The sequence below is a fragment of the Pelobates fuscus genome, chromosome 5 (assembly GCF_036172605.1).
Source record: "Pelobates fuscus isolate aPelFus1 chromosome 5, aPelFus1.pri, whole genome shotgun sequence".
In the NCBI taxonomy this organism is placed as follows: Eukaryota; Metazoa; Chordata; class Amphibia; order Anura; family Pelobatidae; genus Pelobates; species Pelobates fuscus.
Genome location: NC_086321.1, coordinates 121,527,904 through 121,816,261, shown reverse-complemented (window position 1 = coordinate 121,816,261; position 288,358 = coordinate 121,527,904). Strand labels below are relative to the sequence as shown.

At 42.2% G+C, this 288,358-nt stretch overlaps 1 protein-coding gene across 4 annotated transcripts; it reads right to left on the bottom strand.

The window, feature by feature from the left end:
- Positions 1-67,416: 67,416 nt before the first annotated feature.
- LOC134612583 (chemerin-like receptor 1) lies at positions 67,417-183,295 on the bottom strand. 4 transcript variants are annotated; one of them, XM_063456973.1, is made up of 3 exons: positions 183,230-183,295; positions 71,836-71,899; positions 67,417-69,012 (listed from the first exon to the last, which is right to left on the bottom strand). In XM_063456973.1, exons 2-3 carry the CDS (start codon positions 71,854-71,856, stop codon positions 67,984-67,986), a joined length of 1,050 nt encoding a protein of 349 aa, XP_063313043.1. In that variant the 5' UTR covers positions 71,857-71,899; positions 183,230-183,295; the 3' UTR covers positions 67,417-67,983. The 4 variants fall into 4 exon arrangements, with proteins under 4 accessions (XP_063313043.1, XP_063313045.1, XP_063313044.1 ...); XM_063456975.1 differs by lacking the exon at positions 183,230-183,295 and adding an exon at positions 177,091-177,153; XM_063456974.1 differs by lacking the exon at positions 183,230-183,295 and adding an exon at positions 135,740-135,947.
- Positions 183,296-288,358: the final 105,063 nt, after the last annotated feature.

The window sequence follows — 288,358 nt, the reverse complement described above, 5'->3', positions numbered from 1 at the left end:
CTCGTCAGCTGTGTCTGGTGATGTGTCTGGTTCTTGGCCTATAAAAGCCACTTCCTGTCTCTGTACCTTTGCCAGATTATTGTGGTTCCTGTACTCTCTAATCAAGCTTGTTCCTGTTTCTCCTACCTGTTGCTGAATTTGGACCGTTTTGACTTTGCTGCTTCTCCTTCCCACTGACCTCGGCTTGCCTCACGACGATTATTATCTCTCTGTTCCAGTCTCCCATCTCTGCTTAAGACCAGACGGCCACTCAAGGCTCAGGGGCTCAACCACCTGGGTAACGAGTGGCTACCTCTGGCAGAAAACATTGCTGATCTGGCTACTGGACTCCAAAACTTTGTAACATCAATATCATTACACACCTTGTCACACACTATCTCCTCCACTATAAGGGCATCTGGCAGAACCCCCAGCTCAGGCCCTGTAATCTCTGATAGTAAGCCGATGGTCCCTAGCGGCCGCAAGGCTACTTGCAAAACGCACCATCTAACAGGTGCTGCCTCCAAAACCAGTGTGACGGACAGGTTGCGCCCTGTTGAAACTGAGGACGTGGTGCTCCCACGTAAAAGAGCCCCCCGCCGGGCAAAAGCGGTGCGGAATTGGAAGAGGGCAAAAGCCCTACAAGATTCGTCCGACTCCGATTCGGACTCAGAGGAGGTGTCAGATGGGTCCAATGCCATCGACCCGGTTGATTTAGACAACTTGTCCCCTGAGCGCAGCGAGACTGCACTCCAAACGATAGACTCTGAGCAAGAGGCGGACGAATCCGCAGTTTAAGATCCCCAAGGGGAACCCCTCTTTGATCCGGATACCCTGCACAATCCGCGCTCAGCGGACTGGTATCCCATAACGCACGTGGCCATCTACATAGCAACCAGGGTAAGAAAACCCCTTGATGAGGCCACAAGGAGTAAGTTAAGGGCAGAATGCCCAAGCCCCATGGTCCCGGACATGGCTTGTGTAACCCCAGAGGTGGACCCCAAGATCACCCAGTTCCTGGGCAAGACGGGGTGGAAGGCCAAAATGGGACTGGACTACTCCCTCAAACATTGCCAAGACAAGGTCCTAGACATTCTCGGGCCTATAGCAAAAATGTTCGACTTAGTTGAAACTGCTCTTGCTGAGGGAACCTCTGTTGACTTACTGGCCATCAGGGGATCAATCCAGAGAGGCATTTGCCTAATTGGAAACGCCAATACCGATTTGGCCACAGAACGGCATAAAGCCATATTAATGAAAATTGAACCAATGCTAATAGATCTAGCAATTTCAGAGCCTGGCATACAGGCAAAAGGTCTCCTATTCAGAGATGACTTTGTAAAAACCCTGGAAAACTATGTCAGCACTTTCACGTCACTTGACAAGGCGCAAAATAATATGAAGCGTGTGTTCTCGCAGAGGGTTTTTGGTGGGGCCGGCAGACAGCGGGGTCATCTGTCTGGCCGCCATCCCCGGACTTCTCACCGGGGCTACAGAGGCTCCGCCACAACACGATTTCAGCCTCCCGAACCCAGAACACAGCCACCATTTTTCCCGACCAGGGGCAGGTCGTGGCACCCACGTGGAATCAGGGGATCCCATATAAACCAGGTACTCAGTTTCCTTACTACCCTGTATGATCAAGGCTTGGCCTATCGCACCATAAATGTGTATAGATCAGCGATTTCAGCTGCCCATGACGGATGGGACGGTTTCCCGGCTGGGAAACACTTATTGGTATGCCGGCTTCTACGAGGCATAAAATTTGCACGCCCACCTCAACCCCGCTAAACGGCCTTATGGGATGTTTAATATAGTCCTTTGTTTACTGGAAGACTGGCCTCCAAACGCAGATCTCACACTCAAACAAGTGTCCGCAAAATTAGCTATGCTCCTGTGCCTAATCTCCTGCAAAAGGGTGTCAGACGTTCGAGCCCTGGATATCGATGCACGGTCCTTCACCCCCCAAGGTGTCCTGTTTACTATTACCAGACGTACGAAATCAAAAATCACGTCAGTCTTCTATCCCGCCTTTCCTCACAATGCTAACCTCTGCCCGGTGGCATGCCTCCAGGAATACGAACGTCTGACACAGGCATTTCGGAACCCAACAACACACGACCTGTTCTTGGCTGTCAGAAAACCTCATCACCCAATATCCACAGTAACTCTGGCACGCTGGGTAAAATGGATAATGTCAGCTGCTAACATCGACACACCAGTTTATGGAGCGCACTCCGCGAGATGTGCTATGGCCTCAAAGGCATTCTCTATGGGCTGTAAATTGGAAGTCCTTCTCCGCACAGGTGATTGGTCCCAGGAATCAACGTTCAAAGAATACTACTTCAGACCAACAGAACATATCTCATCTATGGTTATATCACAGCTTTAAACTAGCCAAATATGAGCCTCCGTGTCCTTTAATACAATTACCAGATTTTACTAATTTACATGGCGTAAAGTCATGATTTTATAAAGGACACGGAGGCGATATTTTACCACATATCTCTCTGTTTCCTACAGCTTAACCCTGTAATGGAATGTTCAGGATCACCTTCTCCTGCCTATCTATACCGAAACAGACTCACTGGAACCCTCTACCTGAGACAGTTCAAGTTCATAATTTTACCTGTTGATATGCTCAGCTTCGGCGTCAGCTAGAAAGAGGAAGTGGATTAGGTCACATGAGGAGACATAGAACAAGGATTGATCCCATTGGTTAATATGTTTGGAATGTTATATATGTTAACCCTTACGGGTATCCTGTGTTTTTTCTTGTTATTGCTATATTAAAATATCAATATCCTTTCTTTGCTGCTGAGGAATAAAGAAAGAGATAAAGCCTAATACTCGCTTCCGTGTCCTTTATAAAATCATGACTTTACGTCATGTAATTAGTAAAATCTGGTAAATCTCCACCAGGGATTATAAAAAAAAACAAAAAACAACACATTGTGTCGGGGGCAGGGCTTAACATGTGGCAGGGGCGGGGTCAAACTGCAGTGAGGGCGGGGTAAAATGTGCCCCCCTACTTTTGTCCCTGGCCCACCATGTGCCCCCCCTAAAAATGAATCCTAGAGATGCCACTGTCAGTCCTGGACAATCAGCATCTCCTTATAGAAATGCATTGAATCAATGCAGCTCTATAAGGAAAGTTCAGAGTCTCCATGCAGAGGGTGGAGACACTGAATATCAGTCACACTGTGCAGCACTGACCCAGGAAGCACCTCTAGTAGCCATATGAGGAGTGGCCAGTGAAGGTGTCCCTAGGCTGTAATGTAAACGCTGCCTTTTTTCTGAAAAGACAGTGTTTACTGCAAAAAGCCTGAAGGGAATAATTATACTAACCTGAACAAATATAATAAGCCATAGTTGTTCTGGTGAATATAGTGTCCCTTTAAATGTCATTTGACACTTGAACTAATCGTTAGAACAATCTCTGATCACCACCTGATTTCTGGTAGAATGCTAACATATTAAATTACTCGAAAATAGCCTAATTATCAGAGGTTACTCTAACTGAAAAATAATTGACCCAAAGGTAATAGATGGTTGACCAGAAGGAAAAGGTGACTACACTAGCCACATTAGAATGTATTAATTGTTGGTTTCAATTGTTAACAATAGATTCAGAACCTATTAGAATAATTACTATAATTCAATCTGATTACTATTATCTAAAGGTGGAAAGAAAGTGTAAATCACAAATTTCTAATAGCTAAAATACACTAGAAGAAGAAAGTGTGAATTCCAAAATCAATATGTCATTTAAAATCATATGTTTCACTTTTTAAGAAAGTAAGCAAAAATAAAAAAAACTATGTTAAAAGTTGGTTACCTCTTTCTACTCATAGAATCATAGGTGATAATACATTATGTTGCCTGTAAAAAACTGAGGTGGTATCATGAGGGTTAAATTAATTTGCACTGTGTGCTTTGGCTGTACCTGCACAGCTAACAGACAGGCACACATTGTAAATTACATTTTTGCTACGCAAAAAATACAAAATTAAATATAAAAACTTTAATTTATGGACCCAATTGTTATGATGGCAAATTGGAAGATTTGATGCTTTAGGTGTTAATAGGAATCAATTAAATAATGTTGGAACCAATAAAATGGGTCCCTTTGCTGTCAGGATTCAGCATGCTTCTAGTTACTAAAGAATATATTATGTAGTAGAGATGATCACACGTTTTACCCACAATTCTTTAAAACTCTCCTAGTTAATCTGAGTCTCACTAACTATTTTCATCCCCATTATTACAAGAACACCAACTATCATCCTCCTCCAAACAATTTGCTAAAGAATGTGTTCTGAGATCATCTGAACTGAAGACAAAAGTTGCTAAAAAAAAAAGTAAACATAAAAATATAAAAAAGAGCAAAACTGGTCCGATTCGAGGCCCTACTGAAAAGCAGGCTACCGACTGTCTCTCCATAAACCTTATTATATTAGTAAAGCTCCAGACTCTCTGCTCTATTAAATTAGGATTTGCAAAACTTATTTCACACTTAATAATACAAGGAATATATAAAGGATGGAATTAATTTAATACAGAAGTAAAGTTTGGATTTATTCTTTTTTGCTTTTTGAATACAAGTGTTGATAACATTTTTATCTTGGGTTACATTTTTCCAGCAACAGGCAATATGACATTCATATTCTCCTGGGAGACTCCATCTGCTTACTGGGTTTATTCATACATTGCCCTGGGCAGAAAGCTATGGTACCGGCAATATAATTAATGCCGAAAAGTGAAGAGCAAGATTATGACAGGCTGGCTTACATTTCCTCAATCTATTTGTTTTATGTAGTTGTCTGAGTACTTCAACACTCACGACTTTGGACACTTCATTTGACTAAAGGGATTCCGATTTGCTGCCACATGTTTGCCTAGGGTGTTTTTGCTGTGTCGCGTTTGCTGTTTACTTAAAAGTATTACTTATACTGTACAAAGAGAAAGTAAAACAAATTCTCCTCAATTATAATTTATGTATAAATTGCCAACATATGCTGAACATTGCTTGAACAAACACTACGTTATTTGAATAGTGGGGTTGCAAATTAAGAATTACACGTGAAAAAAATGGAAGCAAAAATAGTGTGCGGCAAAACCGATCAAAACAAACTTTTTCAACCAAAACATATTTCACAAGCTCTTATTCAACATCTCACTTGGCAGCAATGTTTTTTTTTTGTTTTTGTTTTTTAATATTTGCCATATTTGGCTTTCTTATGCAATTCTAAATCTATTTTTTTCTGTCTCTCATTCCATTGAATTCACTCAATACAATTGAATGAACCAAATTTAGTTTTTTTTTTCTATTGCTTGAATCCATTACCTATTCAGAGGTTCATATTATATTTTATTTCAAGAAAAAACTAAATTATGAACATTAGTGATGTACCGAACTGTTCGCAGGCGAATAGTTCCTGGCGAACATAGCGTGTTCGCGTTCGCCACGGCGGGCGAACACATGTGCGGTTCGATCCGCCCCCTATTCGTCATCATTGACTAAACTTTGACCCTGTGCCTCACAGTCAGCAGACACATTCCAGCCAATCAGCAGCAGACCCTCCCTTCCAGACCCTCCCACCTCCTGTACAGCATCCATTTTAGATTCATTCTGAAGCTGCATTCTTAGATAGAGGAGGGAAAGTGCAGCTGCTGCTCATTTGATAGGGAAATGTATAGCTAGGCTAGTGTATTCAGTGTCCACTACAGTCCTGAAGGACTCATTCGATCTCTGCTGTAAGGACAGCACCCCAAAAAGCCCTTTTTATGGCTAGAACATCAGTCTGCTTTTTTTGTGTAATCTAATTACAGTTGCCTGCCTGCCTGCCAGCTTCTGTGTCAGGCTCACTGGGGATACTGTGCCCACTTGCCCAGTGCCACCACTCATATCTGGTGTCACAATAGCTTGCATTTAAAACAAAAACATTTTTTTCACTGTAATAGATTGAATAGCAGTTAGTTGTCTGCAAGCGTCTGTGTGTCAGGCCTACAGCGTGTACTCTGCCAACCTCTGCCAGTGCACAGTGCCACTCATATCTGGTGTCACAATAGCGTGCATTTAAAAACAAAAACATTGTTTTCACTGTTATAGATTGAATAGCAGTTAGTTGTCTGCAAGCGTCTGTGTGTCAGGCCAACAGCGTCTTCTCTGCCAGTGCACAGTGCCACTCATATCTGGTGGCACAAAAGCGTGCATTTAAAAACCCCAAAACTTTTTTTCACTGTAATAGATTGAATAGCAGTTAGTTGTCTGCAAGCGTCTGTGTGTCAGGCCAACAGCGTGTACTCTGCCAACCTCTGCCAGTGCACAGAGCCACTCATATCTGGTGTCACAATAGCGTGCATTTAAAACCCAAAAACTTTTTTCACTGTTATAGATTGAAAAGCAGTTAGTTGTCTTCAAGCGGGTGTCAGGCCTACAGCGTGTACTCTGCCAACCTCTGCAAGTGCACAATGCCACTCATATCTGGTGTCACAATAGCGTGCATTTAAAACAAAAAAACTTTTTTCACTGTTATAGATTGAATAGCAGTTACTTGTCTGCAAGCGGGTGTCAGGCCTACAGCGTGTACTCTGCCAACCTCTGCCAGTGCACAGTGTCACTCATATCTGGTGTCACAATAGCGTGCATTTAAAACCAAAACACTTTTTTTCACTGTTATAGATTGAAAAGCAGTTAGTTGTCTTCAAGCGGGTGTCAGGCCTACAGCGTGTACTCTGCCAACCTCTGCAAGTGCACAATGCCACTCATATCTGGTGTCACAATAGCGTGCATTTAAAACCAAAAAACTTTTTTCACTGTTATAGATTGAATAGCAGTTACTTGTCTTCAAGCGGGTGTGTCAGGCCTACAGCGTGTACTCTGCCAACCTCTGCATGTGCACATTGCCACTAATATCTGGTGTCACAATAGCGTGCATTTAAAACCCAAAAACTTTTTTCACTGTTATAGATTGAATAGCAGTTACTTGTCTGCAAGCGGGTGTCAGGCGTACAGCGTGTACTCTGCCAACCTCTGCAAGTGCACATTGCCACTCATATCTGGTGTCACAATAGCGTGCATTTAAAACCAAAAAACTTTTTTCACTGTTATAGATTGAATAGCAGTTACTTGTCTTCAAGCGGGTGTGTCAGGCCTACAGCGTGTACTCTGCCAACCTCTGCAAGTGCACATTGCCACTCCTATCTGGTGTCACAATAGCGTGCATTTAAAACCCAAAAACTTTTTTCACTGTTATAGATTGAATAGCAGTTACTTGTCTTCAAGCGGGTGTGTCAGGCCTACAGCGTGTACTCTGCCAACCTCTGCAAGTGCACATTGCCACTCATATCTGGTGTCACAATAGCGTGCATTTAAAACCCAAAAACTTTTTTCACTGTTATAGATTGAATAGCAGTTAGTTGTCTTCAAGCGGGTGTGTCAGGCCTACAGCGTGTACTCTGCCAACCTCTGCAAGTGCACATTGCCACTCATATCTGGTGTCACAATAGCGTGCATTTAAAACCAAAAAACTTTTTTCACTGTTATAGATTGAATAGCAGTTACTTGTCTTCAAGCGGGTGTGTCAGGCCTACAGCGTGTACTCTACCAACCTCTGCCAGTGCACATTGCCACTCATATCTGGTCTCACAGTAGCTTGCAAGCATAGTACCACTAATCCCAAAAAAATGACAGGCAGAGGCAGGCCACCCCGCAGGGGCCGTCGTGGTCGTCGTGCTGTGATTCCCTTTTGCCCTAGAATAATGCCCAATTTTCAGAGGCCACGTACCATGAAGTTGAAAAGTTCTGAGGACATAGTTGACTGACTAACACAGGACACCCAATCTTCTACAGCTTCCGCTTGGAACCTTGATGCACCATCCTCCTCCAGCTTAGCTTCGGGCACCTCTCAAGATACCACTCACCCGCCTGCCGCCACCACTAACACTAGCACCACAGCCTTTATCTGTCAGAGGAGTTATTTACACATCCGTTTGAAGAAATGTGTGATGCGCAAACATTATTGCCAGAGGATGTAGATAACAGGGATATGTCTCAGTCAGGCAGCATTACACACATGGACGTACGGTGTGATGATGATGATGTTGTACCCGCTGCTGCTTCCTTTGCTGAGTTGTCAGATACAAGTGAAGCGGTTGATGATGACGATGCGTCCATGGATGTCACGTGGGTGCCCGCTTGGCAAGAAGAAGAACAGGGCGAAAGTTCAGATGGGGAGACAGAGAGGAGGAGGAGACGAGTTGGAAGCAGAGGGAGGTCGTCGCAAGGAGCTAGTGGCACAGTCAGACAGCATGCATCCGCACCTGGGGTCAGCCCGACAGCACGCCAATCAACGCATGCTGTGTCCACCACCAGAATGCCATCATTGCAGAGCTCAGCAGTGTGGCATTTTTTTTGTGTGTCTGCCTCTGACAACAGCGATGCCATTTGCAACCTGTGCCAAAAGAAACTGAGTCGTGGGAAGTCTAACACCCACCTAGGTGTAACTGCTTTGCGTAGGCACATGATCGCACATCACAAACGCCTATGGGATGAACACATGAGTACAAGCAGCACACAAACTCAAAGCCGATATCCTCCTCCTGGTCCAGCATCTTCAGCCACGTCAACCACTGCTGTCCTCCTTGCCCCCTCTCAACCATCCGCCACTCCTTCTCTCGCCTTGAGCAGTTCCCGCTCATCTGCCCACAGTCAGGTGTCTGTCAAGGACATGGTTGAGCGTAAGAAGCCAATGTCAGAACGTCACCCCCTTGCCCAGCGTCTGACAGCTGGTTTGTCTGAACTATTAGCCCGCCAGCTTTTACCATACAAGCTGGTGGAGTCTGAGGCATTCAAAAAATTTGTGGCTATTGGGACACCGCAGTGGAAGGTACCCGGACGAAATTTCTTTTCACAAAAGGCAATCCCCAACCTGTACTCGATTGTGCAAAAGGAAGTAATGGCATGTCTGGCACACAGTGTTGGGGCAAGGGTCCATCTGACCACTGATACCTGGTCTGCAAAGCATGGTCAGGGCAGGTATATCACCTACACTGCGCATTGGGTAAAATTGCTGACGGCTGCCAAGCATGCTGCGTCTTGCTCCACATCAACGGCACCCCCCCAGCTCCTCATGTACTATTCCACATCCCGGATACGGCAGTGTCACGCTGTCTTCGGTTTGACTTGCTTGAAAGCAGAGAGTCACACCGGACAAGTACTCCTGTCTGCCCTGAACGCACAGGTGGAAAAGTGGCTGACTCCGCAGCAACTGGATATCGGCAAAGTGGTTTGTGACAACGGAACAAATTTGTTAGCGGCATTGAAGTTGGGCAAGTTGACACATGTGCCGTGCATGGCACATGTGTGTAATCTGATCGTACAATGCTTTGTGCATAAGTACACAGGCTTACAGGACGTCCTGAAGCAGGCCAGGAAGGTGTGTGGCCATTTCAGGCGTTCCTACACAGCCATGGCGCACTTTGCAGAAATCCAGCGTTGAAACAACATGCCAGTGAGGCGCTTGATTTGCGACAGCCCGACACTAGTGATGTACCGAACTGTCCGCCGGCGAACAGTTCCTGGCGAAATTAGCCTGTTTGCATTCGCCACAGCGGGCGGACACATGCGCAGTTCGATCCGCCCCCTATTCGTCATCATTGGGCAAACTTTGACCCTGTGCCTCTCGGTCAGCAGACACATTCCAGCCAATCAGCAGCACTCCCTCCCTTCCACACCCTCCAACCTCCCTCCCAGCATCCATTTTCGATTCATTCGGAAGATGCATGCTTAGTGAGAGGAGGGAAAGTTTAGCTGCTGCTGATTAGATAGGGAAATTGATAGCTAGGCTAGGGTACACTACAATCCTGAAGGACTCATCTGATCTCTGCTGTAAGGACAGCACCCCAAAAAGCCCTTTTTAGGGCTATAACATCAGGCTGCTTTTTTTTTTTTCCTGTGTAATGTAATTGCAGGTGCCTGCCTGCCAGCTTCTGTGTGAGGTTCACATTGGATACTGTGCCTATTTGCCCAGTGCCACCACTCATATCTGTTTTAACAATAGGTTAAGCTTTACATTTAAAATAATTTTTTTTTTTTTACTGTAATAGAAGAGCAGTTGCTTGCCTGCCAGCTTCTGTGTGAGGTTCACATTGGATACTGTGCCCACTAGCCCAGTGCCACCACTCATATCTGTTTTAACAATTGGTTAAGCTTTAGATTTAAAATAAATATTTTTTTTTCACTGTAATAGAAGAGCAGTTGCCTGCCTGCCAGCTTCTGTGTCAGGTTGGATGCCTTGCCCATTTGCACAGTCAGTGCCACCACTCATATCTGTTTTAACAATTGGTTAAGCTTTAGATTTTAAAGAAATCATTTTTTTCACTGTAATAGAAGAGCAGTTGCCTGTCTGCCAGCTTCTGTGTGAGGTTCACATTGGATACTGTGCCCACTAGCCCAGTGCCACCACTCATATCTGTTTTAACAATTGGTTAAGCTTTAGATTTAAAATAAATATTTTTTTTTCACTGTAATAGAAGAGCAGTTGCCTGCCTGCCAGCTTCTGTGTCAGGTTGGATGCCTTGCCCATTTGCACAGTCAGTGCCACCACTCATATCTGTTTTAACAATAGCTTAAGCTTTAGATTTTAAAGAAATCATTTTTTTTCACTGTAATAGAAGATCAGTTAGTTGTCTGCAAGCGTCTGGGTGTCAGGCCTACTTCAGCGTGTGCTCTGCAGACCTGTGCCAGGTGCTTTGACAGTTGCCAATCATATCTGGTGTCTCTTTAGCGTGCTTTTACAAAGAAAAAAGGTTTCCAGTGTAAGCTAATAGCAGACAGTCAGTGTCCTTCAAGCGGCTCTGTCAGGCCTTCCTTCAGCGTGTTGCCACTCATATCTTGTGTCTCTATAGCGTGCTTTTACAGCCAAAATTTTGTTTCCACTGTAATAGAAGAGCAGTTGCCTGCCTGCCAGCTTCTGTGTGAGGTTCACATTGGATACTGTGCCCACTAGCCCAGTGCCACCACTCATATCTGTTTTAACAATTGGTTAAGCTTTAGATTTAAAATAAATAATTTTGGGGGGCGTGGCCAAGCAACGGAGCGAGCAAGACGTGTCTGTGTGGAGCTCCTGCTCAAAACGCACAAAACTAGCTGAAAAGCCACAAAATCACGATACAAAGCCCTCCAAATCGAGGAACAAATAGAGCGGAACACCCCACAGAGAGATGGGGCGAAGAAGTAAGAAGCTCGCCCGCACAGAGGGCTCTCACCAACCCGACATCAGGCGATCCTTTGACAGGCCGCAGCACCCTCCGCAGCCAAAGATGGCGCCGGACAGGCCTAGCAGCGCCAGTGAGTCGGATGCGTCCAGCGAAGACGAAGACCCCCAAACCGAGCAGCCTACAACCGCAGTGTACAGACAAGGGGACTCCGACTCCGATGACTCGCCCTCTACGAAAGGCGACATCAAAAGACTACTACTGGACCTGCGGGAGGTTTGGAAATCAGACCTCGCTGGGGTACAAGCAGAGGTGGCAAACATCACCACGCGCCTGGGGGCCGTAGAAACACGAGAAACTAACAGAGACTCGGTACTTACAGAGACCACAACAAGGGTGGAGGCCCTGTCACAACAACTCCAGAGCCTATCCCGCACTGTCACAGCGATCGAAACGCGCCATCGGAAGAGAAATGTGCGCATCAGGGGAGCCCCTGAAGAGGTAGGCCCCGAAGCACTACTAGAGTACGCAAATAAAATTGCAGAGTTAATGGGAGCCAGGCGAGTGGGAGAGGCACGGCCGATAACTGCAGCTTTCAGGATCAGAAAGGCCCCAACAGCCCCAGCAGACGCCTCTAGAGACATCATTGCCATCACTAGGGACGTTTCTGTCAAGGCAGCGCTCATGGCCCACTCCCGAAAATCGCCTACCACCGCTGTGGATAACTACAGTATCAGAGTTTTCGACGACCTCCCCTTCACAACCCTGATGGAAAGACGTAAACTTATCCCAATCACAAGCCAGTTAAGAGATAGCGGTATCCGCTACCGTTGGGGAGCAACGGGTACACTGGTCGTACCCTACAAAGACACTGTATTGTCGCTATCACCGGAGGAAGACCCCACAAGATTCCTGAGGGACTTACAACAACTGAAGGCATCACCTCTGACCCAGGGCAATAAAAGGCCCAAGGACGCGTCAGGCGGGGAAGAAGAGCAAGACAACGGCTCCAGAGCAGAGACAAAAAGGGGTAAACCACGCCAGCAACATCCCTCACCGCACTGAGGGGGAGAGACAGAATCAGCTACCTACCCCTCCTTAGGGGTCTGATGGCAGCAGAAAGCTACATGCACTCACACCGACCTCATTGCCATCGGAAAGGTTTTACTCGCACATTGTGCCTTCAAGGTTATATCGCAGGACATGTATAACGGAGAGGCTCTTCTTAAGCCTTTCCCCATTGGTAACCACTGTTTGTCTCGTATGGACTTAATGTTAATAGTTTCTTTACTAATACCGTGATTTTTTTTTTATTTTTTTTTCTTGCTTCATACACTGGCATGTTTTTGTTTAATAGCATGAGTAGCTGGCACCGCATGGCGGGCGACCCTATGTCCTGTGACGCTCAGAGATGCACTCAGAGGGTAGCATAGACATTGGGGCCACAACTTATAGTCTGAAACACAGGGGCTCCCACCGACCTAGCGGCAGGCTAACTGACAGGCCACGACCTGATGCTAGACAGAGGACACAGAGTACACGACTGACAGAAGGTACTCACACACGTAAGACACGGGGACAGATATGAGGGGAAGCCTTGACTAAACGGCCATCCCGTTACCCTCCGTGTCAGAGACTCAAGCGCCAAAAGTCAATCACTATAGGGCACGGCGTCCCCCAGCAGAAGCAATGTAAGCCCCTTATGTAGTGTATATAACCACAGGACACACGACGCCAATCGACCCCAGGGCGAATACATGAGTCATAAGCGACAGCCATAAATGTATAAAACTGCCACTTCTTCCAGTGCCTCACCGCACGATTGGTCCCCCTACGATAACACCATATACCCCAGCTTATACGAACCGCACACCATAGTTAAGTATCAGGTTAAGCTTGTCTCAATCGTACCCCATTCACAAGCTCGCCTATAGGCCACAACGTAAACACGAGTATGCATCCGGTGAACTTAACCAGCCTGTCTCTGGATTGCTGCTGTTTGGTGGAAGCACAGTGAGTTTAATTACTATACCAAAGGTAGCATTTGAACATGCACAATTAGACCACCTCATTGACGTGATTCAACCATCGACTGATACACTGAAATGCAAACTAACTGCCTGCGCGTTGTGGGACATGATGAGTCAGAGAGGCTTTTAATGTTCGGGATACACACCCCACACTTAAGCACAAGCTAGGTGCAATATTAAAGGTCAGAAGCAAAAGCGACAAAGCATATTATGATTTTTAACCTCAGACTACTGTCACCAAGCGACAGAATAATTCATTATGACCATCCAGCAAATACCTAACCTGTTTTATAAATGTTAAACTATGTGCACACCTTATCAATGATTTATAATTGTTATTTTACCTTATGTCAAATACCAGAGCTTACAACACCAAGGTTATAACTCAAATGTTATACTATTATCTATTATCTATGATGAAGCCTGTTCCTTTAAAAAAAAAGTGCAATCGTCACTCATGCCATGACACTGTACATTATTGTTTGACCTCGTTAAGCTCGTAGATGCTGTTGTGGCACTACCAGCCTGTATGTTATCTCTTTATTGCACACCAAAATAAAGAATTTAAAAAAAAAAAAAATAATAATTTTTTTCACTGTAATAGAAGAGCAGTTGCCTGCCTGCCAGCTTCTGTGTCAGGTTGGATGCCTTGCCCATTTGCACAGTCAGTGCCACCACTCATATCTGTTTTAACAATAGCTTAAGCTTTAGATTTTAAAGAAATCATTTTTTTTCACTGTAAGAGAAGATCAGTTAGTTGTCTGCAAGCATCTGGGTGTCAGGCCTACTTCAGCGTGTGCTCTGCAGACCTGTGCCAGCGTGCTTTGACAGTTGCCATTCATATCTGGTGTCTCTATAGCGTGCTTTTACAACCAAAATTTTGTTTCCACTGTAATAGAAGAGCAGTTGCCTGCCTGCCAGCTTCTGTGTGAGGTTCACATTGGATACTGTGCCTACTTGCCCAGTGCCACCACTCATATCTGTTTTAACAATTGGTTAAGCTTTAGATTTTAAAGAAATCATTTTTTTCACTGTAATAGAAGATCAGTTAGTTGTCTGCAAGCGTCTGGGTGTCAGGCCTACTTCAGCGTGTGCTCTGCAGACCTGTGCCAGCATGCTTTGACAGTTGCCAATCATATCTGGTGTCTCTTTAGCGTGCTTTTACAAAGAAAAAAGGTTTCCAGTGTAAGCTAATAGCAGACAGTCAGTGTCCTTCAAGCGGCTCTGTCAGGCCTTCCTTCAGCGTGTGCCCTGCACAACCCTGCCAGCGTGCTTTGACAGTTGCCACTCATATCTTGTGTCTCTATAGCGTGCTTTTACAACCAAAATTTTGTTTCCACTGTAATAGAAGAGCAGTTGCTTGCCTGCCAGCTTCTGTGTGAGGTTCACATTGGATACTGTGCCCACTAGCCCAGTGCCACCACTCATATCTGTTTTAACAATTGGTTAAGCTTTAGATTTAAAATAAATAATTTTTTTTCACTGTAATAGAAGAGCAGTTGCCTGCCTGCCAGCTTCTGTGTCAGGTTGGATGCCTTGCCCATTTGCACAGTCAGTGCCACCACTCATATCTGTTTTAACAATAGCTTAAGCTTTAGATTTTAAAGAAATCATTTTTTTTCACTGTAATAGAAGATCAGTTAGTTGTCTGCAAGCGTCTGGGTGTCAGGCCTACTTCAGCGTGTGCTCTGCAGACCTGTGCCAGCGTGCTTTGACAGTTGCCAATCATATCTGGTGTCTCTTTAGCGTGCTTTTACAAAGAAAAAAGGTTTCCAGTGTAAGCTTATAGCAGACAGTCAGTGTCCTTCAAGCGGCTCTGTCAGGCCTTCCTTCAGCGTGTGCCCTGCACAACCCTGCCAGCGTGCTTTGACAGTTGCCACTCATATCTTGTGTCTCTATAGCGTGCTTTTACAACCAAAATTTTGTTTCCACTGTAATAGAAGAGCAGTTGCCTGCCTGCCAGCTTCTGTGTGAGGTTCACATTGGATACTGTGCCCACTAGCCCAGTGCCACCACTCATATCTGTTTTAACAATTGGTTAAGCTTTAGATTTAAAATAAATATTTTTTTTTCACTGTAATAGAAGAGCAGTTGCCTGCCTGCCAGCTTCTGTGTCAGGTTGGATGCCTTGCCCATTTGCACAGTCAGTGCCACCACTCATATCTGTTTTAACAATAGCTTAAGATTTAGATTTTAAAGAAATCATTTTTTTTCACTGTAATAGAAGATCAGTTAGTTGTCTGCAAGCGTCTGGGTGTCAGGCCTACTTCAGCGTGTGCTCTGTAGACCTGTTCCAGCGTGCTTTGACAGTTGCCAATCATATTTGGTGTCTCTATAGCGTGCTTTTAAAACCAAAATTTGTTTTTCACTGTTATAGATTGAATAGCAGTTACTTGTCTTCAAGCGGGTGTCTCAGGCCTACAGTGTGTGCTCTGCAGAACTGTTCCAGTGCACATTGCCAATCATATCTGGTGTCTCTATAGCGTGCTTTTAAAACCAAAATTAGTTTTTCACTGTTATAGATTGAATAGCAGTTACTTGTCTTCAAGCGGGTGTCTCAGGCCTACAGTGTGTGCTCTGCAGAACTGTTCCAGTGCACATTGCCAATCATATCTGGTCTCACAGTAGCTTGCACGCATAGTACCACTAATTCCCAACAAAATGACAGGCAGAGGCAGGCCACCCCGCAGGGGCCGTCGTGGTCGTGGTGCTGTGATTCCCTTTTGCCCTAGAATAATGGCCAGTTTTCAGAAGCCACGTACCCTGAACTTGAAAAGTTCTGAGGACTTAGTTGACTGGCTAACACAGGACACCCAATCTTCTACAGCCTCCGCTCGGAACCTTGATGCACCATCCTCCTCCAGCTTAGCTTCAGGCACCTCTCAAGATAGCACTCACCCGCCTGCCGCCACCACCAAAACTAGCACCACAGCCGCTTTACTTGGTATGTCAGAGGAGTTATTCACACACCCGTTTGAAGAAATGAGTGATGCGCAACCATTATTGCTAGAGGATGTAGATAACAGGGATATGTCTCAGGCAGGCAGCATTAAACACATGGAGGTACGGTGTGATGATGATGATGTTGTACCCGCTGCTGCTTCCTTTTCTGAGTTGTCAGATACAAGCGAAGCGGTTGATGATGACGATGCGTCCATGGATGTCACGTGGGTGCCCGCTCGGCAAGAAGAAGAACAGGGCGAAAGTTCAGATGGGGAGACAGAGAGGAGGAGGAGGAGGAGACGAGTTGGAAGCAGGGGGGGGTCGTCGCAAGGAGCTAGTGGCACAGTCAGACAGCATGCATCGGCACCCGGGGTCAGCCCGACAGCACGCTAATCAACGCATGCTGTGTCCACCACCAGAATGCCGTCATTGCAGAGCTCAGCAGTGTGGCATTTTTTTTGTGTGTCTGCCTCTGACAACAGCGATGCCATTTGCAACCTGTGCCAAAGGAAACTGAGTCGTGGGAGGTCCAACACCCACCTAGGTACAACTGCTTTGCGTAGGCACATGATCTCACATCACAAACGCCTATGGGATCAACACATGAGTACAAGCAGCACGCCTACTCTAAGCCGCCATCCTCCTCCTGGTCCAGCATCTTCAGCCACGTCAACCACTGCTGTCCTTCTTGCCCCCTCTCAACCATCCGCCACTCCGTCTCCCGCCTTGAGCAGTTCCCGCTCATCTGCCCACAGTCATGTGTTTCTGTCAAGGACATGTTTGAGCGTAAGAAGCCAATGTCACCAAGTCACCCCCTTGCCCAGCATCTGACAGCTGGCTTGTCCGAACTATTAGCCCGCCAGCTTTTACCATACAATCTGGTTGAGTCTGAGGCGTTCAAAAAATTTGTAGCTATTGGGACACCGCAGTGGAAGGTACCCGGCCGGAATTTCTTTTCACAAAAGGCAATCCCCAACTTGTACTCGATTGTGCAAAAGGAAGTCATGGCATGTCTGGCACACAGTGTTGGGGCAAGGGTCCATCTGACCACTGATACCTGGTCTGCAAAGCATGGTCAGGGCAGGTATATCACCTACACTGCACATTGGGTAAACCTGCTGACGGCTGACAAGCAAGGAATGCGTGGCATTGCAGAGGAGTTGGTGACACCACCACGAATTGCAGGCAGTCCTGCTGCCACCTCCTCTACTCCTCCTACTCCATCCTCTTCCATAACCTCCCTGGCTGAGCGGCCAGCGCATTTGATAGCGGCATTGAAGTTGGGCAAGTTAACACATGTGCCGTGCATGGCACATGTGTGTAATCTGATCGTACAACGCTTTGTGCATAAGTACACAGGCTTACAGGACGTCCTGAAGCAGGCCAGGAAGGTGTGTGGCCATTTCAGGCGTTCCTACACGGCCATGGCTCACTTTGCCGATATCCAGCGGCGAAACAACATGCCAGTGAGGCGCTTGATTTGCGACAGCCCTACACGTTGGAATTCAACACTCCTAATGTTCGACCACCTGCTCCAACAAGAAAAAGCTGTTAATGAATATTTGTATGACCGGGGTGCTAGGACAGCCTCTGGGGAGCTGGGAATTTTTTTGCCACGTTACTGGACGCTCATGCGCAATGCCTGTAGGCTCATGCGTCCTTTTGAGGAGGCGACAAACCTAGTCAGTCGCAGTTGTGTGTGTGCGTGTGTATGGCTGTCTGCCTGTGTGTGTGTGTGTGACAGGGTGAAGATTTCTTGCACATGGGTGTGACAGGGTGAAGATTTCTTGCACAGGGCGCCCAAAGGCCTAAGGCTGGCCATGCGCATGGGTCAGTGGCTCTGCACCAGACTTCCCTCCAATTGATCAAAGTTAAAGGATTTCAAGTGGACTGATTACAATTACAGGGCCTCTAAAGAGTCCGGTATTGTTATTTGTCGTCACTACCTTCCCGCGTCGGGAGTGGGTCATTTGCGCCCCTGCTGCCTTCCTTGCGTGTGGTAGCTGTTTGTCAGGGATTTGTCAATCCATATCTGCCAAGTGACCCTATGTAGGGGTAACAGTCACTATTCTGCTCTGTGTCAGTGTGTATCATGGTGTCTGTGGACAGGGAACAGTCTCTATTCTGCTCTGTGTCAGTGTGTATCATGGTCTCTGTGAATGGTGAACAGTCTCTATTCTGCTCTGTGTCAGTGTGTATCATGGTCTCTGTGGACGGTGAACAGTCTCTATTCTGCTCTGTGTCAGTGTGTATCAGGGGTTTTGAGGACAGGTGTCAATCCATATCTGCCAAGTGGCCCTATGTAGGGGGAACAGTCTCTATTCTGCTCTGTGTCAGTGTGTATCAGGGGTTTTGAGGACAGGTGTCAATCCATATCTGCCAAGTGACCCTATGTAGGGGGAACAGTCTCTATTCTGCTCTGTGTCAGTGTGTATCAGGGGTTTTGAGGACAGGTGTCAATCCATATCTGCCAAGTGACCCTATGTAGGGGGAACAGTCTCTATTCTGCTCTGTGTCAGTGTGTATCAGGGATCAATAGGATAGGTGTCAATCCATATCTGCCAAGTGACCCTATGTAGGGGGAACAGTCCCTATTCTGCTCTGTGTCAGTGTGTATCATGGTCTCTGTGGACAGGGAACAGTCTCTATTCTGCTCTGTGTCAGTGTGTATCAGGGGTTTTGAGGACAAGTGTCAATCCATATCTGCCAAGTGACCCTATGTAGGGGGAACAGTCTCTATTCTGCTCTGTGTCAGTGTGTATCAGGGGTTTTGAGGACAGGTGTCAATCCATATCTGCCAAGTGACCCTATGTAGGGGGAACAGTCTCTATTCTGCTCTGTGTCAGTGTGTATCAGGGGTTTTGAGGACAGGTGTCAATCCATATCTGCCAAGTGCCCCTATGTAGGGGGAACAGTCTCTATTCTGCTCTGTGTCAGTGTGTATCAGGGGTTTTGAGGACAGGTGTCAATCCATATCTGCCAAGTGGCCCTATGTAGGGGGAACAGTCTCTATTCTGCTCTGTGTCAGTGTGTATCAGGGGTTTTGAGGACAGGTGTCAATCCATATCTGCCAAGTGACCCTATGTAGGGGGAACAGTCTCTATTCTGCTCTGTGTCAGTGTGTATCAGGGGTTTTGAGGACAGGTGTCAATCCATATCTACCAAGTGACCCTATGTAGGGGGAACAGTCTCTATTCTGCTCTGTGTCAGTGTGTATCAGGGGTTTTGAGGACAGGTGTCAATCCATATCTGCCAAGTGACCCTATGTAGGGGGAACAGTCCCTATTCTGCTCTGTGTCAGTGTGTATCAGGGGTTTTGAGGACAGGTGTCAATCCATATCTGCCAAGTGACCCTATGTAGGAGGAACAGTCCCTATTCTGCTCTGTGTCAGTGTGTATCAGGGGTTTTGAGGACAGGTTTCAATCCATATCTGCCAAGTGACCCTATGTAGGGGTAACAGTCCCTATTCTGCTCTATGTCAGTGTGTATCATGGTCTCTGTGGACAGGGAACAGTCTCTATTCTGCTCTGTGTCAGTGTGTATCAGGGCTGGGCTTTGAGGACAGGTGTCAATGTTAGGTGATTTCTGCCCTTTATGGATTAAAAGCATCAACTGTGCAATTTTCCATGGGAGTTTTGCCATTGATCCCCCTCTGGCATGCCACAGTCCAGGTGTTAGTCCCCTTGAAACAACTTTTCCATCACTATTGTGGCCAGAAAGACTCCCTGTTGTTTTTAAAATTCGCCTGCCCATTGAAGTCAATGGCGGTTCGCGCGGTTCGCCGGTTCGCGAACATTTGCGGAAGTTCGCCGTTCGCGAACCGAAAATTTTGGGTTCGCGACAACACTACCCGACACGTTGGAATTCAACACTCCTAATGTTCGACCACCTGCTCCAAGAAGAAAAAGCCGTTAATGAATATTTGTATGACCGGGGTGCTAGGACAGCCTCTGGGGAGCTGGGAATTTTTTTGTCACGTTACTAGACGCTCATGCGCAATGCCTGTAGGCTCATGCGTCCTTTTGAGGAGGTGACAAACCTAGTCAGTCGCACCAAAGGCACCATCAGCGACATCATACCATTGGTTTTCTTCCTGGAGCATGCCCTGCGAAGAGTGCTGCATCAGGCCGTAGATGAGCGTGAAGAGGAAGAGTTGTGGTCACCATCACCACCAGAAACAGCCTTATCAGCATCGCTTGCTGGACCTGCGGCAACGCTGGAAGAGGATTGTGAGGAAGAGGAGTCAGAGGAGGAATGTGGCTTTGAGGAGGAGGAGCAAGACCAACCACAACAGGCATCCCAGGGTGCTCGTTGTCACCTATCTGGTACCTGTGGTGTTGTACGTGGCTGGGGGGAAGAACATACCTTCATTGAGATCACTGAGGAGGAGGAACGGGAAATGAGTACCTCGGCATCCAACCTTGTGCAAATGGGGTCTTTCATGCTGTCGTGCCTGTTGAGGGACTCTCGTATAAAAAGGCTGAAGGAGAACGACCTGTACTGGGTGTCCACGCTACTAGACCCCCGGTATAAGCAGAAAGTGGCTGAAATGTTACCAAATTACAACAAGTCGGAAAGGATGCAGCATTTGCAAAATAAATTAAAAAGTATGCTTTACACAGCTTATAAGGGTGATGTCACAGCACAACGGGAATCTAACAGGGGAAGAGGTCAAAGTAATCCTCCTCCTACCACGACCACGACGGCAAGGACAGGACGCTTTAAAGACGTGTTGTTGATGGAGGACATGCAGAGCTTTTTAAGTCCTACGCATCGCCATAGCCCTTCGGGATCCACCCTCAGAGAACGACTCGACCGACAGGTAGCAGACTACCTCGCCTTAACTGCAGATATCGACACTCTGAGGAGCGATGAACCCCTTGACTACTGGGTGTGCAGGCTTGACCTGTGGCCTGAGCTATCCCAATTTGCGATAGAACTTCTGGCCTGCCCCGCTTCATGTGTCCTGTCAGAAAGGACCTTCAGTGCAGCAGGAGGTATTGTCACTGAGAAGAGAAGTCGTCTAGGTCAAAAAAGTCTAGATTACCTCATCTTTATTAAGATGAATGAGGGATGGATTCTAAAGGGACTGATAGTGGGTGATACATTCGACTAAAAATGGCCTGATGAGATGAGCTGCCTTGGGCTAAAAATGGTGACCCTATGTAGGAGGAACAGTCCCTAATCTGCTCTGTGTCAGTGTGTATCAGGGTCCCTGAGGACAGGTGTCAATCCATATCTGCCATGTGACCCTATGTAGGGGGAACAGTCCCTATTTTGCTCTGTGTCAGTGTGTATCAGGGTCCCTGAGGACAGGTGTCAATCCATATCTGCCAAGTGACCCTATGTAGGGGGATCAGTCCCTATTCTGCTCTGTGTCAGTGTGTATCAGGGTCCCTGTGGACAGGGGTCAATCCATATCTGCCAAGTGACCCTATGTAGGGGGAACAGTCCCTATTCTGCTCTGTGTCAGTGTGTATCAGGGTCCCTGAGGACAGGTGTCAATCCATATCTGCCAAGTGACCCTATGTAGGGGGAACAGTCCTATTCTGCTCTGTGTCAGTGTGTATCAGGGTCCCTGAGGACAGGTGTCAATCCATATCTGCCAAGTGACCCTATGTAGGGGGAACAGTCCCTATTCTGCTCTGTGTCAGTGTGTATCAGGGTCCCTGAATACAGGTGGCAATCCATATCTGCCAAGTGACCCTATGTAGGGGGAACAGTCCCTATTCTTCTCTGTGTCAATGTGTATCAGGGTCCCTGAGGACAGGTGTCAATCCATATCTGCCAAGTGACCCTATGTAGGGGGAACAGTCCCTATTCTGCTCTGTGACAGTGTGTATCAGGGTCCCTGAGAACAGGTGTCAATCCATATCTGCAAAGTGACCCTATGTAGGGGGAACAGTCCCTATTCTGCTCTGTGTCAGTGTGTATCAGGGATCCTTAGGTTAGGTGTCAATCCATATCTGCCATGTGACCCTATGTAGGGGGAACAGTCCCTATTTTGCTCTGTGTCAGTGTGTATCAGGGTCCCTGAGGACAGGTGTCAATCCATATCTGCCAAGTGACCCTATGTAGGGGGAACAGTCTCTATTCTGCTCTGTGTCAGTGTGTATCAGGGTCCCTGTGGACAGGTGTCAATCCATATCTGCCAAGTGACCCTATGTAGGGGGAACAGTCCCTATTCTGCTCTGTGTCAGTGTGTATCAGGGTCCCTGAGGACAGGTGTCAATCCATATCTGCCAAGTGACCCTATGTAGGGGGAACAGTCCTATTCTGCTCTGTGTCAGTGTGTATCAGGGTCCCTGAGGACAGGTGTCAATCCATATCTGCCAAGTGACCCTATGTAGGGGGAACAGTCCCTATTCTGCTTTGTGTCAATGTGTATCAGGGTCCCTGAGGACAGGTGTCAATCCATATCTGCCAAGTGACCCTATGTAGGGGGAACAGTCCCTATTCTGCTCTGTGACAGTGTGTATCAGGGTCCCTGAGGACAGGTGTCAATCCATATCTGCCAAGTGACCCTAAGTATGGGGAACAGTCCCTATTATGCTCTGTGTCAGTTTGTATCAGGGTCCCTGAGGACAGGTGTCAATCCATATCTGCCAAGTGACCCTATGTAGGGGGAACAGTCCCTATTCTGCTCTGTGACAGTGTGTATCAGGGTCCCTGAGAACAGGTGTCAATCCATATCTGCAAAGTGACCCTATGTAGGGGGAACAGTCCATATTCTGCTCTGTGTCAGTGTGTATCAGGGATCCTTAGGTTAGGTGTCAATCCATATCTTCCAAGTGACCCTATGTAGGGGGAACAGTCCCTATTCTGCTCTGTGTCAGTGTGTATCAGGGTCCCTGTGGACAGGTGTCAATCCATATCTGCCAAGTGACCCTATGTAGGGGGAACAGTCCCTATTCTGCTCTGTGTCAGTGTGTATCAGGGTCCCTGAGGACAGGTGTCAATCCATATCTGCCAAGTGACCCTATGTAGGGGGAACAGTCCCTATTCTGCTCTGTGTCAGTGTGTATCAGGGTCCCTGAGGACAGGTGTCAATCCATATCTGCCAAGTGACCCTATGTAGGGGGAACAGTCCCTATTCTGCTCTGTGTCAATGTGTATCAGGGTCCCTGAGGACAGGTGTCAATCCATATCTGCCAAGTGACCCTATGTAGGGGGAACAGTCCCTATTCTGCTCTGTGACAGTGTGTATCAGGGTCCCTGAGGACAGGTGTCAATCCATATCTGCCAAGTGACCCTATGTAGGGGGAACAGTCCCTATTCTGCTCTGTGACAGTGTGTATCAGGGTCCCTGAGGACAGGTGTCAATCCATATCTGCCAAGTGACCCTATGTAGGGGGGACAGTCCCTATTCTGCTCTGTGTCAGTGTGTATCAGGGTCCCTGAGGACAGGTGTCAATCCATATCTGCCAAGTGACCATATGTAGGGGGAACAGTGCCTATTCTGCTCTGTGTCAGTGTGTATCAGGGTCCCTGAGGACAAGTGTCAATCCATATCTGCCAAGTGACCCTATGTAGGGGGAACAGTCCCTATTCTGCTCCGTGTCAGTGTGTACCAGGGTCCCTGAGGACAGGTGTCAAACCATATCTGCCAATTAGTGACCCTATGAAGGGGGAACAGTCCCTATTATGCTCTGTGTCAGTGTGTATCAGGGTCTCTGAGGACAGGTTTCAATCCATATGTCAAGGTGTCAATATGTCATATGTCAGGTTTCAATCCATATCCATTGTGATTTAGGAATGTTAGGTGATTTATGCCCTTTATGGATTAAAACCAGACTCTGCGTCAACTGTGTAATTTTCCATGGGAGCTTTGCCATGGATCCCCTTCCGGCATGCCACAGTCCAGGTGTTAGTCCCCTTGAAACAACTTTTCCATCACTATTGTGGCCAGAAAGAGTCCCTGTGGGTTTTAAAATTCTCCTGCACATTGAAGTCTATGGCGGTTCGCCCGGTTCGCCGGTTCGCGAACGTTTGCGGAAGTTCGCGTTCGCCGTTCGCGAACCGAAAATTTTATGTTCGCGACATCACTAATGAACATATGCCATTTTTATTTCAAAAACCCACAACTTATTTAGATCACTGAAAGAGCCACATTTTTTTTTTCCTTTGGCTTGTTTAAATATAAAAGTGAATCTATGTTAGCTTGCTTACATCCTGGATATTCACCTCCTCCAGCAATTTATAGATCAGTTTATTTAGAACAATATAAACATTTTGAATTAATTAAATTATTCTACATTTAAATTGCAGTCTTGACTTTCGGCACCATTCACATTACTTCCAGTTGGTCAGCAGGCACCAGGCACCAGGACCACTGCATGAAATATTTTCACCCTAGCCAAAAAATACAGTTTGTGTCTCCTTCATGTCTTCAACATTTATCTTTAGATTCTTCTGCCTCTCTAGAGTCCCCTTGCACCGAAGGTGAGAGACTTCACAGGAGAAGAATCAGGGTGCTAGGAGAGCTTGAACTTGACGTGGGATTACAGGTAAGTTTTACTTTATTTCTTTATTATTATTTGTTTTTTAATCTACGTAAAATATGAAGTAATTCTGTTATTAAATCTCTTAGACTGAAAAACGAACTGATTGCACGTGTTGCCTTAGCAACTGAAACAGCTATTGATTTTATTTGCAGCCAATCAACATCTTTGATCTGCAATTTAATCATTTTATTTTAAACAAATCAACTTCTTTGATCCACAATATAATTATTTATTCTCAAGTTTACATTATCCTTCTGGGATAAAATGGTGTGGATTTCACAAAATCCTGTTTTGATACTGAATACTAAGCATTTTGCTGCTCACGATTCTCTGTTCTAACCCTCTCAACCTTCTGCATCCTTCTCATTTATTTCTTCTAATGTTCATAGTTCTGTTCTTCTTTCCCATTCCTTTTCTTCTTTGTTGTATTTATCTTTGTATTTTACCTGTTCATGATTTGTATGTGCAATAATTCTAAAACGTTTAAACAAAGAACTCATAAAAATGTATTTAAGCTATTACGTTTTCTCTTGCTCATATTAAAAATCATCCCCACAGATCATTATAGTAAAATGCAATTATTATATATATGGCATTGGGGTGCAATCTGACTATCAGTTAATGGTTAATGAATATGCAATGCAGCCCAAGGCTGCAATGTACATAGGAATTCCCTGTTTGGCAGTGATTGGAATTGAGGTTAATTGAAGTCTTGTAAACAGATCAGAAGACTGCTGATTCTGATAAGACCATGCAAATGCAGTAGCTTTTTGAAGCTGTGTGTACGTTTGAGGATGGGGTTATTTATTCTTGTAAGCTATGTCAAATAAATACAGGATATGTTGACCTGCTTTTTGTAGCTACCATCACAACCTTATACATGTGGTTATTTTATTATTATTATTTTACATTTGTTTTTAAAGCTGACTCTACCTAAGGTTCTGCTGGAGCATTTAATATCAGTTTATCTGGTTAAAATTGTTAACCACTTGCATCCCCTAAAACAGGGGTAGGCAAGTTTTGGCACTCCAGATTTTCTGGACTACATCTACCTTGATTCATTGTCAGCGTTATGACTGTAAGAGCATTATGGGAGATGTAGTCCACAACATCTGAAATGCTGAAGGTTGCCTACCCCTGTTTCAGGGGTAACAAGTAGTTTGTAGCAAATGTAGCATTTGAAAAAAAAAAATCTATAGAAATAAACATCCAGAAATCCATTCCACATTAAAAGCTCCGGTCCTCCCGCCCCACCACCTTTTCCCTCATATCTCATCTGCACTTTGTCTCCCTCTCTTGCTCTTCCTCTCACTAAAATGTTCAATCTCTCCCTTTCTTCTGGCACATATCCCTCACCCTTCAAACATGCAACTGTAAGCACAATTCTGAAAAAGCCCAGCCTTGACCCCAACTCCCCATCCAGCTACCTCCCTATCTCGCTACTGCCATTTGCCTCCAAGATCCAAGAGAGAGTTGTGTACACCAGACTGACTGACTTTCTCAAATCCAACTCTCTGCTTGACCCCCTTCAGTCTCGATTCCACGCTGGTCATTCTGTCGAAACGGCTGTGACCAAAGTATCCAACGATTTAATTGCTGCTAAATCTCGCAGCCATTACTCTATCCTAATTCTCCTTGATCTTTCTGCTGCCTTCGACACTGTTGCTCATCAACAGCTTCTTCGAATTCTCCGTAATTTTGGTCTACAGGATACTGCTCTCTCCTGGTGCTTCTCCTACCTCTCCCAGCACTCTTTAAGTGTTTCTTTCTCTGACTCTGCCTCTTCACCCAACCACTCTCCTTCGGCATCCCCCAAGGTTCTGTCCTTGGTTCCCTACTGTTCTTTATCTATACTACTCCCTTGGTAAACTAATCAGCTCCTTTGGCTTCCGTTATCATTTCTATGCAGATGACACGCAAATCTACCTGTCCTCTCGTGATCTCTCTCCGCCCATCTTGACTCGTGTCTCTGACTGCATCTTTGAATAAGAAACTCTCAGGCACTCACTGTGATTTCTTCCAGGCAGATTTATTGCAACGTTTCAACCTGTTAAAGTCTTTATCAAGCTAACACCACAGTGACAGAATTGCACTTATATACACACAAAATACAAACAAACAATCAATTAGGCAATTACAAATTTCATTAGAAAAACGTGTTAAAAATTATTCACTCAATATATCAAATCAATATATCAGAACTTTAAAAAACATGGTAAGGAATAAGTAAGTAAATGGCTAACAGAATTAATAAAAGAGGTCCAGGTTTTACAAAAAAACACATCAGCAATTATATAGACACAAATCCTTTCAATAAGGGCATCACATAACCAAAATTTATAGAAAAACATACTGGATAAAAGATGTTGGGTGCTTGCATAATCAGTGATAGATTTAATTTTGCAATCCTGAGAGCCATGTTTATGCTTAACCAATATTTGTGTGATAAGTGTTGGGATCAGACAAACCTACATGCATACATACACAACACTAAGTAAGAAGGATTGAAAAATAAAACATTATGGAGATGTATTAAAGACCTTCATGTGGCCAGGCTAATCAAAATACCTCCAAGGCGGTGAAGAAGCATAGATAGCATAAAAGGTTGTGAAATGCAACCCGGTAACTATCAAGGTAAGAATCCCAGAAAATCACCTCAACGTGTGCTGGGCCCAGCGCAGGAGTGAGACACGAGAGAGATAGATAGATAAGATAGATAGACAGACAGACAGACAGACAGACAGACAGACAGACAGACAGACAGATAGATAGATAGATAGATAGATAGATAGATAAAATCAGATATGGATGGATGGGCAGGATATTGCTCAGAGAGAAATGGTGAGATGCAGCATTTATATATAGTTATCATTTTTTCAAGTTCAATATTATATGGCTACAAAGTAAATGAGTCTCTCCGTATCTAATTTAATACATAACGTGTGAGCTCAGTGAATGACTTTTGGTTTAATTATTTATGCTGAAGACAAAGTTAAATTTATTACAAAATAAATAACCTGAATATATTTGGTTTAATTCAAACTCAAAATAAATATATGCATTCAAAGATTTTAGTTGGAAAGGGGTTAAAAAAGTTTTAATAACTATAATTTAACTTTGATGACATTTGCATTATGACATCTGATATTTGCAACTGAGATTGAAAGTAATATTTCCAAATAGTTTATTTATTCATTCAACATATGGACATCACATGACAATATGATCGAAAAATGCTGGTATCAGCTTTAAAACAACCTCCAAACCATGGAGCAATAACAAAAAAGAGGAACAGATAAACACATGATTATGCAAGTCACCCATTAGACAATGGAGAGCACTATAATGAATGTATAGCTGTGACTTGCATCTTTGTTCTTTATAGAAATAAAGGGCAGAATAAACTAACAAATAGCATGTTTGCCTAGGGAACGTCAGAGTACATAGTTGCATAGAACAAAATGATTTCTGAACAAGTAAAGTTAAAAAAAAATTAAGTGAATATATATATATATATATATTCATATATATATATATATATATATATATATATATATATATATATATATATATATATATATATATATATTGTAACTTTCACTTCAGGTCTTAATGCTCCATTCTGCAGTAAACGCAAGAATTTATTATACCGGAATTTAAAAAAAAGAAGTTTTAGAGATTAAATTGTATCCCTTATCTTGTTTTTTTGTATTTCTTGTTTTTTCAGATAAGGTGCGAAATACACATAGAAGCAAACACACATTTTTGTCACATTACATACAAGATGCCTGGCAAGGGTAGATAAATACAAATAGGAAAAAAAAACTTGCATTATGTGTGTTTGTAAGAAATCTGATAATATATCTGTGAATGCAACTAACTAAAAATGAAACAGTTAGAGTAATTCACACCCACTCAGAAAGATTTAAAAAGTATAAAATGATTATACCACCTATTGCAGATATAAGTATGGTGGTTACATCTGTAAAACAAATGGGACATACATAGTGCTTTCCATATAGGTAACAACAAACAATTATAATGTATGAGGATTGAACTCACTAAAAATGTCAATTAAATATAAATATAAGGTTTGTATGTGCATAAATGCAAATAATCTTTACTTTATAGGGCATTGCAGTCAGTTATTGCAGCCTGTTGATAATCTTTGTAGTGTACTGAATGCATTTATACTATTACCTTTAATCTACATATCCCTTGCTGCTAGAATGAAGTTACTAATGTTGTTGCAGAGTAGGGGTGATGAGAATGGCTTGCTATGATGCAGCGGAACAAACTGATTTTGAAAAAAAAATGAAGGGTTAAAACACCATACTAATAAAATAGTAATATGTTTAGTACTCTTAAATGTAATATGTTTGTATGTAATCCAACAAAATCAAATATAGGCAGTTCCCCTTGTATCTAAATTACAGGAAAAAAAAGCAATCAACAAAACATGGTGCACCAAAATTGTAAACCAAAATCCATTTAATCAAAATATTAAAAGCAAAGACATATTAACGATAATTAAATAAGTATTAAAATCGAGGACTGTCTTTTATAAATAAATAAAAACACATTAAAATGTCTAATCATAGGCAACAAAAGTACATCACAAATACCACCAGTCCTAAAAAATACAATAAATAAATAATATTTATGGTACCTAGTGAAGAATTCCAATGAGTACAACCAGGTAAATGTTAGAAAATAATATTTCATGTAAATCGAAACAAGCCTGTTGGATCCTTAAATTAATTGATTACCAATCATACTGTCTGAAAACTCTTCAAATAGTTGGTGGAACAACTAGTTCGACAGCCCTCGTAGTACAAATCGTACCACAGTGACACAATTACAGTCATTTATATAGTGCCAATATATTTCACAGTGCTGCACAGGTAAAAAAGGCAAACAAGACAAACAATTCTTACAAAACATGTTTTACATATGGGAACAGTAGGTGAAGAGGGCCTTGCCAAAATAAGATTTCAATCTAAAAGATGAAACGTAGGTGTGAGATAAAACGACGTAATGACACAGGCAGCTGGCAACAATTTTCGTCCAATAGGGTTCTTTCAAGACTACCATTTTGGGGTCCAGAATATTTTTTTTCCTAGCTTGTTGCAAAATTGGAAAGCGCTTTAAACGTTTTTCTTTTTTTTGCCTTCTTTTGGATCAAAAGCAAAAACAGATGTGAGAAAGGCTGAACTTGATGGACGCAAGTCTTTTTTCAGCCTATGCAACTGTAACTATGTAATCTCATTTAAATTCATTTAAGAATGCAGGAGGATCGTTTGGATTTATATGAAGAATTTTCAACTAACGCCATTTTTTTCCCTTTAAAGATTCGAAATAAATGTAATCTGGGCTATCATATTTTGTTCGTTGTTAATTTTCAACATTTCTCCATTTAATATAGACTTTTTAAATTGTATTTGATTTGCTGTTAAATATCCTGTAAGTAGAAAACTGTAACTGCATAGATTGACAGATCCAAGATCTCAAGGGCAGTCAAATATCAAGTCAAAGAATCAAGTCAAGAACATAAAATACAAGTCTGTCAAACAATCAAAGCCAATAATCAGGATTCTAAGAGACTAGAAAACTGATAGAAGACCCAGAGATGCTTTCAAATATTTAGATATAATGATAATGCACTTTGCAGTTAAAAGAGCCCAGATTCTCAAAGTTGAGAGGCTTGGAAGTCATATTGCATACTGACAGGCAATTGGGACCTTGAAAGACAATGTAAATGTGTCATGAGTAATCCGTGAGCACTTGCATTATGGTGCTGCAGATATCACAAAGAGCAAACTGTCCATACCTCTGAAAGGATCGTAAATTAGACACTCCTATTGTTGTGGTTAGGACCAAATAAATCAATTTGCACTCTTGTCATTTGTCCATATATGTGGTGCTAATCTATTCCATCAAGTAATTTTCAAGTAATTGTTGTTTATCTTGGAGACATTGCTAAAAACTAAAAAAATATGTAGATTTAAATGACCAATATAATACAACAGAGGGATATCATTGTTTGGCCATGACTCCAACAGGAATATGTAATGATACATCCTGGAGAAAGAAAACAGAGTTATCAGGTGCTCTGTTACTTAATATTACCTACGAAGTTATATCACTGTCAGTTTCTCAATCTACTATGTATTGGCTGATGCTCTCAATCAATGAGGTAACCACTGAATTGCATGATTTAGCTCAGAAGACTTAATGCAAGTTCCTAGTGAGGTAGTGAAGGTGTGGAGCAGTGCCAAGCACATCCCAGATAAGAAATTAAACCATTCAAAAATGGGTTTACTCCTTACAAAAGGGGCTTCCACTGCACTCCTGGCACCAATACCACTACAGTGAGAGTGGTTATGGTGCTTGGAGTGCCCATTTCAATTTTAGAAATCATGCATTAGCACAAGAATATTTGTAATTATTCACACATTTTGCTTATTCTCAACAATTTCCGATGGTTTGCTTTTGTGATACACCCCCAGTATATTTTGTTCTGTTTGTATTGAGTAGTGATGTACCGAACTGTCCACCGGCGAACAGTTCCCGGCGAACTTAGCGTGTTCGCGTTCGCCGCGGCAGGCGGACACATGCGCAGTTCGATCCGCCCCCTATTCGTCATCATTGGGCAAACTTTGACCCTGTGCCTCTCGGTCAGCAGACACATTCCAGCCAATCAGCAGCACTCCCTCCCTTCCACACCCTCCAACCTCCCTCCCAGCATCCATTTTCCATTCATTCTGAAGCTGCATGCTTAGTGAGAGGAGGGAAAGTTTAGCTGCTGCTGATTAGATAGGGAAATTGATAGCTAGGCTAGGGTATTCAGTGTCCACTACAATCCTGAAGGACTCATCTGATCTCTGCTGTAAGGACAGCACCCCAAAAAGCCCTTTTTAGGGCTAGAACATCAGGCTGCTTTTTTTTTTTTTCTGTGTAATGTAATTGCAGGTGCCTGCCTGACAGCTTCTGTGTGAGGTTCACATTGGATACTGTGCCCACTTGCCCAGTGCCACCACCTTATATCTGTTTTTACAATAGGTTAAGCTTTAGATTTAAAATAAATATTTTTTTTTCACTGTAATAGAAGAGCAGTTGCCTGCCTGCCAGCTTCTGTGTCAGGCTGGATGCCTTGCCAATTTGCACAGTCAGTGCCACCACTCATATCTGTTTTTACAATAGCTTAAGCTTTAGATTTAAAAAAAAAATTTTTTCACTGTAATAGAACAGCAGTTAGTTGTCTGCAAGCGTCTTGGTGTCAGGCCTCCTTCACCGTGTGCTCTGCAGACCTGTGCCAGCGTACTTTGACAGTTGCCATTCATATCTGGTGTCTCTATAGCGTGCTTTTAAAATCAAAATTTTTTTCCCACTGTAATAGAAGAGCAGTTGCCTGCCTGCCAGCTTCTGTGTGAGGTTCACAGTGGATACTGTGCCCTCTTGCCCAGTGCCACCACTCATATCTGTTTTTACAATAGCTTAAGCTTTAGATTTAAAATAAATTATTTTTTTTTCACTGTAATAGAAGAGCAGTTAGTTGTCTGCAAGCGTCTGGGTGTCAGGCCTCCTTCAGCGTGTGCTCTGCAGACCTGTGCCAGCGTACTTTGACAGTTGCCACTCATATCTGGTGTCTCTATAGTGTGCTTTTACAAAGAAAAAAGGTTTCCAGTGTAAGATAATAGCAGCCAGTCAGTGTCCTTCAAGCGGCTCTGTCAGGCCTACAGTGTGTGCTCTGCAGAACTGTTCCAGTGCAGATTGCCAATCATATCTGGTGTCTCTGAAGCGTGCTTTTACAAAGAAAAAAGGTTTCCAGTGTAAGCTAATAGCAGCCAGTCAGTGTCCTTCAATCGGCTCTGTCAGGCCTACAGTGTGTGCTCTGCAGAACTGTTACAGTGCAGATTGCCAATCATATCTGGTGTCTCTATAGCGTGCTTTTACAAAGAAAAAAGGTTTCCAGTGTAAGCTAATAGCAGCCAGTCAGTGTCCTTCAATCAGCTCTGTCAGGCCTACAGTGTGTGCTCTGCAGAACTGTTACAGTGCAGATTGCCAATCATATCTGGTGTCTTTATAGCGTGCTTTTACAAAGAAAAAAGGTTTCCAGTGTAAGCTATTAGCAGCCAGTCAGTGTCCTTCAAGCGGCTCTGTCAGGCCTACAGTGTGTGCTCTGCAGAACTGTTACAGTGCAGATTGCCAATCATATCTGGTATCTCTATAGCGTGCTTTTACAAATAAAAAAGGTTTCCAGTGTAAGCTAATAGCTGCCAGTCAGTGTCCTTCAAGCGGCTCTGTCAGGCCTACAGTGTGTGCTCTGCAGAACTGTTACAGTGCAGATTGCCAATCATATCTGGTATCTCTATAGCGTGCTTTTAAAACCAAAATTTTTTTTCCACTGTAATAGAAGAGCAGTTGCCTGCCTGCCAGCTTCTGTTGAGGTTCACAGTGGATACTTGCCCAGTGCCACCACTCATATCTGTTTTTACAATAGCTTAAGCTTTAGATTTAAAATAAATAAAAAAAAATTCACTGTAATAGAAGAGCAGTTAGTTGTCTGCAAGCGTCTGGGTGTCAGGCCTCCTTCAGCGTGTGCTCTGCAGACCTGTGCCAGCGTACTTTGACAGTTGCCACTCATATCTGGTGTCTCTATAGCGTGCTTTTACAAAGAAAAAAGGTTTCCAGTGTAAGCTAATAGCAGCCAGTCAGTGTCCTTCAAGCGGCTCTGTCAGTTCTTCCTTCAGCGTGTGCTCTCCAGAACTGTTCCAGTGCACATTGCCAATCATATCTGGTGTCTCTATAGCGTGCTTTTAAAACCAAAATTTGTTTTTCACTGTTATAGATTGAATAGCAGTTACTTGTCTTCAAGCGGGTGTGTCAGGCCTACAGTGTGTGCTCTGCAGAACTGTTACTGATACCGGAGAAACTGACGGAAGCCAAGCACAGAGAGATGGACACAGGTTTCTTCAGGAAGGAAGAGATTCTTTATTGGATCACCGATCGGGACTCAGAGGGACTAATGTCACCAAAATACAGCAAGTTCTGAGCCCCGGACAATAGTGCAGGCTCCTTATATAGGCATATAACTCCTCCCATATTAAGCTCCACCCTCACATTCTCTCAACCAATCAACCCAAATAAGAATTAACTTCCTGTTTGACCGCATGGCTTGTCCAGCACAATGGAGGAGGGGGAATACTATATCCTGTATTCTTGCACATGCTCCGTACACTACTGATCGTATCTTGCCTCGTGCAACCAACTGATCGATACGTCAGCATATGCACGTACACATGCCACGTGGTAATCTCGGCCTACTAAATTTATTTTTACCGAGATTCCACCACATTCCCCCCTTTGATGCCTCTTGATATTTTACAATTACTTGAGGCATCACATAACCTTAGTTTTGCTTACACCGCAAGTTACCTTGAACCAGACCAGACTTATCTTATGATGTGAATCTTCAACATTCATCTTCTTGCATTGGTTCTCCCTGATCTAGAGCCTTATATTTATATATCGCCATTATCTGTGCAGCAGCCTTCCTCTCTGCTATACTTCCTATCAGGCTTTGCACAGACCTAACTACTAGGGGTATAAGACACGGTAGGAGTAGACACAACAGTAAAATCAGTAGGACTCCACCTACCACTGCCTTAAGCCCTCCAAACCACTCATACCAGCTACCAAACCAACTACTTGGATTGTACCCTTTCCATACCTGAGTAGGCACATGCGCTAGTTTAACCATATGGCTAGTAAGCTCAGCTATTGCTTGCCCTTCGTCATCTATTTGAAGACAGCAATTGCTTAGGTTAAACTTCCCACATACACCTCCCTCTACTGCCAAAAGGTAATCCAAGGCTAACCTATTCTGGTATACTGCTGTCCTCATCCTGGTATTATGTTTCGCTAGAAGATTGAGCGCTTGTGATGTTTCATTTGTGATAATCTCAACCACCGCCTGTAATCTTATAATGCGGTTGAGCATATAAATAGGGGTTCTATAACCAAAGGTACCATCCTCAGCCCACGTGGCTGGCCCATAATAATCTATGATACGCTGGGGAGGCCATTCATTATCTTCCCAGGCGCCTATCTCTATGGGTCCCCTTTTCTTCCTATGATTCACATCATACACTTTAACACCTAAAGTCTCACCTGTTTCAATCGGTAACAAGAAGAAGGATGGTTTGAGCATACCCAACACACATGCCCCTTCCCAGTCCTGTGGCAGCTCCGAATAGGCTTTCTTACCACAGATCCAGTACAAATTTGCTGGGGCTCTCCAGGTAGATGTGATAGATAGATCAAACCACACATCCTTTAAATTGGCGTATCTAGCAAACGGGTTTGATGGTTCTGAGACATTTGAAGCCGACCACCAAGTTGTATTTTTAGTATCATCATCATAAGCTTTTTGCCCTAGACAAGTTAATTCTCCTACAGAAGTATTATACATTATTCCTTTCCTTGCTATGCAAACATAACCTATGATGGAGGTCTTTAATCTCCACTCAGATTTACCTCTAACACTCATATGATAATCGGCTTGTGTAGATATTAGTTGGTCAACTGCCTCAGAACCGGACATTACCTCCTTTGCTTCCCAAGGCCATTGGTCTCCCATGTTAGTACCTCCACACACATAGCAGTTGGTAACATTAAGACTACCGGCAATACTTTCAGCTAGGTCTATGAACAGGTTTTTAGCGTTATGGGGGATCTTATTATCTATACTCATCTCTTCATAAAAGGAATGGTATACTTGATGAGTCTGGGAGGATACCGTATCAGTCTCTATTCCTATAAACAATAATGTCCCAGGATCTAAACCCGTCCCGTATATCTGAAACCCAAATAAATTTCCATACTTATCTAGGAACTTGTCGGGGTTATTAATAAGTATATGGACTGGGTTGCATTCCATAGACTTACAATAAGGGCTAGTCGGCAACTTAGTCACTATCATGTCTTTATCTACTGTCTGTCCCCAAGTCGCCCACCCCACACAAGACCAATATGGGCAAAAGTTATAGTCTTTATTTGGGCATCTAGGACTTACATATTTATTTTTACTACTGGGACAAATATATTTATCATTAGACCCATACGTCCTCTCCCATCTAAGATCCCCACATACATTCCACGGTTTTCTACCACTCGATATTGCTTTACACGCATCAAATAGCAGAACACCCGAAGAATGTACGGATTCTAACACCGTCTTATTAATTAGGGTCCCCTGAGGATCTCCATTCCTGAGAGTCAACCAAATTGTACGAGGTTGATACTCTGGACTGAAGCACTTAGGTTCTCCTACTCCTAAATGGCACACACTATAGTCTATATTTAGGTATCTACATCTTGATACCTCTCCTTTACACTCGTATTGTGAATGCCAAATTAGGGTTTGGGAAATATGGTTACCTGTTCTCGTAGTCTTAATGCATACCTCACAGCTAGGAGTGTCGGTACCTCTACCTTCCTGAATATAAAAACACATATAAATAAACACAATCAAAAGCACATCTTTCGCCGTCATCCTCAGTCTTCGTCCGTGCGATGGAACCTCAGCTTCCAGGATGTGAGGGCTGCAGGGAATGGAGTTCTGCTCGTCTTCACAGGTGTCCCTTCGAGACTTTCCTGGCTTATACACTATGTGTTGGTAAGAGGACAGGCTTTATTATGGCCTTCTCACTCACACCTGTAACAATAAAATTTGTAATCCACAATAATTCCTCGTTACTCCGACTGAGTAGTGCGTTTCAACCGGATCTTGCAGGGATTCTCTGGATCTGCTGTAACTTGCCAAGAATCGACTGCTGCTGGCTTAACCCTGGAGTGATGTATCCACGGAGTCACTTCTGCTACTTTTATCGCTGTAGGGGTAGACAAAAGAACAACATAAGGACCTCTCCACTTGGGCCCTAACGGTACATTATTCCACTCTTTAATCCACACTTGGTCTCCTGGATGATAACTATGAACAGGGGGATAAATATTCACAGGTAATCTATCTTGTACCCATTTCTGTACCTCCTCCATAGTCTTACCCAACTCTACAACCTGCTGCCGGGTAATTCCTTCTCCCAACTGACTCAAATCCCCCCTTAAGTTACCAAGTACGGGAGGTGGTCGCCCATACATAATTTCAAAAGGAGAGAGGCCCATCCTTCTGGTAGGGGTACTGCGGATTCGCAATAGAGCTATAGGTAAGAGAACGTTCCACTTAAGTTGGGTTTCCTGACACATTTTAGCCAACTGGTTCTTAATAGTTCTATTCATTCTCTCTACCTTACCAGAACTCTGGGGTCTATATGCAGTATGAAGCCTCCACTTTATACCAAGCATATGAGTCAGTTGTTGTAGGCACTGGTGAACAAAAGCTGGACCATTGTCCGATCCTATAGAACAGGGTAGTCCATATCGGGGTATTATTTCTCGTAGCAGGAATCTCACAACTTCTCCTGCTTTCTCTGTACGAGTAGGACATGCTTCTACCCAGCCTGAATAGGTGCACACAATTACCAGCAGGTAACGATGTCCACCCGATTTAGGCATCACTGTAAAGTCTATTTGTAGATCGGACATGGGGAGTCCCCCCATAAACTGGACTCCTGGTGGCTTTACTGGTCCTTGTCTTGCATTATTCTTAGCACACGTTACACATCTGCGTACAATGGCCTGAGTCAAGTTGGACAATCTTGGTATGTAGAAATGTTTCCTGAGAGATTCTTCAGTACTGTCTCTCCCAGAATGTGTCCCGTTATGATAATTTTGGACAATTTCTACTGCTAGTGATGCTGGTATGACTATTCTTCCATCTTCTAGCTGATACCACTTGTTCTCCAGATACTTTCCCGGTTCAGTCTTTAACCACTCCTCTTCTTGAGCTGTATAAACTGGAGTCCATTGAGACAGTGGGGTTGGTATTAGAGCAGCTATATGCCCCACATACTCCTGTCTTCCTGATTCAGCAGCACGCTTAGCTGCACTATCTGCCATCCGATTTCCTTTGGTTACATCACCATCTCCTCTCAGATGCGCTCGACAATGTATAATACCGACTTCTTTCGGCTCCCACACTGCTTCCAATAGTTGTAGGATTTCAGCTGCGTATTTGATTTCTTTGCCTTCTGAATTCAGTAGTCCTCTTTCTTTATACAAAGCTCCGTGGGCATGAGTGGTTAAGAACGCATACTTAGAGTCCGTATAGATATTTACTCTTAAACCTTCAGCCAATTGTAACGCTCGTGTTAGTGCTATCAATTCTGCCTTTTGTGCTGATGTTCCTTTCGCCAGTGGCCGAGCTTCTATCACCTTGTCTATTGTTGTTACTGCATATCCTGCATAGCGAATCCCTTCTTTCACATAACTACTGCCGTCGGTATAATATTGAACATCGGGGTTCTGGATGGGAAAATCACGAAGATCTGGTCTACTTGAGAATACTTCATCCATTACTTCCAAACAATCATGTTGACTTTCAGTAGGTTGTGGCAAAAGGGTAGCTGGATTTAAGGTGTTTACAGTCTCTAAATGCACTCTTGGGTTTTCACACAACATTGCTTGATACTTGGTCATACGGCTGTTACTAAACCAATGATTTCCTTTGTAATCCAACAACGTCTGTACTGCATGTGGGACTCGTACATAAAGTTCTTGACCCAGAGTGAGTTTATCGGCTTCAGCTACTAGCAGGGCGGCTGCAGCTACGGCTCTTAGACAAGGTGGAAGTCCGCTGGCCACTGCATCCAGTTGCTTAGACATGTAGGCAACAGGTCTTTGCCATGATCCCAAGTACTGTGTCAATACTCCCACAGCCATTCTTCTTTGCTCGTGTACATATAAGTAGAATGGTCGTGTGTGATCAGGTAGACCTAATGCTGGGGCACTCATCAAAGCCTTCTTCACATCTTCAAATGCCGTTTGCTGTTCTTGGGTCCATAAGAAGGGATCGTGCTCTGTACCTTTGATGGCTGCGTACAGAGGTTTTGCTAATATCGCATAGCTGGGAATCCATATCCTACAGAAGCCTGCTGCCCCCAAGAATTCTCGCACTTGTCTTCTATTCTTGGGTATTGGTATTTGGCAGACAGCTTCTTTTCTCTCTGGCCCCATAATCCTTTGACCTTCAGAGATATGGAATCCCAGATACTTGACAGTTGGCAAACACAACTGAGCCTTCTTTCTAGACACCTTGTATCCTGCCTTCCAGAGAATATGTAGTAGATCGTGCGTTGCTTGCTGACATTTTTCTTTTGTAACTGCTGCTATCAACAAGTCATCTACATATTGTAACAATACACATTCTCCTGGGATAGACTCGAAATCCAGTAAATCTTGACTTAGAGCTGAACCAAATAGGGTAGGTGAATTTTTAAACCCTTGGGGCAGTCTTGTCCAAGTCATCTGGCGTTTTGAGCCCGTTACAGCGTTCTCCCATTGGAAAGCGAAAATACATTGACTTTCTGCGGCAATTCGGAGGCAAAAGAAGGCATCTTTGAGATCTAAGACTGTGAAGTAAGTAGCCCCGCCCGGAATTAAAGCAAGCAGGTTATATGGATTGGGTACAACTGGATGTATACTAACAACCGCATCATTGACTGCTCTCAAGTCCTGCACAGGTCGATACTCATCTGTACCGGGCTTTTGAACAGGCAGCAATGGGGTGTTCCAGGGGGAAGTACAGAATTTTAGGATACCATACCGTATGAACTTATCCAGATAGGATTGGATGTTCTTCTTAGCCTTCTGTGGGATGTGGTATTGTCTTAGGCTCACTGGATAAACCCCAAGTTTCAGTTCAATTTTTATAGGTGGAATATTGCGGGCCAGTCCTGGTGGGTTGTTCTCTGCCCAAACTCCTGGTATGTTAAATAATGTCTCATCACTCCTAGGGTTTTGGCTAGTCAACACTGTATAAAGTCGCCACTCTTCTTCCTTTGGTACGGATAAAGTCATAATACCTGAAGGTCCATTAAACTTTAAAGATGTTGTTCCATTTGGTAGGAACGTAATCTGCGCTTGTAATTTTGATAGCATATCACGTCCCAGCAATTGGACTGGACATTCAGGCATATAAAGGAATTGGTGTTTTACTACGTGGCCTCCCAATGTACAGAGTCGACTTTTAAGAACCGGTCTTTCAGCACTTCTTCCAGTTGCTCCTATCACAGTAATAGTCCTTCCAGATGGAGGAGCAACTAGATTAGTCACCACTGAATGTTCAGCACCAGTGTCGATCATGAACGCACTCCTTTTTCCCCCTATTGATACATCGACCATAGGCTCCGCTCGACCAAGGGGGATGGAGCCCGGTCGGTATCAATAGTCCTCCATGACCGTGTCAGCCAATCCTACGAAGTCCCTACCTTCTCTATCGCGGGACCTTTGCGCTGCTGGAATATACCTGTCTTCCCTAACACTTCCTCTGTTCCCATTACTCCCTCTATAACCATTACTCCCTCCGGGGCCTCCTCTACCTCTCGCTCTGCCTCTAAAGTTTCCGTAGCCTGCCCTGGGTTGGTCTCTCTCGTACTGCTCTCTTTGCGGACATTCGTTCCTCCAATGCCCTTCTTCCCTGCAATACGCGCACTGATCCCTACTCAAAGGCTCCCTACTCCATCTATTATTGCCTCTATCTGGGCCCCGTTTATCTACGCCTGCGATCGCTACCGCTAGCATATCAGCCTTTTTACGCATCTTGCGCTCTTCCTCTTTCTTACTTTCTGTATCCCTGTTCATATAGACCTTATTTGCTACCTCCATTAGTTGGGTGATGGACATACCTGCAAACCCTTCTAACTTTTGTAGCTTGCGCTTAATATCTCCGTATGCTTGGCTGACAAAGGGGAGTTAACCATTCGGGAATTGTCTGCGTCTTCCGGATTAAAGGGGGTATACAAGCGGTATGCCTCCAATAATCGGTCATAAAAGACACTGGGCGCTTCATCGCTTTTCTGAATCACCTCAACTGTCTTCGACATGTTAATGGCTTTCTTTCCTCCTGCTTTCATGCCAGCAATTATAGCGTCTCTATAGGCTCTGAGTTGAACCATATCAGCACCATTTACGTTCCAATCGGGATCAGTGTTGGGATAATGTGTTGCGGCCCATGCTGCTGGATTAGCTTGGTTCAAAGCACGGGCTCTATCCTCTAGTGCTTTAATGGCTGCTTGATTTATTCTTGTCCTTTCCTCATTGTTAAATAAAGTCATTAATAACTGCTGGCAATCAGCCCATGTCGGATTATGCGTCTGTACTATTGAGGTGAACAGATCAGTCATGGCTTGTGGTTTCTCAGTATACGAGGAATTATGGGTCTTCCAGTTTAAAAGGTCGGTAGTGGTAAATGGGACATATACGAAGACTGGGTCAGCGTGTGCCATTTGACCTGCGGCATCGATATAAGCTGACCCGGGATTTAGGCGAAGAGGCATCTGATAGTGCTTTAATTGTTGGGCACCAGTCAACTGTCGGGTTTGGATGGGGCTACGTAGAGAGGCGTCAGTCATGGGTTCCGGTCGGGGAGAGATAGGGTATGGGGATGTGGGAGGTTGGTTTTGGGAAAAGGTCGTAAATAAAACACTTCGAGCCGAGCTAGATGAAGCTTGACCGGAAGTCTGAAGTGGCGCCAAATCAGGATATTCGTTTTTAATGGGGGTGGGTTCTGGTTCCGGAAGGGGAGATTTAGTACGAGGGGGGGTGGATCCTGTACTGGAGGAGGAAGCGGAAGTGGATGAGGGTAATGAGGGGAGGGGTGCAGGACTTCCTGCGTTTGCGTCACTTCTTCTTAACGGAAAGTAAGGGGGCGGCAAAGGGATCTCGGACTCAGGGGGCGTGTCCAAAATGGGCCTAACACCAGTCCTAGTGGACGAACAAGTCCTAGCTACCATGAGGCGACACTGCTCCTCGTGGCATGTCTGGAGCCATTTTGGCGAGTCATTTACGGCCTGTCTCCAACAGTCAATATAAGGAAACTGGCCGTAAAGTTCAGGCCTACCTGATACAGCCACGTGTAAGCGCTGTACCAGAGTTAGATCCAAACTGCCACGTGGCGGCCATGCCGCAACCAAAGTAGGCCACTCTCTAGTACACAAAGTAACTAAACGCACAGGAGACATCTTAACCCCAAAATCACAAGTTTTGAATCCCTTTTTAAAATTCTTCACCATACAACCTAAGGGATCCGGAATCGTTGACTGCGACGCACCCATACTTAACAATGGAACGTTGTCGACAACGAATACTATACACGCGTACTATTCAACAGTCACACCCGTTTCCTCTGGCAACAGCACCACGTGGTACGGTTACCAAGTGAAACGTACACAATAACAATAAACACTCAGGGAATTCCCGTACACACACAGCTGTTACACCAGTCACTATATAATCAATATTATGCCCTTTGGCGTAACTATACAGTCACCCACGCTATAATTCTCTATATACGAATTACCCGTCTATAACACACCCCAGTAACATCGTCTTTTACAAATAGCGGTTACAGTACGGTTAGCATAGGTCAAAGCACAAGTTAAGGTCACAATACAATTATTAGTGGTTATGGTGTTAAAACATGCAATTGACGACAATGATTAGTACTTATATACAATGTCAGTAAATTTACAGGGTTATGGTACCGTGCACTATAATACAGCAACACACTATTAACACTCTCGCTAGACGGCTGAGCTCGCGCTATCTAACAAGATATACACTTTACTAAAACAATCGTTAACACATTTACAATTCCCAACTAAACTATTGGCCAGTACCTTGAATGGACTACCTAAAACTATATACACCCGTTTTGGTTAGCCACACTGCCCAATCACCACATATATAGCGAGCTAGAGAACCGAATTTACACAGGCGCCTCTTAGTCGCACTATCAAAAGTCTAGTGGGTTCCAAATTTACACGCCTTCCCACTTAGCCCAGATAGGATGAGAACTAGCGAACCGAATTTACACAGGCGCCGCTTAGTCTCCCGGTCCCTCCGACCTAGCGAACGTAATATACACCCTAGAACGCTAGTCTAGACAAGACACCGGTGTCCGGCTAGGGCTATTTACACCAGAACCCCGCCTGACTAACCAAATCAAACGGTCTGACTAAAGAGCGTTCGATCGAGCGGTGCGCCTTCGCTCCTTCCCTCCGACAGAGGGGGCAGATACACAGATTCAAAAACCCCTTTGGGCCTACCGCACAATCGGTATACCCCTAGTGGGTCCTGCCGTCTAAAACAGCAGTTGTCTTACCTCCTCGTTCCTGAACCTGAGTTCACACTCATCGACGGGGACACCCCAGCACTTCTCACGTAGAGGCCGATGATCTCCTGGACAACAGACCAGTGGCGCCGAGACGAAGGGAGGTCCACGCAGAAGTTCAGGGGTGCAGCCGTAGAGAACGTGGGCAAAGATAGACCGTCTCACGCCTCTGCCTCTCAGCTACCGTTGAACGATGAGCTTCCCGGCCAATGCACCAAATGATACCGGAGAAACTGACGGAAGCCAAGCACAGAGAGATGGACACAGGTTTCTTCAGGAAGGAAGAGATTCTTTATTGGATCACCGATCGGGACTCAGAGGGACTAATGTCACCAAAATACAGCAAGTTCTGAGCCCCGGACAATAGTGCAGGCTCCTTATATAGGCATATAACTCCTCCCATATTAAGCTCCACCCTCACATTCTCTCAACCAATCAACCCAAATAAGAATTAACTTCCTGTTTGACCGCATGGCTTGTCCAGCACAATGGAGGAGGGGGAATACTATATCCTGTATTCTTGCACATGCTCCGTACACTACTGATCGTATCTTGCCTCGTGCAACCAACTGATCGATACGTCAGCATATGCACGTACACATGCCACGTGGTAATCTCGGCCTACTAAATTTATTTTTACCGAGATTCCACCACATTACAGTTCACATTGCCAATCATATCTGGTCTCACAGTAGCTTGCACGCATAGTACCACTAATCCCCAAAAAAATGACAGGCAGAGGCAGGCCACCCCGCAGGGGCCGTCGTGGTCGTGGTGCTGTGATTCCCTTTTGCCCTAGAATAATGCCCAGTTTTCAGAAGCCACGTACCCTGAACTTGAAAAGTTCTGAGGACATAGTTGACTGGCTAACACAGGACACCCAATCTTCTACAGCCTCCGCTCGGAACCTTGACGCCCCATCCTCCTCCAGCTTAGCTTCAGGCACCTCTCAAGATACCACTCACCCGCCTGCCGCCACCACCAAAACTAGCACCACAGCCGCTTTACTTGGTATGTCAGAGGAGTTATTCACACACCCGTTTGAAGAAATGAGTGATGCGCAACCATTATTGCTAGTGGATGTAGATAACAGGGATATGTCTCAGGCAGGCAGCATTAAACACATGGAGGTACGGTGTGATGATGATGATGTTGTACCCGCTGCTGCTTCCTTTTCTGAGTTGTCAGATACAAGCGAAGCGGTTGATGATGACGATGCGTCAATGGATGTCACGTGGGTGCCCGCTCGGCAAGAAGAAGAACAGGACGAAAGTTCAGATGGGGAGACAGAGAGGAGGAGGAGACGAGTTGGAAGCAGGGGGGGGTCGTCGCAAGGAGCTAGTGGCAAAGTCAGACAGCATGCATCGGCACCCGGGGTCAGCCCGACAGCACGCCAATCAACGCATGCTGTGTCCACCACCAGAATGCCGTCATTGCAGAGCTCAGCAGTGTGGCATTTATTTTGTGTGTCTGCCTCTGACAACAGCGATGCCATTTGCAACCTGTGCCAAAGGAAACTGAGTCGTGGGAGGTCAAACACCCACCTAGGTACAACTGCTTTGCTCTGCTCTGCTAAGCCGCCATCCTCCTCCTGGTCCAGCATCTTCAGCCACGTCAACCACTGCTGTCCTCCTTGCCCCCTCTCAACCATCCGCCACTCCGTCTCGCGCCTTGAGCAGTTCCCGCTCATCTGCCCACAGTCATGTGTCTGTTAAGGACATGTTTGAGCGTAAGAAGCCAATGTCACCAAGTCACCCCCTTGCCCAGCGTCTGACAGCTGGCTTGTCCGAACTATTAGCCCACCAGCTTTTACCATACAATCTGGTTGAGTCTGAGGCGTTCAAAAAATTTGTAGCTATTGGGACACCGCAGTGGAAGATACCCGGCCGGAATTTCTTTTCACAAAAGGCAATCCCCAACCTGTACTCGATTGTGCAAAAGGAAGTCATGGCATGTCTGGCACACAGTGTTGGGGCAAGGGTCCATCTGACCACTGATACCTGGTCTGCAAAGCATGGTCAGGGCAGGTATATCACCTACACTGCGCATTGGGTAAACCTGCTGACGGCTGACAAGCAAGGAATGCGTGGCATTGCAGAGGAGTTGGTGACACCGCCACGACTTGCAGGCAGTCCTGCTGCCACCTCCTCTACTCCTCCTACTCCATCCTCTTCCATAACCTCCTCGGCTGAGTCCTCTTGTGCTGCTGCGTCTTGCTCCACATCAACGGCACCCCCCCCCCCCAGCTCCCCAGGTACTATTCCACATCCCGGATACGGCAGTGTCACGCCGTCTTGGGTTTGACTTGCTTGAAAGCAGAGAGTCACACCGGACAAGCACTCCTGTCCGCCCTGAACGCACAGGTGGAAAAGTGGCTGACTCCGCAGCAACTGGATATCGGCAAAGTGGTGTGTGACAACGGAAAAAAATTGATAGCGGCATTGAAGTTGGGCAAGTTGACACATGTGCCGTGCATGGCACATGTGTGTAATCTGATCGTACAACGCTTTGTGCATAAGTACACAGGCTCACAGGACGTCCTGAAGCAGGCCAGGAAGGTGTGTGGCCATTTCAGGCGTTCCTACACGGCCATGGCTCACTTTGCCGATATCCAGCGGCGAAACAACATGCCAGTGAGGCACTTGTTTTGCGACAGCCCTACACGTTGGAATTCAACACTCCTAATGTTCGACCGCCTGCTCCAACAAGAAAAAGCTGTTAATGAATATTTGTATGACCGGGGTGCTAGGACAGCCTCTGGGGAGCTAGGAATTTTTTTGCCACGTTGCTGGACGCTCATGCGCAATGCCTGTAGGCTCATGCGTCCTTTTGAGGAGGTGACAAACCTAGTCAGTCACAACGAAGGCACCATCAGCGACATCATACCATTTGTTTTCTTCCTGGAGTGTGCCCTGCGAAGAGTGCTGGATCAGGCCGTAGATGAGCGTGAAGAGGAAGAGTTGTGGTCACCATCACCACCAGAAACAGCCTTATCAGCATCGCTTGCTGGACCTGCGGCAACGCTGGAAGAGGATTGTGAGGAAGAGGAGTCAGAGGAGGAATGTGGCTTTGAGGAGGAGGAGGAGGAGCACGACCAAACACAACAGGCATCCCAGGGTGCTCGTTGTCACCTATCTGGTACCCGTGGTGTTGTACGTGGCTGGGGGGAAGAACATACCTTCAATGACATCAGTGAGGAGGAGGAACGGGATATGAGTAGCTCGGCATCCAACCTTGTGCAAATGGGGTCTTTCATGCTGTCCTGCCTGTTGAGGGACCCTCGTATAAAAAGGCTGAAGGAGAACGACCTGTACTGGGTGTCCACGCTACTAGACCCCCGGTATAAGCAGAAAGTGGCGGAAATGTTACCGAATTACAACAAGTCGGAAAGGATGCAGCATTTGCAAAATAAATTAAAAAGTATGCTTTACACAGCGTATAAGGGTGATGTCACAGCACAACGGGAATCTAACAGGGGGAGAGGTGGAAGTCATCCTCCTCCTCCCACGACCACGCCGACAATGACAGGACGCTTTAAAGACGTGTTGTTGATAGAGGACATGCGGACCTTTTTAAGTCCTACGCATCGCCACAGCCCTTCGGGATCCACCCTCAGAGAGCGACTCGACCGACAGGTAGCAGACTACCTCGCCTTAACTGCAGATATCGACACTCTGAGGAGCGATGAACCTCTTGACTACTGGGTTTGCAGGCTTGACCTGTGGCCTGAGCTATCCCAATTTGCGATAGAACTTCTGGCCTGCCCCGCTTCAAGTGTCCTGTCAGAAAGGACCTTCAGTGCAGCAGGAGGTATTGTCACTGAGAAGAGAAGTCGCCTAGGTCAAAAATGTCTAGATTACCTCACCTTTATTAAGATGAATGAGGGATGGATCCCGAAGGGACTGACACTGGGCGATACATTCGATTAAAAAAGGCCTGATGAGATGAGCTGCCTTGGTCTAAAAATGGTCCACACGCTGCTGTATTTTAGCTCTGAATGACGTTTGACTTGCGTGACTTATCCGCCACCAACTAGGGTTCAAGACGCCATGTTTTAGGGCACTTTCTGCCTGTGAAACAAACATCAATTTTTATGGCCGCTACTACCGCAGCAGCTGCAACAATACCAAATTTTTCAGGCATGTGTACATGCCTAATTTTTAGGCCCACTGGTGCAGCACTGTGGCTTCAAAAACCAAACCAAAAAAAAATCCTCCAAGATGGCACCAATATACCAGTGGTCTAAGCATCTTCCCACCTTGGCCTAAAAAGGGGAGGTGATTCCACAATTAAAAATCACTGCCATATACACGTCCACTGATAGGAGACGCAGAAGGTATTAAACTGATATGAACAATACTAAACTCACCACTCCTATCTGGTGGCACATTAGCTTGCCCGCGCAGTGCCCCAAATTTCAAGTAAGAGGACCGACCAAGCATCTTCTTCCATCTCCCTGTTACAGAAATCACTGACATATGCATAGAATCATGTCGCCTGTTGAAAGAGGTGACCTTGCTCGGGTCCCAGGTGTGCGGTTCCTAAAATAGCTGCCATATACATGTCCACTGATAGGAGACGCGGAAGGTATTAAACTGATATGAACAATACTAAACTCACCAATCCTATCTGGTGGCACATTAGCTTGCCCGCGCAGTGCCCCAAATTTCAAGTAACAGGACCGACCAAGCATCTTCTTCCATCTCCCTGTTACAGAAATCACTGCTATATCCATAGAAATTGTAGAGAATATCCAGGATAGTTTTACAGGGCCAAATCATGTCGCCTGTTGAAAGAGGTGACCTTGCTCGGGTCCCAGGTGTGCGGTTCCTAAAATGGCTGCCATATACATGTCCACCGATAGGAGACGCGGAAGGTATTAAACTGATATGAACATTTACTAAACTCACCACTCCGAGTGCTGTTATTTATTTAATTTTTTTGTGGTGAGGCTTTACAGGACAGAGTGCTTCTCCACGGGACATGTTAACTCACGGGCAGCTGGCTCATCAAGGAACCAGAGCAGCTTGAACGAGGTGACCTTGCTCTGGTCCCAGGTGTGCGGTTCCTAAAATGGCTGCCATATACATGTCCACTGATAGGAGACGCGGAAGGTATTAAACTGATATGAACAATACTCCACTCCTATCAGTAGGTCCGTCCCATTGTGAATTATGCCCCCCACCCACCGCGCAGGGATGGGGGCCGGGGGGGAGGAAAGTAGGCCCCCCATTGTGATTTATGGCCCCCACCCACCGCACGGGGCGTGGGGGCCGAGGGGGGGGGAGGACAGTAGATCCCCCATTGTGATTTATGGCCCCCACCCACCGCGCAGGGGTTGGGGAGGACAGTAGCTCCCCCCAGTGTGTATCATGGGCTTTGAGGACAGGTGTCAATCCATACCTGCCAAGTGACCCTATGTAGGGGGAACAGTCTCTATTCTGCTCTGTGTCAGTGTGTATCATGGTCTCTGTGGACGGGGAACAGTCTCTATTCTGCTCTGTGTCAGTGTGTATCATGGTCTCTGTGGACAGGGAACAGTCTCTATTCTGCTCTGTGTCAGTGTGTATCAGGGGCTTTGAGGACAGGTATCAATCCATACCTGCCAAGTGACCCTATGTAGGGGGAACATTCTCTATTCTGCTCTGTGTCAGTGTGTATCAAGGGCTTTGAGGACAGGTGTCAATCCATATCTGCCAAGTGACCCTATGTAGGGGGAACAGTCCCTATTCTGCTCTGTGTCAGTGTGTATCATTGCCTTTGAGGACAGGTGTCAATCCATATCTGCCAAGTGACCCTATGTAGGGGGAACAGTCTCTATTCTGCTCTGTGTCAGTGTGTATCATGGTCGCTGTGGACGGGGAACAGTCTCTATTCTGCTCTGTGTCAGTGTGTATCAGGGGCTTTGAGGACAGGTGTCAATCCATACCTGCCAAGTGACCCTATGTAGGGGGAACAGTCTCTATTCTGCTCTGTGTCAGTGTGTATCATGGGCTTTGAGGACAGGTGTCAATCCATATCTGCCAAGTGACCCTATGTAGGGGGAACAGTCCCTATTCTGCTCTGTGTCAGTGTGTATCATGGGCTTTGAGGACAGGTGTCAATCCATATCTGCCAAGTGACCCTATGTAGGGGGAACAGTCTCTATTCTGCTCTGTGTCAGTGTGTATCATGGTCTCTGTGGACGGGGAACAGTCTCTATTCTGCTCTGTGTCAGTGTGTATCATGGTCTCTGTGGACGGGGAACAGTCTCTATTCTGCTCTGTGTCAGTGTGTATCAGGGGCTTTGAGGACAGGTGTCAATCCATACCTGCCAAGTGACCCTATGTAGGGGGAACAGTCTCTATTATGCTCTTTGTCAGTGTGTATCATGGACTTTGAGGACAGGTGTCAATCCAAATCTGCCAAGTGACCCTATGTAGGGGAACAGTCCATATTCTGCTCTGTGTCAGTATGTATCAGGGATCCTTAGGATAGGTGTCAATCCATATCTGCCAAGTGACCCTATGTAGGGGGGACAGTCCCTATTCTGCTCTGTGACAGTGTGTATCAGGGATCCTTAGGATAGGTGTCAATCCATATCTGCCAAGTGACCCTATGTAGGGGGAACAGTCCCTATTGTGCTCTGTGTCAGTGTGTATCAGGGTCTCTGAGGACAGGTGTCAATCCATATCTGCCAAGTGACCCTATGTAGGGGGGACAGTCCCTATTCTGCTCTGTGTCAGTGTGTATCAGGGATCCTTAGGATAGGTGTCAATCCATATCTGCCAAGTGACCCTATGTAGGGGGAACAGTCCATATTCTGCTCTGTGTCAGTATGTATCAGGGATCCTTAGGATAGGTGTCAATCCATATCTGCCAAGTGACCCTATGTAGGGGGAACAGTCCTTATTCTGCTCTGTGACAGTGTGTATCAGGGATCCTTAGGATAGGTGTCAATCCATATCTGCCAAGTGACCCTATGTAGGGGGAACAGTCCCTATTCTGCTCTGTGTCAGTGTGTATCAGGGTCTCTGAGGACAGGTGTCAATCCATATCTGCCAAGTGACCCTATGTAGGGGGGACAGTCCCTATTCTGCTCTGTGTCAGTGTGTATCAGGGATCCTTAGGATAGGTGTCAATCCATATCTGCCAAGTGACCCTATGTAGGGGGAACAGTCCCTATTCTGCTCTGTGTGAGAAAGAGGAACGGGAAATGAGTAGCTCGGCATCCAACTTTGTGCAAATGGGGTCTTTCATGCTGTCGTGCCTGTTGAGGGACCCTCGTATAAAAAGGCTGAAGGAGAACGACCTGTGCTGGGTGTCCACGCTACTAGACCCCCGGTCTCTATTCTGCTCTGTGTCAGTGTGTATCATGGTCTCTGAGGATGGGGAACAGTCTCTATTCTGCTCTGTGTCAGTGTGTATCAGGGGCTTTGAGGACAGGTGTCAATGTTAGGTGATTTCTGCCCTTTATGGATTAAAACCAGACTCTGCATCAACTGTGTAATTTTCCATGGGAGTTTTGCCATGGATCCCCCTCCGGCATGCCACAGTCCAGATGTTAGTCCCCTTGAAACAACTTTTCCATCACTTTTGTGGCCAGAAAGAGTCCCTGTTGGTTTTAAAATTCGCCTGCCCATTGAAGTCAATGGCGGTTCGCGCGGTTCGCCGGTTCGCGAACATTTGCGGAAGTTCGCGTTCGCCGTCCGCGAACCGAAAATTTCGGGTTCGCGACAACACTAGTATTGAGACATCATGTGCAGGTTTACCTTAAATAGCTTACTCCTCTTATGATAACATGAGTGAATTAATAAGCGTGTTATGTCATTTCAAGTCAAACCACAAATAAATCATAAAGTGTGAATTTGTTCCTATAGTCCCCCCCCCCCCCCCCCCCACGCACACACATACACATGCATACACACTTTACAGAACAATTAGCTTGTTTATCTTAATTACTTTTAAAGTCGGTCATGGATTAATTAGTCAGAATTAAATATGAAGTCCATTTCAATGAAAATTGTTTTCACTCATCCTACCTCACAGTCTGCTGCAGTACTCCACAATATTTTTTACTGTGAAAACACTTTTTGAAACTCGACATATTTTTTTTTTTACCCTTTTGTGGCAAAATCTTCTTTTTGATTTTAAATAAATAATAACAATTAGAAAAATAATAGATTTGAAGCTCCCTGTATTGTAGGCAAATTATCAAGATAGTGGTCACTTTCTGAAGCCACACATAGGCTGAATAATTTAACACTGGGCATGCACATATCTCACATCGCATGCGTGTGCATGTGAACCATTTGGTAATATACGTATGTATAAGTGCTCACATGTTATTACACTTACAAGATTGCAATGATTTCCTATAACTTGGGCTATTGCTGCTATTAACTTCAATGAATACTGCTGCATTAGTACCGTGCATGCAAGTACCATCAATGTTCTCCATATTGTAAATAACCATAAATACTTAATTGTTAGGCTTTCAGCAATCCAAACCGTGCAGCATTTATTTATTTTTGTTGAACTATGTTATTATGCATATTAAGCAAGAAAAATAGATGACCTATTTCTTTAATTTGTATGAATGTTGTACGGGTATCCAGAGTGACCTTTTAATAAGGCACCAAAGCTCTGCTTATGTTCGTATTTGTTTAGTAAATAATGCTGAAAATTGCCAAGTGCACTATGTGTCTGTTGCCATGGACACAGAGAAATATACAGTTGAACAAGAATATTACAATCAAAAGAACATAGGTATAAAACACTATTACATCTGTACACTATTTATTCAGAAACAATTCTGGTAATTCTTTAGCCACTGGCAACAGAATCAAATTAATTGATATCTCGATGATCATCTTTAGAAAAAAAATGTGTTCTTTATCTGTTGCGAAGAGGCAATAAAATCCTGAGATATTAATCACATTTTACCTGTGGCACATCTTTATGCTATCTACCTGATATATTGCAATTTATTGTAAATTTATGTTACTGCAGAAACATAATCATCTCGTATGACAATATGTTTTATAACATTTATAAATGTATTTAGGATTTTACATAACTTGCAAGGTTAAGAAAACACATCAATACATGAAATTCAGGTTTCCGTAGATTTTTCAACTTATTTATTTAATAGAAGGCTAAAAAAAGCTTAATTTTTCACCTAACTCTCACTTACCATAAATATAAATGTTGTCAGTTTGGCAGGATAAAATGAAAATAACACACATTCAGAACTTCAAACAATTGTTTATTACTCTCTAGAAAAAAAATCTTTAACAAATCCTGATTCCAGAAGACAGTTTAATTCATCATTCGAATAACATTTTCCAATAATTTGCAAGCTTACCCATGCAAAGTTTACAAAACAAGCATATAATAAGAATATATTTGCCACGCAAGAACTTTTAGAAGAAGTCACAATTTCCTGCCTTCCTTCTTAAAAGTTTATGTCATGGTACAATCACATATGTTAAGTTGAAGATAAAAAATAATAATTTTAATCTAAAGATTTAGTGAGCAGAATGACTAGAAAACATTTTTGTTTAATACAATTTAATCTCTCACCTGTCAAACAATTCACAGCATATAAGAGTTGTGTTCTCTATACATAGAATTGACTGACAGGGAAGAGCAGGAGAACCATCATACAAGCACATAGTGTGATTATTCCCCTAATGACTGTGACTTTTGCAGTGCTACAGTAGTGCGTACCATTTTCTATGAAATGTATCTGACATTGAATCTAGCGTGCAGCATTTGGAGACTCAATCTCCCTGCTTGGGAAGGCCAGGGGATAGATTGGAACAGGATCATGGTAGCATTAGTCGCACTGGAGAGGAGGTTGGTATTTAATTAAAGAACACCCCAGGTTGAAATTAAGAAATGTAATGTATATGTTGTGTACACATTAACAATAGAATACCGTTAACCATGTTTGCAGAACTTAATTTTATCACATGACAGGAGGCTTCATATTTTGCATAACTTTCTTTACTTTATGCCTCCAGCAGCACAAGTCAATCAGAAAACTTTAAACCAATCAGTAACAGGCATCACATCCATATATAAAGCCCTGACAGTCACATGATTTCCTCTTTCTTTGCTGCTTACCAGCCAAGGCACAGGTCAGAGTATCTTGCTCCAAACAGTTTTCATTTATATTACATTTATCATTACATTCTCTACCCTGATTATCTGCTAAATTGCTTTTACATTTTGGTATTAGACTTGCTTTTCTTCCCTGATAATTTGCTAGTTGCCTTTTCAGTTGGTATTAGCTTTGTCTCTTTAACCCCTTAAGGACCAAACTTCTGGAATAAAAGGGAATCATGACATGTCACACATGTCACGTGTCCTTAAAGGGTTAATATGATAATTTGCTAATTCCCTTTTGCTTTGTGGGGATTACATTGGTCCTTCTATCCTGATTTTTTTGCTGTTGATTTTACGTTTTTCTATTGGACTTGTCTCTGCTGGCACTTTGTTGTTTCACTTTCTCTGATTTAATCTTGCGCGGATCGCAGCGTTTTACCGTGATCGCGTTTTGTTTGCTCTGGTGCCAGGACTTTAGGGCAGGTCTCTGGGGGTTGGGGGTACCCGGTGGACTCAGTACTGCACTGCTGGCCGCGATCGCTTTGGCGATCGCGGACCGCACGGCGCACTTGCGCGCGAGCAGCGGCCATCTTGAATCTCGCGGCTTTTGCGAGATTCACGTCGGCCATTCGGTTTTAGCCAGTTCGTGATTCCCACGAACTGGCAGTCTGCTCTACATTGTCAAAAATAAAGTTCCTGTGAAATGAAGTTCTCCAAGTCTTTTTCTGGGAGATTATGTATTAAATGTTCACTGCTAAAATCAATCCTGTTACACAACACTGGCAGGTGGAATAAAGTTGACAGGATTATGCATGGAGTGTCCACTTATGTAGGACTGATCCCTGCTGTGTGCATATACTGGATGCAGTACTCAGGTCTGCTGGCAGTCTGCTCTATAATGTTACATACTAATGTCATGTGAAATAAAAGTTTTCTTGTAAATCTGGAGGATTAAGACTGGACTTTTCCCTGCTGTGGGCACATAGTGAATGCTTTACTCTATCTGCTGGCAGGAAAATTAAATAGAGCTGATAACTTACTCAGCTCCCTAATCCCACTGGACCTCACAACCACTGGATATACTCCATTCCCACAGGGATACAGGACACAGTAGTGGAGGCACATAACGGAGTAATTAACAGGGGTGACCCCCCTTATGCTGGGTGAACCCCAAGCATGGCAGACACCTCTCCAAAGTGACATTGTGGTTCAGGGGTGACCCCCCTTACACTGGATGAACCCCAAGCGAATCTGGTCCCTGTCCTAGTGACATACCTAAACTGGGGTGAACCCCCTACGCTGGGTAACCCCCAAGCGAATCTGGTCCCTGTCCTTGTGACATACCTATACTGGGGTAACCCCCCAAGCGAATCTGGTCCCTGTCCTAGTGGCATACCTATACTGGGGTGAAACCCCTACGCTGGGTGACCCCCAAGCGAATCTGGTTCCTGTCCTACTGACATACTTCTACCGGGGTGAACCCCCTACGCTGGGTGACCCCCAAGCGAATCTGGTCCCTGTCCTACTGACATACATAGACTGGGGTGAACAACCTACGCTGGGCGAATCCCAAGCGAATCCTATTCCAGTACTAGGGACATATATATACTGGGGTTTAACCCCCACGCCCTAGGACAGGCTGATAACCACGGAGTACGATCTGTTACTGTATGCACAGACCGGAACACAATGGATACATGTATGTCGACAGAACCAGGAAGGAGAGCTCACAGTGCTGCCAAATCTCCACAGTACTATATCCAATAAGGGTAACCCCTTGGATAATTTGGAGGCTACCATACCTCCCCATACACGGGCTTACGTCCCGACATTACTGACCGCTCATCCCGGTCTTATTGAGGGTGACCCCTCCTCAGACCACTCCCAGGAAATCTCTAAGTGGTACTGATTGAAACAATTCTGGGTGACCCCCAGTTGTACGTGGAGGCCCACTAGTGGCAATAAGTGTACTGCCGTACCTGACACCTGTTCGGTACCCCACAAACCGAAAGAGTGTCCCAACATGCCATAAGAGACATACATACAGGGGTGACCCCCCTACGCTGGATGACCCCCAGGTTAGTCTTACTACGGTGCTAGTGGCATAGGTACGAAGGGGTGACCCCCCACGCCCTTTTCTAGGGCTTCTACCTTCAGAGTACGCTCTGTCATTGTATGCACAGACCAGGGCAGACTAGATGCATGTGTTCCGACACCTCTATGCTTCAACTGGAGGATCCGCACACCCTTCCCTTAACCGAGAAGGAGAACTCACAATACTGCCAAACTCCACAATTCTAGGACATATAAGGATGAACCCTTGGATTATACATACTCGGGCAACGCCCCGACATCACAGACCGCTCATCCCGATCCTACTGAGGGTGTCCTCATTCTCAGACCACTACCCAGATCCTGAGAAAGTGGTACCTATTGATCAAAATTCTGGGTGACCACAGTTGTACACAGAGGCACACTGAGTGGCAATAAGCATACTGTTGTACGATCCTGGCTCCACAGACCGAAAAGGTGTGAACCAACAAGTCAGACTTCCCTCAATTCCCCTGACCGATTTTCAGGGGAGGATTAAAGCCGCCAGGGCAGCTCCGGAGGAAGAAGTCCTCTCCAAGATACTGACTAACAAGTCGGACACCTTACCACCTAAACACCATTGGAAGGGCCCAACACGGCTCCCCCAAAGGGGAAACAGAACACCCCGTCCCTCAGAACGTCCTGTCCATTAAACATCTCAGGCTCCATCATCAGGGGATGAGGACTTCATCCCTCCCCCTTCTCTGGAGATCATGAGAGAATGGAGAGTCTCCATCGGAAGAGATAAAGTGACAGAATCCGCCTAGCAAGAAAGGTTTCCTTAGGCACACTGGACAATCTGGTTTGACTCACGTACCACCCGACATCCAGGGTCATCCGAGAGGGGTTTACCGGAGCACCGGGCACACTTTGCCAACTTCCGGCTTCAGGGAAAAGAAGTCCGAAACAAGCTCAGGGTGGAATGCCCATACCCTCTATGAATGAACAAGATAGTCCTCACCAGGGAGCTCGGTGTCACTGCGGGGATATCTATGTCCCGATCGGGGCAGGGTCCACGTAAAGGTGTAAGAGAAGGACTCAAAACCAATTAGGATAAATAACTGGACATGATCATCCCCGAGTAAAAATTCAATACTTTGCGGAACTGACCCCACCCAAGACTCACCTCTAGAAACTCACGATGTGAAGGAATGGGTGCAAAGGGCAATATGTAGGTTGGAGGAACGCAAGGCAGACAGTGGTGCAGAACAGCCCAATTAAAGATGGATTTTACACCTTTGAAGTTAGGGACGAAAGAACAAGGACCTCAAGCGGACGGACTATTGTTTTGGTAGTAAGGAAGAAGACAGGAGACTATCACCCAGTCATCAATCTAGGCCAACCCAATGGTTTTGGGGCGTACCGACAACTCAAGAAGGAAGGTATACATCTATTAGGAGACCTACTCCTCGAAAGGGGTTTGCAAGATTGGATTTGAAGGACACTTACCTACTGGTTCACATGGTGCCTCAAGAAGTTTCGGAAGCTGGTCATGGCGCACTGAAGAGCAAAGGGTATCCGCTGTAGCATACCTAGATGACTTGCTGACCTTTTGCAAGTCCAATTCCTGACTACATCTACAAATGAGATTTATGTTACTGTTTCGGGAATTGTTGGGATTCATAGTGAACAGAGAGGAGTCGGTTCGATCCCAGTTCCGAGTAACTACGTACCTCTACTTCGGAATAGATTCCACCTTGGGTGGATTACACCTTCCCACATCAGCGATAGCGATTTTTCGTAAGGAAATCAGATGGGTACGGCGGAAAGGCTCCATAATCGCTTGACTATTTCCCAGGACCACTTCACTACCGGGCCAGACATCGGCTGAAAGCTCACTGCCTGAGATCCGGGCACACCTATGAAATTGGGATCAGAATGGCAAGGACTTCGATAGTACTCATTACCGAGGTAAAGGAGCCAAGTGTGGCACCTAGAAGGATTGTTGTTAATTGGGATCATCCTCTGCTTCTTCAGTTTTAAATTGCCTTCGGGCAGATCCAAAAGGAGAACATCATCTATTGATAATGCAGGAGCGGCTAGAGTTGGTGGATTGGTGTCTTCTAAGGGAGACTGGTATGTCAAGGGACTATCGCAACCAACTAGAGACCTATTATGGGACTCATGGACAACAGGTATTCCCCGAAATAACTTATCCGCATGGAACACTTGGAGTTCGCTGGGGTATGGAAAGGGACTGCGATCCTTTTATTACCCCTATCTACCTCGATGTTGAATCTTTATCATAATTTTCACTACGGACTGTTTGGAAGGATCCGACCGTTTCTTTAACGGGATTCGTTCCGCTATTTAGACGGCGCATAGTACGATTCACGACACTCCGGTCAATCAAGAGCCTTTGATAGGCCGCTTTCTGCGGGGTAGCAAACGGTCCAGAACCATGAATCAAAGTATCACTGTTGTGGGACTTTGATTGGGGTCTTTTGGAACTTGTCAGATAACACGAACCTATCCCTCCATCAGCCGTCAGCCATAGTCACGTTACTTTAGATTTTTCGTCGGGTATCAGATATACTGGAGTTCGACGTAGATGGTCTTTTCGGTATCACCAGAAGGAAGGATCTCTACGGTGTCTCGTAGAACTAAATCCTATTCGCATCCGTATTTTACCTGATTCCCGGCGGTTTCCCAGTCATTGTGCAGTTATAGCGGTGTTTTGTTATATGGAGATCCCGACAACACTTAGATTGTCACATTAAGGACATCTGCTGGGCTTATACCAACCATACAAGCCAGTTACCATGAACACTCCGTCTAGATGGGTTAATTGGTTGTTATCGCTAACGGGGGTGGAGATGTGCTTTGGGTACGAGACGCGGCTGCTTCTCAGGCCTTCACGGAGGGGGCCTCTATATTTTACAGGCGGCGAATTGGACACGGCGAGACAATTTCCGGATATTTATTTTCGTCAAACCACACACGCATCCTTCTCGCTCATACCACAGCTTTAAAAATGCAAAATATGAAGCCTCCTGTCAGGTGATAAAATTGTAGATTATGCTAACGTAGTGTACCTATAATCTTAATTTTAATAATGACAGGAGGCGAGTATTTTCCCTCCCTGTTTCCCTCCCTATACTCTGGGAAATTCTAATTTTCTGGTTGTCATTTTCACAGTCTAATTATAAGGTTTTGGGTATTTCAGTATATTTATGGGATGCTTATCTGGTTGACAGGTGTTACAGCTGTGGCGATTATTAAGTATACTAAGGTTGTTTAATGTTTCAGTATATTAACGTAATATAAATATAGATACATATAGTACTGGATTTAATGTGGACATCAGTTGGGTTCCATCACCTTTCACGTATTTCTGTTCTTTTCAGAGTAACCATCATAAAGATCAAGATAAAGCTGGAAGGTTTCAAGTCGTGTTCCAAGTTATGTTCTACACGTTACTCAGGACTGTTATTTGAATTCCCTGACGTTATAATGGACTGTTAAAATACACAACGCGTTGTGTATTTTTACTTTGTTTTTAATTAAAGTATTTTGTGACTACCACTTATCTTTGGTTAGTACATTTACTTTGCTGTTTTATCCTGGCTGATTTTTTTTAAACAAGATCCAGTACTTCAAAAGAAATCCCTGGTGGGGATTATTCCACCCACGCTTGGTTCATAGAGCAGTGTGGCTGCTCTGAACACTGTAAGTACGTTTCATTTTTATTCCACTGTCATTTTATATATGGAAAACACTATGGGCCCTCTCTTGTGATTTTATTTTCATAAGACCGGCACTGCAAGCATCATTAGAGGAATATCCTACACGTGGGGAGTTAAAATACCACTGTATGCTGTTTTACTCAGAGCTGGTCATAGCTTTTTAAATTGTAAGTTGGCACTCTTAGGACCTCAGTGTTGTCTGTTGTTGCAGTATTACCACAATTATTGCACCATTGGGTTTTTCCATCTTTTATATATTTTATATGCTGACGTCTGTCTGGGATGGTGTAAAGAATCTTGTGAAGACACCTCCAATTGTCCAGCAATATCCTACATGTGGGGAGTACTAAATACCACTGTATGCTGTTTTACCTAGAGCTGGGCTTAGCTCTTTAAATTGTAAGTTGGCACTTCTCCACGTCTGTGTTGTTCGTGATCCTTTCCGCATTACGGTTTTGCACTATTGGTCTCCCCTTTCTGCTTTTGTATTCCATATTCGACTACTGAGATCCCAAAGAAAGAACATAAGAACACTCACTCAAGGTCCACATTGTACCTATAAAGACTTTTTCATCTCCCTTTATTTTATTTAGCGCACCCTGTATTTGTTGTCTTTTGTTCTCTCCATTCTTTGAAGGGTTTGAGGGTTACCCTTCCTTTCAGGTGTGCAGCTCTATCCCCCCTTGTGATCAGCACTGTAGCGCTGTTCCCCTCCCTTTCTATTTAATATATGGAGTTTTACCTGCCGCTAACGTACTGAATACATCCTGGATGTATTCAGTAAGCTTATTCAGGTAAACTCCATCTCAGGCAGTATGACATACTGACATAGTAATTGTCTCATGAAAGAGACTTACAATTAACTTTTTAGCACCAAATAACCGGAAACCAGGAAGTTGTTACAGTGCAAGCATTATTTATTTAATAGTCTCCCGCTGAGGGTGCCATGCCAGACGATACGCGGTCTCCAAAGACAACTATCAAACTATATATGGCAAGATAGGAGACCTAGAGTAGCATTGGAAATATTACAGAGAGATTGGAAAAAAGGGGGAATTTCTTTCCCAGATATACAGAAACTATACTTGAACAATATGTCAGCACACTTAATTAAGTGTGATAATTTTACAATGTCAAGACCAAATTGGTTAGATATCGAAAAATCAGACCTTTGTAATATTGAACCCCTATTTCTCTGGTGGTGCGACAGTGAATTTTTAAAAAATATAAGGTCTAGCAACCCGATGAATAATACAATGATTTATATTGTCAAGCACTTGAAAAAAAAATACGGAACAAAATATATATCAAGAAACGCCCCATTAGCATGCTTAAAACTTTACATAAAGGATATAAATATTCATGAATGGGAAAACTGCGGAATCGTAAGAATCGCGGAACTCCTAAATGATAACAAAATAATGTCATTTCCAACGTTACAGTCGAAATATAACCTCCCTTCGAAGTTATTATTTAACTACCTAAGAATAAAATCTTTTACTATGGGAAAAGTCCTTTCGGAAACTTCTCCAATAGATCAGTTCGTAGCATCCCATCACAAAAAAAAAATTGCATCTAAATTTAATCAATTCCTAAGAAGCCAAAGGCAAATAGATAAAGCACCAGCAATGAACAAATGGGAGCAAGAACTCCATTTTTCATCTTCGGCTGAGGACTGGGTTTCGGGCCTACAAGCAGTAAAAAGATACATACATGGGGTGAATATTCAGGAAGTGCACTTTAAAGTTGTATATCGTTGGTACTTGGTACCTACTCGTCTTCACAGATTTCAACCCACACTCCTACCAGACTGCTGGAGATGTGGCAGGGAGTTAGGTTCATTCTCCCACATCTGGTGGGACTGCGAGGAGCTGAAGCCTGTGAAAATAATCTTATCAGAACTGGTAGCTTTTATTTTTGAGATTCAGACTGTGATTACGCCTCAAATGTTTCTGTTTCATTTGGATCTGCCAAAAAGCAATATAAAATTAAAAATTCTCATGATTCATGTCTGTATGGCAATAAAAATAGTCATGGCCAGAAACTGGAGAAATATGGGTCCGCTAAACTGGCAAGATATATATTTACAGATAGAATTTCAACGTAGTATGGAAGCTGGGATAGCTCAAAATAAGATATCCAAAGAGAAATACAATGAAGTCTGGGCCCCTTGGGTTAGATACCTAAATCACAAAACTCAAACCCCCCGCTCCCCCATAGATCGCCACTCCTAGGTAGCAGAAAACTGTGTATGAATAAGTTGAATAGTATGTAATGTATGAATGTAGATACAGCAGAAAGATTATTTATCAGCATTTGAAACACGGTCCTATTGTAATATATGCACAATATTTTACTGTAACGCAACCTATTGTACTGTTGTTTCAACTCTATATCCGAAAAGCTGTATGTGAATGAATTTTTTTTCTATTTAATTGAAAATAAAGATTTATATATAAAAAAAAAAAAAAAAAAGAATCTTGTGAAGACACCTCCAATTGTCCAGCAATATCCTACATGTGGGGAGTACTAAATACCACTGTATGCTGTTTTACCTAGAGCTGGGCTTAGCTCTTTAAATTGTAAGTTGGCACTTCTCCACGTCTGTGTTGTTCGTGATCCTTTCCGCATTACGGTTTTGCACTATTGGTCTCCCCTTTCTGCTTTTGTATTCCATATTCGACTACTGAGATCCCAAAGAAAGAACATAAGAACACTCACTCAAGGTCCACATTGTACCTATAAAGACTTTTTCATCTCCCTTTATTTTATTTAGCGCACCCTGTATTTGTTGTCTTTTGTTCTCTCCATTCTTTGAAGGGTTTGAGGGTTACCCTTCCTTTCAGGTGTGCAGCTCTATCCCCCCTTGTGATCAGCACTGTAGCGCTGTTCCCCTCCCTTTCTATTTAATATATGGAGTTTTACCTGCCGCTAACGTACTGAATACATCCTGGATGTATTCAGTAAGCTTATTCAGGTAAACTCCATCTCAGGCAGTATGACATACTGACATAGTAATTGTCTCATGAAAGAGACTTACAATTAACTTTTTAGCACCAAATAACCGGAAACCAGGAAGTTGTTACAGTGCAAGCATGTCTGGGTTGATACTGGCTGACCTAGAGATTACCTGAATGTGTTTAGCATCCATACAATGTATGTGAGCTGCACTCTGAGGTGGGCCGGTGATAGGGGGAGCTCCAGGGGTTGCAGAGTGATATACTAAACCATAACAGTCAGTTATAATTACAAGACTTTCAACTGCCCCAATTATGGTGGGCCAGTCCCTATGGAATGGGTGGACCTGCACATTTTGGGTGTCACCCTCCAAAGCCTGCCCAACCCTGTCTTGATTACATACTTCCAGAAGGTGGTCTACAGAACTGGTCTTTATCTCTTACAAATAACACACGGCTATGAAAGAAGTGTTTAGTTAACTCATGCAGTGAGGCAATAAAACAGAGCAAGACATATACTTATGCCTAGACATTTATGCCTTGATGTCCTCTTGATAGCTGCTCAATAAAATGTGACCCATTCTGTCAATGACTGAGCGGCATATGCACTGTAGGAAAGAAAATGTCATAAAATGGAGGTGGCCAATAGGCAGGCTTACCTGCAAAAGATTTGCAATAGATTTATTTTTCTTTCTTTTTTTTTTTTTTTTTTGAGCAGTTGAGCAGGGAAAACACACAGTGCACTGCTCAGCTTAAAAGCTATAAAATGCATTAAATATGTTTTTCTGCTTAGAGTGTCCCTTTCCTAAAACAATTAATTATACTGCATAATTTATATTTATGATAAATTATGTATTTATTGGTGAAGGCGATGGTATAAGTTAAAGTGAAACTGTGATGACATGATCACAAACAATTATATCTAATTTGCTTAAAAAAGTATTTCTGGATGCCTTGATTACTGGCATGGAAGTGCTGCATTCTTTGATCTATCAGGGAAACTTAGCACAACATCTTAAGTAAAGAAAATAAATGAAAATAAGTTTTATCCTGACACGTAAAAAAAAGGACAAAACTATGCAGTCTGTGGGTTGCAAGGTTATCTCATAATTTGCTTTGCCCTAGGTGGTATAATTTTGTTAGATAAATATACAAACAAAATTATTCATGCATAACTTGTCACATACCAAACTAATATAAAAATCAGGAACTGCGGTCACATGCTAGCACACAAACAAAGATGCTAACTAGCATCCATAGATAGACACACTCACACTCACTCACTCACACCCTTACCATCACTTATGCTGATACAAACTATCACAGATCCATTACATACATACAGTAGATATCCATAGACACACACTAACAAACTCACCGCCATCCACTGACGCACATTAATATAATTATGTTCTCCTTACCTTACTCAGAGTGGGAGAGAGGTTTTGTGCTATCCCTAGTGTCTGTCGGGTGACCAGAAAGCTCTGTTGTTGTTTCTGTTGGTTGTATTTATACTGTGCCTAATGATTGCTGCATTGTTAGTAGTTTACAAATGAAGCCACTGAGGCATGAATCATAATTGTACAAATGTATATAATACATATATATATATTTAATACTTTCAATGAATGTGTTATTTTTTATGATCATTTGTTTCATTTATTCTATTATTCTGTGTTGTGATGATGGTTGTATTTTGCATGCATGGGTAGCACTGTGGTTCACTCCCAATACCTAATTTAAATGTTACACTTTAATGAACACTCCAAACACCTAAAGAACTTCAGCTTGCTGATGTGTTTTAGGAGTTAACAGAGAGTCCCATCTGTCTGTAAGGTGGTAGGGACATCAGTCACTTAGAATATGCTTATAATAATTTTGTCCTAGTTTTGAAAAGAGCAATTGTGTCAAAGGGAAAATCACATTTTCAATGCTACCTAAAATGTATCTATTAGTTGCTCTTAAAGGGACACTATAGTCACCAAACCAGCTTTAGCTTAACGAAGCACATTTTATATATAGTGTATGCCTCTGAAGTCTTACTTTTCAATTCTCTTTCACTTAGAAGTGGGCAGACTAGATGGGCCGAAAGGTTCTTATCTGCAATCACATTCTATGTTTCTATGTTTATATATATATATATATATATATATAGAAAAGCTTTGTATTTCCCTTCGCAGACTTATTTAATACTTTTTATGTTAGATTAATTGAGTATTGTGCATTCTTCTAACACATACTTGTTTATTGTACTTTATTGTTTTTTAAATTGATTTGTGCAGATATTACATGACCTTATCTGTATTCATGTTTTAATAAAATAATAACAATGGGTAGATATTAAACGAAATCATGCATAACAAGTTCAAGCACTGATACTGAACGAGAAGGTCTGGTTCGCAACAAGCATTACAATCAATCCCAACGGAATTGAGTGGTCAGTGCTCTGTGCAGGCCCCCTGCATTCCTCCACACCAAACTCATTAAACCATGTATTCATGGACCTCGCTTTGAGGCACAATCATGTTGGAATAGGAAAGGATCTTCTCTAAACTGTTGTCATAAAATTAGAAACACCCAACTTTCTAAAAATAGCTTCATAATCTGTAAGATTTAGATGGCTCTTCACTAAAACTAAAGTCAATCTCTTAAAAAGGGTAGGTTGCTTTCTCCTGGCATCCATCACACCCAGTTTTCCATCAGATTGCCAGAGAGTGAAACACAAAACATAATTTCAGGTACCAACTTTCCAATTCTCTCTAGTTCAGTGATGTTTTTTTTTTTTTTTAATAACTTTCTAGTTGACACCTGTTGATGTGAAACTTGTGTACGAACGCTCAACCATGGAAGGCTCTTGTGCTGATATTGTTTCAAAGGCAGTATAGACTCTGTAATGAGTGATGCAACAGATAATAGCAATAATAGTACTTACAGTTGACTATGACAGATCTAGTAGGGGTATCCACATACTTTTTGCCAATTAATGAACATCTCCCTGGTGAATTGACCAATAAATGTTTTCTGGTATCAATTTTGAGAAAAACAAATTGACCAGTACTTCTTTTATATTTGTATATTCTGTGTAAGTCTTTTATAACATTTAAAAGGTACCTATCATGCCACTTTTTACTTGCATTCAATAAAATCCTAGGCTTAATCACTAGTAAATACTTGTTGCAAAATTGGCACAAAAATCGTGTTTGCTCCCTTCTGGCAGACAGATTCTATACTAATATCAGTCTACAAGAGTAAACTACCTTCATGATGTTCTCGGTTTGTGCTTCATATGATTTAGTCATGCATGCTTCCAGTATCTGCCATAAAGTGACATCGTGGCAAATTAAAGAACTCACAACACAACACGTATAAAACCCATTTAGGGGGTAGGGGCTGGAGTGCAGAGGCTGTAGTATAGTAGGAGGTTGAGGCTGTGGTTCATGGGGGAAGATGCAGTACTGTCAATGGGTATTGATCTAGAGTAGTAGGGTAGGAGCTGTAGGTGTGTTTTGGGGCCTGATAATACATATTTATATTTATAGTTATGTAAATATACATTTTCTTCCCTCCTCCCTCTTGCTTATCTTGAGGGAGGGAAGCAAATTGATCCCTGGTGGTCCAGTAAAAGCCCCAGCTGATGCAGACCCTGTCTAGTAAGTCTGCACCAGGAACAGTCAGAGCATTGTCGTGCCAATCTGTGGCAACAGCAGGCAGTGATACATACTCCCATAAGACCAAGCTCCAAAGGCACCCCATTGTGGTCCACAGGTATGCGGGCACGAAAAGGCATAGGAGCCTCACAAACAAGTTAATCTTTATTTACTTACTACCTCCCCCATAAATGAACAGAGTAATGTCAGACATCAGATTAAGCCACCACATAAATGTCATTGGGGGAGGCTTGGGGGAGGGTGGGGGGGGGGGGGCAGTGCTGGCCATTGAGAAAACCATCCAAGTTTTTTACAAAGAGAGGAATGACTAAGAATAAGTTTTACCCTCAAAAAAAATGTTTTTTTTTGGATTTTTTTTAGAATACCTTGAATTTATAAAATGTACGTTTAAAAATTAGGCAACATCACTTCAAGAAACATTTTGTGTGTGTGTGTTATTTTAAAATCCATGCAACAGTATGGATATAAATTTTACTAAATCTTTTTTCGTTAAAAAATTCTGGATGATCTGAATTGCCATATTTCCTAAATGTGGCCATCCTGAAAATGTATTTTTATTTTCGGATGAAGTGATTTTGCCAAAACTAATTTTTTCACCATGTGCAGGTCTAATGTGTGTATATATGTTATGTGTGTATGTGTGTGTGTGTGTGTATATATATATATATATATATATATATATATATATATATATATATATATAGAGAGAGAGAGAGAGAGAGAGAGAGAGAGAGAGAGAGAGAGAGAGAGAGAGAGAAATACTAATTCAATGAAGGTTTCATGTAAGCTTCAACATAAAACTAAATAATTGTCATGTGAAATTATCATATTATTCATACACTTTTCTACTAATTTAAAAGACAATAAAGGGATTTTTTCTTTTTATTACATTCTTTCTTCAAATTGCACATTGATCATGCATGAAAAATGGTACATTGCTATTTATATCACCTGTGTAACAATTATATCTGTTATATCTATAACAATTATGATTAAGTTTGCTCTCTATGCAGTGTGACATAATAGTATTCTGCAAATCTTAGATATAAAATAAATGAAAGTTAGATGTATCTTTATTAATGTCCATATGTTAGTATCTTTAGTTAGACACTTTAATGTCTACATTTTTAAAAAAAGTCACTGTTTAATAGATATAGCCTCAATGAAAGCATGCATGCATTTAATTATGCATTTTTCCATTGGATTGTATGTTTAAAGTCAGCTTGCAAAAACTGCAGATATATTGTCTGAAGCCTTTGTATGTCCACCCTGTCTGCCTCAGCCCAGTCTTTCTGTGGGTGTCCAATCACAGACTACCCAATATAGAGCAATGGGAAGTCTCTGCAAGGGAGGTGCTTCTTGAGTTTACCTCCACTGAGCTAAACAACCAGGAAGTAACAGGACTTGCTACCTGATTGACCAGGGGGTGTAACAAGTTTTTTTTATAAAGTGCCAATTTTTATTCAAGTCTGTACTTTTTGTCAAATGAAAAAAAGGACACACTCTTTACACAGCAAGCAGTCTACTCTAGAGTTTCCTTTTAACAAATTAATTTTATATAATTTCTCACTGTCAGTTGCCAACAACTCTGCCTCTAAAAGACATCCTATTAAAATGTAATACTATTTGAAACAGACTTTTCACTACCACTGAAATGCTGCGCTATCCCCCAGTTTATTAAGGCCACGAATTAAAAAAAAAAAAGCTCCCAGAAATCCTTAAAATGTTTTTTAGATTATATAGTGAATCATTAGGCAATTAATTAAACATTGAAAAAGGTAACTAACATTAAAAATGTCATACAATTTTTTTCATCTAAAGATTCTCTGTTCATCTTAAAATATCATAGAAAGTTGAGTTGATGGATATATATTATACATATATTTTACAATGTAAGAAATACAATTTGTGAATCAAACTTACTTCATATACAAATAAATATAATATCTAGTAAACTGTATACGAACGATCCGCCACAACTATTTTATTTAATGTCTAGTTATTCAAATAAGTGACTATTCTACAAATTTGTAAAAGTGCTTTCATAAACGTGTCCCTTTCAATTATTAATAATATGTTATATTAACTTAGCATTTTTTTTGTCATTTACTGTATGAGAAATATAAATTTTCAATATGGTAGTTGAATCATAATATCATAATCATAAAAAAAGAAAATTAAAGTGCAAAATAACTAATGATATATGTTTGTAATGCTCAGCTACCAAGGTAAAGAATGTCTTCTATAAACAATTATAAGCAATAGGCAGAACTTTTTTTTTGTTTTGTTTAACGAAGTTACACAGCTATGGGCTATGAACTACAACTCCCTTGGTCCTCGAGTAGCTAATCATAAGAGGAGACTTATTAGAAATGTAGCTCATCAACAACTAGAAATCTTCATGTTGCCTGACTTTAATAGGTAACTGATTTATCAGGCACCAAGCATAGATGATTATTTTTGATTTGGTTACAAACCAACTGACTATATGCAAAATGTATTCATGATTTTTTTGTTGGCCTATTGTACTATTGTCTCCTTTTCGTTCATTGAAGACATCCGGGAGAATGTTCTGTGGCTGAGACGTGAGTGCATTGTATCTTCACTTAATGCATTATCAAGTCTCGATAATATGCTCATCTTAAATTTCTTGAAATCTTGTCCAAGAATCACATATAATATTGGATTTATGCAGCTGTTGGCCGAAGCCAGGATGTAAGCAAAAGGCATACCAGTCTGAAATGGGGTGTGCATTATTTCTAACATATTCAACACGTGGAATGGGGTCCAGCAGAGGAAGAAAGCCACAATAATGGTTAGAATGATTTTAAATGGTTTCCTTGATTTGGCAAGCCTGTTTCTCTTGAGCTTGTAGACAATGATTATATAGCTGGACAAAATGAGAATGAGTGGCACTGCATATCCAAAGACAAATCTCACGGAGTTGAATGCAACAAGTACATGTTGTGGATCGCCGACACCAGATAACGAAAAGTTCATGAAACAGACAGTTTTTCCATTGATGAATGCTGTATCACGGAAAAACAGTGTAGCAGAGCCTAATACAAAGGCAATCATCCATGCAGCGACACACAAGACGTTGGCCAGTTTAGTAGACCGATGATTTTGGGACCACACTGGCAACATAACAGAAATACAGCGATCCAGACTAATTAATGTTAATAAAATGACACTGGTGAACATATTTTGGACCAGAATTAATGAATTTAACTTGCACATGGCTTTTCCAAAAATCCAGTTGTGATCCATGGCTGCATATGTCGCAGTTAGTGGCAAAAAAAATGAAAATAGAAAATCTGTGAGAGCAAGATTAAAAAGCCAAATCGTATTTACAGATTTCTTCATCTTGGATGAAATGATGGCAATAACCAGGCCATTTCCAACAATGCCCATGAGACATACTGCAGTGTAAAGCAAAGTAACAGATATCTGTAATGCAGAGTATCCTTTATTGATATGAACATGATTCGTGACAACTTCCCCTGGACTGTAATTTTCATTGTCAATATAGTATCCATCATAATATGGCTGCAAAAAGAGAAAATAATATATAAATGTTTAATATTCCTTAATAATGTCACTCCAGGTATGTGTGCCTTGCTAGTAGTGTAGGACTTTAATTTTTAAGGCCTGTATATATAAATCAGTAAATGTCTCTCGTGCTTAGCTTATTCCATGGTTTATTAACTAGACAGTGTGGTGAGCTATCTTTCAAATTAGAAAAACATGAAAACTGTATGTATTGACACTTGGCTATTTTAGCTTATAGTTCACAAATTAGTGGACACCTCAGCACAACTGTTTAGTTCATAAACCCCAACATTTCCCATTATTAAATATACATGTATTTCCTGTTTGGTTTTCATTCTGTACAATGCCAGGATCAACTTTCCTCTGACCAATGGTAACACACAGAGGGTAATTGGAACACACTCATTATTAGCATACAGATTGAATTAATGCTCAGTTATAACACACTGTGAGGGACTGAGGGACTCCCCCTGATGAGCCTGTGTGTTTGGTGAAAGGCGCGTCGGGGCTCTAGACATCGATCCTGCTTGGTGTGCTACTCTACACTCAGCCACCATCGTTACACCCAGGATTTTCGGACCTATTATACTGTAGCTGGACCATCAGACTACAGTTCACTAAGACTCTCTCCAGGTTTCTAGCCTAGCCTAGCACTGTTAGCACCACTGATAGGTTCCCTTGAAGGCACAGATTAGGGCACTTTTTGCTTCTTATACAGATAGCTATTTGAGATATTTACTTACTAGACACAGGTGCCCTCGAAGGCACAGTTTAGGATCTATATCCACTATCTCATTGTGTGCTAACCAAGGGGCACAATTTTTCTGCTGTTGTTATTGTGCTATCCAGATATCTCACCTCTAATAGTGAGATTCTGCCAGGCTTTCACTAGACTGGTTAACGATTACATGTTTTTAAGGGCACGTATTTTGATAACTGCTTCCACACATACTCCTCTGTTACTAAACAGCAGACCACAATAGCCCCATTTCCCTAGGGGCATCACTTTGGTGGACTGTACGTATCAGACCTATGTGTGGAACCCCTACTTGATACCTTGAGATTGTATCGATACCCTATATATATATTTTTGCGATCAGAGCAACTATATGGTGCAGATTACAGTCCCTATTCTCTGGTGTGCCGTAGATACAACTAGACGGCACTGATATATTGCTACGTATCGGACCTATGTGTGGAACCCCTACTTGATACCTTGAGATTGTATCGATACCCTATATATATTTTTGCGATCAGAGCAACTGTATGGTGCAGATTACAGTCCCTATTCTCTGGTGTGCCGTAGATACAACTAAACGGCACTGATACATTGTATAAACTAGCCACTCTAACAATCATCGGATCTTTTGGTATTCTATGGTGTGCTGTACGTATCGGATCAAGTGGTTAAGATCATTACTAACACTGATAACTTGCTATAAGTTACTCTGCTACTTTTTGGTTTAAACATACCGTACAGTGCATATAGCAACCTTTTTTAGGGATTTATCTACTTCACCGTTTTCGGTGACTTGTGCCCCTGTCTTTTTTCTATGTATATATCTTTTGTCCTTTTCACTTCCCGTTTGTACATATTCCTCACTTAGTACTAGTAAGTCTGAGTCATCTGTTTCTGCCTCAGTTATCCATCACTGGGGCAGCAATGACCACTGATCTTGTTATTATCAGTGTGTGTGTTTAGATTTAAATTAATAAAGGATCAATTTAATTAATACATTTTTGAGATTTTCTCCGACATAACACAGGGACAGCACTGTTCTCTCGTTTCTTTGTACTTATTAACTTAGGGTTATCCCCTCATCTGTCCCTCTGACTTGTTCTACACCCATATAGGGCCCACCCCTCTTACTGGACTAAGTGCCAAGTTTCACTAATCATCAGAAATTTGCTTTTTTTGTGAGATTGGTATCTGTTTCTTCTGTAGCCTTTACTGTGGAATTACGGCTACTTCAGATTTGCGTGTGCTGTATTATGTATGTGTGTCCATGTGAGTGCAGCCTTTCTTTGTGTTATATATGTTGTATGGGAGTACGGACCAAAAACTCAGTAATTCAGCTTTCTCTGCCACAGGTTTCACATTATAGGAACCTATTTAAATGTTGCACTGCAGACAGCCCCAGGCAGATCAATCCCCCACAGAGTGGGTTAATTTAATAAGAGCAATCATTAGGACAGAATGGGACCTGATAAAATTGGTGTACATTAGTGTTATGGCAACATTGTACAATCTATTTCTGATGATACATCTTTATAATGATGTGCCTTAAAACTTTCAGTGACAGAGAAATGATCAATTATGTATTACTCGTTCTTGCACACACATAACATTTGTCCACTAATTTTTTTTTTTTAATGATACATATATGTTGGCATAACGGTTTATAGATGTCAATGTTAGATCTCTGCTAGCATTTTCTTTGCTTGTGAAGAATTCTGGCTTTCTGTTTGTATTGTGATATCTTCTCCCTGTGATCATTTTCACGCTCTTAATTGTTTTTTGCGGGAATGAAACATAAAGATTAATTGCAGTTGGTGTTAATCAATAGCCAGTGGGGATAAAAGCATTTAACTAAACCGCACAGTAGCTTTAAGGCTAAAAAAATCTGCAACAGAGGTCAAACCGATCTAATTTACATGCCATTTTATCATGCAATTTACTTTTTATTTATAGAGTACAGAACATTGCTTTTACTCCCTATTTTAATGTTCGCAATAGTTGATACCTGCGTACCACTTGAAAATTACTCATACAGCAGTTAAATAAAAAATGGATGATTAATCTGACTTTAAAGAACTTACTTCACTTGTTATGTTATCCATAAAGGAATCGATGAATTGATTGGGACAGCAGGCAATTTATTCCCTAAAAGACAATACAAAACAAGAATTGGGAAATGAGAATCAATCGGCTAAATATATCAAATAAACCCAGTGGCTTTTATTTTGGTTTTGTTTTTTTAAATCAGAACATTAGAATATTAATTAAGTTTAACAATAAACTTTCTTCAGGGTTCCAGATATGGAACATGCTGGGAGCTGAAGTCAAAATCAGGAGAATTTGAGCTAAAAAATACATTTTTCTTTATGGAATGGGATTGCTAATAATCATTCGGCTGGATTGTCAGTTGTCTGACCCAATGCTCACTGATATGTAACTGTCCTTTGCTTTTCAAATGTGTGTGCTCTTTCTGCCTGAAGCATTATCTGTCAGGCAATTTTGAAAAACAGTTGCAAATTATTGAGCATTGGGTTGGATAATTGACAGTCTAAAAGAAGAGATTGGAAAAAGTAGGCAAGTAATTTCTTTAAAAATTGCACTATACATAAATTAAAAAAATATTATAATACAACGATGACTGTGTTCCTTTAACAGCAAGTTTTTGGCTTGATATTCATTCATCATTTTTCCTCCACATTCAAATGTCTATAATTTCACTTTTTTTTAAAGAAAAAAGCTTTGCAGTAAAATCTCTTCCTGATTAGAAGTATACAGAGTATCTCAGTGATTTAAGTATCTGGCGTATGCTGAACTGAATATTCTGAAGCATTTCTTTTAACACAGTCATATTCCAATAAAACAATGACTAAACAACATTGCGCTTGGTACTGTGCATCAGATTTGAAAAAAAAAAAAATTGCATTGAGATTGACTAATTTTAGGAACCGGTCATTATATTGACATATTTAGAAAACTAGTGAATTATATTCTACCTATCAGGGACATACAAGGGTTATGTATATGTTGGTATTAAGGAAAGGTTTACAGAATTAATACTTTTTTTATGGATGAAATCCAGATTTTTTAATGAATGCATGCATGATTTTTGCAAATTCTGATATTCTAATGTAATTGACTTCTAAAATATGTAAGAGCCCATTATGTTTACTTTAACATCTTTAACTGGGTCTAATTGCTGATTTAAATAGTTTCATGTAATTATCCAAATAATCTAATAGGTACAAGTAAAACTTGATTTAACTCTAAATATACATCAATCAACATAATACAAAGCAGATAAAAGGTTTCAAATATATAAGTTTGCAAAACCATTTGTCTCATTATCTCGTTCCATTGAGTTCCTCAATAATAATGTTCACTAACTGGAAGCACTATTTTTTTGAAGACCAGAGAAAGTCTAAATCTCACATGAGGCTTCACATAGTGAAAGAGAATGATTTTAACCCTAAGCCGCCAGCACACACTAAACTAAAGCATTAAATATGTTTGAGATCTATGAAGTTAATTAACGTGGTATGTAGTCAGTGTTTAACCTTTGAAAGGAGTCCATTGTGTATTGATGATATTATACCTTTCTTGTTTTCACTCCACTACACACCTCGCATTTCTCTACACTGAAAAATGATTCTCAATTTTTATGGATCTTAGAACTACACAGAACCTGAAAATTGCATCCTTGAAAAAAAAAAATGAAATAAAATTTACAAGGCAGAAAGGTGGTGATGGATGGGAGAGGATGCATGTGGAAAATAGACAGATTATTTATCTCAAGGTGGAAATCATGTTGTATCTTATAATGCAGTATAATGGAGACATATTTCTCATTCGTTCATCTCCTGACCTTCAAATGTGATTGAATTTGGAACTATAATTAAGACAAATAATTTAGAAATTTCTGTTAACATTTTAGCTAGTTGTTATTGATCAGTGTAGAGTAGCTAATTTAATTTTTCATTTACACCACACAGAACGGACTTCATATTTGTAGAATAACAAAATAAACAGAAGCAACCGATAACATTATCCATTATGATAATAAATTACTCAAAGCAGATTGTTAATAAAGTATTGTAAGCCTAGTCAATAAATATTTACTACACATCATATGGCCACAGTGTGTCTTGACATTACTGATTGATGTGTGCCTACATTTTTATTTTTATACTATTCAGGCAAGTATATTTGTGCTGCTTCACAAATTTTTCTTTCTTATTAGTGTTTTGTTTATTACATAAAATATCTAATTTCAAACATAAGCATATGTCCTTAATATTTAATTACAGGATGTTCATTAATACTTGAAGAAAATGGTTGTCATAGAGCAGCCTATAAGCATGAGCGTTTTACAGAAAAATCAAGCAATGATCCCCGAGATCCCCACACAGCTGTCTACCCACAACACGTGCAACAGTTGAGAACCCTAAAAAAAGTGTCTCTCGAAATGCTGCTTAACAAGTACCTTGTGGAACAGCCCAGTAAGTCACCCAGGGTGTTCTTTGGAGTTTTAAGTGAATAGATAGTCTTTTCCACAACTGTAAGGCTTTGTGAAATAATGTTCTAATTGAAGATTATGCTAGCATTAGTGTACTAATAATCTTAATTTTAGTAATGTTAGGAGGCGAGTATTTTGCATTAACTTCCTTTACTTTTCCATAGCAGCAAAAAACATAGAAAAGGTGAAACGTCCGAAAGGGGGATTCACGTGACCAGGCTGCCGGGAGCAATATATCTGATAAGGAGGCCCCCGCCATGAAGGCAGAAAAGGCTACCGCACCCCGAAAGCACACCGAAGGATGGGTCAATTCAAGTGAGAGTTAAAAGCCATCGTACCCAGCGGGACAAGGTAGTAACCGAGACTGGCCCATGTGGTTTAACGTAGGATATTAATAATTGTCGCGATGAGGTAGATCGTAGCGTGGCTGTAGCCGTTACGTAGGCTTGTAGCGTCTGGACCCTGCACAGTTGGGGTTCTGATGGAAAAAAAACGTGTTTAAAAATTACGTGGAGACACCCAGAAGGTGATGCCTTCCGTAGAAATTGAGAAGGCATTCACATTGCATGCCCAAACGTCCGAAATCCGACTGAAAGATACCAGACTCAAAGGAGGGTAAAAAACTTGTCTTAAAGACAACTTGTCGTTAGAAGGCCACTCCTTTATGAAACGAAGAACTTGGGCCACATCCCAAAGGGAGGAATATTTTGGTGCAGTGGGTCTACCTAACAGAATGCCCCGAAGTAGTCTACAAACCAAGGGATCCTGACATATCGGTTTCCCTTGTAAAGGGATGTTTGCCGCTGAAATTGCAGAATGCATGACATTGATGGACCGGTAGGACTTACCTTCCAAAAACAGGGATGCTTGAAGTTCAATATGTAGGATACAGAGGCCGTAAAGGGATCGAGGTTCCGTCCCATACACCAATTGACCCAAGAATTTCAAGCTGAGAGGTAACACTTCCTCATTCCAGGGGCCCATGAGTCCCAGAGAATATCTCTAGCTGCTGACGATAAGTCATCGGTGCACCAAGCACCCCTGAAAGACTCCAGGTTACTAAAGAGAGATGTCCTTTTTGTAGCATGGGGTGAGAATTCCACATGAGATCCGTGAGCAACATCCAGGGCTGGAGTCCTGCAGGAACGTGTGGGAACGGCGTTCCTGCACCTTTTTTTTTAGAGCAGGAACGCCGTTCCCGTTTGTGGTCCTGCAGGCACTCAGGGGGCGGCAAAAAATGCCGCCCCCAAATGCCCCTGTGTTCCCCCTGTCATGGGGGGCCCAAGAGGTGGCATAATGGCCACCTGAAGAACCCCCCCGGCCGGCTCTTGTCTCACTGTCAGACACGGCGAGGGAGCTGTGTTCTCACCGCGCGCCATTTGCTGATGCTGGGAGCCGGAATATGACGTCATTTCCGGCTCCCGGCATCAGTAGACAGCCTGTGCGGCGAGAGGGGCCAGAGAGAACACAGCTCCCTCGCCGCGTCTGACAGCGAGACAAGAGCCGGCCGCACTGAAGCCCCACTGGACCCCAGGGACAGGTCCACGACAGCTCTCCAGGCAGGGAGGCTGGGTGGACATTTTTAAATTTAAAAAAATATACAATAATTCTTGTGTGTTGTGTGGCTGGGAGTGTATGTGTGTGTGTGTGTATGTGTCTGTGAGTTAGTGTGTCTGGGAGTGTGTGTGTCTGTGAGTGTATGTATGTGTATTTGTGTGTCTGTGAGTGTATGTGTTTGTTGGTGTCTCTGTGTGTGTGTGTGTCTGTGAGTGTGTGTGTGTGTATGTGTCTGGGAGTGTGTGTGTGTCTGGGTGTGTGTCTGGGACTGTGTGTGTCTGTGAGTGAATGTATGTGTGTGTGTATGTGTCTGGGAGTGTGTGTGTATGTGTCTGTGAGTGTGTGTGTGTCTGTGAGAGTATGTGTTTCTATCTGTGAATTTGTGTGTGTGTCTGTGTGTGTGTGTTTATTTGTGTGTCTGTGAGTGTACGTGTGTGTCTGTAAGTGTATGTGTACACCTGAGTGTGTGTGTACGCGTTTATAAATGCATACAAGTTTTTTTTTTTTTTTTGGTGGTGGGGTGGGGGTGGAACTCAAGTGATTGCCCACACTTTATTCCCCAGGACTTGACCCCTGGCAACATCTGATTGCCTGGTAATAGCAGAGGATCCTGGTATGATAGTGTGAGGAGATCTGGGAACCAAGGTTGACTCTGGCACAGGTGTGTCACCAGGGGAATTGCCACTTCCTGCATTCTGACGTGTTAAACCACTCTCGCGATCATTGCAAATGGTGGAAATGTGTAAGCACCTTTGGTCAGCCATGTCTGCAGGAATGCGTCTACCGCTGCACCCTCCGGGTCTGGCAACCAACTGTAGAAATCGGTAGTTGATGGTTGGTGCGAGATGCGAAAAAAGGTTGAATGTGAGCAGACCACTCAGGTTGTTCAGTGTTGCAAATATGTGGATCTAGATGTCAATCTCTGTTATCCCTCCAGTGTCGAGAGAACTAGTCTGCCATCAGATTGGTTTCTCCTATGAGATGTTCCGCCATCAATGTGGTATTGCGCGGGAGGCAATAGTCGAAGATTTCCTTTGTGAGGCCTGTCAGTGTCTGAGAAAGTAGTTGCTGTAACGAACTGCGGAGACATTGTCCATGTGCAGCAGGATACAGCAATCGGATCTCCCTTTCACTAGACTTCTGATAGCAGAGGCACCTGCCAACAATCCCAGGCAATTGATGTGCAGGGCGAGTTCTTCTGTGGTCCAAACTCCGCCCATGGCTGTCTGTCCATTGGTGGCACCCCAACCCTATCGACTTGCGTCCGATTCCAGAATTAAATCCAGTCGTTTGCCAAAAATTCCATGTCTGCATACAGTCGAGCCACCCTTGAAGTTACCATTGGACTACTTCTGTCATGGGGACCAGTTGGTCGTAAGTGGGGTTTTTCCTGAGAAAACTAAGCTTTTAGGCAGTCGGCCTGGGAAGATCGTCTGGATGGAGGTTGATAGTAGTCCTACGATCCGTGCCAGCAGTCTGAGTAGGATTGAATCCCAGTAGTATCTTCCATATCTGCTTGCGTATTGCAGCGACTTTGGTAATTGGAAGTCGGAGTGTATATGACAGGGAGTCGATGTCGAACACTAGGAATTGCTCACATTGAGTTGGAGTCAGTGTTGACTTTTCTCGATTGACCAGGAAGCTGAAGGATTCCAACACTGTCCCCGTTAAATCTGTATTTGAAAGTAGTTGGTTGCGGTTCTGGTCGAAGGGTAGAATGTCGTCCAGGTAAATCAGAAGGATTCCAACACTGTCCCCGTTAAATCTGTATTTGAAAGTAGTTGGTTGCGGTTCTGGTCGAAGGGTAGAATGTTGTCCAGGTAAATCAGGCATCGAATGCCTTGTCCCTGTAAGTGAGCCATCACCAGTTTGAGAACCTTCGTATAGCACCATGGTGTTGAGCTGAGCCCAAAGGGGAGGCAAGTGAATTGCCATGGTGTCCCATTCCAGAGAACCGTAAGAAGGACCCACTATTTAAAAATGTCTATTTAAAAATTTAACAAAGAAAAGAAAAGTGTGTGAATGTGGCATCTAACATTGTATAGCATTTGGTGCCGCAAACACATCCAAAGAAGGTGGCGAACGTAGCCATGTACGGGAAAGCTCCCAGCACTCCGAGTGGAGCTGACGGTAAAAGGTTAGGAACCAGTCTCCGAGTGTCGGGAGGTAGTGTGTGGGGGGGTGCAACATGGGGAGGGGAAGCCAGCCAGTACTGAATATAAAGGAACCCCTAATGGCAGGAGTGGATTCTCAGGGTGTCCAGGGCCCAGAGACAACCTCCCCTGTGCCCTAATGAAACAATATACCACAGAAAACCCAAAATAAAGGTGGATAAAAGCATGAAATAAAGTAATAAACCAATTAATATAAATTTACAACAGTCAAGTCAAAAGTAATGTGAGAACAAAATACTCTGACCTAACTTGTGATGGAGCAGCAAAGAAAGAGGAAGTGCTACAGTGGGAGGAGCTTGCTATACACTCTGCTTGTCTTCTATTGGTCATTTATTTTTTCTGTGTTCTTTGATGCTATGGAGTAGTAAAGGAAGTTAATGCAAAATATGAAGCCTTCTGTCATGTAATAAAATTAATGTTTATGGAATTGTTTTTCTTGATTTTTATTCAGGTTTTACGTTTAATTAATAAGCTGTGTATTTCAACAGAAAGCAGATGAGCACATGTGGGCATCATTAGACAATGCTGGGTTGGATAATTAGATATAAATGCTTTTTATTGAGGCTACTTATACGCCTAAACTGAAGAGGGGTGTAAATAATTGTACGAGACTGGCATACTTCTAACATTAAAAGGGGAGGATAATGTATAATAATGCACATTCATGTTAATTCATGTGGCTTATAGGAAAAAGGAAGCCATGCACCAGTTAAGAGGGCATCTGGAAAAGCTCTGCTAATTTTGTACCACCCACACTGACACACAGTTAGTAGAGGGATAGGTGGAGTAGCACACCTGGATACCACTCATTATTTAATCATCCATTACTCATCCATTCATTCATGTATGTATTTCTTTACTTACAGTTGACTATTTAACAGTGAGCTGTCAGCTATAATTAACTAATACTTAATTTAAAGAACTGGCTTTCCTTGTTTCTCAGAACGAGATCACTTTCAGCTGTTTGTGGGTAGCAAGTTAGATGTGCTTGGATAGCAAGTCAACAATCATTACACTTGTACCACAACTTGAACCTACTGGTTGATCTTGATGACTTGTGACCTGATATTGTGAAACAACGAGTTTTCGTTTCTCCAGAGCTCACGTGTGACATTTAGTCCAAAATAATAGTCTTCCAGAAAATGATCGTACGTGCTACCAGAAAGTTTACGTTTTGCAGATTTTATAGCTATTCTGCACTGCAGGCAAGTATATAATAATATAATGGATGGTTTATTGCACCAAGGAACTTTGAAATGGAATTCCAGCTTCACGACTAAAAGCCTTGAGTCTTGGATTAATAAAAATTGGTCATTCGCATTGTACCATACAGGCAATTTGTCAATTACAGTCGACATCAATCCTAAATAAACATAAATAAATGTATTTCTGTTGCAGTTCAGATGGTAAAGAAAGATTTAGATAAATGCCTTGAAGACACTGATAGACTAGAAGTAATTGTGATCTATGAGAAAAATAACCTTCATCTGTGCTTCAATGTTTTGCTTGACCTCCCAGAGAAGACAGATGAACTGCATTACAAGAGCACACATACTGTTGATTTGTGAGAAGGATCCATTGCAATTTATAGCTAAAATACGTTTTACTTGTTTTGCCTAATTGAACTTTTTCTTATAAAATATGCAAATGGAGATTATGTTTTAGAAGGAGTTGTATGCATATAAAGCTCAAACATTCGATTTGTGTCCTTTGTTTCAAAGACAAGCATAGAAGATCCTTACATAGTGTCAGCAGCTCTACACAGCACGTCTTGTGCTAAATAAATGGAATAATCTGCCATGGGGTATTTCAGGGTAGGTATGAACATGTAGACATTTTTACTTTAAAGAGTTAACCCAAGCACCATGACAACTTCAGTCACTTGCGTAATAAAGCAAACCCACAAGGAACATGACAGAAAAATGTGGTACTTGGTGTTTTCTGTGCTCTCACACATTTATAAAACTGCCACAGACAAGTACTGGATGGGACATCAAGCCAAGGGTATAATGTACCATGTTTGTAAATCGTTTTCACGAAAAAATATGGATCTGCACTTTATCCCATCCCTCTGAGCCAGCGTGCAACCAAACCGGGACTCAGCACCAGGTCCCAGTAACCGTTGTAGAAAGTACAAAAAGGTTCAGGCACTCCAAGGTTCAGAAACCGCAATTTATTGAAGTCCAATGTCACACAACGTTTCAACCTGACAAGCTTGACAAAGACCGTATAGGTCGAAATGTTGTGTGACATTGGGCTCCAATAAATTGCCGTTTCTGAACCTTGGAGTGCCCGAAACCTTTTGTACTTTGTACCATGTCGTAAAGTCATGATGGAAATGTTTTCATTCCATCATCATGGACACTTTATCAATATATGAAAAATACTGCAACCTCCTTATCACTTGATATTTTACCATCCAGCACGAGTGAATACTAAAAAAGCTCGTTTCTCCAAACCACACTGGTGATAAAACTACAGATAGGGAAACTTAGGGAAACACCAATGTCAACTTCCTCACAACATGACACATGAATTGATGGAATATCACAGTCTGTGATTAACAGAGAAAACAAATAAAAATATTCACAGTGGGCTGAGCACTCTGTTTCTACAATGTTTCATTATAATGATGGGTGGGGAAGTACTGTTTCTATAATAGCTTTCACAGCCAAAGTGCAGTTTAGCCTCTTACGTATAAGAGAACTTGCAAAGTGTTTGAAAGTGAGGTTTTTCAACCCCCCACTGGTCCTAAACAGCACTAAAATGATTAAGCCAGTGATAAAAATGTATGCATTTCCAGTGAGTGTTAGCCTGTGTATTGGGCTTGTCTTATCGTAACATGGCTTCTATCACTCAGAACTATAAGCTCCAGTAAAATCTTGTGAATTTCAGAACTTTTGTGCAAAAACAAATTGATTAAGTGAACTCAGAATTGTGAAACTGGTCCCTTTAAGGCAAAATAGACAAGTTGGAAAATAGTTAAATTGTATCATTTTTCAAGTTGGCTTTTTTTACCTAAATTTTGCTATTCAGTTGCCAGTTTTTACAGTTTTGCGTTTAGTGAATAAACTCCAAGATAAAAAGTTATCAACCTCTGTTTATTTATTAGACGTACATGTGTTTTTTTTAATTTTCAAATTTTTTTTTACTTTTATGTTTATTTATATTTAATACACTCTCTTTTCCATACTATTTCTTCCACCCAAAATAATAAAAAAACATAATAAGAGAATAACTAAGGCAGAAACAAAGCTGCCTTATGCCTACATCAACACTAAAAACCACAGTTTATTTATGCATTTAAAGAAATACCAAACCCTATAGAAGAAAAAATACATAAAGCAATGTTTAGATATAATAATAATAATAATAATAATAATAATAATAATAATAATAATTAAAGTATAGTAATGATACTAAAGCTTGAGTATTTATTGAAACAACATCTAGAGTTTGCGTGTCAGTAAAAAGCATGCCTGGTGCATCAATTTAATTCTTCTAATAATCTTAATTAATTATGTTTAAGGTTGTAGCATGTATTGGCACATGTATAAATACATTAAAGCAGTTGCATTAACAGCATTGTATTTGCAATAGATTCTGCATGCAGCAAATTTTCCAATTTGTCTAGTTGAGTTTATTTGTGCACAAGCGCAGTACAAATACATTACTAAAATGTTCTGTACATATTGATATTTTGCTATTTTTTACTTTGGATTGAAGTAATTACCTTTGATGGATATTTGTCTTGAATGATGTGTTTCTGGGAGTGATATGTTAAAACATGTATATGATAGAAATTAATCCAATTTATATAATGTTACATCAGGTTCCTATGTTATATCTTAAGGAAGTGATTAATGTTTGTGGTTTTGTGTTTCTAAGAAGCAAGTTATTGGTTTTGTCTCCGAATATGTAAGTTGATTGCAAGCAGGTTTTTTTTTTTTTTTTTAAACGCCCAGTGATCAGAACAAAGAGTATTTAGGGAAACCGATTATGTGTGATTATCGTAGGATTTAATTGCTTCCCAGGTACATTACTCTTTCAAGTGTAATTGCCACATATTCACATTGTCTATAATTCATGTTAATCAATTATATTTAATGATGTGATATCAAAGGGGCCAGGTTTAGAAAAAAATAGACTAAATATACGCACATGAACTTAAACTCACAAAACAGCAATTTTGTATGTTGATTGCAGTTCACTGACAACGAAAATAAGAAATATATAATTTTTGAAAGCATATTCTTTAATCCTTTACATAAATACCAAGGCCCATTGCTCTGTTTAAATCACTTAATTAACACTTGATATTTTGAATGAAAATGGTTTTGGTTTTTTTTTAAAGGCTAATTATATTCTGTTCTTAACAAGACAAGCCTATCAAATTTTAATGTCCCATTTTTTTAAAAGTGTATTATTATATTTAATGAAACTTTCAAGGTTATTTACTAATGTTAGAATTCAAAGAGAATGTATAAAGGTCGTTTAGGCCAAATATATATATTTATTTATTTTTTAATCTGGTTGAGCAGCCATATTAGGCTAGATAACAGTAGAATCTGACCCAACATGGCTAATCAGCCAGATAAAAAGTTACATTTGAAATAAATAAATAAATGCACATAATTTAAAAGAAATGTAATGAACTTAAAAGCAAACTAGAATTGAACACTTAAGATAGAAAGGACAGACTAGTCTGGCCTGGTAGAGTGGAAAAATGGGAACTAAAACAGATGTTGCCCTATGGGGTTCTGACCCGTGGCGTAATATGTTCTGACACAAACGTTCTCTACTAGTAAAAGTAAGCCCCCATAATGGCTTTGAGTCTAAAGGTATAAGAATAGGATTGCAAAGTCCTACACGTACTAGGAGATCGTCTGTGGGACTACTTTTAAGCGTTGTATTATTGTAGCGGTACTTACCCTTTCCAGGGGCCGGCCGGGGTCCTCTGTTCAAGCCGCGCGTGGCCCTGCTGCTGCACGAGCTGTGCGCGGCTCATCCGACGGCCACAACAGGAAGGCGGGCAGTGATCACGAGAAGCGGTCACGTGTCCCGCCTGACTCTAAGAGCGCGCCGCGGGTCTCGGGCATGCTCTTAAAGGGACAGTGGGAGCCTAAATTGGCAAAGGCCTCCCATTTGTCCCTGTCATGCCACACTCCCCATACACTTAGCTTTTGGGGGCGTGGATGTGACAGGGACCAATCAAAATAGATGTTAAGATATATATACTCACCTCTTTCCCTTGGTTCCTTGCCCTATCGTGGTTTCTGTTTCAGTTCCTTTTAGCGCTTGTTGTATTCAGTTGTGTTCCTTCGTACTTGACCGTGGCTTTGTTTTCTGACTACTTTATCTCTTTATCCTTATCTGCTCTGTTTGCCAGCTTGCTGTTTACTGTGTACCAGACCCCGGCTAGTCCTAGTTTTCGCTGTCTCTTTGTGCCCTTGACCTCAGATCGCTCCTGACTCTGTACTTCTCCTATATACGTCGAGTCCGGCCACTCTAAGGTCCGGTAGACGTATCTCCCCTCTGTGTTGTCTTCTGTTTAGTTGAATCCTGCGTGTTGGGGTATATTTTCATTACAATTATATTGCTTTGTAAGTAGTGAAAATATCCCATGTATTAGTGAACACACAACTAAACATGTACAAATGATACCAAGAACATATATATATATATATATATATATATATATATATATATACAATAAAAGTACCTTGGACTGTGCTTGTAACGTCCAAGAACGATACTCCCCCTATAGGTGAAACAGAAAGCAGCAGATAACAGGAATCAAATAAACTTTTCTGACTAAGTGGTGAATCGATGTAAACAATATATAATGAACTAAAACTGCAAAATATTCACCCTCTAAAAGCTAGCAGCTAGTAGCATTAAAGCAGAAATTTTTGATAAATAATATCCAGTAAAGTAATGTCCAGTTGAAATCTGTAGATAGACAGTTTGTGAAATAAAGTTCATCAAGAGTCTATTATCTGTAGTGTGACAGCTAACAAGATACACTACTGTTAATTAGAAAGTAACAGAAGTATGAGTGTATCTAGAGCTGTTATAATATAACCAAAATATGGTATGAAGTAATCAGTTACTGGAATAACTGATTTCCCAAATAGTGATGTCGCCAGAACAACACTCAGATCACCGATACAGATCTAGAGTGATATGATCTTCTCTGTGATCTCTAATACAAAATACAAAGCCATCGTGCTCTCAATTAAAAACGAAATAATTTATTTTGAAAGGAAGTAGAATACACTCACAAGGGTGAAGTAGTATAAAACAAATGTAGGGTCCTTGGGAATCCACAAGATCTGCAGGTAGCTGGTGGTATAGTGCCAAAAGTCCCTCCGGCCGGCTCGGAGATCGCAATGTAATTGGAGCAATGAATTCTCCTTCGCATGCATTCCACTTAGGGGGAAACTAGCACAGTCCAAGGTACTTTGATTGTACATATATATAGGACTTTGCAATCCTATTCTTATACATTTAGAATTGAACACTTGATGACAGTTGTCATTTACTATATGTAGTTTAACTAACGGAAAAAAATAATCTTAGTGTTGCTATAATGTTCTTCCTTTACCATTGCCCATCTGTAAGGTGGGATAAAGGGAGGGGATGTTCCTCAGTTCTCCAATAACCTACATATAAGGGTGCGTGTTATAAATGGTGAAAAGGTACATGAATCTAGGATACTGATGATTTTTTCTTCTAGATTTAATTGACTTTAAATATAGTCACCAGGACTCAATGTAGTGGTTCTGAGGCATATATCATGTCCCTGCTTGATCAACAGTGTAAATGCTGTCATTTGTGAGAAAAGGCAGTGTTTACAGTGCTGAAACAAGAAAGGAGGTTAGCTCTAATAATAAAAAGGTGGATGGGCAGCGGCCTTGCAGAGGGTAACCCTCTAACCCTCTATAGTAAGAATGGAAAACAACAACAACAGTAATGCAAGGCTGCACCAAAATGTATCAATGTGGACTACAAATAGTAAAAAGACATATAAATAAAACTTCTAAAAGTTCAAAATAAAATATTGAAAATAGTCCAAAAAGATTTTAGAAGTTGCACTGTGGCAATAAATGACTTTTAAGGTGCTTTTGGTGATGGGGTCTCTTCTCTGTTTAAAGTAGTCCTGTTGGTCTTGTGATATGGAAGACACAAGATAAGAGACCAATCGTATAGAGTGTAAGGGTCAATATATGTGAGATAAAGGTTTAAATATTCCACTCACATTTAAATGAGCTATAGCCAGCTCAGGTATAACAGGCGTACAGCTGAACAATCCCTGGTTATGGGAAATATGCTCCGGAGGGAATGGTGTCCAACTCTCAGGAAAAGGGATATATAAAAACAACTAATAGTGCTCACTGTTTAACACAGTGTAAAAGTTACTATAGTGCAGGCCAACTGCACTATAGTAACAGCGTTGGTGGTATGATCCCCACCTCTGATAGGCTTGTAAGCACATGGTAAAATCAATTAGATGCCAGGTGAAAATAAATAAAATAGTGTGTAAAAAGAGAGTTGGCACAGAAAGTAATCAACAAATCTTTACTTATATAAAATTAAAGGACCACTCTAGTGCCAGGAAAGCATACTCGTTTTCCTGGCACTAGAGTGCCCTGAGGGTGCCCCCACCCTCAGGGACCCCCTCCCGCCCGGCTCTGGAAAGGGGAAAAGAGGTAAAACTTACCTTTTTCCAGCGCTGGGCGGGGAGCTCTCCTCCTCCTCTCCGCCTCCGTTCCTCCCCGTCGGCTGAATGCGCGCGCATTCAGCCGGTCACATAGGAAAGCATTCATAATGCATTCATAATGCTTTCCTATGGACGCTTGCGTGCTCTCACTGTGATTTTCACAGTGAGAATCACGCAAGCGCCTCTAGCGGCTGTCAGTGAGACAGCTACTAGAGGAAATAAGGGAAGGCTTAACTAATTGATAAACAGTTTCTCTGAAACTGCTATGTTTATAAAAAAAATAGTTAACCCTAGCTGGACCTGGCACCCAGACCACTTCATTAAGCTGAAGTGGTCTGGGTGCCTAGAGTGGTCCTTTAATAAAACCATTTACGCGTTTCGCCACTAGGGCTTTTTTTTTTAAATTAATCAAACCATTCACTGACACACACTCTCACTGATTTGACACACACTGACATTTGCAGACAGACACACATCCACTGTCAGACACACACACTGACAGGCATACTCACTGACACTGACTTGACACAAACTGGCAGACACACACACATTTACTGACAGACACACACATTCTCTCACACCACTCACAAATAATTATTTTTATTTTCGTCTATCCAGCCTCCCTACATTTGGGTACATTTGAGTGGATCTTTTCCCTGGGGTCCAGTGTTGGGACCATTGTGTAACCTTCGTGCTCTTCCAGCATTGCTCCGTATCGCTCTGTTTAGGGATTTTGGTGCTCACGTCATAACCCGGCCAGTGGCATTGCTAGGGGGCAATGGTCCCCCTAGTTTAGGCCATGTCCCCCTTTGTGCCCCCCAAATTTAAAATAAATTTATGGCTCACTGCGCTCACTGCCTGCCTGAATTTGTCATAACAAAATAACATGCAGCCGGTGCCACTCTGGTGGACTTGCTGCTGCACAGCGAGGGAGGACTGCTTTAATCATCAGGGAACTGACATTCTCACCTTCCGGCTATTAGTTCCCTGATGATTTTAGTTGTTTCGGCTGCTGCTGAGTGGCGCAAGCATGCGTTACATCATAGGCAGACCATAGACCATAGAGAGGGAGATGGAGGGAGCGGAGCGGGAGTGCACAATGCGGTGTGGCAGAGAGCAGAGCACGAACAGTGAGGAGAAGAGCAAGCAAAAGGGGAGCAAGGCAAGCAAAGGGGAGCAGAGTGAGCAGAGCAACAGCAGTGATGAAAAGAGCAAGCAAAGGGGAGAAGAGAGCAGACAAGTAAGGGGGCTGAGCAAATAAGGGGGGCTGATCAAGTCAGGGGGAGCAGAGCAAGTAGAGGGGAGCAAGTCAGGGGGAGCAGAGCAAGTAGAGGGGAGCAGAGAGCAAAGCAAGTAAGGGGGAGCAGAGCAAGAAGAGGGGAGCAGAGCAAGTAGAGGGGAGCAGAGAGCAAAGCAAGTAAGGGGGAGCAGAGCAAGTAGAGGGGAGCAGAGCAAGTAGAGGGGAGCAGAGAGCAGAGCCAGTAAGGGGGAACAGAGCAAGTAGAGGGGAGCAGAGAGCAGAGAAGTAAGGGGGAGCAGAGTAAGTAAGGGGGATGAGCAAGTAGAGGGGAGCAGAGAAGAGAGCAAGTAAGGGGGAGCATAGCAAGTAAGGTGGAGCAGAGCAAGTAGAGGGGAGCAGAGCAAGTATGGGGAAGCAGCAGGGTCGGACTGGCCCACCGGGATACTGGGAAGTTTCCCAGTTGGCCGGCACACTATGCCGGTGCCCGATAGCTCTTACTGGTGCATTGTTTGGAGGCAAAACAACCAGGGGCTTTTATTATTAATTATTCAATAACCCAGGTATTTCTGATTTGAAACTGTTCATGTCAATAAAGACAATGGCTACTGTGCACAATGTATATTGCAAAGTTGCATAAGAATGCCATGACATGACAATTTAAAATTCACAACATGCAATCTGCTATGACAATATAAACCGCATTTCTTCACATTATTAATGTTATTAATTCATCCATGAAGAGATTTATATTGTCATGGTAGACTGTATATAATGAATTTTACATTGTCATGGCAGTCTATTGCAGCTTGCGCAGCAGACATTTTCTTTGTTGTGATAATGGGATAGTAGCCATTTTCTTTATTGGTGTGAACACTTCCAAACCAGAAATATCATGGGTATTAAATAATGACAGGTTAAAACCGACAGGTTCAATGACAGGTTTTTATAATAATGACCATCATCCATTTTTAACTCTCCAAGTCATTCAGTCACATTAACATTGTCCGCCACCCACATCAATTGTACTGAATGGGTTGGGGTGACTAATGCTAGTGTGATTGAATGACTTGGAGAGTTAAAAAATGGATGATGAGCATTATTAAAAAACAAAACAAAACAGTGGAGATGAGATTTATGTTTTGAAAATGCCCATCATCCATTTTTAAACACTTCAAGTCATTTAGTCAGAGTACTGTGTTCCACCCATGCAGACCACACTACCCTAGTTGATGTGGGCAATGCAAATGGGACTGAGAGACTTAGTCCTGTGTCATCTCTGTCCTCAGTTTGCCAGTGCTATCGATGTCCCCAAACAGCTTGACGACGGTGTGGCGGTCCTTCTCTCTCCCCAAACAGCAGGCAGGTTATGCATGATATAAAGCCCTATGTCCTTTTTATGTGTGTCCAGGATATGAACAGTGTATTTTTCAATTCTGTTTAAAATGCAATTTCCCTATTCAGAAATAATAATGGTTCAGTGTGCAGGTGCAAGTCCTGTCTGAGCAGTATGGGTGCAAGAGCAAGTCCAATTTATGCAATAATGTGGGTGCTGAAGAAGGGAATGAAAACAAGAAATATTTTTTTTTTTGCAATAAAATGGTTATTTTATGTGAAAAAGGTTGCATATCATATTAAAAAGTTCATATAAGTGTCAAGGCAAAATATATATATATATATATATATATATATATATATCAAACGATAAAGTGGAGCACTCAGAAAGGACTTTTCAATCGTAAATTTATTACTATAAGAACGCTTACATCATCTGTTTCGACGTTTCGACCCCTCAGGGTCTTTATCAAGAACAATTTGCAAGTGACAAAAACAACATATAAATACAAGTGGAAATAATTGACTCACCAATAGTGTGTGCGGTCGCCCGTTCAAACCCGGAAGTGTCCCGGAGACCCACGTGGTTTCCCTAGCGTGCGTCAGTGCGTGCAACGTGGTTGCTATGGAATGGAGTATACACAATGCGATCATGTGACCTTAGTGACCGGACAAGAAAATGTCAATCTAAACCGTGTATGCGATAAGTGATCCCTTGAAAAAGGCGTCTGCATAATAGTGTGATACTGCCATATGTACCAAAGGGTAAAAAGTGCACGGAAATATGCCAAAGGAGAGCACTTTAGGTTAGTGAAGTGAATGAGTGATTATAAGACTTAAGACCTTACTGGATATAGGTGCAACAAGTGCTATATGTGCCAAATAACACCATAAAAACGTGTGGTGGAAAATGCTGACCAAGTGAAAACATAAAATAACGTGCATCTCATAATATTATATTAAAAACAAAGTAGACAGAGTAAATTCTTCAATAGGATACTGTAGGCAAATCTAATTTGCCGAAATCTGTTGTACTATATCAAATATCAAAAAATGAAAATTCACTGACTATACTGTATGATCAAAGTACTCAGCAGCAAGTCATTACTAGGAAGATCAAAATGAACTCTAATATTACTAGTTAGGTACCGATCTTTACATCCAAATTCAACAGAACATAGAGAAAGTAATATATTCGTTCAGTCCCTTGGGGGTGACTGTATCCAGTCGGTGTATCCAGTAAGTTTCACGTTGGAGTAGTGCTTTGGATCTATCTCCTCCTCTGGGACTTGGTGGAACATGATCTATGGCTATAAATTTATATATGTATATATACACTGCTCAAAAAAACTAAAGGGAACACTTAAACAACACAATGTAACTCCAAGTCAATCACACTTCTGTGAAATCAAACTGTCCACATAGGAAGCTACATTGAGTGACAATCAATTGCACATGCTGTTGTGCAAATGGGATAGACAACAGGTGGAAATTATAGGCAATTAGCAAGACACCCCCAATAAAGGAGAGGTTCGTCAGGTGGTGACCACAGACCACTTCTCAGTTCGTATTCTTCCTGGCTGATGTTTTGGTCACTTTTGAATGTTGTCTGTGCTTTCACTCTAGTGGTAGCATGAGACGGAGTCAACAACCCACACAAGTGGCTCAGGTAGTGCAGCTCAACTAGGAAGGCACATCAATGCGAGCTGTGGAAAGAAGGTTTGCTGTGTCTGTCAGCGTAGAGTCCAGAGCATGTAGGCACTACCAGGAGACAGGCCAGTACATCAGGAGATGTGGAGGAGGCCATAGGAGGGCAACAACCCAGCATCGGAGGAAACAAGCAGCAGCTGTACTTTGGTGAGCATTTATGATTTCTAGTCCTATTTAAGCCCGTCATTTTATGATATGATTTTTATGTGTCCTGATGAAAGCTCCAAATGGGAGCTGAAACGTTGACCCTCTGGATTGACTTACAATAAACCAATGAATTTTTGGAAACCCTAGAGTGCCGGTATTATTTTTCTATTTCTGTATATATATATACATACACACACACGTTTTATAATTGCCCCCCTACTTTTGTCACTGGCCCCCTATGTGCTCCTCCTAAATATGAATGCTGGAGACGCCACTGAACCCGGCTCCCAGCATCACCACAGAGCGTGTAAGAAAGGAATGCTAGAAAATCATGAAGATTACAGCTCCCTTGCACCTCTGCCTCCATTCTCTCTGGACACTGTATTTGGGCAGAGTAGGAACCTGCTGTCCAGTTAAGCAGGTGTCTACTCTGCCTTAGCATACAGTCAGCGACTCCTGAGGGGCGCTATGGTGGCCAGCTCTTGGCATACCCCCTGCCTTATGGTACACATACCACGGGTTGAGAAAAAAAGTTGTAGATGTCAGTGTTTATTTATTAATTTTAAAAATAGTTCTTATGCATTATCCAAATAATTCTATAAGAAAGAGGGTTAACTCCTGCAAGCATGCAAGTATCTCAATAAACAATGTCTAGATTGCTAAATTCACACTATGTTTCGCAAGCACAGTGCCAGACTTCATTCATTTTTTTCACAGTAATGTGTGTTACAATTTATGCATTTATAATCTAACTTGTAATGAATCATGATTCCATGTGTTTTATGTTTATCTCATTATTCAATAGCACTTTCTGGAAAAAACAGTTTGGTCATCTGAACCCAATCTCTCTCACTTAGAATTCGATTTAACCCCTTCATAATGTTAGCACATCCAAGCCCAAAGTGCAATTTTGTCAGTCGGGGCAAAATACACACACACATAAATTATGAAAAATGATAATGAAAAAAATCGAATAATAAAGAAACATATTCTGCCAGGTCCTCTGCTACCATAAGGGCGCACCGACCCGAGGGGCGCAAAAATGTCAGGCGGGTGCACGGAGAACTCCACTCCCGCCAGTCACTTTCTGCAGCAATTTATTCAGCTGGCTATGTGTTGGGGGTGCAGCCACTGAAGGAGGGGGTGGAGTAGTGAGGAGCAACCGCGAACAATCTCTTCATGAACTAAAGGCCGCTGGAATACGTGACATCATATCCCGGCGGCCAACTGCTGTGGAGAGCAGAGGAAAGCTACTATAGTGCAGCGGGACATCTGTTTAGCAACTATAAGAAACAGTAAGTATGTGTGTGTGTAAGAGTTAGTGTGTGTTTGTGTTTAACCCCTTAAGGACCAAACTTCTGGAATAAAAGGGAATCATGACGTGTCAGACACGTCATGTGTCCTTAAGGGGTTAAGAGTTAGTGTGTGTGTTAGAGCCAGTGTGCGGTGTTTGTGTGTGTGTTGGAGCCAGTGTGTGTGTGTTAGAGCCAGTGTGTGTGTGTTAGAGCCAGTGTGTGTGTTTATAGGCAGTGTGTGTTAGAGCCAGTGAGTGTGTGTTAGAGCCAGTGTGTGTGTTTATAAGCAGTGTGTGCTAGAGCCAGTGAGTGTGTGTTAGAGCCAGTGTGTGTGTAAGAGCCAGTGTGTGTGTGTGAGAGTTAGTGTGTGTGTTTGTGTTTAAGAGTTAGTGTGTGTGTGTGTTAGAGCCAGTGTGTGTGTAAGAGTTAGTGAGTGTGTGTGTGTGTGTGTTAGAGTCAGTGTATGTAAGAGACAGTGTGTGTGTGTTTTATAAGCAGTGTGTGTGTGTGTACTAGCAGTGTGTGTATGTAAGAGTCAGTGCGCGTGTGTAAGAGCCAGTGTATGTGTAATAGTCAGTATGTGTTTATGTGTTTATGTATAAGCAGTGTCCGTATAAAATACTGTGTGTGTAAGCATGTGTGCGTGTGTGTGTGTGACACAAGGGGTAAAGAGACCACAAAATTAGGATGAAGACACAAAAACATGAAAAGAATGCCAAACAAACAATATACAAAAAGGAAAAACAAATAAGAAAAAGGTGGCAAGATGCACAAAAGAGGTAAAATCAGGGCTCGAGTCCTGCAGGAAGGCATGGGAATGGCGTTCATGCACTTTTTCCAAAGCAGGATTCCCTCTAGTGATCCTGCAGGACCTGCCCTGCTACCTGCACACGGGGGCCCAGCACACTCTGTGTTCCCTCTCCAGCTGCAGCTCACATTCACGAGTCCCGCGGCTGTCAGAGTGTTGCCACAGGTTACCATGGCAACGCTCCGCACAGCACGCAGGCTCGCGAAAGTTAGAGCTGGAGAGGGAACACAGAGTGTGCTGGGCCCCTGTGTGCAGTGGCTGTCTCCCTCCACCGGACCACCAGGCAATCTACACCCTCCCTGACAAGGTAAGAATCAGGGAGGGGGGAATAAAATTAAAAAAATATAAACACATAAATTTAAAAAAATGCTTCTCCCCCAACACACGCACACACATCATCCAACACACACACACACATCATCCAGCACACACACACACATCATCCAGCACACACACACACACACACATCATCCAGCACACACACACACATCATCCAGCACACACACACACATCATCCAACACACACACACACACATCATCCAACACACACACATCATCCAACACACACCCATCATCCAACACACACACACACATAATCCAACACACACACACATCATCCAACACACACACACATCATCCAACACACACACACACACACACATCATCCAACACACACACACACATCATCCAACACACACACACATCATCCAACACACACACACATCATCCAGCACACACACACACACATCATCCAGCACACACACACATCAACACACATCACACACACACATCACCCAGCACACACACGCGCACACACACTGCATTCATTATGCACAATCTGCACTTACAACAAACACACAACATTCATTATACACACTCTGCACTCATTACAAACATGGGTTACCATGGCAACGCTCCGCACAGGTACGCAGGCTCGCGAAAGTTAGAGCTGGAGAGGGAACACAGAGTGTGCTGGGCCCCTGTGTGCAGTGGCTGTCTCCCTCCACCGGACCACCAGGCAATCTACACCCTCCCTGACAAGGTAAGAATCAGGGAGGGGGGAATAAAATAAAAAAATATAAACACATACATTTAAAAAAATGCTTCTCCCCCAACACACGCACACACATCATCCAACACGCACACACACATCATCCAGCACACACACACACATCATCCAGCGCACACACACACACACACATCATCCAGCACACACACACACACATCATCCAGCACACACACACACATCATCCAACACACACACACACACATCATCCAACACACACACATCATCCAACACACACACATCATCCAACACACACACACACATCATCCAACACACACACATCATCCAACACACACACACACACACATCATCCAACACACACACACACACACACACACATCATCCAACACACACACACACACATCATCCAACACACACACACATCATCCAGCACACACACACACACATCATCCAGCACACACACACACACACACACATCATCCAGCACACACACACACACACACACCTTCCAGCACACACACACACACATCAACACACATCACACACACACATCACCCAGCACACACACGCGCACACACACTGCATTCATTATGCACAATCTGCACTTACTACAAACACACAACATTCATTATACACACTCTGCACTCATTACAAACACACTACATTCACTATACACACTCTGCACTCCTTACAAACATACTACATTCACTATACACACTCTGCATTCACTACACACACTCTGCATTCATTATACACATTCTGCATTCATTATACACACTCTGCACTCACTACAAACACTACATTCATTATACACAATCTGCACTTACTACAAACACACTACATTCATTATTCACACTCTGCACTCATTACAAACATACTACATTCACTATAGACACTCTGCACTCACTACACATACTACATTCACTATACACACTCTGCACTCACTACACATACTACATTCACTATACACACTCTGCAATCACTATACACACTCTGCAATCACTACAAACACACTACATTCACTACACACACTGCATTCATACGCACTCTGCACCCACTACAAGCACACTACATTCACTATACACACTCTGCACCCACTACAATCACACTACATTCTTTATACACACTGCACTCACTACACACACTACACACACTGCATTCACTACAAACACACTACATTCATTATACACAATCTGCACTTACTTCAAACACACTACATTCATTATACACACTCTGCACTCACTACAAACACAGTACATTTATTATAAACACTGCACTCACTACAAACACACTACATTTATTATACACACTCTGCACTCACTACAAACATACTACATTCCTTATACACACTCTGCACTCACTGCAAACACACTACATTCATTAAACACAATCTGTACTTACTACAAACACACTACATTCATTATACACACTGCATTTACTACAAACACACTACATTCATTATACACATTGCACTCACTACACACACTGCATTCATTATACACACTCTGCACTCACTACAAACACACTACATTCATAATACACAATCCGCACTTACTACAAACACACTACATTCATTATACATACTCTGCACTCACTGCAAACATAGTACATTTATTATACACACTGCACTCACTACAAACACACTACATTCATTATACACACTCTGCACTCACTACAAACACACTGCATTCATTATACACACTCTGCACTCACTACAAACTCTACATTCATTATACACAATCTGCACTTACTATAAACACAGTACTTTTATTATACACACTGCACTCACTACAAACATACTACATTCACTATACACACTCTGCACTCACTACAAACACACTGCATTCATTATACACACTGCACTCACTACAAACACACTACATTCATTATACACACTCTGCACTAATTACAAACACACTGCATTCATTATTCATACTCTGCATTCAGTACAAACACACTACATCCATTATACACACCCTGCATTGCACAATATGCATAGGAGTGATTTTTTTTTTGGGGGGGGGGGGGGGGAAGGGGGATCTTGGGTGAGTTCCCACACTTTTTTCCCCAGGACTTGACCCCTGGGTAACATAATGGGTAAGAGGGGCAAAAGGGGGGATATTAGACAGACAGGTGAAAATAAATTTTAGGGGCAGCAAAATTTATCTTCGCCTGTGTAGACAGAAGTCCTTGCACCGGACCTGTATCCTGCTATAGTATCACACATTGTCTTCATTCCCTTTCCTGGTATAACTCATATCACTGTTTAACCACAAAATAAATTTTTTTTACATATTTTTTTTAACTTACCATTTAGTTTAGGAAGTTTCATTATTTCATTTGATTTAGACATTTTTAAAACAAATGAATAAAATATTCTTTGTATTATTTTTAATCCTTTATATAGTTTTGAAATGTGTTACACAATTAGCATTACCCTGAAATAAAGGTTGTTTTCCATATTTAACAGTTTTTCCTGCAATAATATGTAAGATTGTGTTTAAATATTGCTGGGAAAGAATTAGTTAAATGCCTATCTCTGCAGGTTGCAGAAACTCTGTAGTATATGGAGTGTTCAGAGAGACCTTTCCCCTACCACCGCCAGGTTGTAAGGTGACAGCGGCACAGTATCAGATTGGGGTCTGCGATAGATCTTTCGTCTCACTACATTGAAGCAGAGAAACTGAACAGAGATTTTTGCAGAAAGCAATGTTGTTCTGTAGGACAAAACAGGTTTAGAGAAAGGTAAAAAGTAAGAGGGACTTAATTTAAAAATTAGCATTAACATACACCAGCTGATTGGAAACCAAATTAAAGGGACAATATGGGCACCAAAGCAACTTAATGACGCAGTTTTGATGTATAGATCTTGCCTCTGCTGTCTCCCTGTTCAATTCTCTGCCACGTAGGAGTTAAATCACTCTGTTTATGCAGTCTTAGTCCATGACATGTGACTTACACGGCCATCCTAAGAACTTCATGCAAAGAGAGATCCAATGTTTAAACTTCCTTTATTGTATATTCAGTTTAATTTAGACTTTATTATCCCCTGCTCTGTAAATATTCTTCTAGACCCAGCAGGAGCCTCCTGAGTGTGATTAAAGTTCAATTTACAGAGCAGGAGATAAAAACTTCTAAAGTAAGTTAACATGTGATTGAAAAACAGGTTTTTTTTAATGCAGGTTGTACAAATCATGACCGGGGAGGGGTGGTTAGGGCAGCATAAACAGAAATAAAAGTGATTTCACTCCTAAATGGCAGATAATTTAGCAGTGACACTGCAAGGGTATAATCTATACACCAAAAATGCTTTATTAAGCTAAAATGTCTGTGGTACATGTAGAATCCCTTTAAGGATGAGCTTAAAATAGAAGAAAACCTTCCATCACATACTACCAAAAATAAAATGATACAATTATTGGTAAAATAAATAGAAAAGCTAATCTTAACAGAATAAAAACAAAAAATGGAGAATGTCACATTAAACTAATAACATTTTAATGCAAGCTGTGTACCATTAAGAAAAAAGGGTGGTGAGGGGCGATTAATTTAATATAGAATATTAAACAAATATAAAAAGCAAGGTCACAATACAAGTAAAAGGCCTTTAAAAATGACTTCAAAATATGTATTTTGTATAATTTTAATATAAACTGACCACTGTTTTAAAAAAGGAAGCAGATTTGCTGCAAACTGCAAGATATCACTATGGAAAGCCACTGGGATCTGCACTTTGCAATTCGCACCAGAATTTCTCTAGTTTTGCCTTATAACTACAAATAAATATGTCCCAATGTGACCTTTTACTTTTTTAGTGTTTCTCTAGTAATAAAAAAATAAAATGCTGAAAATAAAGAATATTTATTTTGGTATTTTGTGTATCCATTTGTAAGACAGCAATATGAAAGCCAATGTTGCATTAATAGTACCATTTAGAATGCACCATTAACCAGAAGCATTACATACCGGCTATGTGACAATGGGTCCCGCTGATATTGTTGTTTCCATTGGATCATCAAATTTAATTTCCCCCTCACGTAATAAAGGTTTCATAGGCCAGGCATGCAAAATGATTTATAGCCGTTTGTAAAATTCCTATATATAGTGCTGGTAGTTTTATTATCTTTGAACTACATTGTATTTATATTCCTTGTAATTTCAAACCATTTGGTAATATGCTGAATGTTAGATTGGTGGCGTTTCAGTAAAAAAAAAAAACATTCCTATTCAATGAAGCCTCGCTAAGAGCACTTGTCTTGTATCCCTAGGGAAACATAAAAAGTTTACCTGGAATCCTAATTTTATTACTATTTAACCCTTATGCACTCTTTCTTTCATTATATGGACTATGCAATGAATGAAAAAAGATGGTGGTGCATTAAAGAGCTGTTTATAATAATGAGTGTCATGGCATTATGAGATACAATGCTGTCCCCTGTGCGATAATGATGCTCAGCTCAGAAGTGTACCTTGTGTATAAAGTTTAGAACAGGGGTGCCCAAAAGGTAGATCCCAACATTTTGTAGAACTACAACTCCCATGATGCTTGGCATGCTTTTAGAATGCCTTTAGAATGACAGTTGTAGTATGAAAACATCTGGGGATTTAGAGGAACACTCAAAGCACCATAACCACTAAAGCCTTGATGCCCTCGCCCCATTTGTGAATGGTTTGGCTTCTTACCAGGCATCTGTTAGGTGCTGCTAGAGGTTTTTAAGTTGGATTTTTAGTAGGAAACCAAGCATTTCAGGGCTTAGTTCAGGAGAGCTAAGGAAAGTTCCAGCTTGTGAACTTCCAGCTCTCGGCTGTTGGTAGTGGGTACGGAACAAAGTCTGGCTCCTTACAATGGGTGGTCAAGAGAGCACTTCTGGCACCATAACCACAACCGTGTGTTGTTGCAGCTATGGTACTGGGAGTGTTCCTCTGAGCTCAAGTTACCTCAAGAGTAGTTGAGGCTACTGAAGCTTAGGGTTAAGAAGTGCTTACTGTTAAAATATCTGGCTGAGAATAATAGGAGTTATAGTCTCTATTAACCCTGCCCCCAACACCCAAACGAAACCCTGTACCTGGTAACAATAACTACCTCTAATACCAAATTAAAGAATTCAGATAACACAAAAAATAAAATAAAACATATTTTTTCATATCTGAACTCTATAATTTAAGCTTTATTTACCTATAAAGGCAATAAAAAAATAAGTTTTACTTTCATTTCCTTTCCAATTTCCTCCTCTCCCTCAAGCACACACATAGATATGAACATACAGTCACTAAGTATTTTTATTGCTTGATCTTTGGGAATCGAATCATTATCTGGTTTATTATGCTCAAACATACATATCCAGGAGTGTATACAGTGCTGTGTGATATAGTAAAAACAAAATTGCACATAAAGAATAAATGAGTAATTCAACAGTCAACTTGAAGACAAAATACTCAAAGTCTGAATAAATGTAGACCTTTTTTATGTGGCTGTTCGGCCTACATTTTGCAGATTTGTATTTGTTCACTGTTTAGTAAATAGTGTTTACAATGTTTGCTTCGTGTACTGGTCCTTTTATCCTGTCTTGAGTCAAACCAATAACTCATGGTAAATTAAATCTCTTGAAATATTGATATTTAGTGCTATACTATTTATTCATTTATAAAAGAAATAAGAAAATGGCACTCTCTAACAAAACATCATTTTAATTAAAATTTTAAACACCAAATACAATAGGTATCATTCCATCTCACTATACAGCATACAATGCACTTTCTATTTTTAATGCATGAGCCAGGGTTAAAATATTGCCCGAGGCAGAGTTCAAAGTGGAATACCCACTCAGAGATTTCAAGGTGTCAACAGATTAGCAGCGTAAGTAAAGCCATATGGAAGTATAGGCAGTTTTAAGTTGATGTGTTACTGTCTGTCATGAAACTGGGGCTCTCGAGGATATTCTTAAGGCAGCAATAAATTGATAGCATCAGGAATTCATTATAAAGCACATTAAGAGAGGTAGTCCTCCGAAGTGTTTGATTATATGCTATATTCCCTGCTGCTTATTTATCAAACTGTCTAGAAAAAATACTTGTATAATAAATGAGCAGACCAGAATTACATGGGGCTGAACGTTTTTTGTATTATTGTATAAATCTAGGACATACCTTACAAACAAGTCAATGTGTTTGACCTACATACACATACACTGATATTTTGACTTATGACTCAAATAAGAGTTTTCTTCTAGCTATATTAACTCAAGGCTATCTGTGAATAGTTAGCATATTGAACAGATTTATAAGGTTTAAGGGATTTGTCTGGGTGTTTATGTGTAAAGAGTTTGACCTCTTTTTTTCATTTTTTTAAAAAGTGCAAATGTCAATATAACTTGCCACTTTTTAAAATTAACTTTGATACACCCATGCTGGCTGTCAATCAGACAAACAATAATTTTCCTTCCTGGTTTGGTTAGCTAAACTGAAGAGCCAGTGAAGCTAAACTCAAGAGCCAGAACATTTCCCAGAGCACCTGCCTTGCAAAGACTTTGTCTGTGATTGGACAGTCACAGAAAATTTGGGCTGGGAAAGAAGGGGCGAGCTTGCAAAGACTGGAGAAAAGAGATCTGCAACCCCTATGATAAAATGCATAATTAAATGCATTCATGTTTTTTTATTGGAGCTGTTGTTTATTTATTGATTTTTGTGTGATTTGGCAGTGGAGTGTTCCTTTAATAGCTCAGTTTACTAAATGCTACATCAAAAAAGAGGCTGTGGAAGTCAATATATTAAATGTATCTGAACCTAGAATTGAACATGCTTGAATCTTTACATGTCCTCGTCCCAAATCTGAAAATCTTTTAGCAGTAGCTAAAGTTCAATATTCTTATACAGAATAAAGTATCAATAAAACAAATGGTGTAGATGCTTTCTTGACACCATATTCTGTTTTTTATGACCAGGGGCTTTTAAAAGGAAGATAGTGCACTGACAGGAAGCTGGAAATATCTCAAAGATCGATTAGATTTCTATACCTTTTTCTTAATGATACACTCCAGGCACTATTACAACTTCATAGAAATTAAGCTTGTATGGTGCCATGAGGTTCACCTTAAGGTTTTAATCTGTTCTCGAAGGTATTAAGCCCAAATTATGCATCCAAGTGCCAAATCTCCATGCTTCTCTGCCCTTCCATTTTCCCAAAATCAGGAAACCAGAAGAATCATACAGCGGCACCACTGATAGGCGGAGAGCAGTCAGCTGACACTCTCAGACAATCAGGACTTGCCCATTTATAAAGCTAGCTTGAAAAAGGTACGTTTCTTTTCAAGTTGGTTTTATGAATGAGGAGTCACTGATTGGCTGAGAGCGTCAGTGGATTGGCTGAGAGTGTCAGTGGATTGGCTGAGAGCGGTCCACTGACACTCTCAGGCAATCGATGGTGCCCACTGCACGATTCTGCTAATGGCTTTCAGATTCCCGATTTTGGGAAAATGGAAGAACAAAGAGGCAGGGAGATTCAACACTAGGACACAGACTTTGGGGTTAAACCATTCGAGAAGTGTTAAATCCCTTAAGGTGAGCCAGTGCCAGGGACTTCCTGGCACCTTTACAACTTCTTAATAATTAAGTTCTTATGGTGCCCAAACTGGTCCTTTAAGTCAACCAGATAATTACAGATCAAGCCATTACCAATGCATCATCTTTCTGACAAACTAAATGTAGTGATGCCTTGAAAATATGTACTTTATACATTACTTTTAGGCTTGCTAATTAAGTAAAAACGGGAAGTTCTATTACTCTGCCTACCTATTATTATGTGTGTATGTTTCATGCAATTTCATATTAATTCACTATGTACCAAATACATGGTTGAGACATTTAAGACCAAATTTTACAATTTACAATACATTTTCATTTATTTTGCTATTAGTTACATGGAAAACTTTGACATATAGATTTATGTTGTTGGACAGGGCTTGACATCTCAATGTATATGGCGCTGAATATGTGATGTTCACAGAGATAGAGGGTAGCATGGATTTCACAGTCTGGCACCCCACCATCTGCAAATTGTGTTTGTTTGAAAGGTAGTCTGATTTCCTAAACAAGACAATGGTGCAGAAGGAACTCCATACAATGTGTAACCCCTTAGTGACCAGGCCATTTTTCAATTGTATTACCGTTAAGGACCAGGGCTCTTTTTACATTTCTGCAGTGGTTGTGTTTAGATGTAATTTGCCTCTTACACATTTACTGTACCCATACATATTATATACCATTTTTCTCGCTATTAAATGTTCATTCTAAAGATACCATCATTTTCATCATATCATATAATGTACTAGAATAAAAAAAGTAAAATATGATAAAAAAACAAACAAAAAAAAACACAGCTGGCCATCATGCACCCATGTCCCAGTTGGAACATGTCTGAAGCCGACCAATGTAATTCACCTCAGTCAAACTGTATGTTTTTGAAAAGTACACACCCTAGGGCATTTCACATGGTGGCATTTGAACACTTTACATGCACTAATTCTACCACCAGTCTCTGTCAAACGTTTTTGTGGTGTTATTTTTCACTCACACATTCTACTTTGTGCATAGATTCTAAGCTCCTGTTAGGTGTTACTGCCAAAGGACACCACAATATGTACTTGGCATCATCTCCCGAGTACAGCGATAACACTCATGCATACGTTTGTCGGGTTCACTGGGGGGGTGCAAAGCAAAATGTCTGATATGCGTTTTTCAAATTTTATATATCTTGTTTGCCTATCTTGTTTTGAGGGCCTTATCAGATATCCCAATGTATTTTCTTGCCATGAGCGTGCATATATTTGAAAAGTTTACACCCCACAGTAGTTGAAGAACGTGTGTGGAGGTAACTGTTCAATCCTCAATTTTACACACGCACACCGCTATTTGACTGTGATTTAGGAGAGCCCGCTGTTGGTTATTGCAAGAACACACCCCGGGTTGTTTTCTGCGAGGCCTCCTAAGGACACCCACGCCCCCCCCCCATGCATAGGTCTGCCAGGATTTGGGGAAGGTACGGTAACAACTGAATGACTTGCCATTTGAGTTGAAATTGAGAGTATGTCTTCTGATAGGCCTATCTTTAGCTTGGGGCTTTACACATACCCCAGTTTTATATATCGCCACAAAAGGGTACATACTTGAAACGTAGACACCCCGAGGTATTGCATGTATGTGGAGTGCTTTGATGCAACTTTTTTTTAGCCAGAAAAAAGATAAAACAAGTTGAAGAACGTGTGTGGAGGTAACTGTTCAATCCTCAATTTTACACACGCACACCGCTATTTGACTGTGATTTAGGAGAGCCCGCTGTTGGTTATTGCAAGAACACACCCCGGGTTGTTTTCTGCGAGGCCTCCTAAGGACACCCATGCCCCCCCCCCATGCATAGGTCTGCCAGGATTTGGGGAAGGTACGGTAACAACTGAATGACTTGCCATTTGAGTTGAAATTGAGAGTATGTCTTCTGATAGGCCTATCTTTAGCTTGGGGCTTAACACATACCCCAGTTTTATATATCGCCACAAAAGGGTACATACTTGAAACGTAGACACCCCGAGGTATTGCATGTATGTGGAGTGCTTTGATGCAACTTTTTTTTAGCCAGAAAAAAGATAAAACAAGTTGAAGAACGTGTGTGGAGGTAACTGTTCAATCCTCAATTTTACACACGCACACCGCTATTTGACTGTGATTTAGGAGAGCCCGCTGTTGGTTATTGCAAGAACACACCCCGGGTTGTTTTCTGCGAGGCCTCCTAAGGACACCCATGCCCCCCCCCATGCATAGGTCTGCCAGGATTTGGGGAAGGTACGGTAACAACTGAATGACTTGCCATTTGAGTTGAAATTGAGAGTATGTCTTCTGATAGGCCTATCTTTAGCTTGGGGCTTAACACATACCCCAGTTTTATATATCGCCACAAAAGGGTACATACTTGAAACGTAGACACCCCGAGGTATTGCATGTATGTGGAGTGCTTTGATGCAACTTTTTTTTAGCCAGAAAAAAGATAAAACAAGTTGAAGAACGTGTGTGGAGGTAACTGTTCAATCCTCAATTTTACACACGCACACCGCTATTTGACTGTGATTTAGGAGAGCCCGCTGTTGGTTATTGCAAGAACACACCCCGGGTTGTTTTCTGCGAGGCCTCCTAAGGACACCCATGCCCCCCCATGCATAGGTCTGCCAGGATTTGGGGAAGGTACGGTAACAACTGAATGACTTGCCATTTGAGTTGAAATTGAGAGTATGTCTTCTGATAGGCCTATCTTTAGCTTGGGGCTTAACACATACCCCAGTTTTATATATCGCCACAAAAGGGTACATACTTGAAACGTAGACACCCCGAGGTATTGCATGTATGTGGAGTGCTTTGATGCAACTTTTTTTTAGCCAGAAAAAAGATAAAACAAGTTGAAGAACGTGTGTGGAGGTAACTGTTCAATCCTCAATTTTACACACGCACACCGCTATTTGACTGTGATTTAGGAGAGCCCGCTGTTGGTTATTGCAAGAACACACCCCGGGTTGTTTTCTGCGAGGCCTCCTAAGGACACCCATGCCCCCCCCCATGCATAGGTCTGCCAGGATTTGGGGAAGGTACGGTAACAACTGAATGACTTGCCATTTGAGTTGAAATTGAGAGTTTGTCTTCTGATAGGCCTATCTTTAGCTTGGGGCTTAACACATACCCCAGTTTTATATATCGCCACAAAAGGGTACATACTTGAAACGTAGACACCCCGAGGTATTGCATGTATGTGGAGTGCTTTGATGCAACTTTTTTTTAGCCAGAAAAAAGATAAAACAAGTTGAAGAACGTGTGTGGAGGTAACTGTTCAATCCTCAATTTTACACACGCACACCGCTATTTGACTGTGATTTAGGAGAGCCCGCTGTTGGTTATTGCAAGAACACACCCCGGGTTGTTTTCTGCGAGGCCTCCTAAGGACACCCATGCCCCCCCCCCATGCATAGGTCTGCCAGGATTTGGGGAAGGTACGGTAACAACTGAATGACTTGCCATTTGAGTTGAAATTGAGAGTATGTCTTCTGATAGGCCTATCTTTAGCTTGGGGCTTAACACATACCCCAGTTTTATATATCGCCACAAAAGGGTACATACTTGAAACGTAGACACGCACACCGCTTTTTGACTGTGGAACACACCCCGGGTTTATCACGATTCCAGGAACCTAACACGCTAACAGACACACACACACACACACACAGAAAAGGTGCCGTACCGGACCTTAGAGTGGCCGGGCTAAGCACACACAGAATAGTCAGGGGAACCAGAAAACAGAATAACGAGAAACAAGCCGAGGTCAAAGGGTAGGAGAAAGTCACAAAGTCAGCTTAACAAGCCAGAGAGTACGTAACCACAAATCACAAGTTCAGAATCAATACTATACAGCAAAGACCACAACAGGGCAGGGAGGAACAGGAAAGGTGAGTATAAATACCCTAGGTTAAATTCTGATTGGATAACTTCCAATCAGAATTAACAATCACATGTGGGAGATATCTAAGCCTCCCACTGTGATTGTAGTACTGTTGCTTTAACGCCGGGTCACTCACGTGACCCCGGCGTTTGCATAAATCAACGACCTTTCAGCGTGCAGCGTTATACATGCTGCCGCTGGGAGGCGTGACGGATGCGAGCGGCGGAGAGGAGACGCCGCTCGCCGACAGGTAGGAGGAGGGGAGACCGCGGGCGGCGATGGACTGAGGGTGAGTGCTGCGAGTTGCGAGCAGCCTCCCCTACTAGCCGCCCGCGGACCCCTTACAGGGTTGTTTTCTGCGAGGCCTCCTAAGGACACCCATGCCCCCCATGCACGGGGTAAATGTAACAACCCCCCCCAAAGAAAAAGACACCAAAAAAAAATAACTGAACGGCAAAAAATAAATTAAAAATGGGCCAGCGTGTGGTATCGTTTGAAACAGTCTCCAATGCAGAGTCCAGGCTGCCCAGGGCAATCAGGACAGTAATATACACTGTCTTTTCTCTGCCCCCTCTTAGAACAGACCCTGCATCTTTTTTGGGGACTCTGTTTTGCCGCAGTAGGGGGGATTTTAAAAATAAAATGTGTAGCCCCAACTCTGCTCTCTCCCATCACCGCCCGGGGAGCAGGTGCATCACGGTACAAAATCCCCGAAATGATCTGGAGCTGAAACTGTAAAAATCTCAGTTGCGTCCCGGGGTTTGCTTTTTTGAACAACAAGAAAGCGTTGTGGGTTGCAATCTGCATTAGGTAGATTGCAACCTTTTTGTACCAGGCCCTTGTCTTTCGTATAACTAGGTAGGGCTGCAGCAGCTGATCTGCCAGATCAACCCCACCCATATGACGGTTATAGGCCTTGATGCACACTGGCTTCCTCGTTCTCTCAGCTCTGCCACGTACAGGGACCTCCACAGTCCCCTCAGTGTGGATGGTGGTAAGAAGGTACACATCCTTCTTGTCTCTGTACTTAACTGCCAACAGCTCCTCTTGGCGCAGAGCTGAGGTCTCCCCCCTCCGTAGCCGGGTGCGTGCAAGTTGTCCTGGGAAACCTGTGCTGTTCTTTTTAATTGTGCCGCAAGCTACTGTATCAAAACAGTACAGTAGCTTGAACAAAGGGACACTTGTATAAAAATTGTCAGTATACAAGTGGTACCCTTTGTTCATCAGGGGGAATATCAGGTCCCAGACAATCTTGCCACTGGTTCCCATATGTTCTGGGCAACCTGGAGGGTCAAGGTGGCTATCCTTTCCCTCGTACACCCGGAAGGCCTGAGTATACCCAGTCTCGCTATCACAGAGCTTATACATCTTTACACCATACCTAGAGCGCTTGGAAGGAACATACTGCTTGAATCCCAGCCTTCCCTTATACTTCATCAGGGATTCATCCACGCATATATTCCTTCCAGGTGTATAAGCCTCTGCAAACCTGGCAGCAAAGTGGGTAATCAGGGGGCGGATTTTATACAGCCTGTCAAACTGGGGATGCTCCCTAGGGGGACACAGGCTGTTGTCGCTGAAGTGCATGAAATGCAGAATCATTTCATACCTCTTCCTCGACATACATTGGGAGTAAATGGGGGTAGAGCAGATGGGGCTACTGCTCCAGTAGGAGCGGATGGAGGGCTTCTTTATGATGCCCATCAGCATAGTCAATGCCCAGAATCTTTTAAATTCTGGCACATCGATGGGGGCCCATTGCTGCTTTGCCAAAAAAGAGTCCGGTTTTTTAGCTCGGAATTGATGGGCATATAAATTAGTTTGGGCGACAATGTTCCCCAATACATCATCGCCCAGAAACACCTCCATAAACTGCTGAGGGCTAAATCCTGTGACATCCAAATTAATGCCAGGATTTGCAGTAAAGGATGGGATGTCTGGCCTCTGGTTATGAGGCACTACCCACTCCTCAGCAGTTCTGCCAGCTGGAGCAGCACGTCTCCTTCTGGCAGGGGGACTAGCAGGCACAGATACAACATCACCAGATACATCACTAGCAGTAGACACTGTATCGAGTGATGATGTATCTGAGCACCTGGCAGGGTCAAAATCAGGGTCAGAGTCTGACATAGACGCGTCAGACTCTAGCGCAAGGGTGGCATATGACTGCTCAGCGCGGGTTGTCTTCCGTGACCCGTGTGCCATGATCACAATTGCTTTACTTAGTGACCTGTCACAAAAAAAAAAAAAAAAATAACCCCTGAAAAAATGAACAGACAGCAAAATAAGTGATGCTGTGCAAGAGCCTGTGATCTGTATAGTGATCACTGGCAGGGCAGGGGTTAATCGTTCTGAAAAGAGCTTTTGGGTCTCAAAAAAGATCACAAAAAAATGAACCCCTAAAAAAAAGGCACAAACAGCAGAAAAGTTCTGCTGTGCAAGAGCCAGTGATTATAGTGATCACTGGCAAGACAGGGGTTAATGGCTCTGAAAAGAGCCTTTGGGTCTCAAGATTTTACAAATCCCTACCTATAAATACCTAAATCTCTCTAGCTAAACCACAGATCTCTCTCTCTCTCTCTCTCTCACACTAAAACACAAGTGAAGAGAGGGAGGCAGATCCACACTAATCAGAGAAATGGGGAACACACTTGGGATGAAATTGCTAATGGGGCAAGCTGTGATTGTATGACTCCAGCCTGCCCCTTATGATGCGGCATGCTAGGGACGCCCCCAGAAGCCCCATGATTCACTGCCTTTCGAAAAAAAAAGGGGGGGGGAGTTAATATTGATCATTTTCTTTATTTTATATTTATTTTTTTATATATATTATTTTATATGCACGGAGTGCCAGGACCCCTCAAGGCACTCATCACATGCAGTACATCACTGCTATACTATCAGAGCTTCCAGAGCTCAAAATAGGTGCAGACGTACCAGGTACGTCCAAGGTCATTATGGACTGTTTTCTGCCAGACGTACCTGATACGTCCGCGGTCGGGAAGGGGTTAAACATTTGGAGCATAAGCCACAACCCTATGGCATCTCTTTAGCAATCAAAAAACAAAATATTGCCAGAATTGTTCACCCAGTATAATAGCCTTAATTTTTTTAAGTATACTATTTTGATATACTGTGTGCTCAGAATGGAGTTATTTGTAAAGGGTTACTCCAACCAATAACAGTGTTTAACCCCTTCAGGACGGAGTCAATAGTGCACGTTCTGATCAAAACGTAAACAAAAACTGGAATTTGCGCTATATGTCTGTTCAACCGTAATTCACCGCTGTCACATTAAGTGCACCCACACTTATTATATATCATTTTGTTCAGGAGAAACAGGGTTTTAACCCCTTAAGGACCGGACTGTTTTTGCGATGTTGTACATTTGCGACCAGGCATCTTTTTACACTTTTGTGGTGTTTGTGTTTAGCTGTAATTTTCCGCTCTCTCATTTACTGTTCCCATACAAATTATATATTGTTTTTTTCAGGACAAAATGGTCTTTCTTTACATACCATTATTTATATAATCTCATGTAATTTAATTTAAAAAAAATTGAAAAAATATGATGAAAAATTGAAAAAAATACATGTTTTTTTACTTTTATGTGAAAAATCTTTTACTCATCTACAAAAGCGAATGAAAAAAACTGCTAAATAGATTTAAAATTTTGTCCTGAGTTTAAAAATACCCAGTGTTTACATGCTTTTTGCTATTTTGTTGCATGTTATAGGGCTATAAGTACACTAGGATATTGCGGTTTCAAAACATACATTTTTAAAATGTATCAATAGTGACATTGTAACACTATTATCTGTCATAAATCTCTGAATAACACCCCACATGTACATATTTTTTTTTAAGTAGACCACCCAGGGTATTCAATATGGGGTATGTCCAGACTTTTTTAGTAGCCACTTAGTCGCAAACACTGGCCAGTTAGCGTTCATATTTGTTTGTGTGTGAAAAAAGTAAAAAACTAACTTGAATGCTAATTTTGGCCAGTGTTTGTGACTAAGTGGTTACTAAAAAAGACTGGACATACCCCATTTGCAATACCCTGGGTTGTCTTCTTTTACAAATGGTATGCCATAATGGGGGTAATTCTCATTCCTGGGCTACCATACGCTCTCAAAGGCAACGTAACCAACCTGGCCATTTTCAATGTAAAAATATTTGACCCATATATTTGACCCTGTAACTTTCAAAAACGCTATAAAACCTGTACATGGGGGGTACTGTTATACTCAGAAGACTTTGCTGAACACAAATATTAGTGTTTCAAAACTGGAAAATGTATCACAACAATTATATCATCAGTAAAAGTACTGTTTGTGTGTGAAAAATGCAAAAAAGTCACTTTCACTGACAATATCATCGCTGTGATATGTTTTACTGTTTTGAATCACTAATATTTGCGTTCAGCAAAGTCTCCCAAGTAAAACAGTACCCCCCCCCATGTACAGGTTTTAGGGTGTCGTAGAACGTTACAGGGTAAAATACAGTGCTAGCAAATTAAATTCTCTGGACTTTCGACCTGGGTTGGCAGGCAGGTCCCTCAAATTGCAATCAATAAAATTACTTAATTATCTAAAAATATTACATAAATACACACATAGAATTTAAATATATATGCATATTTATAGTTATTATATATATTATATATATATATATATACGTGTGTAATTTAATGTACATATTAATATAAAAATACACTTAGTATGACATTATATATATGATATATAGACATATATTATATATAGACACATATATAATTATTATTTTTTTTATTAACATTAACTTTATTTTTTTTATGATTTTACATTAGCAGGGAGACTACAGACAGTCCCTCTGCAGACACATGGACACCTATTGTGACCATGTGATTGCTCTGTTGAGCGATCACATGGCCACAGGGGTCCTAATCCGCCATGGGGAGACTGTCTGGGCTGCAGGCAGTCTCCCCACACCGGGACCAATGCTGATCGCCGCCGGGGAACGACGGCAATCGGGTAAGTAACTAAGACCGTTAGGACGGTTCCTGAACCATCCTCGGTCCTTAAGGGGTTAATTTATCATTAACTATTCATATATGGAACATAAGTTATTATGAATAAAAATTTGAGAAAATAAGATTTTTTTAAAATATGTATTTCTGTCTGACATTTTAGCTGTGAATGCCATAATACTGTTAGGTTTTACTGCAAAAAAATGCACATATTTGTAATCAGCGATGTCTCACGAGTACAACAGTACCCCCCATTAACAGGTTTTATGGTGTTTTGGAAAGTTACAGGGTCAAATATAGAACGTTCCATTTTCAAATAGAAATTTGCCAGATTAGTAATGTTACCTTTGAGACGGTGTGGTAGCCCAGGAATGAGAATTACCCCCATAACGGCATACCATTTAAAGAAGTAGACAACGCAAGGTATTTAAAGTGGGGTATGTTTAGTCTTTTTTAGTAGCCACTTAGTCACAAACACTGGCCAAAGTTAGCGTTCATATTTGTTTTTGTGTGAAAAAAGCAAAAAACTAATATTTGGCCAGTGTTTGTGACTAAGTGGCTACTAAGAAAGACTGGACATACCCAACTTGCAATACTTTGGGTTGTCTACTTTTGCAAATAGTATGCCATCATGGGGGTAATTTTCATTCCTGGGCTACCATACGCTCTCAAAGGCAACATAACCAATCTGGCAAATTTCAATGTCTTGGAGAGTTACAGGGTCAGATATAGTGCTTGCGAATTAAATTTTCTGCACTTTCTCCCTGTGTTGTCAGGCATGCCAATCACATTTTAATTAATCAAATCACATAATTATGTTAAAAGATTACTTAAGTATACATGTAGAATTTTAATATATATGCATTTATAGGTATTTAAATTCTACGTGTATACTAATGTAATCTTTTATGTTATTATATGTATTTATCTATATATATATTTGCGGTTATTTGTATTTTATATATAGATAGATATATATATATATAGAATGTCATTCTAAGTGTATTTTGTTACCATTATATATATACTAATAACAAAATACAGTTAGAATGAAATTACATATGAATATATAATTTATATACAATTTTGTTTCAATATTTTATTATTTTATTTATTTATTATTGTAATTATACGTATATATATATATATATATATAATATGTGTATATATCTATTATGTATCATATATATATATATATTATATATATGTAACGTCATTCTAAGTGTATTTTAATACTAATATATATACTTATATTAATATTAAAATACACTACGTATGATGTTACTATAAATAATATGTATATATATTATACATATAATATATATACATAAATTATATATATATAAATACATTTCTATTTTATTTTAAAACGTCTAATATTTTTATTTATTTTTTTTCCCACCAGCAGGGGGACTGTCTGACATTTTTAGACAGTCCCCTTGCTGGCAGATCCACAGCCAGCTATAGGGGGCCATGTGATCACTCTTTGAGAGCGATCACATGGCCCCCAGGGGATTCTTTTGCCGGGGAGGGCTGCCTGGGCTGTCAGGCAGTCCTCCCGAAGCGGAGCGCCAGGAAGGTGAGTATACCGGGCGCTCCAGGGCTCAAAGCCGTTACGGCGTTCTATGCCGCCGCAGCGGCTTTAAAGCCCTTTTAATGCGGGACGGCATAGAACTCCGTAACGGCGTTAAGAGGTTAAACAAAACATTGTTAGCAGTGGATGAGATTTTCCAAAGGCAAGGCTGAAGGAGGTCTTGGGAGACATGCAAGATGAGCTTTGCCTCCATGATCGTCCGTCCCCAACATGCCATGTCTAAAATTTACAATAGTAGCCTGGAAGTGTCATTCTGCACTCCTCATGGTGCTGTTAGAAGGGGAGTTACACCTCGATCAGCAACACTAAATAGCTCTGTATGTACAACGTTTCATTAATGTTTCATCGTGAAATGCTGCACATACAAACTCCAAGCACCATGAATACTTCAAATCACTGAAGAGGTCATGTTGCTCGGAGTAACACTTTAATGTTGACAAAGTGTGCTGTGCCTGTTCATTGTTTTTGATCAACACAGACACTGAAACTTACTGTAGAAGCTGAATAGACTAAGCGCCCTCTCCCCCATTTTAATAATCTTCATTCGTGAAAATGTGAAATACAATACGTAAAAGCATAATGCACAAGATGGATAATATATGTCGATATTATTCAATGGTAAATAATTGGTGCAGAATTACAATATGCCTAATACATGATAAGAGCATAAAACTGAAACTGACGCAGGCAAAATGAGTCAACAAACTATTTCAATATTGTAAAGCACAAAATTTTAGAGGTCAGATGATGGCATTGAAAAGAAAAAACGTGCTGAAGTATTGATAGTGGCTGCAAGAGATGTTAGCGTAGAAATAAATAGGAAAATGGTGAGGGTCTTTTTATGGTGAGCAGTATGGGATATCATGGCAGAGTGAGAGTGTGCAAATTATAGTTTCTGGTACCTCCAACAGAGGCTTTTCTTGTTGTATGGTGTTCAATATCAAACATTCCCTTGACCAGGACTATTACTATAGTAATAGAAGGAATATAATGAGAATTACATAGAAAGGCAATAGTGCTTTTATTTGCCCTGGAAATACCAGCCGTCCTTTTATCCTCTGCTCTTGTGAGAAAGTAAAAAGATCCATCAATCTAATGGAACTGGTTTTCATAGTATCTAGTAAGCCAGCCGTGCCATACTCTACCCAAAAATGTTTCAATTAAGGGCATGATCACCACATGTTAACAGCTAAACCAACAATTTTATTCCATCAGAGGTTATTCAGCTTTTTTATATATATATTATATAATTGATTTAAGATGAAATTCCATCTCACCATGGTTTTGCAGACATGTTTGTCATAAATACCACAAATTGAGAACATGTTATAGATTACTACATATCACCTCAAGTTTCCCCTATTAGGGTTATGTTTAGATCCTACTTGCATTGTCAATGTCATACATGTCACATGTCATATGTCAATGTGTCTTCAGAGATAGAGCAAGAAGGGATTTGGTATAGGAGAAATCTGTTCTTAGTTAACTAAAGCATGAATTATGGGAGGCATAGATGATGAGAGCTTCACATTCTAACAGCAAGTCAATTAGTAGAGCAGAAAAAAAATCAAAAAATACTGAAAGATTCATTAGGGAACAATTAGAAAACTTTTTACAGATAACACTCTTCTTTCCCTTTAATCTCCCCATATCTTTTCTAAACTTCTTTTTATCCTGAAAATGGTGGACATACTCTCCAGCTAGAGGATAAATACATCTAAGCTTTAGGATGCTGACGTTCTTGCTACCTACCCACATGACCAGACTTAATTCTCTTCCAAAGGAAGACAGGCACGCAACATTAAATATTTAGGAAATCTGATCAATTCTTCTCCCCTTGAAATTTAAAAGCAATTAGATAGGTTGAATATTTGCTGTTATAATCAATATTCTGCCAAGAAATATAATAATACAATAAAAAAATAAAATCAAAGAGCAACACAAATATGTAGCATTTTTAGGATACAAAAAGAACAAGTGCCATTCAAACTTGTGCTACAAAGCAAGTTGAGAATGTTCTATTGTTTTCTCTGGAGATGCCTGGAAAACATCAAATTGTATAGTTTGTCTTTTAAAAACGAGTATGTGGAGTCACGAGGTATGAAAACTTGGGACTGAATAAATATTGTCTTAGCATTTTGGTCTTCTCCCAAAAATCCTGATCAAGTTTAATTCCTATAAAGAATATACATCTAATATAATTTTATCATTTGCATACGTATCATTTACAGATGGAAACCCCTTTGTTTTCCTTTCCCTTTCCCTAATATCCAAAAAATATTTTTAAAACTTTTCAATAAAAATAATTGGAAAAGAAAAAAAAGAGGATTGTTTTCTACACTATCTACGCTGGACTATTAGTTATGTCTAAACTATAAGCTTATCATTAAAAAAAAATTTTTATTGTGCTTTGCGTGAAAGTATAACATACAGGCTTGTGGTGCCCCAGTAGCATTCCTCGAGCATATTAACAAGCATGACATATGGAGCATTGGGATTATGTGCACTTTTTTTTTTTCAAACGTTAAGGTAGTTCCGAGTAAATTAACAGATAAATGCGGGTCATAATAACATAAGACGTGCTTACTCTAAAAACAAAAAACAACAAAGCTTAATAAAGCTTAATAAACATGACTGTCATAGTGCTACTAGCATGCGGTATAATACATAGTCACAACATTGGTCTACTGCCTGAGACATATCTCGCAAGTTAACCTCAAAATAGACTGCACGTTTATACTGTGTGCTTTGCGCATTTCTACGTTTAGGCTAAGTATATGCGAATTATGACAGCATATTAATAAGTAGGAGCTTAGGGTAAAAGCTACATATTGAGTGATTTTGCTTTAGATGACAAGCGACCATCAGGGTAACTACGTGGCTAAACAGGATAAACTGCGCTATTAAGCTGATCATATAGGTGTTTGTTGAGCTTTGTAAGCCAATTAAGGGCAATCAAGCCAGCGTTGAGTAAAACAATTATGCCAGAGCCTATAACCATCATAACCTGACACAGGGTTGGCGTTACTTAGCCTCAATTATAGTCTATACAGTGGACTTGTGCTGCATCACCGCATTTGTGCCTGCTGGGGCACGTCACATCTCTGGTGTAGTCCACCCCGTTCAGCCGATACCGGCCCTGGAGGCTTGATGAGTGGGCCAAGGACAGTAGCAGAGTTGGTGTTGCGGCAAAGGTCCTTGTCCCATGTGCCCCTGAGTGGTTCTTCGCCCGTGCCTTTCGCTAGGAGGAGGCTGTGCTGCTTTCCGGGCAACCTTGCGGTAGTCATCGAGAGTCCTCGGTTATGGGGTTGCGCTTTGGTGGTCGGAGGTTTCTGGTGCAGCTGAGTGGTGAGTGGGCTCGCCCTGGTGTGTGTGGTGTAGATTGTCAGCATCTGAGGGGCCTGTTGCCTCTTATCGCCAGTTTGTTCCCCGATTCTGGGTGGAGGTTGCTCTGGGGGCTCGAGGCAGGTATCTGCCTATGTGGCGCCGGATAGCCGGGCGAATCCATGCCGCTATCGCTCTCATTGCTTGGTGGAGGGATCGGCCCATGTTACTGAACTTTGTCCTTAGGCTGTTACTTAGCCGGGCAAAGAATTCCAGGGTGTTCCTGGGTGGCTTGGAAAGGGGGCATTTTGGCGCCGGGCGCGCCAGTGCCGCCATCTTGCCTGGGCCCCTACAGTTCCAGTGAAATGCGGGTTTGGTCACTTGTTTAGGCTGCTTTGCAGGGGTAATCGTCCCCAGCGAGGACCGGGATGACCCACGCCGGTCCAGAGGGGGGGGTAGCAGGGCAGTACTCAATGCTCGTTTTTGTGCAGGTCTCGTGCCGGGGTTCGGCCGCCTCCCCCAGGCCCCGGGTCCCGCTTCAGTGTAGGCCGCGTGGTCGGTACAAGTGCCTGTAGCGTGCAGTGGAGCTGGTCGAGCATCCTTCTGTACCTTGTGTGGTCCTGCACTGGTTTTGGGGTCGTGTGTGCAGCTATCTTGGTTGGTTCAGTCAGGATTTTCAATTTTGTGCTCATTGATGCAGGAGTTCTCCAAGAGCACGTCCGGCCATCTTGGCTGTCAGGCCCCGCCCCAGCTTATCATTACATTTAATGAACAGGTTATATTATAACATTTATATTTCTGTATTAATGGTCATTCTGGACCAATAACCACAAAGTAAATTAATAACTGTCTAAAAGACTCTTTGTGCCTCTGTGGATGAACATCTGGTTTGAAAGTAATATTCAAAAAGCCTTTTTAAAAATACATTTGAGAATGCATTGTCAACTCTTTTCTTCCTTCTGCTTACAGGACAACAACAAACTGTAGCTAAAGAGAGACTTAATACAGTATTGTAAGATAAATGTGGCCCTTTAGAGAAAGGAAAATAGCACCAAAGCAAAGGGGAAGCTAGAATGTGGGAGAGAGCGTTGGGATGAATACATATTGGTAGGAAACGGGTTAATGTACATTATTTCACAAAAAAACTGAGAACTACAAAAAATGTAAAGTTATAAATGCACAGCACAAAAAGCAATCTTGACATTGTACTTGAGGAGTTTCAGTGAGTATAGAAGCCGGGTAAATTGGTGAACTATGTTTCTCCTGTACACACATTTATGATCCCAAGGGTAGCTGTCACCGGTTAAGTATGAGATAAAATCTTTTAAAATTGTTGGTTCTGTCACCTTTTTGATGCAGACCTTTTTGATACAGGTTTTTAACATTGGGCCTCCATCACATTCAAACGTTCAATCTATTGCTGATCAAAATGGCATGTTTTGTTTTTTAAATGTTCCTGTACACTGCTTGTGCCTAGTTGGTGACACTATGCATTTTTTGTTGTTTTTCTAACCTGTCAAGTACTGCCAAGACACATGCTGTTTTCATAGCAGCAGCTGGCTGTACACGTCTTCATTAAATTTAAAATAACTACTTGTTCAGCTCACTATAAGTATCACTATCTAGGAGAAATAAAACTAAGCTAAATACATGAGAAATCATCCCAAATGCTTCCACATACTATAATTATTTGAATACCTGGGACAGTAAAATAAGTGATTAATGTGACTTAATATTCGCTAAAACAATAAGTTATCAAGAGCTGGGAATGAACTCCAAAAAAGTCAACCAGGAAGAAATTCCTCAGTGAAGATTTAAGAGACTTTTTTTACAGTTGTGCTATTTTATAAAGTTGGTTATATATTTAACAAATCTTACCATGTGGTGTTTCAACCCTAAAAAAAAAAGAATAATTAAACATTTTTGTAACAATAGTGTAAAAGTTTGAATTCTTCCATCTTGTTCTCCATTTTGACTGTTGATTGGTCGAGCTATATGTCTATTTTTCTGTTATGTAGCCAAAAGAAAACATTTTCCACCTTTTTATCTGTGTTGTAGTACTGTTGTGTTAACTATAACTGCAGTGACTTATTTATTGAACATTTATAGTTCTCATTTTATGTATAACTAAGATTGATCCTGTGAAAGTTTTCCCCAAATTACTGTAGTTATAACAAATATGTCCCCTTCTAATCATCATCATGAACATTTAGAATACGGTCCCTTATTTGCAGGAGTTTACTCAACATTATGTTTCTAGTTGTTCTACCAAAAAAGATTGTCTTTAAATGATACAAATCAAGCCAGTTATGCTACCTATTGGTAATATCCTTTGGTCTATATCAATACAAACCATTACCCTTAGCTTTACCATAACCCGTTAACACTAGAACCTAAGTTCCTTAACCCCTTAAGGACACAGCTTCAGAAGCTTGTCTTACGCTTAATGACACAAGCAATTTTTGCATTTTCTTGCTGTATACGTTCAACTGCAATTTGCATCTCTCTCGTTTATTGCACCGACACATATTATATACTGTTTATTAAAGGACAGAAAGGGCTTTAATTTGATGTAACATATATATACATAAATGCTTATTTATTATAAAAACAAATACAGAAAAATGCAAAAAAAATGAAAAATTTTTTGGTTTTTTTTTACAGTTTTTGCAATAATAATGTGTGCACAATTAGTGCAGGTTAAGGAAAGTAATTAAAAATAAATTTATTTAGTTGTTCTGATTTACAGAATATATAATGTGTCTGGGATTTTAAGTTTTATTTGGTAGTTACAGGTCACAAAGCACAAGGAGTAAAATAAACTTTTAATATGGAGCGATTTTAGAATTTGGTATGTTTGTCTTGTAAGCTTAATAGCCATAAAAGAAAACAAAATTGCCACACAAAAGTATATATTTATATAAAGTAGACATCACAGGCTATTGTCCTAAGGTTGTTTTGACACTTTCTAAGTAGCCATTTCACCGCCAATCTCTGCTAAATATTGGAGTAAAATTTAGTTTCTTGGAGGTTTTGGCACACAAACTTATAACATAGAACTTCTCATGTGTATTTTGTATAAAGTTGGTGTGTGCTATTCCTGTACAAAGTTTTATTTTGTGTTCAGTTACTTCTGCTGAGTACAACGATACCCCCATTGTATGTCTTTGGCACTATTTTGTGAAGCTACAGTGCCATATAGGAGACCTGTCCGTTTCAACATTTACAGTAGAATTTTGAGAGGCGGATTTAATCGGCCTATGCTTCAATTTGGGGTATTATAGCAGTTTGACTGTTCAAAAAAAAAAAAAACCTACAAAGGCCTACCATTTATAAAAGTAGACACTCCAGGGTATCTCATATGGTGCATATTGAGCCTTAACATGCCCCCATTATTTCACCAATATATGCCAAAGTATGTGGTAAAAAATAATTTTGGGCATTTTTTACATATGGATTACATTTTTGCTGGGCATTTTGTACATTTCATATGTGCCACTAAGTTCAACCCCCCCAAATTATGCTCAGCTAAGTCTTCTGAGTAAAACAATATGCCCAATGTATGACCTAGACACTATTTTGTGAAGTTACACTGCTGTAAAAGAGACGTAACAAGTTAAGGTTTTTAAGTGTGAATTTTCATGGAGGGTTTTGATGCGTCCGTGTCCCACTTTGGAGCACTTGAGCAGGCTACATATTACAACTACACCATAAAGGCATACCATTTCTTAAAGAAGACATCCCAGGGTATTTCAAAAGGCATATTTTGAACCTTAGCGTGGGATAATTTTTCCGCTAGCTTGTACCAAGTGTAATGGTAATAAGCGTTCTTTTGCCTTTTTGACACACAAAGTAAATTTGCACAGTATATTTTGCAAATCGTATGTGTGCTACGACTGTATAATACTTCATATGTTGCTCAGCTATGTCAGCTGAGTACAGAAATACTCCCGTATGTACCTTTGCCTAGTATATGTGGACATCGGAGGGGCACATTTGGGACACAGCCATTCCAGTTCTTTACAAACTTTAAATTTTTACACTGTGCCCATGTCCCATTTTAGAGTATTGTACCAGGCTATATAATCCAAATACCCCATAAAGCCATCCATTTCTTAAAGAAGACATCCCAGGGTATTTCAAAAGGCCTATTTTGAACCTTAGCGTGGGATAATTTTTCCGCTAGCTTGTACCAAGTTTAGTGGCAATAAGCATTTTTTCTGCCTTTTTGACACACAAAGTGAGTTTGCGCAGTATATTTTGCAAACCTTACGTGTACTACGACTGTATACTACTTCATATGTTGCTCAGCTATGTCGGCTGAGTACAGCAATACCCCTGTATGTACCTTTGCCAGGTATATGTGGACATTGAAGGGGCACATTTGAGACACAGCCATTCCAGTTTTTTTCAAACTTTGAATTTTTACGCTGTGTCCATGTCCCATTTTAGAGTATTTTACAAGGCTATATAATCCAATTACACCATAAAGGCATACCATTTCTTAAAGAAGACATCCAAGGGTAATTCAAAAGGCATATTTTGAACCTTAGCGTGGGATCATTTTTCCGCTAGCTTGTACCAAGTGTAGTGGTAATGAGCATTTTTAAATGTATTTTTTTACTTTGTAAAACTTTACTTTGTAAAACTTTGTAAAACCCGTTTTTAAACTTTTTTTTTTACTTATTAAATGTTTTACACTACACTACACTTTTAAAATTTTTTCTAAACTTTTAACGTTAACCCCTAACTAGCAGTAAGCAGCACTAACCGTAAATTCCCCATTTTCCCATAACTCCCACCCACCCCAGCTAGCAAAATATTTAATTCTAAAATATTTAAATTAATTAATTAAATAAATAGAACCCCTGAGGGTTAAAAAAAAAATAAAATAAAAGTTAATCCCCAGGGATTAAAAAAATTAGATCACAGTCTAATACTGTGATCTGTATTTTGATCACTGTAGGCAGTGATCAACTGGCAGGGAAGGGGTTAATTTTTATTTAGACAGGGTAATGGGGGGTGGTATTTTTTTTTTTTTTACTTAAACGTTACTAAAACATTTAAAAACATTTTTTTTACCTTTTTAAAGCTTATTTTAAAACTTTTTTAACGTTAACCCCTAGTTAGCCTAACACCAAATTCCCCAATTCCCCACTAACTTCCACCCATCCCAGCTAGCTAAATATATAATTTTGTAATATTTAAATTAATTAATAAAATAAATTTAACCCCTGAGGGTTAAAAAAAATAATAATTAACCCTCAGGGGTTAAAAAAAAAAATCAGATGACATTAAAATTTATACCCTGCCAATTGATCACTGTAGTCAGTGATCAATTGGCAGGGAAGGGGTTAATTTTATTAAAACAGGGGAAATGGAGGATGGGATTTAACTTTAATTTTTTTTTTTTACACAGGATGAAGAGGATCATCACTGATCCGTCTCCCTGCACTTCACACAGAACCCGGAAGTGCAGGGAGGCGGAAGGTAAGTACATTGAGCACATGTGCTCGCTCTGACATGCTGCGGCGATCTGGGGTTAACTTTAGTAAATTACGGAAATTTCTGTCAATGGTCCTTAACTGAAGGACAAGGTTGACGGAAAATTTCCGTCCGCGGTCGGGAAGGGGTTAAAGGGACACTATAGTCACCAAAACAGCTTAAGTTAATTAAGCAGTTGTGGTGTACAGTTCATGCCCCTGCAGTCCATTGCTCAATTCTCTGTCATTTAGGAGTTCAATTACTTTGTTTATACAGTTTATAAGGTACATCTGATTGAAAATGAAACAATTTTGTTTTCTTGCAGGCTTTGTCAGTCACAGCCATGGGAAGGTGTGGCTAGGGCTGCATAAACAGACACAAAATTGATTTAACCCCTTCCCGACCGGTGACGGAAATTTTCCGTCAACCTTGTCCTTCAGTTAAGGACCGTTGACGGAAAATTTCCGTCATTTACTAAAGTTAACCCCAGATCGCCGCAATTGCAGCGATCGCGGGGTTAACGGTGCTCCGGTCTGCCTCTGTATTAGAGGCAGACCGGGAGCACCCGATCGGGCTGCCCCAGCTCATGTGCCCGCTCTGACAGCATGTCAGAGCGAGCACATGTGCTCAATGTACTTACCTTCCGCCTCCCTGCACTTCCGGGTTCTGTGTGAAGTGCAGGGAGACGGATCTTCACTGATCCTGCCCCCTGGTGGAAAAAAAAATTAAAGTTAAATCCCACCCCCCCCTTTCCCCTGTTTTAATAAAATTAACCCCTTCCCTGCCAATTGATCACTGACTACAGTGATCAATTGGCAGGGTATACATTTTAATGTCATCTGATTTCTTTTTTTTTTAACCCCTGATGGTAAATTATCATTTTTTTAACCCTCAGTGGTTACATTTATTGTATTAATTAATTTAAATATTTAAAAATGTTATATTTAGCTAGCTGGGATGGGTGGAAGTTAGTGGGGAATTGGGGAATTTTGTTTTAGGCTAATTAGGGGTTAACGTTACATTTTTTTTAAATAAGCTTTAAAAAGGTAAAAAAAATATGTTTTTAACTGTTTTAGTAACGTTTAAGTGAAAAAAAAATACCACCCCACTTTACCCAGTCTAAATAAAAATTAACCCCTTCCCTGCCAACATACAGATCACAGTATTATACTGTGATCTAATTTTTTTTAACCCCTGAGGACTAACTTTTATTTATTTTTTTAACCCTCAGGGATTCAATTTATTTAATTAATTAATTAAAATATTTTATAATTATATATTTTGATAGCTGGGGTGGGTGGGAGTTATGGGAAAATGGGGAATTTACTGTTAGTGCTGCTTACTGCTAGTTAGGGGTTAACGGTAAAAGAAAAGTTTAGAAAAAAATGTAAAAGTGCAAAAAAGATAAGAAAATGTAAAACATTTAATAGGTAAAAAAAAAGTTTAAAAACGGGTTTTACAAAGTAAAAAAAGTTTTACAAAGTAAAAAAAGATTTACAAAGTAAAAAAATACATTAAAAAATGCTCATTACCACTACACTTGGTACAAGCTAGCGGAAAAATGATCCCACGCTAAGGTTCAACATATGCCTTTTGAATTACCCTGGGATGTCTTCTTTAAGAAATGGTATGCCTTTAAGGAGTAATTGGATTATATAGCCTTGTAAAATACTCTAAAATGGGACATGGACACAGCGTAAAAATTCAAAGTTTGAAAAAAACTGGAATGGCTGTGTCTCAAATGTCCATATTCAATGTCCATATATACCTGGCAAAGGTACATACAGGGGTATTGCTGTACTCAGCCATTATAGTTGAGCAACATATGAAGTATTATACAGTCGTAGTACACATAAGGTTTGAAAAATATACTGCGCAAACTCACTTTGTGTGTCAAAAAGGCAGAAAAACTGCGTATTACCACTACACTTGGTACAAGCTAGCGGAAAAATGATCCCACGCTAAGGTTCAAAAAATGCCTTTTGAATTGCCCTGGGATGTCTTCTTTAAGAAATGGTATGCCTTTATAGTGTAGTTGTAATATGTAGCCTTCTCAAGTGCTCCAAAGTGGGACACGGACGCATCAAAACCCTCCATGAAAATTCACACTTAAAAACCTTAACTTGTTATGTCTCTTTTACAGCAGTGTAACTTCACAAAATAGTGTCTAGGTCATACATTGGGCATATTGTTTTACTCCGAAGGCTTAGCTGAGCATAATTTGGGGGGTTTGAACTTAGTGGCACATATGAAATGTACAAAATGCCCAGCAAAAATGTAATCCATATGTAAAAAATGCCCAAAATTATATTTTACCACATACTTTGGCATATATTGGTGAAAAAATGGGGGCATGTTAAAGCACAATATGCACCATATGAGATACCCTGAGGTGTCTACTTTTACAAATGGTAGGTCTTTGTGAGGTTTTTTTGAACAGTCAAACTGCTATAATACCCCAAATTGAAGCATAGGCCCATTAAATCCGCCTACTGTAAATGTTGAAACAGACAGGTCTCCTATATGGCACTGTAGCTTCACGAAATAGTGCCAAAGAAATACAATGGGGGTACCGTTGTACTCAGCAGAAGTAACTGAACACATTATAAAACCTTGTACAGGAATAGCACACACCAACTTTACAAAATACACATGAGAAGTTCTTTGTTATAGGTTTGTGTGCCAAAAAACCCAAAATACTAAATTTTACTCCAATGTTTAGCAGAGATTGGCGGTGAAATGGCTACTTAGAAAGTGTCAAAACAACCTTAGGACAATAGCCTGTGATGTCTACTTTATATAAATATATACTTTTGTGTGGCAATTTTGTTTTCTTTTATGGCTATTAAGCTTACAAGACAAACATACCAAATTCTAAAATCGCTCCATATTAAAAGTTTATTTTACTCCTTGTGCTTTGTGACCTGTAACTACCAAAAAAAACTGAAAATCCCAGACACATTATATATTCTGTAAATCAGAACAACTAAATTAATTTATTTTTAATTACTTTCTTTAACCTGCACTAATTAGGCACACATTATTATTGCAAAAACTGTACAAAAAACACAATTTTTTTCTTTTTTTTTGCATTTCTCTGTATTTTTTTAATAATAAATAAGAATGTATATATATATATTTTACATCAAATTAAAGCCCTTTCTGTCCTCTAAAAAACAGTATATAATATGCGTCGGTGCAATAAACGAGAGAGATGCAAATTGAAGTTGAACGCATACAGCAAGAAAATGCAAAAATTGCTTGTGTCATTAAGCGTAAGACAAGCTTCTGAAGCTGTGTCCTTAAGGGGTTAACTCTTAAATGGCAGACAATTGAGAAGTGAAACTTCAGAGGCATGGAGTATACACTAAAAATGCCTCATTAGGCTAAATTTGTTTTGTGACTACAGTGTTCCTTTAAGTCATTTCTTATATCTCCATTCTCTTGTCAAAATGTGTATAACTCTTTTGATGCCTAGAATGCAGAACATAAAATCGAATTTTATTAAAGACACGGAGGCTCCTATTATGCATAACTCTTTCTTTATTTCCTCAGCAGCAAAGATAGAGGAAAATGAATATTGTAAAAAATGAAAGAAAAAACAGTATAGATACACAGGCAACCAATCACATAACAGAGGAAGTGAGTATATAAGGCCTGTGTTTCCCACAATCCCCCTCTTTCTTTGCTGCTTCCTCAGATCAGCTAAGTATTTTATCTTGCTCTACATGTTCTCAGCAATTATTGATTTTATTGAATTTTATTGCTGTTTACACTTTGCTCGTTTGATTGTGTATTTAACGTTTTCTCTCCTGGTGTGCCTAGTGGGTTTCCCATCCCTCTATTACTGTTTTTTCTCCGCGGAGGAGATTTTTCCCCTTGCTTCCCCTGCGGTTGTTTTTTCACCGCTGGGTGCTCGCTCGCTAGCTTTCCGCGGGCGGCTGTTTGCCGCGGTCTGTTCGTTCCGACCGCGGCTGCATGTCTCTCGCCCTCTCGGCATACGTGCCGCGGGGATAGGGTGCACGCGCCCCTTCCCCCAGTAGGTCCGGACCGCGAGAGCTATCCGCCGGCCTCCTCGTGCGGCGGCCATTTTGGAGGCGGAGCTTACTTGCGGCTGACACCACTGTTTTTTCTGCGGCTCGCGGTCTGCCTGCTGTCCGCCTCTGCCGTTCCCTGGGTCCCCTGGCACACCTAGCAGCATCTTTCCCTGTTCTCGTGGGTTAATCAACCCTGTTGCTCTACATACCCTTTCCGAAGTCATCTGTGAGTAATTGTTACCATTATGGAAGACAAGGATGAAGGGCAAGTAGGCCCTACTGGCACTTTTTCTCAGGATGCTCCAGGGGGTAATATAGCTTCTCAGGAATTCCATGCCCTCTTGGACGCCACTATGGCTTCATCCTTGCAGAAGGCCTTTGCCTCTGCCATGGGAGCGGTGTCCACATCGTTTTCCCAATCTCTGCAGAATATGCTTTTGCCCTCGTTGGCGGCTCCCTCCCCCCTGGGTGATGGGACCCCCCCGCCAGCCCCCGCCATGCCTGGGGCCCGTAAGGCAAGGGCTAAGGCAAAACACGTCAGCTCCCACTCCCCGATGCAGGCTATGCCTGCCATGATGGACTCGCTTGACGCGGTCACAGACAGCGCGCATACCACGCGCAAAAGAGCCCCTGGCCGGGCTAAAAAGGCTAGATTATGGAAACGGGCTAGAGCCCTCAATGATGTGTCGGATTCCGACAGGAGTGTGGAGAATGAGTCTGACGCTATGGAGTATGACTCCTATGATGAGGATGGCTCGGACGAGGATTTGCCCCCTACGGGCGTAACCCCCTCGGGTTCCTCTACCGTTACTAAGGGCCTTGTTCAGGACCCCGCTGGGGATAGTAAAGCGTTATTTGACCCTCAGGGTAACCCCCTGTTTGACCCCGACGACCTCCGCCATCCCCGGTCAGCTGAATGGGTTCCCCCAGAACACATAGCCCAGTATGTGGCCAGACGCATGCGTACCCCCCTGTCTAAGGAAGGTCGCAATAAGCTGCGGGCGGAGTGCCCCAGGCCTTCCCTCCCGGGCTCGGCCTGCAAGACTCCCGATATTGACCCCCAAATTGCCCAGTTCCTGAATAAATCAGGCTGGAAATCCAAAAAGGGCCTAGACTACTCCCTTAAGGGCTGTCAGGACAAGATCTTGGATACCCTGGGCCCACTTTCAAAGCTCTACGAGCTGCTGGACGCCACTAGAACTGGCGATTCGATTTTGGACATTGATGTAGCCATCGGTTGGGTACAAAGGGCTATATGCCTAGTGGGGAACGCTAGTACCGCCATGTCCTCTGAGAGGCGCAAGGCAATTCTCCTCAAAATTGACCCGAAATTGGCTGCCATGACGGTAGCGGAGCCGGACCCTTCCGAAGAGGGGGTCCTGTTCGGTAATTCTTTCGTTAAGGACCTAGGGTCATACGTTAAGACCTTTACGGCCATAGACAAGGCTCAGGCGAACATGAAGCGCATGTTCGCGCCCAAGGTTTTTGGAGGGGCCGGGCGTAGCAGGAACCGTCCACCCGGCCGTGGTTATCGAGGCTCATTCCGTGCCTCCAGAGGTTCCTTTTTCCCGTCCCGGGGATTTCAGGACTCAAAGACGCCTCCTTTCTTCCCGGCCAGAGGGAGATCTTGGGGCTCCAGATACCCCCGCGGTGCCGCTTCGGGCAGACGCCCTTATGGTGAGTACCCTTTCTTCCCCTGTCGCTCACGGGCGGGTAGCGGGGAGGCTGGCTCTGTTCCACCAAGGGTGGGCATGTATTACTTCGGACGCTTGGGTCCTACAATGTGTGAAAGGTTATCACCTGGACTTTGTATCTCTACCTGTCCAATCTTATGTCCCCAGGGAACTGTCTCTTCCCCCAGATCAGGACAGGATGATCTCCGCGGAGGTCGAAGAGATGTTGTCCAAAGGCGCCATAGAAGAATTGCCGTTCGCCGCCCCGGGCTTTACGAGCAATCTCTTCCTGGTACCGAAAAAAGGGGGCGGAGTCCGTCCAGTGATAAACCTCTGCCCTCTCAACGCGTTCCTCCGCTACCAGCATTTTCAGATGGAAGGTATCCACTGCCTCAGGGACCTCCTTCGGCAGTCAGACTGGCTGGCCAAGTTGGACCTGAAGGACGCATATTTCACGGTCCCGATAGCGGTGGACTACAGAGACTACTTACACTTCACCTGGCACGGAAGGCGTTGGCGCTTTACCTGCCTACCATTTGGCCTCTCCTCGGCTCCTTGGTGTTTCACCAAGATCATGAAGCCTGTAATGGAGTTCCTCTGCACCCGTGGAGTGCGGTTGATCATTTACCTGGACGACATTCTAATCATGTCCCAGTCCAGAGACCATCTCCTAGTACATCTAAGGTGGACGATCGATCTGCTTCAGAACCTGGGTTTCATGGTCAACTGGGACAAATCGGTCCTGGAACCCGCTCAGTCGATGGAATTCTTGGGTTTCAAGGTGGACTCCGTCCGCCAGTTTCTATACCTACCGGACTCGAAAGTGAAGGCCATCCGGAAGGAGTTGCGAAGGGCGCTTCGTGTATCAGACCTGTCCATCAGACAATTGGCACGGATTATTGGCCTCCTTGCGGCCTCCATACAAGCGATATTCCCGGGCCCGCTACACTATCGTGCCCTCCAGAGGCTCAAAGGTTCGCACCTCCGGTCGGGTCATTCATACGAATCTCGGGTACAACTGGACGAAGAATCCAGGGACGAGCTGGCGTGGTGGCTGGCACACATGGAGGCATGGAACGGAAGGGCCATCTTCGGTTCTGTCCCGGACGTGGTGATCGAATCAGATGCCAGCTTACACGGCTGGGGTGCTCGCTGTGGCAGCGTTTCCACCGGAGGCAGATGGTCCGAGATAGAGAGATCCCTGCACATCAATTGCCTGGAACTCTTAGCAGGGGCATTCGCGATTCGCAGCCTTACCCCAAGACGAGCGAACTGCTGCGTTCTCCTCAAGATGGACAACGTTTCGGCGGTACGCTATATAAACCATCTCGGGGGCACCAAGTCCAGGATGTTAGCCCTGTTGGCAAAGGATTTTTGGCAATTTTGTCTTTCCAACAATGTCTCAGTGACGGCGGAACACATTCCGGGTCTAGACAATTCGGACGCGGATTGGAACTCCAGACATTTGAGAGGCTCGGGAGACTGGCACTTGCACGTTTCGGTATTCCAAAGCTTAGACAAGCTATGGGGACGGTTCAGGATGGACTTGTTCGCGTCCCGTCTGAACACTCAACTACCGGAGTTTTACAGCTGGAGGCCGGACCCGGCGGCTGTGGCGACGGACGCATTTCTCCAAGACTGGCCATCGGGATGCCTGTATGCGTTTCCCCCGTTCAACATGATCGCCCGAACGATTTCGAAGTTGGTTCGCCACGATTGTTGCCTGACGTTGGTCACTCCCCTGTGGAGATCTCGGCCTTGGTTCCCACGCCTGTTGGAGTTGTCAATAGACTACCCCCGTTTGATTCCGAGCTTCCCGGATCTGCTTCTGGATCCGGACGGGAACTCGCACGGCCTGGTGCTTATGCAGCAACTGCCTCTGGTAGCGTGGCTCCTTTCAGGGGAACCTGGACTGTCCCGGATGTTCCGAGGTCGACTCTCCTGCTCCTCGATAACGCCTGGGCTCCCGGTACGAGATCAGCCTACCGGGCCTCATGGCAATCATGGTCTAATTGGTGCATGGAACGGGCGGTGGATCCCGTATCTGCCCCTCTCCATCTGATCCTGGAGTTCCTCACGTTGTTATTTGATGCGGGCAAGGCATACCGCACGATCAACCTTTTCCGCTCGGCGATTTCGGCCGGGCATAGTGGCCTGGATGGTTCACCAGTCGGCAGACATCCCTTTGTATGTCGTCTCCTCAAGGGTATCCGTCTCGCTCGCCCTCCTAGATCCCGTTTCTCGGTCTTCTGGGACGTCAACATCATGTTACAGTTCCTCTCTTCATGGTACCCTAATCATGAACTGAGCCTCAAGCAATTGTCCTCCAAACTAGTGATGCTTCTCTGTTTAGTATCGTGTAAAAGAGTGTCTGATGTTAGAGCCCTTGATTGGGACGCTATTGCTTTTACCCCAGAAGGTGTCGCTTTCAACATATCCAGAAGGACAAAATCGGCATCCAAATCGTTTGTGTACCCTAGGTTCCCAGAATGTCCGGCTCTTTGTCCGGTTGACTGCTTGAAGGCCTATCTGGATGCTACCCAATCTATCCGCTCCTTGGACCTACATCCTTTGTTCGTGTCTTTTAAAGCGCCTCATCGACCTGTGTCAACTCCGACTATGGCGCGTTGGGTGCGCTGGCTTTTGTCTTCAGCGGGTATTGACACTTCGGTTTTTACGCCTCACTCTGTTCGGGGTGCCATGGCCTCAAAAGCGTCCGCGGTCGGCTGTCGACTGGAGGACATCATGCGTGCAGCGGACTGGTCTAGGGAATCGACCTTCCGCGACTTCTATTTCAGACCTATTGAACATATCGCATCTCAGGTGATAGCACAGCTTTAAACTTGCATAATAGGAGCCTCCGTGTCTTTAATAAAATTCCCAGATTTTACTATTAACATGACGTAAAGTCATGATTTTATTAAAGACACGGAGGCGAGTATTATTCCCTCCCACCCTCCCGAGGTGGGTTTTTGGGATGAGATGCTATTGGACTCTTTGGGTAAGTTCAATTCGGTCTGTCTTTTGTTGTGATTTACGCATGTCATTTATATGTTATATTAATGATTTTCATTATGTTTTTCAGATTCCAGTTTTCTATGATTGGAGATATCGACATTATGTTTTTGATTCAAGTTTTCTCTCATTGAATTGCCTACAGTTTGTTTGGTAAGTCTACAGTTTGGAGTTTGGATTTTACCATATTTCTCTCTCTCTTTTAGCTTGATGTTATCGGTTGGTTACCATTTACTGTTCTGGACAAGTTGGATTTCGTTCTTCTTACCTGATCTTCGGTTTTCGCAAGAAAGAGGGGGATTGTGGGAAACACAGGCCTTATATACTCACTTCCTCTGTTATGTGATTGGTTGCCTGTGTATCTATACTGTTTTTTCTTTCATTTTTTACAATATTCATATTCCTCTATCTTTGCTGCTGAGGAAATAAAGAAAGAGTTATGCATAATACTCGCCTCCGTGTCTTTAATAAAATCATGACTTTACGTCATGTTAATAGTAAAATCTGGGAATTTAGCTACACTTAAAAATGATATATTATGAAAACTCTTGCACTTTTTAGTTAGAGATACCCATGATGAACAACTAATAATGTCATTCTCTCAATTCAGAATTGCGAAAAACGGGAGTTTCAAATTTTAGGTAAAAAAAACAAGCCATTTAGACTACAGTTGTACACTTTACTAGTGACCTCTGTACAATTCCAGGATTCGTAAATTACCTCAAACAGAAACATTTATTTTTGCAGGCATCAAATGAGTTCATGTCTGTCAGTCAAGGATTTACAAGTTATTTTGCGTCTTCAGTAATCTCTTACTCTTTTAGTTTCTGATTTTCCAAATCTCACTATACACTCATAATAACCATTCCCACGGGGAGAAAAATGCTATGAAATGACTGTGATAATTATTATTATTATTAGGTGAGATAATCTATCAGGATGTCAAGTTTATGAATCATCGTAATCTTGTAAAACAGATGTCACAATCTTCCAGATGATCCACATTATGCATTTCTAGTACTTCACAATCACATGATTAGTTTTAAATAAATGCAAACTCATCTTCTTTTCTCTATTGCTGGAAAATTTATTTTAGATCTCTCATCCTCTCATCTAACATTTGCATTTCATAAAAATAAATTAAGAAACGAGTAGCAGGATTATTGCAGCATTGTTTTAGCTCAAAATAAAGCTATATTATTATTATTATTATTAATTGTTTTTATTATTTTGTTTTTTAATAACCATCTCTCTTGCTCTATCTTAGAGGCATTTAGGTGATTTTTTTACTCACATCATGGCAATGCCCAGTACTTTGCGTTAGGGTGTGTACTTAGAGGAAATTCTAACTGCAATTTCAAAGACATGTTTTCAAAGGAAAAAAAAAAACCCTGAAAATCTCACCAAAAAATCATTTAAAATTGCCAATGTGAATAACAGCTGTGTATTAGGGACTACATCACGTCACTTGTACATTTCTGTGAGTTGTTCACTGTCTGTCTATCTATCTATCTATCTATCTATCTGTACTTCTGTTGTCTGTCTGTCTGTCTGTCTATCCACATGTTTGTCCATACAACAGCCTATCTGTTAACATTTGTGTATGTTCTCAGTCTGAATTAATTTGCTCTTAGTTTATAAACCTCTTCCATTCCACATGTATTTTCCCTTATTTGCTCCTGTTTAGTAGATCAGGTTTCTCTATCAATTCCTTGACTCCATTCCATTCACTCTCATAGTATACTGCTCCACAGGGAAGTGTTCACTAAACAGCTGTGTGCAGATGGCAACCCACTTTTAACATTTATACTAAATAGATGAGATGGGAAAATCTCTTTTGTTTATTCTCAATGCATTGTAATATGCAGCCCTACTATTGACTGAGTATTTTGGTCCCTATATCCAGGTAGTACCCGGCCAGTGTGGCATGGCGTACAATGCATAGTCTCATGTCCATGGTCATTGTCATGCAATAAGTGATTTTGCTTTTGGATGTTTCTTTTGCCAGAGAAGCTAATATGCCCAGAAATTGTGGTGTGGCTTACAAATCATAGCTGCATATTTAAAGGAGAGCTACAAATCCGTAATAGTTTGTAATTGTCTCACTTATTGGTAAATTTCCCCCTTTATAATATTATAAAGCACTCTATAAATGTCAATAATAATAATAATATTAGAGGGGTTAGCAGAGTGTTACCTTATTGTTTTAAATGCTTCAATGCCATTGCAGTGCGGCAATGGCTGCACATGTGTACTGCTTCCGAGAACATCTCTCTGAGATGCAGTCGATTGGCTGTAAGGTGAAGCAGAGCTGCTGCGAGGTTGTGCAAGGGACCCTCTTGCCAGTAGAATACAGATCCGTTGACTAATTCTAAGTGCAGTGGGTGGGGGTTTGTCAGTAATATAAATGACATTTTAAACACTCCAACATTGTAAATAATGTTTTTTTATTGATAATGCTGAAATGTTCCTGAGATACAACTACATCTCACAACATAGCAACAGTGCTACATTCATGGTGAGCAAAATTTAAGCAAGTTTGACTCAAGAGTCAGGGACCAAAATCTCCATGGAATTTACACGGAAATGACTCAGAATTTGAATACAAAATACATCACAAATCAGTATTACTTGCTGATGTCCAGATTAGCAGAAACAATCAGGGACCTGCGTCAGGGAATGTATCTTCTGAATGCAAAAGCTAGACATTATCAATCTTCAGTTTTTACAATACAACCTGTCTAAATGCAACCAAATGGCTAAAAACCAGAAGAGAATTATGAACAAATGCCCAAGTAGAAACTTAATTGAATAACATTTTCAGCTGGCTGCCTGCAAATCTGGGTCAGTCTAAATTTCTCCAATTTGGAAACGATTCGTTGACAATGAGTCAGGCTGAAATTCACTTTTTCATAATTTTGTGAATCCTACATTTTATATGAGATTTGTATGTGAGAATTGCTGATTTTAAAGCCAACACCATATTATACCAAATTCTATATTTCCTTTTGGTGGAAATAGCCACATTTTATTGGCTGTTAGTAAATATGAGAATTATAAATATAGTTATAATTCATTTATTTTAATAATTTTTTTCTGATTTGCCTTGCATTTACATATTGTTGAATACTGGTAATCCTTTATATTAACTTCATATAACACATGACGACTGGGGAACATCCATGCGAACCCAGAAGATAAGAAGCGTGCATTTTGCTACAAACTGTAGATTGGTTTAGAGTTAGACTGCAAGGTAAAGGGATGTCTAATTATTAGATTAATACTAGAATAGAATATTCACCAATTAAGCCTTAGAATCTATTTCTGAATCATTATCCTCAAAATATGAATTCTCACACATTATTTACAATCACCCTATAAATTATTAATATTTAGTCCCAATAATATGCTATTACCTTATCTGACTGCTTGCTTCTTAATGGTATTTTATAATCTTCTGAATGTGTGTCGCAGAGCTACATGACACAGTGAATCCTGGAAGTGTCAGTAGACTGTCATCTGCTGCAATGCTGGAAGTGTAAATATGAATGTGCTTTTTTTAACACAGTGGTTTTGTCTTAACGCAAACTATACGTCCTTTAATTTCACTTCCCTCTTCTAGTCCATTCTAAAAGTGCCTGATTGTTCAATCTTCTATTCTGTGGAAAAATAACCAAGTAATAGGAAAGAGCAGTGGTACTAAGATTGAAACCAGAACTGATAGAAGTGCGGATGTACGCATCGAAACGAGTGTTGTGTGTTCTATCAATATTTTCAATCCAAAGCAAGTTGCCAAGACAAAGTGTGTGAACCTTTATTTAGGATGCCCAGTAAGTTGGTAACGTTTCAGCTCCTAAAGGCCTTTGTGAAACCTTATACACATGCAAACATTCTTAATATTAATAGAGGATCAACTAAGCCAAAAAGGTGGAGTAACACCCTCAATAATAGTGATTGATACATCATTTATCAATTGAAAAGTGACAACATATGTGAGAACAAAAAATTGGAACACAAACAGCATTCACTAAAGTGCATAATCAAAAAGGTGCAAGACAGATACTCTTCAATATACAAAAAACATCTTATTTTCCATGTACAATATAAAACTGCTACAGAATTAAAAAGTAATAAAAATCAGTTCAGTAAATTAATAACACTAAAACTAACACTCATAGATATTGGAGTGCTTTGTTCATATTTTTTACTTATCACCATATAATACTTGCGAGTGGCATTTTTAGTCAAGCGCCAGACAATGCCTGTCTCCTGTTTCATACGGAGAAGTTAGTGAGCGTATACACAGCTGGCTATGTAGGCTACTATAGTAAATCCCACACTAGCAGAAGTAAACAGAGTTTACGGGAATCTATGATCTGCACACTTCCATTGCCTTAGGGATGAGCATAACTACCTAGCAAAGCTTTCTCTAATTATATTAACTTTGGCTGGACTAAAGGGTGTTCCTTGATGTCATAAATAAGTGACTAATGTAATTTCTGGTAGCAGCATATAGGTTAAGGTAAGATTGTAACAGCCTGACTAAACATAAGCCTAGTTCAGACAGATCCTCAACCAAATTTAATTCCACCGGACCTGGGAAAATATGAGGAGTTTTATGTCTCCCTTTAAGTATAATGTGGAACTCACAGTTCTGAAATATGGATTTGGATTAACTCAGCTCCTCTAACTGCCAAGGCTAAAGGCAAAAGAGAAGCCAACTTGATAGCATTTCATCTTAAATCAATCCTAGCATTGTCCAAGGAATTAAGGAAATTTTATAACGTGGAGTATCTAGTCGGCAGACCGATAACCCTTTTATAATTTCGAATACAGAATAATCTTGGTATGGTTAGGAATAAGTAAATTCAAAGCAGACCCATAAACCTTGATGGTACTGACCGCTAACCCAGAATGGAATTTAAGAGCTAGCAATTCTAAAACTAAGGGAATGGTGTCAGACCCATTAGAAGTAAATTTGAAAGACACCTCCAATTCTTTGAATTCCTCTATCATCTTCCTATATCTTACCCTGGTGCTGTGTTTCAAGGATAAATTAATAATGTCCAGCACCTGATCTGATAACAGAGGATGGTTAACAGTCTGCCAGGGCTGCAATGCACATCAGCTGCGGGAGATTGAGCAAAAGATCACTGTTTCCCTGAAAGCACTCCGAAGTCAAACCCAATGGGATTGTGGTTGATTTGACTAACTGATACCAGGGTCTTGAGTTCCAGACTGGGTATACGAGAACTAAACTCGGTACCCTGCCCCTAAGGATCTTCTCCAGCACTTTCATCAGTAAAGATAGAGGAGGAAAAGCATAAGGGGCTGGAAGATCTGTCCACTGGAAAGACATTGCGTCCTTTTTCTAAGCCCCCTTTGAACAAATTCTGGAGACAAACATGGGAGTCTGTGCTGAAGTCTGAAATGCAAACAGATCTATTTGTCTCTGGACAAATTCCATTGGAATAAAACAATCTTTAATTGAACTGTTGCCAGAGACAAACTCTGTCAAGAAAGAGAATCTGCCAAATCGTTTGCCTCTCCCAGAATGTGTTTGCAAAACTTTGTTTGCCAAAGCCCAAGAACAAAGATCTAGAGCCTCCACACAAAGACCTCTTGATCTTGTGTCAACTCTGTTGTTTATATTAGCTACATTTGTCCTGTTGTCCGATTGGACTTTTACAGACACTGATAACTGGTTTAGGGGAACCAGACCCTGGAGCGCTAACTTTATTGCTATTAAAACTCTAAAATGTTTATGTAAAGAAGTCTCTCTCAGTCTGATTAAATTCCTCTTATTGCATTCTGGGCTGTAAACATACCCAACTATGATTTGAGGCATCAAAAGGCTCCTCTAACAGGGGATGAGGAAGAGCAATTCCCAACTTTAGAATGGTCCTCAACTCTTCTCTCACCTTCTTGAGGAGAAAAACAACTTTGATTCCAATTGCACCCCATGTCTTAAACAATGCCTTAAAAACAGCTGACATCATCTGCCAAGTAAAGGTGAATCATCGTAGTCCGGTGTTAAGGATTTTAACTTCCCAATGATCTTTGCCAGATCTCTCCAGGACCAACTCTGGCTCCTGAGAGATGAGATCAAATGTACCAATAACTTGTCCCATTTGTCCTGGGGATTTCTAGTGACATGGTCTTGGTGTTGGGTACAAAACCCAGAAAGAGAATACTCTGAGTGGGAGCTAGGACTGATTACTGTAATTTCACTACACATCCTAGGTCTTATAAAAAGGAAGAGAAATAGTCCCTCTGAGAAGCAAGACTTTCCCCATCTGGATTCATCAGTCAAATGTTGTCTAGGTAGAACAGACACATGACGCCTGACATAGGCCATAACAGATTTCATTATTCTAGAGCATTAGATAGGCCAAACAGCATAACAGTCAACTGCCAAATCATTTCATTTCCATAAAAACTTGAAGAAACACCTGTGTTTCTTTGCTATGGGAACTGAATTGAAGGTGTCTTTTAGGTCTAAATTTATGCAGAAGATTTTTTTCTGTACTAAGCCTGGAAGATCTTATAAACCTTCCATCCTGAATCTTTTTCTCTCGATGAAAGCATTCAGAGATCGCACATTTAGAACGGGTCTCCAGGAACCGTCTGATTTTGGGAAAGGGAACAAAGGACTGACCCATGTCTGCCAACTCTATCTTCCCTTGATTTAAAGCTAGAGAAAGGGACACATCTAGCACTGGGTTTACCTCTCTGCTGGGTGCAAAACTCTGGACTGAGAACCTTAAAAGGGGGAGTTGTAAGCCACTATTAAAAAATGTCAATACCCACTTGTCTGTAGAAATATCCTTCCAATTTTAAGGCACACTTACTTGAATGCATGGGTCTTCAATTGGCAGATGGACTGCCTTTGGTATGAGCTCCTTTGCTACCACCCGAGAGCTTGTGTTTTCCACTGTAGTGGCAGAACTGGGCCCGGTTGACACTTCTCTGGATGCTCCTGTGGCCCTAAAGAGGTGACCCTCTGTCCAAGCCTGGAAATGACTTGCTGAACTCAGAAAAAGATCTTCTTGCTTTATAACAGCCTGTATGAAAGAGAATCCGAAAAGGTAGGAATACTCCAAATTAGGGAACTCATGGGATTTGGGGGCTAGATCAGACATCCCCACTGCATAAAGCCAGTGTGATATAATTAAAGGATTGGCCAATGATTAACACAGCCCTGCTGAAAGCTTTTACTAATGCTAACTTAGATGCCAGCAAAGATAAAGCAGATGGATCCTGGGCAGTGCCTTCACTTTCTGCTTTATATAGCATCAATAATAGGGGGCCCACCACATTGGCCATTTTAACCCCTTAAGGACCAAACCTCTGGAATAAAAGGGAATCATGACATGTCACACATGTCATGTGTCCTTAAGGGGTTAAACTGAATATTTCAAAAAGTCTGGTCTGAGGGATCTATAGATACACTGCTCCCTGTGATAGGTTACTGAGCAGAATCTACCTCAAAAGCCATTTAATCCTAGTGAAGATCATTCTCCTTAACTAAAGGTGACCTAAAGGCTAGTTTGACAAAATCTCTTACCCAAGAATCATGCTCCATTGCCCACCTGGAGTGAAATATTTAGATGGGAGAGTCTTTCCCAGGAGACTCACTCTAGCCATCTGCCCATTGCTAAGCTTCCCTCGCTCAGTAGAAGCTGCTAAATGGAGCACCTCCTCAGACTCCCAATCTATTTCTGGAGAATCATGTCTAGAACTAGACTGGCTTTGGGAGGATGAATGAGCAAACACTCTGGAAGAAGAAGCAGAAGGACTATCTAACCTCTGAGATTTGTCCTTTTTCTCTGAAAGGTGCTTCTGGTGTTCAATTGAGGGAAACAAACTCTTCCCCTTATGGCATCTAATCCCTTTAATTTTTTGCTTACTTAAATAAGTATGAGGGGAAGGAGGTGCAGCAAGATAGACCTCAGATGAGGGACTGGCTGATGAAATCAGAGTTTCTTCAGGTAGGCTAGTTGTTATTTCTGTGTGATATGGGGGCATCCCATAAGCATAGTTTAGTTATCTAGCAAATGAATAACTTTTAATTGCCATGCTAACCCTTAGCTTAATTTTTAAGACAGTTTATTTTATGTGAGCAATTAACCGACATAATTCAGTTACGAAGCGTTTTAGATCCACCTAATTTTCCATATATTTTCCATGTATGGAAAATTTAATCATTCTCATTTATTTCTTCTGGAGGTAGACGTATACTAGAGCCTGATTGGCTTACTTTTATAAGATTTCCCTTTTCAAAGCAAAATTTGTGACAAAGAGAGCTTAAAAGTGGACTTAAACATTAATATGAAACAGCAGCTCATGCGTGTATTACTCACTCTACATTACACCAACAGAAACAGTGCAGATAGTGACAAAGCTCTTATGTAGGCATAAAGGCGTATGTGCCTATTAGGGTTGCAGCAATTCAAAGGACACCAGGTAACAGGTATAAAAAATTACATATTACATATAAATATATAAAATATAACAAATTATAAATAAAAAACTATGCTATTAAAACATCCAAAGTTCTCTGATTTCCTTTTATGTTTATACCGTCTTCCCTATTTATTCTGCGGTTTAACAGGGAAATATGGTAACAATTTACTCAGGGTATGGGTGACTATTTAATATATATTTTTATATAGTTTTCCTAGAAGTTAACTTGTGTCGATTAGAGTGAACATTTATTCATTCTCTAGATAAGAGACTTCTGTGTCAACAAAACTTTCTTTTTCTTTTCTTTTTTTTTCTTCATGTGATTATACTTGCATATTGTTCCAGTACATTCTAGAGCTGTCTGACCATAAAGTAGACCCCAAGCTGTTCTGGTAAAGAGGGTCATGATATTTGTAAGTCTACTACAGCTGGGCAAACACTTTTAAAACAGCCTATTCACGACTGTTGGTAACCTCTTTGAGTGAGTTAATGATACATTCACTTTAGGGGCTGAAGAAACAACAACAATAATAATAATTATAATAATTATTATTATTATTATTATCATTCATAGTGTGACCACTTATTCCATAGTGCTTTACAAAATTTGTGAAAGGGGGAAATTTAACAATAAATTAAACAATTACATAAAAATACAGGAACAGTAGGTTGATGGGGACCCTGCTCAAATTACCTTACAGTAATTCTAAGAATTATAATTAAAAAAAAGCTCTCCATCTAATCTGCTGCTTTTGAAAATGCTATTTTTTTATGCAAAACAAAATGTGTTAGATTCACTCCTACCCCCTAGAGGGAGGAAACCTTCATGATTGCCATTTATTAAAAGTAGAAATGTTGTGTTCAGATTTACTTATTCATGTCTTATCTTGACTCATAATCTAGCTAAAGAACGAAGCAGTCAGAAGTACCCTAGACCAACGTGACATCATTTATCACATTATGACTCATTTTAATTCTGCTGTTGTTTCGAGTTAAGAATTGTTCATTTCTGGGACGCAAAAGTAACACAAAGACTCATCTATACATACAGTAGCTATCATTGTTGCATGTCGATTTATAATAAAATGCAAACCTTACTAAGAGAAGATCATGATAAATGGGAATCTGCTTCTGCAATGACAAACTAACTTCTGCTATGGTACAGTGCAAAATGAATTGTTCTGTTCTTCCAAGACAGAAGTGTTTTGTTTATTAAGAAATATATAACACGGTCCAAATACAGTGACTATCACAAGCCCTTAGGCCTGTATTAATATTCAAATATTCGCTTGTAATGTTAGTGTCATCACTTTCTATGAAAGGTATTATATTATTATTTTTAAAAATAAAATTCTAACAGACATAAGATAGAACATTGAAAATTTAATTGACTGCACAGTTTAATTATTGCATTTGTCATCTATTTGGCTAAATGAAAATGAACAGGAATAGTACAACTATAATGACAGAAGAGAGAGAGACCTTGTAAGAATGCATATTCAAACACTAAAATAATAAACTTATACTGTATACAATCATGTCTTTGTTAATATTCATTTAATCTCGTTATGATTTTGGAGCGAATCTGCAGCAATTGCGCAGATACATTTGGTGTTAAGATTAATATCGGTACTTTGGCATCCAAATCCTAAACAAAGTTGGGGTTGGGGAAGAAAGTGGGTGGAGATGGGGGGTGGGGAAAGCTCAGAGCAGAGGAGGTATGTAATATTGATAATTCACAAAAAGTACAAAAGACTTAAGATAATATTAAATGTATGCTTACTAATGCAAGGAGCCTGTATAACAAAATGGGGGAACTAGAGGCAATAGCATACACTAAACAATATGATATAATAGGCATAACAGAAACATGGTGGGATGAGACACATGACTGGGCAGTTAATTTAAATGGGTACACATTATTTAGGAAGGATAGGAAAAACAAGAAGGGTGGTGGGGTATGTTTATATGTCAACCATGAGTTAAAGTCAAATTTTAGGCATGTGGAGTGTGACAAGGAAAATGTGAAGGCTTTATGGGTAGATATATGCTTGGGGCAAACAAAGGGAAATCAATTATTGGTTGGGATATGTTATAAACCACCTAATGTAAATATTATTGAGGAAGAACAGCTGTTAGAGCAAATTGAGAACGCTGCAAATCGAGGTAACACGTTAATTATTGGAGATTTTAATTACCCAGACATAAATTGGGATAGAGGGACTAGTACTTCAGCAAGGGGAATCAGGTTTTTGAATGTGTTAAATGACACCTTTATGTCACAACTGGTACAAGGACCAACTAGAAAGGATGCTTGTCTGGATCTCGTCATAACAAACAATGTTGATCTTTTAACCAATATTTAAGTAGGGGAGCATTTGGAAAATAGTGATCACAATATGGTACATTTTGAAATAAACTCAAAAAAGCAAAAGCAAGTGGGGTATACTAAAACATATAATTTTTAAAAAGCTAATTTCAATAAGATTAGGGCAGCTCATATCAACATATCAACTGGCATAAACTCCTTAGTGATAAAAACACTGAGGATAAATGGAAACTATTCAAACAAATATTAGAAAGGTACATTTTCTCAGTATGTACCGATGGGTAAAAGAAATAAATTAAAACCAATGTGGCTTAGTAGAGAAGTAAAACAAGAGATTAAAAATAAGAAAATGGCATTTAAAGCATTTAAATCAGACAAATCAGAGGCATCCTATTTAAGATATAAGGAAGCCAATAACGCTTGCAAAAAGGCAATTAAAGTGGCTAAACTAGAAAATGAGAAATTGATAGCTAAAGAATGCAAAAATGTTTTCAAGTACATCAATTCTAAAAAAAACAAAAAAAGAAAGTGTAGGTACACTGGAAACAGAGTTGGGTTTATTAGCTAATGAAGACCAGGAAAAAGCTGAAATTTTAAATAACTATTTTTCTTCAGTATATATTAATGAGGATCCTATGGCAAGAGATATGCAGACGATTTCTGCAAAAAACTTGCAGATAAGTTGTGATTGGATAACTCGAGACAAGGTGCTACTGCTATTAAAGAAAATTAATGTAAATAAAGCTCCGGGGCCTGATGGTATTCACCCATGAGTACTTAAGGAGCTAAGTGGGGAAATAAGTGAACCTCTGTATTTAATTTTTCAAGATTCTTTTGTTTCAGGTGTTGTACCGGAGGATTGGAGGAAGGCAGATGTTGTTCCTGTATTTAAAAAGGGTTCAAAATCCTTGCCTGGAAATTATAGACCTGTGAGCTTAACTTCTGTAACTGGGAAATATTTGAAGGGCTATTAAGGGATAATATTCAGGAATTCATTGGGAAGAACCTTGTTATTAGCAATAATCAGCATGGTTTTATGAAACATAGCTCATGTCAAACTAACCTAATTGCATTCTACGAAGAAGTAAGTAGAAGTATAGATCAGGGTGTTGCAGTGGATGTGATCTACTTGGATTTTGCCAAGGCATTTGATATGGTTCCTCACAATAGGTTAGTCTTCAAACTAAAAGAAATTGGTCTAGATGAATATTCTTGTTCTTGGGTAGAACATTGGCTTAAGGATAGAGTACAACGAGTTGTAATTAATGGTAAATTTTCAGGCTGGACAAAAGTGGTAAGTGGTGTCCCTCAGGGTTCTGTTTTGGGACCACTTCTATTTAACATATTTATAAATGATCTTGAAATAGGCATTGAAAGCCATGTATCAGTCTTTGCAGATAACACAAAACTTTGTAAAGTAATAAAATGTGAGCAGGATATTGCTTTGCTGCAGAGGGATTTGGATAGATTGGGGGACTGGGCACTAAAATGGCAGATGAAATTTAACGTAGAGAAATGCAAAGTTATGCACTTCGGGGTTAAGAATGCACAAGCAACTTACACATTAAATGGTAGTGAATTAGGGATAACCACACACGAGAAGGATTTGGGAATTGTTATAGACAACAAATTAGGCAGCAATATGCAATGTCAATCTGCAGTTGCTAAAGCCAGTAAGGTTTTGTCATGTATAAATAGGGGCATAAAATATAATTTTGCCTCTTTATAAATCGCTGGTAAGATCACACCTTGAAAATGCTGTGCAGTTTTGGGCACCTGTTCTAAAGAAAGATATCATGGCACTAGAAAAAGTCCAGAAACGAGCTACAAAATTGATAAAAGGAATGGAGCATTTTAGTTATGAAGAAAGGTTAAAAAAATTAAATCTGTTTCGTTTGGAAAAACGGCGCCTGAGAGGGGATATGATAACTTTATACAAATATATTCAAGGGCCAGTACAAACCTTTATCTGGAAATCTATTCATATACAGGGCTATACATAGGACACAAGGTCACACATTTAGGCTGGATGAAAGGAGATTTCATCTAAGGCAAAGAAAAGGTTTTTATACAGTAAGAGCAATAAGGATATGGAATTCTCTGCCTGAAGAGGTGGTTTTGTCAGAGTCACTACAGATGTTTAAACTGCAATTGGATAAATACTTACAAAAACATAACATACAGGGATATAATTTCTAATTAGTGGGGTAACAGCTGCTTGATCCAAGGAGACATCTGACTGCTATTTTGGGGTCAAGAAGGAATTTTTTCCTAGTTTGTGGCAAAATTGGAAACGCTTCAGACTAGGTTTTTTGCCTTCTTTTGGATCAACAGCAACAACATATGTGAGGAAGGCTGAACTTGATGGACGCAAGTCTCTTTTCAGCTGTGTAACTATGTAACTATGTAACTATGTAAAGTGCTGGATTTGGAACATTCACAAAAAATATTTTAAACTTAATATGCAGCAAAGCTAGCAGTAAATAGTTACATAACTCTCACAATGGTAGCACGCTACCACATTAAATAGTTAGAAATAAATAAATACAAATCCTGTAGGTGGTCAATAAGAACCCCATATTACAATAAGGGAGCTTTAACACATTTTGTACCACCACCTTCTATGCTGTAGATGGGGTACATTTGCTGTCTAAGAGAGACTGTCAGCTATTACATTGAGTGTGAAAGTGTCCCATGCTATGTTATATAAGGAGCAAACTGATTGTCTAGTAATCCAACCAATCAGAGCACTCTGGCAGCCAAGTGGTGAAAGTAGTGAGACACACACTCTGCTACACACACATACATTCCTAAACACACATCAGCTACATACACACACATTATTACACACACTATATACACAATATTGCCACACACATGTACTACTACACACACTGATAACCACATTTCTCTGTGCACATACAAGCATATACAATGCTTGACACACTGTACTATAAACACACACACTATTAACACATTCACATTTATATTTTATTAAGCCCCTCCTTTTAATGTACCATTTTGCAGATGGAGAGTAACTTCTTAGGTCTAGTGAGGATGAGGCAGTTATCTGGCTTCAGGATTCTGGCTCCCCTTCCAACCTCCTTCTCAGATTCTGCTGCTAGTCATGAGATTACATTTACATGCGCTTAATTTTCACCATGCAGTCCATCCATGCGAGCCCCATTGCTCCTCCGAGGCCCATTGACCAAGAACTGACCATGGCACTGGTTCTATTTGTGCATATTGTGTGTTGTTTTCTTTCAGATTTGTGAATGATCTGTGAAGAAGTTTATTCATGTGATTGATATGTAAAATGAGTTTCCACAGCAAGAAATACAACAAATTGCAAGACCTCTTCGCAGGACAAAGTTAGTGAGTAAGCAGGGCAGAAACCTGCCAATAAATGGGCAATGTGTGTAATGTGTCTATCTCCTGGGTGCTGTGCGCAATATCGGTTAGGAAGGAAAGAAAGAAGGTATGCAGGAAGGAAATGAAGATCCTGCACCAAGGCCAAGTTCTCACTGCAAGTTGATCTTCCTCCTTTGATGTCAGTCTCCCTCACTGAAGGTGGTGGGACATCCTGAAGGCCAGGCTGAGGGGATGACTTCGTTGGCATGGAGGGGGACTATTCCGCTATTGGTGATCTGTCACTGGCATCCTATGCTTGCTGATGAAAGATGCCTTTTATGCACAGAATTAACATTCGCCAGCCCATAACCCTCATTCCAGGCTGGTTAATAACACTGCCAGAGGTCCCGTTACACCTCAGTCAAAAACAGAGCATTTTCACATATTTTCTGCACATACTGAGTGTAAGCAACATGATCACTTTAAATCAGTAAAGTAGTATGGTGTTTTAAATAACCATTTACGACTGTTTTTATGGCGTTCATTTTTACTTTTAAAATTAAATGTTTAGTGCAGTTACAATTTTGGGGAAATATGTGCCATTTAATCTTATACATTTGCCTTGAAGGCAATATATTAGTTTCTGGATAGTAACAAATAAAACCACATAACTTTAAAATCAGAAATTATATATATATATATACTATGTAAATGATAACTAAAAAGAGATGAAGAATATAATAGAGAAAACAATTAGAACTAGAAACAAAAAGTAGAAAAATAAGGAACGAGGACATGTACGTGTTAGCCCAGATGAGAAAAACTGTGTAGCTTAGTGCAGAAGCCACCAGGGTAGCTGTCTCTATATGTATACATTTCCCTTTGAACAGACTAGCCTGGAGGAGAAAAACTCTGGTTTCAGCAGATAGTGATGTGGGGCGAAACTTGCTGCATGCTGACATACAAGTCAGTAAATAACTCGATAACGCAATAATATGGTAGCTTGATAAAGACCTGTTGGGTCGAAATGTTGCTGTTTTTACTCCAATGAAGCTGCTATTTTGGCCATTACTTTGAGTACCTGGACCACTATTTTATTTCATATGGTACATAACTTGAATCTTGTGTAAAAGTAACAAAACTAACTTTGAATGCAAAGGCGCTTTAAAATCTACAGAGTAACTTTTAAATCTATAAATTATGTGCATATTCTACAATAAATTACATTTAATTAGCAGCTCACACATTAATAGTTTATGCTTTATTAGCATAGATGAGAAAACAAAAAATATATGCATTTCACTATATTTTTATATTTTTAGTTTTCTTGTCTAGAGGTGCTTTCATTTAAAAAATGTTAGGGGTCAAAAACTGTGTATTATTCTCCCAAAAGAGGTGAAAACAAACCCTCAACAACTGATAAAAGCTTTGAATGTGATTAAACTTCTCGAAATTACAGACCCAGCCTGAAAGTGTACACAACCTCCCTTATGGTCTGAGCTAGCTATTTCCTTGTAGTGCAGTGTTAGCAAAAGAACAGCATTTTTAGAAATATATGATCAAATGTTTCTCTGGAATTCAGAAACAATTCAGGGTGAGTTTGGTGTTTTGATAAATACCTAGCCTCCATGCATTACAGAATACAGCCTTTTCAATACTATTTTTATTTTTTTTACAGAAACCAAATAGCTTGAATTGTAAAAAATATTTTGGAATTTGCCCCTAAATTGCATTTATTGAAGACACTTTCAGACCTTTTTGAATAACCTCATGTTTCATCTGTTATGAAAACCTAAAGGGGAAATGTAACTTTTGGCACGAAACCATTCATTTTTCATTTTTAACTGTAGCATTTATCGACTACTTTTGTTACAAGCATAGCAGGTAATAAGAGCACACATGCCTTCCAAATACTAATTGCCTTCTCTATCAGCTATTATTTTTGCCACAAACTACGTCGCACATGGCAGAATCAACATCAACTTTAGACAAATGCATTATAACATAAAATGACTGAAAGTATTAATGACCACTGGCAACCATTTCTACCGTGTGAAAAGAAAAGAAAATCACAGGGATGGAATGAGTCTTCAAAAAAGCAACAACCAATGGGACCACTAGCAAACTAAAAAAAAAAAGATTCTGACATGCAACAGAAATACTGACTTTGAAAGGTACTTGTACTTACATGAAAAGAAAAGATAGAACTGTGTAATCTAATCCCAATAACTGGGATAGGAACACAGAGGTCAGTATGGTGGTCCCAGATTCACCAAAATGGGCTTAAACCCAAAAAATCAACAACCAATGGGACCACTAGCAAACTAACAAAAAAAGATTCTGACATGCAACAGAAATACCGAGTTTGAAAGGTATTTTTACTTACATGAAAAGAAAAGATAGAACTGTGTAATCTAATCCCAACAACTGGGAAAGGAACACAGAGGTCAGTATGGTGGCACCAGATCCACCAAGTGGGCTTGAACCCAAAACTATACATGTAGATAAAAAGTGAATACACCCCAAAAAATGGGGGGACTCAATACTGGATTTTAAAGGAGGGAAAAATTAAATCTGCAACTATAATAACTAGTTTAGAACTAGGATAAATGGGGAGATAATCACACATATCATCAGCTATATATTTCCATAGTATCTAGTAGATTAAGTACTTTACTGGGTAAAAACAATGAAAAAATGATACCCCCACAAAACCAAAAGTCTAAGAACAAAGCGTGGTGCTAAACAACCTGTGCGTGCATAAGTGCTAAAAGTGCTCCATAAAGTGAGAGTTAGAGATAAACTTTTACTTACAGTACATTTATTAATAATGATATATCTATTACTGAGATTAATCGGTTTTAGAAGTAACATGATATCCATTATCTTGCAATATGTTATAACTTATACTTTTGCTTCTATGCTAGACAGTAGTGTTGTCGCGAACCCGAAATTTTCGGTTCGCGAACGGCGAACGCGAACTTCCGCAAATGTTCGCGAACCGGCGAACCGAATGGGCAGGCGAATTTTAAAACCAACAGGGACTCTTTCTGGCCACAAAAGTGACTAACACCTGGACTGTGGCATGCCGGAGGGGGATCCATGGCAAAACTCCCATGGAAAATTGCACAGTTGATGCAGAGTCTGCTTTTAATCCATAAAGGGCAGAAATCACCTAACATTGACACCTGTCCTCAAAGCCCTGCCCTGATACACACTGACACAGAGCAGAATAGAGACTGTTCCCTGTCCTCAGAGACCATGATACACACTGACACAGAGCAGAATAGAGACTGATACCCCTACATAGGGTCACTTGGCAGATATGGCGGGGTCGTGGGAGGGGGAGGATGACTTTCACCTCTTCCCCTGTTAGATTCCCGTTGTGCTGTGACATCACCCTTATATGCTGTGTAAAGCATACTATTTAATTTGATCAGCATGGCCACTTGAGTTTTTATAGTTTTCACGCTGCTTGTAGTTTATATATGGTTCACAAAAATCAAACAAACGATCAAGTAAACGTGTAAGGATTCAGAATATTCTTTCAAACCCTTACACATTGTGTGTACGTATTTTTTGTCTTAAGTTTGTGGCTTTAAAGAGGTTTACGTTGTTTCTATGATGTGCATAACATGTTCTTGTAAATGTTTGTTAAATTTTTCCTGGAATTGTAATTTTTCAATCTGAATAAAGATAGTCAAATCCCTGATACACACTGACACAGAGCAGAATAGGGACTGTTCCCCCTACATAGGGTCACTTGGCAGATATGGATTGACACCTATCCTAATGATCCCTGATACACACTGACACAGAGCAGAATAGAGACTGTTCCCCCTACATAGGGTCACTTGGCAGATATGGATTGACACCTGTCCTCAAAACCCCTGATACACACTGACACAGAGCAGAATAGGGACTGTTCCCCCTACATAGGGTCACTTGGCAGATATGGATTGACACCTGTCCTCAAAACCCCTGATACACACTGACACAGAGCAGAATAGGGACTGTTCCTCCTACATAGGGTCACTTGGCAGATATGGATTGACACCTGTCCTCAAAACCCCTGATACACACTGACACAGAGCAGAATAGGGACTGTTCCCCCTACATAGGGTCACTTGGCAGATATGGATTGACACCTGTCCTCAAAACCCCCGATACACACTGACACAGAGCAGAATAGGGACTGTTCCCCCTACATAGGGTCACTTGGCAGATATGGATTGACACCTGTCCTCAAAACCCCTGATACACACTGACACAGAGCAGAATAGGGACTGTTCCCCCTACATAGGGTCACTTGGCAGATATGGATTGACACCTGTCCTCAAAACCCCTGATACACACTGACACAGAGCAGAATAGAGACTGTTCCCTGTCCACAGAGACCATGATACACACTGACACAGAGCAGAATAGAGACTGTTCACCGTCCACAGAGACCATGATACACACTGACACAGAGCAGAATAGAGACTGTTCACCGTCCACAGAGACCATGATACACACTGACACAGAGCAGAATAGGGACTGTTACCCCTACATAGGGTCACTTGGCAGATATGGATTGACACCTGTCCTCAAAACCCCTGATACACACTGACACAGAGCAGAATAGGGACTGTTCCCCCTACATAGGGTCACTTGGCAGATATGGATTGACACCTGTCCTCAAAACCCCTGATACACACTGACACAGAGCAGAATAGAGACTGTTCACCGTCCACAGAGACCATGATACACACTGACACAGAGCAGAATAGAGACTGTTCACCGTCCACAGAGACCATGATACACACTGACACAGAGCAGAATAGGGACTGTTACCCCTACATAGGGTCACTTGGCAGATATGGATTGACACCTGTCCTCAAAACCCCTGATACACACTGACACAGAGCAGAATAGAGACTGTTCCCTGTCCACAGAGACCATGATACACACTGACACAGAGCAGAATAGGGACTGTTACCCCTACATAGGGTCACTTGGCAGATATGGATTGAAACCTGTCCTCAAAACCCCTGATACACACTGACACAGAGCAGAATAGAGACTGTTCCCTGTCCACAGAGACCATGATACACACTGACACAGAGCAGAATAGAGACTGTTCACCGTCCACAGAGACCATGATACACACTGACACAGAGCAGAATAGAGACTGTTCCCCGTCCACAGAGACCATGATACACACTGACACAGAGCAGAATAGGGACTGTTCCCGCTACATAGGGTCACTTGGCAGATATGGATTGACACCTGTCCTCAAAACCCCTGATACACACTGACACAGAGCAGAATAGAGACTGTTCCCTGTCCACAGAGACCATGATACACACTGACACAGAGCAGAATAGAGACTGTTTACCGTCCACAGAGACCATGATACACACTGACACAGAGCAGAATAGAGACTGTTCACCGTCCACAGAGACCATGATACACACTGACACAGAGCAGAATAGGGACTGTTACCCCTACATAGGGTCACTTGGCAGATATGGATTGACACCTGTCCTCAAAACCCCTGATACACACTGACACAGAGCAGAATAGAGACTGTTCCCTGTCCACAGAGGCCATGATACACACTGCCACAGAGCAGAATAGAGACTGTTCACCGTCCACAGAGACCATGATACACACTGACACAGAGCAGAATAGGGACTGTTACCCCTACATAGGGTCACTTGGCAGGTATGGATTAACACCTGTCCTCAAAACCCCTGATACACACTGACACAGAGCAGAATAGAGACTGTTCCCTGTCCACAGAGACCATGATACCCACTGACACAGAGCAGAATAGAGACTGTTCACCGTCCACAGAGACCATGATACACACTGACACAGAGCAGAATAGGGACTGTTACCCCTACATAGGGTCACTTGGCAGGTATGGATTGACACCTGTCCTCAAAGCCCATGATACACACTGGGGGGAGCTACTGTCCTCCCCAACCCCTGCGCGGTGGGCTGGGGCCATAAATCACAATGGGGGGACCTACTGTCCTCCCCCCCTTGGCCCCCACCCCTGCGCGGTGGGTGGGGGCCATAAATCACAATGGGGGGGCCTACTTTCCTCCCCCCGGCCCCCATCCCTGCGCGGTGGGTGGGGGGCATAAATCACAATGGGACGGACCTACTGATAGGAGTGGAGTATTGTTCATATCAGTTTAATACCTTCCGCGTCTCCTTTCAGTGGACGTGTATATGGCAGCCATTTTAGGAACCGCACACCTGGGACCCGAGCAAGGTCACCTCATTCAAGCTGCTCTGGTTCCTTGATGAGCCAGCTGCCGTGAGTTAACATGTCCCGTGGAGAAGCACTCTGTCCTGTAAAGCCTCACCACAAAAAAATTAAATAAATAACAGCACTCGGAGTGGTGAGTTTAGTAAATGTTCATATCAGTTTAATACCTTCCGCGTCTCCTATCAGTGGACGTGTATATGGCAGCCATTTTAGGAACCGCACACCTGGGACCCGAGCAAGGTCACCTCTTTCAACAGGCGACATGATTTGGCCCTGTAAAACTATCCTGGATATTCTCTACAATTTCTATGGATATGGCATTGATTTATGTAACAGGGAGATGGAAGAAGATGCTTGGTCGGTCCTCTTACTTGAAATTTGGGGCACTGCGCGGGCAAGCTAATGTGCCACCAGATAGGAGTGGTGAGTTTAGTATTGTTCATATCAGTTTAATACCTTCCGCGTCTCCTATCAGTGGACGTGTAAATGGCAGAGATTTTTAATTGTTGAATCACCTCCCCTTTTTAGGCCAAGGTGGGAAGATGCTTAGACCACTGGTATATTGGTGCCATCTTGGAGGATTTTTTTTTGGTTTTTGAAACCACAGTGCTGCACCAGTGGGCCTAAAAATTAGGCATGTACACATGCCTGAAAAATTTGGTATTGTTGCAGCCGCTGCTGTAGCAGCGGCCAGAAAAATTGATGTTTGTTTCACAGGCAGAAAGTGCCCTAAAACATGGCGGCTTGAACCCTAGTTGGTGGCGGATAAGTCACGCAAGTCAAACGTCATTCAGAGCTAAAATACAGCAGCGTGTGGACCATTTTTAGCCCAAGGCAGCTCATCTCATCAGGCCTTTTTTAAGCGAATGTATCGCCCAGAGTCAGTCCCTTCGGGATCCATCCCTCATTCATCTTAATAAAGGTGAGGTAATCTAGACTTTTTTTGACCTAGGCGACTTCTCTTCTCAGTGACAATACCTCCTGCTGCACTGAAGGTCCTTTCTGACAGGACACTTGAAGCGGGGCAGGCCAGAAGTTCTATCGCAAATTGGGATAGCTCAGGCCACAGGTCAAGGCTGCACACCCAGTAGTCAAGGGGTTCATCGCTCCTCAGAGTGTCGATATCTGCAGTTAAGGCGAGGTAGTCTGCTACCTGTCGGTCGAGTCGCTCTCTGAGGGTGGATCCCGAAGGGCTGTGGCGATGCATAGGACTTAAAAAGGTCCGCATGTCCTCCATCAACAACACGTCTTTAAAGCATCCTGTCCTTGCCGGCGTGGTCGTGGGAGGAGGAGGAGGAGGATGACTTCCACCTCTCCCCCTGTTAGATTCCCGTTGTGCTGTGACATCACCCTTATACGCTGTGTAAAGCATACTTTTTAATTTATTTTGCAAATGCTGCATCCTTTCCGACTTGTTGTAATTCGGTAAAATTTCCGCCACTTTCTGCTTATACCGGGGGTCTAGTAGCGTGGACACCCAGTACAGGTCGTTCTCCTTCAGCCTTTTTATACGAGGGTCCCTCAACAGGCAGGACAGCATGAAAGACCCCATTTGCACAAGGTTGGATGCCGAGCTACTCATTTCCCGTTCCTCCTCCTCACTGATGTCATTGAAGGTATGTTCTTCCCCCCAGCCACGTACAACACCACGGGTACCAGATAGGTGACAACGAGCACCCTGGGATGCCTGTTGTGTTTGGTCTTGCTCCTCCTCCTCCTCCTCCTCAAAGCTACAATCCTCCTCTGACTCCTCTTCCTCACAATCCTCTTCCAGCATTGCCGCAGGTCCAGCAAGCGATGCTGATAAGGCTGTTTCTGGTGGTGATGGTGACCACTCTTCCTCTTCCTCTTCACGCTCATCTACAGCCTGATCCAGCACTCTTCGCAGGGCACGCTCCAGGAAGAAAACAAATGGTATGATGTCGCTGATGGTGCCTTCGTTGCGACTGACTAGGTTTGTCACCTCCTCAAAAGGACGCATGAGCCTACAGGCATTGCGCATGAGCGTCCAGTAACGTGGCAAAAAAATTCCCAGCTCCCCAGAGGCTGTCCTAGCACCCCGGTCATACAAATATTCATTAACAGCTTTTTCTTGTTGGAGCAGCGGTCGAACATTAGGAGTGTTGAATTCCAACGTGTAGGGCTGTCGCAAATCAAGCGCCTCACTGGCATGTTGTTTCGCCGCTGGATATCGGCAAAGTGAGCCATGGCCGTGTAGGAACGCCTGAAATGGCCACACACCTTCCTGGCCTGCTTCAGGACGTCCTGTAAGCCTGTGTACTTATGCACAAAGCGTTGTACGATCAGATTACACACATGTGCCATGCACGGCACATGTGTCAACTTGCCCAACTTCAATGCCGCTATCAAATGTTTTCCGTTGTCACACACCACTTTGTTGATATCCAGTTGCTGCGGAGTCAGCCACTTTTCCACCTGTGCGTTCAGGGCGGACAGGAGTGCTTGTCCGGTGTGACTCTCTGCTTTCAAGCAAGTCAAACCCAAGACGGCGTGACACTGCCGTATCCGGGATGTGGAATAGTACCTGGGGAGCTGGGGGGGTGCCGTTGATGTGGAGCAAGAAGCAGCGGCACAAGAGGACTCAGCCGAGGAGGTTATGGAAGAGGATGGAGTAGGAGGAGTGGAGGAGGTGGCAGCAGGACTGCCTGCAATTCGTGGCGGTGTCACCAACTCCTCTGCAATGCCACGCATTCCTTGCTTGTCAGCCGTCAGCAGGTTTACCCAATGCGCAGTGTAGGTGATATACCTGCCCTGACCATGCTTTGCAGACCAGGTATCAGTGGTCAGATGGACCCTTGCCCCAACACTGTGTGCCAGACATGCCATGACTTCCTTTTGCACAATCGAGTACAAGTTGGGGATTGCCTTTTGTGAAAAGAAATTCCGGCCGGGTACCTTCCACTGCGGTGTCCCAATAGCTACAAATTTTTTGAACGCCTCAGACTCAACCAGATTGTATGGTAAAAGCTGGCGGGCTAATAGTTCGGACAAGCCAGCTGTCAGACGCTGGGCAAGGGGGTGACTTGGTGACATTGGCTTCTTACGCTCAAACATGTCCTTGACAGACACATGACTGTGGGCAGATGAGCGGGAACTGCTCAAGGCGGGAGACGGAGTGGCGGATGGTTGAGAGGGGGCAAGAAGGACAGCAGTGGTTGACGTGGCTGAAGATGCTGGACCAGGAGGAGGATGGCGGCTTTGAGTAGGCGTGCTGCTTGTACTCATGTGTTGATCCCATAGGCGTTTGTGATGTGACATCATGTGCCTACGCAAAGCAGTTGTACCTAGGTGGGTGTTGGACCTCCCACGACTCAGTTTCCTTTGGCACAGGTTGCAAATGGCATCGCTGTTGTCAGAGGCAGAGACACAAAAAAAATGCCACACTGCTGAGCTCTGCAATGACGGCATTCTGGTGGTGGACACAGCATGCGTTGATTGGCGTGCTGTCGGGCTGACCCCGGGTGCCGATGCATGCTGTCTGACTGTGCCACTAGCTCCTTGCGACGACCCCCCCCCCCCGCTTCCAACTCGTCTCCTCCTCCTCTCTGTCTCCCCATCTGAACTTTCGCCCTGTTCTTCTTCTTGCCGAGCGGGCACCCACGTGACATCCATGGACGCATCGTCATCATCAACCGCTTCGCTTGTATCTGACAACTCAGAAAAGGAAGCAGCAGCGGGTACAACATCATCATCATCACACCGTACCTCCATGTGTTTAATGCTGCCTGCCTGAGACATATCCCTGTTATCTACATCCTCTAGCAATAATGGTTGCGCATCACTCATTTCTTCAAACGGGTGTGTGAATAACTCCTCTGACATACCAAGTAAAGCGGCTGTGGTGCTAGTTTTAGTGGTGGCGGCAGGCGGGTGAGTGGTATCTTGAGAGGTGCCTGAAGCTAAGCTGGAGGTGGATGGTGCGTCAAGGTTCCGAGCGGAGGCTGTACAAGATTGGGTGTCCTGTGTTAGCCAGTCAACTATGTCCTCAGAACTTTTCAAGTTCAGGGTACGTGGCTTCTGAAAACTGGACATTATTCTAGGGCAAAAGGGAATCACAGCACCACGACTACGACGGCCCCTGCGGGGTGGCCTGCCTCTGCCTGTCATTTTTTTTGGGATTAGTGGTACTATGCGTGCAAGCTACTGTGAGACCAGATATGATTGGCAATGTGAACTGTAACAGTTCTGCAGAGCACACACTGTAGGCCTGACACACCCGCTTGAAGACAAGTAACTGCTATTCAATCTATAACAGTGAAAAATAAATTTTGGTTTTAAAAGCACGCTATAGAGACACCAGATATGATTGGCAATGTGCACTGGAACAGTTCTGCAGAGCACACGCTGAAGGAAGGACTGACACACCCGCTTGAAGACAAGTAACTGCTATTCAATCTATGACAGTGAAAAATAAATTTTGGTTTTAAAAGCACGCTATAGAGATACCAGATATGATTGGCAATGTGCACTGGAACAGTTCTGCAGAGCACACACTGTAGGCCTGACAGAGCCGCTTGAAGACAAGTAACTGCTATTCAATCTATAACAGTGAAAAATAAATTTTGGTTTTAAAAGCACGCTATAGAGACACCAGATATGATTGGCAATGTGCACTGGAACAGTTCTGCAGAGCACACGCTGAAGGAAGTCCTGACAGAGCCGCTTGAAGACAAGTAACTGCTATTCAATCTATAACAGTGAAAAATAAATTTTGGTTTTAAAAGCACGCTATAGAGACACCAGATATGATTGGCAATGTGCACTGGAACAGTTCTGCAAAGCACACGCTGAAGGAAGGACTGACAGAGCCGCTTGAAGACAAGTAACTGCTATTCAATCTATAACAGTGAAAAATAAATTTTGGTTTTAAAAGCACGCTATAGAGACACCAAATATGATTGGCAATGTGCACTGGAACAGTTCTGCAGAGCACACGCTGAAGGAAGGCCTGACAGAGCCGCTTGAAGACAAGTAACTGCTATTCAATCTATAACAGTGAAAAATAAATTTTGGTTTTAAAAGCACGCTATAGAGACACCAGATATGATTGGCAATGTGCACTGGAACAGTTCTGCAGAGCACACGCTGAAGGAAGGACTGACAGAGCCGCTTGAAGACAAGTAACTGCTATTCAATCTATAACAGTGAAAAATAAATTTTGGTTTTAAAAGCACGCTATAGAGACACCAAATATGATTGGCAATGTGCACTGGAACAGTTCTGCAGAGCACACGCTGAAGGAAGGCCTGACAGAGCCGCTTGAAGACAAGTAACTGCTATTCAATCTATAACAGTGAAAAATAAATTTTGGTTTTAAAAGCATGCTATAGAGACACCAGATATGATTGGCAATGTGCACTGGAACAGTTCTGCAGAGCACACGCTGAAGGAAGGACTGACAGAGACGCTTGAAGACAAGTAACTGCTATTCAATCTATAACAGTGAAAAATAAATTTTGGTTTTAAAAGCACGCTATAGAGACACCAGATATGATTGGCAATGTGCACTGGAACAGTTCTGCAGAGCACACACTGTAGGCCTGAGACACCCGCTTGAAGACAAGTGTGAAGAAATGACTATATTATTCGATATTTTGTTGCATAGTTCTTGCTTCTTTGTGTATTTTTCATTCGGCAGATGGGACTGCCGAACAGAGACCACCCCTGGCTCACTTAACTTCAAAGCCGGCATCACTTTCACCCTCTATGTGTGCGGTCAGCGTTCGTACTGTCGAACGCCACGTGGCAGAGAAAACCGCGGCCATCTTTTTTTCATCAAACAAAGGCAGCGGGACTTGGTCGTCGAGTGTCTGGAACTAAAATCGGACACTCGACTTCCCAAACACCGGTCTCAATCATACGAACGCTGGAACTAGTGATACCGATTAGCTAGAAGAGCGCTATTCGGTACAAATATGCACACGAATGAGGGGAACAATCGCTGCTAGGAGCCAGGGGAATTCATTCGGTACTTTTATGCACTTTTTCCCTTTTTCGGAAGTGACCGGCAAAACCACACGCACCTCTGGAACTATTTTGGGCAGTCCGCCCACAGTGAACCGGTCACAAAGGACTTCCATACTTTTTGCGAACCCCTGAACCGATCCGGGTGAAATTTGGATAGGTTGGTCACCCGGATCGGGGCTATCAGGGGATATAGTATTTGTGGGGATACCCCAGGTATAAAGGGGTGTTCCAGAAATTGGGGAAAATAGTGAACTTTCAGCCTGGAGATAATTAGGTTGTTACTATATCAGACCTGATTATCTCCAGGACTAGGGGAGGGAACTGCCTGTTTGTATTGGGTGTGTTTTATATTTTTACTGTTCGGGATTGGATAAATGTTACTCCTCCCTGTGGGATGTCCCCTTGCATGGGGACCTGCATAAAAAGCCATGTGTGTGAATAAACGTTAGTTCTACTTGTATCCTGAACCTGGACTCTGACTGTTATTTGGAATTCGTATGCTGTAACAAGGGAATTATCTTATGCAGCTGTTTTATTTCGTATGGATTTCGTTTCCTGTAACTATCGAAGCAAACTCGCACTACCTTAGACTCTGACCTTTCGGGGGGGAAACTACCGAACGCGGTTCGGCTAAACTTGGTTTCCTTACAACAAGTAACTGCTATTCAATCTATAACAGTGAAAAATAAATTTTGGTTTTAAAAGCACGCTATAGAGACACCAGATATGATTGGCAATGTGCACTGGAACAGTTCTGCAGAGCACACACTGTAGGCCTGACACACCCGCTTGAAGATAAGTAACTGCTATTCAATCTATAACAGTGAAAAAAAAAATTTGGTTATAAAAGCACGCTATAGAGACACCAGATATGATTGGCAATGTGCACTGGAACAGTTCTGGAGAGCACACGCTGAAGGAAGGACTGACAGAGCCGCTTGAAGGACACTGACTGGCTGCTATTAGCTTACACTAGAAACCTTTTTTCTTTGTAAAAGCACGCTAAAGAGACACCAAATATGATTGGCAACTGTCAAAGCACGCTGGAACAGGTCTACAGAGCACACGCTGAAGTAGGCCTGACACCCAGACGCTTGCAGACAACTAACTGCTCTTCTATTACAGTGAAAAAAAAATATTTCTTTTAAATCTAAAGCTTAAGCTATTGTAAAAACAGATATGAGTGGTGGCACTGGGCAAGAGGGCACAGTATCCACTGTGAACCTCACACAGAAGCTGGCAGGCAGGCAACTGCTCTTCTATTACAGTGGAAACAACATTTTGGTTGTAAAAGCACGCTATAGAGACACCAGATATGAGTGGCAACTGTCAAAGTACGCTGGCAGGGTTGTGCAGGGCACACGCTGAAGGAAGGCCTGACAGAGCCGCTTGAAGGACACTGACTGGCTGCTATTAGCTTACACTGGAAACCTTTTTTCTTTGTAAAAGCACGCTAAAGAGACACCAGATATGATTGGCAACTGTCAAAGCACGCTGGCACAGGTCTGCAGAGCAAACGCTGAAGTAGGCCTGACACCCAGACGCTTGCAGACAACTAACTGATCTTCTATTACAGTGAAAAAAAAATGATTTCTTTAAAATCTAAAGCTTAAGCTATTGTTAAAACAGATATGAGTGGTGGCACTGACTGTGCAAATGGGCAAGGCCTCCAACCTGACACAGAAGCTGACAGGCAGGCAACTGCTCTTCTATTACAGTGAAAAAAAAATATTTCTTTTAAATCTAAAGCTTAAGCTATTGTAAAAACAGATATGAGTGGTGGCACTGGGCAAGAGGGCACAGTATCCACTGTGAACCTCACACAGAAGCTGGCAGGCAGGCAACTGCTCTTCTATTATAGTGGAAACAAAATTTTGGTTGTAAAAGCACGCTATAGAGACACCAGATATGAGTGGCAACTGTCAAAGTACGCTGGCAGGGTTGTGCAGGGCACACGCTGAAGGAAGGCCTGACAGAGCCGCTTGAAGGACACTGACCGGCTGCTATTAGCTTACACCGGAAACCTTTTTTCTTTGAAAAAGCACGCTATAGAGACACCAGATATGAGTGGCAATTGTCAAAGTACGCTGGCAGGGTTGTGCAGGGCACACGCTGAAGGAAGGCCTGACAGAGCCGCTTGAAGGACACTGACTGGCTGCTATTAGCTTACACTGGAAACCTTTTTTCTTTGTAAAAGCACGCTATAGAGACACCAGATATGAGTGGCAATTGTCAAAGTACGCTGGCAGGGTTGTGCAGGGCACACGCTGAAGGAAGGCCTGACAGAGCCGCTTGAAGGACACTGACTGGCTGCTATTAGCTTACACTGGAAACCTTTTTTCTTTGTAAAAGCACGCTAAAGAGACACCAGATATGATTGGCAACTGTCAAAGCACGCTGGCACAGGTCTGCAGAGCACACGCTGAAGTAGGCCTGACACCCAGACGCTTGCAGACAACTAACTGATCTTCTATTACAGTGAAAAAAAATGATTTCTTTAAAATCTAAAGCTTAAGCTATTGTTAAAACAGATATGAGTTTTGGCACTGACTGTGCAAATGGGCAAGGCATCCAACCTGACACAGAAGCTGGCAGGCAGGCAATTGCTCTTCTATTACAATGAAAACAAATTATTTATTTAAAATCTAAAGCTTAACCAATTGTTAAAACAGATATGAGTGGTGGCACTGGGCAAGTAGGCACAGTATCCAATGTGAACCTCACACAGAAGCTGGCAGGCAGGCACCTGCAATTACATTACACAGGAAAAAAAAAAAAAACAGCATGATGTTATAGCCCTAAAAAGGGCTTTTTGGGGTGCTGTCCTTACAGCAGAGATCAGATGAGTCCTTCAGGATTGTAGTGGACACTGAATACCCTAGCCTAGCTATCAATTTCCCTATCTAATCAGCAGCAGCTAAACTTTCCCTCCTCTCACTAAGCATGCAGCTTCAGAATGAATCGAAAATGGATGCTGGGAGGGAGGTTGGAGGGTGTGGAAGGAAGGGAGTGCTGCTGATTGGCTGGAATGTGTCTGCTGACCGAGAGGCACAGGGTCAAAGTTTGCCCAATGATGACGAATAGGGGGCGGATCGAACTGCGCATGTGTCCGCCCGCCGCGGCGAACGCGAACACGCTAAGTTCGCCGGGAACTGTTTGCCGGCGGACAGTTCGGTACATCACTACTAGACAGTCTAATACGGTATATAATAAGAAAAACAAAAACACAATATTTGTTACATACAGTAACAAAATGAGATTCTGTATTTTTTGCTCCATAAGACACACTTTTTTCCCCTCAAAAGTGAGGGGAAATGTCTGTGCATCTTATGGAGCGAATATGAAGCTTTACTTACCTGTCTTGTAGCGTGGGCCGGCAGCACAGCGCGCACCGCGGTACAGGAACTTCAATTTCAGGTTCACGGCTTCCAGCGGGACTGAAAGGAAGTGCGCCCTCAGTGTGCGCACTTCCTTTCAGTCCCGCCGGAAATCGGAACCTGAATTTGAAGTTCCTGTACCGCGGTGCGAGCTGTTAAGCCGGCCCATGCTACTAGACAGGTAAGTAATTATGGGACACTATGGGACAAGGGGAGGGGGGGACACTATAGGACAAGGGGAGGGGCGGGACACTATGGGACAAGGGGAGGGGGGACACACTATGGGACAAGGGGGGGACACTATGGGACAAGGGGAGGGGGGACACTATGGGACAAGGGGGGGACACTATGGGACAAGGGGAGGGTGGGACACTATGGGAGGGAAAGTGCACTATGGGACACGGGGGGGAGAACACTACGGGATGAGGGGAGGTGGAAACACTATGGGATGAGGGGAGGGGGGAACACTATGGGATGAGGGGAGGGGGGAACACTATGGGGTGAGAACACTATTGGAGGAGGGGAGAACACTATTGGACAAGGGGATGGGGGTTAAAGAACACTATGGGACAGGGGAGGAGGGGTTGAAGAACACTATGGGACAGGGGAGGAGGGGTTAAAAATCACTATGGGACAGGGGAGGGAGGGTTAAAGATCATTATGGGACAGGAGAGGGGAGTGGGTGGTAAGGAACACTATGGGACAGGTTGTTCAGAATATTTTTTTTCTGGGTTTCCTCCTCTAAAAACTAGGTGCGTCTTATGGAGTGGTGCATCTTATGGAGCGAAAAATACGGCAATTCACAATTGTTAAAACTCTGTTTATAATTATTTGTAGAGGGCCTGCTAAAATGTTAGGAATGCAATCTCCTAAAAATGCCAACAGATTATAAAACATAGTATGCATGTATGCATGAATTATAAATAAAGTAGGTACAATTACATTAACTGTTATACATGGATTTGAAAGCTATTATAACAGTGTAAATGTCCACTTATTACTTTAAATCCTTGTTCAGTACTGACTGCCACAGGCAGAACCTTTCTGCCTTCCTCTTGTTTCTCTGGTGAATGTTTGATCATCAGACCCCCCTCTTTCCTCTAGTTTTGGAGGCAAAAGGCTCTCTGTGACTCAGCATTAAGATGCAAACAAGCCAGTAGCACCTCGTGGGAAGGCGATTGTTACTGAGGTTTTTCTAAAGTTGAGATGCTGCACCCCTTGGCAAGCAGAGCGAGGAACGCATGTGTCCATGCTGTTAGTTAAAATATATGCTGTAGATAATTCAAATGTTTGCATATTAAGTATTGTAATCCAAATCCTTGTACGTATAGTCATGTTTCCATAGATGTTTAATGTAATTTAGATATGTGTGTAGACAACTGAACTCTACCTTGTAACTCCACATTTGTAATTCTGTCGTAACCCCCTGTTGGTGATCTCTGTAAACAAATGTATTGTATATCATATTACAGTTTTCACAGTGTTTATGGTGCTTATGGTTTCACGGTGCTCGGTGCTCAAGATATTGACGTTGATGGTGTTCAGAGCACTCCTGCACACGCCTGATGCAAAGCATTTCATACAAATGGGTAATCAGATTTTCTACTTATTTGCCTCCAGACACTCTCTAAGGCCCTGGTAATGCTAAATGACTAAGCCAAATATATTGATATTCCACTGGTATTAGGCTGTTACAATTTGCTGTTTTCCTGTATGCTTTTGTATGTAAAATCTCTTCATTTAAAATAGCCTGTTCCACTTAGCGGGGGCGTATTAGCCGCGAGGCAAACAAGGCATTTGCCTTGGGCGGCATTTTCCAGGGGGCGGCAAAAAAAGCCGCCCCCAAATGCCCAAGGCAAATGTCTTGTTAGCCTTGCGGCTAACAGACATGCCGGCGGGCTGCTGGGCGATCGGGCGGCACTGCCTAGCGGGCGGGCGGGCGGCCGGGCGGCCGGCCGGCGAGGGAGCACTTCCCCTGAGCTGTCTGCTCAGCTCCCTCGCCAGCCGCAGAGTGAGGCTGGGAGGCGGAGCCGGAATATGACATCATATTCCGGCTCCCAGCCTCACTCTGAGGCGCGCGAGGGAGCTGAGCAGACAGCTCAGGGGAAGTGCTCCCTCGCCGGCCGGCCGGCCGCCCGCCCGCTAGGCAGTGCCGCCCGATCGCCCAGCAGCCACTGGACCACCAGGGAGGAAGAGACACCCCCCCCTCCCCAGCATTCCCAAAGGTAAGGAGGCTGGGGGAGGGGGGGTGTTAAATTAAAAAAAAAAATTGTTAAAAATAAATTTAAAAAAAATGTGTTAAAAATAAATAAAATAAAAAACGTGTTAAAATTTTTTTTAAAAAAAATGTGTTAAAAATAAATTAAAAATAAATGTGTTAAAAATAAATTTAAAAAAATGTGTTAATGTGGGTGGGTGAGTGTGTGTCTGTTAGTGTGTGTGTCTGTTAGTGTGTGTCTGTGTCTGTTAGTGTGTGTGTCAGTGTTTGTGTGTGTGTGTGTCTGTTAGTGTGTGTCTGTGTCTGTTAGTGTGTGTGTGTGTGTCAGTGTTTGTGTCTGTTAGTGTGTGTGTGTTTGTGTCTGTTAGTGTGTGTGTCTGTTAGTGTGTGTGTCAGTGTTTGTGTCTGTTAGTGTGTGTGTCAGTGTTTGTGTCTGTTAGTGTGTGTGTGTTTGTGTCTGTTAGTGTGTGTGTGTGTGTCTGTTAGTGTGTGTGTCAGTGTTTGTGTCTGTTAGTGTGTGTGTGTGTGTGTCTGTTAGTGTGTGTGTGTGTCAGTGTTTGTGTCTGTTAGTGTGTGTGTCTGTTAGTGTGTGTGTGTGTCTGTTAGTGTGTGTTTGCCTGTGAGTGTGTGTGTATGTTAGTGAGTGTGTGTGTCTGCTAGTGAGTGTGTGTGTCTGCTAGTGAGTGAGTGTGTGTCTGTTAGTGAGTGTGTTTGTCTGTTAGTGAGTGTTAGTGTGTGTGTGTTTCTGTTAGCGAGTGTGTGTTTCTGTTAGCGAGTGTGTGTTTCTGTTAGCGAGTGTGTGTGTGTGTGTGTATTTAGAATGCGGGGCAGGGGGAAAGGTTGGGTGGGGGTAGCGCGGGGGGAGGGGGGGCGCCTGAGTTTTGTCCTGCCTAGGGCAGCACAAAACCAGGATACACCACTGCCACTTAGCAAGCATTTTTCCTCTGATGAAGTAGACTCGATCTACAAAATACGCTAGATGATACAGCAATTCCAGTGACAAGCATCATAGCACTGGCGCACACTGGGATTCTTCTGGGATTTACCAAGCAGCGGGTCTGAAAGATTAGCCGGCATCATTACCTGACTGCTACCGGAGAGAAACTCCTCTTACACCTAGTGTTGTCATTGGATTAATGTTTTAGGAGAACTATTCTCCTGAGATACCGCAGACATCTGACAGTTCATAAGTGTTCACTTTTTTGTGCAATAAAGGATCTGTTTTTATAGAAGCTCTATGGTTTGTTGTGCTTTGCTGCAGATCTTTTGAAATGTAATCAAGTGGATCAACATCTCTAGAACACTTTGGGACATGGAATGGATATGTTATACTTTTGCTATTATTGCCTTTGTTGTTATTTTTGTCATTAACTCTAGTTCATACAGCTATCTCAGAGTCTTTTGATATAATTAGTTTATGTTTGTATTTATGTGATTGTAGAGCACTCTGGACCATTGAGATGTTTTTGTTATATTCCATAATAAGTCTATTTAATTTTTCACAAATAATTCAATGTATTTTGTGTTGTTGTTTTTTTCTTTTTGGTATGCATACACATTTTCTGTTGAAAAGCATTTTACTACATTAAAATTGATAAGTTCCATCAGTTACGTTTTTCATATAGCAAGTACAGTGTCTCCTAGATGCATAATTACTTCTAGAAAAGTATTATGCATAAATCATGCAATCCTTTAAATATTTCCACTGATTTCGATGTTGCGTAGATCTGCCGAGGCTCTGTTTGTGCAGAACCAAAGATAAATTATGCATTGGAACTTTATCTTCCAATTACATTCCAGTTATTAAGCATTGCAATGGTATTGCCCTCAATCAACATGTTTCATTAGCCTGATGTAAAATATATTGAAGAGGCAGTGTGGTTCATGTAAGATAAGCAAAGCAATCACACAATTAGCATGGGAATTAGGGAACAAAGATTTGCTGGACTAAAGACCAGTTAAGGTTCAACGTAGGGCATTGGGAGTAAAATTATGCATTGTAATACATTAGAGCATCGATATAAACTGTAATATAGCATGCATCAATAAACTGCAGCTTTCCATGTTTCAAGACATAGCTACATAATTCTTATAACATTGCAAATAGTTTGTAGTATAATGGGTGTATGGATTGGCGGTTAGATATCCTCTATTCATTTTATATATGGTCCAATTTTTGAGTACGGTCACACACAACCTGGGTATTGATACTGTGTTTCCCCTTGTAATTCCTAAATACATGCTTTTTGCTTATTGGTAGGACTATCTAGGAAATAATACAATCCACATTAACAACCATGCTCAGATTAAAGGCATATGCATAGAAAACCACCCTTCTTCCTTGACACAGCAGACTATATACTGGGGAAACTTGGCTTGTTATGGCCTGCTATGTGTGCTTGAGGATGTGGGAGAAGGCAGGCTACTCTGTGGGTTGAGGCCATTAGGGACACAACAAAGCTTCATGATGGGTGGAATGGATATGTGAATATTTATCACAGCACTGATGTCATACTTCCAGCCTGTAGAAGTGCAGGAGATATGGGGGTAGATATTAAATCAGCTCGATGTCGTAGAGACAGGCTCTCATCACACGGACAGGAACACATCTCTTACAGCCTGAAACTGTGCCCATTCAGAAGCCCTGCTTTAACCCCTTAAGGACCAAACTTCTGGAATAAAAGGGAATCATGACATGTCACACATGTCATGTGTCCTTAAGGGGTTAAACCTAGATTGATGGCGCCGCATATTGTTACTTATCTTTAATATTTAATATTAAACAGGGAAATGTAACAAATGTTTTCTATTTATTTGTTGCAATTTTTAATGCTTCGTTAATATAATAAAAACACGTAAAAAAGAAATAACAATACACTGATACTGATACTTATACAAATGAGTGCTTATCAATCCAGGAAGAGGCTAAAGCATATCAGCAAATCAAAATCACTGCATTATTTCCAAAGGGGGGGGGGGGGGGGCTGAGAATATCTCATAAATCCTTTGCCAGTGGGTTTTGAGCAAGTTAACATAAGTTATAGTGTGTCTCCTTGTGTACCCCTTTTCATCCCCTTTTTTACCGCTCACCATCCTGTCTTGGGCATTTCTCCCTGGTCTTTTGAATTTATCCCTAATTATGACTCCACTGTGTGTGTTCATCTCCCTATCCACACTTGTGTGTTTCCTTCTCCACTTCCTTCTCCCCTTGTCCTTCCTCTCCATGCACTTATTGTGTACCCTTTACCGTGCCCTTCTTGTATACCTATCTCATGCCCTGTGTGTATGCCCATCCTCATGCCTTTTATTTATGTTAATGTCCATTTTATGCCCTTCTTGTATGTCCATCTCAATGGCTTTCTTGCGTGTCCATATCCTTGCTCTTCTTTAATACCTATCTAAAGCTCTTTTTTTATCTTTATGCCCTTCTCCCAGCCCCATGTCTTATGAGCTGCATTCTGGCCAGTCCTGACTGTCACTTTTATACAATTCTCAGAGATGTTGTAGTACGGAACAGGCGTTGCATGCTGACATGGCATAACATCACATCTTGAATCTCAGCTGCACTCACACTGCTTTGTATTCATTGAGTCTTTTGAGGACAGGTGGTGCACTCATCAGTTGTCACATTGTGACAGTAGCATCTTTCCTTGTTGCACTCCCTGTAGTCTGGGAGAAGAATGTGATTGTGCCCCTTAGAGTGTGTATTCTGTACAATCTCACAGTTTGCACGCCCTTAAACCCACACCCATAAAGCTGTCAGAATGATGATATAATCCAGACTTCACATTGATGCAAAAGATCTGAGCTGGCACAGATTTTATCATGTATTTAAATGCATTATGCTCCCTGTTTAACATTATAAAAGTAGAGCAATTAACTAGAGCAATATTCTGTGCTAAAGCAACGCACAGTTCACTGCAACCATAACTAAATCACATATTTAACACAAACATACACAAAGATTTAAGCTTTAGCCTTAAATGTGAAATTCACTTTGAATTCTCATTTTAGTGAATAGCTGGTAATAATAAAGATGGCTAAAGCAAAACAATATCTTCACTCTATCCCTCAATCAAATAGACTTGGCAAATATGTACCTTCGCTGTGAAATTAGTTTTCTCTAGTATTTACGAAATCGGCAATTTAATTAAGATGACCATCAGATACGAACAAATATTTACAAATTTATTTAATCTTCATTCTATAAATACACTGCTAGCTTAAACAGATACTAGGCAAAAAAAAAGATATCTTAAAAAGAATCTAATTGAAGTAGATAAAATCTCCAAACACTGTTCAAGAGAATTGTCTGGAAGCAATTTCTTTATCTTTGCTTAGCAAACAATTTATCCTGTTCCGAATAACGATGGGACTGAAGGCAAAACCAGCATTTGAATTTAAAATTTTCTTCTTGATTCAAGTTCCAAGGCCTTTGGGGGTGTATGTTTATACATTATATATTTAACAAATATATAATAAATAAATATAATACATTTTCTAACTGCTCCTCCTGTTTTTTTTTTTCCCGTCTATTGGTTGCTTTTTCTCCAAATAGCAGGACATCGCTCCTATCAGTGTGCTGAAAAATATATACATGATATTATATTGTGTAATATTTTGCAGTACACTGATTGATCCATTTTTGTGCTCTTGTGGTTCATCGTCTCCATATGGTGTTTTCAGAAATCCTGCCAAGCTGAATAAAGATTGAATCAAGATGAACCAAATTCCAGCGTCCTGAAAAACAATGTATTTTCAGGAAAAATGGTTCGGCTGACCTGAATTTTCTCGTTGAGCACAAGTCTACATATTATATTTATACTATATGTGGTATTATTTGTATGCAAGTGTCAATATCTCAATAACAATATCCTGATTCCCACTAACGTAACCAAGTTATATATAAATATATACAATTCGTAAGGTGACTATTCATATGTAAATTGAGGCTAATAATATATAGCAAAAGGTTAACAGCAATATCATCACACTATAAATATCATAGTCTGTTCTGAATAATATCTACAAAAGAAAACTAAACAGAAAAGAAAAGTATTCAAATACAAATATTTGGGGGTGAGGGAGGGGTAGTTTATGCAAGATTTGTAAAGAAAACCAATTTGTAAATTGAAAAGTATTACAGATAAGCATCCTATACTGGGAATCCAGGGAGTAATTGTAGGGTTCTCAGCATTTAAAAAAATTGGAAACCTTGCACCAGGGGTGCCCAAAAGGTAGATCCCCAGATGCGTTAAAACTACAGCATCCATGATGCTTTGTCATTCTAAATTCATTTAAAGCAATGCATAGAATCAAGGGAGTTGTAGTTGTACAACATCTGGGGATCTACCTTTTGGGCACCCCCTGCCTTACACTCTCTGTGTTGAGATACTTCAACCTGTTCTAACTGGAACACATGAGAAGGTTGACACACTGCCAGAGTGGGTGTATAAGATGAGATGCAAAAGTGAAGGATAGATTTACTGGCAGTTGCTAAAACTATTTGAATAAATCTAAAATTATATTTAAAAAATATGCATAAAATGGACAGCCCCAGAGACAAAGCAAATGGAAAGTGTAAAACGGGAATCAATATGAGATTGAATTTCTCTCCAGAATCAAATGTACCTATTCACAAACAGTTCAAACCAATCAAATAAATCTGCCCCCTCCTCCTCACATTTCAGACAAGTCAGTCATATTTAGTCGGCGTTGAAAGTTAGGAGCTAGGTAATCATGTAATGTAATCCATAAATATATCTGGTATAATAAAGGAACACATCACATTCAATTTAGTTTCAGAGAATGTTTTCCAAGTTCATCTCCTGAGCCAAGTCACCATTTCAAAGATACATCCTAAAGCCGTTTTCTTACCAAACATGCTCTTTAAAGACTACTACTCACCTGTATTGCAATATTGCTTAAAAGGAAACTGTCACTTTAGAGACATCTAATGTTTAAACTTCCTTCATTGCACATTCTGTTTAATTTAGAATTTCTTATCTCCTGCTCTAATAGCCTTCTAGACCCTGCAGATGCCTCCTGTGTGTAATCAAAGTCAAATAAACAGAGATGCAGATTCAAACTTCTAAAGCAAGTTCGCATCTGATTGAAAAATAAACCATTTTTTTTTTATTCAGGCTGTGTGAGTCACAGTCAGAAGAAATGTAGCTAAGGCTGCATAAGCAGAAACAAAAGTGATTTAACTCCTAAATGGCATATAATTGAACAGTGAGACTGCAGGTGCATGATCGATATGCCAAACTGCTTTAAACTGATTAAAGAGACACTATAGGCACCCAAACCATTTTATCTCATTGAAGTGGCTTTAGTGCACTGTCCCCATCCCTTTAAACCTGCAATCTAAAATACTGCAGTTTCAGAAAGATTTATATTATAGGGTTAAGACTGCCTGTAGAGGCATTTACTGCTGTTTCAAAGTGTTTGACCCTGTGAAATGATGATGGATGTCCTAACGCTGTGTATGAGGACATCCAGCATTTTCAAATACCGCACAGGAAATCATTGAATCAACGCCTTCCTATGGGGAAGACCTTATGCGTGCAGTGCTTTCAGCACATGCACATTTGGCTCCCCGTGGGCGCTGGCTCCATCTCTGTCCTCCTCTGTTGTCAGTGCCAGGGGACCTCAGTGCTGGAATAAGGTGAGTGTAAAAAAGGGTTTTAACCCTTTATTGCCAGCAGGTGAGCAAGGGAGGGCAAAGGTACACTTTAGCGTTAGGATTACACAATTATTATTACTATTATTATGATTACCATTTATATAGCGCCAACAGATTCCATAGTGCTTTACAATATTATGAGAGGGGGGATTTAACAATAAATAGGACAATTACAAGAAAACTTGCAGGAACAATAGGTTGAAGAGGACCCTGCTCAAACGAGCTTACAGTCTATAGGAGGTGGGGTGTAAAACACATTAGGACAGGAAATAGCAATCAAACAAGGTGGGAGTTAAGCAGAGCTGGAGGAGAGAGTAGAGTGGTGCCATTTAGGAGAGAGCAAGAGACAGGTATGTGAAGTAGAGGTTACTCTGGAAGGCCATAAGCTTTTCTAAAGAGATGGTTTTTAAGGCACTTGTTAAATGATTGAAGACTAGGGGAGAGTCTGATGGCGGTAGGCAGGATATTCCATATGAAGAGTACCGCCCACGAGAAGTCCTGCAACAATGAAGTGTTCCTTAAAGCTAAAGCTGTTTTTATGCCTATAGTGTCCCTTTAAGCACTATAGAGCCCTGTTTATGTAATGGAAAACCAGTGCAGGGGTGGGAGGACAGTAGGTCCCCCCTCCACATTCTTATTTAGGGCCCCCACCCGTTGCACAGGGGTGGGGGCAATAGGTTTTTGGATTTGTTTTTTTTTACAGTGAGCAGCCACTGGCTGCTCACTGTTTACTAGACATGCCCCTACTCGCAGTATAGCGAGTAGGGGCTGAATTTACTAATACTAAGTAATCTTTACTTAGTATTAGTAAATGTGGCTGAAATACCAATTTAGGTGACCAATTTAGGTCTTTCAGCCTTTTGGTAGATAGCTCCCTAATGCCATGTGAATTAGGGAGTTATCTACTAAGCGGCTGCTTATTTTATGTTATTTGTAAGTGATTTCCCTATCCACATTTGTTTGCAGGGCACTTGTCCTACTCTTACCCCCATTTTACTTCATTTTGCAGCCCTCTAGCCCTTTCCAGGAGTTCAGGTTCGGGGTCAAGTTTGGGGTCATGTTCGAGCCCGAACCCGGACTTTTTTTCAAAGTTCAGCCAAACCCTCCGGACCTGAACATCCAGGTGTCCGCTCAACTCTAGTAGGGAGGCCATTGAGACAAATAGTCAGAATTTGACCCTTGTTTATGAAACTCACCCACCTAACAATTGCTGATAACCACCAACCCTACTTTGCCATAATAGATCTGTTGTATCTAACAATAATCTAAATTCCGCATTATGCAGTTGCATCATTTGTATCATTTACAATGCAAACTTCCAAAAATATGTTTTGCAACTGGTTTTGGTATTGAGGCAACCATAGAAACAAACTGAATTCTTGGTATTTTTTTACAAGAGTCAAAAGTAACTTACTAACATTTGCACATCCCAGCAGCCTGTCACTACAGGGTCTCTTTGATTTTGTAGAGAACAGTCTGATAGAAATATGGAAAGCTTCATTATAGTTGTCAAACAACCCTGTAAAGTTATGTACAGACACCACCACACATTTCTCCAGCATATATATCTTTTGGTTCAGGTTTTCCTTGTATGTGTTTCACACAGAGATATTTACCTAACTCTGTGCGTGTTATTCCTATTATGCAAAGTGTACATGGAAATCCAGTCCTTGCTGGCTTAACAAGGCTAGAGATAATGAATCTTTGGAATCAGTCCCAACGGGTCATCTGAACACTACAGACTAAAAAGAGAATCATGGCGTTTGCAAAGTTATTGCAAATAAAAAGATCTTTTCAAAATTATTTTTATATCTTTTTTATACAGCATGGTTGTTTTACACTAATAGGGTTAGTTGTCCTACAGGGTTATCCAGCAAAGTGAGTATCTTTTTAGTTCAGCTACTCTGGCCCTAAATTTGAAATGTAACTTGACATTGACATTGAATTCTCACTTGAGTGAATAACCCTGTAGGACAAATTATAGAAGCTATTACCTTAACTCTAGTAACTCATACTATTGGACAATGACTTGGTTTTATTTCTATTTTCAGATAAAATTGATATGTAGGTAGGAATAGCAGTAATGTGTTAAGGCATGTTCATTGACATCATTTATATACCTGTTAATATGGGGATGTATGTGAATATATATAGACTGTAAGCTCGTTTGAGCAGGGTCCTCTTCAACCTATCGTTCCTGTAAGTTTTCTTGTAATTGTCCTATTTATAGTTAAATCCCCCCTCTCATAATATTGGAAAGCGCTACGGAATCTGTTGGCGCTATATAAATGGAAATGATGATAATAATAATAATAATAATAATAATAATAATAATAATATATGTTTGCTTTGGGACTGGCAACTACAGAACAACAAAAGAACAGTAGATACCTCTTTTGCTGCAAGCCATAAAATGCTCTTTTCCTATTGGTTATGCCAACCATAAGCCATTTTTTAACATCAAAAACCTAAACATCTATTAATCTATAATAACACACTCATAATGTACAAGGTAATGTTGGAAATAGGAAGAGTGTATTAAAAGACGGGGCAATTAAAAGCAGGTGAGAGTGCAACAAAAGCAGTGAGCAGGAGTTAGTGGGAATGTGACATCGAGTCAGTAATTTACAATGCATTCTTGTAAATGTGTGTGTATATATATATATATATATATATATATATATATATATATATATATATATATATCCATTTGCAGGGAAATGCATAATACTCACTCACAAGATTCAGAAAAGTGAGCTCTGAAAACAAACAACTTAGAAACCTTCTTAGAAAGAAACCATGCAAAAGGTTAAACCATTTCATAACCAAAAAGAAGAAAGAAAATTGCTGACATTTGCAGAAAAAACAGCTGGCATAAACAAATTCATAATAATTGTAAATTACTTGACGATTATTTAAATAATTGTTTTGATTTTACATTATGTTACCAGTCACATTACGTTACTTTTGATACACAAGTTTTGCAAAAAAGTAAAAAGGAATTGATACCAGTAACATTTTTGTTTAGTTGTGATCAGAAAGAGTATGGTGAGACCACAGCCAGTACCAAACTGATGAGACCCTATACTCGGCTTAAAAAAAAAACCAAAAAAAAAAAAAACCTGTGTTTCAAACATCGTCCACTGCTAAGGGCACCTGCAGAAATATTACAGAGTGAAGCATGATGCACGTATCTGCTCATTTGCATGTCAAGCTGAGAACTCTATGGAAACTTAATTTGCAGTTTTGTGCCCAATGAGTACTTTCCAAATTCCAGCTTGAGATATGCAAGCAATGGAAAACAGTAATTTCTCCATGAGCATGGGATGAAGTCAAATAAAGTACTAAGAATTCCTAAAATTATCTCTGGTAAACAGTGTTGTATGTCTGATCATTGGTCAGTTGTGATAACTAATAAAAACCCCTTGAAATTCTAATGAAGAGACACATTTGCTAAGCCCATGTTTACAGAATTATGGAAAATTTGATGATTGGCACTAAACAATTATTAAAAATTAAAAATCCTTAAAATTGCAATAAATGCATGTGTGCATAGGTCAGTAATATTGAAGAAACACAATCATGAACATCAAAGATCTCCCTCACTGATCCAGTAAATCAACAATAGGAAGAAGGTGGAGCACAGAGAGCCTCTGGTCTGCACTCTTTGCTAGGTGCAGACCTGGTGTATGGCTCCCATGAGCTCTGGCAACACTCTGATATGATCAATCTGAAGCTCACAAGCACTATTACACCAAGTCTGCACCTGCACACTGGGTCAACTCATCAGGGACCAAAATGATGCCCCCCTCGCAAGCCCAAGGTAACCAGAATGGGGGGGGGGGGGGGGGGGGAGGAGAGAAGAAATAAACAGCTTTTTGGTTTATTTTTAAATACAAATTAACAGAACATGCATCACTTCACAACTTCTTTTTTAAAATAGCAAGCAAACACATTTACACAAATATCTAAACTAAAATAAAGCAATAAAATCTTAATAAGTATTTTAATAAAATTTTATAGACTTACTATAAACTTTGTCTGTTTGCTTCAGCTGGCACACCTCTTAGCTAGGGGAGTTTCTTCAGCCTCCCCCTCAGCTCTTACCCAACTCTCACCCAACCATCCCATAGTTACAAGCCATGCATAAGAAACTATGTGCATGTTCATGATATTTTTCAAATAAAAGAGCAAAGGATGCTGAGAGTCAGGGAAACAAAAATGACAAAAACATAAAAATGACAGTAAACACAAAGGTTATAACTGCACTAAGGGACTTATGAACCAAAACTTCCTTTATTCCATCTCTAAAGAGTTAAAAAGAGCTGTATCAAGGTTTCAGTTCCCGCTCTGAAATGTAATCAGGACAAAATTAAAAACAGAAATAGCAAAATACAATAATATATAGTCAAAGCAAGTGTGCGTGATTGCACATATACACCCCCTGCATTACACAAAGTGTCCATTTACTGTGTGGGATACATAACCACATATGCAGGCACATAGACTTAAGGATATAAACTTATTGGATGTGGTCTCACCACACTCTTCCCGTGATTACCATTACCATTACATAATTACAAGGGAACCAATAAATCTCCCTCCTTAAAAGTAAAGCAAGCCTTTACATTTTTCTATATACATTTTTTTTTTACTTAAAATGTGAGAAATAAAAATGTAAAAAGTCCTCAAAAGTTGTATCTGCATAGGGGGTTATTAATGTATGGCTTGTAATCCTTGTAATTCCCTCTAGAATGAAAGCTCATTGAGTAGGGCCCTCCACCTCTCTGTTCCTGTACGCCCAGTTGTCTGGTTACAATTACATGTCTGTTAGTCCACCACTTGTACAGCGCTACGGAATCTGATGGCGCTATATAAATAATAAAGTAATAATAATGATAGTTTGGGTAAACGTTGTAATAGTAATCACATATTGTCTTATTTAAGCACTTGCCTATATATTTTCCACCTAGCTATTGAGATTACTAAGTTTTGTCTCTCCATGTGGTTTTGGCTTATAAAATAGTAATCACATAAGCACATAGTAAGTTGTCTATGCACATGTACGCTGCGGTATATGACACTTTAGGATGTGTTGCTATAGAAACAGTAAATGGACTTTTTTTAATGTAGGTCTTTTGCATGCAATGCGTACTTGCACAGGGAAATACCAATGTACAAGAACATTCACATAGCTTGGGTAAATGAATTGCTGACTGATTTGCCTTTATATTATCGTATTTTGCTGTTACTGTTTTTTATTTTGTCCTGATGAAAGTTCAGAGCTGGAACTGAAACATTGACACTGCTCTTTAAAACGCTTTAAAGATGGAATAAAGGAAATATGATCCTATCCCTTTATTAAGATATTCTTAATTGGTTAGTTTGGGAATTATCTTTAAGCTATGATCATGTAGATGTAATAAATGCAAGTTACATGTTTTGTTATTGTAAAACTCGTTTCGTCATGTATGTAAACTATATAAATTTCGTTGTATGTATAATAAATGAAAAACTATTTTTTTTCAATAAAAATAAGAATGAAAAAAAAAAAGATGGAATAAAGGAAGATTTGGTTTATAAGTCTGTGAGTGCAGATATAACTTTTGTGTTTAGATAATTGGGCCGCATATCTAGCACCCAGCAACAAAGTATTTATAGCACAAGTTTTATATGGACTGCATACACACACATACACCGACACACACAGACTTTGTGAGTTCCTATAATTTATACTCCACACAATGCATTGCACATGTGTATCCTCCACTCTTCCTTTGCTAGAGTGATAAATTACAATTACCCGAGGGGGGAGAGGACAGCCTGCTTGCTGATCGCACCTCTCACCCTCACTGCATTTGGCTGATGATGATTCCAGCATGGCAGAGGTTAATAAATGCATGTCAATGTGTGTGGCTTCTGGATAGAGATTTACATTAAGCAGACAGGTGTAATCATTCCAATCAGTACAGATATTACTCGGACTGACAGAAGGGCCGGCCCATCCATAGACCACGCTGAAGCCATGGCTCCAGGCGGCACTCTGACAAAATGCCCCCCCGTCATAATCTAAAACAGGATTTCCCAACCCTTGGCGGTGGTGCAGGTTCCATCGGGTAGCCCATGCCCTTAGGGCCACCCGATGGACATATGCAATAAGGGGTCCGGTCGTGTGCTGTGGCGCTTTAACAGCGCAACCGAGCCCCTTCTATCGGGCACAGAGAGCTGGGAGGAAGTGACAGCATATCACTTCCTCCCAGCTCACTCACACAGCCGCGCGGGAGGAGGAAGAGGGAGCCGCGAGGATGGGGCCAGATAGGGAGAGCAGCCCTCCAACTCCCACCAGCCACAGCCAGCAGAAGGTAAGAACCTGCTGGGTGGCTTAATTTTTTTTATCTGTATGAAGTGTGGGTATATGTGTGTTTATATGTGTGTAGTGTGTGTATCTGTGTGTGTGTGTGTGTGTGTTTGTATGTGTGTATCTGTTTGTATGAGTGTAATGTGTGTGTATCTGTGTATATGTAGTGTGTAGTGTGTGTGTATCTGTATGTGTATCTGTGTAGTGTGTGTATCTGTATGTAGTGTGGGTATATGTGTGTTTGTATGCGTGTATATGTGTATGTGTAGTGTGTGTGTGTGTGTGTGTGTCTGTATGTGTGTAGTGTGTAGTTTGTGTATACTGTATGTGTGTATTGTGTGTCTGTGTCTGTATGTATGTCAGTATCTGCATGTGTGTCAGTTTTTGATACATATATGTATGTATGTCTGTGTATCTGCAGGTGTATCAGTGTATCTGTACATCTGTATGTGTGTCAGTATCTGCATGTGTGTCAGTTTTTGATACATATACTGACACACATACAGTTGCACAGACACACTGACACACATGCAGATATACAGACACACAAACACTGCCACACATGCAGATACATAGACAAACATATACAATCACTGACACACATACAGATACAGACAAACAGATATAAACACTGACACACATGCATATACACAGACACAGTCTATAGGTAAGTGTATTGGCTACAGTGCACTTCAGTAAAGGAGGAGACTATATTTAAAAGAAGAAAAACTACCACAACAAGAGGACATAGTCTTAAATTAGAGGGACAAAGGTTTAAAAATAATATCAGGAAGTATTACTTTATTGAGAGGGTAGTGGATGCATGGAATAGCTTTCCAGCTGAAGTGGTAGAGGTTAACACAGTAAAGGAGTTTAAGCATGCATGGGATAGGCATAAGGCTATCCTAACTATAAGATAAGGCCAGAGACTAATGAAAGTATTTAGAAAATTGGGCAGACTAGATGGGCCGAATGGTTCTTATTTGCCATCACATTCTATGTTTCTATGTTTCTATGCACATACAGACACAAGCTACATCCCCAGCATACACACAGACATATACTACATCCCCAGCATGCACACTGACACGCATGTTGTTTTACTTTTTTGGGGGGAAGGCAGCATGTCATACTTGGATCCAGGCAACACAATGCCTTGAGCCAGCCCTGACTGGCATAAATTATTAATATAAATTATTTTATTATAGAAACATAGAAACATTATGTAATGATAATATTGTTCTGATGATGTCTGAGAACCTGTTGGTCTGGCATTTTAACTGAACCTCCAGCAGTATCATTGGGGCATCATTAACATTTAACACCAAGTCTATGCACAAAATTGCATTCATTGGCTGAGAGTGGCCGTCTGTTGTTGCTCTCAACCAATGAATGGCTGTTTGGATCGACTTCTGGCTTCTGTAGCTCTACAGAAGTTGAATGTCATCACTAGCCATTGGAAGACTCTGTACAGCAAGCATGGATCCAGTTTAAAAAAATGGCGGTGTGCCCCATTCCCAGGAAATGGGGCCTGTTTATATTTTTTTCTGATATTATTTATAGTTTTCTGAGGATCTTTTTTTGTTAAGTATGTTATTTTCAGCCCAGTTGCAGCCCCCTGTTGTGCTGAAAGTCTTAAAACCAGTTTTGTCACTTACCTAATTCCAGTGGCGATGTCCTGCGGAGCTGTGGCAGGCTCTGCTATGCTTCTGCTGCAATCGCATTAGGACTTCCCCATTGGAAAGCATTGAATCAATTGTTTTAGCTGGCGCTGGATGTCCTCATGCAAAGCGTGAGGATGACCAGCGTCAGTTAGGTGACCATGCGTCCACTAAGGACCTGGAAGCGCCTCTAGTGGCTGTCTGGTAGACAGCCTCTAGAGGTGGAGTAAGCCCTGCAACGTCATTTTTGCATTTTCTTCATAACTGCAGTGCTTACATTTGCAAGGCTAATGGGGTAGGGGCACTGCACCCAGACCACTTCAATGAGACGAAGTGGTCTGGGTGCCTATAGTGTACCTTTTATTTGCACCCTTTGAAGTGCAGAGTGTTATATCACTGTATACAAAAATAAGAATAACCGTTTCATAAAAGGTCAGTAATATCTTAATATAAATGGTATTTCTTTGAAACAGCAAACTGAGACCATTTTATGTGTATGTAAAAGTTATGGGACTTGTCTGTTATAAATGTTACTGTTGCGCAAAACATAGTGCTTTACAGAAAGCAATTAATGTGAGCTGCAGGGACAGATGGGGAAAAAAAAATCAATATCCCATTTAAAATCAAAGCTATACTCTGACTGGCTTGGTGTTTGCATCTATCAGAATACAGATATAATTCAAATTATTTTCACCAACCAGAAAATACACACACGAAGACCCTCTAAGAACAACAAAACTCAATAACTAAAAAAAAAAAAAAAAAATTAATAAAAAGTTAAAGACCAATTTCCATAGGTTTGGAATACACAAATATTCTATTTTATATTACAGGACGTTTGGGAGAACATAATGGGCAAATTGATAAAAGGAACATGCCAAACACCATATACACTAAACTGCGCTGCATTGGTTATGGTACCCGGAGTCCCAGAGTTAAAAAAAATACATGTATGGATAAGCACTAAGCAGGCAGCAGAGTGTTATATAAAGCAGGAAATGCTGTTAATAAAGGTGGAGACTCCCGTACACACTTTCTGCCAGGAACAGACAAAACAAATAAAAATATGTTGCACCAAGTCACAATTATCTTTTAGGGGAAATAGAAAATAATGAAAAAAAAGTCCAATCTGATATAGTCCACAGTTTTATGAATCCAGTAATCTTGCGTCCAATGAAATTGGGCTTTAATTCATAATTCATTGGTACATGCTAAAAGAAAACTGAAAGAAAAAGCAATGGTACAGATGTTTGCAAAAGGAGGGACACACAAATCAAGGATATTTTTTTAAATGCCCACTCACATTTTACAGAGCTTCTGATTAGCTCTAGTTTAATTAGCATGCAGTGAAATAAATTCAGTTGTGGGTGTGTGCTTTTTGAGAGTAGCAATCAATAGTGACCAGTGGTAGGCAATGATAAGGTCCTCAAAATAGAAAATGGAGCACAATAGTATGATACTGTAGGTACATGTAGGAAGGGTAATAAGTAAGAAATGCACTCACAATGGAAGAGCTTGTAACATAAGCTCAATGTTTTCAGGCAACTGGTTGTTTAATCGCCACCATGTTGATATCTGTTGGTAGTTTGATCCTCAATCAGGACAGTACAAATATCAGACCGTGCTTGGCTCTAGGAAAGCAAAACGAATAGTCCTAATTTGCTCTTTATGACAAATAGTGCTTAATCGAGTGATAAAAACACAACATGCTCTTTGTTTTGTTGGAAATGTAAGCTTCAGATACATATTTCATCTCTTTCTTTCAGATCCCCATTTCTTGTGGTTTGTATCAATTGAATTGGATAAAACAAATTAAGGGGATGGGCTTGTGATTTGGAAGTTTTTTTTAATCCAAATTAACTGAGCAATTGTTGAGTTTAACAGATAACTGAACAGCAGCCTAACACTAGTGCAAACTATTGAAATAACAGGATTTGTATTCTGTGAAAATTCTACTGGGATTCACATAGCAAACTTTCATTTAAAAGGGATACCTACCAAACTATAATACGTTGGAGATATTTATCTTAATTGAAAAGTTCTATCTGCCATTCTCTGCTATGCTGCTTTGCATTATTTTGAGGAACTAGTTCCACAGAATGTATATTTGTGTTTAAGTAAATCCCTCAATTTGTCTATTTGTGTGCCTACTTTTTTTTTTTAAGATGCAGCATCAAGAAGAAATAAGAATGCAAAGTTATGTTCAAAATGAACCATTAGAATCAGCATAGTTCTTAATTTAAACAGCTGTGGAAGTATTTGCAGATGCTGTTATTTTTGTATACAATATTGTAAACAAAGAAAAAAAAATGGAGAGTTTCCTATACTAAGTCTATGCTGTATTCATATAATGCAACACTTTCTAAAGATTAACTCTCTATAGTCATGGCCATATTGGAAAGTAAAGTAACGTATGACATTAAGGGGTCTAAATCATTTGCCTTGACTGTGTAACGTAAGCCCAAAACCTAGTAAATGTACATAGAAAATAAAATGAATGTTTAATTTAAATAAAAATAGCCCTTTAGAGGAGGGGTCAGAGCAGAGCCAGAATATCTATAAGACGACCTAGGCACCCACCCAATGCCCGTGGCTAACTCGGGGGCCCTGCCACATGACCTCACGGACAGTTAATTAACTCCTGTTGCAGATGGCTGCCCACTCAGTCTCTCGTGAAGTTCAGTGGTCCGCCAGAGCAGCACAGTAGCGTGGCCACAACAATTCAATCAGAAGAGACTGGAGATTAGTACATCTCTCAGACAGAGACAGTCTAGTATATTGAATGCGCACCAGGCTGCTGCCCATCTTATTACTCTACTCTAGCAGCCACAAAGGGGGGGGGACTGCTGTCAGCGTGCGGCACACTGGAATAGAAGCATTGCAGAGTCCGCGGTTGTCTGTGCTTCGGCATATAACACATTTATTCAGAGATAGATGGAGGCCTCGATAGCCTCTAACTATTCCTTTTTCTCACCCTTCTCCCAAAGGGACATGGCCTATATAATATATATGCTGATATTGTGTCAGTATATGAATGTGCATGTGTCAGTTTGTGTGTCTGTGAAGAAAAAACTCACAGGCACTCCAACTTCAAGCCGCAGGCAGATTTATTATGACAGAATGCAACGCAACGTTTCGACCGGAAAGGTCTTTTTCAAGCTTTTTCAGCTTGAAAAAGACCTTTCCGGTCGAAACGTTGCGTTGCATTCTGTCATAATAAATCTGCCTGCGGCTTGAAGTTGGAGTGCCTGTGAGTTTTTTCTTCTTGGATTATTGTACTGGGATTGCTGGTCCTGCTCTGGAGCACCCTTGGCCGTTGGGACTGAGTGCGGTTCTCATCACTTACTCTGCTCAATAGTTTGTGTGTCTGTGTCATGTATGTTTATGCATAAGTTAGTATCTGTGTATCAGTGTGTGTATTAGTGTCTGTTGTACAGAGCCAGATTATCCACAAGGCACATTAAGCACCTGCATAGGACCTGTGGCTCACTCAAGGGCTCAGTTGCATGCCATCATGGACATTTACTTCCTCCTGTTGATGACTTGTGGCCTGGCCCCAAGGCAGTCACTTGTGAAATGCAGTGGTCTGCCAGGGCACTGGTTACAAGCCAACCAATCAGAATGCTCTAATGAGAGTCAAAGCATGGCAAAGCCTTTATAAACCTCATTCAGTATGGAGCCCTCAAGGGGTGAAGATAGATTTTTTTTTGTACCATAGTTTTGAATTTGCCCTGCGGGTGTTTTGTGATCTGTTCTTTTTTTTCTTTTTTCGTTTTTTTATAATTGCATCATGGGATTATGGATTTTTATTTGGCTTTATTAGAGCTTGAGATAAGAAGATTGAGAAGAAAGAAGACTTCAGTTGGTAAGTATAATTTATGCTTTCACAGATTTTAATTTTAATTCCACCCTCACTATTATTAGAGTGACAGGGTAGGTAGAGCTAATTTTTTTTTAAGGGGGTTTGAATAGGGGATTAGGGATGCCACCTGGGGGTGTTTAACATGCAACTAACTAATAATGCACTCTCCCCCTCCCCCCCATTATGGCATTGCCATATTGTTCTGGTGAATCCTCTTCAGCTCCTGGCGCTTCAGTGCCAGGAGTCGACATCACTGCTGTACTCGCACGCATGCACAAGAGTACAGCATTGAGATTTATGGAGGATTCCCAGAGACTACGAAATCCTCTATAGACAGAGCCAATTCCTTGCATCCGTCACTGGTGACAGCTGTCGGGATTGGCACTTCACTCAGAGTCTAAGCAAGTCAGGCGGAGGATAAATGCAGAGACAACGTAGTCGTTATATATTATTATATATTATATTTTAGTCCCTATTTTGTGCCTGTATATCTCTTGATTCTATCTCTATGAAATACAAATTTTCCGGGGTAAGGTGGGGTGACAGTGTCACTTTAAAAATATTTTTCCAGGATGATTAAAGGATGATGTCTAAGTATATTAAAAGCTCCATAGAGCTTTAGCATAATAGTTAACAAATAACTTTACATAATTTAGAAATTGACTGTTTTAGCCAAGATCATCAAATGATTGAACAATATAGCACTTATAATGGTAAAGACAGCTTTAGATTCAGATTCAGTCTCAGAATCCGAATCAGAAGAAACACTCATTTGAGTCGTAGCTCTGTAAAACCAATGGTTATCTTTTTGCCAGGAAACTGTAGCTACTACATGTGCACCTACAGATATTGCTTTAAAATTCCTATAGCATTTTTTTGTAAGTTACATTTCCATAATTGCAAAAATTCCAACCAGCAGTGTATTTGATCATATTTTTATCTTTCCTTGTCACATCTACTGTAGATGATAAAATATTTGTTTTTGCTACTACTCAATTATATTTGATCAATTCTGACATATTACTGTATAATGCCAGAAACACTTGGCCCCATGCTACAGGCCCTTTAACAGGTGAAAAAATAAATTACAAAATAAAATTGTGGAACTATACATTTATTAGTTTGTTACATATCCTTTCTGCAATCTTTACATGGAATCGCTATGTTAATAGGCTAGCTATGCATATCTGCTTTGATGCTCCTTATGTTTTATGTTGCACATCTTTATGTGTTCCTATTGGTAAATATTTTAAAAAAGGTTTTCGTATGTATTCCCATCAGTAGTTAAATAAACCTAGATTCTACTAGACTTATTGGTCTTGAGGGCCCCCACCCGCCGCTCAGGGGTGGGGGCCAGGGGGGGAGGACATTAGTTTCCCCCAATTGGTATTTAGGGCATCCACCCGCTGCTCAGGGGTGGGGCCGGGGGGGAGGACAATAGGTCCCCCCCTATTGATATTTAGGGCCCCCATCCGCCGCTCAGGGGTGAGGGCCAGGGGGGAGGACATTAGGTCCCCCCCCCCAATTTGTGTTTAGGGCCCCCACCCACCGCTCAGGGGTGGGTGCCAGGGGGGAGGACATTAGGTCCCCCCCCCTTATTCTTGTTTAGGGCCCCCACCCACCGCTCAGGTGGGTGGGGGCCCATCACTATTGTGGCCAGAAAGAGTCCCTGTGGGTTTTAAAATTTGCCTGCTATTGAAGTCTATGGCGGTTCGCCAGGTTCGCCCGTTTGCGAATATTTGCGGAAGTTCGCGTTCGCCATTTGCGAACGGAAAATTTCATGGTCGCGACATCACTACACTGGATGGGTAATCTTTGGTAAACCAAACAATGATTTGTCCCCATATAGAACCCTCTAAATAAAAATACTTTCAAATATTGCATCCTGCAGGACAGCACTGTCATTATTTATCCCTATTCGTCACTGACTTTTATTTAAAGGGACACTATAGTAACCCAGACCACTTCAGCTCAATGAAGTAGTCTGGGTGCCAGGTCTCTCAGGTTTTAACCCTTCACATGAGAAACTGCTATGTTTACATTAGGGGTTAATCCAGCCTCTAGTGGCTCTCTTCCGAAACATCCACTAGAAGCGCATTTGCGACGCATCCATTGAGAAATGCTTTCCTATGGACACTTAGAATGCACGCGCGGCAGTTGCCGCGCATGCGCATTCGGCTCCACTGACGTCGGACGGGGGAGCTGACATCGGACGGGGAGGAGAGGTCACCAGCCTGGCGCTGGAATAAGGTAAGCTGCTGAAGGGGTTTTAACCCCTTCAGCGCCACGGGAGGGGGACCCTGAGGGTGGGGGCACCCTCAGGGCACTATAGTGTCAAGAAAAACGCTTTGTTTTTCTGACACTATAGTAATCTTTTAAGGTCACTCTAATAAAGTAATATTAGTAATGGCATCTCAATAACATATGCACCTGTTGGGGCCATCAATCCAGTTCACTCAGCCTTGCAATTATGTTTCCAGTTCTTGCGTGGCATATACGTACAAGAAGGGGGACCAGGGCATTTTGTTCCACATGTTCTCGTCAGTAGAGATTACTGATATTAATTTTCAAATGATAATGAAAAGTCTAGCAGAATAATCTAGTGAATGAGAGCACCTGAACACTAACTAAGAATCTATACAAGCACAAAACAAAAAACATTAGGCATTGTGTATTTCAAAAAGAATTGCTGCAAATAAATAAATAACAAACAAACAAATGAGTATAAATTGCACTATAAGTACAACAAGGTCAGTTGACAAAATTATTTAACATCTCTTTCAACTATATTTAATCAAACTTCAAGAACATATTTTAAACTGATATAAATGAACAGGTCATCACTTGAAACGATCAGTGCATCTTGGCTCTTATTTGCACATTTTAATATATGTTGATAGAATCTGCAATACTTATTATTTTACTATAACATATTGCTGCTTAAGCTATCTGTGATATATACTGAATTAATGTCTATGTGTGTATATATTGGCTGTACATACATATCATACAACGATACAAACAAGAAACACTGACACTATGTACTTATATTTCACTTGTTAGTAATACTTGCGATAATAATATAGTAAGGACAGGTAGTTACATCAAATGTAAAATGCATCTCTCGCTAACAGAACAAACATTTATTGTCAGCTCAACTGTCAGAAAATATGACATAAAGATGTTCTAGAGTAGACCAACAGATAAGTGACAGACTGCACTGTAAGCTACATGTTAATATTACCTGAAAGGACACACACCATTCTTGTGGAATGAAAATAAAAGTTTAAATATGATGAGAAATAGAATTTTCACCCAAGTCTTACAGATTGTGTTTAAAGCACCCTTGTCCACAGTGATTAACTATGAAGATGCAGAAGACTAGAAGTTGCAATGGAAGAGTTTGTGTGATGGGTACTAAACTCCTAGCTCATCTAGATGCAGAGTCCTCTCTCCAAACTCTTGCGCTCCTGATGTTGCTGAACTACAACTCCCATGATTCTTTGAATGAAATAGATAGCCAGATAATCATGTGAGTTCTAGTTCAGCAAAAGCTGGAGGGTCAGAGTTTAAGGAACCCCGATCTAGAGCACAAAGACCACTGGAGTAACACTCAATTTAGGATAGTAAGCTCAATTCAAAATATTCCACATCATGCTTTGTTACATTTTATTTTCTTTGCCATCAGTAACAACCTTCCAAATGTTTAATAATTAGCATTTGAGGCCAGAAACCAAGCTGAAAATATTAAATATAAGTCACATTTCTCCTGCGTTCCTACCTTGAATATTGATCTCCAAGAACCGTCCTTTATATCATTTCTGCATCCATCGACAGTATTAGTGATTTACGTGGGATGCAACATTTCCAATCTGTAAAATCATCCTTTGATTTCTTGCTTGTAAGCACAGCTGATTTTTAAAACACATATGTATCCAGCTGTTGTAATTTTGATTCCAAGCTTGTTTTCCTGTCCACACCCATGGCAGATGTTTAAGCAGAGCTTACAAATTCCGATGTGTCAAGACAATTGTTATTCTACTTTATATGCTATAATTTACATTGAAGTGTCATAATTGAAATAAATGTGTCAGACTCTTTAAGTCAAACACATTTACATGTACACATGTTGTGCTTGCATACGTTTGTGTGTATGTGTTGTCCAGGACACTATAAGCCGTATAATAATCAAATGTATGCGTTTTGAGATGAACATAGAAACATAGAAACATAGAATGTGACGGCAGATAAGAACCATTCGGCCCATCTAGTCTGCCCAGTTTTCTAAATACTTTCATTAGTCCCTGGCATTATCTTATAGTTAGGATAGCCTTATGCCTATCCCACGCATGCTTAAACTCCTTTACTGTGTTAACCTCTACCACTTCAGCTGGAAGGCTATTCCATGCATCCACTACCCTCTCAGTAAAGTAATGCTTCCTGATATTATTTTTAAACCTTTGTCCTTCTAATTTTAGACTATGTCATCTGGTTGTGGTAGTTTTTCTTCTTTTAAATATAGTCTTCTCCTTTACTGTGTTGATTCCCTTCATGTATTTAAATGTTTCTATCATATCCCCCCTGTCTCGTCTTTCCTCCAAGCTATACATGTTAAGATCCTTTAACCTTTCCTGGTAAGTTTTATCCTGCAATCCATGAACAAGTTTAGTAGCCCTTCTTTGAACTCTCTCTAAGGTATCAATATCCTTCTGAAGATATGGTCTCCAGTACTGTGTACAGTACTCCAAGTGAGGTCTCACCAGTGTTCTGTACAATGGCATGAGCACTTCCCTCTTTCTACTGCTAATACCTCTCCCTATACAACCAAGCATTCTGCTAGCATTTCCTGCTGCTCTATTACATTGTCTGCCTACCTTTAAGTCCTCAGAAATAATCACCCCTAAATCCCTTTCCTCAGATGTTGAGGTTAGGACTCTATCAAATATTCTGTACTCTGCCCTTGGGTTTTTACGTCCAAGATGCATTATCTTGCACTTATCCACATTAAATGTCAGTTGCCACAAGTCTGACCATTTTTCTAGTTTACCTAAATCATTTGCCATTTGGCTTATCCCTCCTGGAACATCAACCCTGTTACATATCTTAGTATCATCCGCAAAAAGACACACCTTACCATCAAGACCTTCTGCAATATCACTAATAAAAATATTAAAGAGAATGGGTCCAAGTACAGATCCCTGAGGTACCCCACTGGTGACAAGCCCAAGCTTCGAATATACTCCATTGACTACAACCCTCTGTTGCCTGTCACTCAGCCACTGCCTTACCCATTCAACAATATTGGAATCCAAACTCAAAGATTGCAGTTTATTGATAAGCCTTCTATGTGCAACAGTGTCAAAAGCCTTACTGAAATCTAGGTAAGCAATGTCTACTGCACCACCCTTATCTATAATTTTAGTTACCCAATCAAAAAAATCAATAAGATTAGTTTGGCATGATCTCCCTGAAGTAAACCCATGTTGTCTCTGATCTTGAAATCCATGTGTTTTTAGATGTTCAACAATCCTATCCTTTAACATGATTTCCATCACTTTCCCCACTACTGAAGTAAGGCTTACTGGCCTATAGTTGCCCGACTCCTCCCTATTACCTTTCTTGTGAATGGGCACAACATTCGCTAACTTCCAATCTTCTGGGACTACACCTGTTAACAATGATTGGTTAAATAAATCTGTTAATGGTTTTGCTAGTACACCACTAAGCTCTTTTAATAGCTTTGGGTGTATTCCATCAGGTCCCATTGACTTATTTGTCTTTACTTTTGACAGTTGAAATAGAACCTCTTCCTCTGTAAACTCACGTGTAATAAATGACTCATTTATCCTTTTTTTAAACAGAGGTCCCTTTCCTTCATTTTCAGCTGTAAATACCGAACAAAAATATTCATTCAGGCAGTCAGCTAGACCTTTATCCTCATCTACATACCTTCCTTCTTTTGTTTGTAATCTAACTAATCCTTGTTTTACTTTTCTTTTCTCATTTATGTATCTAAAAAAAGTTTTGTCCCCCTCTTTTACTGACTGTGCTATTTTCTCTTCTGTGTGTGATTTGGAAGCTCTTATAACTTGCTTAGCCTCTTTCTGCCTAATCTTATAGGTCATTCTGTCTTCCTCACTCTGGGTTTTTTTATAATTACTAAATGCTAACTTTTTGTTTTTTACTATTTTGGCCACATCTGCGGAGTACCACAGTGGTTTCTTGAATTTTTTGCTTTTACTGACAAGCCTAATGCAATTTTCTGTTGCCTTCAGTAGTGCAGCTTTTAAATAATCCCATTTATTTTGGACTCCATTTAAGTTGCTCCAGTCTGATAATGACTCCTTTACACATATTCTAATTTTAGAAAAGTCTGTTTTTCTAAAGTCTAAAACTTTTGTTTTTGTGTGGTGTGACTCAGTCACTGTTCTTATATTAAACCACACTGACTGATGATCACTGGATCCTAAACTTTCACCTACAGTAATATCTGATACCAAATCTCCATTTGTTAACACTAAATCTAGTATGACCTCTTTACGAGTTGGCTCCTCAACGACTTGTTTTAGGCACAATCCCAGTAGGGAGTTTAGAATATGTGTGCTTCTGGCACAAGTAGCTATTTTTGTTTTCCAATTCACATCAGGAAGATTAAAGTCACCCATGGTGATAACTTCCCCCTTCATTGTAATTTTAGCTATTTCTTCAACTAGTAGATTATCTAACTCTTCAATTTGTCCTCGGGGCCTATAAATCACACCTACACGAACTACTGTGTGATTACCAAATTCTAACGTAACCCAAATGGACTCTATGTTCGTCTCACTAACCTTTATTAGGCTAGATTTTATGCTATCCTTCACATACAGGGCCACCACTCCCCCTTTCTTGCCTTCCCTGTCTTTTCTATATAAAGAGTACCCTGGTATTGCTATGTCCCAGTCATTTTTTTCATTATACCATGTCTCAGTAACAGCGACTAAATCTACACTATCAGTTGCCATTATTGCCACAAGTTCATGGATCTTATTCCCTAAACTGCGAGCATTTGTAGACATGACTCTAAGCTTATCATTTTTTAACACACTTGCTACAGGCACCTTCTGTCCTTGTTTTGGGGGACAGTTGGATTGATGTTTTATCACCCTTTTGCCCCCCCCCCTCCTAGTTTAAATACATCTTAGCAAAACCTCTGAACTGCTCACTGAGAACATTTGTTCCCTTTTGAGAAAGATGCAAACCATCTTTTTTGTACAGTTTATTTCCATTCCAAACAGAGCTACCATGAGCAATAAAGCCAAATCCTTGCTCCCGACACCATTCACCAAGCCACAAGTTAAAGTCCCTAATACGCATCCGCCTGTCATTCTGAGTGTTATGCACAGGCAGAACTTCAGAGAATGACAGTGTGGAAGCAACCTGCCGTATATCATTGTCAAAAACACTAAAAACTTCCTTAACCTCTGAAACCTCATTGCAAGCCAAGTCATTTGTCCCTAAATGGACAAGTACATCCAATTCACCTTCCTGCTTTGCTTGCTTAACAATATTACAGATACGTCTCCTGTCTCTGTGAGCAGTAGCCACTTCACAAGACCACCATTGTCCATCTCCACACGTCTTATGATGGAATCCCACAACAACAACTGCTTTCTATTAGGCCTCATCATAGTCTTCAAGCCTCTCTGCACAACACCACTAGCCTCAGTGCCTCTTTCCACAACACCTCTAGCCTCAGTGCCTCTCTCCACAACACCTCTAGCCTCAGTAAGTCGGTTAAGTTGTGCCGAAACCGACGAGTGGTTAGACCTGCAATAAAAGAGGGCCCACATTTGGAAATTAATGTAATAATAAAAATGGGTGATGTGGGAGGGGAACTTCCGAAATCGTTGACGACAGGTAATTAGGGGTTACCAGGGTTTAAATGGGCCACCAAACCACTTCCACAAATTCTACACCATATATATATATATATATATATATATATATATATATATGGAAGGCGTGCCCTGAAGTTGTGGGAGGGGCTTGGTTCCCCTTCTTAAGGGGCTCCAGACCCTTCCCTCATTACCTGTTAGGTCTGACGAATTGTGGAGAAAGAGTTTGTCACTTCCGGTTTTCGGACGGCAGTTCCTGTTCTCAGTCAGCGGCATCCAGGGTTCTGTTACCTCCAGGTGCGACGGGCTGGTGCGCCTTAGGCCGGGCGGTCGTCGGGTGATTTCGAGCGGCAAAAATCATAAGTTAAACGGCCGTCGCAAATTTGGTGGCGCGGCTGTTTCACGTCATCATTAATCGACGATTTCTCGCACGGTCACAATGCCGGTAGCTTACAACTTTATACTACCGGCGGTCACGTCTAAAAGGGGCTCCAGACCCTTCCCTCATTACTTGTTAGGTCTGACAAATTGTGGAGAAAGAGTTCGTCACTTCTGGTTTTCGGACGGCAGTTCCTGTTCTCAGTCAGCGGCATCCAGGGTTCTGTTACCTCCGGGTGCGACGGGCTGGTGCGCCTTTGGCTGGGCGGCCGTCCGGTGATTTTGAGCGTCAAAAATCGTAAGTTAAACGGCCGTCGCAAATTTGGCGGAGCGCCCGTTTCACTTCATCATTAATTGATGATTTCTCGCACGGTCACAATGCCGGTAGTTTACAGCTCTATACTACCGGAGGTCATGTCTAAAAACGATTTTGACTCTATGGGAAAAGTTATTTTTGCTCACTCGGTACGTTACAGGTCTTCTTATGACCACTCATGACCACTTACTTAAGGTCATACACGGGCATAGGCACTAGAGAGACCTCTGGTGTCTAATTATTATTAGTGTTTTACTTGTCCATGTATTCACAATCTGCTGTTCATACATGTTTCAATAGAGGTTCTTCTATTTGTTTAAAGCACGAGTTATGACATATAAGGTTAAATATCAGTCCAATGGTGGAGGTAAATTACATACATAAGATGATTAGCACTTAGGATGATTATGGACCTCTTTTTCAGTATTTCTCAGCAGTACCAGGGTGGGCAGCTATTGTCAGTAATCTTGATTTATTTACTACTTAAATGGTCACGCAACTTCAAGGTCCTTATATGTGTTTTTCTGTATTTTTATGTATAAGCATCCTTGCTCTATTGTGTAAATTGGTTCCCCGTCCCTTGCTAGTGAAATACTACTGGTAGGTATCAGAATAGCAGGGGAGTTAGGGGTCATATTTTATTTACCCGTACAAACGTATATTACTCTTGTAGGTTACTATAGATCGCCTGTACCCCCTTTTTTCTCCTCATAATATCTGGCAACTTGCTCATCAGGTACGTCATATCTTCTCGACTATTTTTCCTCCCTACCTACCCTTTCGGGTTTAGTACAGATACTGGCATACAATAATAGGACCCACTAGGTATGTTTTTCTGGCCTTTTACGCCTTACGTTAGTGGTCCCGCGAGGCCATCATTCATCCTCATTTCGGAGGTACGGCATCCCCTTGGGCCCATTCATAGCTAGCCGCCTCGCTTGGTTGCATAGAGAGGGCCTCACTTGTCACTCCCATTCTGTCTTATGCTGTTACAAATCACGGAGAGGCCTTCACCCCGCCATAATGCCAATGGTCACGTACCCCACATGAGCCAAATCATAGATAGTGCCTCTCACAGCCGCTTGGCTACTAGCAGGGCCTCACCTGTCACGTTGCTTAATAATTCTTCGCCGCTTGGCATTAGTTATAATAAGCCAGTTGGGTAGCACCCCAGGTAACATATTATTTTATGTTGTTCCATGTCACAAGTTCCGGAAGGAAGGGAAGATGAGTCCATACCCAGTACACCGGCTAAATCAGTCACTCCGTCTCGGGGTGACGACAACGCGAGCCCTGCCTCACTCAGGGCGTGGACTATTCCCAGGATCACGGCCAAATTAAGGAAGAGAAATATTCCTTTCCCTGCTATGGCTAGGAAAGCAGAACTGTACAGAATGTTGAATACACAGACTGATAACGCGGGGGCGGGGGAAGGGTCCAGTGGCACCCAATCTTCGGATCTGAATACGGTTCTGTCCTCAGTCCTGACCTCTTTAAGTCGTATTACTGACAAACTAGACAAAGTGGATGCAGAGAGCCAGCAAAGGTCGCTGGCTGCTGCAGTGGATCCGGTCGCTTCAGTGCGTTTGGACCCCCTACCGGGTAATTTACAAAACAGCTGGTGGATTTGGGGCATAAGTACGGTGGTACTTTTTACGACTACCACCGTGCTTTTTCCGCAAAGGCGTCGGCCGCCCTTTCACAGTTCAATTATCAAGCTGATTGGGGCGTGCTTGATACAGAGCTTTTTTGCCGGCACTTTGCAGCCTTAAGACCCCAGCCTGTGTCATTTGCTCGTCCAACTCCCACACGGCTAATCTGTGCCCAACTCTCCCTAGTCTCCCTACTGAAAGAGCTTTTATGTGATCACCCTTCACAACATCTCGTTGATTTTTTGGTGGCAGGGTTTACGATGGGGTTTCACATGGGTATTATTCACATGCCTACGGGGATCCTGTAATAACTTACAGACAGCCCTAGCAGCGCCCGACACTATTGACCTACTCCTACAGAAGGAAATTGACCAAGGTTTTTTGTTAGGCCCTTTCGACTCCCCGCCTTTTGCGGTTTGGAGGACGAACCCCATAGGACTGGTCACTCATAAATCCTCCAATAAACAAAGATTAATTCTCGACCTGTCAGCCCCCCATGCATCTCATACCCCAAGTCTAAACTCACTAATTCCGTCTGAAGAATTTTCCCTCCAGTATGCCAACATAGATAATGCAGTCACGGCCATCCTCTCAGCCGGGGTAGGGGCATGGCTGAGTAAAACTGATATTGTCAACGCTTTTAAGCTGCTCCCTATCCATCCATCCCTATGGCATTAACATGGTGTTAAGTGGCGAAGTTCATATTACTTTTTCACACGTCTCACGTTTGGTTCTAAAAGCAGCCCCAGGATTTTTGATATTTTCGCTGAGACGTTGTGCTGGATGCTGATTAACATCTGTAAATGCCCCACAGTTACCCATTACCTGGACGATTTCCTGACCATAGAAAGTAACCTAGTACCTCCCAGTAGCCTCCAGTCAATAACACAACTATTTACACAATTAGGAGTTCTTATTTCACCTACTAAGACTGAAGGTCCAGATACTATCATCAACTTCTTGGGGGTGGGGCTGGACTCTGTGCACATGCAGGATAGCCTCCCCAGGGATAAGATTGAGCGCATCCTGGCAGCCATCAACCTTTACGTAGGAGGAGGCTCGTGTAATAGGAAGGAGTTGCAATCCTTGTTGAGTTCATTAAATTTCGCTATGAAAATTATTCCAAAAGGTAGAGCATTCATTTCAAGGTTACTTAGCCTGTTTCCAATGTTGCAATCTGATGCATCCTGCATTACTTTAGACGTACATGCCACCGCTGACCTGCATATGTGGAGAGAGTTTTTGCTGAATTGGAACGGGAAAAGCATTTTTATCCCGGTTTGGTCAGAGAAGTCGGTATCAGTCTGGACGGATGCCGCAGCCACATCAGGATTTGGGGCAATGAATGGATGTGGGGAGAAAGGCCTGGGGAAATTGCTGAGATCCCCAGGTTTAACCCCTTAAGGACCAAACTTCTGGAATAAAAGGGAATCATGACATGTCACACATGTCATGTGTCCTTAAGGGGTTAAGGACACTTCAGCCTTATTTGAGCTCTATCCAATCTTAGCGGCAGCAGTTAAGTGGGGAGCAAGCTGGTCTGGGAATATGGTTCGTTGCTTCTCGGACAATATGGCAACATGCCATAGTGTAAACAAGGGACGTTCCTCTTCCCTCACCATCATGCGTTTCCTGAGGACTCTCACATGGCTTGCTGCAAAACACAGTTTTCTTTTAACTTGCGTTCATGTGCCTGGGGTTCTCAATGTTGCAGCTGATCACTTATCACGCTCTCGGTTTCAGGAGTTCCGGGAGGCTCTGCCAACAGCTGCCCTGATACCAACTCCAGTTACAAAGTGGCAGGAGATGGTCTGGGACTAAAAGTACTGCTATGTCAAGGACGACAACTCTCACAGCTCAGTCTCTCCGATAACACCAGGAAGGCATATGGCAGAGCTTTCCATGTTTTCAATAAATTCTTGTTGGACTTTAATGTCACTGACCAGTTTTCCATGGAAACCATTATTGCTTTTATTTCTTTTTGCCACTTTCATCTAACTTTATCATTCAATACCATTAAATTGTATATCACAGGCATTCAGCATCACATCCTCACCACTTGGCCTAACAAACAACGCTTTCTGTCGTCCTACCAAGTTAAGGCTATACTTAAAGGCATCAAAGACTCCACCCCTATACCCTCACCCGCTAGACTACCCATACATGTTCTATTGTTTCAGTCACTATCAAATCTACTAGACACCGCACCATTTGAAGTCCATACTAATCGTGTAATTAAAGCCGCCATCTATTCAGCATTTTACGGTTTTCTACGGCCCAGAGAGTTCACCACTACTAGCTATAACTCACCCATCTTCCTCACAAGGTCCAATCTGGTAAAGGTCCAAGATCACTATCTACTATCCCTGCACCATACCAAAATGGGCGCCAAAGGTCAGACGGTCACTATTCCCTATTACCCCACTAGTAATACCTGGTGTCCGGTGGAAGTTTTCGACACTCTTCTTGCCTTTGGTCATATGGCTCCAACACAACCACTCCTGTCCTTACACGGTAATAAGCTCACTACAAGCCAATTCATGATGTATGTTAGGAGATTGTTAGTCCGGTTAGGACTGAACCCGGCCAGCTACTCTGGTCACTCTTTCAGAATAGGAGCCGCCACTACCGCTTCTAAAAAGAATATCCCGGCTCACATCATTAAGATATTAGGACGTTGGAAATCCACGGCTTACACCAGATACATCCCTCAGCCCATACAAGAAGTACGCCTGGCTTTCAAAACTATGAATATGTAATGTGTTATGTTGGGTTGTAGGATGAATAAATGGTTCTCTCTTTTTGCCCTCTTTTATTTCAGGCCTACTTCCTCGTCAGTTCCGGCACACCACAACTGACATTTCCATTTCGTTGTTTGTCCTATATATAAATTGTACTACGGCTTATGCCATGACCACAAATGGAAGTGGCGTGAAGTTGTGGGAGGGGCTTGGTTCCCCTTCTTAAGGAGCTCCAGACCCTTCCCTCATTACCTGTTAGGTCTGACGAATTGTCCCACCCACCACACCGCTTTCATAAGCATTTTATAAGGTAGGCCCTCTTTTATTTCAGGCCTACTTCCTCGTCAGTTACGGCACACTACAACTGACATTTCCATTCCGTTGTTTATCCTATATATAAATTGTACTACGGCTTATGCCATGACCACAAATATATATATATATATATATATATAGTGTGGAATTATGAGAAAATAATGCCACTGAATGGTTCTGTACGCATGATAATAAAACACAAGATGGAAGTCTGAGTCAGAATTCTGAGATACCATTATCTTTCCATAACACAACATAATTATGTATATTTTAAATTACATAAAACTTGAGTGTTAGGGTTAGTGTTGTATTTAGAGTTGGGTTTAGGTTTAAAGTTAGGGTTAATGTAAATATTACTTTTCACATAGTTATGACTAGTTTAATCTAAGGGCAGCGCTGGGACATTAGCTGAGATTTGTGGGAGTGATGCTCCTGAGCAGCAGTTTCTTGCAGCTGCCACCATTAATTTGGCTTTGGAGAAGTCTCAATATATGTAGCAATATATGAAAGAAAGGTCTGGGTTCTTAGTGGTTAGTCCAACGCAGACGTAATTGGACATGAAGAGCAATATATCGACTCAAATGAGTCTTTATCAAGCCATAATGGACCATTATAGCTTGATAAAGAATCCTTTGAGTCCAATCATTACCTTCTCATTTTAAACTAGCATGTAAGCTCACTAAGCAGGGCCCTCAATCCCTCTGTTCCTGTGCGTCCAACTTGTCTGGTTACAATTACGTGTCTGTTAGTCCACCAATTTGTACAGCGCTATGGAATTTGCTGGCGCTATATAAATAGTAAAATAATAATAACCACTGAGTGCCCAGATGTTTCTCTACGCTATAGTCTGGATTTTATGTTATGCCACCTCAGTCTGTGAGGCATCATGGGAGGATTCCGACATTACACATGTGCAACCCTTCAAGTGTGTTTAATTACTCAATGCATATATGTGTAGCAGCTGCTCTCCCGGTGCGCAACTTCAATTAATCTCTTGGGGCATCTGGAAACCATGCACTAAGGGCAAACATTAAAAGCGAGACATCCCATCCAGGCAATACAGAATTCAAAAACATGATATGCCCTTTGAAATAATGTGTAGATCATGTAATAAACATATCTATAGAAAAAAGAAATAGAAGCAAATGCAAGTTGTAGGCACGGCTCTTTCTGCAAAATTCGCACAATTTAACCTTTAACAAAATGAAAAAACACGTTTAACATAACTACTTAGCAATTCCTAGTTCAAGCAATATACAGTATTTACTGATACATAAGCAGAACACAGGTATATGTTCTCAATCCATCTGTTTATCTAACATCATATCTCACTCATCTTATACATCTCAAGCTTTGCCTGTCTGTCCAGTGATTTAAGAGCAAGCACAGACATGTATATATATGTAGGTATTGCGTGTTACTGACTAAGGCTATTCATGTAAAATGCTAATGATGTAAAGAAATAGAATCCTTTAAAGAGCTAAATTCAATTCAGTTGTTCACTGACTATAAATGTTCCCACGAGGAACGCAAGGCATATCCATGGTAACTCTTACTTTCTCCTTTCACTGGCTCTCAATGTGCTAATTAGCCATATAATTAGAGAGCGTAGAAATTGAAGTGGGAAGTATTTTCTTATGGAAACAAACCATATAATTATTCAGTATCTTAATTAATAAATGCTAGCTCTTCTCTTTTGTTTATAATGTCAAGTTCTGACCAGAAAGACTTCAGAGAAAATGTATTATTTAAGTCTATTTATACATCATGATTTGCCAGTTATTTTGTGTTTTAAAATCTCTTACTGCATGAATCATAACATTATCTGTGCTGTTATTGCACATAATGGAAGTATAATAACACGCACAGATCACCTTTGTGCAGTCTAGGGATCTAATCAAGAGTAGAGGGGAAATATACAGAATTGTAACTCATGCATTAACCACTACAGATCTGACCCTTATACTGCACTAAACATTAACCCTTACACATCTGACCATTAACTGCACCGATTAACTCCTAAAGCATTCTAAGCAATAATAATAATAAAAAACATATATTAAACCATCTATCTATGTTAACAAAAGCAAATACAAACATACAAAAATAAATATTTATTTTGTATTTGCTTTTGTATCACGCAGCCATGCTACAATGTTGCCGCACAACCCATGCGTTTCCTGTTAAGGGTTAATAATTATCTAGGCATTTAGAAAAATACCCCTCTCTGTCTCAAAAGAGATTACTTTGCCTAAAGTTGAAGCAAGCAAGATGAGTTGTTAGTGCAGGGCCTTGACGTGGCAAGTGGGCTTACTCCTAATGGCCATTGGAGTGAAACAAAAAAATCCTCCATTTATGTAAATATGCATAGGAATTTGGGATAGTATGCAAGTAACCTGTTTTTTTTTTATTGTATGTATTGGGGCTGATGTGTACTACGGCCATTGCTGCCGCCCAGCAGTAGTGGGAGTCTGAGCGCAGGACTTATTTTTGTGTATCTGATTATTTTTTATGAATGTTTGACATGAAGAACCTTGATGTCCTGATGGTCCCTGAAGTCATAGTTGCAGCTCATTAAAATTGTGTCTAATTTACATTTGTTGAAGGGGTTTCTTTCTGCTTTCCGTTCAGCTGCATTAAGTTTGGCCCCTGGTGTTAAACATCTAGACTGATCTCAACTTTTTTGGAACATTTCATCGGACAGATGTTTGGTTATTTTATTCATTGAGGAATTTGTGGATTTTGGATTTGGTTACTCCATTTAACTTATCTGGTTTTGAAGACTCAAACTTCAGCTTTTAGATTGTGACAATTCTCTTTCCAATTCTCTAGTCGCAGCTTCTATGAAAACAATCTCTGGCATTATATAAAGGATTCCTGTCTTTTATATGGGTACATTGATTTGGTTTTGATTTTGGTTGTCTGTATTTTAAGATGTTATCAGTATTACAGTGCACGAGAGTACTAAAAATCACAACATCTACAGTCATAACATAAACAGAAAGAACAGAGTAACCACCAGGTCACAACTCCAAATTGAGGAATAAACTGTATTAGATTATGGGAGAGAGGTAAAGATCAGTATGAACTGATTAATCTGTCTGCCATGTTTTCACTTTGCTATCTATGCTGGTGTAATATATAATTTATAGGGCAGTAGGTGCCAAATAACAGAGAGCTAAGCTAAGCTAGCCATGCAACTACACAGAGACATGATATGATTTATACCTCTTCTTTCGGATCCTTAATAGGTACGTGCATCTAATTAGTGTGTCCTAAACTAATGCAATTAATCCTTCAGTCATTGTGTTCTTCTGTGTAACTGACAAGAGAAAGCAGAGTATTGGCAAACATCATATATCTCTAATAGGTAACTCACTAACTTCACAAATTACTATACTGTCCTATAGCCTGATTTGTGAAGTTAGTGATTATCTACTAGAGATGTAAGTTTATACTGAAGAAACTAATGGCCAAAGGACTAACGGAGTTCAATATCTATTTGAAATTTTTAAAGCAAAAAAGAAAGAATGAGAACTCTGAGAATGGACAAAAGCTTAGCGTAAACTCAATAGCTTTCCCTTCGGTACATTCCCACTCAGAACTCAAAATAGTTTTTGCTCACTTGTGCCATTACAGAGAGAACATATCTATAGCATATTAGACTGGTCCCACTCGTATGGGCAGTCCAGATCCAAAATGCCAGCAAGTTCCATCTGCACGAGAGATACAGCAAACCCAGATGGTCATGTCGGCCTTCTTTTGGGCCTTTTCAGTGATATCCCTCTAGGCACAGTGAGCACGGGGTCCACGTCATGATTACCCTTTTAACTTGGGATGAGACAGACATCGACCCAATGCACACTGTGCCTAGAGGGATATCAGCTACACCTCACTGACGAGGCCCAAAAGAAGGCCGAAACGATAGTCTGGGGTTGCTGTATCTCTTGTGCAGATGGAACCTGCGGGCATTTTGGATCTGGACTGCCCATACGAGTGGGACCAGTCTGATATACTTCAGATAAGTTCTCTCTGTAATGGCACAAGTGAGCAAAAAACAGTTTGAGACTTGAGCGGGGTTGTACCACAGGACAAGCTATTGAGCCTCTCTAAGCTTTTGTCCGTTCTCAGAGTTATCATCCTTTCTTTTTTGTTCTAAATTTTTAGCTATAATATCTAAATAAGAAAAACATGTTTTTAGTAAATGAAGTTTGGTCTAAAATTGGAAATTTATTCTGATTTCACTTAGAATTTTCAACTGCTTAATTAAAGAAAAAATACATTTCAACACACCAATTCTTCTTTGTGTCTTATTTTTGGATATTGTTAAATGTTACAAACATACTTTGGACACAGAATACACATATGGTATGCCTTGTTTAGGTTGTAGTTCCGTTTCCTACGAGTGTACATTTTGTGCCAAGGCCAGATTTCCAGATGTTCATTTTTAAGTAATTTTTTTTTTATAAACTTTAAATATTCAAGTGAATTATTTGTGGCATATCTACATAAATTAAAATAAACATTTTACAGGGTTTTATCTGGCATACTAAGCTTGGAGTCATGTTCTTAAAACAGACCTATCTCTGACACTGATATTTTGTTTCAGTTATACTGATTATAGCATTTTCGCTAATGGAATATAATTCCTATATTCTGTTCTATTCTCAGAGTTTCAGATTACCTTGCGAGCAAGCTTAGTGTCAAATTCCCACATTACTCACATTGTATGAACTTTATATTTTTTTGTTACATACATAATTACATTATATGGTGCTAAGTTACAGTTACTGTTATTTAATGTTACTGGAATCATTCATTCTTTTTGAAACAAAATGTGAAAATTGGCTGCCTCATTTGTCTAGATATGTTACAGTACTGTCTGACGGGGGAGCAGTGGTAACCAGGGGTTGATCATTCTTTCTAATTAAATATGCGATATCTGTATGTCTGTATTGGCAACAAGCCTGTGCTTGCATTTACCGGCTTTTATGAGCTTTTATACCTCTTATAGCCCCTTTGATCCATGAAGAAATCTGATTGCTTTTATGGAGTCAACAAGGATATTTTCCCTCTTTGTGCCATAATTGGGCATTGCTTTATAGTGGTTCTTATTTTTTTCCTTCCCTTTGATTAACAGCATAAAAAGGTTGAAAATGATGGACTTGAGTCTTTTTTCAACTTAGATTACTAGGTAACTACTACTATGTAATCACATTTGACTAATGTTTCCACTTAAAAAACACCGAATTGCTGTTTGTGATGGGTATATGTTATATGTAGTTTATAAGACATTAAATAGGACATTTTATATTTAATATTTATTGAAATGTTAATGGCTGCAAATAAACCGTTAATTATGTTAAATCAATCACAATCTCACTTTTTTGATACTTTCTGCACCACTTTTACCATTACACAATCAGTGCATAAGAGCCTTACAATGTTAAATGGTCGCTATGTTCAACCAGACCACTATTTCAATTCCTTTTTGTTTGATTTGTTCATTGCAGACAGCTGAAAGCTAAACCTGATTTTCAGGAGGTTAACCCCTTCAGGACCGCTGACGGTTCAGGACCGTCAGCGGCAAAACGTGCGTTTGGACCGCTGACGGTCCTGAACCGTCATAACGGTTTTGGGCTACTTACCTGATCGCCGTCGGTCCCACGGCGGCGATCAGCTCTCCTCCCGGTCCAGGGGGACTGCCTGTCTGCCCGGGCAGTCCCCCCTCGGCAGATCAGGACCCCACGGCCATGTGATCACTCGATCACATGACCGCAATAGGGGTCTTTGTATCTGCCTGCAGGGGGACTGTCTGTGCTGACAGGCAGTCTCCCTGCAAGTGTAAAATAAAAAAATAAAGTGAAAAAAAAAACAATCAGTGTAAAAAAAATAATATGTGTATATATATATGATATATATACATGTATTATATCTATATATATAATATATGTATATGTATCATATATATAATGTCACACTAAGTGTATTTTTATATTTATATATACGTATATTAATATAAAAATACACTTATATTTAAATTACACACGAATATATACAATATATATAATAACTATATATATGGTATATATATATTATTATAAAATACAAATAATATGTTAATAAAAATAAATAACAAAAAATAAAAATAATTTTTAATAATTAAAAAAAAATTATATATATATATTCAATTTTATTCTAACAGTATTTTGATATTGATATATATATATTTATATCAAAATACACTTAGAATGTAATGATATATATATCTATGTATAAATAAATAAATAAAAATAATACAAAATATACATATGTCCACATACAAAATTACATTAATAATTTCATAAATATACACGTAGACGTCAAATATATAAATATGTATATATATTAAAATTCTACGTGCATATTTATGTAATATTTTTACCTAATTAAGTAATTTTAATGATTGCAATTTGAGGGACCTGCCTGCCAACCCAGGCCAAAAGTCCAGATAATTTAATTTGCTAGCACTGTGCTTAACCCTGTAACTTTCTATGACACCCTAAATCCTGTACATGGGGGTACTGTTTTACTCGGGAGACTTCGCTGAACACAAATATTAGTGTTTCAAAACAGTAAAACATATCACAGCGATGATATTGTCAGTGAAAGTGAAGTTTTTTGCATTTTTCACACACAAACAGCTCTTTCACTGAGGATATTATTGCTGTGATATATTTTACTGTTCTGATACACTAATATTTGTGTTCAGCGAAGTCTCCTGAGTATAACAGTACCCCACATGTAGAGGTTTTATAGAGTTTGTGAAAGTTACAGGGTCAAATATAAGGCTTGATTTTACTTTTTTTTTTTTTTATTGAAATTTGTCAGATTGGTTAGGTTGCCTTTGACAGCGTATGGTAGCCAAGGAATGAGAATTAGCCCCATGATGGCATACCATTTACAAAAGAAGACAACCCAAGGTATTGCAAATGGGGTATGTTCAGCCTTTTTTAGTAGCCACTTAGTCACAAACACCGGCCAAAGTTAGCGGTTTTTGCATTTTTAACACACAAACAAATATAAATGCTAACTTTGGCCAGTGTTTGTGACTAGGTGGCTACTAAAAAAGACTGGACATACCCCATTTTAAATACCCTGGGTTGTCTACTTTAAAAAATATGTACATGTTAGGTGTGTTTCGGGGATTTATGACAGATAACGGTGTAACAATGTCACTATTGATACATTTAAAATATATATATATTGAAACAGCAATTTCCTACTTGTATTTATAGGCCTATAACTTGCAAAAAAAAGCAATAAAGCATGTAAACACTGGGTGTTTTTAAACTCGGGACAAAATTTTGAATCTATTTAGCCGTTTTTTTCATTAGCTTTTGTAGATAAGTAAAAGATTTTTCAAGTAAAAGTCCAAAAACATGTTTTTTTTTTTATTTTTCACCATATTTCATTATTTTTTTTAAATACAATATATGACATAATATAAATACTGGTATGTAAAGAAAGCCCTTCTTGTCGTGAAAAAAACAATATATAACTTGTATGGGAACCGTAAATGAGAGAGCGGAAAATTACAGCTAAACACAAACACCACAAAAGTGTTAAAACTGCTCTGGTCCTTAACGTACAAACATTGCAAAAACAGGCCGGTCCTGAAGGGGTTAAGTAATTTTGATTACAACTGTTTATTTCTTTTTGCTAGCACATGAACAGAATGAACACCACACACTCCTACCCTCACTCAATGGTGTGCACACACACTGTTAACTTATAATTCCTTGTTACTTATTTACAGCAATTGAAGGACAAATAAGCACTGTATCTAAAATTTAACTAGCAAAAATTGGCAACACAATAAATACACATGTATATGTTACCTGAAATGTTCATTTAAAATGTATTTTAAAGAAATAAAAACACACCAATCTGGATATTTAATTATCTTGTTATTGGCCCTTGAAGCTTGACATTGCAAGATTAGTGATTAATTCATGGCTTAGACCCAATTTTAGCTTAAAAACATATCTGACTTTAGTAGCATACCTGCAAGAAAAAAAAGTTTATGAAGTCTGGATTGTGATCACTCTAAAAACACCAGTTGAAAGTCAGAAAAGATTATAGATTGGATACTAATAACAGATTGTAATTTAGAACACAATTGGTGTGGCTTGGTATACGCCACTGTGGAAGCAATCTGTTTGCTAAGCACAGAGTATCTTCACTGATGTCTCACCACGATTTTAGACTCTCTGTTTGAGCCCAGTGCAATAAAGTAGAGAAGCTGATTAGGATGCTAAATGTCACTCACTGAAGGCAGTGAGTCATTACCTACATGCTGTGGTAGTTACATATGTCTTCTTGTGTCCACTACATCATAAGGGTCGAGGCTCCCTCATATATCAGTAAAGATCAGCAAGGAATAAATTGTTAGTAGAGAGATATTTTATTTTTAGTAGAGAGAGGATACAGAGGAATTTCTTATTTAAATTGCTGTACACACTAGTCCCTTTAACCGCAGGCTTCTTCCTCATACAATGTTTATTGGATCTAGCTGAGTACAGTCTATTTAGTCCTTAGTACATCTGTGTCACATCCTGTTCTGTTCTGCGGAGATGTCTGGCCTTGGCTTCTGGTATCCAGTACTCTTTTTACAATTCTTGTTTAGTTTTTCTTGGTTTTTCTGCTTTTCTATTCTGTCTGGTTTTCTTTATGCTGGGTTCTCTGGGTTCATTCCTTTATTCCGTCCCTGCAATTCCCAGTCTCCTGGATTCCTTTATATGTTTGTTTTATGTTGCCACACCCTTTCCTTTTCCATTAATCCTTTTGTTTCAGTTGATTCCTGCAGGCAGTTGTTCCAAGTTATCTGCCCTTTTCTTGCAGGTAAGTGCTGTGTGTGTTTTATTATTGTTTATTTAGTCATGCATATCTAGGCAGTCTAGGACCAACCATAATTGGAATACTTTGACGCAGTGGTGGGCTGCATACATCTTGGCCATTTATGTATGTCTAAATCTCCAATGTTTATTGCACATATTAGTACTTAGTTATGTCTCCTCTTGTTTTTCCTTGCATCTCTGGTCTTGTTTTATTTTGTCTTGTATTCCCAGTTCATGTACAGTCCTGTCCTGCCCTATTCATGTTTCCCTCATGTCTTGTGTACATGTTCTGGGTTCTGCTTACTGTCCTGCTCCAGTTCTGGGTTCTCCTAGTTTTGTCTTGTTTTCTTGTTAGGGGTGTAGTCTAGTCTTGCCTTGTTTCCAGTACTGGATACATATCTGCTGCAGAGCCTCCCTATCCAGTTCCTGGGAGGTCTGCATATTATCAAGCTCCTAGCTCTTGGGATCCGCAGTAGCTGCATCAGGGCCCTGGTATGTGGCCGCACAAATGTTGGTGCTCAACACCATGGGGCGCTAAAGACTCTCATCTTTTCATCAGGCACTCAGGGGTCCCGCTCTCCGTACCGCCACCCGTGACAATCTGTAGTTGATCATCGTACTGCCTGTATGGTCTATAGCTGGTCAGATCGTAAGCAGCAACGAGAAATAAGAAAAAATGCAAATTGGTTTACAAAAATCCTAAAATATGAAGTTTTGCAACACTAACACAATCCGAAAATATATAAAAACATGTCTGTGGTGTAGACAGTAGAGTACAATATTTGTATAGTTGCTTGGAAATGACAGGTTCATTGAATAATTCCACAGCTGGGACTTTTTTTGCAGAATTGTTTTTCTTGAACAAAATTATGTAGAAGGTCAAAGCACTTGTTTTGAAACTAAAACACAAAAAAAGGGAAGATGGGTTCCCTTTAAAAACATGAGCATTATTAAAAATTCCAAATTGTATACTAAAATATAAAAAGGAAAGGTGAGTGCTGTTCAATAATATGAATTCTATTCAATAAACCAAATGTCAATACAAAAGACAAATGCCAAGTACATTTTTTTTTTGTTTGTTTTTAAAAAAGACACTGTAACAAATGTATATTGCCATGCAACATTCAGGACTGTTCAAGCAAGATGACAGCTGTTGATGACAATTTTTGGAAGTATAGCAGTAAAACAAGTTGGTGCAGACCCCCGTCAAGGGCCCTGCTTATAATATTGCTCTTACTTCAGCTCATTAATAACCATAGTCAGAGTTGATCACGTACACATGATGGGACATTTTTTATCTATTAAGATTTTTTTTATGATTTGTAATTTAATTTGTGATGCCAAAAAACAACATGGCTGATGGAAAAAAAGATGATTGATGGTTAGGGAACAGCCACTAAATTTTGATTTTATTTGCAAATTAAGTGAGAAGTGGCCAATAGAAGAAAAAAATGTGGAGCAGAAAAAAAAATCTCTATTTATATATTATATAGTTAGTAAAAATATAAAATAATATATATAATGATTTTTACTGATCCTACTTTTTTCTACCATACTGGTTACTGCTCACTTGATATATGGATCAAATGGTCAATAGGACCTAGACCTCCTCCATGGCTACAGAACAGGAGATTGTAAAACACAGAGGAGGGCTTATTTAAACATTAAAGTGCATAAATACTCGACTCATCCAACTTTTTATTTTTTATTTTCTGTATTTTCTTGTTTTTATTATGGCATTTGTGTTATGGGATACAGAATAAAAAGAGGAGGCCCTTTGGGGTAAGATGAAAACAAGATGAAATGTAGTACACTCCTACTAAAGACTGCCATTTTTTTTTAGTCAAGTAAAACATAGCAATACAAATTGATTAAGAAATGGGTGCACGGGTTAGTTAGCGATTGCTCAAATGATAGGTTTCATGTGCACAACATACAAGCTATGGATCATAAGATCCGGTTGGTAACATGTTAAATTATTAACACAGCAAAAAAGTAACGCGTTAGCTAGTTGTAACTAGGGATTCATCCCATTTTCTATTGCATATGTTGTAAGTAATACCCACTTAATTGTACATAGATTAAACACATAAGCTTAACTCTCTTTTATAACATTCCCTGGTACTAGCTGTTCACAGGCATGTGCCCCTTTCACAGTGCACTTAGGCTTTTATAGTGGATGGCTAGGAACAGGCATTACATACAGAAACCAGAGTCATGCAAGGCCAGGTTGGAGCTGGTTATGTGGTAGGCTATAGCATATGAAAACTAGACATAGTCAAAACAAACAGGTTCAACTATAAGGCGCATGGTGTTAGTGACCGATGCCCACCAGTTATGCAGTTAACAAAACATTTGTTTCTAGTAGTGGGTATACTTTACGCTTCTAAAGCATGCTTATCTAGGAAATTCTGGCTGCTGCCACCCCACCTGTTATGTAGTTATTGGGGTGTATATTTCAACGTTTAGGGTACCGGCTAAACCTCTTGTAATCTAGTGTTTGCCCTGAGTTTTATACATGTCTGGAGTGGCAGCATTTAACTATACGGTTGATTAGCTATGGTGGTCTATAGGGCTATCATGTAGCATGACTAGGTACATTACAGGTAAGCTGGCATTTGAGGATTCGATATCGGCTGCTATTGCAGTGTCTGTGGGATTTTGTGCCTTCAGGTAGTTATGGTGGTTGAGTGTGGATTGCGGCCAGAGGGTCAGTCTGGTTGGAGGGCACAGCATCTGTCCGGAGCTCTGTCAGGATATCATGTCCAATATGCTGGTACCCGGACTCTGTTGTGATGGGTTGGGTTGTGCTTAGCCCACTCCTGTAGTCGGGAAGCTTAGGCAGTCCGTGGGGTGGTCGGGGCATGCGGGAGGGTGGCCTGCTTGCACAATCCTCCTGCCCCAGGCCTATGTGGAAGCCAACGCCTGTAGTCCACGGGCTCGGTACCTTCGTGAGGCCAAGTCCATGCCCCCTTGAGGGCAGGCGGAAGGTCGAGGTGTTGTCTGCCGCCTACGGCGAATGCTCTTCCCCCTGTGTGGTTGACGTCTGGAGGCTTTGCCTCTGGTGGCTTTTGGTCTAGGTGGGCGTTTGGTTGCTTTGGGAGTCGGTTGGTGATGCGTTTCGTCCAGGGGATTCTCTCCCGCCATCTCTCCCAGGCCTGTCCCCGTCTCTTGTGTGGGGCATTCGGTGGAGGAGCGTGCAAGCAGCCTGTCCCAGAAAGCCTGAAAGATTGCCTCTAGCCTGGTGTCGAGGCACGTTTCTTTTGTCAGGTTGGAGGTTCGTGGGATCGGCATATAAGCCTCTGCCATTTTGTGTGCACTGGGTGTTGCCACGTGTTCGCTGTGCTCTATGTGCTGTTGCGCTGGGGTGAGAGCTGGGCGCCCAGCGGGGACTGGGATAACCCCCTCCGGTCTAAAGGGGGGGGAGTAGAAGACCTTCAGTGTCTTGTGTAGGATCTGGCGCCGGGGAGAGCGGCCGTCCCCCCCGCTCCATCTCCGGTAGGCCGCACGTGCCGACACGGTCACCCGGCTCCGACGGGTGTCTATGAGGCATCTTTCGATTCAGTGGCACACTCTCAGTGTGGGTAGTGCGCCCCGGTATAGCTGTGGGCTTTGTGTGTGCCGTTTTCGTTCCAGATGTCTCCCGTTTGTCCGGAGCTCAGGAGACTCGCGTCCGTGCTGCTCCGAGGTCAGGCTCCGCCAACTATTTTCTGTATTTTCTGTAGTTGAGTGTATAACCCTTTAAGTAACCCACTTTCCAGATGTTTTATTCAGTGATGACTCTTTCCAAATGGTGATTAGTTGATCTCAAAAGAAAAATATGTATATATAATATATATATATATATCGTATTGTACTCAAAAAATAAAAGCTTAAAGGTTGGCTTAGAAAGTGGGTTTTGTATGGTTCAGCATCATACCACCTTCTTTGGCACACAGGTAACTGATGGCTGATATTTTAAAATATATACTTTATTGATTAAAATTTTAAAAATAAAATAAAATAAATGTATAAGAATACCAAAAATATACTTTTAGAATAGTATTGTGCTCCAGAGACGCATTTTACCGCCCTGGCTTCCTCAATCTGTTATGCAATTGCATTTTTTCTCTTGAAATGATATAATCACCAGATGAAACGCCTCTGAATAAAATATCTTTCAAGACGGGAGTTGTCGGCTTAACGGACCAAGTTCCTATTACCAGAGCTAGGCTAGTAGCTCTGGGAAATGTGAATGTTCTATCAAGCTATTACTTTATATTTTGAGTTTTAAGGTTTACACTATTTTGGACCATTTGTCTTTTTTTAAGGGATATTCATTGGTCTACAAACATTAAAAAAAGTTAAATATGTATCATTTAAGTGTGTTTATTACTTTACCACTATATGTTACTGTTTAAATAAGCACTCCACTGTGTTTTACAATGTTGAGTCTGTTTTTTAATGTGCTTTTCAGAGATTTACAAATTCATGGTAGCTGCTTTGCATCAACATTATCACCTAAAGATTGTTTTTTCACTTGTAATGAATTTTTATATATAAATAATATAACACTTTAATATATCACTTTTATACTACTATTTATTATATTACTGAACATGAGATGTCTGCTCTTCTCCGTTCCTCTCATCCCACCACTTGACCCCTTGATTTACTTCTCATGTTATCAGATCTCTCTACCCTTTCCTTGTGTCATCCTTAACGCATATCTTCAACTGCTCTCTTTACTCTAGCTTTGTGCCCACTCCTCTCAAACATGCTACTATCTATCCATTTCTTGACCTGTCTTCTAACTACTGTCCATATTTCTGCTCCCTTTCTCCTCAAAGCTCTTGGAATGACTTGTTGGTAACCGTTTGACACACTTTCTCAACTCTTACTCGCTTCTCGACCCTCTTGAATCTGGCTTCTGCCCCTTACATTGTACTGAGACTCCTCTGAGTAAAGTAACTAATGACTTAATCACGGCTATATCCAAAGGCCACTACTCCATACTAATTGTTCTAGACCTCTCTGCTGCCTTGACATTGTTGATCATGCTCTCCTTCTCCAAACTCTTCATGCCCATGGCCTATGTGATGCTGTCCTTTCATGGTTCTTGTTATATCTCTCCAAACAATCCTCCGATGGCCTTCTTTAACACCAAGCTCTTTCCTTGGTCCCTTTCTGTTTTTCCTTTATACTGCCTGTCTTGGCTAACATATTAATTGTTTGGGATTTCACTACCACCTGCATGCCCATGACACCCAGATATACCTCTACTCTACTGATCTCTTTCCCATTGTCCTAGAATGAGTCTCCGGATGCCTCTCTTCCATCTCCAAATAGAAGTCCTCCCACTTTGTAAAAGTCAATCTATCTAAAACTGAGCACCTTATTATTCCTCCTTATAATAATAATCTTCCTCTGTTGCTCTCCCTGCATAGATGGCACATCAGTCTGTCCTTGGAAGCTCACTGCCTTAGTATTATCTTTGATTCTGGCCTCATTTGACATCTTACATCCACTCCGTCACCAAATCCTGCCAATTCAATCTTAAAACATTGCCAGCATCTGTCCCTTTCTCACATAATGAATGCTGCTTCCAGGCTTATTTTTTCTCTGTTGTTATTCCTCTCACACATCACCTCTTTGTCAATCATTACATTAGATTCCTGTTCCCTATAAGATTCAATTCAAAATATTAGCTAATTCTCTGCTTCTCCACTATACAGGTGACCTTCTCTTGTTTGCTGTTCGCACCTGTACTGCTAACTCAAGCTTGCAGGACTTCTCAAAAGAGGGCTACATTCTTAAGCCTGCCTTCCCCATCAGACTCTACACAAGTCCCTAAAAACCTACCTCTTCAAAATAGCTTATGGACTCCCAACTCTCTCAACTTAATTACTGGGTCCATTCTTCACCTTCCAATGTTGCTACTTTTCCAGCCTATCACTTGATTCCTACCCCACGCTGCCCTTCCTATTGTGTTTTTATAACCTACCTCTTCTAGAGAGCAAGTTCAGTCAAGGAAGGTCCTTATCAACCTATTGTTCCTGTCAGCACAGATTGTGTCATTTGTTGTTAAATCCCCCCCGCCCCCCCCCCCAAAAAAAAACTTTACAGTATTGTAAAGCACTACAGAATAGGTTGGCACTATATAAATGTCTAAACTAATAACGTTCGACAGTGTTTAACTTTAATCAATTATAGATGCCTTCTGACCTCAACCTTTTATATGTAGCATAGGGTTCACACAAAAAAAATCTCTATTTGTTTTTAAGAGCTATCTGATCAGACACTTTCAGCCTTCTTGATTCCTGGTGTCATTATTATTATCATTATTATTAATCTGTGATTTTATAACAACACATATTGCATATCCCCTTTCTTTGCTGCTCCACAGTCAGTTAAGTACCATTTATTTTGTCTCTTGAGACTTTGGTTGTACTAATTTTGTGTACTTGTGATTATATGTCTGGGTATTTTAGTTTAATTTAGCCTTTGGGTTTACCTTGTAAGAACTGTTTTATTGTGTATTTATTGTGTTCTGTGCTCAGGGTCCCAGACCAGCTGGGGTCTTTTCTTCCTCCTCTCACTTTGGGGTGTTCCCCTTTTTATTCCTATTTTGCTTCCTGGTCTATGACTTTGTCTTTGCTTGCGGGGGTTCTGGGGTCTTGCCGTTTCTTTCTCCCAAGCCTGCCGTACGGGGTCCCGAGGTCATTTTGGCGCCCTTTTTGTAGTGTTTCGCGCCCTCTTTCGGCACTCTTTGTGCCATTGTGGTATCTGACTTCAGGAGTTTGTACGCGAACACCTGTTCACCTGTTTTATTTATGGTGATTCTTTCGTATCCGTCCATTCGTTCGTTCGTTCGCTGCTGCTTTCGCAGGTTGTCTCATAGACGCATTCGACTTGTGAACGCGCCTTGGTCGCAATACAAATTTTACCGTGTTTCTCCTTGCAAAATGTTTACAGTGAAATCACAGGTTTTTATCACCATCTCACAATTTTCACGGCTTTTCCTTCAGGTTTCTCCTGGTATCCTCCTCCTTCTGCCTCGTGTCTCTTGCTGCTGGTCTGGGCCCTGGTGAGCTCCCTTCTGTCCATTGTGGTGTACTACATGGGTGACTAACCTTCACTTCATTCATTTTCCCCTGACAGCATTCCTATTGAGTTAACTTTTCTGTCAGTATATTTTGTGGGTCTTAACTCAGTTTAGACATGCCGAAGGTGCCTGTATGCCCCTCTACCCTAGAGTTCGACACCCCACTACTGTTGGGTGAGGCCCCATCTGTGACTGCCCCCCTCCCCCTTGTCAGAAAACCCTGGTCCCTGTGGGGTGGACGCGCAGTCATTCCAGAGGTCTGTGACCAACACCAATATAGCCGTGATGGGCACTATGTCCTCGGCCTTGTCCCAAACAATTTCCCAAGTGTTAATGACGCACCCCTCGGGCACGGGGACCATGGATCCCTCAACGCGCTCCCCGCGTCATGAGTTGGACTCCCTGGGACTGCACCAAGAAAGACAATCCATAAATGTAGGCATATCTCTCCATCTGCCTCCAGAAACAATATGACTGGCATATCTCAGGGCTCCCCTGAAAGCGCGTCAGATCCATGCCTTTCTGTGCCAGGCCAACTTAGAAATTGGGTCTAGTGAGGAGGCTGGAGTGGAGTCCAATAGTGACTCCGAGAGTGATGATGGGAACTTGGGTCTTGATCTCCTTACCTCTGCCACAGCGGGGATTACAGGAGGCTACCCTCGGGCTGATCCTCCTGCAGCTTTGGGGACTGCCCTCATGGACCCGCTGGGCGAGCCATTGTTCGACCCACATGACCTTCACCACCGGCCGAGTGGCTCTTGGGGAACCATGTGGCCCGTTACCTGGAAAATTGGGTGTGGCACCCCCTTAGCAAGACGGCACGTAATAAGCTCAGAGCTGAGTGCCCTAGACCAGTGGTGCCTAACAAGGTGTGCGAAACCCCGGAAGTGGACCCCAAAATGACACAATTCTTATCAAAGATGGGTTGGAACCCACATAAAGGCCTGGACTCGGCACTCAGGTCATGCCAGGTTAAACACCTAGAGATTTTTGGGCCCCATGCCAAGCTTTTTGATCTATGCCAGGTCTGATAATAGGCTAGTCAACCCTGACGAACTCCATGGTTGGGTCCAACAGGCCATCTGTATTGCGGGCAGTGTCAATGCTTTTCTATCTATGGAGCGACGTAAAGCGATCCTGTTTAAGATAGAGCTAAAACTGACTAATCTTGCCCTCACTGCGGCTGGTAAGGATGCCCAAGGCCTCCTGTTTGGTGACTCCTTTATTAAGGACCTTGGCCATTTTTGGGGGGCGTTTACGGGAGGAGGGTGTTCCAGGGACTGGTCTCTACCAGGGCCGGCAGATCCAGGGACCAGGCTCCTTCAATCAGCAAAGAAACAAAGTATATACACTAGAGGTGTACACGTATACTGTGGATAGCCCCAGGTGAACTTCACGACCACCTATGAAAATGTATAACAAACAAACAAAAGTGGAAACCACCCAGAATACGTATAAATGTAAAAATAGAAAAGGGGGACAACCTGATGTTAATCAAATGTCCTTGAATCGAATCTATGAAAAAATTGAAATAACTTGCATAGCGTAAAAAAGTAGATATAAATAGTGGATATAAGTGAGATTGAAAATACACTCACAAACAAACGATAATTCAGGCATTTCACCCTCTCAGGGGTTATGTGATGAGTGTAGGTATCCTCCAACACGATATATGTAAATGTAAAAAAATGCAATATAGTGAAGTATGTTTAGAAATATACAAAATCGCATTTATTCATTGCACTTACAAAATAGCAGCATAAAAAGGCATCTCTCCATATACATATGGAACTCCTGGTAGTGGTAGTAGAGTATCCACAGTGGAGGTCCAGGACCAATAGAAGAAATGCAGAATCCAAACAAATAAATAAAAACAATTAACATATAAAAAAGTTCCGTTGTGTCTGGTTATATCCAACGCGTTTCGTCCTGTTAGATGTCGGACTTCTTCAGGGATAACCTCGGGTCCATCTCTGATGGTATATATACCCTCATAAGCAATTTTTGGAATCCTGTACACATGAAAATAAAACTTGAGTTTCACTAGTGGAACGCAATAATCTGGCGCGAAGTCCATAGAGCCTCTCACACAGTTCCGGGTTGTAGTGCGCATGCGCGTCAAAACGCGCATGCGTCATCTCAAAAGACGGCTACCTACAAGGGACAAAAGACAGAAAACGGCGAAAACATCGCCTGAGCGAATGACCATACAAATTCTATCAATAAAGATCTAAATATAGTGGCATGATGAATATCCCATATTGTAGAAATATATACATATCTCGATACAACTAATGCATATAAAATATATATTCCAAAGAAATATATATATCGGTATATATCCAAGAACTATATATACAATTATAAAAATAAAAATAAATATAAAAATGAATGGGGACTAATTGGAATCTGACTTGGTATATATAATTCAGTTAAAGGCATATTAACCCTCATATAAATGGAATTCGTATATTGCATAAAAACATGCAAAATGAGTAGAATCAAGTATTGGAATACTATATATAGATCAGAGATTGTAATAGTAAAGATACAAATATTATAATATTGGATGAAAATTTTTTCTGGTGCAAGTTAATAATAATGAGTATAATTTAAAATTTACTTCAGTATCCAGTAATTGAAGTATAAATTTCTTAGATTTAACCATATATGTAGAAAACAACCAGCTAAAAACCAAGACGTACTTTAAGCCCACTGATTGCAATACAGCGATTGAATATTCTAGTACTCATTACCCCTCCTGGCTTTCGAATATTCCTAAGAGCCAATTCACTAGGCTTAGAAGGAATTGTACAGATAACCACATGTTTTTGGAACAGTCTAAAATTATTCAACAAAGATATGCAGAAAAAGGATATAATATCCAAAAAATTGAGACTTCTAAAACTGAAATATTAAACTCTGATAGGTCATTGTTTTTGATCAATAAAGACGAAGAAGGTTTGGAACCTTTAACGGTGGAGCAAAAATTAAAGAATAGATTCAAATGGAGTAATAAAAATACAAATAAAAATAAAGATAAATACAAAAGTACCAATAACAAATTCGAATTTGCGTTTGTCACACAATATAACTCCCAAGCGAGACAGGTGGAAAAAATCCTTAAAAAACATTGGTACATCCTAAAGAGAGATGAGATCTTAAAAGATGTACTACCGGATTTTCCCACAGTAATATATAAAAAATCAAGCAATTTGAAGAATAAACTAGCACCAAGTTTATTACCTATAACTCCCACTTGCAACAACTTTTTGAAGGTCCAAATACAAGGGTTCTACAGCTGTGGTCATTGCTCTACATGTACACATTTAAAAAGGAAAATTCATGATTTTATGGGTACATATACGAAAAAAACATATAAAATAAAGAATCATATTCACTGTTCCTCTTCCTTTGTAGTTTATCTATTACAATGTGGCTGTGGGGCCCAATACGTGGGCCGCACGTCCAGGAAACTGCATACCCGAATATTAGAACACTATAATAATATACGGAAAAATAAAATTGATCACAGTGTACCAAGACACTGCAATTCTTGTTCTTTATTTTCTTGGAATACCCTACAAGTCTTTGGAATAGATTCAGTCCAATTAGGGTGGAGAGGTGGAGATAAACAACAGGAGTTAGTTAGAAAAGAGGCTCTGTGGATTTTCAACCTAAAAACTTTAAACCTGGGGCTGAATCAAGAAATTGATTTACAAGGTCTTATCTAATCCAGTTTTCTTCATGCGCTCTCTTTGGGAATGTTTAATACAATGTTATGGTTTCCTTTTCTGTATATATTCTTATATATTTATTTTTATGTAATATAATTTTCATCCAATATTATAATATTTGTATCTTTACTATTACAATCTCTGATCTATATATAGTATTCCAATACTTGATTCTACTCATTTTGCATGTTTTTATGCAATATACGAATTCCATTTATATGAGGGTTAATATGCCTTTAACTGAATTATATATACCAAGTCAGATTCCAAATTAGTCCCCATTCATTTTTATATTTATTTTTATTTTTATTATTATTATTATTATTATTTTATTATGTATATAGCGCCAACAAATTCCGTAGCGCTGTACAATGGGTATAATTGTATATATAGTTCTTGGGTATATACCGATATATATATTTCTTTGGAATATATTTTTATATGCATTAGTTGTATCGAGATATGTATATATTTCTACAATATGGGATATTCATCACGCCACTATATTTAGATCTTTATTGATAGAATTTGTATGGTCATTCGCTCAGGCGATGTTTTCGCCGTTTTCTGTCTTTGGTCCCTTGTAGGTAGCCGTCTTTTGAGATGACGCATGCGCGTTTTTACGCGCATGCGCACTACAACCCGGAACTGTGTGAGAGGCTCTATGGACTTCGCGCCAGATTATTGCGTTCCACTAGTGAAACGCAAGTTTTATTTTCATGTGTACCGGATTCCGAATATTGCTTATGAGGGTATATATACCATCAGAGATGGACCCGAGGTTATCCCTGAAGAAGTCCGACATCTAACAGGACGAAACGCGTTGGATATAACCAGACACAACGGAACTTTTTTATATGTTAATTGTTTTTATTTATTTGTTTGGATTCTGCATTTCTTCTATTGGTCCTGGACCTCCACTGTGGATACTCTACTACCACTACCAGGAGTTCCATATGTATATGGAGAGATGCCTTTTTATGCTGCTATTTTGTAAGTGCAATGAATAAATGCGATTTTGTATATTTCTAAACATACTTCACTATATTACATTTTTTTACATTTACATATATCGTGTTGGAGGATACCTACACTCATCACATAACCCCTGAGAGGGTGAAAGGCCTGAATTATCGTTTGTTTGTGAGTGTATTTTCAATCTCACTTATATCCACTATTTATATCTACTTTTTTACGCTATGCAAGTTATTTCAATTTTTTCATAGATTCGATTCAAGGACATTTGATTAACATCAGGTTGTCCCCCTTTTCTATTTTTACATTTATACGTATTCTGGGTGGTTTCCACTTTTGTTTGTTTGTCCTTCAATCAGCACCCCAATTTCCATGAGGCAAAGACCCGATCTCCCTTCTTCCTATCACGTGGTCGACCATGGCGGTCAAGGGGATTCAGAGGAGGCTCCGGTGGCAGACGACCCTACGGTAAGCTTGACTCCACAAGTTTCTTTTTCTATTTGTGTAGGGGGAAGACTCCGTCTTTTTTTCCCAGCATGGGCATCACAGACACATGGGCTCTAGACAAGGTGAGGGGGTTTCACCATAGATCTAGTCGGTACACCTCGTTACATCCCTATCCCTCGGCCGATCTGTTTTTCCCTTTGGGATCGCAGGTTGATCGACAAGGATTTATGTGCAAAAGAGGCTAACAAGTTGGCGCCTCTAAGCCCGCCAGGGGTCATCAGCAATATCTTCCAGGTAGAGAAAAAGGGTGGCCAAGTGCGCCCGGTTATCAACCTGCACCCGCTCAATTCAAGGGTACGCTACCAACATTTCAATATGGAAGGCATCCATCTTCTCAGGGATTTACTCCTGCATGGGGATTGGCTGGCGAAGCTAGACGGTGCAGGTGCATGTGACTTCCTGGGACCTTCTATGCTTTGACTAGGGGGAACGCATATGGTGCTTCACCTGTCTTCCGTTTGGCCTCTCGTCGGTGCCTTGGTGCTTCACCAAGCTGCTACATCCAGCTATGGCCTGGCTCTGCAATTGGGTTGTTAGCCTTATCGTTTATCTGATCATGGCCCAGGATCACTCTGTCCTCCTGCAGCATCTGCGATGGACGGTGGATCTGCTGCCCTGACTGGGTTTTCTCATCAACTGGGAGAAATCTTGTCTGACAACATCCGGACGCATACATTTCTTGGGCTTCCTTGTGAACTAGGAGGAGGGCTCCTTGAGCCTACCTGCGTTGAAGGTTCGGATGATCCACAAGGAACTTCACAGGGCACTTACCTGACTGCATCTCACCCTGTGTCCATTGACGAGACTCATCGGACTGTTGGCATCGTCGATCCAGGCGGTGTTCCCGGCTCGCCACATCTTCGCGAGGGAGCTTCATATGTGGACATGATATCACTGGACATGGAAACAAAAGATGTATTGTGTTGGTGGATTCACAATCTATGTGCGTGGAATGGCAGGGCCATATTCAGATCTTAGCCGGAGTTCACCATAGACTCGGAAGTGAGCCTCCATGGCTGGGGCGCCCACTGCAAAGGGGTGTCCACAGGAGGGCGCTGGTCAGAGAGCAAATCCAGAGGGCGCTGGTCAGAGAGCAAATCAATGCACTGGAACTTCTAGAGGGATTCTTTGCAATTCGGGGGTTTCGCGAAGGAGACCGCCAATGCCTGCATTCGCCTACGTATGGAAAACATATCGGCAGTTCGTTATGTCAACCACATGGGCGGCAGTCTTGGCTCACTTGGCAATGGACTTCTGGGAGTTTTGTCTAACACGGAATCTGGTGGCCCAGGCCGAGTACCTACCGGGCCTGCACAATGTTCAGGCGGATTGGAACTTATATTATATCTCGGAAAACAGCGATTGGAGATTGGATGTAGAGGTGTTTGGCACTATTTTGTCCCTTTAAAGTTCCTTTATCATAGACCTATTTGCCTCACGGCTCAAAACCCAGCTGCAGTTTCTTCAGGTGGCATCTGGACCCAGCCGCAGATGCGGTGGATGCTTTCCTGCAGAATTGGCACGGACCTCTTATCTACAATTTCCCTCCATTTTTCATGCTTCCCATGATGCTGCTTCAGGTTCGCCGCCAAGTGGCGGAGTTGGTTCTCTTAACCCCGTTCTGGGGGACTCAGTCGTGGTTCCCTCAACTGCTGGAGATGGCAATAGATATCCTCAGGTTATTGCCGATATGCCCGGACATATTTCAGGACCCAGTAGGACGTCACCATTCTCTCCTCCTGGAAGGATCCCTCCTGTTGATGGCTTGGCGGATTTCAGGGGACCCTGGCAGATCTCGGGAGTTTCGGACACAACTCGGTGCCTCTTGGCGGATTCATGGTCTCCTGGAACTCGAAGATCATATGAATTAACTTGGAGATCTTGGGCTGGCTGGTGCCTGGCTAGGGACGTGGATCCCGTTTCAGCGCCTGTAACGGCAATTCTCCAATTCCTCACGTCTCTGTTTGAAGCTGGCCGGGCCTACCAAACAATAAATGTATACAGGTCAGTAATTTCTTCTGCACATCAGGGTTTCCAGGGTTGTCCAGCAGGGCAACATCTCTTAGTATGCCGCCTATCTTGCCCACCTAGACCACGATACTCCTTTACGTGGGATGTTTCTATAATGCTATCATTGTTTGCCTCATGGCCATCTAATGCGGACCTTTCATTGCGCCAATTTTCCAGCAAAATTGGTCACACTGCTTTGCCTGGTATCCGGTAAGAGAGGTTTCGGATGTTCCTGCCTTGGATTTCAATGCTCGCTCCTTTACTCCCAACAGGGTGACTTCTGATATACCCAGACACGTGAAGACTTCGATTCTATCGTTTTTTATCCGGCCTTCCCTTCGGCTCCAGCATTGTGCCCAGTGGCCTGTTTATGGAAATATGAGATTCGCACTGAGCCACATCGGTCGTCATCTAGGTCTCATCTTTTTCTATCCCTTCAACCTCCTTTTTCCCTGGTGACGAGTACTACCATGGATCGTTGGTTGAAATGGGTGTTGCAACAGGCAGGTGTTGACACTTGGGTGTTTGGAGCCCATTCTGTCCGGGATGCTTTGACCTCGTCGATAATTACCTCGGGAGCGCAGTTGGAGGATCTGATACTTTCCGTGATTTTTATTTTCGACCGGTGACTCATGTTTTTTCTATGGTTGTCAATCAGCTTTGAACTTGCAATATGAGCCTCCGTGTCTTGTTATAAAATTACATAAATTTGCTATTAAATTTTATTTATTTATTATTGCCATTTATATAGCGCCAACAGATTCCGTAGCGCTTTACGTGACTAAAAGTCATGATTTTATTAAAGACACGTCCCCCCCTAGCAGGGGCGGACTGAGAACCCTCAGGGCCCCCGGGCAAAATAAATCAAGGGCCCCCTTACAGGCCCCACCCATACTCCGCAGCAAGCGCCACCCATGTCCCGCCTCCATGCACCGCCTCCAGCCACACCCTACACAATCTTTAGACACAAGGAACAAAAGTGCAATAATCCCTTCAAGGCCCCAGTAGAGACTACAATTGAGGGCTAATGGGCCATGGAGGGGGGTCTTTCTAGCAGAGGCTATCTCAGTGTCCTTTAGAGAGTGCGTTAGAAAGAATCCCCTCCAGGCCCTATTAGAGACTACAATGGAGTCTAATAGGCTTGGAAGGGGGTCTTTCTAACAGAGGCCATCTCAGTGTCCCTGCTGGAAACAGTCGCCTCCAGGCCCCAGTAGAGACTACAATTGAGGGCTAATGGGCCATGGAGGGGGGGGAGCATTCTAGCAGAGGCTATCTCAGTGTCCTTTAGAGAGTGTTTTAAAAAAGAATTTCCTCCAGGTCCCATTAGAGACTACAATGGAGTCTAATGGGGCCTGGAGGGGGGTCTCTCCAACACTCTGGTTCCTATTCACAATATAGCAACACAACATAGCTGATACCTAGGCCAAGTTGGCTCCTCTTACCTTAATTACTGTTGCTGGCTGGCAGTCTGTGGGCTTGCTGGAAGGCTGTGGGCTTACTGGCTGCGGCTGGCAGGCTGTGGGCTTGCTGGCAGGCTGTGGGCTTGCTGGCTACTGCCGGCAGGCTGTGGGCTTGCTGGCTGCGGCTGGCAGGCTGTGGGCTTGCTGGAAGGCTGTGGGCTTACTGGCTGCGGCTGGCAGGCTGTGGGCTTGCTGGCAGGCTGTGGGCTTACTGGCTACTGCCGGCAGGCTGTGGGCTTGCTGGCTGCGGCTGGCAGGCTGTGGGCTTGCTGGCTGCGGCTGGCAGGCTGTGGCTTGCTGGCTGGCAGGCTGTGGCTTGCTGGCTGCGGTTGGCAGGCTGTGGGGTTGCTGGCTTTAAGCCTAACTGGTGGCCTGTAGGCTGGCTGGCTGTCTACTGGCCAGCCTGTGGGTTGGCTGGCTTGCTGGCTACTGGGGCACTCGTAGATTATTTAAAGAAATAATCCATGCACAATAACCACTACTACTCTGTGTAGTCGTTATGGTGCCAGGAGGGCCGGGCCCCCCTCCCAGAGTAAGTAGTCAAACCGTTTAAGAACAGTTTGACAACTTACCTGGGGTCTGCTGGGATATGAGGCTGTAGTAGGGTATGGGAGCAGTGGTGCAATGTGTAAGGGGTGCAGTCTGTGTGAAAGGTTCAGTGTGTGTGAGGGGGTGTAGTGTGTGAATGTGTAGGGTGTGTGGGGCAATGTGTGTACGAGGGGGCTGTGTATGTGTGTGGCAATGTTAGTATGGGGGGCTGTGTGTGTATGGGTGGGCAGTGTATGTGTGTGTGTGTGAGGCAATGTGTGTAAATGTGTATGGTGTGTGTGGGGGCAGTGTGTGTGTATGGTGTGTGTGGGGGCAGTGTGTGTATGGGGGGCAGTGTGTGAATGTGTATGGTGTGGGGGCAGTGTGTTTATGGGGCTAAAGTTCACTCTCACCACTGCGACCACCAGGAATACCTGGTGGTCACAGTGTTGAGAGTGAACTCTAGCCCGTAGCTCCAGGGCTAGAGTTTACTCTTGCAAGAGCCGTAACGTTGCCGTGGTAACCGCGGCAACGATCTGTGCTCGCGCAAGAAGGACCCAGAGGAGCTGCAGGCTGAGCTCCCGGGTCCTCTCTTCCTCCCTCCCCTGCCGGCTGCCCGCACGGTGCCTGCGGACAGGGGAGGGGGCAATTGCCCTCCTCTTACTCCCCCCTCCCCCTCTTCTTACCCCCCCTCCCCCTCTTCTTACCCCCTTCTTACTCCCACTCTCTTCTTACCCCCATTCTTACTCTCCCCTCTTCTTACCCCCCTCCCCCCTCTTCTTACTCCCCCTTCCTCTTTTTACTCCCCCTCCCCTCTTCTTACCCCCTTTACTCCCCCCCTCTCTTCTTAATCTCCCCTCTTCTTACCCCCTCCCCCCTCTTCTTACTCTCCCCTCCCCCTCTTCTTACTCCCCCTTCCTCTTTTACTCCCCCTCCCCCTCTTCTTACTCCCCCCTCCCTTCTTACCCCCTCTCTCTTCTTACCCCCTCCCTCTTCTAACCCCCCCTCCCTCTTCTTACCCCCTCCCTCTCTCTTCTTACCCCCCTCCCTCTCTCTTTTTACCCCCCTACTCCCCTCTCTCTTTTTACCCCCCTCCCTCTCTCTTTTTACCCCCCTCCCTCTCTCTTTTTACCTCCCCTCCCTTTCTCTTTTAACCTCCCCTCTCTTTTAACCTCCCCTCCCTCTCTCTTTTAACCCCTCCTCTCTCTTTTAACCCCCCCCTCCCTCTTTTAACCCCCCCTCCCTCTCTCTTTTAACCCCCCTCCCTCTTTTAAACCCCCTCCCTCTCTCTTTTAACAACCCCCCCTCCCTCTCTCTTTTAACCCCCCTCCCTCTCTCTTTTTACCCCCCTCTCTCTTTTAACCCCCTCTCCCTCTCTTTTAACCCCCCTCCCTCTCTCTTTTTAACCCCCCCTCCCTCTCTCTTTTAACCCCCCCCCTCTCTTTTAACTCCCCCCCCTCTCTTTTAACTCCCCCCCCCTCCCTCCCTCCCTCTCTTTACCCCCTCCCCGTAGCGTGGCCGAGAGGCTCTGCGTCCGCGGTGCCGACCGGATTGATAGGAAGGTGCACACACACTGAGTGTGCACCTTCCTGTCAGTCCGGCCGGGTACAGGAAACAGAAACTCCTGTTCCGCGCGGAACAGGAGTTTCTGTTTCCTGTACCCGGCCGGACTGACAGGAAGGTGCACACTCAGTGTGTGTGCACCTTCCTATAACTCCGGCCGGTACCGCGGACGCAGAGCAGCTCGGCCACGCTACGGGGAGGGGAGGTGAGAAGCTGCAGCCGCCTGAGGCTCTTAAGAGAGCGCTCAGGCGGCTGCAGCATTTAAAGGGGCGGCCGGGCCCCCTGATGGCGGGCCCCCCTCCCGGCCGGGCCCTCGGACCATGTCCGAAGTGCCCGACCGGTCAGTCCGCCCCTGCCCCCTAGATACACTTCTGTCTTGGTTTACATCTTCCCTCCCTGGTATATTTATGTTTAGATAAGGTTTTTGTATTAAGGTAAGTGGGGATATTATTACTATAACCTTTATGGTCGGTATATATTTTAAATTTGCGTTTGTTCTTGGGTCTCATGCTTGTCTGATAAAAAGGTCTATCTCTAACTTATGAACGCACTAAGTTGCAATGACTGAAATAATCGTGTGGCTCCTATCTTTTTATGTTTTCACAGCCTAGATCCGATTGGTTTGATGGACTCAAACTGATTATTGTATAATGAAATCATCTACGTTGGCGGTTTCTGGTTTCCTAGGATTGGATTCGTCCCAGTTCATTGGATGGTTACCTGGTTGGACTCTGACTGGATTTAAAGGCAGTTGTAATTGTGCGGTTCGCCTGATCCCTCGGTTCCTGTTTGATTTTTGTTTATTGTGGTCACATCTTAAAAAAAGAGGAAATGTGTAGGGAGGTGATGACTATTATACTGGAACTTGGTATGGGAGTGGCTTATCACTATGTATGCCATTTTGTCTTACTGTGTTGTATTCTTTGCTGCTATTGGTGGACAGTAAAAAAAAGAGATATGCAATACTCGTCTCCGTGTCTTTAATAAAATCATGACTTTTCGTCATGTAATAGTAAAATCATGTAATTTATTGAGCAATTTGTAAGCATAGGGTTCTTAGAAAAGCACCAAGGGGCAATGCAGAATTGAAATCTACACTTCCCAGAAAATGTTCCTAGTTAAAAAATAAAACAAAAAAGTCCAAAAAAGATCAGGGCATTTTGAGTTGAAGAAACATAGTTACAAGTAAAAATAAAAAAATAAAAACAGATACCAAACTCAAAGAATAGGTTAGCAAAACAGTAGAATTCTTAAATACAAGAATTTGCTCTGTGAGAACTAAGCAGTGATTGCTATCTGAGTTTGTATACGTTAAATAACACTGAGCACTCTAAGGCAGTTACCTGTAGCACAGGCATGTGGGTAGTCTGGGCTGCTGACATGAATAGCACTTAGGCTGCATACAAATCCATCAGGGGCTTTAAGAAGTGTTATTTTGCCACCTGGCATCATGGTTAGTCTGTGATTCGTCAACAGCCTGACCTTGTTGAATGCATGGCTTATTGGTTCATCTATGAAATTGCTTTACTTAATTACAAAATTTAAAGTGTTTCTCCAAGCATCATATAACACAAGTCAGAAACTGATGTAGGTTCCATTCATTGAGTGAGAACTTCAGCTGACCACTCTCAGCCAATGAATATTTGCACCGAATTGGCATTTGCCAGCCCAAAAGCTAAGAGGTTAAACTCTGCATGTATTAATGTGAAATGCTGCACATACAGACTCCAGACACCATGACCACTTCAAAGCACTGAAATGGTCATGGTGCTTGGAGTAAATCATGTTGAACATAGTGACTAGTTAACATAGTGTTCAAGAAAAGGCTCTGCTTTACATTTTATACATTATTATATGCATATTTTCTCTTTCATAAAGGTTGGGTAGAATGTTCTGTCAGCATATTTTTTGGATGGAGTTCCTCATTCTGAAATGTAACATCATTAGTTTCACATCCTGGTAAAAGTGCATCACAAGACATAACTCTCTAGCTTTCCTGTTTCCATTTATTGTTTTTTCTCCTGTTTTGCACAATCACAATATTGTTTTCTTTTAAGCTACATCACAAAATATTTTAGTAGAATTGTACGTCCCTGTATTTTACGTCATATACATGGGTGAATCATGTATTCTTTCACTGTGTTCACAAGGAAACAGGGTTACAATAGTTAGTCTAGAATGTATTAAAATCTGGGGAAATGCCTAAAACATATTTTAAAGTGTTTGGAAAGTTAAGAAACATTAAATTGTTGTGCACAGGATATCAGGTTAATTCACTAAACACATGATTTTGTCCAAATCAAGAAAATCCAGTGAAAACAGCCAAATAAGTCCCCATATTTACTAAAGATATTTCCAGTCAGGATTCAGCCAACTCAACCAAACCTTCACCAATCCATCGGTGTCCAGTTTGATATCATCCATATCTTATACAAAGTATAGGCTCCAGTTTCATATCATCCATACCCTATACAAAGGATAGGCTCCAGTTTCATATCACCATACCCTATACAAAGTATAGGCTCTGATATATTTACCAAGCACCGATACATCCAGCAGAATGCACACTCACATATTATCGTTCACTTGCTTTTATTCAGGCTAACAAAATCTTTAAGTACTATTTCCCCTCTGACACCACTAGCAGGAACAAGGAAAATATATATACACTGCTCAAAAAAATAAAGGGAACACAAAATAACACATCCTAGATCTGTCAGGATCGGGTCAGGGATCCAACACGCAGAGTACAAAGAGTAGCGGATACGTATACCGGACCTTAGAATGGCCGGACTTAACGTAAAACTACGTATAGAATGGTCAGAGACAAGCCGAGGTCGAGGGAACGAGAAGACAGGTAAGCGAGAGACAAGCCGGGTCAAGGATAACAGAAAGACAGGAGAGTAAATACCAAAGCCGGGTCAGAACCAAAAGACAAGAGAATAACAGAGCACTGTGTGACTAGGCAGACTAGAACCACGACAGGGCAATGAGTAAATGAGAGAGCCACTGTTAAGTATCCTGGTTAGGGAGAGAAGACACGCCTCCGGCGAGTCCTGATTCGTCTCCACAGATTTGAGTGACAGGGCGTTCCGGGTTGGCGTCATGACGTCGGCCTCTGGACCTCCTGCTATAAAAGGAAGTGGCTCCCTCGCGGCCGGCGTTTGCAAGACCGGGTGAACCGCGAGGAACCGAGGAGACATGCCGTCCGGTCGGATAAACTTCTAAGTCTCTACCTCTCTCAGAGGTAGAGGCTTCAGGTACCCTGACAGTACCCCCCCTCTCAGATACGCCCACCGGGCGGAAGGAGCCGGGGCGAGATGGAAAGCGGGAGTGAAATGCCCTGCGAAGGCGGGGAGCATGAACATCCTCTTGTGGTACCCAACTCCTCTCCTCAGGACCATAACCCTTCCAGTCAACCAAATATTGTACTCTCGCCCGGGAGACACGAGAATCAATAATGGAGTTAACCTCATACTCCTCCTGACCCTCCACCTGAACAGGGCGAGGAGGGGCGATTGTGGAGGAGAATCTGTTACAGATTAAAGGTTTCAGCAATGACACGTGAAAGGAGTTCGGAATGCGTAAAGTAGCTGGGAGAGCTAAACGATACGCCACTGGGTTAATACGAGTCAAGATCCTGTAGGGACCAATATAACGAGGAGCGAATTTCATGGAAGGAACTTTAAGGCGAATATTCCTAGTACTCAACCAAACTCTATCGCCTGGAACAAAATTCGGAGCCGCCCTTCTACGTTTGTCAGCATGTTTCTTAACCAGCATAGAATTGTGTAGAAGAATTTGTCGAGTCTGATCCCACAACCTCCTCAAACTGGCAACATGGATATCAACCGACGGCACTCCTTGGGAAGGAGAAACCGAGGGAAGAATAGATGGATGAAAGCCATAGTTCATGAAGAAGGGGCTTGAATGCGTAGAGTCACAAACGAGATTGTTGTGCGCAAACTCCGCCCAAGGAATCAAACCGACCCAATCGTCCTGGTGTTCGGAAACAAAACAACGTAAGTATTGCTCAATCTTCTGGTTGGTTCGTTCGGCAGCTCCGTTAGACTGAGGATGATAGGCGGAAGAAAAATTCAATTTGATGCCTAATTGAGAACAGAATGATCTCCAGAAACGTGAAACAAATTGGGAGCCTCTATCAGAAGTGATCTCCGAAGGAATACCATGCAAGCGAAAAATCTCTTTAGCAAATATCTCCGCCAATTCAGGAAAAGTCGGATGTTTAGGTAAAGGTACGAAATGTGCCATCTTGGTAAACCTATCAACTACGGTGAGGATAACAGTGTGCCTTTTAGAAACAGGCAAATCCACAATAAAGTACATTGCCACACAGGACCAAGGTTTGTCAGGAATCTCCAAAGGTTGTAGAAGGCCACAAGGAAGCGAATGCGGTAGTTTAGTTTTAGTACAGACCTCACAGACTCCGATAAAATCCTTAATATCCCTCCGTAACGAAGGCCACCAGAAATCTTTGGAGATCAAAGAATACGTCTTGCGAACACCCGGATGACCAGCCACCTTACTCTCGTGAAGACACTGTAAGAGCTCCAGTTGGAGTTCAGGAGGAACGAAATGTCTGGAAGCAGGGGTCAGTCTAGGTGCCAGATGCTGCAAGCTCCTTATCTGATCAAGCAGCGGAGAGTGGATTTTGAGAGTAGTGTTAGCGATAATGTTACACTTGGGTACTATGGAGGACAAAACCGGCTCAGATATGGCAGCAGGTTCAAATTGGCGAGACAAGGCATCGGCTTTAGAATTCTTAGAACCTGGCCTATATGTGAGTATGTAGTTGAAGTGAGTGAGGAATATGGACCAACGAGCCTGTCTAGATGATAGCCGTTTAGCCTCTCCAATATAGGATAAGTTTTTATGATCTGTCAAAATAGTAACAGGATGCAAAGTCCCCTCCAATAAATGTCTCCACTCCTTTAAGGCCATGATAACCGCTAGGAGTTCCCTGTCACCAATGTCATATCTGCTTTCAGTACCTGACAATTTTTTGGAAAAGTATCCACAAGGATGTAATGGTTTATCTACACCCAACCTTTGGGACAGAACGGCACCTACACCTGTCTCAGAAGCGTCAACTTCGAGTAGGAAAGGTAGTGTAGTATCAGGGTGAACTAAAATTGGTGCGGAAGCAAACAGCTCCTTGAGTGTCTTAAAAGCCAGAAGTGCTTCAGTAGACCAATTCTTAGTATCAGCCCCTTGTTTGGTCATATTGGTGATGGGAGCAATGATAGAGGAGTATCCCTTAATGAAACGTCTGTAGTAATTGGAGAAACCAATAAATCTCTGGATAGCCTTGAGACCCTTAGGTAAAGGCCAATCTAATATGGATTGGAGCTTCTCCGGATCCATTTCAAACCCCTCTCCAGAAATCACGTAACCAAGAAAGGTAGTTTGGGATTGGTCAAAGCTGCATTTCTCTAACTTGCAGTATAAGCCATGCTGAAGAAGTTTGTGTAAAACCCTTCTGACTTGTCCGTGGTGAGTTTCGATATCCCTGGAATGTATAAGTATATCATCAAGGTATACAATCACACAGTCATCTTAAAACTCCCTAAGAACCTCATTAATAAGATCCTGAAATACCGCCGGGGCATTGCAGAGACCAAAAGGCATTACAGTATACTCATAGTGCCCACATCGAGTATTGAACGCAGTTTTCCACTCGTCTCCGTCATGAATTCTCACCAAATTATAAGCACCTCTAAGGTCTAACTTAGTGAAAATCTTAGAACTTTTTAATCGATCAAAAAGCTCGGTGATCAAGGGAATCGGATATGCATTTCTAATGGTTATCTTGTTAAGACCTCGGTAGTCAATGCAGGGTCTTAAAGAACCATCCTTCTTTTTAACAAAAAAAAATCCAGCCCCAGCAGGAGAGGAGGATCTCCTAATGAACCCCTTGTCTAGGTTTTCATGAATATACTCCTCTAGAACTAAGTTCTCATTCGTAGACAAAGGGTATACATGACCCCTGGGAGGCATAGTACCAGAAAGTAAATTAATTTTGCAATCAAAAGGCCTATGTGGTGGTAAGGTATCAGCCTTTCCTTTGTCAAATACTGCCTTTAAATCTTGATACAAGGACGGTATCTGTACTTTGGTAGAGTCGGTAGCGTTATTAAGTGCGTTGACACTACAGAGAGGTGACACTTTCTTTAAACAATTCTCTTGACAATCCTGACCCCACGAAACTATTTCCCCTGATCTCCAATCTATAACGGGGTTATGTCTCTTAAGCCAGGAGTATCCCAGGACTATGGGAACAGAAGGAGATGAAATGAGTAGTAGGGATATTTCCTCCTTGTGTAGAATACCAGTAGTTAAGTTAAGAGGTGTGGTCTCCCGGAAAATCACAGGCTCAACTAAAGGTCTACCATCAATGGCTTCAACAGCCAAGGGTGTCTTCCTTAACTGGGATGGGATAGTGTGTTTGGTGAGAAACTTTTGGTCGATAAAACTCTCAGCAGCGCCGGAGTCTATCAATGCCATAGTCTCTAAGGTTCCCTTTTCCCAAGTTAAAGAGACCGGTAATAGGAGTCTATGTTCTTTGTAGTTATGAGTAGAGGACAAAATTGAAACACCCAAGGTCTGTCCTCTAGAGAAACTTAGGTGCGAGCGTTTCCCGGACGACTGGGACAGCTCAAACGTACATGACCTCTGGCTCCACAATACATACACAGTCCCTCCCTTCTCCTGTACTGTCTCTCCTCCTCTGACAGACGAGTAAGGCCTAACTGCATAGGTTCTGAAAACTGTGGAGTTTTGGTTTCAGAAATTTGAAATGATGGTGCTAGTCTAAAGGAAGATCTACCGGTTCTATCTCGAGTATTCTGCCTCTCCCTTAGACGTTCGTCAATACGGGAGATAAAGGAAATTAAGTCTTCCAAGTTCTCGGGAAGCTCTCTTGTCACTACCTCGTCAAGTATTACATCGGATAATCCATTTAAAAATACGTCTATATAGGCCTGTTCATTCCATTTTACCTCTGCCGCCAAAGACCTGAACTCTAGTGCGTAATCCACAAGTGTTTGGTCGTCTTGTCTAAGGCGCAACAGTAATCTGGCTGCATTGACCCTCCTGCCAGGAGGATCAAAAGTTCTTTTAAAAGCAGCTACAAAGGCATTATAGTTATAGACTAATGGATTATCATTCTCCCACAACGGATTAGCCCATCTCAGAGCTTTCTCAATGAGTAAGGTAATAATAAATCCCACTTTTGCCCTATCAGTAGGGTAGGAACGGGGCTGTAGCTCGAAATGGATACTGATCTGGTTCAAAAACCCACGACACCTCTCAGGAGAACCAGCAAAACGTACAGGTGGGGTAACTCGGGAAGAAGCACCTACAGTAGCTACCTCTAGCCCTGAACCCACAGAAGAAGCAGACGTATTACGCATCTCCTCAGGTGGATTAATAGGACGTGATAGCAGCGCCTGTAGTGCTAGAGCCATCTGATCCATCCTATGATCCATGGCGTCAAACCTAGGATCAGGAGAACCAAGCTGACAATTTGTACCTGCAGGATCCATGGCCCTGTCGTAATGTCAGGATCGGGTCAGGGATCCAACACGCAGAGTACAAAGAGTAGCGGATACGTATACCGGACCTTAGAATGGCCGGACTTAACGTAAAACTACGTATAGAATGGTCAGAGACAAGCCGAGGTCGAGGGAACGAGAAGACAGGTAAGCGAGAGACAAGCCGGGTCAAGGATAACAGAAAGACAGGAGAGTAAATACCAAAGCCGGGTCAGAACCAAAAGACAAGAGAATAACAGAGCACTGTGTGACTAGGCAGACTAGAACCACGACAGGGCAATGAGTAAATGAGAGAGCCACTGTTAAGTATCCTGGTTAGGGAGAGAAGACACGCCTCCGGCGAGTCCTGATTCGTCTCCACAGATTTGAGTGACAGGGCGTTCCGGGTTGGCGTCATGACGTCGGCCTCTGGACCTCCTGCTATAAAAGGAAGTGGCTCCCTCGCGGCCGGCGTTTGCAAGACCGGGTGAACCGCGAGGAACCGAGGAGACATGCCGTCCGGTCGGATAAACTTCTAAGTCTCTACCTCTCTCAGAGGTAGAGGCTTCAGGTACCCTGACAAGATCTGAATGAATTAAATATTCTTCTGAAATACTTTGTTCTTTACATAGTTGAATGTTCTGACAACAAAATCACAAAAAAATAAAAAAAAATGGAAATCAAATTTTTCAACCCTATGGAGGTCTGGATTTGGAGTCACACTCAAAATTAAAGTTGAAAAACACACTGTAAATATATCACTGTAAATATAAACTATCTAGCTAGAAAGGTCACTGTCTACAAGTCTGCCCCACCAGTAACCATCAGTTGGTGACAAATTTAAAAAGGGGGATCTCCCTGACCACAGGGATGTGGGCTTCTTATTAAACTGGGGGACATTTTGTCCTCCTCAGCCCCCACCCATAGGAAACTGGTGGGTGCTATAATTAAAATAAAGTCCCTCACAGTCTTCGCCCATGGGTGGCAAGTATTGCAGCCACTGAAAGACAGATTATGGATAGATACATAGACTAAACAAATATACACAAATTTTGTGTGGATGGATATTTTGTGATGTAGTTACATAATATTTGTAATGTTTTAGCAAAACATATGTAATTATGTTGTATTATTTCTTAACGCTCAAAAATATGGTGATTGATGAAATAACAATAAGTGATTTTTAAAAATGTATGTTAACGAGATTGAATGATATTTAGTATTCCGTGCATCAAGTAGTTTCCCTCATTAATAATAATTTATTAGTACATTTTGATGAGAGAGCCCTAATTGTGATTTGTAAACATTTAATTATATTATCGTATTCCTCCCTATTTTGATTTATTCATAAGATGACATTACAAGCAACCAGTCTCATAAAGATATGATAGTAATCAATCACAAATGAAAATAATAATTGAAGTAGAAAAACCATGATAGAATATGTTTTTAATTTGTCATAGATGTTAATATGGTTTAGACTTAATCACAAGACAAAGTGATTGGTCAATAATAGTATTTAGGTGAAAAAAAATCTACTGCGATTAATTTGTCTTCTCTTTTGTAGCTAGCATATTTATGCAATAAAATGCACATATGTCCAGACACTGTATTTAAGACTTCTGACTGAATTTCAGTAGATACCATTAGCAGTGGATGTTATTTTAAATACAGTGTTTTCAAACCAAAGAATGGACTATGATCCCAAAGGACCAGTGACATGATATCAGCCATTTACTACTGTTTCAACCCTGTGGATCCCATCAGCATGAAACTGGAAGTAAAAGTCTCTCTGAGAGGATATAGCTAGGTATCAAAAAGATTGTGTTGAGACCAAACATGATAAAACTCCCCATAGTAGCTGGTTTCTGGTCACTGGTCCTTTTAGATCATAACCCTTGCTTGGTTTTAAAAACAGCTGTGTTTAGAACAGCCTCCATTGCTAAGGGTATCTGCAGGATCTTTGTGGTGTGTGTATATATATATATATATATATATATATATATATACACACAAACAATCTTTAGAACCAAGGTGCTGCATAGCACAAAACATATGAATACACTGTATCAAGATCTTGATAAAGACTTGTACGTCAAAACACTGATTTGATAGGAAAATCCAGTGAATGCTCTCATTTTGTTGGTGTATATATATGTATATATATATATATATACATATATATATATATATACATATACACACAATACAAAAGGAGAGCACACACAAGAAGCTGTATTTATTATAATATATAGACATATTTACCAAAACTGCAATGGCTTACAAAAACGAGCAAATCTTTAGGTACATGTCAGTATCAAAAGGTATGAATATATAAAATAATCAGTCATAGGTTTAAATGTCAATAATGGATACATATGTAAACAATGAGAAATCAGTTCAGTCTCTCTGTCTATTCCCACTTTCTCAATCGTTGAGAAAACAACCAAGGCAACAAAAGCAGCGCAAGTTTGTGGGCAGATTAGGGTGTGGTTCCAAAAACATTTGGAGCAAATTATTATGGAAATTATCCAAAGAGGGTTCAAAATTTCCAGATGCCATTAATTATTGCATTCTATCATCTATACCACATTGCTGGAAGTGCCGGAGAATGATCCTTTAATACTGTAGATTTTATTGTTATACGTGTTGTCTGTGCGCAGTGGTGGAACTACCGCAGACTAATTTCAGGAGGCCTGGCCGCCCTGTGGATCCATGCAACCTGTCGCCTGCTGACCATGTAACTCTGCCTGGTATAACCGCCAGGGCCATGCGTTCAGGAGCCCATCGGGTGGCCCATGCTGTTAGGGCCACCCGGTGGCAATGAATTTCCAGAAGTGCTGCCGTGCTTCAACAAAGAGCCGCAGGGGAGGAGAAGGAGAGGAAGGAGTCAGAGTGGGAACTTTGACTCCCATCAGCTGGAGTCAGCAACTGGACCCCAAGAAAGTCACTCTCTTGCAACCAAAAGATGGGAAACAGGAGGGTGACCAAAATATTTTGCATGTGTGTGTATGTATGTGTCTCTATATGTATGTGTCTCTGTATGTGTGTGTGTGTGTATGTGTGTCTGTATGTATGTATGTGTGTCTGTATGTATGCGTATGTATGTATGTATGTATGTAAAGGTCTCTATGTATGTATGTGTGTACCTGTGAGTATGTATGTATGTATGTGTGCCTGTATGTATGTGTGTGTGTGTGTGTGTGTGCGTGTGTATGTGTGTGTCTATATATGTGTGTATGTATATATATGTGTTTCTGTATGTATGTGTGCCTGTATTTGTGTGGCATGTGTGTATGTTTGTGTGTGTCACTGTATTTATGTGTGTCTGTGTGTGTGTGTGTGTGTATGTATGTGTAACTGAACCTTCCGTTGAAGGATGCTCCTAGCGCTCCCTGAGGACTCCAAGCACTGCATCAGACACCACAACCACCGCAGACTCCACAACCGCCGTAGCTTAACTGGAGTCTCGCCGTCTTCCTTCCACCCTGTATGAACCTTCAGCATCCAGGACCGTCTGGGGAAGACCTCTCCTCCAAAGGGAGCGTAACAGGGGAGTATGCAGCGTATAGCAATCCTCAGTGTGAATATAGCTGTCCCCTCCAATCACGAGACAAGACTACGTGTTGAGGGTCAAGAAGAACTCTGGTTTAATGACACACACTCTGCTTTTATGCAATTCTCCCATGCAAGACAATTATACATTACCCAATCACACATTGGTTACATCCCACACATCCCCTCCCCTTAGCCTGAGAGGTAACCCAATTATCCGTACAGTTTAAAACATACTTTTTACCCAACTTTTATAACTCTAAAACTATACATCCAATATTAATAAAAGTCACATTCTTAATCAGCACATTCCAAATACAAACATACCCAAAAATCATTTGAATCCGTTCAGCCGTTCGGGAGATAGGTATAAGTCTTCAGCACTTCGATGACTTCGGCACTTCGACTGCATCCGAAGTGCCAGTTTAAAAGTTGCAACACTGCTCCAAAGTAATTAAAGGGCCAGGAACAGCATTATAAAACTCCATTATGCCTAAATACAGTTCTTAAAGGGCAATACATCCCAGGGCCATAGTCGCAGGGCAGGAGGCTAGCAATCAGTCCTCTCCAATGTACAGTGGCAAATGGCAGTTTGTCACATATCTCCCCTTTAGGGGGAAGACTAACCAGGCACCTGACCTTCTGTCAGTCAGTGCCTATGTTAGTCGATCCACCAACCCACAATAAACAAGTGCCAGATCAGCCCACCCACAACAAACAGTTACTGCACCTGGGTATCCCTCTGGGGTGATGGGGCAACATGCTGTGGGGACGTGAGGGGCAGAGGCCAGCGGCGCTCTGCCCTGATGCCAGCGCTTCTGGTGGGATGAGGGGGTTGCAGGCCAATCCTGTAACAAGGGGGTCGGTAGGGCAGAGGCCAGCGGCGCTCTGCCTTGATGCCAGCTCTTCTGCTGGTATAGCCTGCAGGGCATCAGGCTCTGGACAAGGGACAAAGGGAGGGCAGAGGCCAACTGCACTCTGCCCAGCTGCCAGCTCTTCTGCTGGGGTACTTGGGACATATTCCGGCTCAGTAGCCAGGGGAACGTGGGGGTCAGTGGGGGTTAACATTTCCTCTGTTAACCCTGGGGCCAAGTTAGGGGTTAGCTGGGGAGGGGAAATCGTACTTACCCCCTCCTCCTGTTGTCCCTGTGAGGGTAGTTGGGGATCTGGACAGGCTGTCCAGCATCCCTGTAGGTCAGGCACAGAGACCACAGTCCAATCCGCGCCGTCTGGTAGATTGGTGCTGGGCTCCTCTCCCTGAAACACAGACTGCTGCTGGAGAGGGAGACCGCCTGTCTCCACTCCTATAACATTGTCCTGCTGCTGGAGAGAGAGACCAACTGTCTCTGCTCCCTGTAGGACCCACTGCTGCTGGGGGGGGAAGGATGACACCTTCAGCCCCCTGGAATTCACACTGCCGCTGAGGAGGAAGGACGACACCTTTGGCTCCCTGGAACTCACACAGCCGCTGGAGACTGGGTGTCCATATCCTCAACCTCCACAGTTTCTTCTCAAAGACCATTGCCACTCTGTTCTCAGCACTTAACTGGCGCATTACTTGGTAGACCACCTCATTGAAGGGTCTGGGCCATACTAGACCAACCGCCTCTTTACCTCCTCAATGTAAGCATCGTCCTCGTAGCGACGTATCCGGTTGAGGTGCTCTTCGCAGAGTTCTATCCAGGGTCTTGCTTGCTCCATGCTGCTGTAGGTAGGGATGCTGTGCAGTGGCTAGCGTTGCCCTCAATAACCTTTCATACAATACCAGTGTCTTTGAGCTGCTTCTCCTCACACTAGGACGCCATCCCACTGCTGCCACCAATGTAACGGACACCTTCCGTTGACGGATGCTCCTAGCGCTCCCTGAGGACTCCAAGCACTGCAGCAGACACCACAACCACCGCAGACTCCACAACCGCTGTAGCTTAACTGGAGTCTCACCATCTTCCTTCCACCCTGTATGAACCTCCAGCATCCAGGACCGTGTAGGGTAGACCTCTCCTCCAAGTAGAGCGTAACAGGAGCAAGCTCTCAAAAGAGCTAAGTGATTAAAGCTCAAGGGAGTATGCAGCGCATAGCAATCCCCAGTGTGAATATAGCTGTCCCCTCCAATCACGAGACAAGACTACGTGTTGAGGGTCAAGAAGAACTGTGGTTTAATGACACACACTCTGCTTTTATGCAATTCTCCCATGCAAGGGAGACACCCACAGACAATTATACATTACCCAATCACACAATGGTTACATCCCACACATCCCCTCCCGTTAGCCTGAGAGGTAACCCAATTATCCGTACAGTTTAAAACATACTTTTTACCCAACTTTCATAACTCTAAAACTATACATCCAATATTAATAAAAGTCACATTCTTAATCAGCACATTCCAAATACAAACATACCCAAAAATCATTTGAATCCGTTCAGCCGTTCGGGAGATAGGTATAAGTCTTCAGCACTTCGATGACTTCGGCACTTCGACTGCATCCGAAGTGCCAGTTTAAAAGTTGCAACACTGCTCCAAAGTAATTAAAGGGCCAGGAACAGCATTATAAAACTCCATTATTCCCAAATACAGTTCTTAAAGGGCAATACATCCCAGGGCCATAGTCGCAGGGCAGGAGGCTAGCAATCAGTCCTCTCCAATGCCCAGTGGCAAATGGCAGTATGTCACAGCATGTATTTGTGTGTGTGTGTCTGTTGGTGTGTCTGCATGTGTATATGTTAGTGTGCTAGTTTATCTGTTTGTCTGCATGTGAGTCTATATGTGTATCAGTATGTCTGCGTATCTGTATGTCAGTGTCTGCCTTATGTATCAGTATATGTGTCACTGTATGAGTGTCATTCTGTGTATCTGAATGTTTGTCATTAAGTGTCTGTGTACCTGCATAAGTGTCAGTATGTGTCTGTGTATCTGTATGTGTGTCAGTGTTTGTATCTGCAGGAGTTTCATTCTGTGTATCTGAATGTGGATCATTCTGTGTGTCTGTGTATTTGCATGTGTCTGTGTATGTATATGTGTCTGTGTACCTGTGTGTTAGTTTGTGTGTTTGTGTATTTGCATGTGTGTCAGCGTGTATATCTGTGCGTGTATGTATCTGTATGTGTTATATGGTGTGTATCTGCATGTATGTCAGTGTGTGTTTGTCTGTTTATCTGCATGTGTGTCTGTGTAATTGTCACCCCATCACACACACTGTCACCCCCTTTATCCTGCCACACTCACAATAACTCCCCCAATCTGCCATACTCACCTCCTATCACTCTGCCATATTCACCCTATCACACTCATCTTCTTTAGCACTGCCACACTCATTCTCCATCACTCTGTCACGCTCGCCCCCTTATACCCTGTCACATAAACCCCTCTATTTCTGTCATACTCAACCCCCCAACCATGCCACACTCATCCTGTGGGCCCCTAGGTTTCTAGTTACACCTCTCTCTGAAAAGTTTGCAGCAATGATTTTTGTATTGCCTGTCCCTTGTTTCTTTATTCTTCCAATTAGTGGGTATTCCTGTTGATTAAGTTTTGAATGTATATATATATATATATATATATATATATCTTTCATCTCCCAGACAAAGAGTGCTGGATCAAACATTTGGATGTTGCTAACAAGAAGTTGTTTTCCCCAGCTCAATCTGTTACATCTGTTGACGTGTGTTTCTCTTGTTCAGACACCTTGAAGCCATTGGTGCCTCATGCATTGTTATACATTTCAAACCCTCAGTAGAGCCTCTAAAGACCTCTGGACACTTTAATTTAATGATTCTATTTGTTGTAAAGCCCCCAGCATATATACCTATGTGAACTATGGCTTTTATATGTTGATGTGTTAATACACATTTTCTCTCTTTACTCCTATCCCCGTTCCCCCTCTAGATAATGCAAGGATCTTTGTTCGCACTGACCTCTTTCTGAGTATGCCTCTTCTCTCACTATGTATTTTTAACATGTGTGTGGATTTAAGATCTATCTGAATGGTTGATGGTTTTGCATTTCACTGTATATAGTAATAGAAAAGAAAAAAAAGAATCTAAATATCTATATAAAAATTGGGTATAAATGTTAACAACTCTGAACTGTGAAGCTTATTCTCCTTAAAGGATCACTATAAGGTCAAGAACACAAACATGTATTCCTGACCCTATAGTGGTAAAACCACCATCTAGCCCCCCTGGTCACTTCTTGCCTCCCTAAATATAGTAAAAATGTACTTGTATTCATGTATGTACTTGTATCCTCTGCCTGTGAACTGCCTTTGTCTGCTGACATTATTAGAAGTGGTGGTCTGAGCAAATCACAATGCTTCCCCATAGGATTGGCTGCGACTGTCAAGGAGGCAGATCGGGGCAGAGCCAGCACAAGTCAAACACAGCCCTGGCCAGGATGTTCTTGAAAAAAAATAATCAAACACCCTCTCCCTTTTATAAAAAGGACATAGAAAACATTATAATTATATAAAAAAAAAAACAACAAAAAACCCTCTACACAAACCCCTAGACAATATAAAGAACAGAGATATTTTAGGCAACAACCCATGTACCCAATAAGGAAGAGAGAATACCAATAAGAGAAAATCATAATAGAGCAAATAGGACTTACGTCCAAGTTGCTTCTGTGGAAACCATCCCACATAAGACAAACCAACATGTAAGAGATCAACAGGAAAGTTTTGTTTTTAGATCGAAACTCCAGGGTAAAGGACAGAGCAATAACCAATTATTTTTTTACCCAGGAGAGTAACATGGGAACATCTCAATCGTTTTCAGCTATTACAGACGGAATCTCCATTGAAAAGGATATGAATAGAGGAGGGAACATCAACCCAATAAAAAACAATAAAAAGTTGCCTTTTGGGCGTAGCCTGACTGCCGGGCAGCTCAGTCGCACATCCCGAGAGCTCCGAGGGGAAAAATCAACAAAATACCCTTAATCGATGGAAAAACAGTCCACAATTACTACTATAGCAGCAAAGCTACTCTGTAACCGGGTGGATCCCCTGTTCGAAGTTCCGATTGTGACTTGGGCGGAATTTGGAGGGGCTCGTGGGGAACAAGCTTGCGGCCTACTACAGGTCTACTCACTCAGCTGGAGGGAAGCAGCCGATCCCTCTGCCAACCGTCTCACGCCTCACAAAGAGCCTAATCCACTCTCTCTCCCCCCCCTACCGGTGAGGGATATCCCGGTTATCATCACAAGTGCCTGGGTGACAGCCCTCAAGCAGCACTCCACAGGCCACAGCTACTCTGCCATCCACAAGATGGCGACCGCCACATGTGAAACTACACCCCGAGTCCAGCAGCCTTGTATCCTGGACAGGCTGGACAAGTTGTTTGCAGACTTTTGGTCGAAAATCACCCATCGCTTGGAAACACCAGCAGCAGTCCCGAAGGCTACCACCTGGCCTCAGCCCACTCGTCAACGCATACCTCCAATGCCACGCAGCGGCACCCATAAGGCAACCTATAAACGGAAAGCAGCCAAAAGACACAAACCGAGGCAACTTTGACACCGCCTGCAGAATCACTTCGGGGACCGACGCTATGCCCGTATTCGCCACGGAATGCCAGGGACCTACCAGCGCTGGATACCAACACCACACTTGCTGAGAAGACCATCACAGACACCTGTGAGCCGCCTCTCACACTCACCAGGCTCGGACACCTTCTCACTGTCTGGGCACGTGGACCACAGGCGAGCCGCTAACTTGCTGGACTGTGATGTATACCCGAAGGGCATAGGTTAATGGGACAATGAGCAGGCACCCCTGGGAGTCATGGTCACTATAGGCACTCACCCACTCCTTGCTTAGGAAGTTTCCTTCCTGCATGTGCCCAGATCCTATTTACATCCTAATTCTACTGAGCACTACTACCACGCTATATGCCATTCTGCTTTGAGCTTTTAACATTATCACCTACATGTGTTTGCCTAAACCGTATCATGTTAACAACTAGCCCTATCTAAACCTAAGCCCGACTAGCAATGATTTATGTAGACATAGCCTAGCACGATGTACTCTAAATTACTGATGACAAACCTATCCTATCGCAGACAGTAAGAAAAGCTCACAATTTCTAAATGTCTCCCCACTGTCTATATCTCCTCTTAACAAAAACTAAAAATGTGTTGCCTATTCATATGCCACGTTATGTTTAATATGTTACTGCTTGCGACTGCTATAGACTGCTATTGTGGCTGAGCAAGCCTATTGTTATAACATGCACAACAGAAAATAAAGAATTGAAAACAAAAAAAAAAAGTTGCCTTTTAAAGAGACAAGCAGGGGAATATTTAATTTAACAGAAATACCTCTGTCTGCCTCAGAGATTGATGCACTCCAGAGAGATTTAATTTTTGTCCCAGAAAAATCAGCAAATACGTTTGAATTATTTGTAGACCTAAAAAATAAAATATATAAGGTCACTAACTCTGTAAAGACATTTTCTAAAAAACCCTGTTGAAAGATCAGAAAAAGGGAATGAACAAAATATACAAGTGCAGTTTAAACCAAAGTCACACTTTTTCCCAGCACAGAGTAAAGGATCATATATTGAAACTTTTGAGAAAATGTTAATACAGGAATTTGATAAAATAGGAACAAAAATTCTGAGATCATCTAACTTAACCCCTTAAGACCAGAGGGCGTACAATTACGCCCTATTTTAAGCGTCTCTAAACGCCGCCGGGCGTAATTGTACGCCCTACGTTTTTTTCTTACTTACCCGTCACCGGCGATCCCACGCCGGCGATCGTGGTTGGGGGGACTCCCAGGGAGCCCCCCGCAGCACATCCGTCCTCTTCCGACCCTCCCCCAGCCATGTGAGAGTGAGGTCCTTGCGAGGACCTCACAATCACATGGCTGGGTTAGCTGGCTCAGGCATTGCCAGCAGGGGGACTAACTGTAATGACAGTTAGTCACCCTGCTGGCTGGAAATAAAATAAAATTAATTAATCAGTGTAAAAATAAATAAATAATATACTTAGATCATATATATATATATATTATATTGTATGTGTGTGTGTGTGTGTATATGTGTATATATATACTTAGATCATATATATATATATTATATATATATATATGATCTAAGTATATATATATATATATATATACACATATACACACACACACATACACTGTCTAGGTGTATTTTACTATTAATATATATATATATATATATATATATATATATATATATATATATATATATAATTATATATATATATATATATATTAATATCAAATTACAAGTAGACTGATACTGATTAAATATATATATAATTTTTGTTATATATATATATATATTTATATATAATATAAAAAAATGTAAATACGTAAAAAAATAAAATACAAAAAATAATTAAAAAAATAATAATTTAAAAATATATAGATCTGTGTTATTTCGTTCTAACTGTATTGTGATATTAATATATATATATATTTATATCAAAATACAAGTAGAACGAAATAATATATATATCTATATACATAAATATATACGTATATATAACTATATATACCTATATATAAATAAAAATATTAAAACAAATATATATATATATATATATATATATATATATATATATATATACACATATGTATATATATATACATATATTAATTCTACACATATATTTATGTAATACTAATGTATCCTAATTATTTACAATTAGCGGGTCCTGCCTGACAATCTATGCCAAAGTATAGGAAATTTTATTTGCTAGCACTATATTTAACCCTATAACTTTCCAAGACACCATAAAACCTGTACATGGGGGGTACTGTTTTACTCGAGAGACTTTGCTGAACCTAAATATTAGTGTTTCAAAACAGTAAAATATATTACAACGATGATATCGCCAGTAAAAGTGATGTTTTTTGCATTTTTCACGCACAAAGAGCACTTACACGGACGATATTATTGCTGTGATACTTTTTACTGTTTTGAAACACAAATATTTGTGTTCAGCGAAGTCTCCCGAGTACAAAAGTACCCCTCATGTACAGGTTTTATGGTGTTTTCAAAAGTTACAGCGTCAAATATAAGGCTTGTGTTTCATTTTTTTCACATTAAAATTTGCCAGATTGCTTACGTTGCCTTTGTGACCCTATGGTAGCCCAAGAATGAAAATTACCCATATGATGGCATACCATTTGCAATAGTAGACAACCCAAGGTATTGCAAGTGGGGTATGTCCAATCTTTTTTAGTAGCCACTTAGTCACAAACACTGGCCAAAATTTGTGTTTTTTTGCATTTTTCACACACAAACAAATACTAACGCTAACTTTGGACAGTGTTTGTGACCAAATGGCTACTAAAAAAAGACTGGACATACCCCATTTGCAATACCTTGGGTTGTCTACTATTGCAAATGGTATGCCATTATGGGTGTAAATTTATTTCCTGGGCTACTATACAGTCTCAAAGGCAACGTAACCAATCTGGAGAATTTCAATTTCAAATGTAACACAATATATTTGACCCTGTAACTTCCCAAAACACCATAAAACCTGTACATAGGGGGTACTGTCTTACACGTGAGACTTTGCTGAATACAAATATGTGTATTTTATTGCAGTAAAAGTAAACAGTATTGTGACATTGACAGTTAAAATGTCATGTAGAACTAAAAAAATAACAACATTTCTTATTTTCTCCTATTTTTTATATTAAATTATGTTTCATAGCTAAATATTTGATATTAAATGAAAGCCCTGTTTCCCCTAAATAAAATGATATATAATAAGGGGGGTGCATTTAATATGAAAGAAGTGAATTACGGTTGGACAGACATATAGCGCAAATGCCAGGTTTTGTTTACGTTTTGTTCTGTACATTTGGCTCAGTCCGTAAGGGGTTAACAAAGGAGAAATATTTAAGTTTAAAAATCCTTGTCAAAAGAGAAGACATAACAATTAATGAGGCAGACAAGGGAGGAGGCATAGTCCTAATGACTAAAGAATATTATGCTATGGAAGCCTACAGAATGTTGGGAGATGAAAAAAACGTATAAAATACTGACAAAAGATCCCACTACTAATTTTAATTTGAAACGTAAAAACATTTTGGATAAAGCAAAACAGGGCGACATAATCTCCAAGAGAAATTATGATTTTTTTTTATTCACCAAAGCACCACTAATTCCCATTTTTTATCTTTTACCGAAAATACACAAGAATTTAACTTATAAAACAGAGAAGACTCCAAACGATAAATTTAAATATGCTTTTATGATGAGATATAATAAAAATTATAGATAGAATAGAAACAGTTTGAATAGATTGTGGCCAATTATATGTCAAGACCCAATTTTGGGAAATTATCTACCATAAAAAAAACAATTGAATATAGAAAAGCACATAACCTGAAAAGCTTATTAGCACCTACCTAGTTTAAAGGAGGTAAAAAACAAGAAACCAAAACATCTAAATACCATTCAAAGGGTTTCATAGGATGCTCTACATGCAAAGCATGTCAAACTATCTAAATTAATACATCTACCAATTTTAAAAGCCAAAAAACAGGAGAAGAATTCCACATAAAATCCGCTGTAGATTGACGCACGGACTTTGTAGTATATCTGCTGCAGTGTCCGTCCGGCAAACAATATGTAGGCAGGACTAAGAGAATTTTGAAAGTAAGGATATTGGAACATATCAACAATATCAGAAAAGGTCTGGTAACCAACTCGGTTTTGGCACACTGCAGTCTGTGTCCCTACTTTAGCTGGAAAGAATATTCATGCATTGGTCTGGAGTATGTACAAGCCAATTGGAGGGGAAGAGATAGAATAAACGACTGTCCCAGAGAGAGACTTTTTGGATCCACAGACTCAGTATGCTGGAGCTGAGTGGATTAAACATAGAAATTGACTTGAATTGTTTTCTATATATATATTTTTTTTACATCTCTTTGTATATATTTTCATTACAATTTTAATAAAAAATGTCATGTCTTCAAGCTGAGGGACCATTTTTGAGAGGCTGAACTTTGGAAAAACCTTTGTGTAGTAGAAAAATATTTCTATATAGAGATATTTAGACTTAGGTTTATTAATTTAATACATTTTTTATTAGCAATATATTTTTCTTACATTTTTATATAAAATAATTTTTTAAACAAAAGATATTTTCTTCTTTTTTGTCAAATGTAATACATTTGAATATTCTATGTATGATATAGAGAATTTAGTTGAATTAAGGTTTTCCTAAGTCAGACATTTAGAATTGTCTCATCTTTTACACCCATAACCCTATCCCCCCTCTTGGATATATATCAATGATAACGCAAGTGTCTTCCTAGAAACTACCACATTAACATTATAAATAAAGTTGGGTTGCTTCCCAGCATGAAACTCATGGAATAACAGAACAATTAGATCACGTGTGTCAGGTCCCGTGCCCCTGTGCCGCTCGCGACGGCCTTGCTTACCCCCGTCACCGCAAGCAGCGCCATCTGGCTCCTGTCCACGGCGTGCGGCTGTCCGCGCCGTCGTGCTTCAGACTGACAGTGTTTCTGACGCTGCATGCTCCAGAGCAGCATCCTTATGTGTGCCAGACCCGGTCATTTGACCCGGCACATTGTGATGATCTCAGAGACCACAAGGGAAGGAAGAAACATCTCCCATGTGTTGTGGTTGACACTAATTGGAGGTCAGCCAATCAGACACACTCTGTGTGTATATAAACTAACCTCTCCCTTGCCTCGGTGCTCTGTTGTGGTCTGTGTTTAGCCCAATAGCGCGTTATACTCTGCTTATTTGGCAACCGAACTTTGACTTGTCTTACGTTTACTCTGTCTCTCTGTTTCCCTTTGACCTTGGCTTGTACTTTGACTATCCCTTTTTGCATAGCCCGGCCATTCTAAGGACCGGTATTGCAATTCTATGTGTTGTGTCCCGTCTGCATGCTTAGGTTCCCCTGGTGATCATGACAACGTGACCCGGAAGCAGACTTAATGGTGGAACGCAAACAAGATGGCGGCAGAACGCAGGACGGCATTCCGGAACAGAATATTTCAGCAATTTCGATCAGCTGATAGGAAGAATTAATTGAAAACATCATCCTATCAAGAAGGATTATGGAACCTACGCCCAACGAACCACCAATGACTGAAAGGGAATAGCCCTATTTAAAGGACTGGGGGGATATTAGGCTGCTTTACACTCAGTTGTGTTATTGCTTGTAATTTATATGTTATAATTGTCCCTGAAGAAGTCCACAATAGTGGAAGAAATGCATTGGATGAGATTATATACTATATTGTTAATTGTAATCCATTTTGCATTGAATAAATCAGCTTGGAAAGAAAATAATCCTAGTCTTCTGATTGATCCTGGATCATATCCGCAGTAGGAGGAATTGAAAGAAGGTGTTAGCCCCAGCCTTCACCATGGGAGGCACACCAAGGCACAGTTTATACGGATACACTGTGAATGCAATTTGAAAAGTGCATTTCTTGCTGTACCAGACCTCTGTTCCAAGCCGGTAATGTCAATTTACATCTGTGGTCAGCTTCTACAGAGCCTGCAAGGGGGAAACTCTTCTGTTTTCTCCCTTCCTGCCCCCACACTGAGGGAAACCCTCTCGCTGCTGTTATCATATCCATACATTTTGTAATTGCTTGCCCTCCTTCCTGCTCCTCCCTCTCTATCATGTGCTCTGAGCCCCTTAAATTCTCCAATTAAAGGCTTCTTTACAAAAAGCCTTTGGTTGGACTGCGGTATGTATTCCGTCATGTTACACAGGGGTGCACCGAGCAACTCTGCAGAACTTCATCTGGTGTTGGACAGAGGTAAGTAAATCTTCTCCTAAGAAACTCATTGAGCATTTACTTAGGGGGAAACAGATAGAATAATACCAATAGGGCATTATTCAATATGGTACAAAAAATGGTTGGAGAAATCCTTTAATGTTTGACGATAATTCTCAGTTTTCTATTACCAGTTTATTTTAGAAATGTTTAATGTCTAGTGAATGTGACTGCAATAAACTGCTATTTTTATCATATGAAGTTATATTAGGCCGTGGGTTCATATGTTGTTAAAACCTAAGTAAAGTACCAGTGGAGCTATACTACTAGATGGATCCAAGACTTATGTTAGGTGTTTTGAATAATTTCATATGAGCATTTATTCTACACATGTGTACCTAGTTGTTAACTCACAGATTTCTTCTTGAGCCTTTGGTTTAGAAGTCTCATGGAGGGTGTCGGGTGCGAGGTCATGACGTATCTGTTTTTGTTTGGTTGCGTTCCGTTGGTTTGCTTGCCTTTCTTTGTGTCGGTATTTGTATGTCCTTGGTGGTGGCTGGGTTTCAGTTGTCTTTAGTTGTTGGTCTCGATCGAGCGGGTTTTCGGATCCATCATTAGACTGAGCAGGGTGGTGGGTAGTGTAGTTCTAGATGGGTGTCAGTCCCAGTTGCAGTCCTGGGGAGTTTGTGTCCCAGAGGTCCCAGGTTCTGTGGAAGGCTTTGTAAGAGTCGTTTATTTGTGCGGTGAGTTTGTCGAGGTCCCTTGTTTCCTTTAGTTTGCGTATGATAGTGGTTAGTTTGGGGATGCATTGATCCGCCCATAGTTCTGCTATCGCCCATCGCGCTGCTAGTGTTATTCTGGTGGTGAGCTTGTTTTCCCTCCCGGTGAGAGAGTCCGATGGTTTAGTGAGCAGCATGGTCCACGGAGTGGTGCATTTTTCAATGATGGTTTCAATGAGTTGGTGTACTTCTGTCCATAGTGGTTTAAGCTTGGAGCAGTGCCACCAGCAATGGAGATATGAGCCTGTTTCCCCGCATTGTTTCCAGCATTGTCCTATGGGTAATTTCCCCATTTTGTGGAGTCTGTAGGCCTGTTCCTTGTGGGTAACGCATACCGTCAGTGTGCGTATTGCTTCCCAAATTTCGGCCCAGTCGTTCGGATCTTCTGGCGGTCCAAGGTCTCATTCCCATGTCGTTATATATGTAAGGTTTATTTGGGAAATGTGTGTCGTGAGGGGGAAGTAGATACCTGTTCGAGGTGTGGTTGAGTGTCAAAGCATTGCTTCTCAAATGCCGTCGGTTGTGATGTACCTGCTTGCTTGATCATGGGCTGTTGTGCTAGGTCACATAGTTGTAGGTAGTGAAAGTAGTCTGAGGTGCTGAGGGTGTCTGCATTTGGGAGGTCGTCATACGTGAACACGTCGCCCCATTGGTACAGGTGTAGTAACCTAAATATATCCCACTGGTCGAAGTTGATGAAGTGCTTTGGGGTCATTCCTGGTGGGAAGATTTTGTTGCGGTAGATTGGTGTGACCGGGGAGAGGAAGGAGGAAAGGTGTTTAGGGTTTAGTTTGTCCCAAAGGGCTAGCGTAAGCGTGATCGCTGGCAAGGTGGGTGGTGGCAATGCTCTATATTTTGGCGGGATCCACATGTAGGAAGACGGTTGCTCCCAGCCCAGAATGTCATGTTCGATATTGACCCATCGTTTGGCACCCGGTGGTGCATGCCATTGTTTGGGCCGCATGGTAGTAGAGCTGGAAGTTTGGCAGCCCAAGTCAGCCTTGTGGTTTGGGAACATACATTGTCGTTCTGCGGATCCGTGTTTTTTTTGATCGCCATAAAACTTTATCGATGGCCACTTGTAGGTTTTTGAAGTCCGCGTTCAGAATTGAGATCGGTAGGGTCTGAAAAAGGTATAGAAATCAAGGAAGCAGGTTCATCTTTATAGTGTTGACTCTGCCCTGCCACAAGACTCCCAGTACATCCCATCATTGTAGGTCTGTTAGGGCTGTTGTAAGCAGCGGTTTGTAGTTGTGGTCGTATAGGTCCTGGAGTCGGGGGGATAGGTGATGGAGGTTGTAGTTGTTTGGAAGGGGAAGAGGTTGCGGATCGGGCGGATTTGGCTCGGTTCCATCGCTAGTGGCATGAGAGTTGATTTTGCAAGATTGATCTTGTAATCCGATAGGTTAGTGTATTCTGCTATTAGTGTGAGCGTGGTGTGTAGAGATGGAATAGGGTCCGTTAGTGTCAGGAGCACATCATCTGCATATGCCGCTACTGTGTAAGTTTCCTGTCTGGGCGGTTAATCTTACATATATTTAATTATATCAGAGCATTGCATGGAGAGCTAAAATCTTTGAACAATATGTCAAACTGTGTACGTCATGCACTTTTCAGAATTAAGTCATATAATATAACTTTTAGTAACCGGTGTCTTCGTGTCCTGCGTCTGTATACGTGGTGCCTGGGTAGTAGTGTGTGTGTGATGAGTGGTTGGCCTTACATACATCAATGGGCTAATACATTAGTAGAATCTGTTCTAACCCTTGGGTTGCAGGTTCAAATCCCGGCAGGGTTGACTCAGCCCTTCATCCTTCCGAGGTAGATACAATGAGTACCATTAAATTGGGTGATAGTAACAACCCCTGGATGTTGGGCTAAGGTAACATCCCCAGGACGTACTTGGAAACCAGAGTAATCTGAATGTACCTTTCCTGGTTAAATACTTTGTTACTATTATTATTATTATTATATCTTAGCATTGCGTATAGAGCTAAAATCTTTGAACAACAAGTCAAGCTACATACATCATGCTTTTCTCAGGGTTAATTCGTATAACATGTGTAACATTTTGATAACTTTGAGTAACAGGTGTCAGTGTGTGCTGCGGCTGTATACGTGGTGCCCTGATTGTAATGTGTGTGAAGGAAAAAGAAAAAGTAGTGATGAGGAATCGCAGGTAATCCTGCAGCGTAAGATTGCGTGGTGCGTGTAAAAGTACATTATTATAGTATGTGTTAGGGTGGGTGCCAATTCGTTTTTTTGCTATACATACACTAATTTCTACAGATAGCAAACAGATTGTAGTACTTGGGAATAGGTGTGCCTCTTTGTGTAAAGTTGGTGTTTGTATGTTATTCTGGATTCTTAATACAGAGGTGTGTTTGCATGTAATGTTGACTTTTAAATATGGATGTACATTTGTGAGTAGTATTGGTGTTTGAATTAAGGGTGTTTTGTGTGTAATGTTTATGTTTGCATGGGGTGTGATTGCATGTTGTGTTAGTGTTTGATTGCTGTGATGTATGCACATACACTGCTACATACATACACATATAGACACTTTGACACATACACACATACACATGCATATACAAACTGACACATACACACAAAGATACACACCTTGACACATGCACACACACACACACCTTGACACACATATTCATACAGTGACACACAGATACACATACTGAAACAGATGCACACAATAGCACATACACACACTCAGATACAAACACACCTTGACACACATATTCAAACACTGACACACAGATACACATACTGAAACAGATACAAACACTGGCACATACACACACTCAAACACTGGCACGTACACAAATACTCTCATACACACAAACACTGGCACATACACAAACCCTCTGATACACACACTGATACACAAATACTAACACTGGCACACACACACTCAGATGTACATACTGATACACAGATACACACACTGGCACATACACACACTCAGATACACACTGACACAGATATACACACACAGATACACACTGGCACATACACACACACACTGACACAGATACACACTGACACAGATACATACACTGGCACATTGGCACACACACACTGACACACACACACACTGATACACAGATGCATACACTGGCACACACACTGATGCACAGACACACACACACATATACACACACTGACTCAGATACACAATGACAAACAGATACACAGATACAAACACAGGCACATACACACACACACACACTCAGATGCACACTCTGATACACATATACACACACTGGCACATACACACTGGCACATACACACTCAGATACACACAGACAAAGACACACACACACACACACTGGCACATGCACACATACACATTGACACACAGATACACATACACACTGACACACATATATACACACACACACACTGGCACATACACACTGACACACAGATACACACACACACACTGACACAGATACACACTCTGGCAAACACGGCAGACACACACACTGGCACATACACACACAATCTGACATACATAAACACATACATGTTAAAATGTTTGTATTTGCAGCCACCCTCCTGTTAGCTTACCTTGGTGTCCAGGCGGGTGGCTTGCTTGGAGGTCTGGTCCTATCTGAGGCTGATGGGAGTGAGCATGCAGCAGCAGCAGCTTACTCCCAGCCTCTCCTCTGCCTCCATGCTGTGCTGCTGTCTCCAGCCTGCTCATTACTCACTGCATTTTTCCCGTGCATCTGTTTCTCTAACGAAGCTGGGAGAAAGTGCTGTCACTTCCTCCCAGTCCGCCAATTGTACAGGGGCCCGGTCAGGCTCTTAAAGAGTCACGGCACCAGACCGGGCCCCTGTTCAGCGATAATTGCCATCGGGTGGCCCTAAGTGCATGGGCCACCCGATGGTCAGATCTCCAGAACCCCAGGGTTTAGAGGAACACTAATTAGGAAACGCTGATCTAAGTCAACTATGCTTCCAGTTCAGCTACTCTGGCCTTAAATTTTAAATCATCTTTGAATTTTCAATCTAGCAAGTAAACTGTGCAAAGTGTTATTTTTTTGAGGTTGAAAATTAGCAACCTTATAAATCCAGCTCCCTCTATATGCAGTCAGAGCTCAATTTATGCGATACAGCAAGAGGCGTACAGGTGCAATTTTCTGCAGCGAAGGAGTTAATGTTGCTATTACTACTGAATGGATATTAAGAGCCAAACACTTGCAGAGAAGCTTCAGAATAAATTACATCTTTTCAAAGGATGAAAATACTAAGTAATTTTCTAGCTAAATACACTGTTGATATTGAGGTACCTGCTGTGCTTTAGGTAAGAATAGGAACAAGGATTTCTTTCATGTATTGATTTCTTTAAATAATCCAGTAAAATGAGCTTATTTGCAACATTTCTTCAATTGTGTGAGGATTATAAGCATATTCACAATTCTAGGTGTCCAATTATCCTTTAGAAAATCACAGCAAAACTGGTGCTAATGAAGGAGACTTCTAAATAATTACAAGGTGTTTGAAAAGCTGTGGTTTTTGCTATGGTGTATGTGAGGTTTTAAGTTATTATTATAGGACCATATCTGGATTTAACGTTCTGTTTTAAATCTAACAGTTCTATCATCAATGCACCACATTAAAGGGGAACTCCGGGCACCATAAAAACTTCATTGGAATAGGTGGTCCCACCTCAGTCTCAAACAGAAGTAGCTATGCAGAGGTGACAAGGCATTGGACTGAAGACTTTGGTTTAAACTCTGAATGTAAGCCGTTACTCAGGACCTCTTCGCACCATAACACCTTTAATGCCGATGAAGTTATTATGATCCCCAAAGTGTTTCTTTAAAACATTTTGAAAAAAAAACCTTTCCAAACTTTGACACACTGTGATAACTGAGACAGCATGGGAAAACCTATATAAGAGCTTATTCTGCAGCAAGCCCTCCATGGGTGAAGATGGATTCTTTTTTATTGCTGCGCAGTTTAGATTTTTCTGGCGGTGTTTATTTACAATTGGGCATTTTAATTAGAGGCGGTTTTAATCTGCCCTTTTTTGGGACTAAAATAATGAAGACTTCTGATGGTAAGTATACATATATTCTTTTTTAATAGGTTTTAGATTTATTGGTGTCGCTCAACATTATCAGGGTGAGGGTGGTAGGTAGGAACTTGGAGTTCTTCCTGGTTTGTTATTAATTATGGTCCCCATAGGTGTGGGCTGGGGAGGACACTAGGTCCCACCCTTTTGTTATTAATAATATCGCCCCCGGAGGCGGAGCTTAAGCCTCATGCTGAATAGACGTTGTTACAGAAACACTAGTTCTAATTGTGTACCTTTAATTACTTAGGAACAGCATTTCAATCTTTGAACTGGCACTTCGAATACCGTCGAAGTGCCGAAGCCGTCGAAGTCACTGAGGTAGTCGAAGCGGCCGCCATTACAGTCGAACACGTGGCGGCGGCCATTTTAATGCAGTCGAATGCGGTCACCGGTAACCTGTATCTTTCCCGATCCTTCGACACCACAGCGGAGACTAAGTCCCGGCCGGACATTCGAAACAACCGTCGAAAGGAACTTTGTCGTCTCTTTTTATGGGAATAGATCACCACACGGCTAGCGACCATCGCGGAAATATAAACCGCATTTACTTCGACACTTCGACAAAAGCCGAGGTGCGTTCGAATGTTCGAACACCGGCTTCGGATGGAACTTTACCGCTTTTCCGGCTAAACAGCGACCGACCACCCAGCCGGAATCTGTGGAACTGTTTCTGGGCTTGCAAACAGGCGTGCGGTCGGTCCAAAGAGACTTTTTAATATCTCTGGAACTACGGGACGGATTCCCACGAAATTTGAGTATGTTGTTCCACCATTTATGTTGTTCACAAAAATATAAGTCTTATTAATGTACTAGTTAAAATGAGAAAGTTATAAAAATGTATAAAAATGTATAAGTTTTAGCTTGGAGATAATTGAGTAGATACAGTAGGAAACTCAATTATCTCCCAAGCGGAGGGGAGGGCACCAGGGGGCTGTACTAGGCTGTTATTGGTTATTTTATACCTCCCCCTGGGAGGGGTCTGTGTGTACCTGACTGTAATAAAAAGCAGGCTGGGTGTTCCAGACCTCAGTTCTTACTTGACCCTCAAATCGCAGCCTCGACTCGTTTTTTGGGCAGAAAGGTATCCTAGCTATGCTATAGCTAGTGGGATTATTCTACACTTACAGGACTCATATGGAATACTATGGAAAGCAGCTCTCCCCTCTTCAGCAACTAGGAATCCAGACGACTAAGCGGTCCAGCTCTCAGCAAGCCTAAGGGTAACCATAACATTTGGTGGCAGCGGTGGGATAATTCTGGATTTCCTAGGAGAGGTACGAAACGGATGGAGAGCACCTACACAAAATTGAAGCGTACAACCCTAAAAGATTTACTGGAAAGCAGAGGAGGGTACGCCAGCAACCGGCCAAGGAGAGAACTGATCGCAGAACTGACCGAACTGGATCAAAGCTTCACAATGGCGGAAACACCAACCACGAATGGTGACGAAAAGGCAAGAATTGTTCGGGAGAGGCTCTCCCTATACGGGCCAAACCCACTGTTACAAATCGCTATTTGTAACTGGCCCTTTAAATGAAAAATTGCCCTGCTTCCCTGGATTGTGGAGAAGCCTATTTGCCAGCCTCCTTCCTTATGACTATGGCCCTGTGTGAGCGGTGATACCCCAGATGGCTATGCCATGGAGCCTATTCATATAATGAAAGACTATGGGAAAGACTTTAGCTCCGTGGCAATTGAACTGTGTGAATAGGATCTGCGCGCTATTCGGTAGTTTTGTGCGCTCAGATCCCAGCTATCTGGGGATATGTGAAATGTCTGTGTGTTATGTGTAAAATGTGACTTTATGTATTTTAAAGTGTTTTATGTTGTTTCGCAACCATGTGGTTAATGGAGTCTGCCTCTAGTCCTGGATAATTGAATTACTTCCCCCCATTGTCTCCAGGATAGAGGGCCCTGTAAAACCATGCTTCCAGAAGGTCAAATGCACATTTGTACTAACTTCTGAACCCCTGGTCCAATTCGTATGATTTTTGAGTATGTTGTTCCCCTGAATGGATTGATTGTGAATATGTATTTTTATGCGAATGTGATGTATATTGTGGGAGTTATGAATGTTGTGTAAAAACTGTATTTTTACTGTCTGTGATAATTATGTTAATCCCTTGTGTAGCATAATTATATCACAGACATAGGGGAGGATTTTGTGTGTAATTACTGGGAGTGGTTTTAATGATGTACGTGTATGATTGGTTGTTTTGTCCCGCCCTGTGGGTGGTCCTGTATTTTCAAAATGGTAATAAAAACCAGGCTGGGTGTTCCAGCACCTCAGACCTCTTCTGACCCTCTAACTTGTAGCCTCGACTCATGTTTGTAGGGGACAGCTATAATCACTACAGGGATTGCTATGCTCGTCATACTCCCTTAGCTGTTGAGCTCTTGTAAGAGCTCTTGTTCCTGATCCTGCTTCGCTCTACAGAAGGGAGAGGTTCACCTATTGGAACCTGGAGCCTGGTCGTAGGTCCAGGGCGCAGAGCAGACAGCGAGATACCAGCCCAGCAGCGGTGGTTCGTGGAGTCTGCAGTGCTTATGGTGGCTGCGGTGCTGATGGTCCTTTGGTGAGCGCTAGGAGCATCCTTTTCTACGGTCCAACTTCCAGCCAGCCTGGAGGCAACCGTAACATTTGGTGGCAGCGGTGGGATGGCGTCCTAGCGCAAGGAGCAGCACCCCAACAGCACTGGTATCGTATGAGAGTTATTGAGGGCAACGCTAGCCACTGCGCAGCGTCCCTACCTTGAGCAGCATGGAGCCAGCCAGTCCGTGCACAGCAGCCGAAATGGAGGAGAGGTTCCTCAACAGATTGCATGGCTTCCTATCCTGGAGAGATGGGGAAGTCTCAGAAGAGGAGATGTGTGGGTACAGACATGAGGCCAGATTTGAGCTGTGGGAAGAAGCCCTACAGGAAGTTCAACGTTGGCGAGGAGATCGTAGTATCAGCCGAGAGCAGCAAATCCAGGCTCGAATGGCAGAGCGGATGCCCTTCCTGGGCAAACAACCCCTTCCAGTGTGGGTAGCTAAACTAGAGAAACTAGTATACAACGAACTGTGGCTCGACACCGCATACCAGGCGCTACAGTGGTACGCAACTCAGCTCGCTCCAGAGATGGCTGAGTATGAATTCCCAGAGTGTGGGGATTACGATGGCCCTGATCTATTCTGGGAGAATATGGACGATGATGACTTTGGTAGGGCTACAGATTCACGCTTCTGGGACCTGTTTGATGACCGGGAAGACAAGCTGGGCCTCCCTAGAACTATTAACCTAGAGGCAGATCTGCGGTACCTAGTCACCAACGAATGTGACCTTGAGTGGAAGTACCAGCACCTCATCGATGGGTCCCGGGAAGAGACACCCGGTCCCCTTCCTCCACAGCATCCAGAGGTACCCCAGGAGAGCACAGCAGCAGAGCCAGGTCGAGAGCCCTTCAGCTGGCAGGACATCGTAGGGGTATACTGGGAGGAACCTCCGATGGCAGGTGGAGATGGGACCGCAGTCTCTCTACCGGCCCTACAGGGATGCTGGGCAGGCGGCCCAGATCCCCAACCCCAGGGTGAGTTACAGGGAGAGGAGAGCAACGACCTCCCTCCCCAGCGGCAGAGTGAGTTAAAGGGAGAGGAGAGCAGCGACCTCCCTCCCCAGCGGCAGTGCACTGTACAGAGGGAAGAGACAACCGGTCTCCTTCCCCAACCACAACCAGAGGTACCCGAGGCAGCAGGCCTCAAAGACTGGTCCTGGGAGGACCCCCAGCAGGCAGGTGGAGATGGGACCGCAGTCTCTCTACCGGCCCTACAGGGATGCTGGGCAGGCGGCCCAGATCCCCAGCGGCAGCCTGAGTTACAGGGAGAGGAGAGCAGCGACCTCCCTCCCCAGCGGCAGTGCACCGTGCAGAGGGAAGAGACAACCGGTCTCCTTCCCCAACCCCAACCAGAGATACCCGAGGCAGCAGGCCTCATAGAATGGTCCTGGGAGGACCCCCAGCAGGCAGGTGGAGATGGGACCGCAGTCTCTCTACCGGCCCTACAGGGATGCTGGGCAGGCGGCCCAGATCCCCAGCGGCAGACCCAGCTACAGGGAGGGGAGAGCATCGACCACCCTCCCCAGCCGGAGTATGCCTTCCAGGGAGAGGAGACAACCGGTCTCTCTCCCCAGCCGCAGCATGTTCCACAAGAAGCGGAGAGCATCGACCTCCCTTCTCAACGGCCGCAGGAGTATCAGGAGGAGGAGGTAAGCCAATTCCCCCCTCCTCAGCTAACTTCTAACCTGGGCCCAGGGTTAACAGTTCCCTTTGCCCCCGGGCAGGACTATGCCCCAATTCCCCCAGCAGAAGCGCTGGCACCAGGGCAGAGTGCCGCTGGCCTCTGCCCCCCAAGTACTACCAGCTATTTGCCCAGCTGCACCCGGAAGGCAGCGAGTGCTGCATGTTTACCCTACAACCTGGGACCTACAGGCCAGTACTATTTATTGTGGGGGGGCTTCTCTGCCAATGTTTATTTGTGGGTGGGCTGCGAGACTAACTTAGGCACTGACCGACAGAAGGTCAGGTGCCTGGTTAGTCTCCCTCCAAAAGGGGAGATGTGTTACAAATCGCTATTTGTAACTGGCCCTTTAAATGAAAAATTGCCCTGCTTCCCTGGATTGTGGAGAAGCCTATTTGCCAGCCTCCTTCCTTATGACTATGGCCCTGTGTGAGCGGTGATACCCCAGATGGCTATGCCATGGAGCCTATTCATATAATGAAAGACTATGGGAAAGACTTTAGCTCCGTGGCAATTGAACTGTGTGAATAGGATCTGCGCGCTATTCGGTAGTTTTGTGCGCTCAGATCCCAGCTATCTGGGGATATGTGAAATGTCTGTGTGTTATGTGTAAAATGTGACTTTATGTATTTTAAAGTGTTTTATGTTGTTTTGCAACCATGTGGTTAATGGAGTCTGCCTCTAGTCCTGGATAATTGAATTACTTCCCCCCATTGTCTCCAGGATAGAGGGCCCTGTAAAACCATGCTTCCAGAAGGTCAAATGCACATTTGTACTAACTTCTGAACCCCTGGTCCAATTCGTATGATTTTTGAGTATGTTGTTCCCCTGAATGGATTGATTGTGAATATGTATTTTTATGCGAATGTGATGTATATTGTGGGAGTTATGAATGTTGTGTAAAAACTGTATTTTTACTGTCTGTGATAATTATGTTAATCCCTTGTGTAGCATAATTATATCACAGACATAGGGGAGGATTTTGTGTGTAATTACTGGGAGTGGTTTTAATGATGTACGTGTATGATTGGTTGTTTTGTCCCGCCCTGTGGGTGGTCCTGTATTTTCAAAATGGTAATAAAAACCAGGCTGGGTGTTCCAGCACCTCAGACCTCTTCTGACCCTCTAACTTGTAGCCTCGACTCATGTTTGTAGGGGACAGCTATAATCACTACAGGGATTGCTATGCTCGTCATACTCCCTTAGCTGTTGAGCTCTTGTAAGAGCTCTTGTTCCTGATCCTGCTTCGCTCTACAGAAGGGAGAGGTTCACCTATTGGAACCTGGAGCCTGGTCGTAGGTCCAGGGCGCAGAGCAGACAGCGAGATACCAGCCCAGCAGCGGTGGTTCGTGGAGTCTGCAGTGCTTATGGTGGCTGCGGTGCTGATGGTCCTTTGGTGAGCGCTAGGAGCATCCTTTTCTACGGTCCAACTTCCAGCCAGCCTGGAGGCAACCGTAACACCCACCTATAGAACTAGTACAGCAGTTGATGGCGGAGGCAGACGAGGATATACGAAAGGCCCGAGCCCACGCACTTGACCTAGTAAATGCACAACGCAATGCTGAAGCCCCGCAGGTAATCGTTCCTGTCGAAAATGCTGGGAAGCCCAAGATACCCTTTGCGGCATTTAGATCCTTCCTAGAGAGCGAGACAGGAATTGATGAATACTTGGCGGACTTCGAAAGGCAATGCGCCCTGCACCAGATTCCCATCAGAGAGTGGCCCACGATCCTGTCTGGGAAACTATCCGGGCGAGCCCTGGAAGCTTTTCGTACCTTGGGTGCTGAGGAAGTGACACAGTATGAGCGAGTTAAAGAGACACTGCTAAGACGGTACGCTGTAACTCCAGACACGTATCGCCGGCAGTTTCGGGGCACGAAAAAGAAGCCTAACGATACCCATATGGAATGGGAGCACCGAATGCGGAGAGCGGCAAATCACTGGATGAGCGGAAGTAAAGCTGTGACTGGTGAGGAAATCTTACAATTGTTTCTCTTAGAACATTTTTATAATGGCATGGAGCAGCAGGGGAAGGAGTGGCTGCGAGACAGGCGACCTTCCACCCTAGAAGAAGCGGCCAAATTAGCTGATGAACATTATGATTCACGTCTTCACGAGCCAACGAACTACCGGGCTCCAGCACGGGTCGAGCCCAGAGAGGTTTACCGTGCACCTCCTCGTACGGAGTTCCGAGCCCCGGTACCCGCAGGGCCCACCCGACACTCAGGGTCACCCAATAACAACTCTGATCGTCCCAGACCGACTTGCCACCGATGCAAGCAACCAGGGCATTTCATGGCTAACTGCCCTCTTAACACGCACCAGACACCCAGGAATTACAATTACCCCTCTGGGCCATACCGTCCTGCCCGAGCCCTCTGTGTTAACCAAGAGGCCTCGATGGAGGAATATTTGGGGCCGCTTCACGAGGCAGACCCTGTATATGCTGCTTCAGATAACCGCCAGCACCATCGGCAGAAGGTATGGCTCGAAGGGCGATCTACCGAGGGGTTGAGAGACACCGGGGCTACCATCACACTGGTACAGAGTCATTTGGTGCCAGAACACAAGCGGTCAGGGCAGACCGTGGCCGTTAGAGTGGCGGGGGGGGATGTGTACAAAATTCCGACCGCTAAAGTACATCTTGATTGGGGAGCGGGAAAGGGGGCTGTGAACGTGGGCATAATGGATAATTTACCTGCTGAAGTACTACTGGGCAACGATTTGGGCCCCATGACTTCTGCCTATGCTCCAGCATACAACAACGAGGCGAACCCAGTGACTACCCGAGCACAAGCCCGGGCGGACCGAGAACCCTCACCAGTGCGGGAGACCCAGGTAAGACCGACCCCGACTTTTCCTAACATGTTAGGCCCCATACCCTGGGACACCCCAGATACTTTCGAGACCGAGTCTAGGGCTGACCCGACTTTACAAAAATACCGGGAACGAGCAGAGACCGGGGGGAGCGGGGCAGATAACGAAACTTTTCTATGGGAAAAAGGCAAACTATATCGCTTGACAGAGAAAAAGGGACAACGTAGGCGACAGCTGGTAGTGCCCCACAAATACCGTCGAGAAATCCTCAAGATAGGACACGACATCCCCTTGGCAGGTCACCTAGCTGTAACCCGTACGCTACACCGCATTACCCACACATTCTTTTGGCCAGGAGTACACGCTGATGTTAGGACTTATTGTAATACTTGCGATGTGTGTCAACGAGTAGGAAGGCGAGGCGATCACCCTAAAGCCCATCTAGTCAATATGCCCATCGTAGAGGAACCCTTTAGCAGGGTTGCTATTGACCTAGTAGGACCACTGGCCACCCCTAGTCCATCCGGTAAGCGCTACATCCTTACCGTAGTGGACTACGCTACCAGGTACCCCGAGGCTGTCACCCTGTCCAACATCCAAGCGGATACGGTAGCGAATGCACTGGTACAAGTGTTCTCCCGGGTAGGATTTCCAAAAGAAATCCTGTCTGACCGAGGCACCCAATTTACAGCCGAATTGACCCAACAACTCTGGCAGGTTTGCAAAATTAAATCCCTTCTGAGCTCCCCCTACCATCCCCAGACGAACGGACTTTGTGAGAGGTTCAACGGAACCCTCAAACAAATGCTCAAAACGTTCACTCAGGAATACCGAGATTGGGAACGCTTCCTGCCGCATCTCCTATTTGCTTATCGGGAGGTGCCCCAGGAAACGACAGGGTTCTCTCCCTTTGAGTTGCTCTACGGAAGAAAGGTACGGGGCCCCCTAAACCTGATCCGGGAGCACTGGGAGGGAGAGACGGAAACTGACGGTGTCCCCATTGTGCCATACGTGCTGGAACTCAGAGACCGAATGGAGCAGCTAGCCAAATCAGGCTAACCTCCAGTCGGCCCAGAGAAGACAGAAGGTATGGTACGATCGGGGGGCCCGAAGGAGAATCTTTACCATAGGACAAAAGGTGTTAGTACTTAAGCCGGTGAAGACAGACAAATTGCAAGCATCATGGCAGGGCCCCTACCAGATTGTAGAGAAACGGGGCGACACAACTTATGTCATAGCCAGTTGCCACGACAACAACCTTAGGAAGACGTTCCATGTAAACATGCTCAAAGAATACTTAGAGCGACCCGAGAACGTGACAGCCGTATGTTGTCCTCCCCAGGAAGACCCCGACAGTCTACCCATTCCCGACCTATTAGAAAAGAGTCCCCCCACAGGGATAGTAACCCAGGTTCAGATAGGAGACCGACTTAGCCCCACTGAAAGGGAGCAGCTCAATACACTCCTCCAGGCCAAACACCTCACCTTCTCCCAGAAGCCAGGGTACACTACCCTAACTACCCACCAGGTCGATACCCCCGGGCAAACACCCTTACGCCAGCCCCCGTATCGCATCCCCGAGGCAGTTAGAACAGGAATGAAGAAGGAGATAGATGAGATGCTCCAACTCGGGGTGATTGAGCCCTCCGATAGTCCCTGGGCCTCCCCGGTTGTCCTGGTACCCAAGAAAGATGGGACCACCCGGTTCTGTGTAGACTACCGGAGGCTCAATGAAAAAACAGTGACGGACGCGTACCCTATGCCCAGGGTAGACGAGCTACTTGATCGTATAGCCAGGGGAAATTACCTGACCACTATTGACCTCTGCAAGGGTTACTGGCAGATTCCCCTGGCCCCGGAGGCTATCCCCAAGTCGGCATTCGTCACCCCATTCGGCTTATACCAGTTTAAGGTAATGCCGTTTGGGATGAAGAATGCCCCAGCTACATTCCAGCGCTTGGTGGATAGGCTCCTGGATGGCTTCCAGAGTTTTGCCTGTGCATACCTGGACGACATAGCGATTCACAGTGAGTCCTGGGAGGACCACTTAGCTCATGTAGGAATGGTTCTGGATCAGATCCGGGCTGCTGGCCTGACTCTGAAACCAGAAAAATGTCACTTTGGGATGGCCGAGGTACAGTACCTGGGTCACCGGTTGGGGTGCGGAAAACAGCGACCAGAGCCAGCCAAGATAGAAGCTGTTGCCAATTGGCCCACCCCCATCACTAAAACCCAGGTTCTAGCCTTCCTGGGCACGGCAGGGTACTACAGACGATTTGTACCCGACTACAGCACACTTGCCAAACCCCTGACTGACTTGACCAAGAAAAACTTACCTCGACAGGTCCTGTGGTCTCCCCACTGTGAAACGGCTTTCCAGGCCCTCAAAAATGCTTTGGTTAATGCTCCTGTCTTGGCGGCCCCAGCTCTTAATAAACGTTTTATCGTCCATACAGACGCTTCCATGTTCGGGCTGGGAGCCGTCCTCAGCCAAGTAGGTGAAGATGGAGGGGAGCATCCAGTTGCCTACATCAGCCGGAAGCTTCTACCCCGCGAAGTCAGCTATGCAGCGGTCGAAAAGGAGTGTTTGGCCTTGGTGTGGGCATTAAAGAAATTGACTCCCTATTTATATGGACAAGAGTTCACTCTGGTCACCGACCATAACCCGTTGGTGTGGCTAAACCGGGTCTCTGGAGATAACGGCAGGTTATTACGTTGGAGTTTATCATTGCAACCCTTCAATTTTACCATTACCTACCGACCCGGGAAACAGAATGGCAACGCGGACGGGTTGTCCAGACAAACGGACCTCAGCCCAGCATAACCAGCGGTCTGGACAGCCTTAGTCTGCCCCGAAAAGGGGTCAGACGGTGTCTGCCAGAGTGTTCCACAAAAAGGGAGCACTGTTACAGAAACACTAGTTCTAATTGTGTACCTTTAATTACTTAGGAACAGCATTTCAATCTTTGAACTGGCACTTCGAATACCGTCGAAGTGCCGAAGCCGTCGAAGTCACTGAGGTAGTCGAAGCGGCCGCCATTACAGTCGAACACGTGGCGGCGGCCATTTTAATGCAGTCGAATGCGGTCAGCGGTAACCTGTATCTTTCCCGATCCTTCGACACCACAGCGGAGACTAAGTCCCGGCCGGACATTCGAAACAACCGTTGAAAGGAACTTTGTCGTCTCTTTTTATGGGAATAGATCACCACACGGCTAGCGACCATCGCGGAAATATAAACCGCATTTACTTCGACACTTCGACAAAAGCCGAGGTGCGTTCGAATGTTCGAACACCGGCTTCGGATGGAACTTTACCGCTTTTCCGGCTAAACAGCGACCGACCACTCAGCCGGAATCTGTGGAACTGTTTCTGGGCTTGCAAACAGGCGTGCGGTCGGTCCAAAGAGACTTTTTAATATCTCTGGAACTACGGGACGGATTCCCACGAAATTTGAGTATGTTGTTCCACCATTTATGTTGTTCACAAAAATATAAGTCTTATTAATGTACTAGTTAAAATGAGAAAGTTATAAAAATGTATAAAAATGTATAAGTTTTAGCTTGGAGATAATTGAGTAGATACAGTAGGAAACTCAATTATCTCCCAAGCGGAGGGGAGGGCACCAGGGGGCTGTACTAGGCTGTTATTGGTTATTTTATACCTCCCCCTGGGAGGGGTCTGTGTGTACCGACTGTAATAAAAAGCAGGCTGGGTGTTCCAGACCTCAGTTCTTACTTGACCCTCAAATCGCAGCCTCGACTCGTTTTTTGGGCAGAAAGGTATCCTAGCTATGCTATAGCTAGTGGGATTATTCTACACTTACAGGACTCATATGGAATACTATGGAAAGCAGCTCTCCCCTCTTCAGCAACTAGGAATCCAGACGACTAAGCGGTCCAGCTCTCAGCAAGCCTAAGGGTAACCGTAACAGACGTGCACTGGGCGAGCTTCCGCTTGGCCCACCGATTGCAGGGAAAAATCACCCACCACTGTGCCCAAAACGGGATGACTCCAAGCAGCCTGAACTGGGGGTGCCGTGGGGAACCCACCGATACCTCACTTGAAACCCTCTGACGTCGGGGAGACAGCAGGGGCCCACTGAGGCCTGCAGGCGACAGAGCTGGGGGGGACGTCCGACTCCCCCGCTCCCAAGTCTGCTGAGCAGGCCACCTCAGCTCCGACATCCCCCCCCTTGGACCGGCGGGGGTTATCCCGGTCCCTACCAAGCCGACCCACTCAGTCCTAATGCTGTCCCAGACGGCACCACTATCCACAGAGTGCAAACCTGCGCCTGCCAAAATGGCGCCTTCCATGACGGAACTGAGCCTGACACCAACCAGTGGGGCAGAGGGCAGCAGCGTAGAGAGCACCTCTCAGAGATTGATGGCAATCTTTCAGGAGTTCTGGACAAAATGGGAAAAGCTCATGGCGATAACCGTGCCACAACCTAAAAAACAAATGCGACAGAAAACGTCACTCTCGGTCAAACCGCCTCGGAGATGCAAGCCCCGACAGCAACCTACCTCTCTCCTAACGTGTGCACATAAGCCGCAAAATAGGGGCCCAACCCCTTCATGACCACCTAGAGGGAAAAGGGTCGTACCTCGCAATACGAAGGGGCACAGAGTCAATTTGCGACTCCAGCGCCAGCGAGAGACCACGCACCAACACAGGCAGAAGTGGAGAGCTGTGCTCCGACTGCTGTCCCATCAGGGACCTGCTAGCCATCAGAGCCATATCGGACTACAAATCTCCCGCAAGGTGCTACAGACCTTTCTGCAGGAACGAGACTGGACCGGCAATCTAACCAAACACTGCAATGGACTGACACCAAGCTATACCTGTGAGTTCCCGAGCCTGGGTTTTGGCTAAAGCTGCAAGTTGTCCCCTAGATCCAGGACTTGGTACACACGGTTTGACCCTGGCTTCCAATTCCTAACCAACATGCCCTAATCCTAGCTTGGATCTTGTAGATGGTTTTATACTATACTTAACTGCTTTATCTATAGATGTAATCACTCAGAGAGACGGCCTAACAGGACTGTACACATGTATCTGTCAAACCTATAATAAGCACGCTATAAGTATCCCTGGCCATCACACTTAATTGACAACCATGGGCACCCTTAACAGGCCTCCTCAGCTTGCTCACTACCATAAATGTATGGGGCCACAGCGGTTCACCTATCAAGCGACCCTAGCTAACTAGCCGGCAATCTCTCCTATGTTACCCAGCCACACCAACTGCCCTAGCCTGTTATCACAACTGCCATAGTGTTCTCACCTCAGCCGTACTGTCAAAAGCGTGGTTGTCAAATCTTTAAATTACACTTCAGTGGCAGCAGTTTTTCTAAGCTGTAGTAACTCAGTGGGTCGTGTAGCGTAGTAATAAGCAGTTATTGTCTAAAGCCCTAGTACTGCGCTATATGAAATACTGTACCAGTTCAAATAATCTGTTATGTTGAGTTTATCTTCATGTTATTCTCTAAGCCTAGTACTACATTACCACAATCACATGTGCCTAACTAACCAGACAAAGCGACACCCTAAAAAATAAAATGAAGCAGACACACCTGAGAATGTATATCAATGTTAATGGTTATTGCATATGTACATTTATCATTTAAACCTACACACACGCATGTTTTCCTAATCCTGTAATTTAATTTCTTCTGTATGTGACATGATGGAAGTTTAAGCCTGTTTCTGAACCACTAATATACAACGTTTTCCATGTCACCATCTCATCAGTATGTCAGTACACCTGACTACCATTAAGCCTGCTTATAATGTAAAATTGTGCATGCCATTCACCTGTCTCGCATGTAAAGCGAAGTAAAGCCTGAGGACTGCTTTCGGGGCACCTCAAGCCTGTATGTATCAGTTATATGCACTGCAAAAATTAAAAAATTAAAAAAATAATAATAATATCGCCCCCACACATCGTGCTATATCGCGAGTAGGGGCATTTCCACTAAACAGTGAGCAGCCTGTGGCTGCTCACTGTAAAAAAGAAAAAACAGGGTAATAAGGGGGTGGGGACGGGGGACCTACTGTCCTCCCCCGCCGGCCCCCACCCCTGGACGGCGGGTGGGGGCCATAATAGTAATAAGGGGGGGGGGACCTACTGTCCTCCACCCCCCGGCCCCCACCCCTGGGCGGCGGGTGGGGGCCATAATAGTAATAGGGGGGAGGGGGAGAAGGGACCTACTGTCCTCCCCCCCGGCCCCCACCCCATGGCGGCGGGTGGGGGCCATAATAGTAATAAGGGGGGGGGACCTACTGTCCTCCAGCCCCCGGCCCCCACCCCTGGCCGGCGGGTGGGGGCCATAATGGTAAAAGGGGGGGGGGACCTGCTGTCCCCCCCCGGCCCCCACCCCTGGGCGGCGGGTGGGGGCAATAACGATAATGGGGGGGGACCTACTGTCCTCCCCCCGGCCCCCACCCCTGGGCGGCGGGTGGGGGCCATAATAGTAATAAGGGGGGGGGGTCTACTGTCCTCCCCCCCCCGGCCCCCACCCCTGGGCGGCGGGTGGGGGCCATAACGATAATGGGGGGGGACCTACTGTCCTTCCCCCGCCCCCACCCCTGGGCGGCGGGTGGGGGCACCAAGTAAATTCCCACCCCCCCATCAAGGTGACTAGGGGTGCCCAAGCCCCTAGTCACCCACCCTCCACCCAAATAAAAATGCCCCTACCTACCCCCCTCACCCTAAAAAATAGTGAGGGGGGAATAAAATTGCTAACCTGTAAAGTAAAATTAAACTTACCATTCGACGTCTTCTTTTTTCTAAAATCTTCATTTTTCAGCCCCAAAAAAGGGCAAATAAAAAACCATCATAGCCGTCGAACTAAAAATAAAATAAAAAACCCGAGCGCAAAAAAAACCTGACGAAAAAGAAAAAACCCGAGCGCAAAAAAAATAATCCATCTTCACCCATGGAGGGCTCCGCGCAGACTGAGCTCCGCAGGGCGGGGCAAGGCTTATAAAGCCTTGCCCCGCCCTGCAATTAGGCTAAGAACACTCTGATTGGTGGGTTTAAGCCAATCAGAGTGCTCTTTGTCATTTTACAAGCGTGGGAAAGTTCTTTGGAATTTTCCCACGCTTGTAAAATGACACAGAGCACTGTGATTGGATGGCTTGAAATCCATCCAATCACAGTGCTCTGTGTCATTTTACAAGCGTGGGAAAGTTCTTTGGAATTTTCCCACGCTTGTAAAATGACACAGAGCACTGTGATTGGATGGATTTCAAGCCGTCCAATCACAGTGCTCTGTGTCATTTTACAAGCGTGGGAAAGTTCTTTGGAATTTTTCCACGCTTGTAAAATGACACAGAGCACTGTGATTGGATGGATTTCAAGCCGTCCAATCACAGTGCTCTGTGTCATTTTACAAGCGTGGGAAAGTTCTTTGGAATTTTCCCACGCTTGTAAAATGACACAGAGCACTGTGATTGGATGGATTTCAAGCCGTCCAATCACAGTGCTCTGTGTCATTTTACAAGCGTGGGAAAGTTCTTTGGAATTTTCCCACGCTTGTAAAATGACACAGAGCACTGTGATTGGATGGATTTCAAGCCATCCAATCACAGTGCTCTGTGTCATTTTACAAGCGTGGGAAAATTCCAAAGAACTTTCCCACGCTTGTAAAATGACACAGAGCACTGTGATTGGATGGATTTCAAGCCATCCAATCACAGTGCTCTGTCTCATTTTACAAGCGTGGGGAAATTCCAAAGAACTTTCCCACGCTTGTAAAATGACAAAGAGCACTCTGATTGGCTTAAACCCACCAATCAGAGTGTTCTTAGGCTAATTGCAGGGCGGGGCAAGGCTTTATAAGCCTTGCCCCGCCCTGCGGAGCTCAGTCTGCGCGGAGCCCTCCATGGGTGAAGATGGATTATTTTTTTGTGCGCTCGGGTTTTTTCTTTTTCGTCAGGTTTTTTTTTGCGCTCGGGTTTTTTATTTTATTTTTAGTTCGACGGCTATCATGGTTTTTTATTTGCCCTTTTTTGGGGCTGAAAAATGAAGATTTTAGAAAAAAGAAGACGTCGAATGGTAAGTTTAATTTTACTTTACAGGTTAGCAATATTATTCCCCCCTCACTATTTTTTAGGGTGAGGGGGGTAGGTAGGGGCATTTTTTATTTGGGTGGGGGGTGGGTGACTAGGGGCTTGGGGACCCCTAGTCACCTTGATGGGGGGGAATTTACTTAGTGCCCCCACCCGCCGCCCAGGGGTGGGGGCCGGGGGGGGGGACAGTAGGTCCCCCCCCCTTATTACTATGATGGCCCCCACCCGACGCCCAGGGGTGGGGGCCGGGGGGGGCAGTAGGTCCCCCCCTTATTACTATGATGGCCCCCACCCGCCGCCCAGGGGTGGGGGCCGGGGGGGGCAGTAGGTCCCCCCCTTATTACTATGATGGCCCCCACCCGCCGCCCAGGGGTGGGGGCCGGGGGGGCAGTAGGTCCACCCCCCCCTTATTACTATGATGGCCCCCACCCGCCGCCCAGGGGTGGGGGCCGGGGGGGGGAGGACAGTAGGTCCCCCCCCCTCTTATTACCATTATGGCCCCCACCCGCCAGCCAGGGGTGGGGGCCGGGGGGGAGGACAGTAGGTCCCCCCCCTCTTATTTCCATTATGGCCCCCACCCGCCGGCCAGGGTTGGGGGCCGGGGGGAGGACAGTAGGTCCCCCCCTTTAATACCATTATGGCCCCCACCCGCCGCCCAGGGGTGGGGGCCGGGGGGGAGGACAGTAGGCCCCCCCCCCTTATTACCATTATGGCCCCCACCCGCCGCCCAGGGGTGGGGGCCGGGGGGAGGACAGTAGGTCCCCCCCCCTCATTATCTTTATGGCCCCCACCCACCGCTCAGGGGCTTACTGCTCACTGCTTACTAGACATGCCCCTACTCGCGAGTATAGCGAGTAGGGGCATATTATTTACTAATACCAAGTCATTTTTACTTAGTGTTAGTAAATTTGGCTGAAAGACCAGTTTAGGTCTTTCAGCCTTTTAGTAGATAGCTCCCTGATACCGTGGGAATTAGGGAGTTATCTACTAAGCGGCTTCAAGATGCAGCCACAGCAATGAATAGGATCGGAGTTTCATTCATTAGAATGAAATTCCGATCCGAACAAAGTACCGAATTGCACCCTAACACCAATGGAGGACCTCTTCTCATTCTGTTAGGATGCAATTCGGCAGTTTTGCCGGCGTTCTGTCTAAGTGACAGGACGTTCGGCAATACTGACAGGAAGCATTGTGGGAACTGGGAGGAAAGCTAGGGATCATGGGAAAATTGCTCTGACCAGCGGAAATGAAGCACACTTTGCTCCTCCGCTGGTCAGAGCTGGTCAAGCGGAGGAATCCTCCATAAGACAGAGTCCCTACTTTGTCTTATGATTTTTAAGAAAACTAAAGAAGACAGGAAGAAAAGAATAACAGATCCCGAGAGATGGGGAGAAGAGGAAGAGATTGAGGAAAGGTAAGTTCGGCATGGCAGTGCCGCTTTAAATTCTAATCTGTGATTGCGTAGATGAATTGATGGTTATGTTGGTAAAAGTTGAAGCAGTGCTAGATTAGATTAACCATGGTTTTACACTTTAATAACTGCCATGCTTTTAATTTTGATGTTGATTCCTCCATTCTCAAAAGTATATGCTAGGATCACAAAGGTTAGTTCATTGTTCACCGAACTCATGCCATTGTAGTAATTAAAGACCGTCTTCCATTTCTTTTACTGGCACACAGGGCCTCCATCAGGGGGTGACAACTGTTTTGGCAGTTCTGGGCCCCACATTTCCTCTCGGCACATATATATAGCTATGATCGCTATATATATGTGCAGCCGCGGGCCCCCTGGCTCCCTATACATGCAGAGGGGGCCCAGCAGACTGCAGCAGTACATTACAGCTCTTCCCTCTCTCTAACTCCAGCAATGTGCGGCCATTAGAAGCGTTGCCACAGGTTACCATGGCAACGCTCCGTACGGCATGCTCGCGGGAGTTAGAGAGATGGAAATGCTGTAATGTGCTCCTGCAGTCTGCTGGCCCCCCTCTGCAAGTATAGGGAGCCAGACCTTGTGCTTTGTCAGGGGCCCCAACATTTCTGGTGGCAGCCCTGCTGGCACATAAATATTTATTTTTACACTTGCATGCTATGTGCCCTTTAAAGAAGATATGCCTAAAAATGGCCTTGATTTAATGAGCTTTCCAAATGATTCAATACTACTGGAAAAACTTTCCAATGGATTTGTCTACAGTAGTCACCCTTGAAGTCTACAGGAACTTTTGTAGATAAATAATTTAGAATTTTCCCTAAAATTATTGAATCATTGGGAAGCTTATTAAATCAAGGCCAATTTCAGGACTTATTTTGTACCGCTACCTACACTTTAGAATTTGCAACAACAAATAGTGTGGGGTACAGAGGGCAAAATAATGAGTATGGGGTTTAGATAATTGAAAACATGGCCAAAGATATATAAAGATAGCTTGTCTGAAAAGGGAAGTAAGAAACATAAACAAGCAAGAAATGTATTTTAAAAAGTTATTAAAAAAAAAAAAAAAAAAAAAAAACTGATTACATGGCAGAGAATAACACAAAACTTACAAATAAGCTATTTTAAAAATACTCACTTTTACACCTAATGCCTGAAATTGGATAATAATAAAAAAAATTACCAAAAGAATATAGTAAGAAAATGCTTGTGAACTGCAATCTAAACATAACAAAAGGTGCAACAATTGCACCCAGTTCAATACAACATACAAAATAGTCCAAAGTATGTACTAAATGAATTGCATTGTATTTACATTAGAAATCAAGAAAATGGTATCTACTGAACACAAAATTATGACTCATGGTTAACAGACAATTTTCCACTAACTTTTTCAAGAATGTATAATGTGATTTAAGGTGCAAGGCCACATCTAACATTAAGTTATGAAAATAATATGTCATTCTGAGTATTTTAGATAGTGACTATATTTAGTGCTCTATTTAGTGTAGTTATATTTTTCCATTGAGTATAAAGTGGTTAATATTATTTTATTTTGACTTTGTACTCTTCTTCACTATATTTAGTGCTCTATTTAGTGTAGTTCTATTTTTTTCATTGAGTATAAAGTGGTTAATATTATTTTATTTTGACTTTGTACTCTTCTTCAGTTTGAACAAGTGACCCCTTTTAGGGTACATTACCATTGTGGCAGGCTTGTACAATGTATGACTATATACTGTAACTAAACCTAAATTATTTTTGCCTAAATTAAGTTTTTAAAAAAAAAACCAAAACAATTACATTCAGTGAGCTTTGAAGTTACTGTTTAGTGAAAGAGTGAGTGCATTGGATCTATACGGTATATATATATGTATATATATATATATATATATATATATATATATATATATATATATATATATGTATACTGTTCTTACTTGTATTGTTACTTGATTACCTCTAGAAATCATAAAACAATGTACCCAATATATATATATATATATATATATATATATATATATATATGTGACAGATCCATCTGTATAGACTTATATTGCTGGTTCGTCTGTTTGCCTTGATTTCATTGGATTTCCTGTTCGTATGCCCCTGTTCGTGTGGTTCCCCAAATACCGATTAAAACTACCGAACGGACGGCCACCCAGGAGAGGAGTGTGCTGCTAGTTAACCTATTGGCCTCAATTAGAACGTTGCGGTTAACCGCAGACACCTCTCCATTCCATTCGTACGGGTGGTCGTCGTTCGTATGCCGACCACGAGGCGGCGGCCATTTTGGGACACGAGGAGAATCAGCGGTGTTCGGTGCAAATCCTATGGAACTAAAAACGGATACTTTATCTGCCGAACACCGCTGGAAGCTGCCGCCCGCCTTCTATTTCGTCGAGGCGTACGAACACCGGTCAGTTCGGGAGTTTCTATCATTCGTATGGACTTTAACCAGGTAGCCGTCCCATGGAGTCATTCGTATACCGAAGGACTTGTGAAAGACTTTGACTCCATGGCGATTGAACTAGGTACATCGGATCTGAGCGCTATTCGGTAAAAATATGCACTCAGATCCAGGCTATCTGGGGATACGTTACACGAACCTTATGCATTCGGTATTTCTGAATTTATGTATTTTATTGTATTTTTCTTATTATGTTTTAAAATGGTGTTTGTCTCTATCCTGGGAGATAATTAGGTTTCTTCCTAATTATCTCCGGGATAGAGAAGAAGGATTTATGGGTAAAATGGGAAGGGCTTATATTGAAGCCACTGCGATTGGCTACTGTCCAATATATTGTACAGTCTTCCACAAGGTCCCCTAGGGGAGTGTCCACCTTGTGGAGACCCGCATAAATACCGGGCAGGTAGCCCCCATTAAACACATTCCTGTTTGACCTTCAAGACGGAGCTTGGTCTCGTTTGTGGAGGGATTTATTATTGGGACAGTACTTTTCGTTATTTCTAGCTGTGGAAGGATTTCGACTGAATTGCTGATCGGGAGTTGCCGCATTCGTATGCTCCGTTCGGGAGTTTAACAATCGGCTTGATTAAAACTGCATTTCTGGAGAAAGGGGATTATTCACTAAACGGTGGCTTCATTCCCCTGGCGGTGAGTGTCGTAACAATATATATATATATATATATATATATATATATATATATATATATATATAATGATTTCTAGAGGTAATCAAGTAACAATACAAGTCAGAACAGTGCTCTAAATTGGTCTTTTAAATTATGATCAGTGATGTAATTAGAATAGGATAAAAATATCAAACTGCACATATTTTATCCAGAAGCATGCTCACAGTGATGCCCTAAATTTAATGTTCTATACAATAGGACATAATGCTAAAATGCGTACGTTGACGTACAGCTCTGAGCTTTTTCACTAATGATCTATACACTGCTTATAAATGCCACAATCAATTAATCTGTAACGCTCTCAACAGGATCTCCTCTGCCAGTTTACTTGCAAAAGATTGATAGCCACTTTTAAACAGCTTTTCTTTTGTTACATCCATCTGAAGTTGCAGGAAATCATAATTCTATTTTTCTAAGTATGCAAACATTAAATCCATTACAACACCCTTCGCTATAAACAAACTATATAAATGTTCTGTCCCTATAATAAGAAACTCCCAGGAGGCTTAATATTGTATCGTAGCATGATCATTATGTTATTACAGCAGGAAAACCCTGCAGGGTGTTAGGTCGTATGTAGTACATAGTTATTGATGAAGACACGTTCTATAAAGTACATCAAGTTAACCTTTATATATATATTTACTTTTCATTTATGTGCATCTATGATACAAAAATAGCATCTAGTTAATTTGCGGTTTAAAATTAATTCTTTTAAAACTGTGTATCTCCATTTTTCAACTATGGCACCATTACCTTTACAGAATCTGTTATCATACCCACTTTTACTGCCATAAAACGAAGATCACAGTAGTTTAATTAGTCGATTATATATGTTCTTCATTTCAACAAGCATGTTTCTGTTACTCAGTGGCTTACGGGTTGCGTTTATGGCACTGACACTTTTATAATTATATTTATTTCCTCCAGATAGAAACAGAGAAAGGAGTTGGTATATATTGTAGATGTCTATACGAATGCTGCACAGCAAACACCACTTAACTAATGAAGACGAGACCTTGGCTTTTAGGATATGTGCAAATATATTATTCTGGGAGACGTAATTATTCTTTATTATTGGAACAATCAAAATAACCTTACTTTAAACTATAGTTAGATAACCATATACACTTTTTCTCACATTTAATCTTCCCAGCATTGAACACCCAAGTTCCAGGCATATTTAATTACCAAAACACAAGAACCGAGCAATGTACAGAAGAGGCTTCATTCACCACAGCCTTCTCAATTATTGATATTAAAATAAAAAATATTCAAGCCAATATCGAAGACACAAATATCGTCCCTCCAGTAATGGTCTTCACAACATCCATCCAATTCTATTCAATTTAAAAAGAAAAAAAAAACAAGTGTAGGTAAAAATGGAAACTGTGACCTATTTAATGTTCTTTTAACCCCTTCAAGTGTTTTCAGCCTGTGTTAATGCAGCCCAGGAAAATCCTTTCTGATCAAATTAAAAGAACATTCTGAAATTTAACCGACTGAGAAACTTAAAAATAGATTTAAGACTCAATAAGACATCTATGGATTTGTAAGAGCCCACATATTTCTACCTGCATGCCGGCCAAGGCAATCTATGCGCGCAATCCATGACAGCGCAGTACAGATCATTTAATTGCATTTCACTTAAGAGTGCCCAAAATAGCATAACATCATCCTTTGCTCTGAAGCCCTCCTTTTGTGCCCCAAAGGTAGAAGAAAGGACAAGTAATCAAATCATTCTTTAACTTTTTCTTGAAAAAGGGAAATTGCATTAGAATTAATAATTGTAATATATTAAGGCAAATATAGCATTTAAAGCAATTGGGTTGCCATCTGTCTATCTGCATGAGAACTGATGGGTCTAAACCAATTAATTGCTCCTGTTGCACCACCACTTTTTAAGGAGTGGTAAAAAAATTCCCCCAAGATCCATGTAATTTAAAAAAAAAAAAAATTCTCCACCAAATTGGAAACAGGTTAATCTAAGACCTCTCCGAAGAACCAAACTTGATTTTTTAAATTTTGGAATAGTTGACTGAAATGACCTAACAAATGGAACTAGAAAAAATTCTTCCCCCGTTCACACTCCTCAGCCTTTCCGCCTTGATTGCTCATCTCTCTCAACAGATATTATGAGCGCTGTTTGAGAGCCACATAGTCATGAGTCACACAGCCACACACACAAAGCCCCCAAGCAGGGTCAGATTTACTTTCAAGGTGCTATTGTAACAAAAGCTGTGTTTTTATAAAAACACTATTTTTAGATGGAGTAACCCCTTCTGACATGCCCAGTCCCTATTAAAAAAATGAAATAAACAAATAAAGCAATTTAACCCCTTAAGGACACATGACGGAAATATTCCGTCATAATACCCTTTTATTTCAGAAGTTGTGTCCTTAAGGGGTTAAAAAAGAAACAATGTTTGACAGGGTAGATTGGACCTTCCTCTTCGCAACGCTACAACACCTAGGACTGGGTCCGAACATGAGGAGGTAGATTGAAGCTCTATACAATGGACCGTCCGCACAAGTCTACGTGAACAGCACATTATCTACACCATTTCAGATACACAACGGCACCCCTGCCCCCTCTCACCTCTCCTGTTCGTTTAAGCCTAGAACCCTTCCTAAACACGATCCGCACCAGACCGGATATCGGGGGCATAAAAGGCAAATGGGGGTAAAGCAAAATCTCAGTCTACGCCGATGATCTGCTGTTCACGGTCCAAGACCCGCAAACGTCACTCCCGGCTATCATGCAGGAATTTGAAACGTACGGCTCACTATCTGTCACGTATTCATCCGCTTATAGAAATGTGGTTAATGACATTTACTGTCCACACAGGAAAAGTTGTGCCGAGCAGCAACCTAATCCACAGAAGGGTTAATGCTGAGCAGCAATTATGCAAATGAAACCTGGTAACTGACTTTGGGGTCAAAGGCCGGTTACAGCCTATCAGAACTAAAGGAGGGGTATTTAGGCCCAGTTCTCATCCTGCTCAGTGCCCTGTCGTGATTTCCCTTGTGGTTGTCCGAGAGCGCGTTCCTGTTTATAGTTTTTTACCTGGTTTTTGACTTTTGCTTTGTTTATTGACTTCTCTATATTCTGCTATCCTGACTCCTGGCTTTCCTCACCGCTGCGTCCCTTTCTGTGTTCCCTGACCTCGGCTAGTATTTTTGACTATTCTATGTACGTTAAATCCGGCCATTCTAAGGACCGGTAATACGTTACTTATTTGTCATCTGTGCTATACAGTTCTACGTGCTGGATCAAACAGTAATCCTGACACTATCCAACCTTCGCATCAACTATTCCAAGTCGGAGATCCTACACCTGGGATGCGACCGCGCCCTGATCACAACCCTTAAAGCACGATTCGAGCTCCATTGGCGTAAGGACGAACTCAAATACTTACAGCGGACCCCTCCCACCTGTTCAGACAAAACTACCCCCCCCCCCCTCCTGGAATGCGTACTCAAAGACCTAGCAGAATGGGACGTACCACACACCACGTGGCTCGGCAGAGTAAACGTTCTTAAAATGAACATCCTTCCGTGCTTCCTATATGTTCCCCAAACGCTCCCGATACTTAACCCTGCAATCCTTCCTAGCCCAGGCTCGTAAAGCCTTCACGAAATATGTCTGGCGTGATCGACCGGCCAGGATAAAATACGACATCCTTACACAAGCCAAACCGCAGGGAGGACTGGGACTCCTGGACCTGACCAAGTACCACCAGACGACCCACCTACAACGTATAGCCGAATGGACCCTGGGGACAAAAGACAAACTCTGGATAGCCATAGAAGCCAGCTTCTCAAAGGATCCGCTGAGCTCGCTCCCATGGCAACTCCCAGGCCAGACGAGAAGATATGACACTAGACACCCCACAATAGCGGCCACACTGAAGGTGTGGAGCAGGATGGCAGGGAACCCGAACCTCGCCCCACCTTTCTCCCCTCTATACCAACTCTCGGGCACAACACAATTCCATATGATCAACAACTCCCAGACCTTGACTAACTTGGGCCTACCATCCCCGTGCAGGCTACACCACGTCCTAGTGAACGGGACCATTCCCCCGTTAACCGAAATGCGTGGGCATTTCCGTTAACGGGGGAATGGTCCCGTTCACTAGGACGGGGTGTAGCCTGCACGGGGATGGTAGTCCCAAGTTCTCCTGACCACCCCTAAATCCTCCTGACCACATGACTAAATTCGATATCTCCAATTGGTGAGCACACTTAAGCGAATCCCCAACCTAACCTCGGCAGCCAGACCCCTGACCACGTTTGAGGTCATCTGTACGCAAGACGCCCCCACACCGCATGCCATATCACTCCTGTACCGACTGCTAAACTCACCACAGGGAGACACCTGACTTCCCTACTTTACCAGATACTGGGAAAGAGACCTTGGGCATCCGCTGACCCAAGACCAATGGACCACAGCATTCACGATGACACACAAAACCTCCATAAGCACTAGATACCAAGAATCGGGATACAAAATGATATCGCACTGGTATAAACACACGAGGGAAACTCGCTTCTATGTATGACACAAGCACACCAGAATGTTGGAGATGCGGAACTGAACTGGGCACGCTATACCACATCTGGTGGACATGCCCACGGATCAAACCTTTCTGGCATGAAATACACCAGGTGGTTACGACGCTCACAGACAACGCCATAGAACTCACGCCATAAAAATACCTACTACACCTGACACCTCTGCAGCCCCCCGCCTACAAAAAAACGATCACCCGTATCTGGTAAATGCGGCACGTAGCCTGATCCCAACATTCTGGAAAAAATCCATAATTCCAACCCTGACGGACTGGATAACAAGGGTAGAAGACATAAGGACCATAGAGGAAATGATCCTGACAGCAAAAGGAAGACCCCAGACATACCTGAAGACATGGTTCCATTGGCAACAATGGCTCACTCCTAGACAAAACCCAGAACCACGCCCACGAAGGACAGACAACGACGGTTGAGGGCCTACGGATCTAAGGGCAACACACCCCGCAGACCAGGAGATCACGCACACACACCTGGAGACAGGGCACCTGAGGACCAAGGCAGCGACACCCGAAGACCACAACGGGAACACATGCAACAGACTGTACCGAGGAGGGGCCTGGGCGCTGGCGTGACGCGGAGGCTCAGGCCCCCTGGGGAGACCCCACCTCTAAATCCCCCCCCAGGAACATGACATACTCCCCCACAAAACACGAAGACAGAACGACCACAGGACCATGCGGTACCACACAGAGCACCAGACCCCTCCCCACTGTCCTATCCTCCACAAGACACAAGTGACAACATCACGCCCAAGTGGAGAGGAGGAGGGAGGACACCCAAGAACTCACCCAGACTCAATTACTCGATGAGTTGAGACACGAACCTGCCCTGAACCCCGACCGTAGACATGGGAAGGTTGAGACCGAGATCCAGGGTGAATGAGACCAGACTCAAGGACCAGGGCACCACACTAAATAATGGGAGGCTGACACTACCCAAAGAAGCCCACCAAACGAGCCCCCCACCCATCGGGACTATAAGCCATTAACCCTCAAAATACTAAATTAACACCACCAGCGACACACACACAAGAACACATCCCCCATACCCACAACCAGACGAAGACACGCAGATAGCCCAACTGACCCCAATTCGGAGACAGCCTCGAACAGAGAGAAAAAACACAAGGGCACCACGACACGGATTCTGAACACGGACGCTCCTACAAGGCAACCAATAGAGACGTACCGCTTTACACCTCTACGAAACCTGACCTAGATACATTATATAGCACTCTAACATCGGCTAACCAATTCCCTATGGAATGCACGCAACAGCGACCACTATGCAATATATCGTAAAACAATATCACCATAGTAGCTATGCCCCATGAGACCACACACACCCAATGTACTTAAGAAAGGTATAATACAAAATGAAACAAAATGCCGGCCTCAAAAATCACAGGGATCATATGTTATAAGCCTCTGCGTAGGCTAATGTTGCAAAGCTACTGATGTAACAACCCTGCTTTTCAAACCATCTACCAAATCTACAACACTACCCCTGCCTGGGTAAACTGTTCTCTATCAAATGTTATGAATTGCCCACCTTTACCTAGGTCGGAACCACTACGAAATATGTAATAAGCCTTACTTTTGTTTGTTTGATGTACTATGCCTCTGCGTAGGCAACAATGCACCTTCTTTTTAAACTTGTTACATGTCTTCTAACATTTTGCATACGAAAAAAAAGAAAAAAAGAAAAAAAGAAACAGTGGGAAGTGCAATAAGTAAACCCCAAACACACTGTGTGATACTTTCCTGTGGTTTGGGGATGGTATGTAAGAGCATTAGATATTGTCTGCAAATAAATAAATATAGAACTCTCATAGTGTAGCTGTAAACTTCAAATATATGTCAACATACAAATGCAAACTCACACTTTACAGAGCCCCACATAGCTGGCATTTCTCAATGCTTTCCTATGGACGCTGGCGTCTTCTCACTGTGAAAATCACAGTGAGATGCGCGGAAGCGCTTCTAGCGACTGTCAATGAGACAGCCACTAAAGGCTGGATTAACCCATATGTAAACATAACAGTTTCTCTGAAACTGCTATGTTTACAGCAGGCAGGGTTAACCCTAGAAGGACCTGGCACCCAGACCACTTCATTGAGCTGAAGTGGTCTGGGTGCCTATAGTGGTCCTTTAAGAAAAGGATAAGTTCCTTCAAATAAGCAGTTTGATCCAGGGGCACATGTAAGTTTGTTATATTTATGAAAAACACATTAAAAGGAATACCCTGCAGTATGTGTAATGCATATTCTGCTGGATTTTTCATTGCCTAATTACTGAATCTTATACACCTTCTTCTGAATTGTACATACTACAGGCAGTCCTTTTCATGTGCTGTCCATCAATATGTATACATGATATGTGTCCCTGAAAACATGGTGGATATGGTAACACTACCTTTACACCTTCATACCACTTTTATATCAAAACATATCATACCTCCTGACATTTCAAATGGATAAACAGGGTTAAAGAGGGACATCTTCATTTTATTGTGGTGAGTCATGGTGTTACCAGGGATTGGTCTATTTTGTGAAATTTTATGTGATTTACCAAAAACTATTTATTCAACTACAATATAATTTAGATCAAAAAGAATATATCTTATTTACACAGATTTATTTCTAAACACATTTATTGTAGTTTAAAGACACATTACTGGGAGTAGTATTGTTTTGGAGCTCTGTTATATATTCAGATACATCAACAATGTGGAGCTCCTAGAAAAGAGGGACAGAGTCTAAAATAGGGACTGTCCCTCCTAAATAGGGACATTTGGGAGGTATGACACATTGATACGCTCACCCGTAGTGTCTCCAGGCACTCACATTATTGTTGCTCCTGCAGAGCAGTTGGTGGGCACCATTTCTGAGGTTTCTAAGACAAATTCGGAAAATGGTTATTTCCATAATTCATGTTAGTCTTGCATTATAGCACACAAATCTATAAAATAATATAAATGAAAGAAATGATGAATTATGTTCAGTAAGTAGAAATTGCATCATTAGTATATATAATGCATAGGTGACATGAATGTTGACAAATGTGTACAATGCCACCATATATAACCTCAACATTTGTCAGTGAGTTATGATTAAGCATTTTCCTCTAAGTCTTTTACAGGATCCATCTATCACGCTGTCTGCAAAGACATCAGTGCTGGGGAAAACAAAACTAACACCACAACAATGTGAATAATTCATGACTCAATGTAACCTTTAGATTTTGCAAGGTTCACATTGTTACTTCATATAACTCCGAGACTGCCAGTACTCATTTTGACATTAAGACTCATATATGGGTGCTTTCCCTCTCTCTTTCTGTGCATGTATGTATCATCATCTGCCCTTTATTTTTAAAGGTATATCATGATTTAAACCCCTGTACTGTGCTGATGGTGATGTCATGTCAGCAATGCAAATATTTACTGATTGTAAACACTTTCGAGCAGGGTCCTCATCAACCTATTGTTTCTGTAACATTGTGTAACTTTCTCATCTATTGTAAAATGCTATACAATATGTCAGTGCTATATAAATTATATTCTTTGTAATAAACTGGTAATAATGCCCTAATCACCTCTATGCTGTCTGGGGCTCTAATCTCTGGTAGATATTAGTGGAAGTTACAACCTTGAGCGGTACATTTTAATAATGGCAGCTAAAATAGTTGCCTCCCAGAGCTGTAACTCCCATTAATACAAGGCAGCTCTGGGACATGTACACTAACTAACATGACCCCCAAAATGTGTTATTCATCTACAACCGCAAAAAAACACCCATGATAAATAGTTTCTACATTTTGTCCTGAGTTTAGAAATACCCAATGTTAACATGTTCTTAGCTTTTTTTTTGTGTGTGCAAGTTTTAGGGCAATAAGTACAAGTAGCACTTTGCTATTTCCAAACCATTTTCTTTCAAAATTAATTACAAGTTACATTGTAACACTGATATCTATCAGGAATCCATGAGTAACCCTTCCCATGTATATATTATTTAAAAGAAGACAAACTAAGGTATTAAACTTGTGGTATTTTGACTAAAAACTTGTGGTATTTTTCATGCAACCATTTTACCATCTATCTATGCCAAATTTAAAATAATAATAATAATAATTGGTGATTTTTTTTTGACACACATAGCAATTTAAGAATACATGTACTGAGAACTTTAAGGGTTACTGTCAAAGAACACCCCAATATGTATTTAGCAACATCTCCTGAGTACAGTGATACCACCCATGTATAGGTGTGTGAGGTTCTCTGGGGGCTAAAAGATCTTATTTGGAGGGTATGCTTTCCAGTTTTCCAACTTGGAATTTTCACAGCTGGTCATCATGCACCCATGTCCTATTTGGGACATTTTTGAAGTCAGCCACTATAATTTACCCAAACAAACCATGTATTTTTGAAAAGTAGACACCCTAGAGTATTTCAAATGGTGGTATTTTAACACTTTCCATGCACTAATTCTACCACCAGTCTTTGTCAAACCTTTGGGTAATCAATTTGTTGTGTTATTTTTCTCTCACATTGTACTTTAGACATGGAATCTAAGTTCCTGTTATGTGTTACTGACAAAGAACACCCCAATATGTGTTTTTAGCAACATCTCCTGAGAACAGAAGTGCCCCCAATGTACAGGTTTTGTGGGTTTTTGCAAACTTACAGGGGTCAAATGTAGGACATTCCACTTTTCCATGTTTGCACATTGAATTTGCCAGATTGGTTGGCTGGGCCTATGTTGCCTTTGAGACTGTATGGCAGCCCAGGAATGAAAATTAACCCCATCATAGCATACCATTTGTAAAAGTAGAAAACCCACGGTATTTAAAATGGGGTATGTCCAGTCTTTTTTAGTAGCCATGTAGCCACAAACCCTGGCCAAAATTAGCATTTATATGAGTTTTTTTGCATTTTTCACACATAAACTGCCACTTCACTATGATATAATCAGTATAATAAATGTTAATGCTCTAAAGCACTCATATTTGTCTAGAGTAATGTTTCACGAGTACAACAATTAAATTCTCTGGACAGTCTGCCTGGGTTGTCAGGCAGGTCCTTCAAATTATAATTAATAAAATCTAATAATTATGTAGTTAATAGTTAAATATATATGTAGAATGTGTGTGTGTGTGTGTGTGTGTATATATATATATATATATATATATATACACACACATATAATACATGTCTAAAAGACACATATACTGTCTAATAGACACATACACTGTCTAATACACACACACACACACTGCCTAATACATATACACAATGTCTAATAGACATTAACACTGCCTAATACATACACGCACACTGTTTAATAGACAGACACACTGTGTAATACATACACACACACACTGCCTAATACATACACACACTGTCTAGTAGACATTAACACTGCCTAATACATGCACACATACTGTCTAATAGACACACACACACTGTGTATTACATACACACACTGCCTAATACATACAGACACTGTCTAACACACACACACAAACACAGCAAACTCTCACATACTCAGGTGGGGGTTGTGGGCACTGGTAGCAAACCATACAGTCAGTGTAGTACCTCCAGTGCAGCCATGCTTCCAATTTCTCTATATGGTTCAGGAACAGGACAGGGGGCAGGACATGGATGATCTTTGCCCTCTGTGACGAAGTGCCCTTCGCCACTTGGTCCTGGAGAGGCCTGCTTGCCAGCCTCTTGTCTTGTGAATATGGCCCCTGGGAAGTATTGCCATTTAAAAAAGTCTGTTTGGGCTTATTGGATTTTGGGACACTTTTTCTGCCCCTTTGAATCCATGGTAAGGTGTGCCTCTTCCCCTCCCCTGTTTACATTGTTCTCCAGCAGGGCGTTGTCCCAGGGACCCTGCCAAACCAGTTGGAACTGGCTGCTTTTTCCCTCCTCAGTCACAAGTGACTTCCACCTAATTTTTAAAACACTGGAGGGAATTGTATGATTGTTGGATATGTGTGTATATGGAGTATGCTGAGTTAGAATGTGTAACTTTTATTCATACTGCATGTTTACTTTTAAAGTTTTAAGAATTGTAAAAAAAACTGTATTTTCCTGCCTGTGATAATTACATTAGCCCATTGTGTACACTAATTCTATCACAGGCAGAGAGGAGGATTTTTGTTGGAATGAATGGGAGTGTTTAACTGTATTATAATGTATTTGATTGGCTGTGCCACAAAACCATGTGGGTGGTAACATTGTGTAACAACTTGCATATAAGACAATAAACCCTCAGACTGCTGAGTTCCTGTTTTACCCTCAACATAGAGCCTCGTCTCATGTGTGCGGGAAAAGCCTGCAGCTACACTGGGGATTGCTATACGCTGTATACTCCCTTGGCTATAATCACTAAGCTCTTTTAAGAGCTTGTTCCAGCTTCGCTCTCTGATGGAAGAGAGGTTCAGTCTGCAGTGCTGATGGTGTCTGGAGAAGTGCTTGGAGCCCTCGGGAAGCACTAGGAGCATCCATCAACGGAGGTACTCGGTTGGAGTACTGGAGCTCCGTTACACTGGTTGAAAGCGGTGGGATGGCATCCTAGTGCGAGGAGAAGCAGCTCAGAGACACCGGTAACGTGTGGATTTATAATTAGGCCAACGCTTGTCGCCAAACAGCGCCCCTGGCTACAGCAATATGGAGGAGAAGTTTCACGAGAGGTTGCAGCCGCTCATGGTCCTACAGTATTGGACAGTATCAGAGGAGGCCCTGTTGATATACCGAGAGACTGCCAGAGCGGAGCTGTGGGACGAAGCCCTGGAGGAAGTACAGCATTGGCGAGGTAAGCGTTGCCTCAGTGGGAAGCAGCGACTACCGGCCCGAGTGGCACAGCGTATGCTGCTTCTGGGTGAGCAGCCCCTGGAAGTGTGGGTGGCTAGACTAAAGATTCTAGCATGGGAAGAACTGTGGCTTCATGACTCGTACCAGGCGCTAAAGTGGTATGCGGTTTAGCGGGTCCCCGATATGGCTGAATACGAATACCCTGCGGGTGGGGTTTACGATGGTCCTGGCCTATTCTGGGACAATATTGATGATGACGACTTCGGAAATGCTACTGACTCACGTTTTTGGGACCTGCTTTATGACCGGGAAGACATGCTGGGTCTCCCCAGCACTGACGACCTAGAGACAGACCTGTTCTATCTGGTCATCAAGGAATGGAATCTGGAGCAGGAATACCAGAACCTCTTCGATGGGTTCCAGGAAAAATGTCCAGCCGGCAGGTGGAGATGGGACCGAGATCACTCTACCGGCCCTACATGGATGCTGGGTAGCCGGCCCAGATCCCCAACCACAGTGTGAGTTACAGGGAGAGGAGAACATCATCCTCCCTCCTCAGCGGCAGTGTACCTTGCAGGGAGAGGAGACAACCGGTCTCTCTCCCCAGTGGCAGTCAGAGTAACAGGGAGTGGAGAGCACCGTCCTCCCTCTCCAGCGGCAGGGTGAGTTACAGGGAGAGGAGAGCATCGTCCTCCCTCCCCAGCGGCAGTGTACCTTGCAGAGAGAGGAGACAACCGGTCTCTCTCCCCAGTGACAGTGTACCTTACAGGGAGAGGAGACAGTCGGTCTCTCTCCCCAGCGGCAGTGTACCTTACAGGGAGAGGAGAGCATCGTCCTCCCTCCCCAGCGGCAGTGTACCTTGCAGAGAGAGGAGACAACCGGTCTCTCTCCCCAGTGACAGTGTACCTTACAGGGAGAGGAGACAGTCGGTCTCTCTCCCCAGCGGCAGTGTACCTTACAGGGAGAGGAGAGCATCGACCTCCCTCCCCAGTGGCAGTGTACCTTGCAGGGAGTGGAGAGCAGCATCCTACCTCCCCAGCAGCAGGGTTAGGTTGCAGGAAGAGGAGAGCATCGTCCTCCCTCCCCAGCGGCAGTGTACCTTGCAGGGAGTGGAGAGCAGCGTCCTCCCTCCCCAGTGGCAGAGTGAGTTACAGAGGGGAGAGCATCGTCCTCCCTCTCCAGCGACAGTGTACCTTGCAGGGAGAGGAGACAATCGGTCTCTCTCCCCAGCGGCAGTATGCATCTCAGGGGGCCGAAGGTGTCGCCCTCCACCCCCCCAGCAGCAGTATGTCCTACAAGGAGCAGAGACAATCGGTCTCTCTCCTCAGCAGCAGGACAATTTATTGGGAGTGGAGACAGTCGGTCTCCCTCTCCAGCGGCGGTGTATGTTTCAGGGAGATGAACATATTGCCTTCTCTCCCCAGCAGCAGCTTATCCTTCCAAGGGGAGACACTAATCTCCCAGATGGTGCAGATGGGACTGTAGTCTCTGTACCCAACCTACAGGGATGATGTTGATGGTTATTATTTTGTGTGCGGGCAGAGGCTTGCTGAAGTGCTTTAGGTGTGAACATTGTGTCTTCCTTTTTTAATTTTAGAAAGAAATTCAGACTTCAGTAGAAATTGACACTTTTTTAAGTTTACGTTGCTACACCTGCTGGCTGTCAGTCAGAATCCTTTTATTTCCTGGCTGTTTAGCTAAGTGGTGCTAAACTCAGGAGGCAGTAATTGTCCAGAGCACCTGCATTACAAAGACTTCTCATTGAGCTGCATTCGAAAGTCTGTGATTAGACAGCCACAGAAAGTCTTGGCTGGGTAAAAAGGGGAGGGCTTGCAAAGACTGCAGGCAAGAGATCTGTAGTTTTTGCAAGCTGTCTTTAGATGTATAATGCACAATTAAATGCATTAATGTTTTGATTGAGGGTATATCTATTAAATAGTTGTTCTTTTTTTTTCAATTATTTTTATTTAGCCAGGGGAGTGTCCCTTGAAATATGCATGATAATTTTGATTATTCTCCCCAATTAGTCACTCTTTTGCACAAGCAGATTCCAGTTAGTGTCTAGTCCTGACAGAGCAAGGTAATAGGTATCACATCACCTCTTTACTGTAACGGGTTCTCTTTAACCCCAACGCATCTCAATCTGGGTCTGGCAGTGTGAATCAGTGGGAATAGGTGAATTTAAACTGAATTATCTTCAGTTAATAGATGGCTAAGATGTTTTTCTTTAGTATTTCATTATGTATATAGATTTCAAAGTTGGTGTGGATTAATCTTTACTGGAACGAATTTGAAATATTTTTGTTGTGCTTTATAGTGACCAGGGTATGAGCTTAATTAATAGTTACATAATACAACTAGCAATTTTTTTATAGTGATACATACTTCATACAGTAGCATTGCAAATTGCAGGAGTATAACTAGTATCTATGGTAATTGGACGTTCCATTTTGTCACCTTTTCAGGCCACACAAAAATGTGTTCCATTTACAATCTTCAGTTACTCATCCCTTTTATCTGCAAATTAATAAAAACGATTTCCATATCTCTGTTTAATAACTAATTAATGTAGCTTAGTATAATGTAACAGTATATTACATTTGCATTTGCTGAAGATAAAGTAGTCTTTAGGAAGAGATATAATTATGTTCTCTTTTGTAAATGATAATTTTTTTTAAACTGTATTTCTACGGCCATATATTTAAAATGTAAAATTATCTACTGGAAACAAATATTGCAGAGTGTAATAATATCAGTATGGATAACATATTAACAAAACAAGTGTGTGATCAAGAGAAATGGGTAGATCGGAAAAAGTAACATTCCCTTCTAACTGCTATAGTCTTTTTATCCATCTATCTAGCTTATTTACCTAAAATAACCTTAACAAATTACTAACACAGTAGTGTACCAATTGGGGTGAGGGAATGGGCAAATAAAAGATTTAGCTGCACATAATGGCTGGCTTCCCAGGGGAAGGGGGCACTTGCCACTCCACTCCTGGGCTCAGGTGGGAGGTGGCAATAGGTACATAGAGCACCTCTCCTGCCAGAACTGGTCATATCGTTGGCAGAGAAGGCACCTGTCTACCAGTGCATTGCTAATAGGAGCACTGTGCCTGCTCTCATGATTTGAAATTAAATGAGCAGTGCCAAGGAAGCTGCCTGGATTGCTCTGTGCTCTGGTTGCATATATGCCTAATGCATCCTTCACTGATGCCAGGACCTGGGGATTGATGCCATTCTAGCCATAGCCTCAGTACAGACTTGCAGGGCACCCACAGAGTTGTGTGACATGTACAAAGACCAACCTTAGAGGCTCCTCACTGAGAGCAATTGTGAATTTTACTATTGCATACAAAAATGCTTATACTCTCCGTAGTAAATAATAATAAGGGAGGATGTCCTTTGTTGTCATATCCTTCCAGCCATATCCTGCCACAGAGTAAGTAATGGAGCCAGCAGTGCACTCAATATATATCTGCAATGCAGTCCAGTTGAGGAGATGTTTCTATCTCCTGAACTGTGCCCTTGCGGCCTCCATCGGTTGTGCAGACCACCATTGGCAGAACTTATTGGTGGCCCTGTGTGCTATGAACCACACAATTGTCTATGTCGGATGACTTTTATTTTTATTTGAAAGCAGCCGCTTATTGCAACAGTGGCAGCACAGCTGTTAGAAATTCACTATGATTAAGATTAGATTATACATGATTACATTTATCAATACATTTTCTAGCAGATTGCCTTGCAAATATGTGGCTAAAAATTTATTTTTATTTTATTTTTCTGACTTCTGTAGCCATTGATCGGTATAGCAGTAAGTCTACAAATATTGTGGAGTCCACAAGCATCCTGCAACCCCTAGTGTGCACACCTATGTTATTAATTGTCAGGTGCTATGGAAATAATTTAGGGGTATCTGCTGCTGCTGAAACATATTTGTTTCATCAACAGTGGTGTGGGTTCAGATTTTGGAACATTGGAGACATTTTTAGACATCAAGAATCCAAAAGAGTCATTTGCTATAGATCCATAAATTCTTTTCAGTGAACTGGATTATGTTCTTCTCTCGGGTCTTTTTTATGTGTAATTTTTGAGTAACAAGGTTTAATATGGGAGCCTGGAGATACTACAACATCTCAACTATTTTAATGGAGGACATCAATTTAGAACTTGCTGACTCCACCATTACTTCTGCAGAGCCATCTGGTCACACTCTCAGTAATATTTAATTTAATGGCAATGTTGGCTGTTTTTCTTATTGTGGGAAATCACACAAACAAGGTAACTTACATCACACTGACATTGTTACAACCAGCCATATGTTTGCTGTAAATTGTCATTTGTTTTTAAGCTTTCTGTATTTTTATGCCAAGGAACTATATTTTCAACTCCTACATTGACAGCAAGTGTAATATTTGTCAGCATTTCACTTCCTTTCTAAAATTGATTGCTCACATTCTAGGACAAACTATTATGACCTCAAACTCAAACACAAAGCTGTGTGGGGATAGCTTTCAATTAGAAGATTATCCAAAGAGTATGCAAAATGCATGCAGTGCATAAAAGTAAAACATTTTTTTTTTTTTTAAATGTGAGTTATATAAGCATATTCACTCATTTGCTTATTAATTGTCAGGAATTCAAAAAAGTATTGCACATGAAAAGTATATATATTTTTATTTATTTATTTTATTGTTTTAAATAAATATATTTTTTTACATTTTTTGCTTTTTAGATATGTAGCCTAGTGTAAAGGTAATAGGGACATAAGAAATTAATTTGGTCAATACAAATGTGAATTTGACCCTTGGTAACTATATGCTTGCTATAGCTAATACATCATAATTGTTGTATATGAGAAACTAAGTTTAGAAGATGTTTGAGAAAGATTTGATGTATACCTATCTCTCAAATGAATTAAACATATCACGTTATAATTGGTATATGCTATTATTATTATTATTATTATTATTAAGTAGCAGTAAAAAAATTGGCGTATACTTTGATTGGTTGATTGGATACCATGTTTAATGGTTTGAGTATTGCATATAAAATTCAGAATTTTTACAGCTGAGGAAGCCTATTGGCGAAACGCGTCCTGGGAGAACAGTGTGCACCAAGACTCTATTTTTTGGACTATAGCCGAATAAGTGTATTTTTTAATCATTGTGTTTTTATATTATATGTTTTTTAAAGTAATAAAGTATATACTTTTTATACACTTACGGCACTAACTTTCCATGCTTTCTTAAAGAAGGAATGTGGTCCTTAACCACATATGCGACTTGAATTGAGCCTATTGGAAGGCTCTGGGTTTGTGAGTACCTAATTGTACTTTAATATTACTAATATATATACCAACAATATTACACTATATATGTTTCCTCTATGCCAATCACCTAGGACAGAACCCTAAGAAAATTTGGACGCAAAGGAGGGATAGGGTCACCTTAACAGACCCTAAAGCGCAAGAACTTGAGCTAAGTTTTTTAGCTCAGAAAATTGTGAGTTGTTACTTGGCACTTTATCTCACATTAAAATGACATTGTACAGTTTACACTATAATCTGTATCTTTATGTTTTGTATTTAAAGGTACAATACAGAATTATTGGTACCTCTAAAAAGAGAAAACTATTTTAAAGGTATATCCCTTTATACTGGGCTTATTGTAATACCACCAGAGACTGTTTTCTAAATCTAAATCTAAATTTTATTAAAGACAGGAGGCGAATATTTGCTTATCTTTCTTTACTGTAACTCCCAGCAGCAAAGGAACAGTTAACAATCAGTGTAAAAGAGTCTAACCAATCAGCATGCATCACAGTAATATAAACTGCCATCAGGCTCCTCCCAATTCCTCTTTCTTGATGTAGCTGAACAGCCGTAGAGTCAACCATGTAAACGTAGAACCATTAGAACGATGAGTAGGTAACGGTGTAAGTATCCGATAGGATGAAGACAATGCTCAACCCGCGGGGGAGACTTTAGACAGAGAGGACGAGTGATCTTCACACTAGGAGGAAAGAGAGACATTGTGAAAGTATGGTCTCTTTGGCAAGAGAAAATCAAATTAAATGTAATGAAACTAATGTCCAATTTAAGTGCAAGTTTTAACATATAATAATTAATGGTCTGGTGTCTAGGGCAAGTGAAAACCAAATTAAAATGTAATGAAACGAACGTCCAATTTGAATGCAAGCTTAACATATAATAATGAACTAATGAGTATAGGCTAGAAAAGTTGAGAGAATGTTAATCACCTAGTTAGAGATGGAGACACTTACTACTTACCTATTAGGGTGGGTAAAGATATTCCAGGGTGGGAAAATATTCGCCTCCTGTCTTTAATAAAATTTAGGTTATTCGGTCACTAAAAGTTAGAATAATCCCGAATTTTACGGCAAGACAGGAGGCTTCATATTTGCTATTTTAACGCATAGATAGCATGGACAAAGAAACGTGTGGAGAATGTCTAAAATAAAAAGGTCCGGAAAGTGGATTCTCAAGACCAGTCAGCGGAGGATAAAATCTCGCCAGGGAACCTCCAGCTATGAATACAGAGGAGGCGGCCGCGCCTCTAGCCGAGTGAGCCCCGAAAGACGCATCAATGCCGGCCAGGACTAGTAGCCATTTAATCCATCGAGTGATGGTAGGGCACGAGACTGGTTTGTGTGGTCGCACATAAGGCACCAGGAGGGGCCCAGTAGGTGCCCTGAGAGGGGTAGTGCGAGAGATATAGTGTCTTATGCAACGGGCTACGCAGAGAAGGGGTTTCTCTGAAAAATAGGGTAGCTCACTGTAGATGAATTGGTCTTGGTGCGTCTAGTGATGTGAACGTGCACCCCTTCTGGTGTGAAATCGAGGGCATGAAAGTCGAAAGCCCTGATGTCGGAGACTCTTCGGAAGGAGTCCAAGCAAAGGAGGAGAGCTAATTTGGCTGACAATTGGTGTAGGGAGAGCGCCTCGTTGTCCGGCCAAGCTTCTAAGAACGTGAGCTTGATGGCCACGTCCCAGAATTGATTATATTTGGGAGCCAGGGGTCTAGCGAAGCGGATGCCCCGCAAGAGTCTACACACAGAAGGGTGTTTGCCTACTGAAGAACTTTCGATAGGAACTTGCGCTGCAGAGATAGCAGATCGAAACACGTTAATAGTTCAGTAGGATTTACCCTGGTCCAGGTTGAATGGTCCCCGCCAAATCTGGAGACGGTGGAATATCTGTGGATTCAGTTGCCAATCGCTGGGATCCCTCCAATGTCAGGAGAACCAGTCTGCAACAAGGTTGTCTGATCCCAGTAGATATTCTGCTCGCAGGGAGCTATTCCTGTCTAGGCAGAACTGATACAATTCTTTGGTCAGGTCCGAAAGCATCTTCGATTTGGAACCTCCTAGATGATTCACGTAGTGAACTGCTGACACATTGTCCATCTTCAGCACCACGGAACAATTGTAGACATCCTTGGCGAAACTGCGGATTGCGAAGGAGCCTGCAATTAGTTCGAGGCAATTGATATGAAGTGCTCATTCCGAATGGGACCAGAGTTCTCCTGTAGAATTTTTCGAGCAAGTTGCGCCCCATCCGAGCAGGCTTGCATCCGATTCTAGAATGAAATCGGGTTGGGATCCGAAAATGGCTCTTCCATTCCAAGTGTCCATATGGTGTAGCCACCAATGGAGTTATAGCCGGACTTCATCTGTGAGTGTGATCTGTTGTTCGTAGGATGTCGACTGATGTAAATATTGCATCTTCAGGCATTGCAATGCTCGGTAGAGCAATGGGGCAGGGAATATGGCCTGTATTGAGGCGGAGAGCAAGCTGATGATGCAAGCTAGATCTCGCAGGCAGAGGTATGATGATATCAGCAACCTCTGAATGTCCTTTTTTATGGATTTGATTTTGGTTGCCGGAAGTTGAAGGATTGCCTCAACAGAATCTATCTGGAATCCCAGGAATTGTACTGTCTGGGACGGTGTGAAAGATGACTTCTGGCGATTGATCACGAAGCCAAGGTTCTGCAACAAAGTGGAGGTCATGGCTGTATGAAGGTGAAGAGTCTCTTGGTCCTGCGCCATGAGGAGGATATCGTCCAGATAAATGATGGACCGGATTCCCTGGAACATTAGTTTGGTAAAGCACCAGGGTGCGGAAGATAGGCTGAAGGGGAGGCAGGTGAATTGCCATAATTCCTGTTCCCAACAAAACTGAAGGAGGCAGCAGTGGGCTGGTGTTACCGGCACCATGAGGTATGCATCCTTTAGATCGAAGCGGGAGAACCAATCTCCCTCGCAGAGTAGGTCTCTCAATAAATGGATTCCCTCCATTTTGAAGTGACGGTATGTGATGAACCTGTTCAGATCTCTCAGATTGATAACAGGTCGCAGGTCTCCTGATTTTTTCTTGACTAGAAACATGTTGCTTATGAAGACCTGAGGGCCAACAACTCTTTCGATCGCACCTTTGGTGAATAGATTGTTGAGTTCGCTCTGTAAAGTCGACTCGTCTAACAATGACATCTTGATCGGGATAGGAGGAGATTTTTGTATCGGTTCGTCTGAAAAGTCCAGGTGGAACCCGGACACAGTCTGAAGGATCCAAGGATCCCGAGTGAGTTGAGACCACTGTTGAGAAAAAAGGGTTAACCGGCCTGCAATAGGAATATGAGAATAAGGAAGGTCCATTACCTGTAGCAGTGCGACCGCGGAGGGAAGCGGATCCACGTCCTCGGATAGCTTCACGCCAGGGTAAAAATTGCCTGTGGTGGAATCGGGTATTGCCCAAGTTCCAGGTGTCCGAAGGTCGAGGCCTGTAGCCCGCGAAGGCAGCTCTGCCAGTCGCTCGTCCTCTGTAGCGACCAGCTCTCCTGGAAAAACGCTGTGTGCGAAACACCTTGCCAATGGAGGATTGCGCTTTTGTCAGCGTAGTAAATACAGAGACGTGTTTACTTAGTTCTTTTATGAA

What these genes read in the sequence shown, in the direction of transcription:
- LOC134612583 (XM_063456973.1), bottom strand. Translation starts at nt 71,856, where the DNA reads ATGGATAACATAACAAGTGAA. An exon ending in TGGATAACATAACAAGTGAA is followed by an intron (nt 69,013 to 71,835) that starts GTAAGTTCTTTA and finishes CTCTTTTTGCAG; the next exon opens with CCATATTATGATGGATACTA.